This window comes from Ranitomeya imitator, chromosome 2 (assembly GCF_032444005.1).
Source record: "Ranitomeya imitator isolate aRanImi1 chromosome 2, aRanImi1.pri, whole genome shotgun sequence".
NCBI classification, from domain to species: Eukaryota; Metazoa; Chordata; class Amphibia; order Anura; family Dendrobatidae; genus Ranitomeya; species Ranitomeya imitator.
In genome coordinates this window covers 623014075-623252065 of record NC_091283.1, presented here as the reverse complement: position 1 = coordinate 623252065, position 237991 = coordinate 623014075, and the positions used below count along the sequence as shown (strand labels likewise).

General features: G+C 44.8%; 4 protein-coding genes and 2 long non-coding RNA genes across 8 annotated transcripts; 3 read left to right on the top strand and 3 right to left on the bottom strand.

Moving 5' to 3' along the window:
• The first annotated feature begins 19955 nt into the window (after positions 1-19955).
• Positions 19956-21118, top strand: LOC138667635 (uncharacterized). The gene is made up of 2 exons (XR_011318870.1): positions 19956-20020; positions 20643-21118. It is a non-coding gene; the product is annotated as an uncharacterized lncRNA (long non-coding RNA).
• Positions 21119-25309: 4191 nt separating this feature from the next.
• LOC138665223 (uncharacterized) lies at positions 25310-30121 on the top strand. The gene is made up of 2 exons (XM_069752510.1): positions 25310-25795; positions 28710-30121. Exon 2 carries the CDS (start codon positions 28716-28718, stop codon positions 29973-29975), a length of 1260 nt encoding a protein of 419 aa, XP_069608611.1. The 5' UTR covers positions 25310-25795; positions 28710-28715; the 3' UTR covers positions 29976-30121.
• LOC138665222 (uncharacterized) lies at positions 26486-27302 on the bottom strand. Its single transcript, XR_011318436.1, has 3 exons — positions 27224-27302; positions 27073-27147; positions 26486-26703 (listed from the first exon to the last, which is right to left on the bottom strand). It is a non-coding gene; the product is annotated as an uncharacterized lncRNA (long non-coding RNA).
• Positions 30122-31140: 1019 nt separating the features above from the next.
• LOC138665221 (uncharacterized) lies at positions 31141-33317 on the bottom strand. The gene is made up of 2 exons (XM_069752509.1): positions 32219-33317; positions 31141-31860 (listed from the first exon to the last, which is right to left on the bottom strand). The coding sequence occupies exons 1-2, from the start codon at positions 32627-32629 to the stop codon at positions 31330-31332; spliced, it is 942 nt and encodes a 313-aa protein (XP_069608610.1). The 5' UTR covers positions 32630-33317; the 3' UTR covers positions 31141-31329.
• Positions 33318-36091: 2774 nt separating this feature from the next.
• On the bottom strand, positions 36092-167997 carry STXBP4 (syntaxin binding protein 4). Of its 3 annotated transcripts, none has more exons than XM_069752506.1 (17): positions 167867-167997; positions 132073-132116; positions 130074-130206; positions 125160-125266; positions 124293-124437; positions 123307-123382; positions 121840-121919; positions 121256-121352; positions 104356-104474; positions 66475-66564; positions 66260-66325; positions 49318-49494; positions 46224-46340; positions 45067-45116; positions 43945-44072; positions 43167-43224; positions 36092-36958 (listed from the first exon to the last, which is right to left on the bottom strand). In XM_069752506.1, exons 2-17 carry the CDS (start codon positions 132093-132095, stop codon positions 36841-36843), a joined length of 1584 nt encoding a protein of 527 aa, XP_069608607.1. In that variant the 5' UTR covers positions 132096-132116; positions 167867-167997; the 3' UTR covers positions 36092-36840. The 3 variants fall into 3 exon arrangements, with proteins under 3 accessions (XP_069608607.1, XP_069608606.1, XP_069608608.1); XM_069752505.1 differs by lacking the exon at positions 167867-167997 and adding an exon at positions 163088-163171; XM_069752507.1 differs by lacking the exon at positions 125160-125266.
• On the top strand, positions 167998-182335 carry COX11 (cytochrome c oxidase copper chaperone COX11). The gene is made up of 4 exons (XM_069752508.1): positions 167998-168222; positions 174848-175003; positions 181143-181268; positions 182041-182335. Exons 1-4 carry the CDS (start codon positions 167998-168000, stop codon positions 182221-182223), a joined length of 690 nt encoding a protein of 229 aa, XP_069608609.1. The 3' UTR covers positions 182224-182335.
• Positions 182336-237991: the final 55656 nt, after the last annotated feature.

Sequence of the window (237991 nt, the reverse complement as noted above, 5' to 3'; positions counted from 1 at the left end):
GAAGAGGATTCTTTACTGTTAGGGCAGTGAGAATCTGGAATTGCTTGCCTGAGGAGGTGGTGATGGCGAACTCAGTCGAGGGGTTCAAGAGAGGCCTGGATGTCTTCCTGGAGCAGAACAATATTGTATCATACAATTAGGTTCTGTAGAAGGACGTAGATCTGGGGATTTATTATGATGGAATATAGGCTGAACTGGATGGACAAATGTCTTTTTTCGGCCTTACTAACTATGTTACTATGTTACTATAATCAAAATAAAAAGTAAAAATTATCTACATAGATACAAGAAATAATAATAACAACATTGGTATCCACGGAATGTAAAAGTGGGAATTATAGTCTGTAACGGGGGTATTAATTATCAAAAACCACATAGATAATGGTAATGCCACAGGGTATATTTTTCCAAAGATTTAGGTAATACCAGAGTATATGGACAGAAATATAAGTAAAAGACCATAGGTAAAAAACCATATATAAGTCATAAGCTATGTGCACACATTATTATAGCAGCAAAATGCAAATTATTTAACTAGCAGCATAGCATAGATATTGCACATTAAAGGCCCCTTCACATTTAGCGATGCTGCAGCGATACCGACAACGATCCGAATCGCTGCAGCGTCGCTGTTTGGTCGCTGGAGAGCTGTCACACAGACCGCTCTCCAGCGACCAACGATGCCGGTAACCAGGGTAAACATCGGGTAACTAAGCGCAGGGCCGCGCTTAGTAACCCGATGTTTACCCTGGTTACCATGCTAAAAGTAAAAAAAAACAAACACTAGATACTTACCTACAGCCGTCCGTCCTCCAGCGCTGTGCTCTGCTTCTCTGCTCTCCTCCTGTACTGTCTGGGAGCCGGAAAGCAGAGCGGTGACGTCACCGCTCTGCTTTCCGGCTCACAGCCAGTACAGGAGGAGTGCAGAGCACAGCGCTGGAGGACAGATGGCTGTAGGTAAGTATGTAGTGTTTGTTTTTTTTTACTTTTAGCATGGTAACCAGGGTAAACATCGGGTTACTAAGCGCGGCCCTGCGCTTAGTTACCCGATGTTTACCCTGGTTACCAGTGAAGACATCGCTGGATCGGTGTCACACACGCCGATCCAGCGATGTCTCCAGGGAGTCCAGCGACGAAATAAAGTTCTGGACTTTATTCAGCGACCAACGATCTCCCAGCAGGGGCCTGATCGTTGGTCGCTGTCACACAGAACGATTTCATTAACGATATCGTTGCTACGTCACAAATAGCAACGATATCGTTAACAATATCGTTATGTGTGAAGGTACCTTAAGTCCATCTGGCAGTGAATAGGAAGCCCCCTGCACAGCAATATAATCTAAATAGTGGTACAATGTAAACACTATTACAATAGCACAAGTGTGCTCTAAATAAGTCTAAAGCCCGTACATCAGACAAAGACCTAATTGTATAAGCAGTGGAATACTCAACTGTCTAAGTGGTCCTGTGGTGACCCGCACCCGCACGACACGCGCGTTTCGCCTGAGCTTTGACGAGGGAATGAATAGAAGACCAGAGAACTGCTATTTAACTAACAATAGACCAATCGGTGGAAGCGTGAGTAATGAGTGAGCCGAAAGCAGCTGATAGGAGGCGTGTATATTGTACCATGCATGGTATCGCCGGAGCTTAACTTCTCCCACAAGACGCGTCTCCTAGGAGCGCACCACGTGGGGGAGAAAGACAGCGGCGTGCGCTCCACGCTGGAGCGCATCCAGCGCCAGTTAATGAGAAAATGCGGCCAGCAATTATGACGTGGAAATAGTGTTGTGAGTACCCAATGTCATTATTAAGTAAGGTGCATCTAGCTAGGTGAGAACCAAAACACATAAGCGCCGCTAGAGTGCTCAAATCATATAAAATCAGTGCAGGGCAATGAGGGTGTGATGTTGCCGGGACCTATTGCCTAGCATATATGTAAATAAATAAATCAAACATATTTAGAATATATAAATACATCTAACAACCAGATAACACAATCATGATTACAATAACATATACAAGTGTAAATGACATTAATAAAGTGCAGAAACCACCGATAGCAGTTAGACAAATGCAGTACTATATAACAATACATAAAATATAAAAAATACATAAAATATATGGCGAAAGATCTAGAAAGAAAAATAAAGATAAAAAAACAAGAATTAGTAACAGACAACGTGATCAAATAGACGAATAAGGAACAAAACAAAATACATATGAAAGCACACACATATACAGGCGCGGGCTGGGCCGGGTGGAAAAGGGGCATGTGCCCCCCGGGCCGGTCACCAAGCAGCTGATTCGGGCTGCTGGGCGCTGTGTTCTCTATGTCCTGGCAGCTGCCTCACAGTGGAGCTGCAGACACGCCCCCTGCTCCCTGTGTGCGCCGGCTGCAGAGGTAGAGGAACACTGCTGCATGTAACTGCTGGAGATCTGCATGTGGATGGCCCAGACATCAGTGAGTACCTTCAGCTCTGAGTGCGGTGAGGAGGTGAACGCTGCTGCTCACCTCCCGATAAGTCCAGGGCCGGTCTCTATAGTATCAGTGGTCGCTCTGCTGATGCTCACAGATTTATTGCAGGGGTCTGAACTTTCACCCTGTCATTGCCAGATCATCGGCTCCAGGGTCACCAGACTGCAGGAAAGTTCAGCCTCCTGCAATAAATCTCCCTATACCGAGAGTGAGCACAGACTGTCTACAGAATCCAGCACTGGAGTGATCAAGCCTGAACCTGGTGACCAGACATCACATGCTATATACATGGCCCTGTATATATACAGTGCATGTATGTCCTGGGCCAGGTGCAGGAATGATCCATCCAGTGTATATAACATTGTATATCTGTGCCTATGGTATACCACTATCAGGGGCGTAACTACAGAGGTTGCAGCAGGGCCCGGAGTGTTAAGGGACCCCTAAGCACGCAGAGCTACAAAATGGGCCACCGGCCCTCTAAATCCTCTGCACAGGCCCTGGTGCGTGCTCTTTTGCTGAACGCGCTGACCAAGGCCGTGGCGGCCCACATGAGCACGGCCCTCATTCGTGCTTGCGTACACGGCTGCAGCTTTTGTCAGTGAAGGCAAACAGGAGAGCGCACGCACCAGGGCCTGTGCAAAGGTTTGAAAAGGCCACCACCGCATGCAGAGACACCTGAGCCTCACCGTGTCTGACCCTGGCCAGAACCAGCATCAGAGAACAGCGCTCTCCTCACCAATCCCCGTCCGGCATCCGCCCCACGTCCTTAGCACCTCCGATGCTGGCTGGACAGTGGACCCTCCTCATCCTCCACTATCTCAGGTGAGAACCAAGATGAAACCTTTTGTAAGTATATGCAGCATTTGCAGTTTGACCTGTCTAATGTATATTGTATACTGTTGTATATACATTATATAGGTGAAACTGCGGTACGTACATTATATAGGTGATACCACTGTGTGTAATATACTGCGACCGCTGTGTATAGGCCATATAGGTCAGCCGCAGTGTTTATGTGCGTGTGTGTGTGTATATATATATATATACATACACAGACATACACACACACATTTGTACACACACAGCGTCTGGCCTTTATGGGCTATACATAGCGGTCGCAGTATATTACACACAGTGGTATCAGCTATATAATGTACATACCGCAGTCGCGGTTTCACCTATATAATGTATGTGTGAGTGAGTGTGTGTGTCTATGTATGTGTGTGTGCGCGCGTGCATGTATGTATGGGTATGTATGTATATATATACCGTATGTGTGTGTGTGTGCGTGCATGTATGTATGTGTGTGTATGTATGTGTGTGTATATATAGATATGTGTGTGAGTGTCTGTATGTGTGTGTGTGTGTGTCTACGTGTGTGCGTGCATGTATGTGTGTGTATGTATATATATATATATATATATACATACATATATATATATATATATATATATATACATATATATATATATATATATATATATATATACATACATATATATATATATATATATATATATATATATATATATATATATATATATATATATATATATAGCGAGTAGAAAAAGGGAACAGCACAGAAATACTTATCTTCAGGTGCAGGGCCCCAAGACAATCAGTCCAGCGATCATCCACAATTGCAAGTATCCAAAAACGAGGCAGCACTCCATAGTTCAATATAAAAACGTGCAGGGTTTAATTTACCCACATATTCTGGCAACGTTTCAGCTCACAACGAGCTTTTCTCAAGGCTTGAGAAAAGCTCATTGTGAGCTGAAACGTTGCCAGAATATGTGGGTAAATTAAACCCTGCACGTTTTTATATTGAACTATGGAGTGCTGCCTCGTTTTTGGATACATATATATATACACGTAATTGTTGGATTATAAGATGCTCCGGATTATAAGACACACCCCAAATTTTGAGGAGAAAAATAAGAAAAAAATATTTTTTAATAAAATGGTGGTGCTTCTTATAATCCATGCGTCTTATTGCTTACTGGGTGCAGTGAAGGGGGGCCTCAGGGTCATTGCTGGAGGAGGCAGGAGTGGGGTGATGCTGCAGGCCAGGATGAGGGGGGCACTGATGTGCGGCGTGATGGTGTGGGGGGTCTTGTGCTGGTGCATGTCTGGTGCTGCTGCTGGGTGTCTCTGGAAGCCTGGCGGTTGCTGGCCGGTGCTGCGGGTGTCTCCGGTGCCCAGCAGTGCTGCGTGGGTGTCCGGCGCTGCCATTTTTTGACAGGCCAGAGCCCCAGTAATTCCACGGTTCCCTGTGTGTGTGCAGTGGACTCCGAGAATATGGCCGAGAATATGGGCTAATAAAGAGTCCACTGCTTAAAGGGATTGTCTCCCACTAGGACAACCTCGTCTTAAACTAAATGTTTGGCCGCGATAAATTAATAAAACCTATACTCACCTGCCGTGCCAGCGCCGTTCCCACAGAGGCTGTGATGTGGTGTTATGACACGTGATGCCCGGAACCAATCAGTGCTGGTGTCACTGTCTTCGCCTTCAGACAAACTGAACATGAAGAGGACGTGCAGGGTGAGCTGCTTGATCCCGGACGTCCTCTTCATGTTCAGTTTGTGCGAAGATTGAGACAGTGACACCAGCACTGATTGGTGCCGGGCATCACGTGTCACAACACCACATCACAGCCTCTGTGGGAACGGCGCTGGCACAGGAGGTGAGTATAGGCTTTATTAATTTATCGGGGCCGAACATTTAGGGGTTGTCCTAGTAGTGGACAAGCCCTTAAATATTTGGTGCTGCTCAGTTTTATATACTGTATATAGCCTGCGTGGTGTAAATCTAAGTATCTGTGTATGTACACCGCACAGTGCCACTCCTCCTGTCCTGTATATATACACCACACAGTGCCACTCCTCCTGTCCTGTATATATACACTGCACAGTACCACTCCTGCTGTATATATACACTGCACAGTACCACTTCTGTATATATACACTGCACAGTACCACTGCCCTGTATATATACACTGCACAGTACCTCTCCTCCTGTATATATACACTGCACAGTACCACTGCCCTGTATATATACACTGCACAGTACCACTCCTCCTGTATATATACACTGCACAGTACCACTCCTGCTGTATATATACACTGCACAGTACCACTCCTCCTGTCCTGTATATATACACTGCACAGTACCACTCCTCCTGTATATATACACTGCACAGTACCACTTCTGTATATGTACACTGCACAGTACCGCTCCTCCTGTCCTGTATATATACACTGCACAGTACCACTCCTCCTGTATATACACACTGCACAGTACCACTTCTCCTGTCCTGTATATATACAATGCACAGTACCACTCCTCCTGTATATACACACTGCACAGTACCACTTCTCCTGTCCTGTATATATACACTGCACAGTACCACTCCTCCTGTATATACACACTGCACAGTACCGCTCCTCCTGTCCTGTATATATACACTGCACAGTACCACTCCTCCTGTATATACACACTGCACAGTACCACTTCTCCTGTCCTGTATATATACACTGCACAGTACCACTCCTCCTGTCCTGTATATATACAATGCACAGCACCACTCCTCCTGTCCTGTATATATACACTGCACAGTACCACTCCTCCTGTATATATACACTGCACAGTACCACTCCTCCTGTCCTGTATATATACACTGCACAGTACCACTTCTGTATATATACACTGCACAGTACCGCTCCTCCTGTCCTGTATATATACACTGCACATTACCACTCCTCCTGTCCTGTATATATACACTGCACAGTACCACTCCTCCTGTATATATACACTGCACAGTACCACTCCTCCTGTCCTGTATATATACAATGCACAGTACCACTCCTCCTGTCCTGTATATATACAATGCACAGTACCACTCCTCCTGTCCTGTATATATACACTGCACAGTACCACTCCTCCTGTATATATACACTGCACAGTACCACTTCTCCTGTCCTGTATATATACAATGCACAGTACCACTCCTCCTGTCCTGTATATATACAATGCACAGTACCACTCCTCCTGTCCTGTATATATACACTGCACAGTACCACTCCTCCTGTATATATACACTGCACAGTACCACTCCTCCTGTCCTGTATATATACACTGCACAGTACCACTTCTGTATATATACACTGCACAGTACCGCTCCTCCTGTCCTGTATATATACACTGCACAGTACCACTCCTCCTGTCCTGTATATATACACTGCACAGTACCACTCCTCCTGTATATATACACTGCACAGTACCACTTCTCCTGTCCTGTATATATACAATGCACAGTACCACTCCTCCTGTCCTGTATATATACAATGCACAGTACCACTCCTCCTGTCCTGTATATATACACTGCACAGTACCACTCCTCCTGTATATATACACTGCACAGTACCACTCCTCCTGTCCTGTATATATACACTGCACAGTACCACTTCTGTATATATACACTGCACAGTACCGCTCCTCCTGTCCTGTATATATACACTGCACAGTACCGCTCCTCCTGTCCTGTATATATACACTGCACAGTACCACTCCTCCTGTATATATACACTGCACAGTACCACTCCTCCTGTCCTGTATATACACTGCACAGTACCGCTCCTCCTGTCCTGTATATATACACTGCACAGTACCGCTCCTCCTGTCCTGTATATATACACTGCACAGTACCACTCCTCCTGTATATATACACTGCACAGTACCACTCCTCCTGTCCTGTATATACAATGCACAGTACCACTCCTCCTGTCCTATATATATACAATGCGCAGTACCACTTCTCCTGTCCTGTTCTCGGATAGGCGACATTGGTCTTTGGGAGGGTTAATATTGGTTTATTATTTTCAGGAATACTATGGGAAAATAAAAAATATATATATATTGGAAAACACATTTAAATGGATTATACCAAGTAATTCCCTTTCCCGAGAACTTTGTAGTTGCTGGGGTCCGAACGCTGGGACCCCCATGATCTCGAGAACCGGCGCTCTAAAGAAGCGATCAATCGTGCGCACTGCGATGGCATTCAAACATAGCTCTTCCAATAACGCCTTTAACACTAGAACTACTGATGCAGTCATTTTGACTCCTTTCGTTTTTTATTTCTCTTCTGTGACTACATTTTTCAGAATTCCGGCTTGAAACTCGGTGACTTTTCCTCAAATATGATGTGAAAAAAGATTTTGTGAGAATAAATAATTTTGGTAAAAAATTTGCGCGTTTTTTTCAAAATTTACCAAGAACTACTGAAGGGAGTCATTTTGACTCCCTACTATATTTTGAGGTCCTTTTGTCACTAAATGTTGCTATAAAGTTTTGTGCATAATTTTTTCACTATCTTATTTACCCTGATGTTCATATAGATGTAGTTCAATTTACATGTCAACTTTTCACATTTTCCTTGTGTTTTACCTGCTTGTATTACTGTGTAATGCTGAACAAAATAGCTTGTTTACTCTAGGCTCTTATCTTATGCTAATGAAGGGTGGTGTTTTTCTAAGGTCCTAGCAGGAGACAGTATTCTGGATAGTAACTTTACTTTCAGTTCAGCTGAAGAGACAAAGAGAACAGACGCAGACATACGAGCTCTGAAGACTCATACAGGTATGAATTGTTATGAAATAGTTTAGCTGTCTGTCAACTGATTCAGCCCACCTACTTTTGAAGGTGGCAGAACAGTTATTATTTCTTTTAGTTTTCATTTCATTTCTATTTTTCAGCAGGGAACTATATAGAATTATGAAATTTGTGAGGAATATGGAGAGAAGACGTTTGATAAAGCCTCAGGATATTCTGGCTACTTTGCAATCCATACCGGAGGATGAATCGGAATCCGAATTGCAGGAACATGTATTTGATTCTGACAGTGATGAAGATTTCATTCCTCAGAACATATCAAGTGAATCTGAAGACTCAGAAGGAACAAATCCAGAAGGTAAGTAGTTATGTGTATTTATTTGTTCTTCCACACACTGAGTTAGGGCCTGTGCACACTTGCAGAATTCTGGCTGAATAGCCATCTGGATATTCTTGCCACAATACAGGCCGTACCTGCCCGCTCATGCCTGAAGCTCCGCTCCGAACCCCGGGCTGGAGCCGCTGTCAGGGACAGAGCAGCGCTTGCTTACGCGCGAGCACGGCTCCGTCCCAGACAGCGGCTCCAGCCCGGGGTTCGGAGCGGAGCTTCAGGTATGAAACTCCGCTCTGTACCTGAGCGGGCAGGTACGGGCCGGATTGTGGTGAGAATATCCGGTTGGATATTCCGCCGCTAATCCAGCCAATGTGCACGGACCCTTACAAAACAAAAATTCTAAATATTCATCAACTTTTTTCCAGATATTCCAAGCACATCAACTGGGGATCGGGCTCATGCAGTTATGTTGCCTCGTGACCATCCTCCTGGTCGTGGACAGAAAAAATCAGCAAAACGTCCCAGAAATGAAAGAACAACAGATAACGATGGCGGCGATGGTAATGCAACAACAAACACCAGAGAAGGCGAATCTGAAGGAATACTAGTTTCAGCGGATGGTATTCAATGGAAACCTGTTGAAATTGGACAACAATTGCCTGGTAGGCGTGACAGCCAAAATATTCTTCGAGAAGCACCTGGCCCTACAGGATACGCCAGAAGAAATATCATTATCGATAGTCCTTTGAGCGCATGGCGTTTATTTTTTGATTCATATATATTGACACATATAAAGAACTGTACGCTTGCAGAAGCATGCAGGAACAATAATTTACAGTTTACTCTATCTGATGAGGAGCTACATGGATTCATTGCGATATTCTATGCTCGTGGAATATCTGGCACGAACCGTCACTCGATTAGCAGTATTTGGTGTAATGACTGGGGAATACCGTTTTGCAAAGCGACAATGTCTAGGGACCGCTTTGTTGAAATTATGAGGTTTCTCAGATTTGATGAGAAATCTACTCGATCGGAGAGACTGCAAACGGACAAGTTTGCTCTATTTTCTACTGTGTGGGACAGGTTTATTGAAAATTGTATTGCGTGTTACAAACCTGGCCCATACATAACGGTGGATGAGCAACTTTTCCCAAGCAAAACTAGGTGTCCATTCACGCAGTACATGCCTTCCAAACCAGATAAATATGGCCACAAATATTGGCTAGCTGTTGATAAGGAGAGCAAATATCTGGCAAATGGCTTCCCTTATCTAGGCAAAGATGACACACGCCGTGCTGAGGACCGTTTAGCTGACCATGTGGTAATGAAGTTATTGGACCCGTTTTTGAAAAAAGGTCGCAATGTTACAACCGATAATTATTTTACTTCATTAAAATTAGCTAAACAGCTAAAAAGCAAAGGAACAACCATCGTGGGAACACTGAATAAGATAAGGCGAGAAGTGCCTAAAGAAATAAAATCCATGAAAGAGGAATTGTACAACACTAAAGTGTTTAGAAATGAAGACAATTTTACACTTACAGTATATCAAGGAAAGCCCAACAAAAATGTTGTCATTTTGAGTTCCGTTCATCCAGATGTTGTTGTTGCGTCTGATTCCGCTAAAAAAACTCCAGAAACGGTAAAGTTTTACAATGAAACAAAATATGGAGTAGATGTAGTGGATCAGATGGCACGAAAATATACCACACGAACATCCACAAGGAGATGGCCTGTTCATGCATTTGAAAATGCCTTAGACTTTGCGGGTATAAATGCATGTATAATATTCAAGGAGATTACCCACCAAAAAATGTCACGCAAGGCATTTTTGCAAACGCTTGTGAGAGAGTTGAGTGGTCCTTATGTCACAGATAGGGAAAAGGGTTCCACGTCCCAAGTTTCTACATGTTCAGAAGTGATGGTTCAAACAAAATTTTGCCAGATCAAAGAAAAGTGCAAGAAAAATAGATCTGTCGGCAATTGTAAGACTTGTGGTAAGTCTTTGTGTGGGCAATGTACTGCCATAAATCAAAGGCAATGCCTAAAATGCGAAACACCAAATGTTTAGAAGGTGAATTCTGCGCCATATTTTCATTTTTATGCTCCTCCACCTACATTTTCTCTGCTTTTTGTTCTTCAGTTGTTGTTTATATGTGTGCACTTGAATAAAAAAAATGTTTGAAAAACGTCTATTATAATTATTGTTATTTTCTGTAGAAAAATAAGAAAAGCAGAAAAAAAAACAATCAAAAGCATTACTGTTGGATCTCACGATAATAATACATTACAAAAAATATAATTATTATTAAATAACCACAAATGAAACTCTAAAAATAAACGAAAACAAGCAAGGAGTCAAAATGACTCCTTTCAGTAGTTCTAGGCGGGGTCATGAGTCCAGTAGTCCTAGTGTTAAGAGGAGCGTTGAAGAACACAACACAGTATAGGAAAATCCACTGATCGGGTGTCGGGGAGTGTTATAGTCTGTGGGCTGGTGGGGTTTGTGTGGCATTGCTCCTTTTTTGTTCCAGTACGGCCCTGGACAGCTCTGCAGGGAGGCTGCCATACTTTGTACTGGTTTTATTCCCTGCACATAGTAGGGCAGCTGAAGGGTTCAGGTAGCAGTGTCATCGCCCTGTGTTGTTCTGTAGCCCACATTCCCACCCTGACTATATACAGTGGCAACTAAGGGGTAGACAGCAGTTCCTTATGAATAGTAGGGTCAGTGGGTAAATGTGTCTACCTGTTTTACAATGGTATGGCCCAAATGTGAGCTGAGGTAAAACATTGCCAGAAGCTAAGAGGCACTAACATGTCCATACACGGGCACTAATGCCCTCACACTTCTGCCAGTATGTACTGCTGTGTGTGTGGCAGTAGTTTTTCTAATAGTCTTATCACATCTGTCTGCCATACTTCCTTGAGGCGGGATGGGAACTAAAGTTGACGTGTTCTAATATTGAGCTCCGATTTCCCAGCTCTGGAAATTCACCACTTACGGTTGGAGGATTGGCAGTCATTACATGGTTTAGAGGAGCACACTTCCATTTATAAGGGGTTGACCCCGTCAGGCTGGGTTTACAGGAGGGATACCCTCCGCGAGGCTGGAGGTTGTGGTGTGTATACAGAATGTAAACTTCACTCTTGTGAACCCAGCCTACAACTAATTATGTAATGGTGCATGTATTACTAATGCAGATGACGTTTGCGTGTGTCGCCATTTCTAATTCATCTATATATTTTGGCATGGGGGGACCCCATTTGACAGTTCGCAGCGGGGCCCATAACTTTTGTAGTTACGCCACTGCTCTGTAGTAAGCTCCGTTCTGTTCCCATATGTCTGTAGTAAGCTCTGTTCTGCTCCCATATCTCTGTAGTAAGCTCCGTTCTGCTCCCATATCTCTGTAGTAAGCTCTGTTCTGCTCCCATATCTCTGGAGTAAGATCAGTTCTGCTCCCATATCTCATAGTAAGCTCTGTTCTGCTCCCATATCTCTGTAGTAAGCTCTGTTCTGCTCCCATATGTCTGTAGTGAGATCAGTTCTGCTTCCATATCTCATAGTAAGCTCTGTTCTGCTCCCATATCTCTGTAGTAAGCTCTGTTCTGCTCCCATATCTCATAGTAAGCTCTGTTCTGCTCCCATATCTCTGTAGTAACCTCTGTTCTGCTCCCATATGTCTGTAGTAAGCTCCGTTCTGCTCCAATATCTCTGTAGTAAGCTCTGTTCTGCTCCCTTATCTCTGGAGTAAACTCGGTTCTGCTCCCATATCTCTGTAGTAAGCTCTGTTCTGCTCCCATATGTCTGTAGTAAGCTCCGTTCTGCTCCCATATGTCTGTAGTAAGCTCTGTTCTGCTCCCATATCTCTGTAGTAAGCTCTATTCTGCTCCCATATGTCTGTAGTAAGCTCTGTTCTGCTCCCATATGTCTGTAGTAAGCTCTGTTCTGCTCCCATATGTCTAGTAAGCTCCGTTCTGCTCCCATATGTCTAGTAAGCTCCGTTCTGCTCCCATATGTCTGTAGTAAGCTCCGTTCTGCTCCCATATCTCTGTAGTAAGCTCCGTTCTGCTCCCATATGTCTGTAGTAAACTCCGTTCTGCTCCCATATCTCTGTAGTAAGCTCTGTTCTGCTCCCTTATCTCTGGATTAAGATCAGTTCTGCTCCCATATCTCATAGTAAGCTCTGTTCTGCTCCCATATCTCTGTAGTAAGCTCTGTTCTGCTCCCATATCTCTGTAGTAAGCTCCATTCTGCTCCCATATCTCTGTAGTAAGCTCTATTCTGCTCACTTATCTCTGGAGTAAGATCAGTTCTGCTCCCATATCTCATAGTAAGCTCCGTTCTGCTCCCATATGTCTGTAGTAAGCTCCGTTCTGCTCCCATATCTCTGTAGTAAGCTCTGTTCTGCTCCCTTATCTCTGGAGTAAGATCAGTTCTGCTCCCATATCTCATAGTGAGCTCTGTTCTGCTCCCATATGTCTGTAGTAAGCTCTGTTCTGCTCCCATATCTCATAGTAAGCTCTGTTCTGCTCCCATATCTCTGTAGTAACCTCTGTTCTGCTCCCATATCTCTGTAGTAAGCTCCATTCTGCTCCCATATCTCTGAAGTAAGCTCTGTTCTGCTCACTTATCTCTGGAGTAAGATCAGTTCTGCTCCCATATCTCATAGTAAGCTCCGTTCTGCTCCCATATCTCTGTAGTAAGCTCCGTTCTGCTCCCATATCTCTGTAGTAAGCTCTGTTCTGCTCCCATATGTCTGTAGTAAGCTCGGTTCTGCTCCCATATCTCTGTAGTAAGCTCTGTTCTGCTCCCATATCTCATAGTAAGCTCTGTTCTGCTCCCATATCTCATAGTAAGCTCTGTTCTGCTCCCATATCTCTGTAGTAAGATCAGTTCTGCTCCCATATCTCTGTAGTAAGCTCTGTTCTGCTCCCTTATCTCTGGAGTAAGATCAGTTCTGCTCCCATATCTCATAGTAAGCTCCGTTCTGCTCCCATATCTCTGTAGTAAGCTCCGTTCTGCTCCCATATCTCTGTTGTAAGCTCTGTTCTGCTCCCAAATGTCTGTAGTAAGCTCTGTTGTGCTCCCATATGTCTGTAGTAAGCTCCGTTCTGCTCCCATATCTCTGTAGTAAGCTCCGTTCTGCTCCCATATCTCTGTAGTAAGCTCTGTTCTGCTCCCTTATCTCTGGAGAAAGCTCAGTTCTGCTCCCATATCTATGCAGCAAGCTCAGTTCTGTTTCCATATCTCTGTACCAGCATGTTTTTAAAGCATGTTATGTCTGCTGCTTTAATGCAATGGCCAGAGGTAAGCAGGAAAAAGGAGGGCCACCGCAACTGAAGGGCCACTGCCTTGTGATTGCCCCCCAGGCTGAAAAGTGCCAGCCAGCCCCTGCACATATATATATATACATATGTGCAGAAGATTCTACACACATATATAAACACATAACCGTATGTCTGCATGCATCACTGAATGGGTAGAACAAAGGGTTGGGGAGTAGACAAAATATAAATATATAAATAAACATAAAACCATATATAACGATCAATCGTCCACCATACGTAGCAACTATGTATGAGTGCATAGATAGACATCCGTAAAAATACCCATATATACATTAGTCACTATACACTGACAAGAACACTATATTATACATATACCAGTCAGAACATCAACATTCATAAATGCACATATCTGTAAACTCCACACACATACATACATATACATATAACAAATAGTCTGGTTCAATACAGAGTTAAAAATTAAATACATCATAGATGTGTATATATACATAAAACAAATATGTATTGGACCATATATATACAAAATAATAAATATATATAACACAATACAAAGCATCCATACATATAAATACATACATATACATACAGAGAACACCCATATATATGCACTTACTGTTTCTCATGTATAACTGTCAACAACTCTCAAAAGATACACATATATAGACACAGACAAGAAAAAACCAACCATTCATCCAAAACCAGTGATGTAACATACACACCAAACAACAATCATACACATATGTATATACATCAAAAATAAGGTTGGAAAAACCAACCATATTAGAAGAAAAACAATCACACTCAAATCATGCAGGCCAAAGTTACTAAGATAAAATATATTATATAGCATATAAATCATATATACTAAAAGAGAGGGGGGAGGGGGTTGGGGGGGAAAATGGGGGGAAAGAAAACAACCTCAGAGAAATGGGACAAAACTCATGGTCTCATTAAGACCATTAGGTGCCATAGTGTCTAGAACCGTGATCCATCTCAATTCCTTTTGGGCTAGGATCTTCTTCCAGTCACCCCCACGGTTATCAATAATCACCCTATCTATACCACTTACCTTAAAACTAGAAGGATCCGAGTTATGGTATAGTTTGTAGTGCCTGGGAATAGTTTTTAATTCCTCAATGTTGGTAGACTCTGCTGCTGCTTTGATGTCGAGGACATGTTCACGGACTGTCCTACGTAGTTCATGTGATGTCAGTCCGATATACAGCTTATTACAAGGGCACCTAGCACTATATATGACACCAAAGGTCTTACACGAGATACTATGGGTGATTTTGTAATTTTTAGAATTAGAGGAGTTCGAGAAGGTTTTTGTAGTCTCAATATTAGGGCATGCAACCCAAGAACCACATGATTTACATCCCCAAGGTGGTCCTCTTGATGCAAAAATATTCTTTGTTTTAGGCTCAAAGTTACTCTTAACAAGAATATCCTTGATATTCTGAGACCTCCGATAGGTAATTGTAGGGTGTGACGCAATGTATCCAGATAAGGAAACATCCAGTTTCAGTAGATTCCAATATTTGTCCATGGCTGCCCACATTTCGCCATTCCTGGCGTTAAATGTGGAAATGAATCTCACAGTGTCATTCTCTTTTGGCATTTTGTGTTGGTACAGTAAGTCTGATCTCCTTGTAAATTTAGCTCGTCTATAACCTCTTTGTATTATCTTATCCGTGTATCCTCTGTTCAAAAATCGTTTTCTTAGATCACTAGCTTGTATTTCATATTTAGTATCATCAGAGCAAATCCTCCGCATTCTGAGAAACTGCCCAGTCGGAATGCTATTTATCAGATTTTTCGGATGTGACGAATCTGCGTGAAGTAGCGTATTCACAGAAGTCGGTTTTCGATGTACATCTGTTAGTATCCTACCTTGATCATCGACATTGAACAGGACGTCTAAAAACTCCATATTCTGTCTCCCAACTTGATACGTCAGTTTGATGTTTAATTCATTATTGTTCAGTATTCCAATAAAGGTTTTAAGGTCTTTTTCAGTACCCTGCCATAGAAAAAATATATCGTCTATGAATCTACTCCAAGACAATACCCTATCAATAAATGATGTCGAATCTGATAGAAAGAGGTCCCTCTCCCACAGCCCCAGGAACAAATTAGCGTACGAGGGCGCACAAGACGCCCCCATAGCTGTTCCCTGGAGCTGTAGGAAGAAGGACCCCTTAAATAAGAAAAAATTATGTGTGAGTACAAATTGGAGTAGTTCAAGGACGAATGAGACCATGTCCGCCTCCATGTTAGATGTTTCCAGAAAGAATTTTACTGCCCTCCTGCCATCCTCGTGCCTGATGGAGGTGTACAAAGACTCAACATCGCACACCACAAGAAGTGTGTCCGAGTGAATCTGCACACCATCCATCCTGCGGAGGATGTCAGAGGTATCTTGAAGATAAGATGGTAGTTCTTCCACAAATGGTCTTAAAATGTGATCAAGGAATCTACATACTGGTTCGCACATATTGTTAATACCTGAAATAATCGGTCTCCCAGGTGCCCAGGTGACCACCTTGGGGATGTAAATCATGTGGTTCTTGCGTTGCATGCCCTAATATTGAGACTACAAAAACCTTCTCGAACTCCTCTAATTCTAAAAATTACAAAATCACCCATAGTATCTCGTGTAAGACCTTTGGTGTCATATATAGTGCTAGGTGCCCTTGTAATAAGCTGTATATCGGACTGACATCACGTGAACTACGTAGGAGAGTCCGTGAACATGTCCTCGACATCAAAGCAGCAGCAGAGTCTACCAACATTGAGGAATTAAAAACTATTCCCAGGCACTACAAACTATACCATAACTCGGATCCTTCTAGTTTTAAGGTAAGTGGTATAGATAGGGTGATTATTGATAACCGTGGGGGTGACTGGAAGAAGATCCTAGCCCAAAAGGAATTGAGATGGATCACGGTTCTAGACACTATGGCACCTAATGGTCTTAATGAGACCATGAGTTTTGTCCCATTTCTCTGAGGTTGTTTTCTTCCCCCCCCATTTCCCCCCCCAACCCCCTCCCCCCTCTCTTTTAGTATATATGATTTATATGCTATATAATATATTTTATCTTAGTAACTTTGGCCTGCATGATTTGAGTGTGATTGTTTTTCTTCTAATATGGTTGGTTTTTCCAACCTTATTTTTGATGTATATACATATGTGTATGATTGTTGTTTGGTGTGTATGTTACATCACTGGTTTTGGATGAATGGTTGGTTTTTTCTTGTCTGTGTCTATATATGTGTATCTTTTGAGAGTTGTTGACAGTTATACATGAGACACAGTAAGTGCATATATATGGGTGTTCTCTGTATGTATATGTATGTATTTATATGTATGGATGCTTTGTATTGTGTTATATATATTTATTATTTTGTATATATATGGTCCAATACATATTTGTTTTATGTATATATACACATCTATGATGTATTTAATTTTTAACTCTGTATTGAACCACACTATTTGTTATATGTATATGTATGTATGTGTGTGGAGTTTACAAATATGTGCATTTATGAATGTTGATGTTCTGACTGGTATATGTATAATATAGTGTTCTTGTCAGTGTATAGTGACTAATGTATATATGGGTATTTTTACGGATGTCTATCTATGCACTCATACATAGTTGCTACGTATGGTGGACGATTGATCGTTATATATGGTTTTATGTTTATTTATATATTTATATTTTGTCTACTCCCCAACCCTTTGTTCTACCCATTCAGTGATGCATGCAGACATACGGTTATGTGTTTATATATGTGTGTAGAATCTTCTGCACATATGTATATATATATACAGTTAGGGCCAGAAATATTTGGACAGTGACACAATTTTCGCGAGTTGGGCTCTGCATGCCACCACATTGGATTTGAAATGAAACCTCTACAACAGAATTCAAGTGCAGATTGTAACGTTTAATTTGAAGGGTTGAACAAAAATATCTGATAGAAAATGTAGGAATTGTACACATTTCTTTACAAACACTCCACATTTTAGGAGGTCAAAAGTAATTGGACAAATAAACATAACCCAAACAAAATGTTTTTATTTTCAATATCTTGTTGCAAATCCTTTGGAGGCAATCACTGCCTTAAGTCTGGAACCCATGGACATCACCAAACGCTGGGTTTCCTCCTTAATGCTTTGCCAGGCCTTTACAGCCGCAGCCTTCAGGTCTTGCTTGTTTGTGGGTCTTTCCGTCTTAAGTCTGGATTTGAGCAAGTGAAATGCATGCTCAATTGAGTTTAGATCTGGAGATTGACTTGGCCATTGCAGAATGTTCCACTTTTTGGCACTCATGAACTCCTGGGTAGCTTTGGCTGTATGCTTGGGGTCATTGTCCATCTGTACTATGAAGCGCCGTCCAATCAACTTTGCAGCATTTGGCTGAATCTGGGCTGAAAGTATATCCCGCTACACTTCAGAATTCATCCGGCTACTCTTGTCTGCTCTTATGTCATCAATAAACACAAGTGACCCAGTGCCATTGAAAGCCATGCATGCCCATGCCATCACGTTGCCTCCACCATGTTTTACAGAGGATGTGGTGTGCCTTGGATCATGTGCCGTTCCCTTTCTTCTCCAAACTTTTTTCTTCCCATCATTCTGGTACAGGTTGATCTTTGTCTCATCTGTCCATAGAATACTTTTCCAGAACTGAGCTGGCTTCTTGAGGTGTTTTTCTGCAAATTTAACTCTGGCCTGTCTATTTTTGGTATTGATGAATGGTTTGCATCTAGATGTGAACCCTTTGTATTTACTGTCATGGAGTCTTCTCTTTACTGTTGACTTAGAGACAGATACACCTACTTCACTGAGAGTGTTCTGGACTTCAGTTGATGTTGTGAACGGGTTCTTCTTCACCAAATTAAGTATGCGGCGATCATCCACCACTGTTGTCATCCGTGGACGCCCAGGCCTTTTTGAGTTCCCAAGCTCACCAGTCAATTCCTTTTTTCTCAGAATGTACCCAACTGTTGATTTTGCTACTCAAAGCATGTCTGCTATCTCTCTGATGGATTTTTTCTTTTTTTTCAGCCTCAGGATGTTCTGCTTCACCTCAATTGAGAGTTCCTTTGACCGCATGTTGTCTGCTCACAGCAACAGCTTCCAAATGCAAAACCACACACCTGGAATCCACCCCTGACCTTTTAACTACTTCATTGATTACAGGTTAACGAGGGAGACGCCTTCAGAGTTAATTGCAGCCCTTAGAGTCCATTGTCCAATTACTTTTGGTCCCTTGAAAAAGAGGACGCTATGCATTACAGAGCTATGATTCCTAAACCCTTTCTCCGATTTGGATGTGGAAACTATCATATTGCAGCTGGGAGTGTGCACTTTCAGCCCACATTATATATATAATTGTATTTCTGAACATGTTTTTGTAAACAGCTAAAATAACAAAACTTGTGTCACTGTCCAAATATTTCTTGCCCTAACTGTATATGTGTGTGCTTTCATATGTATTTTGTTTTGTTCCTTATTCGTCTATTTGATCACGTTGTCTGTTACTAATTCTTGTTTTTTTATCTTTATTTTTCTTTCTAGATCTTTCGCCATATATTTTATGTATTTTTTATATTTTATGTATTGTTATATAGTACTGCATTTGTCTAACTGCTATCGGTGGTTTCTGCACTTTATTAATGTCATTTACACTTGTATATGTTATTGTAATCATGATTGTGTTATCTGGTTGTTAGATGTATTTATATATTCTAAATATGTTTGATTTATTTATTTACATATATGCTAGGCAATAGGTCCCGGCAACATCACACCCTCATTGCCCTGCACTGATTTTATATGATTTGAGCACTCTAGCGGCGCTTATGTGTTTTGGTTCTCACCTAGCTAGATGCACCTTACTTAATAATGACATTGGGTACTCACAACACTATTTCCACGTCATAATTGCTGGCCGCATTTTCTCATTAACTGGCGCTGGATGCGCTCCAGCGTGGAGCGCACGCCGCTGTCTTTCTCCCCCACGTGGTGCGCTCCTAGGAGACGCGTCTTGTGGGAGAAGTTAAGCTCCGGCGATACCATGCATGGTACAATATACACGCCTCCTATCAGCTGTTTTCGGCTCACTCATTACTCACGCTTCCACCGATTGGTCTATTGTTAGTTAAATAGCAGTTCTCTGGTCTTCTATTCATTCCCTCGTCAAAGCTCAAGCGAAACGCGCGCGTCGTGCGGGTGCGGGTCACCACAGGACCACTTAGACAGTTGAGTATTCCACTGCTTATACAATTAGGTCTTTGTCTGATGTACGGGCTTTAGACTTATTTAGAGCACACTTGTGCTATTGTAATAGTGTTTACATTGTACCACTATTTAGATTATATTGCTGTGCAGGGGGCTTCCTATTCACTGCCAGATGGACTTAATGTGCAATATCTATGCTATGCTGCTAGTTAAATAATTTGCATTTTGCTGCTATAATAATGTGTGCACATAGCTTATGACTTATATATGGTTTTTTACCTATGGTCTTTTACTTATATTTTTGTCCATATACTCTGGTATTACCTAAATCTTTGGAAAAATATACCCTGTGGCATTACCATTATCTATGTGGTTTTTGATAATTAATACCCCCGTTACAGACTATAATTCCCACTTTTACATTCCGTGGATACCAATGTTGTTATTATTATTTCTTGTATCTATGTAGATAATTTTTACTAATTATTTTGATTATATAATATACGTTATTGTGGTCCCTGTGCTATCCCGTACTTCTTTCCACTTTTTTTGCTTTTCCCTTTTACTTATGTCTTGTGATTACTTGTATGATTAATAAAGTTATGTTTACTATATTTCTATGAGTTGTGCATTATGTTATAGGTTTGCTAACTTCTTCAAGCAGTGGTACAGGAAGAAGTCGGTATCGTTCAAGAAAAACATGATTTTCATGCAGGACAATGCTCCATCACATGCCTCCAACTACTCCACAGCGTGGCTGGCCGGTAAAGTCTCAAAGAAAAAATAATGACATAGCGCGTTGTTCACTTTATCTGAACCCCATAGAGAACCTGTGGTCCCTCATAAAATGTGAGATCTACAGGGAGGGAAAACAGTACACCTCTCGGAACAGTGTCTGGGAGGCTGTGGTGGCTGCTGCACGCAATGTTGATCGTAAACAGATCAAGCAACTGACAGAATCTATGGATGGAAGGCAGTTGAATGTCATCATAAGGAAAGGTGGCTATATTGGTCACTAATGTTTTTGGGTTTTGTTTTTGCATGTCAGAATTGTTTATTTCTAAATTTTCTAAAGTTGTATTGGTTTACCTGGTGAAAATAAACAAGTGAGATGGGAATATATTTGGTTTTTATTAAGTTGCCTAATAATTCTGCACAGTAATAGTTACCTGCACAAACAGATATCCTCCTAAGATAGCCAAATCTAAAAAAAAACACTCCAACTTCTAAAAATATTAAGCTTTGATATTTATGAGTCTTTTGGGTTGATTGAGAACATAGTTGTTGATCAATAATAAAAATAATCCTCTAAAATATAACTTGCCTAATAATTCTGCACACAGTGTAGTAGCTACAATTTTAGTAAAAATTTTATAATCAACATTAACTAATGAAATAGGGCAATATGACCCACAATCCAGGGGGTCTTTTCCTTCTTTTTTTAACACTATGATATTATCTTCATAGTAGGAGTCTGGTAGAGAACCCCTCTTCCAAATACCCTGGAATACCATCAAAAGACTCGGCGCTAAAATGTCTCGATATTTTCTGTACATTTCTATGGGGAACCCATCTGGGCCTGGTGCCTTTCAAGGCCATATCTGCTATAGCCAGGTTAATCTCTTCCAAAGTAAAGTCTGCAACCAGAAAAGCTTGTTGAGTAGGGCTTAGTGTAGGAAATTCAATATCTAAGAAGTAATCTAGGCAGCTTGAATTATCAAAATCCCCTTTGGATCTATATAATTCTTTATAATAATCATGGAAGCATTGGAGGATATCATCTGTGGATGTCACAATTGTACCATCTAATTTACAGATTTTAAGTATAGTATTAGATGTTTTGTGTCATCGTACCATAAATACTAAGAGTTTACTAGATTGATTCCCTAATTCAAAATGATCCAAATGTATATCTTACATCAAGTATATCTAACCCCAATACGGTTATTTAAAACTAGATGGCAGCCCGATTCTAAAGAATCGGGAGTCTAGAATCCATATATACTTTATTTATTCAAATGTAAGAATAATACAATTAATAAATAATAGTAAGAAAGAACAAAAATAATAGGCAGTATATGGAGAAAACACCAAACAAAAGTTCAAAATTGGTGTGAAAATGTCACTGAACCACTTCACAACTAAATATATATAGTTTTGGTAAATGGTATTATCATTTTTTTGACGAAATTCGGCAGGAGCTTGCAGAGCAACGTCACTGGGCCCGCCTCCACGCAGTAGAAACTTGCTGTGAGGTAAAAATTCAAAAATCACACCAAAATGGCGGGCGGAGTGTGTCACAGTACGGCACGTTTCTGATTGGTCGCTCGCAGCAGGCGGGAACCAATCAGACACTGGACACTGTTGACGTCACTTATCTCCGGACATTAGCTCCGGACATTAGCTCCGGACATTAGCTCCGGACATTAGCTCCGGACATTATCTCCGCACATTAGCTCCGGACATTAGCTCCGGACATTAGCTCCGGACAAAGCCACGGAAGTTGGCACAAATTGCAGGAAGTAGTATTCTAGGCAATTAATCTCCGGACATTAGCTCCGGACATTAGCTCCGGACAAAGCCACGGAAGTTGGCACAAATTGCAGGAAGTAGTATTCTAGGCAATTATATATTAGATGGGATGGTCTAACTCCTCAGAATGTCTAAGATGCCATGCAATGGAGCGTTTCGCAAATAAATTCCTTCCCGACGAAATTTATTTCCGAAACGCGTGTCGGGTGTGTGCACGTATCCAGGACAATGAGGTGCCCTAAGGTAATGATTATTAATAGTGTCCCTGGATTTTACACTATATGCAATTAGCACTTTGCTTTGGTGTAGCACTATTTAGTATTTAAGGGAGGTCCCTATATGCATGAGTGGACCCTTTCCCTAGTTTACTTCTTTTGCACTAAAGCACTTTATACTTCTTTGCATCATTGCACATTGTTTTGTGGTTGATTTTTCTATTTTGCATTTTGTTTCTTTTATATAAAAAATGTTTTTCAGGGAACTATTTACCCCGATTCTGGGGACTAATTACCTTGCACAGATATATGAGTGATCATTATACTAATTGTGCTTAAGGGTTTATTTTTTCCTTTTAATTATTGAATATAGACTGTCCTGTTTCGCACACTATTTGCTTATCTATTGATTTTATTTATCTTGTATCGCTGCTATTAATTGATAAAGATATTATTTTCCAGAGGTCCAGAGCACTTTGAAAGAGGTTTTCATCCAGGATATCTGTGTACTTGGCTGCATTCATGTTTCCTTCAATTGCAACCAGTCATCCTGTCCCTGCAGCTGAAAAACACCCCCATAGCATTATGTTGCCACCACGTTTCTCTGTTGGTATTGTATTGAGCAGGTGATTAGCAGGGTCTAGTTTTGTCCACACATACCGCTTAGAATTATCACCAAAAAGGTCTATCATCGTCTCCTCAGTCCAGAGAATCTTATTTCTCATAGTCTGGGAGTTCTTTATATGTTTATTAGTAAACTCTATGGGGGCTTTCATATGTCTTGCACTGAGGAGAGGCTTCCGTCGGACCACTCTGCCATAAAGGCCAGACTGGTAGAGGGCTGCAGTGATAGTTGACCTTGTGGAACTTTGTCCCATCTCCCTACTGCATCTATGGAGCTCAGCCACAGTGATCTTGGTGTTTGGTGTATGCATGAATCTCAGTTACCAATGTGTATCTCTCTAGAAAGGCCATGTTGTGCGATGCTCTCAGTGCGTCAGGATTTTGTGAAAATTCCCAACTTATGCAATATCTTTTCTCTTGACAATCGGAGAAGTTCAATATCTCTGCCATATTTTTTATAGGGATTTTACATTTCCAAAGATAGTAAACATGACATGGTTGGCATCGGTTATCTGGCCACTATTGATTTGGGTCTTATAGGCAGATGTTAAAGTTAAAGAGAAAACATGCATATTCTTCCTCGATTAGCCCTGAAGTCGGAAATGCATGTATCGAATCTATACACATTCCAATATTTCTATCTGGACCCTGGAGCAGGGTTGGCTATTGTAGATACATTTCCCCTGTGGGAGACAAAAGCCTCTTCGCCTTTTCTATCTATGTGTAAACATTTGTACCCTTTTGTTATACAACCCTCTAAAAAGACCTTTCCTGTCTTAATTACCTGTCCAATCCAAAAAACTCTGTCTAAACACAAACATCCTCATTGGCACTCCAGGGGTCCTTTACTTCAAAAAGGAGGTGCCTGCCTGTTATTTAAGGTTGGCACATCCCATGTATACCTAATTTCCTACTTCTTTATGCCTATTGTACCAGTCAATTTCAAGGTAGCTTATATTACAAGCTCTTGTCCTACTTCAAAAGAGAGAGGAGGATGGAGGGGGATGAATGCCCCCTCACTAGTAGTTTCAGAGATCTTAATATTTGCTATGTCAGGCAGTGACAGGAAAGTGCCTGTGTGTATGCAGTCATATAGACAGGGTGATGGGCAGTGATAGGACACAGGTAGTCAACATAGACATGGACTGCTTTAGTGACAAGAGGAAACTCCAAGCCTCTGCATGTTACACGCAGAGTGAAAACTCAGGGATTTGGTAAACATACTCCTTATACCCAATTTCTAGTACAGAGAAGCTTATTTTTCTAATGAAGTATATTACAAATATGTTTAACATCCCTGTCCTTACATTATATATAAAAAAAAATCAGAGGCTGAGGGGGGTGACTGCTGCAGCCAGTGATTGGCTGAGTGCACTTTTCTGTGGTATTTCCAAGTGTTGCAACAGGAGCAGCAGGGGTTAGGCAATGGTGGCTAATGCTTCATTTATGTCTTTAAAATGGTGTGATCTTTTTTAGCCTTTAAAAACCCTTTAAATCACATTAAATTTAAAATGGTTCCAGATTGATTTCTATGGGGATTTGTCACTAATTTATAATGCCTCTAGTTGTAACAACATGAAACTGATAACAGATTACCATTAAAGCGAGCCACCTACTAAATAGAAAGGCACTAAAGAGGTTTTCCAACTACTGCAGCATACATGTCAGGGAAAAGTGGGCTTATGTGCTAAAATAATAAGAGAAGCAGTGGTCCCCTGATAAATCCTGCACATACCCGAGGCCACCGATCAGCCACAGCAGTCAACTGTATAGATTGGCCTCATGGCAACAGGGAGCACGTCACAGCAAGGGATTTAGCTGCTCCTTACTGCTTTTATTAGTTTAACACATCTTCTACCTTTCAAAGTTGTGAGGCTGTGTCTGAGGAAGAGTTCATTCAGAAGACACCAATATACACACAAAGCCTTAAGGTACCTTCACACTGAGCGACGCTGCAGCGATATAGACAACGATACGACCAAAAGGCGATCGCTGGAGCGTCGCTGTTTAGATCGCTGTAGAGACGTCAAACACACCAACGTTCGAACGATGCCGGAGCGATACAGTGACGTAACAGCGACTCACGGATCGTTGTCGCTGGTTGCTTGCTTCACGTCAAACAGCAGTGGTTAACGATCCGATGAATTGGCAGCGTAGTCAGATAGGTGTCACCCAGGTGGGTGACACCCAGATAGGTGTCACCCAGGATGTGACGTCCCGGCGTCTCAGAATATAAACCGCGACTCTACAGCGATTGATTCACATTGTTCGAGAGCTGCGTATGCCTGTTTTTCCCTGCATTTCTAGCGTCCTGTCCGGAACGATCCTTCTCCAGCTACGATCCTCTTCTACCGTGAACGTTCTGTTCGGAACGCCGTACTCCACTGCCGGCGTCTTCATCGGTTCTTTTATTGCTCATAAACGGTATGTTCAATTTTTTTTTTTTTGTATAGTAATGGCTGTGTAGTAATGCTAGACGCAATGCTTATCTAAAGTATATGGTATAGTAATGTATAAAACATATCTGGCAGCTATCTTGTGCATCTGGTAAGCGGACACACAAGATGGAGGCACTTTCGGATGCAGTTTGCAAACTATTTGGCGCTGTGTAGCATTTTTTGCGCAAACTATATGGTAAGGCCAACCAACTCTTTTGTGTCTACCTTGGCTTAGCTGTCCCTGGCCTGCTCCGCAAGTAAATAAAAACAGCTCACAACTGGTAAACTAAATTTTTTTTTTTCACAAACTGACCTTATTTTTTTTTGATCAAGAGACAATCACTGTCACGCTATCTATATTCATCAAGTACGGTGTCAGAAAAATGAATTCATGATAAACATATACAGGCTCCTGAATTCACTATTTCTGACACCTGGCAGGTGAGCATAGATATGTACCGTGTGTGACAACCATTGTCCCCTCAATTTGTGTGATTATGGAGATGCATGTAATATTTTTGGCCCACCTCATATCTGTATACTACAGACACACCAAGCTGCAGTCTTTTCATTTTTAACTACTGGAGATATTATGTGGGCCAAAAAGTGTGTGTGGCGACGTTTCTTGGCGCACGGTGTGTTGCCGGTGGCTATAGACACAATAAACCAAACATAATTGTGTCAAATCAAACTTTTTTTATGTTGTTAACTGAAAAATAACAAGGAACAGAACAATATCCCAAACAATGAAAGAAAAAAAAAAAAATCAGAACCTCCCACGCCTCAAGAGGTGTCGCAGCGTGCGGCCATGTTGCTGTACTTGTTGCAGCATGAGCGCTGCTGTCCGCTCCAGGCGGTCTTGCTTGGCCAGCAGCTCTCTCACGGTGTCCGGTTCTGTGATAGAAGAGGTTGGAGAATGGACAGTGATAAAGCTGCAACGGTGGCATGTGTTTACATAACCAGCAATTTTACCGTACCGTCAAAAATAACGATTTTTGTAACGATATCTTTGATTTCTGTGAAGTTGCAACGATATTGTTAACGCAATCGTTCTGTGTGACAGCGACCCAGCTACCACACAGTGACTTATAGCTGGTAATGATCGTTAGTAATTCGTTTATTGTAAAATGGTACTTGTAACTACACACTCAATTTTCTACTGCCCCAGAGGGCTTTTTTTAGGTTCAATGTTTTAGGGTCCGTTTAGTCGTTGTCAAATGTGACATCCCACCGATAACCCCCTCCCACTTTCTCAATACTTACGGAAAAGGGACGCCTGTTGCTCATCCGCAGAGCTGCTGACCACCCATCCCCTGGCTCGGGCCACAGCTCCTGCTGCTGAAAGGAAGCAAATACATATCTGGTTAACAATTGAACTGACTGTGGTGAAGCGCTCGCTGGTTTTGTCACTTACGAATGCTTGTCGCTGGAGAGAATGACGCAGACCCGGGGGAGGAAGATGGGTGGCGAAAGGGCGGGGTTGTGGCCTGCGGTGGGGTTACTGCACCTGTAATGTACACAATATTTAACCTCCCTACTAATGGCCCGTATGGCGTCATTAAATTCTAAAAAAGGGTGGTTAACTTACGTGACGACACTGGGTGTGGGCTTCCGCTGCTAGCCGCTGTACTGCTGGCTGCAGTGGGTGCTGTCCTCTGCCGGCGGCGTCTCTCTACACCCCAAAAAAAGACACGCAAGGTTTAGACACCAGAAGTACAGAGCTGTCGACTTAAATAAAAAATTAAGTAGGCGCCATCGCAATTGCCAGACATGAGGGGTAACTTACGTGACGGCCCTGGCTGTGGGCGTACGCTGCTGGCCGCTGTAGTCCTCTGCTGGCGTTGTCTCTCTATACACAAAAAATAAAGAAACACAATGTTTACACACCAAAGTACAGAGCTTCCGACACCCCCACAAATAACAAACCTAGGCCAGTGGCATAAAGGAATAAAATTTAAATTTAACTCCCCAAATCGAGGTACATATATAGAAGGTGGGAAGCGCCACACGGCAGTGCGAGTGTCCCTATTCCCCCCTCCCGATACTGTGTGTCTCCCAATTACACTATACTGTTACTTGCCTTGCCTGGTCTCTGCCCGCAACGTTGCCAGATAAAGTGGCTGTTTGTACCGGAGGTCGGCCCACTTTTTGCGTAGCTGCAGCGCACTGCGCCGGATGCCGAACCTCCGCTCCATCTTCTGGGCAATGTGGCGCAACACCTCATTCTTATGTAGATTTGGGTGTGCTGGGCGACTCTCCCGGCCCTCATAGTCCATGGCATCCATTTTTTTTACAAAAAAACGGACCTCTGTCTGCCCCAAAGGAGGACATCGCTGTCTCGCCGCCATTTTAGCAAGAGAGACGCTGTATGGCACCACCCAGCCACGCCCAGAGGAGGTCCTTGATTCTACCGTTCTGGCGCGCAATTCGCAACGCTATAGCGTCTCCATTTATGCACACCGTCGCGGGTGTGACGTCGGCTCCAGAAGTCACTATTTGGCGTTCCCGTTATAAATCAGCAGCGCTCATCGTCCTGTTTGTTTCAGTGGATGGTACATTTAATGGAGGGTATCTATGGGGTATGGCTGTTGTGTTATATGCTGTTGTGTTAACGTTGCTTACAATTAGCCATGTATATCTCTGTGTATGTATATATGTATGTGTGTGTATGTATGTGTATATATATATATATATATATATATATATATATATATATATATATATATATTTATATATATATATATTTATATATATATAGTACCTTACATCCTATGTTAACATTTTTGTCAAATGGTGCAGCATCGGTGACGCAACGGAGAATGCATTACAGTATTGGATGTCTTGTGTAAGTTTTGAAAATTATATGTAGTAATTTTTTTTTTTCTTTTTTCCTTTCTCAGGTTGCCATGTCTCATTCGGATGTACCTGTGATTGTTGCGGCCGCGTTATTGGTAGAAGCTCACAACCAGCTGGAGGTTCAAGCGCGAAACAATCGTGTAAAGCGTCAGCGCCGCATGTGGACCAAACAGTGGCTGCAGAAGAGGAATCAATTGTCCCATATGGGCCTTATAAGGGAACTGCAGGATAACAACCCGCATGATTTTCGTAACTACCTGAGAATGTCGGAGGACTCATTTAATGTCCTACTTGCAGCTGTAGAACCTTATATCAGGCGGCAAAATACACAGATGAGAGCAGCTGTCCCTGTGGATGAGAGGCTGGCTGTCACGCTGCGTTTCCTGGCGACTGGCAGGTCTATGCAAGACTTGCATTACAGCGCAGCTATATCCCGATCCCTACTCAGCGTCATCATCCCAGAGACATGCAAAGCTATTGTCTCAGTTTTACACCGCAGTTACATGCCTTTCCCACAGACCCCGGATGACTGGAAAGAGATTTCTAGGGGATTTGAGGAGCAATGGCAGTTCCCGAATTGCGGTGGGGCCTTGGATGGCAAGCATGTACGCATCACCCAACCACCACACTCTGGCTCCTTTTATTATAACTATAAGGGATATTTCAGCATAATTCTCATGGCCCTCGTAAATGCTAACTATGATTTCATAAGTGTGTCTGTTGGGATTAACGGGAGAGTATCCGATGGAGGAGTTTTGGAGCACACAGATTTTGGGGAACGCTTGAAAAATAATAAACTTGCCTTGCCGCCCAACAGTGACACAACAGAAAACATGAACTTTGTCTTTGTCGGAGATGAGGCTTTCCCACTGCATCCGAACCTTTTGAAGCCCTTCTCCCAGAAGACTCTGACACCGGAACGACGAATCTTTAATTACAGACTTTCAAGAGCTAGACGCGTTGTTGAAAATGCATTCGGAATTATGGCAAACCGATTTCGGGTTTTCCACACAGCACTAAACATGAAACTAACGTCTATTGACTCTGTGGTGCTTGCTTGTTGTGTCCTCCACAACTTTCTACGTCGCCGTGATGCCACTGCATACAGCCCTACACAGTATGTAGACTCTGTGGACCAGGGTAACGGAGATGTAACCCAGGGCGAATGGCGTCTAGACGCGCACAGGGTTTGTGGTTTGGAAAGTCTGGGTTCTGGAAGGTACTGCGATGATGCAACTAATAGCAGGGACAAATACTCTGACTTTTTCAATGGGCCAGGGGCTGTCCCATGGCAGTATCAACAGCTGTAACGTAACTGTTGGCATAACTTATACCATGTATTATGGATGATATTGTTGGGGGGTTCAAGTGCTCTTGTGTAAAAGTGCTCATTTTTAACAATTTTTGGATGACCCATGATACTCCTTTTTCTGTAATAAATGTGAACATAACGATATATCTATTTGTTATTTCTTATTATTTTACATACATACCAATACATACCAATAAACATATATATCTATGAACATACTCTACTTCTGTATCAATCATATGAAACCTGTGAGTCTTCAGCATCCTATGCACTAGTGATTTCCTGATGTGTGTGTGTATATATATATTAGTAGATGTTCACCATATTCTAAAGGTACCTTCACACTCATCGACTCTGCAGCGATACCGACAATGATGTGGATCGCTGTTTGGTCGCTGGAGAGCTGTCACACAGACAGCTCTCCAGCGAGCACCGATCCAGAAGTCCACGGGTAACCAGGGTAAACATCGGGTTACTAAGTGCAGGGCCGCGATTATTAACCCGATGTTTACCCTGGTTACCGTTGTAAATGTTAAAAAAAAATTACAATACATACTTACATTCACGCTGTATAGTCATGTCCCTCGCCTTCAGCTTCCAGCACTGACTCAGCGCCGGGCGTAAAGTACAACGGTGATGTCAACGCTGTGCTTTACTACCGGACGGCGCTCACCAGTCAGTGCGGGAAGCCGAAGGCGAGGGACTTGACCATACAGCGGGAATGTATGTACTGTTTGTTTTTTAAACATTGACAACGGTAACCATGGTAAACATCACGTTACTAAGAGTGGCCCTGCACTTATTAACCCAATGTTTCCCTTGTTTCTTGTGACGACATCGCTGAATCGGCGTTACACATGCTGTGTGTAACGCCGTTTCAGCGATGTCAGCGGGAGATTCAGCAACCACAAAAAGTGCTGTACTTTCCCCAGCGACCAATGATCTCCCAGCATACATTACCGTCACACAACAATTTAGTTAACGATATCGTTGCTACGTCACAAAAAGCAACGATATCGTTAACAATATAGTTATGTGTGACGGTAATGTATTGGGTATTCTAGCATTCGCATGTCCCCGTCGCATATTGCCCAGCAACGTAGTATATTGACCAGCGGCGTCATTTATTGCCAAGCCAAAGAGACACGTAGTACATACACAAATTTAAGAAACCAAAAATTTTATTATTTGTATTAAAAATTTTATTATTTGTTATTTCAATACTTTTTTAATGTTGATGAGGCATAGGGGATTAATGACCGGGTGCCAGGAGGATGCCTGCAGGGGAGAAGGCATAGGGGATTACTTGTGGAGCATCTAAAACACAAGTCTCATTTATTTAAACTACAACACTACAAATTTTGGTAGTAAGTGTCCATCTCACTGTAGTGGTGCGTGGCTATAGGAGGTCCTTGTGATAAGTCACCAAAAGAAGGGGGTGCAGGTGGTGTCCGGAACTGAGAATTATGTGGCCCAGGTCTGCGGACAGGAGTGCTGTGCATGGGCTCCTGTTGGTGTCCCCAATAAAAATGGGCACTGGGCTGACGGACGTCAATGCTCAATGTTGATGTGTCGCATAGTTTTCCTGCGGCTGCCGCGTTCATAACGTCAAACATTATTCTCTCCGCGTGAGATCTTTGGGTATCATCCAGTCTGTTTAAACGTTCCTCAACCAAGGATGCGAATGGGGAGAGTTTGGTTGTGACGTGCTTCGACAAGATGCTGTTGGCCACTGCCAGGAGATCCACAGGTGTGGCTGCTGTTGATTTTCTTTTTCTAGATGGGCGCAGTGGACATGTCTGCTCCTCGACAGACGGGCTACTGGAGGACTGAGGGGACTGGACATTGTTCGCTTCCGTTGTTTCCCGCTGTTGCAGAGGCACCTGCAATTACATGAAAAACAAAAATTTAAAATAAATAACATACAAACGACTCTGCCACACATCCCTAGAGAGCCCACACCTCCCCAAACACCTCTATGCCCATTGGAACCTATGAGGAACAGTTACCTGGGTTAAAAAACAAAGGGGTTAAAGAGCTGTGCAGAACTACATTGGCCGGCAATACTGTACGAATGTGCGGAAGACACAATGTTAATTACGGACACAGGAAGTGGCAGCTGTTATCATCAGGGGGATTAAACATGAACAACGTGACTCACTATTACTAGGAAGCCATGCAGTCTCATAAACATACAAGACACACGGCATGCTACAAGAAGGGAAGCTTGGGGCTACTTACATGGTCGTCAGGAGACTCAGGCAGGATATCTTCGGGCGATGGCTCACAAAGGCTAGTCACAGTCTGGCACGGGCGAGGGATTTCTTGGTCTCTAGTGAATGCCATCAGGTCGTAATACCACAGCCTGGGCACATAGACTTCCTCAGTTCCGGCCCCAGACTTCTTAGAATTTTCCACTTTGTTGACCTCTTTTTTGAAAACTGTGCGGAGAGCCTGGATCTTTTTCCTCACAATGTTTTCATCCACGGTCTCTGTGGGATGATACTCCCTGTAGACGGCCACCAGCTTCTCATACGCTTCTCTCTTCATGTAACGGTTGCTATAATCCTTAGATTTTATCTTCCACAAACAGGGCAGGGAGCGGTACATCTCTATGAGTGCCCGAACAAAGTCCTGCTCATTTGTAGACATCTTTAAAAAATAAAAAAATAAAAGTTAAGAAACAGCAAAAAATAAAAGTTTGATGAGCCGTATGCCGTTCCTATTGTTATCAGTCATTTTTTGTATGGGATGGTCCGTGGGACTATTTCCACCATTTAGGGGATGGGATGGGGGCCGTTTGTGTGTTTCCTCATAGCCACCATTTGGGGATGGGATGAGGGCTATTTTTATCCATTTTGAGAGTTGAAAAATTTGTACATTCTATTGGTTGCTATTTTGTCAATGGCCAATTTCATGTTGGTGAAACACACCATACTACAAAATCGTTTGCATTACCACTTAAAAGGGAAATACTACGACGCTAAAGCGTCTTTGGTTATAAACGTGAAAGCTCTAAAAAAATCACTGCTGAGATGTAGTATACATCTATTTCTATACACATAAATTAGTATTGCTGCATGGCAAATGAATACAGCACAAGGATATACTCACCGTAGATGTACTAATTGAGAACGCTGCAGAGTTGAAGATCTACAAACAGGTCGCTCAAAAGTTACAGCCAAGACGCCCACGAGTTGATGGAGAAGGAACACGATGGATTTCGAACCAAGACGCACACGAGATGCTCGTGGATGGCAGAGTACGCACAAGTGATTGAAAAGTTGTAAAGTCGCGGTTTATATTTCGGAACGCAGGTACACATGACCCCGATGTGACCTATCAGCATTCTCAGTGAGACGTAACAACAAAGCCATTTGAAATATATAACGTTATGGCGTCACCTTTTGTAATGTAATAATGTGATTTAAAGGGGTCTTCTTTTGTAATAGTGATGCATTGTAAATACGCCCTTACGTAAAGTTCACACCTACCTCCTAGGCTGTCGTGACAGTTGGCGTCACCTTTTGTAATGTAATGTAAAGGGGTGCCTTTTTCAATGTAATAATGTGATGTAGGCATCACCTTTTGTCTTTGGAATGCATTTGGGAGTATGGTGATAATTACATTACTATAATAATGTTCACACCATCTCCCAGGCCATTATGACAGATGGCGTCTCCTTTTGTAATTAGTAATATATTGGGATCTTCGAAATAATTGCGTATCTATCTACGAGCGACATTGCTAAATTTAAAGGCGTCTACTTTTGTAATGCATAACGCCTACCTGGCCACAACAAGACGCTGCGACGGCCCCTTTCATCGTTGCTGACGTCGTTGCTTTTCATGTCAAACACAACGATTCAGGCTGATCTAACGACCAAATAAAGTTCTGAACTTTCGGCAACGACTAGCGATGTCACAGCGGGATCCGGATCGCTGCTGCGTGTCAAACACAACGATATCGTTATCCAGGACGCTGCAACGTCATAGATCGTTGTCGTTCTCGTTGCAATATTGCTCAGTGTGAAGGCACCTTTAATGGCAGTGCTTAGAGACCATGGTAAAGATTTATCAAAACTAATGTGCAGGTAAACTGATTTAGATGGCCATAACAACCGACCAGATTCCACCTTTCATTTTCCAAAAGAGCTCTAAAAATGAAAACTAGGATCTGGTTGGTTGCTATGGGAAACTAAGCCTGTTTCCTTTACATAATTTTGACAAATGTCCCCCATACGCCTACCTAGTGCAGAGCTTCTATCTTCAGCTGTAAAATAAGGTTGGGAAATTAATAATAACTGAAATCGAAATGCAGCCTGATATTGATATATCAACATGATCTTGTCCATGTCAATTTTTTCAGTTACCTTGGTTTCAGCTAGCAGTGGGGTACACAAATTCCTCTACTCTTTAGATCTTTGTGCTCCCCAACTGCATCCACCTCCCACCGTTATCAACTACAATAACTACAACATAGTAACTATGTTACTAATAAACAACAAAACCATTTATGGTAGCTATAGTGTGGGCCCCTTGAGCCAATTCCACTGGTGGGCCCTAGACACCACACTCTGACCCTGGTGAACCATGAATGTGGTTTATTATGTCAACACGTTTCAAGGTTTTAAACCTCTTCATCAGGACCAAACCACATTGTGGTTTTTGTCCTGATGAAGAGGATTGAAAACCTTGGACGCGTTGACATTATAACCCGCATTCATGCTTCACCTTTGTGTGTGATCGTACCTTTTAAACTTCAAACAGTGCAGAATATTAACCATCATATTCCCCATTTTTTTGCATTGTATCTCATTGGTGGTCCTGCTGCAGCCTTTACATGCTTCTATAGGAGATGTGACTGTCAGTACCCCATCAGGTGGGCGTACCTATAACATTTCATACCGCTTCATTATCAAATAACACACCATTTGTGCTTTTTTGTCTCTCTAGTTTAACGATTTGATTTAAGTTCCAGAACAAGGAGCGGCAAGCATTTTACAAAACGATATAAACCCTTGTGGGTACAATTTCAGTTAATAGAAATGTCTAACACAAGATAAAAAAGCACGTATGATTGACCTCGTGGAGACCAAAACATCCAACACCGCGGAGACACCATCACGTGTTTCTCAACGCAGTGATCCAGAACACCACCCCCAAATATGCAAATGCATGTAGAGGAGCTGCAGAGACACCATCACGTGTTTCTCAACGCAGGCAGTGAATAGCCAGGCCTTTCCCCGGGAAGGAACAACCAAGCTGCCCTTCCCTTGCATACTTGGTGGCAGTGTTCTGGATCACTGCGTTGAGAAACACGTGATGGTGTCTCCGCGGTGTTGGATGTTTTGGTCTCCACGAGGTCAATCATCCGTGCCTTTATAGATTTTCTACTAGGCACTGCTCCTGATAGCCAGTTTCCTACTCCACACTGATGAGGGGCAAAAACCCCAAAACAGCTGTCTGTGGATGGATACCATGCTTGGCATAGGTGGTTTTCCTTTATTGGATGCTGCCCTTCCCTTGGTTGTTCCTTCCCGGGGAAAGGCCTGGCTATTCACTGCCTGCGTTGAGAAACACGTGATGGTGTCTCCGCAGCTCCTCTACATACAAGATAAAAAAGAATTGCCAAGATGGTCAGCATGCCTTCTTCAGCCTATACATAATCGGGGGAAATTTGTTTTTTTTATTTCACCACTGGGGTGGTATCACTATGCATGTTCCCAGCCCCTAGTAAAATACTTACCAGTCGTTGTCATCTGCTCTTCCCAGTGCTACTCAGCCATCTTGAGACCGCAGCTCCTGATAGACTGGAGGTCAGAGGTAATGGTCACAAGCTCTCAGGCTAAGTATATGGGAACCTGGTACTTTTCTCGTTCTGACTCTCATAGACTTACATTGAGAAGGAACCTCCGGCACGTCCAGAAAGCACTGGAGGTATCCGGCAAGTCCATACCTGCAGAAGATGGCCAAAGCGACACCAACTACAGTAGAAGACGCTGGCTGGTAAGTAGATTACTATGGGCAGGAAACTTACATTAGTGATACCACTCATTTTTTAAATTTCACCGCCGGAGTGGTACTTTACAATGCCCCATTTATAAAACTAACATATATTAACAGTTTTATTTTTAATAACATTCTGTTTATTAAAAAACAAATGATACAAAATATACTGAAAAATCAGGCAGAAGTCATCAACAGGAGGGGTAAAAATAAAGCTATGCAACCACTGTATAGTCCTCCAATACTATACCATGCCTACTTTGTCACATTAAGTTAGAATTTACTCCTAAAATAGTTGCAAACCTTCAAGGGCTATTTCTCAAGTTTGTAAGTGATCCCTTATACTTTGGATAGGGGAAAATTTCCCGATTGCTGGGGGTACGACCGCTGATGGGATCCTAACCGATTCTGAGAACTGTAGCTCTGAAGAGCCCCTTATGAATGGAGCAGTGGCTGATCATGAGCACTGCCTCTCCAATCAATCATAATGGGAGTGTTGCAGACCAGGAAAGCTCTGCACTTGGCCATTTCTGGTGGCCCCATTAAGAATGAATGGAGCACCAGTGTGCATGATGGACGTCCGCTCCATTCAGAGCACCATTTTCAGGATCAGTGGGGGTCACATCAGTTGTACTCTCAGCGATGAGGAATTTATCCCCTATCAATTGGATAACTTCCAAACTTGAGGATACCCCTTTAAGTGGTCAATATGCAATTCTTACTAATTCCAGCAACAATAGCTGATGTCGCCCTAAAGTATTAGTATCTATAGACAAAATGTCGATCTGGCTTGGTCCTTGGTTTCAGGAATGAAAGTAGCTGGTTAACCAAGTAGTAAAGATCAGAAGAGACAATTTAACAATTTGTCAACTCCAATAAATCTCGAGGGCTATCCTCAGTATCATCCTCTGGACTGTTCCGGCTCAGTGCACTAATTATGGGGTGAGTCCAAGATGTGGCTTCAGTAACATGACTGCAAGAGAAGCAGACATTATTTATTATTGATTTCATTGTGGAAAATAAAATAAAATCAAACAGCTGATCCTCCTAATGAGTCACAATTAGTGATGAGCGAGTATACTCGTTGCTCAGGTTTTCCAGAGCACTCTCGGGTGTTCTATAAGTATTTGTTAGTTTTAGATTTAGTTTTTGTAGACTCAGCTGCATGATTTACGGCTGCTAGCCAGGCTGAGTACATGTGAGGAATGCCTGGTTGCTAGGGAATCCCCACATATATTCAAGCTGTTTAGCAGCCGTAAATTATGCAGCTGAGTCTACAAAAACTATATTTTCGAGCACTAACAAATACTCGGAGACCACCCGAGCATGCTCGGAAAACCCGTGCAACGAGTATACTCGCTCATCACTAGTCACAATAAAAAACAAAGAAAAGAACACTAATCTCAATTATGCATCCAAACCGTTTGCTATACTCCAATATCACTTTTACTGCTAATCCAAAATAAACTGTGTGTACAATTATTAGGCTAGTGAGTATTTTGACCATATCATAATTTTTGATCAGTGCAGCACAGGAGAATAAGCAAATCGACACTCCTGCTCCGATGCCAAGATCCTACATATACAGTGCCAGCTGTACCTCCCTTATCCACCCTCCTACATTCGTCTAGCTGCACATCCTGATTCAGCTTTTGCTGTGCATTATTTCTCTAGTTATTTCAAAACGTCATTTGGAATCCATAAGGCTGGTTTCAGACTTGCGTATGGGAGGGCTGCGGATGGCAGCGTACTTCCTCCCTTCTTCCTCCCTGAAACCCCGCCTATGCTCCGCCTACTTCTCCTTGCATCCTGCGTTGCCCTGCATACAAATCTTTAACATTGGGTACGCAGGGAAGTGCGTGGTATGCAGATGCCTCCGCATGCGCCGTTTTGACGCTGCTCCGACCGCAACAAAATGCAACAAGTTGCGTTCGGTGCGTCAAAACGGCGCATGCAGAGGCATCTGCATACCACGCACTTCCCTGCGTACCCAATGTTAAAGGTAGGTACGCAGGGCAACACAGGATGCAAGGAGAAGTAGGCAGAGCATAGGCGGGGTTTCAGGGAGGAAGTACGCTGCCATCCTCAGCCCTCCCGTACCCAAGTGTGAAACCAGCCTAAGACATAGAGCCAAACCTTCATGTGACATCACCTAGAGATACAGCAGTTACATTAACCCCTACACTTCCTTTTTAGCCCCTTAATGACCGCTGATGTGTCTTTTAACTGACTCGAGATATAAGAGAATAGCATCCCCATATAAGACACAATCCAGCAGCTGTCGGCTGTACACTATAGCTGACAATTTCCTGCATCAGCCACGATCAGTGTTGTCACCATATCTCCATATCTGTTTTTCCCCTTAGAAGCTGCTGTCAATAATGATCATATCATATAAATGTTTAAAATACTGTGGGGGCTTCTTATTTAACCCCATCGGCACCCTGAGATAATGATTGTGTGGTCCTGATGTTTGTTATGGCAATTCACGAGCAAATAGCGGCCTTAGAGTCTGCCAGCTATAGTGACCTGTTCAGAAGTTAGCGACATTTAGGTGGTAAAAATCAACTTTTTCATTCTTATCATGCCACTTTGTATTAATTTCTGAAAAGCACCTGAAGGGTTAATATACTATCGGACAGCAGTTTTCAGTATGTCTGAAGGTGTTTTTAAAATGGTATCAGGTTTGGGGTTTTTCCAATATATAAGACCCCTAATGTCCCTGCAAACATGGATAGGTCCCTAAAAAGTTTTTTGTAAATTTCCTTGAAAAAATTAGAAATTACTCCTACATTTGTCAACCTCCTAAAATGCTAACAAAATAAAATAACATTTTACAAATGGTGCTGATGTAAAGCAGACATGTGGGAAATATTATTTATTAATGTTTTGCTGTGGTATGACTATCTGAATTAAAGGGATAATCATTCAACATTTGAAAATTGCTAATTTCTTTACATTTTTGTCAAGTTTCTGATATTTTTTTATAAATAAACACAAAACATATCAACATAACTTTACCATTATCATAAAGTATAATGTGTCACGAAGAACAGTCTCAAAATCACGGGAATTTGTTGAAGCGTTCCAGAATTATTACCACACAAAGTGACACTGGTCAGACTTTTAAAATTTGGCTGTCACTAAGGGGTTAAACCTTACAATTTGAAATGCAAAACTGTAAAGTTAGTGTAACCTCACCCCATTCCCATGCATTAGATCATCTTGAAAGTTTAACTGCTATAAAATATTTTTTTTACATGTTCTTTTGTCTACACCTGGGTGAGTCCAATAGTCCAAAGCATCTTATAGTTCGAAAAATATGATAAGAAAAAATGTTAACACTGGGACAAAAAATATCTGAAAATATATTTTTATAAGGTTTAAGAGTACTGTCTCCCCTTTTCCCCATAGTTTGTAAGCTTGCGAGCAGGGCCCTCACTCCTCCTGGTATCTGTTTTGAACTGTATTTCTGTTATGCTGTAATGTCTATTGTCTGTACAAGTCCCCTCTATAATTTGTAAAGCGCTGCGGAATATGTTGGCGCTATATAAATAAAATTATTATTATTATTATTATTATACGTGCCCACGATCAGAAACTGCTGCAGGTTTGACGGTGCACATTTCCTTAGTTCCATTCCTCCCATTTTGTAGACGTAGTTTTCATTTTCTTACCCAGATATAGTATAGAATCTTGCATTTCTCCATGTTAAATAACATCCTATTAATCGCTGCCTATTGTTCAAGCTTATCCAGATACTTCTGAATCCTTTCTCTGTCTTCTCTAGTATTATCTATCCCTCCTAGCTTTGCATCATCTGCAAATTTGGTTAGTTTACCTTCAGTTCCATTATAGATCATTTATAAAAATGAGGAACAACACTGGGGCCAGCACAGAGCCTTGTGGTACTCCACTTGAAATACCATATTTTTCGGACTATAAGACGCACCGGACCATAAGACGTACCCCAAATTTGGGGTGAAAATTGCAGAAAAAAAGATTTTTTTATAAGATGGGGGTCCGTCTTATTGTCTGAATTTAAGGTATCTTACCTGAGGGCTGGCGGTGGCAGAGCAGGGTCACAGGAGGCATGGTGGCGGCAGAGGTGAGGTGATGCTGAGGTGTGGTGGTCAGTATGGCATGCACCTGAGCAGGGTCCCTTCCTGCTTTGGTGGGCGATGCCGCGGCCTGGCGTCCATGCGAGGGGTTGCGGCAGTGGTGTGGAGGCGGCAGAGGTGCGGTCACCTCTTCAGGCGAGGTGACGCCTCGGCCCGGTATCCAAGGCGAGCAGCAGAGCTGGATTAATCACTGGTTTCTTGATTAATCACTGGTTTCTTCCTGAGGATGATGAGGCGCAGTGAGCGGTATGGCGTGATTAGAGTCCCTTCCACAGGTGAGGTGACGCCGCGTGCGCAGATTGTGTGCTCTGCTTCCTGGGGCTTCAGGAAAATGGCCGTGGGAAGCAGCGCGTGCGCAGATGGAGATCGCGGTGGCCATTTTCCTGAAGCCGAGATCTCAATCTGCGAACTAGCCTTCAGCAAAATGGCCACCGCGATCTCAGTCTGCGCACGCGCGGCCTCCCACGGCCATTTTCCTGAAGCCCTGGGAAGCAGAGAACTCAATCTGCGCACGCGCGGCCTCAGGAAATGGTCGGCGCCAATCAAAAAGTCGTGATTCACCTGGCTCTGCTACTCGCATTGAATACCGGGCCGTGGCGTCACCTCACCTGTGGAAGGGACTCTGCTCACGCCATACTGCTCACCGCTCCTCATCATCCCCGCACCTCTGCCACCGCCACACTACTGCCACAACCAACCGGTAAGCCTGCATTCCAAGTATAAGATGCACCCCCCATTTTCCTCACAATTTTGGGGGGGATAAAGTGTGTCTTATAGTTCGAAAAATACGGTACTCTTCCAATTGGATATGCAACCACTGATTACCACTCTTTGAGAATGATCACTGAGCCAGTTAAAAATCCACCTAACCCTGGCCTTATCAATCCCATACTTTTTCTATAAGGATAGTACGAGATAATTTATCAAATGCTTTGCTGAAGTTCAGATTTGCTATACCTAACGTATTTCCCTGATCTACCCAGTCAGTAAGTCCATCATGGACAGAAATTAGATTAGTCTGGCATGACTTGTTTGATACAAATCCATGCAGGCTCTAGTTAATTACTATATTCTTATCCAAGTATGTACATAAATGCTGTTTAATAATTTGTTCAAAGATCTTTCCTGGTATAAAAATAAGCATCACTGGTCTGTAATTTCCTGGCTCCGTCTTCTTTCCTTTTTAGAAGATAGGGACAACATTTGCCTTTCACCAATCTTCTGGGACTTCTCTTGTTCTCCAGGATTTTTCAAAGATTCTGGCTAGTGGTTCTGCAATTTTCTCTGCTAACTCTTTCAATACCCTAAGATGTAATTCATCCGGACCAGGAGATTTAAATTAATTTAAATTAGCTATGTGTTCCCTCACCATCTTTCTGTTTACAGATAGTGTTTATTCTTTTATTCCTTCGATGGCACCGTGAAGATCAGTTGATGTTACAATTGCTTTTTTTAGAGAAGACAGATGCAAAATAGGTAAAAGTTCAGCCTTCTCAATATCATTTTTAACCACATAACCCTTTTCATCCTGTAAAAATCCTATGGCATCTTTGACTTTTATTTTCCTTTTGACATACCTCCAAATCCTTTTTTACTGATTTTGGTCTCCCTTGCAAGCCTCACTTCATTATTGGCTTTAGCTCTTCTAGCACTTGCCCTGCATTCCCTGCAGACAGCATTATATTCTTCTTTAGATATGCCTGCCTCTTTTCATTTAATATATAATTTTTTTTTCCTTTTTAAACAAGTGTTTAAGCTCCGTGTTCCTCCATCCTGGTCTCTTTAAATGCTTCCAATTTTTCCTTCTCTTCAAGATTGTTACTGATGAGTGTAGTGAGAATTTCATTTAGCAAGATCTCCCATTCTGTTTGGACATTTCTGATTTCTGTCCTTTAGAACATTCAGCCATTGGACCTTTCCTATCCTCTTTCTGAGTCCATTAAAATCTGCCTGTCTGAAGCCAACTTTAAAGTCTGAGTTGTCGCTGGTCTTCCTCCTCTTGTAATACAAAATTCGAGGATAGCATAATTGCTGCCTCCTAAATTCCCAGCCACCTTTACTTCCTAAGCCATTTCCTCCCTGTTGGTAAGAATTAGGTAGAAGATTGCAGATCCTCTTGTTCTCTCTTCTACCTTTTGAGAGATAGAGTTGTTAGCAAAAAAAGATAAGAATTTTCTGGACCCAATACTATTGCCTGACAGAGATTCTCAACAAATATCTAGATAGTTAAAATCTCCCACGATCACTGTGTCATTCTTTTTTGAGAACAGAGAAATCTGATGTAAAAAGAGTTCATCCGTATCTTTAGTCTGTACAGGTGGCCTATGGCAAACACCTTCAATAGTGTCCTTTCTGTTCTTCTCTCCTTGTATTCTTACCCAAACAGTTTCTACAGAGCTACCAGTCTCTGAAGCTTGAATCTCTGTGGAGACATACATTTTCCTAACATACAATGCAACACCTCCTCCCCTCTTTTTAATCCTGTTTCTAATAAATAAGTTGTAGCCTTCAAGCTTTGTATTCCAATCATGTGCATAATCCCAAGTTTCAGTGATGCCTGACATCATATCGCTCTTCCTGTGTTAGCAGCTCCAATTCTCCTTGTTTGCTTCCCATGCTCTGTGCATTTGTATAGACACATTTTAGTTTGTACACGGTTTCTCTGGCTCCTTCATTTTCAGAGTTCGTTGTTTTTGCTCTTTATTTCCACTTCTAATAGCAGGGTTCTCAAAAAAATTAATTAGCTGCACATTTTTTCCTGGCTGTATATTTCACATCCCATAGTATTGCTCAGACACGTCATCCATTAACAGATCTGTTTTTTAAGCACTACACATGTCCAGAAGCCGAGCGGTGATCAGATGTACTGCTATTAAAAATAGATTAATTAAAAATGGAAGAAAAACAGATTCAAAAGTGAAAGTGGAGTGCATTTATTTTTGCTCTGATATTTTTAATACAGCATCTGTTAAAAATGGATTACAACTGGACATGTGAACAGAGCCTATTCCCAGCCACATGTGACTCAGACTGCTTACAAGGTTTTCCACAACTACTTACTTGATAAAGTACTTGATACCATCTGCTGTGTAAGCTTCTTCCCATCCATAAGGGAGACCTGAGAAGAGAAAAAGACATATATACATTGATCAGGAATGCTCCCAAGCTGCCGATGGGAGCCGATGAGCGAATACATTGAAGTCAGAGATTGACAGCGGTATTTAAAGGGGACCTGTCCAAAGGATCAATACTCCCAAGTCATGCATATGGCATGTAGGTCATAGGAAGCCGAATACAATGATACCTTGATATCTGCGATCCAATGTTTTATTCCAGAAGTCCACTATGAGAGGACAGCTGCAGCTATGATGTATGTAATGAGACAAACCTCAGCTCTGCTGTACTCTGTTAGTAATAATCACACACAGCTCTGCAGTTTGATCAGGAGATCAACCATTGAATATCACACTGGTAAAGTACCCTTTCATATAAAATAATCTCTGGAGGCAGATTCTTGTGTAGATCTCTGACCTACCCCTAGTCTGGAACAGCCCATTTACATATTAAGAAAAGCATAGATTTCTCTGGAATAAGACATCAGGTCGCAGCTACATCAGACTCAGGATGGTTGATTCTACTGAGAGATTCCTTTGAAATAGTTAACAGCATCGATCACAGCATAGCTCCATGGGCTGTTGACAGACACGGATGCTGACTTTGTAATCTCAAGCTGAAGGTAAACGAATGAAGCAATTGAAGAGCCCTGGGACTCTGAGAAGGTGACACAAGTGTAATATATAGGAGGATGTGACAGGATAAGGGTTAATATCAGACTCACAGTCAGCTTCTATTAGTGAACGCACAAACACTGACAGGTCTTTCGCTTCTGTTGCTAAAGCCGCTATGACACCCTGTCTGTTTTTGCCCAGGATTTTCATTTGAGAAGACAGCATTGTGGCATGATCACTGCAAAAAAAGTTAGAGAAAAGAAGGTAATGTATAACATTTCTGTTGTAACATTATTCTCATAAATGGATCACAAAGTATTAGGGCAGAGACAGACTGCCGTATTTCTTGTGCGATGATCGCATTGCACTGCACGGACGGGCCGGCACCTCTCCTGACCGGAGCATGACAGCATGATGGATTACTATGCAGTTGTGAAGCTCAGGTCAGGAGAGCCGACAACCAGTACGAGGTTTACGATGCGATTCTCGCAGGAGAAATAGGGCAGTCTATCTCTGGAATAAAAATAAGTTCCACAATTTGATGTGTTAAATAAAATGTCCCTGTGCTGAGATAATCTTATACATGTGCCCTGCTGTGTACTGTGTAATGGCCGTGTCTGACCGTGCAGGGACATGGTCTGATCATAACACAGCTCCTGGGCAGGGAAGAAGCAAAAGAGAGAATACAGACATTACATCATGTGATAGCAGCTGATTCTTTGAGGTAAAACAGATCGTGAAATGTTTTGCCTCATAAAAAGAATCAGCTGTGATCCTGTCTGTATTCTCTTTTGCTTCCTCCCCTGCCCAGGAGATGTGGTATGATCAGCCCATGTTCCTGCCGGGCAGACACGGCCATTACACAGTACACAGCAGGGGCACATGTATAAGATTATCTCAGCACAGGAACATTTTATTTAACACATCAAATTGTGGAACTTATTTTTATTCCAAGAATTATTAATTAAAATGTACCGTACTTTATTAGTGGGAAAAAACCCTTTAAATGGCTTATATCTACTGAAACGTTAACCAGTTGGATAACCGTTTTAAGTGAGGCTGCATGATGTCTCAATGCTTGATACTATTGCTTGGCTGCACTAAAGGTCATAGGGCCATTTTTTTGAAGGTTTGGAAATGAATGGCGCTATAGGAGTAAACACAATAATGAATAATAAATAAATCATTCTGTATCTCCAAAATGTCCTTTCTGTTGTGCCATAAATCCTTACCACAGACTTAGTGTAGAGCCTGAATTGTCTGCCAGAGCCTCATGAGCATTCTGCAAGGAAAAGGACGGTTTATGGATTACAAAAAGTAGAATAATCACCTGATAAAATAACATGGGTTGTATGGGTAATAACATAAGCATGGACTGAACATGAAGGGAAGTGACACCAGTATCTGTCTAACTAATCAAAACATCATTATTTGGCTGTAAATTTACCAGTATATAGCCAATTTTATGTTTAACCCATTCGTGATGGAGACAATATTGGCCTACGTGACTACTTCCCATTGTTCAAATCTGACATGGCTTCCTTTACTCTGGAATGCTTCCACATATCCCAGTGATGCTGAGAATGTTTTTTTTTTTCATGACACATTGTACTTTATATTAGTTGTAAATTTACTGAAATGTCTAATTTCTGAAATTTGACAAAAAAAATAAAAATAAATAAAATTTTGAATCTCTAAGGTCCGGATTCAACAAAACAATTTTGCCCAGAATTCAGGTGTAAATTGCTTTGAAAAGTCGGAAAATTTCGGTGCAAATTTTTGGGTGAAATTGTGCTTTCAAGAAATGTTAACCCTTCAGGTGATTAGTGCAAAGTGGAATCAAACTAAAATATTGCTTTGACCCCAAATTTTTCATTTTCACAAGTGGCAAGAGAAGAAATTGGACCCCACAATTTAAACTAAATGCGGCAATACCCCATTTGTGGTTGTAAACTGCTGTTTAGGCACTGAGCGAGGCTCGGAAGGAATAATATATTAAAGGGGTTGTCCTGTTAAAACAATCTGTAGGATAAGTGGTAGCTTATTGATCGATGGGGGTCTGATCGCTGGGACATGCACCAATGGGCAGAAAGGAGAACTTTTCTTTCCATAAGAGTGGAGTGGCATTGTGCATGATCAACTTGCACTCCATTCATTCCCTATGGGGGTTCCGTTTTTTTCTGGCAGCCTTATAGGGAATGAATGCAGTGTTGGTTGGACGTCCGACCTGCCGCACCATCTTGTAACAGGGATAAAAGTCCCCGATTCTGTTGATCGCTGCAGGTCCCTGCGGTTGGACCACCACTGGTCAGCTAGTTATGCGGAAACTTGTTTTAAACCCCTTTAGAATAAATGTCCTAAATACCTAAGCTTTATGGCAGTCTCTTACCTCAACGAACTGCAGCAGTTTAAGGGTAGACATCTCATATGCCTTTCGTGCAGTCTCAGACTTGCGGAGTTGACAATCAAGGACTGTGATCCTTCGCTTCAAGTCCTGTATGCAGTCCTATGCAAGGGAAGAAACTGGAGCTTGACATCTGACGTAATGCATCATAATTTTGTTTTATCTTGTTATTTTGGAAAGGCCAGAAAATAAGGATCCACTGTTTTTTTTCATTTTACCTTACTTGTAACTAAATATTTTAGCGTTTTTTTTTCCTTCAAATTTTTATTTCTTAGTGGAACAGATTATGATGTTTTAACTCTAACCATTTTGTATATATTATATAGATATCGGTCATTATGTAAAAATGTCATGTGTCAGGATGTACCGTGGATATAACCTTTCAGGCATTAGCAAAGAAATCTTCTATCTTTACATAAAAGGATACAACAGCAAGGAAAGCGCACATAAATCAGTCATATACAGACGGTAGAGAGTGCCGTAAGTGCAGAACTATTACCTAAAGGAGCGAAATCTGCACCAGGTAAGTATGACAAAAATTATAATTATCATATAGGAAATACAGACATGTAGAATCATCACCAGAGGGAAGACATTAAGATTATCATCATATCACGATTTCTGGGTATTTTTGCTACCATTATACTATAGCCTATGCAGTACAAGATTAATTCTGTGACACTTTTCATAGTTTCACCAACTACATTATTACCTGCTTAGTTCATATTTCCTGTCCTTGGTCATATACCTCTCTTTATATGGTTTCCAGTTAACTTTGTGACCGTGTTTGGTACTAAGTTTTTTCTTGTAACCAACTTGTTCTATATTTCTTAATGTTCAATATTGACTTTTAGGATTGCTACCTACATCCAATAGGTGGCACTAGAGTTCCCTTCCTCCTCCTATCTGAAGAGACAATTTGCATATTTAATTTCAGAACTGCATGGCCTATAAGTCTCCTTAGGCTAGGTGCAGATGGCCGTCGATTCTCTCATCCGAGATTATCAGGTCGAGTTTGCAAATCACACTCTTGTCAAACTGATCAGAGCGTGATCACATTGTGATCAAATTGTCTCGGATGAGGAGAAAATGGAGGAAAAAAAATGTCAATCTTGTCCATTCTGTCAGTCTGCGGAAATCGAACTGCACTCGCTGACATACAGTGGGGCAAAAAAGTATTTAGTCAGTCAGCAATAGTGCAAGTTCCACCACTTAAAAAGATGAGAGGTGTCTGTAATTTACATCATAGGTAGACCTCAACTATGGGAGACAAACTGAGAAAAAAAAATCCAGAAAATCACATTGTCTGTTTTTTTATCATTTTTTTTGCATATTATGGTGGAAAATAAGTATTTGGTCAGAAACAAACAATCAAGATTTCTGGCTCTCACAGACCTGTTACTTCTTCTTTAAGAGTCTCCTCTTTCCTCCACTCATTACCTGTAGTAATGGCACCTGTTTAAACTTGTTATCAGTATAAAAAGACACCTGTGCACACCCTCAAACAGTCTGACTCCAAACTCCACTACGGTGAAGACCAAAGAGCTGTCAAAGTACGCCAGAAACAAAATTGTAGCCCTGCACCAGGCTGGGAAGACTGAATCTGCAATAGCCAACCAGCTTGGAGTGAAGAAATCAACAGTGGGAGCAATAATTAGAAAATGGAAGACATACAAGACCACTGATAATCTCCCTTGATCTGGGGCTCCACGCAAAATCCCACCCCGTGGGGTCAGAATGATCACAAGAACGGTGAGCAAAAATCCCAGAACTACGCGGGGGGACCTAGTGAATGAACTGCAGAGAGCTGGGACCAATGTAACAAGGCCTACCATAAGTAACACACTACGCCACCATGGACTCAGATCCTGCAGTGCCAGACGTGTCCCACTGCTTAAGCCAGTACATTTCCGGGCCCGTCTGAAGTTTGCTAGAGAGCATTTGGATGATCCAGAGGAGTTTTGGGAGAATGTCCTATGGTCTGATGAAACCAAACTGGAACTGTTTGGTAGAAACACAACTTGTCGTGTTTGGAGGAAAAAGAATACTGAGTTGCATCCATCAAACACCATACCTACTGTAAAGCATGGTGGTGGAAACATCATGCTTTGGGGCTGTTTCTCTGCAAAGGGGCCAGGACGACTGATCCGGGTACATGAAAGAATGAATGGGGCCATGTATCGTGAGATTTTGAGTGCAAACCTCCTTCCATCAGCAAGGGCATTGAAGATGAATCGTGGCTGGGTCTTTCAACATGACAATGATCCAAAGCACACTGCCAGGGCAACGAAGGACTGGCTTCGTAAGAAGCATTTCAAGGTCCTGGAGTGGCCTAGCCAGTCTCCAGATCTCAACCCTATAGAAAACCTTTGGAGGGAGTTGAAAGTCCGTGTTGCCAAGCGAAAAGCCAAAAACATCACTGCTCTAGAGGAGATCTGCATGGAGGAATGGGCCAACATACCAACAGTGTGTGGCAACCTTGTGAAGACTTACAGAAAACGTTTGACCTCTGTCATTGCCAACAAAGGATATATTACAAAGTATTGAGATGAAATTTTGTTTCTGACCAAATACTTATTTTCCACCATAATATGCAAATAAAATGTTAAAAAAACAGACAATGTGATTTTCTGGATTTTTTTTTCTCAGTTTGTCTCCCATAGTTGAGGTCTACCTATGATGTAAATTACAGACGCCTCTCATCTTTTTAAGTGGTGGAACTTGCACTATTGCTGACTGACTAAATACTTTTTTGCCCCACTGTATCTTGATGTCTTCCCTCTTCCTGTTTTCTACCAGGTCTATGTATTTTACATTTGACTAATAAAGATATTGATTTTTATTGTAATTATCTGGTGTAGATTTCCCTTCTTTAGGTAATACCTCTTTATATAACCGGTGACCCCAGAGATCACAATGCTAGGATTTAAAGGGAAACAAGCAAAGTAACCCCCCGATTGCAGCAGTAAAAGGGATGAAAACCTACACTCTCGATGCTACCACTGTGCGGCCGTCACCTCTATGGATACAACCTCTGTGATCGTGTAGAGGGTTCATGAAAACAGGCTGGTGAGCTTACACTGGTGTGACCAGACTGATCAGACAGCCGGCTTTTGAGCTCCATGATTTCAGCTTCTAGAAGACGGATAACTTCTTCATAGTCCACCTCCATGCCACGCGCTTGTTTCTGTGCCACTTCTGCTAGGTGAATCCTATTACGAAGCGCCCTCGTCTCGTCAATGGCAGCCTTGGCTTCCTAAACAGAAGTTATCATGTAGTAGATCAGAGTAAAGTAGGGAACAGTTCCTATTACCAAGTCCTCTCTAGTGGAGTTACTGAATTTCTCTTTTAAATTCTGTCAGTTCAGAGTATGCTACGTTTAACCGACCAATTTTAGACATTTTACTCCTACATTCCAAGGGTCATACCTTTTTAATCCCCCCATTGATATAATCATATGATGACTTGTAGTTGTAGGTTTTTTGGGAACTCAAAAGCTATTTAGGGATAGAGATGACAATAAAAGGCTGATTGGTAAGAGGGTGATTACATGAAGAAAAGCTCCTTTAGACCCTCCCCCTTGGATGTGGTACAGTAGCGATATGACAGTAAAAGGCTGATTGGCAAGAGGGGTGATGAAATGAAGAAAAGCTCCTTTAGACCCTCCCCCTTGGATGTGGTACAGTAGCGATATGACAGTAAAAGGCTGATTGGCAAGACGGGTAATGACATGAAGAGAAGTTTCTGAACCCACCCCCTTTGATGCATTAGAGTAGAGTTGGCACAAGGGGTGCTATCAAAAGCAAGTTCTTATAACACCTCTCACTATGATGCGATGTAGTAGAGAGATGACAGTAAAAAGTTGATTGGTAAGAGGGGTGATAACATGAAGAAAAGATCCTGTAACTCCTCCTCCTTGAATGCTGTATACTTAAGAGATACACAGAACCAGGAAGTAAGGGATTGCTTTTACATTGCAAGACTTCCAGCCCAAAAAAGTCCACCAACCAACTGTGCATTTGACAATTGTTTAGTAGCCTGTTTAAAATTGCCAATCGGCATTCCGATGCACATAAAGCGTTCTTTAATAAATTGTTCTACTTAGGCACTTTATAATTGTGGGGGGGGGGGAGAGCACCTACACATATTTGGCATTGCTGCATCTGTAGTGACCTGAACTGTAAAAAACTAGCTTGTCACTTAACTCTCCCAGTGAATACCATAAAAAAAAAAAAGAAATATGAGCCACAAATGCAAATTTGGGGTAATTTTGCTTCTTATAAAAAGACAATCTTTAAATAAGATTCTTATTTTTCAAGGAAATTGAAAGATTACAAGCCCCCAAAATTCTACAAACTAAAAATTACAGTTGAGCACACACATAAAAAGAAGCAGTTATAGACCCGCCACGTCTCTGAAAAAATAAAAAAGTTATAGCTCTTTGAATATGGCGACAACTGTTTTTCAATATGATTTTATTTTGAGAAAGTCATAAAGTATAAATGAAACCTATTTTGTTTCACTGTGTCCATAGGGGCTCAAACTCTATAATTAGGGTACTATGTAACACACCGAGTAAAAAACAGAAAAAGAAAAGCAGCTAGAATTGCCTATAAACAAAATCATGAACCGAAAAATGGTAGCCAAAAATACTACAGTTTGTCACGCAAAAAAAGTCCTTACACGGCTGTCAACCAAAAATTTAAGAGGAGACGATTCTTACAAAACATTATTTAAAAAATTAATTGATTTCTATTGTAAAAAAAAGTAATAAGATATGAATTAACTATACTACATCTATTTGGTTTCAAACTATAAAATGAGAATGCTATTTATCCTGCTCAGTGAACATCATTAAAACATAGAACAAATGTTAGAAGCGCAGTTTTAATCCTGTGTGCCCAAACAATAATATATACTCACATATGTTCACACATTTCCATACTTGGAAGAAATGTGTCAAAAATGTGTAAAAATTACTCCTTTTGAAAATCAAAAATCTGGGGCTAAAACTTAATTTCACTGGCAAACATTTAATTTTTCATTTATTCATTCCACTTTGAATGAACAAACAAACTTGCTAAACACTATTTTGCATACAGAGAGGGGTGCACTTTTAATTTGCAACAAAACCTATAAGCATTCCAATGTCCCCAAATAATAAAAGTACGTATAAATAATAAGACCACCATAAACATATGGGAAAAGTCAATTATTAACTATATTGCCTAGGATGACTGTTTTAAGAGCGGGTACATTAAAATGTGAAAGGTGCTAATGTTTTCAGGGTTTTTTTGTTTAAGGGCTCATACTTACTTGCGTGAAATACGGCCGAGTCTCGCATGGTAAATCCCGACTCTGCCGCCGGCACTTGGGAGCGGAGCGTGCAGCTCCATGTATTGATATGCAGTTGCACGCTCCGCTCTGGAGTGCCGGCGGCAGAGCCGGGTTTTAACACGCGAGACTCGCACGTATTTCACGCAAGTATGAGCCCTAATAATTTCAAAACGTAGTGACCTAAATTTATTATTATAGATGTTTTCCGACACAGAAATACATTTTTCTTAAGAATTGATGGTTTTAAAATAATAAACAAAGGCAAATTCAAATTCCTGCACCCCCAAATATTCAGCCCAGGCAAGTCGAAGTGGTTAGGTGATTAGAAGAGTGCGTCATCAGATGTTTCTCCTAGACTCTCGATCTCTGCAGCCAATTACAGGCCTGTGACTTCCAAATGGAGTAGACATTGCTTCTGGGCCTGGCACAGACCTCACGAGTGGCCTGTGCTGGATTCTTGGAGGGATAAGGGGGGGCACCTGAAGGTGAGAATGTCTCCATTTATTACTATAAAATCTTCCATCCTTTTAAAAAAGAAAAGTGTATTTTGTGGTCAGATAATTATTTTAATGTAAAGTACAATGTGTCATAAAATAACCATAAAGAGGATACATAAAGGTATTCCAAACTTATTATTATGTAAAGTGACACATGCCAGATTTGTAGGTTTTCTTTGCGTAAAATTGGATTTTTGTTTTTTTCAGTTCTGATGATTTTATATAGATGTAAAAACTTAGAAGTAGGACAAAGTGGCAAGTATCGACTTTTATTTTAAGGAGGTGCGGTGTATCTGATCTGTTTCGGCTACTGCTTCAGTCACGAATATCAATGGTTATGTATTTTTCTCCAAAATTTCACATACATAAAGTAACCTGTGTTTATAAATGCTGAACGGAACTTGGACAAAGTGCTAAGTGTCTACTTAAAAAAATAATTATATATATATAGCAATTTAATATTCAGTGATTTATGTTTTAATATTTATGTGTCAAAAGTGAGAATATTGTGCTGATTACCACAGGCGCAAACTGTTGATAAATCCCTGGCAGCGTAAAGGTTAATCTATTTCCACTAAGATAATATTGCTGTGGTTAGTGCATAAGAGTATTTCATAAACCAGTAGTGCTGGTTATGAAAAAAACAAAACAAAATTGTGAGACTGGAAACACTGGTGGCGTGGAAAACTTCAGAGAAGGCCGCCTTATACAGACCACTAAATGCATTGGTAATGTATGCAGTGGGGGCATTCATCAGATAAAATGTAGGATATTGGTCGCACCGGTCACATTCCACTTGACTTCTTTTAAAGATGATGAGTCCACTTCAGGTGCCAAGAATGAAGATCGGGTTGTACTAGTATATAAAGAGCCTGAAGGTGATGGATAGGAGAGGGTACAGGCATCATATGGTTTAAAGGGGTTCTTCATCTTGTGCAATCAGTACATGTTAGAAGGGTTTCTGATGCCAATATTTCCCCCTGCTTCGACCCCAAGTGATCAGCAGCCATTAGATGTTTTTCTTGCATATGTCTCCTGGTACTGTAAGTGAGGACCATACTCTGCATCACTGTGTATGGTGCTTGTATCTGCTGGACTCTGCTATTTAGAACAATTTGGGAGAATATCGTGTATTAATAGTTCTGAGCACCAAAATTAGACCACAGGATTGCGGAAGACAGTTGTTAGGTGAGGGAAGGGCAGGGTATAACTGAACGCACCTAGTCATTACTGTTGCTTCCTCTAGACAGTTCACTGGCTGGCCACCCGAAGTATACATTATAGATCAAAGAAGAAATCCATATAAACCAAACTAGAGCGACAACAAAAAAGCTGTCCAACCCTTAACCTCTTCATCCCACAGCCTGTTTTCACCTTCATGACCAGGCCAAATTTTACAATTCTGACCATCGTCAATTTATGTGGTAACAACTCTGGAAAGCTTCCACATATCCCAATGATTTTGGGAATGTGTTTTTCGTGACACAATACACATTATGGTAGTGGTAAATTTAGGTCGATATTTTTGACGTTTACTTGGGATAATATTGTAATTTTGCAAAAAGTTTTAAAATTGCAATTTTCAAACTTTGAATTTTTATGCCCTTAAAGCAAATCTGTCATCAGGATTTTGTTAATTAAACTAGAGACAATGTTAGGTTGGCAGTGTTAAACTGATTAAAATTATACCTGGGGTGAATAAATCAATCTTGTGGTTCTTGTGTAAACAGTGTTAGAAGTTTTCAGTCAATCATATGCCCGTGCTCCGGGGTGGGACTGTAGACAGAGTCTTATCTTCCTACTCTAAGCCAGAGAAACCAAGGAAAGACCTGCCCACAGGCCGCCCCGAAGCACAAACATGTTCCTCATCATAGAGACAGACTGTTTGTGCTCTGGGGCAGGAATGTAGGCAGAATCTTATCTTCCTGCTCTGAGCTAGAAAAACCAAAGAAAGACCTGCCCACAGACAGTCTGTCTCTATGACGAGAAACATGTATGTGCTTCGGGGTGGCCTGTGGGCAGGTCTTTCCTTGGTTTTTCTGGCTTAGAGCAGGAAGATAAGACTACAGTCCTGCCCCAGACCATGAGCATATCATTGACTGAAAATTTCTAACCCTGATTACACAAGAACCACAAGATGGATTTCTTCAGCCCAGGTATCATTTTAACCCCTTCCTAACATGTGCCGTACTAGTACTGCACTGCGGTTCCCGCAAACCGCAGTACTAGTACGCGGCCTCACGCTGAGCGCCGCGGCAATCGCGTGCAGGTGTCAGCTGTATATGACAGCTGACACCCGGCAGCAATGCCCACGATCGGCGCTAGCAGTAGTGACAGCGACATAGAGGGGGCATCGCGCAGGGACGGGGGCTCACTGCACTCTCCCACCGGAACAACGCGAAGCGATCGCGTTGTTCTGGTGTTCCGGAAGGAGTCCCCAGATCCAAGATGGCCGCGGGACTCCTTCCGGGTCATGAAGTGAGGTGACTAGCCGGCGCTGCTCAGAGCAGGTGCCGGAAAGCCTCATGCACTGCCTGTCAGATCGCTGATCTAACGCAGTGCTATGAAAGTGTCAGATCAGCGATCTGATCTAATATAGTGATGTCCCACCCTGGGACAATGTTAGAAAAAAAAAATAAAATCCCCAAATAAGGAAAAAAAAAATTCCTAATAAATCTATAACTGCAGCAACATGACAACCTCTGTAATTTAGTTAGCAAAATCCTGCCAGGTTTGCCTTAAGCCAGAAAGTTATATCACACAAATAGTTAATAAATAACATTTCCCACATGTCTACTTTACATCAGCGCAATTTTTGAAACATAATCTGTTTTAGAAAGTTAGAAGGTTTAAAAGTTGACCAGCAATTTCTCATTTTTACAACGCCATTTTTTTTAGGGATGTGGTCTAAATACCCAAGTGTGACACCATTCTAAAAACTGCACCCCTCAATGTGCTCAAAACCACATTCAAGATGTTTATTAACCCTTTAGGTATTCGATAGGAATTTTTGGAATGTTTAAAAAAAAAAAATGAACGTTTAACTTTTTTTCACAAAAAATTTACTTCAGCTCCAATTTGGGCGCATGGCAGAGCTCGGAAGGGAAGGAGCGCCGTTTGGAATGCAGGCTTAGATGGATTGGTCTGCATGCATCACGTTGCATTTGTAGAGCCCCTGATGTACCTAAACAGTAGAACCCCCCCACAAGTGACCCCACATTGGAAACTAGACCCCCCAATGAACTTATCTAGATGTGTTGTGAGAACTGTGAACCCCCAAGTGTTTCACTACAATTTATAACGCAGAGCCGTGAAAATAAAGAATCATTTTTTCCCACAAAAATGATTTTTTAGCCCCCCAAATTTTTATTTTCCCAAGGGTAATCAGAGAAATTGGACCCCAAAAGTTGTTGTCCAATTTGTCCTGAGTACACTGATACCCCATATGTTGGGGTAAACCCCTGTTTTGGCGCACGGGAGAGCTCGGAAGGGAAGGAGCACTGTTTTACTTTTTCAACGCAGAATTGGCTGGAATTGAGATCGGACGCCATGTCGAGTTTGGAGAGCCCCTGATGTGCCTAAACAGTGGAAACCCCCCAATTCTAACAGAAACCCTTAGCCTCAACCCTAACCCTAGCCCCAACCATAACCCTAACTTTAGCCCCAACTCTAACTGTAGCCCCAACCCTAACTGTAGCCCTAACCCTAACTTAGAATTTTCATCCCGGCAGCTGAATGATTTACAGCTATTAGTCAGCTTGATTACATGTTGGGGTTTCCTAGCAATCAGGCAACCCCCACATGTACTCAGCCTCGCTAGTAGCAACACAGGTGCAAAATACCAGATCAACAGCCACTCTCCACATACCCACTCCTGGAGGGGGTGACTGCCCAGTATACAATTGCACAATAAAGGCCCACATAGGGCGCTGTTCACACAATGGTACTGCATAGTGTCTGGTTCACCACAGGGGATCTGTTATGTTTGCTAATGACAGGTGTTATGAAGGCAATCCAGAAACACAGTGTGCTTAGCGATCAGAGCACACACAGTGATCTGACAAATACCCAAAAATACAAGAACGAGCTCTGAGACGTGGAAACTCTGTAGACTGCACACCTGATCCTATCCTAAACACAACTAAAAGCGGCTGTGGATTGCGCCTAACAACTACCTAGGCAACTCGGCACAGCCTAAGAAACTAGCTAGCCTGAAGATAGAAAAATAGGCCTGACTTGCCCCAGAGAAATTCCCCAAAGGAAAAGGCAGCCCCCCACATATAATGACTGTGAGTAAGATGAAAAGACAAAACGTAGGGATGAAATAGATTCAGCAAAGTGGGGCCCGATATTCTAGGACAGAGCGAGGACAGTAAAGCGAACTTTGCAGTCTACAAAAAACCCTAAAGCAAAACCACGCAAAGGGGGCAAAAAAAACCCACCGTGCCGAACTAACGGCACGGCGGTACACCCTTTGCGTCTCAGAGCTTCCAGCAAAACAAAAGACAAGCTGGACAGAAAAAAAGCAACAAAAAAGCAAAAAGCACTTAGCTATACAGAGCAGCAGGTCACAGGAACAATCAGGAGAAGCTCAGATCCAACACTGAAACATTGACAAGGAGCAAGGATAGCAGCATCAGGCGGAGTTAAGTAATGAAGCAGTTAACGAGCTCACCAGAACACCTGAGGGAGGAAGCTCAGAAGCTGCAGTACCACTTGTGACCACAGGAGTGAATTCAGCCACAGAATTCACAACAGGGATCACTGCTGACTCTTTCTGTGAGGTAGAACATTTCACTGCCAGTTTTTAATCAGTTTTACCTCAAATAAAGGATCAGATGTGATCCCATGCTGTAATGTCTGTATATCTTTTTGCTCCCCCCCTTCCCATTAGCTATGGTATGATCAGACCATGTCCTGCACGGTCAGACACAGCCAATACACAGCAGGGGTACATTAATATTACCTTGGGACAGGAACTTTTTTTAAAACACGTCCAGTTGTGGAACTTATTATTATTATTATTGTTCAAAGACCTATTGATTAAAATTAACTTTGTTCGTAGGAAAACCCCTTTAACCCCTTTTCCCCCAAGGGTGGTTTGCACGTCAGTGACCAGGCCAATTTTTACAATTCTGACCACTGTCCCTTTATTAGGTTATAACTCTGGAACGCTTCAACGGATCTCGGTGATTCTGACACTGTTTTCTCGTGACATATTGTACTTCATGATAGTGGTAAAATTTCTTTGATGTTACCTGCGTTTATTTATGAAAAAAATGGAAATTTGGCGAAAATTTTAAAAATTTCGAAATTTTCCAACTTTGAATTTTTATGCAATTACATCACAGAGATATGTCACACAAAATACTTAATAAGTAACATTTCCCACATGTCTACTTTACATCAGCATAATTTAGGAACAAATTTTTTTTTTTGTTAGGGAGTTATAAGGGTTAAAAGTTGACCAGCAATTTCTCATTTTTACAACACCATTTTTTTTTAGGGACCACATCTCATTTGAAGTCATTTAGAGGGGTCTATATGATAGAAAATACCCAAGTGTGACACCATTCTAAAAACTGCACCCCTCAAGGTGCTCAAAACCACATTCAAGAAGTTTATTAACCCTTCAGGTGTTTCACAGGAATTTTTGGAATGTTTAAATAAAAATGAACATTTAACTTTTTTTCACAAAAAAATTACTTCAGCTCCAAATTGTTTTATTTTACCAAGGGTAACAGGAGAAAATGGACCCCAAAAGTTGTTGTACAATTTGTCCTGAGTACGCGGATACCCCATAAGTGGGGGTAAACCACTGTTTGGGCGCATGGGAGAGCTCGGAAGGGAAGGAGCGCCGTTTGACTTTTCAATGCAAAATTGACAGGAATTGAGATGTGACGCCTTGTTGCGTTTGGAGAGCCACTGATGTGCCTAAACATTGAAACCCCCCAAAAGTGACACCAATTTGGAAAGTAGACTCTCTAAGGAACTTATCTGGATGTGTGGTGAGCACTTTGACCCACCAAGGGCTTCACAGAAGTTTATAATGCAGAGCCGTAAAAATAAAACAAACATTTTTTCGCACAAAAATTATTTTTTAGCCCCCAGTTTTGTATTTTCCCGAGGGTAACAGGAGAAATTTGACTCCAAAAGTTGTTGTCCAATTTGTCTTGAGTACGCTGATACCCCACATGTGGGCGGGAATCACCGTTTGGGCGCATGGGAGGGCTCAGAAGGGAAGGAGTGCCATTTGGAATGCAGACTTAGATGGAATGGTCTGCAGGCGTCACATTGCGTTTGCAGAGCTCCTAATGATGTACCTAAACAGTAGAAACCCCCCACAAGTGACACCATTTTGGAAAGTAGACCCCCTAAGGAACTCATCTAGATGTGTTGTGAGAGCTTTGAACCCCCAAGTGTTTCACTACAGTTTATAACGCAGAGCCGTTCAAAGAAAAAAAAATTTTTTCCCACAAAAATTTTTTTTTTTGCCCCCAGTTTTGTATTTTTCCAAGGGTAACAGGAGAAATTGGACCCTAAATTTTGTGGTCCAATTTGTCCTGAGTACGCTGATACCAGATATGTGGGGGGGGGGGGACCACCGTTTGAGCGCATGGCAGAGCTCGGAAGAGAAGGAGCATCATTTGGAATGCAGACTTGGATTGGTCTGCAGGCGTCACATTGCGTTTGCAGAGCCCCTAATGTACCTAAACTGTAGAAACCCCCCACAAGTGACCCCATATTGGAAACTAGACCCCCCCAAGGAACTTATCTAGATGTGTTGTGAGAACTTTGTACCCCCAAGTGTTTCACTACAGTTTATAACGCAGGGTAACAGGAGAAATTGGACCCCAAAAGTTGTTGTCCAATTTGTCCTGAGTACGCCGATACCCCATATGTTGGGTTAAACCCCTGTTTGGGCACACGGGAGAGCTCGGAAGGGAAGGAGCACTGTTTTAGTTTTTCAACGCAGAATTGGCTGGAATTGAGATCGGACGCCATGTCGCATTTGGAGAGCCCTGATGTGCCTAAACAGTGGAAACCCCCCAATTATAATTCTTTTTTGCAAAGCATGTTCTAATCTTCTTCTTGGACCAGCACTCCTCCCATTTGGCTCAGGTGATTTTAATTAGCAGGAGACTGCAAAGTAAGGGGTCTAGCTCATTTTGGCTCTCACTGAAGAGCTGGAGGAAGGTGAGTTTAAGTGCTCCTTTCATTTTGGTGTTGGTGCTGTGTGGCGGCCATTGTTGCTGTGGCTTTGTGTTGGTGGGGCGGCGCGGTCTGGAGTCTTGGGGACTCAGTCTTGCAGCATGGGTGCTGTGGGGCAACAGGCCGTCCGCCCTGCTGGTGCATGGCCGCTGTGGCGGTGGGTGCCGCACGGCTCCGCTCCGTTAGGGCGATAGGACCCACTACGAGGTTTGCCGTGAAGGGGCAGTGGGCTTCATACAGTCTGATCAGAATGTTAAACTGAAAACCTCATATTCAGTTATATTAATTTTTGCCTAGCGGCTTTAGATCAACGTATGATTTTGGGATATGCGGTTCATGCGCTTGTTTTTTTTTTTCTTTTATAACTGAAACACTAATGCAAACACACCCCTAACCCTAATCCCAATGGTAACCCTAACCACACCTCTAACCCAGACACACCCCTAACCCTAATCCCAACCCTATTCCCAACCGTAAATGTAATCCAAACCCTAACCCTAACTTAAGCCCCAACCCTAACTGTAGCCTTAACCCTAGCCCTAACCCTAGCCCTAACCCTAATGGGAAAATGGAAATAAATACATTTTTTTAATTTTTTTATTTTTCCCTAACTAAGGGGGTGATTTACTTTTATAGCGGGTTAATTAGCAGATTTTTATGATTGGCAGCAGTCACACTGAAAGATGCTTTTTATTGCAAGAAATATTTTTTGCGTTACCACATTTTGAGAGCTATAATTTTTCCATATTTGAGTCCACAGAGTCATGGGAGGTCTTGTTTTTTGCGGGACGAGTTAATGTTTTTATTGGTAACATTTTCGGGCATGTGACATTTTTTGATCGCTTTTTATTCCGATTTTTGTGAGGCAGAATGACCAAAAACCAGCTATTCATGAACTTCTTTTGGGGGATGTGTTTATACCGTTCCGCGTTTGGTAAAATTGATAAAGCAGTTTTATTCTTCGGGTCAGTACGATTACTGACGTGCAGTACGATTTATACCATTTTTTTATGTTTTGGCGCTTTTATACGATAAAAACTATTTTATAGAAAAAATAATTATTTTTGCATCGCTTTATTCTGAGGACTATAACTTTTTTATTTTTTTGCTGATGATGCTGTGTGGCGGCTCGTTTTTTGTGGGACAAGATGACGTTTTCAGCGGTACCATGGTTATTTATATCCGTCTTTTTGATCGCGTGTTATTTCACTTTTTGTTTGGCGGTATGAGAATAAAGCTTTCTTTTTTGCCTTTTTTTTACGGTGTTCACTGAAGGGGATAACTAGTGATATAGTTTTATAGGTGGGGTCATTACGGACGCGGCGATACTAAATATGTGTACTTTTATTGTTTTTTTTAAATTTAGATAAAGAAATGTATTTATAGGAACAATATTTTTTTGGGGGGGAATTTTTTTCGAATTTTTTTAATTTTTTTTTACACATTGGAATATTTTTTTTTTACACTATAACATTGCCCCGGGGGGGGAGGGGGGCCTAATGTTATAGTGTAAGATCGCTGATCTGACACTTTACTGTGCAGTGTGTCAGATCAGCGATCTGACATGCACAGCTCCAGGCTTCACAGTGCCTGCTCTGAGCAGGCGCTGTGAAGCCACCTCCCTCCCTGCAGGACCCGGATGCTGCGGCCATCTTGGATCCGGGCCTGCAATGAGGAAGAGGAGGTAAGAGACCCCGCAGCAACGTGAGTCTCATTGAAGCCCGCAGGGAGCCCCCTCCCTGCGCGATGCTTCCCTATACCGCCGGCACACCGTGATCATGTTTGATCGCGGTGTGCCGGGGGTTAATGTGCCGGGGGCGGTCCGTGACCGCTCCTGGCACATAGTGCCGGATGTCAGCTGCGATAGGCAGCTGACAAGTGGCCGATCACTATGATGTACTATCCCGTCAAGAGTCAGATAGTCCCAGGTCACCTCGATGGGATAGTACGTCCAAGGTCAGAAAGGCGTTAAGCAAATTGGAATTAAAATCTTTAAATTTTATACTTTTTACCACAAAAATGTCGCTTCAGCCCCACATTTTGTATTTTCTCATGGGTAACAGGAGAAAATAGAAAGTACAATTTGTTGTGCAATTTCTCCTGCGTACGCCAATACCCCATATGCTGGAGAACTACTGTCAGGGTACACGGCAGGGCTTGGAATGGGGAAGAGCACTGCCTGACTTTTGGAGTTCAAAATTCTGTGATGTAATGTCTTGATTAGATTGCGGATGCCATGTCGCATTTGCCAAGCCTCTGATAATAATAATAATCTCTATTTTTGATAATAATAATAATAATAATTTTTATTTATATAGCGCCAACATATTCCGCAGCGCTTTACAAATTATAGAGGGGACTTGTACATACAATAGACATTACAGCATAACAGAAATACAGTTCAAAACAGATATCAAGAGGAGTGAGGGCCCTGCTCGTAAGCTTACAAACTATGAGGAAAAGGGGAGACACGAGAGGTGGATGGTAACAATTGCTATAGTTATTCGGACCAGCCATAGTGTAAGGCTTGGGTGTTCATGTAAAGCTGCATGAACCAGTTAATTAATTTTTTTTTTTTTTTTTTTTTAATATAGGCCACACAGGGATCGTTAGGTTAATGCATTGAGGCGGTAGGCCAGTCTGAACAAATGAGTTTTTAGGGCACGCTTAAAACTGTGGGGATTGGGGATTAATCGTATTATCCTAGGTAGTGCATTCCAAAGAATCGGCGCAGCACGTGTAAAGTCTTGGAGACGGGAGTGGGAGGTTCTGATTATTGAGGATGCTAACCTGAGGTCATCAGCGGAGCGGAGGGCACGGGTAGGGTGGTAGACTGAGACCAGAGAGGAGATGTAGGGTGGTGCTGAGCCATGGAGTGCTTTGTGGATGAGGGTAGTAGTTTTGTACTGGATTCTTGAGTGGATGGGTAACCAGTGTAATGACTGGCACAAGGTAGAGGCATCGGTGTAACGGTTGGTGAGGAATATGATCCTGGCAGCAGCATTCAGGACAGATTGGAGCGGGGAGAGTTTGGTAAGAGGGAGGCCGATTAGTAGAGAGTTACAATAGTCCAGACGAGAATGAATAAGTGAAACAGTAAGAGTTTTTGCAGAGTCGAAAGTAAGAAAAGGGCGAATTCTAGAAATGTTTTTGAGATGCAGGTAAGAAGAGCGAGCCAGTGATCGGATGTGGGGGGTGAATGAAAGGTCAGAATCAAGGATGACCCCAAGGCAGCGGGCATGTTGCTTTGGAGTAATGGTGGAACCGCAAACGGAGATGGCAATGTCAGGCAAAGGTAGGTTAGTAGAGGGAGAAAACACGAGGAGTTCAGTTTTTGACAGGTTTAGTTTCAGATAGAGGGAGGACATGATGCTAGAGACAGCGGTAAGACAATCACTGGTGTTTTCTAATAAGGCAGGCGTGAGATCAGGAGAAGAAGTGTATAGTTGGGTGTCGTCAGCATAGAGATGGTACTGGAAGCCAAATCTACTGATTGTTTGTCCAATAGGGGCAGTATACAAAGAGAAGAGGAGGGGGCCTAGGACTGATCCTTGAGGAACCCCAACAGTAAGGGGAAGGTGAGAGGAGGAGGAACCAGCGAAACATACAGTGAAGGATCGGTCAGAGAGATAGGAGGAGAACCAGGAGAGAACGGTGTCCTTGAGGCCGATGGAGCGGAGCATAGTGAGGAGGAGCTGATGATCCACAGTATCAAATGCTGCAGAGAGATCCAAGAGAATTAGCATGGAGTAGTGACCATTAGATTTAGCTGTTAGTAGGTCATTAGAGACTTTAGTGAGGGCAGTTTCAGTAGAGTGTAAAGAGCGGAAACCAGATTGAAGAGGGTCGAGAAGAGAGTTATCTGAGAGATAGCGGGTAAGACGGGAGTGGACCAGGCGTTCGAGGAGTTTAGAGATGAAGGGAAGATTAGAGACAGGTCTATAATTAGCGGCACAGTTTTGGTCGAGGGATGGTTTTTTAAGTAATGGATGTATGATGGCATGCTTAAATGAGGAGGGAAAAATACCGGAAGTGAGGGAAAGGTTGAATATTTTAGTTAGGTGAGAGGTGACAGCCGGGGAAAGGGACTGGAGGAAATGTGACGGAATGGGGTCACTGGTGCAAGTGGTCGGGCGAGAAGATGCAAGGAGCCTGCTTACTTCTTCTTCTGTAACTGGTTCAAAGTCAGAGAGTGAACTAGATGCAGTGGGGGAGGGAGGACAGTGCATGGTATGAAGAGATTGGGAGATGATTTCCTGTCGAATATGGTCAATTTTTTCTTTGAAGTAATTGGCCAGATTGTCAGCACGGAGATCCGTGGTTGGGGCCTGCGCTCTTGGGTTGAGTAGGGACTGGAACGTGTCAAAGAGACGTTTAGGGTTATTGGACAGGGAGGTGATGAGGGTGTTGAAGTAGGTTTGTTTGGAGAGGTGAAGGGCAGAATTGTATGTCTTTAGCATGAACTTATAATGGATGAAATCTTCGGGTAGATTAGATTTTCTCCACAGACGTTCTGCGCACCTGGAGCACCGCTGCAGGAAACGTGTTTGCAGCGTGTGCCACGGTTGTTGCCGTCTGTGCCGAGTTGTTTTATGTATAGGAGGAGCAGCTTCATCCAGGGCACTTTGCAGGGTTTCATTGTAATGCTTCAGAGCAGAATCAGGACATGAGATGGAGGAGATTGGGGCCAATGAGGACTGCAAGTTCTTCATAAGTTCCTGGGTGTTAATGGCCTGTATGTTTCTATAAGTGTGGAAAGTGGGGGTGACCTGAGCGGGATGGCAGTTCTTGATAGAGAATGAAAGAAGGTGGTGGTCAGAGAGTGGGAGAGGGGAGTTTGTGAAATCATCCACTGAGCAAAGCCGGGAGAAGACCAAGTCAAGGGAGTTTCCATCTTCATGTGTTGGCGAGTTAGTATGCTGCGAGAGGCCGAAAGAGGAGGTTAGAGCCAAAAGGTGAGAAGCAGATGGGGAGAGGGGAGAGGCAATAGGGATGTTGAAATCACCCATGATAAGGGTGGGGGTGTCACAGGAAAGAAAGTGTGGAAGCCAGGTGGCAAAATGATCCAGGAACTGATGAGAGGGGCCGGGAGGACGATACACCACCACCACTCGCATGGAGAAGGGGACGTAGAGTCTGACCACATGGACCTCAAAGGAAGGGAAGACAAGTGAGGGTACTTGGGGGATAACTTGGAAAGTACATTTTGGTGAAAGGAGCAGACCAACGCCTCCACCTGCTCTGTTGTCCGATCTTGGGGTATGAGAAAAGTGTAGTGCACCATATGAAAGAGCAGCAGCAGCGGTGGTGTCTGACTGCTGGATCCAGGTTTCAGTAAGAGCCAGGAGGTTAAGAGAATTAGAAAGGAAGAAGTCATGGATGAAGGAGAGTTTATTACACACAGAGCGAGAATTCCAAAGGGCACAATTCAAAGAGACAGAAGGCATGCAGGGAATATTAATAAGGTTAGAGGGGTTTCTGGGTGTAGCAATTGGGAGGTTTGACTGGCTATAACATGGGGGGCCGGGGTTTGGAGAGATGTCTCCAGCAACTAGGAGGAGGAGGATCGAAAGAGTGAGCAGATGGTTAAGTGATTTGTGAGAGCGTCTCTTGTGTTGGATGGTGGGACTGAATGGATCTGCGCTGCTAAGCAATGTGAACAGAGCATGAGTGCTATACATAGGAGAGGCAAGGATGATGTACCTAAACAGTGGCAACTCTCCCACAAATTACCCCATTTTGAAAACTACACATCTTGAGGAATTCATCTTCATCTAAGGGTGTAAGTTAGCATTTTTAAACCTCAGGCGATTCAAAGCACTGTATAACATTAGGATGAGTACATGGAAAATTACCATTTTTCCGCTAAAATGTTGCTTTCACCCAACGTTTAACATTTTCTGAAGGGATAATGGGAGAAAACGAACATTAAAATTTATTGTGCAATTTCTTCTGAGTAAACCCCATATGTGGTCAAAAACTACTTTTGAGGCACAGTGCAAAGCTCAGAAGGGAAGAGGTAACATATTGGAGTTCAGATTTAGCTGGACTGGTTTTTGAGGGTGCCTTGTCACATTGGCAGAGCCCCTGAGGTGCCAGATCAGCAGTTCCCCATAAGTGACTACACCCTTCAATGAATTCATTTAGGGGTGCAGTGATCATATTGACACCATGGGTGTGTCACAGAATTTTATATTTTTGAGCGGAAAAAAATAATTATATTTTTACCACAAAAATGTTGTTTTCGCTCAAGATTTTACATTTTCACACAGGAAAATGGGTAAAAATGGCACCAAAATTTGTCACACAATTTCTGCTTATATCGATTGCAGCATTTAGGGGGGTTAAATGGCCCGGGGCGGTGCTATTACTTGCTGGGCTCCCGGGAACAATAGTGCGGGCACTGCTCCTGTGACCGTGCGATCGCCATGACATACACTTAAGTCATAAGTCATGAAGGGGTTAAGAAAAGTCTGTGCATCTGATTTGGAAGGCGTGCACTATCATGTAGTCATATCCCGTAAGGCACATCCTATCCACTCTGCAGTAATGGCCCTAATCACCTATCAGGGTTTTGGGAAGTTAGACAACAAGTGAACACTGCAATGTTGATCATATTGGTTTCCAGACATATTACCAAGACTCATTTACAGTAAGGAAAATGCTGAAAATTATTATTATTAAGGGGAAAAGATTAAGTCTTCCTTGTAAGACTGTGCATGCAGAGATAGCGGTCAATCACTAGTAAGACTGCCCACAGGGATGTTAATGAATATAATACAAATTATACTGAATCTTTTCCCACAAACCTCTATATCATTCTGTTCAGCTTCTCCTGGTCTATAACATGGTGACAACAGATCGAACTGCAGGGACAACATCACAGGTTCCCTTTTATGGACTTCCATTCACTAGTGATTTGGTAAAATTTAGGGACAAAACACCCTAGCACACCAATGTATAATCCATACATACCTTTTGGACATTACATAACTCTGCAGAGAGTCGGGTGTTTCTCTTTTCGGATTCCATAAGTTGCTCCTGTAAAGTGAGGACATTGTATGTGTAGATTAGAGCTCCCTTATACTCTGTAAAGAGAAAACGGCAATGTGGCAGCACTATGGGAATGCACTTGTGCTTTAGACTACTGTATGGCACCTGCCATTTTTCCCATTTACCACCTACAGTACCTTCAGAGATTTTATCTGGGTGTAGACGTCGTCCTTGTCACTCTCCAGCTTATTTATGTCACTCTTGTCGGAGAGGTCACACGCCTGTATCTAAAATATAATCATGTTAAAAAATTTAGGGTCATATTTTTCAATTCTTGTCTTCTTTCCGACAAATTTATATTACATATTCAGAAACGGCTGGTATATGTATACATTCACAGCCAAAAGTGTTGGCACCCTTGAAATTGTCCCAGAAAATGAAGTATTTCTCCCAGAAAATTATTGCAATTACCCATGTTTTGTGATACATGTTTATTTCCTTTGTGTGTATTAGAACAACATAAAAAAAGAGAAAAAAAGGCAAATTGGACATAATGTCACAAAAAATCCCCAAAATGGGCCAAACAAAATTGGCACCCTCAACTTAATATTTGGTTGCAGACCCTTTGGAATAAATAACTGCAATTTATCACTTCCTATAATCATCAAGAAGCTTCTTACACCTCTCAGCTGGAATTTTGAACTACTTTTCTTTTGCAAACCACTCCAGATTGCTCATATTTGAAAGGTGCCTTCTCCCAAGAGCAATTTTAAAATCTCTTTATGGGTGTTCAATGGGACTTAGATCTGGACTCATTGCTGGACACTTCAGAACTCTCCAGTGCTTTGTTTCCATCCATTTCTGGGTGCCTCAAATATGCTTGGTATCATTGTTGTCACGACTCTGTTGTCATGTGTCCCTGGACCATGGGCTTCTTCCTTGTCCCTAACGCTATGGGCGCCCTAGCTCTCCCTATTTTCCTGGTTACTTCTGATGGTGAAGATGCTGTGGCCACGTACCTTGCCTTAGCTCCTGAATCCTCCCTCAGTATGTACCCTTCCCCACCCAGGGAAGAGGGGAGTAGTAGTATACCATGGTATACCAACCAGACTAACAAGATAGTACAAATAGGGGTAACACAAAATACCAAACATACAAATATAATCACATATCTAACAGAGGAATGCACAGGAGAGTGCAGGATGAGGATAAACCAAAGTAGGGGAAGAAAGAGAATTAATCATGCACTCAAAACCTAGCAATAGTCACAGATAAACCAACCAAACGCCTTCTCCTACAATAACCAACAACCTCCAGCCATGCAGCATAAGCTAGCTTAGACAATGAGTGCAGCCAGGCCCTAGATTATATAGGAGATGGAAGTGGCTAACAGTGCACAGCTGAAAGCTTTAGTTCCAGGAGCAAACAGCAAATTAACCCCTGCACTTCCAAGATAAATTTACACTGTTTAACCCCTTCATGACCCAGCCTATTTTGACCTTAAAGACCTTGCCGTTTTTTGCAATTCTGACCAGTGTCCCTTTATGAGGTAATGACTCAGGAACGCTTCAACGGATCCTAGCGGTTCTGAGATTGTTTTTTCGTGACATATTGGGCTTCATGTTAGTGGTAAATTTAGGTCAATAAATTCTGCGTTTATTTGTGATAAAAACGGAAATTTGGCGAAAATTTTGAAAATTTCGCAATTTTCACATTTTGAATTTTTATTCTGTTAAACCAGAGAGATATGTGACACAAAATAGTTAATAAATAACATTTCCCACATGTTTACTTTACATCAGCACAATTTTGGAAACAAAATTTTTTTTTGTTAGGAAGTTATAAGGGTTAAAATTTGACCAGCGATTTGTCATTTTTACAACGAAATTTACAAAACCATTTTTTTTAGGGACCACCTCACATTTGAAGTCAGTTTGAGGGGTCTATATGGCTGAAAATACCCAAAAGTGACACCATTCTAAAAACTGCACCCCTCAAGGTACTCAAAACCACATTCAAGAAGTTTATTAACCCTTCAGGTGCTTCACAGCAGCAGAAGCAACATGGAAGGAAAAAATGAACATTTAACTTTTTAGTCACAAAAATTATCTTTTAGCAACAATTTTTTTATTTTCCCAATGGTAAAAGGAGAAACTGAACCACGATAGTTGTTGTCCAATTTGTCCTGAGTACGCTGATACCTCATATGTGGGGGTAAACCACTGTTTGGGCGCACGGCAGGGCTTGGAAGGGAAGGAGCGCCATTTGACTTTTTGAATAAAAAATTGGCTCCACTCTTTAGCGGACACCATGTCACGTTTGGAGAGCCCCCGTGTGCCTAAAAATTGGAGCTCCCCCACAAGTGACCCCATTTTGGAAACTAGACGCCCCAAGGAACTTATCTAGATGCATAGTGAGCACTTTGAGCCCCCAGGTGCTCCACAAATTGATCCGTAAAAATGAAAAAGTACTTTGTTTTCACAAAAAAATTCTTTTAGCCTCAATTTTTTCATTTTCACATGGGCAACAGGATAAAATGGATCCTAAAATGTGTTGGGCAATTTCTCCTGAGTACACCAATACCTCACATGTGGGGGTAAACCACTGTTTGGGCACATGGTAAGGCTCGGAAGGGAAGGAGCGCCATTTGACTGAAAAATTATTTCCATCGTTAGCGGACACCATGTCGCGTTTGGATAGCTACTGTGTGCCTAAACATTGGCGCTCCCCCACAAGTGACCCCCTATGGAACTTATTTAGATGCCTAGTGAGCACTTTAAACCCTCAGGTGCTTCACAAATTGATCTGTAAAAATGAAAAAGTACTTTTTTTTCACAAAAAAATTCTTTTCGCCTCAATTTTTTCATTTTGACATGGGCAGTAGGATAAAATGGATCATAAAATTTGTTAGGCAATTTCTCCCAAGTACGCCGATATCTCATATGTGGGGGTCAACCACTGTTTGGGCACTCGGCAGGGCTCGGAAGGGAAGGCGCGCCATTTGACTTTTTGAATGGAAAATTAGCTCCAATTGTTAGCGGACACCATGTCGCGTTTGGAGAGCCCCTGTGTGCCTAAACATTGGAGCTCCCCCACAAGTGACCACATTTTGGAAACTAGACCCCCCAAGGAAGTTATCTAGATGCATATTGAGCACTTTAAACCCCCAGGTGCTTCACAGAAGTTTATAACGCAGAGCCATGAAAATAAAAAATAATTTTTCTTTCCTCAAAAATGATTTTTTAGCCTGGAATTTCCTATTTTGCCAAGGATAATAGGAGAAATTGGACCCCAAATATTGTTGTCCAGTTTGTCCTGAGTACGCTGATACCCCATATGTGGGGGTAAACCACTTTTTGGGCGCACGGCAGGGCTCGGAAGGGATGGCACGCCATTTGGCTTTTTAAATGGAAAATTAGCTCCAATCATTAGCGGACACCATGTCACGTTTGGAGAGCCCCTGTGTGCCTAAACATTGGAGATCCCCCAGAAATGACCACATTTTGGAAACTAGACCCCCAAAGGAACTAATCTAGATGTGTGGTGAGGACTTTGAACCCCCAAGTGCTTCACAGAAGTTTATAACGCAGAGCCGTGAAAATAATAAATACATTTTCTTTCCTCAAAAATAATTATTTAGCCCAGAATTTTTTAATTTTCCCAAGGGTAACAGGAGAAATTTGACCCCAAAAGTTGTTGTCCAGTTTCTCCTGAGTACGCTGATACCCCATATGTGGGGGTAAATCACTGTTTGGGCACATGCCGGGGCTCGGAAGTGAAGTAGTGACGTTTTGAAATGCAGACTTTGATGGAATGCTCTGCGGGCGTCACGTTGCGTTTGCAGAGCCCCTGATGTGGCTTAACAGTAGAAACCCCCCACAAGTGACCCCATTTTGGAAACTAGACCCCCAAAGGAACTTATCTAGATGTGTGGTGAGCACTTTGAACCCCCAAGTGCTTCATAGAAGTTTATAATGCAGAGCCATGAAAATAATAAATACGTTTTCTTTCCTCAAAAATAATTATTTAGCCCAGAATTTTTTATTTTCCCAAGGGTTACAGGAGAAATTGGACCCCAAAAGTTGTTGTCCAGTTTCTCCTGAGTACGCTGATACCCCATATGTGGGGGTAAACAACTGTTTGGGCACATGCCGAGGCTCGGAAGTGAAGTAGTGACGTTTTGAAATGCAGACTTTGATGGAATGCTCTGTGGGCGTCACGTTGCGTTTGCAGAGCCCCTGATGTGCCTAAACAGTAGAAACCCCCCACAAGTGACACCATTTTGGAAACTAGACCCCAAAAGGAACTTATCTAGATGTGTGGTGAGCACTTTGAACCCCCAAGTGCTTCACAGAAGTTTATAATGCAGAGCCGTGAAAACAATAAATACGTTTTCTTTCCTCAAAAATAATTATTTAGCCCAGAATTTTTTATTTTCCCAAGGGTTACAGGAGAAATTGGACCCTAAAAGTTGTTGTCCAGTTTCTCCTGAGTACGCTGATACCCCATGTGTGGGGGTAAACTACTGTTTGGGCACACGTCGGGGCTCAGAAGGGAAGTAGTGACTTTTGAAATGCAGACTTTGATGGAATGGTCTGCGGGCGTCACATTGCGTTTGCAGAGCCCCTGGTGTGCCTAAACAGTAGAAACCCCCCACAAGTAACCCCATTTTAGAAACTAGACCCCACAAGGAACTTATCTAGATATGTGGTGAGCACTTTGAACCCCCAAGTGCTTCACAGACGTTTACAACGCAGAGTCGTGAAAATAAAAAATCATTTTTCTTTCCTCAAAAATGATGTTTTAGCAAGCATTTTTTTAGATTCACAAGGGTAACAGGAGAAATTGGACCCCAGAAATTGTTGCGCAGTTTGTCCTGAGTATGCTGATACCCCATATGTGGGGGTAAACCACTGTTTGGGCACACGTCGGGGCTCGGAAGTGAGGGAGCACCATTTGACTTTTTGAATACGAGATTGGCTGGAATCAATGGTGGTGCCATGTTGCGTTTGGAGACCCCTGATGTGCCTAAACAGTGGTAACCCCTCAATTCCACCTCCAACACTAAACCCCCCACACCCCTAACCCTAATCCCAACTGTAGCCATAACCCTAATCACAACACAACCCTAGCCCTAATCACAACCCTAACCACAACCATTCCAACCCTAGCCCTAAGGCTATGTGCCCACGTTGCGGATTCGTGTGAGATATTTCCGCACCATTTTTGAAAAATCCGCGGGTAAAAGGCACTGTGTTTTACCTGCGGATTTTCCGCGGATTTCCAGTGTTTTTTGTGCGGATTTCACCTGCGGATTCCGATTGAGGAACAGGTGTAAAACGCTGCGGAATCCGCACAAAGAATTGACATGCTGCGGAAAATACAACGCAGCGTTTCCGCGCGGTATTTTCCGCACCATGGGCACAGCGGATTTGGTTTTTCATATGTTTACATGGTACTGTAAACTTGATGGAACACTGCTGCGAATCCGCAGCGGCCAATCCGCAGCCAAATCCGCACCGTGTGCACATAGCCTAATTCTAAAGGTATGTGCACACGCTGCGGATCCGCAGCAGTTTCCCATGAGTTTACAGTTCAATGTAAACCTACGGGAAACAAAAATCGCTGTACACATGCTGCGGAAAAACTGCACGGAAACGCAGCGGTTTACATTCCGCAGCATGTCACTTCTTTCTGCGGATTCCACAGCGGTTTTACAACTGCTCCAATAGAAAATCGCAATTGTAAAACCGCAGTGAAATGCGCAGAAAAAAACGCGGTAAATCCGCCATAAATCCGCAGCGGTTTAGCACTGCGGATTTATCAAATCCGCAGCGGAAAAATCCGCAGAGGACCAGAATACGTGTGCACATACCGAAACCCTAACCCTAGCCCTAACCCTACTCCTAACCCTACCCCTAACCCTACCCCTACCCCTACCCCTAACCCTATTCTAACATTATTGGAAAAAAAAAATTTCTTTATTTTTTTATTGTCCCTACCTATGGGGGTGACAAAGGGGGGGGGGTCATTTATTATTTTTTTTATTTTGATCACTGAGATATAATCTATCTCAGTGATCAAAATGCACTTTGGAACGAATCTGCCGGCCGGCAGATTCGGCGGGCGCACTGCGCATGCGCCCGCCATTTTGGAAGATGGCGGCGCCCAGGGAGAAGACGGACAGGACCCCGGCAGGATCGGTAAGTATGATAGGGTGGGGGGGGGACCACGGGGGGGGGGGGGGGATCGGAGCACGGGGGGGGGGGAATCGGAGCGCGGGAGGGGTGGAACGGAGCACGGGGGGCGTGTAACGGAGCACGGGGGCTGTAACGGGGCACGGGGGGCTGTAACGGAGCACGGGGGGGTGTGGATCGGAGTGCAGGGGGGGTGATTGGAGCACGGGGGGGTGATTGGAGCACGGGGGGAGCGGACAAGAGCACGGGGGGGAGCGGAGCACTGGACGGAGGGGAGCCGGAGCAGTGTACCGGCCAGATCGGGGGGCTGGGGGGGCGATCGGGGGGGTGGGGTGGGGGCACATTAGTATTTCCAGCCATGGCCGATGATATTTCAGCATCGGCCATGGCTGGATTGTAATATTTCACCCGTTATAATAGGTGAAATATTACAAATCGCTCTGATTGGCAGTTTCACTTTCAACAGCCAATCAGAGCGATCGTAGCCACGAGGGGGTGAAGCCACCCCCCCCTGGGCTAAACTACCACTCCCCCTGTCCCTGCAGATCGGGTGAAATGGGAGTTAACCCTTTCACCCGATCTGCAGGGACGCGATCTTTCCATGACGCCACATAGGCGTCATGGGTCGGATTGGCACCGATTTTCATGACGCCTACGTGGCGTCATGGGTCGGGAAGGGGTTAATAAGAAGGTGAAGTGCTTTTAATCAGTGCAGGAATTGAAGAAATCCATGCTGTTGTCTTCTGGCTCCTCTCTGTTGCAGTAAACAATTGTCCTGTAGGAAGACCCATGACTTAGGACGCAAACCCAGTTTTCTAACACTGAGCACAACATTGCCACCCAAAATCCGTTGGTAATCTTCAGACTTCGTGATGCCTTGCACACAGTCATGGAACCAAGTGCCAGTGGCAGCAAAATAACCCTAAAAAATCTCTAAACCTCCATCATATTTGATTGTAGGTACGGTGCTCTTTTTTTTGTAAGCCTCATTCCGTTCTTGGTAAACAGTGGAATGATGTGCTTTACCGAAAAACTTTATCTGGGTCTCATTTGTCCATAGGACACTTTCCCAGAAGGATTTTGGCTTATTTAAATAGATTTTAGCAAACTACAGTCTAGCTTTTTTAATGTCTCTCTGTCAGCAGTGGGGTTCTCCTGGGTCTCCTGCCATAGAGTTTCATTTAAATCAAATGTCGACGGATAGTTTGCACTGACACTGATGCACCCTGAGAGCCTGAAAAACCTCAAGATCTCTGGAGATGGACTTATAACCTTGAGACTGTTGACATGTTTCAACAATTTTGGTTCACAAGTCCTCAGACAGTTCTCTCCTCCTCTTTGTGTTCTCCATGCTTAGTGTGACACACAACAACACACAATGCAAATATTGAGTCTACTTCTCCCTTTTATCTGATTTCAGGCTGGATTTTCATATTGCCCACACCTGTTATTTGCCACAGGTGAGTGTAAACAAGCATCACATGCTTGAAACAAAGTTGTTTACCAACATTTTTGGAAAGGTGATAACAATTTTGTGTGAAATGATGTCCACTTTGCCTATTTTTCTCTTTTCTGTGTTGTTCCAACACACACAAAGGAAACAAATATGTGTATAACAAAAAGTGTAATTTCAATAATTTTCTGGGAGAAATACTTCTATTTCTGGAACAATTTCAATGGTGCCAACACTTTTGGCCATGACTGTCTTTTCATGGAATTATTCATTCTCACACACAATATAATAATACTAGACACAACAGACAAGCAGTCATAAGGTCCCATAACAATATATAAAACTTTATTAAATACAAAATATATAATAATACTAGAACTGAAAGTGCCTTAGGCACTAGCCTTGATGTTCTTGCAGTCTATGTGATATTTATCACATCAGCTATGTGTTACTATGCTGATGCAGGGGTGGTTGGTCCTATAAGCCTGTTTTTGTTGTGTGGCCATTGAGTGTGCGCAATGTTCCCCGCATTTACCATTGTACCTTTCAGTTCTAGTATTATTATATACTAGCTGTACTACCCGGCTTCGCCCAGGTTAATAACTGCAGTTAGCAAAATAGAATGTGTTAACAAAAATTTATTCTGCACACAAAAACCACAAAACAAATAGATAGAAATGTAATTATTAAAAGGCAAAAATTAAGCTAATAGAAGCATTTCACAACATATATTTCAACACCAGAGATATTCCACACAGATTTAACTAAATTGGCCAAGTCATGTGAAGTAATCTTCTACTATTTATTTGATAAAACGACATTCTTAGTTTTTCCTTCAGGTGCAAAGACGAACAGATTTTTGGCTGTTCCAACTCTTGAACAGGCCACAAAAAGTTGACCATGAGAAAAGCATGGAGATTGTAAATCGATTCCAACTACTTTCAAGGACTGTCCCTGAGCCTTGTTGATGGACATAGCAAATGCCAGTCGAACAGGAAACTGGAGGCGTTTAAAATCAAAAGGCAAATCAGATGGAATCAGAGGAATTGTTGTAATGAAAACATCTTCTCCTGTGGCACATCATGTCAAAATGGTTGCCTCAAGTACATGTGGAAACAGGTTCTTAATCAAGAGTCTTGTTCCATTACACAGCTTTGGTGGATCCAAATTTCTCAATAGCAGAATAGGTGCTCCAGGTTTTAGAAAGGGGTTGTGAGGAGGAAGTCCTTGTGGCTCCAAGGAATTGAGGAACTCAGTTGGATAAAATAATGCTTGAGCAGGGTCTATTACTGCATCCACTGACTTGTAGGTTGTACACACACCTGGAAGGAGATTTAGAATTTGAAGATTGATCTTGTTGACGCTGTCATTTTTGGGAGCTAGAATAGCCCTTTCACACAGCCAGCCAGAATTTTTGAAGTGGAGTTGAATGTTTGGAAAAACCTTTGCTTTCAACTCCTCGATGGAAGTCACAATGCAACAAAAGTTGCTTGGGAAGGTGATCTGTCCAGTGGTTGAGTTTACTGGTGCCTTGCCATCTCCAATAGTCAACAGCTGGCTTGAAAACAGTCCAACAGAAACATCGCCTGTCATGTAGACCCTCATATTTTTGTTTAGTGACATTTTCTTTACTTTTCTCCAAAGGTACGATGCTTTGAGACAGGCATTGAGTTCGTCTGCAGGGGTTGATCTTGGAATAACAGATAGTGTTTGGCGGAAGTCACCTGCCAAAACAACAACTACTCCGCCCATGATATATTTGTTGCTACGCAGGTCTTGCAGCAGTCTGTCCACTGCTTCCAGAGCCCTATTGTGTGACATGGTGCATTCATCACAATTGATAGCACTGCATTTTTGAAGTAATTTGGCCAGTCCTGATCCCTTGGCAATATTACACAAGGGGCTGTCACTATGAGACAGGTTAAGTGGTTGTTTGAATGTCGAATGTGCTGTCCAGCCACCTTTTAAAAGCGTAGCTGCAATTCCAGAAGATGCCACTGCAAGTGCAATCTTTTTTTGTTGTTGAAATTTTGCCAGGAGCAAGTTTATTACAAATGTCTTTCCTGTTCCACCTGAAGCATCAAGGAAGACAATCCCACCTTTGTTGGTTTCACTGAAACTTAAAATGTAGTTTTAGGCGTCCCTTTTATCTGGTACCAATATTGGCTCATTCTGAGACACAAATGCTGTCAGTTCATCAATATTGTAGTTTGTTTCTATGAAAATCTCCCTACACATTTGGATGCCTTCAGTATTTCTTATTGGAGCAGGCAAACCAAGCAACTGTAAGGCTTTTCCTGACATTGCTATGCACTGTTCTTCAAGGAGCATTAAAGTTTCATTGAACATTTCCTCAGTGAAGTTGATGAGTTGCTGAGGATTTTCCCTTCTAATCTGCATGTGGATGTCCTCACTGAGATCAGTTTTGTAATTTATCCAAATCTCAAGAGGATTTGAAATGCTATAGGTTGTTAGAATAATAGCAAAGAGGTGTCTTAGTCGCTTTGGGGTTTGTGTGGTGGCTGCTTCACTGAGGGTCATGTCCCAGTGTCCATCATTTTCCAGAAGTCCTTTTCTTTGGCAAGCTTCCCTGAATGTTCCACACACATGACCTTCAATGGTCTTCAGGTCAGAAAATGATGTAGGGCCTTTGACAACATGAAGTAACATGCGCAGGTAGAAGCACTCTGCATTTGACAGATGAAGAGTGTAGAGTATCAGTTGCTTTCACCCCTGGATAGGATTCAATATCAAGCCCCCGTTTCCTAAGTTCCAGTGTTTTTCTGGAGGCATTCCAGGTGTAGTACTTTGGTAAATCACAGTAGAGAATTGTTTTTGCAAAAGGGTCTTGTTGACACAGCTCCAAAAAATGCCAAGAGGGTGGTCTTAGGTGGTGTTAGGAGCTGCTGCTGCAATTTTGCTGGGTTAAAGTAAATTCTCTGTCCATTTTCCAAGTGCACACTCATATGCACAACTGGTGGGTAGCGCTCATGAATGGAGAATCCTAGTATTCTCCAAACAGCTTCATTGCTGCTTATGTACCTGCCCATCTGGAATGCCTCCACTTCATGAATAATAGGTCCATTTTTCTGGAGTTCAAAAACTGCTTGATCAGTTCCTTTGTAGACATATTTGCAGATATACTTGATTGATTTCACAGAGTGGAAAGATTTGCCATTTATGTGGGCCTGGAAGATTTTTGAGAGCAAAGGGTTGTAAGGCACTACCCACCTGTTGTCAATTTCTATCTCTTGGAGTGATGATCCAACATGCATTTTGAGCTTTGTGGTGAAACCACCATCCCCTGGCTTCCTTCTTCCGTAGACTGGATATCCATCTTGTCCTGTTTGGGATTGTTGGACCAGGGATCGTGGGTAATGCTTTGAACACCTGCCATCAATCATACAGGGAGAATTTTTGTTGAGACTCCCACACGGACCATGGATCATGTTTTTTGTGATGGTGTCAAACAGCAATGGGTTAATCTGAAGGTCTGGCAATTCGGCACTGATGATATTGTAAATTTCGGTAGGCTGTATTTTTTGCTTCAGCCAGATCAAGATGTGGGTGTAAGGAAGGCCTCTTTTTTGCCATTCAACTGAATACATCCAGCATTGCGTCTCACCATAAAAATGTGATTTTGTGATGAGATTAGTCATTTTTGAAAGTTTCTGTTTGAAAACCCGAGCAATAAGGTCATGGCGATTCCCTGTTTTTAGGCCAGGCACGTGTCCTCGAATAAGATTGCAAGTAAAGGTGATGAAAAGATCTGGACGGCCATACTTTCTCACATAAGTCATTGCATCCTGTGTGTATTCATGCATGTGTCGTGGGCTTCCAGTGACAGTTGATGGAAGAATAACCATTTTCCCTAACTCTTTTGGATCAGCATAATTTGCAACAGCATCTCTAAGGTGAATGTATTCCTCTGCTCTGAGCTTCTTAATAATTTAGTGGGATATATAAAAGACGTTCACCCTCAATCTTTGCATACATGTCAACAATAAATTGGTGGAAGAGGTGTTTGCATTTCAAGTTGTGATTTTCCTCTGCAAATCTTGTCATGATCCTATATGCATAGAAGTCCATGGCAGACACTTTTTTTCCTGAAGGGTTGCCTGTTGTAGGATCTGTCTGAGGTATTCCAAAGAGATAGCCATCCTGTCCCTGCCAAAAGATGATTGGATATTGCAGTGCATCATAGGACCTGTGAGTTTCTGCTACTCGTTGCAAACTATTGTTCCTTTTCTGAAGCACAATGTCACGGCTTTGAAAATCATTACCTACAATCTAGATGGCTACCTCATCAAATGTGGGAGCATAGAAACGTCGCTGATGTTCACCTTGTGGTGTTCTGTCAGCTCGAATGACAACCTTGTAATCATCATTTGGCATGCATTCAAGTGCAGTCTTGAAAAGTTGAACATATGGATTGTTGGAGTGAAGGAACTGCTGCAAAATAGTGACAATATCAAGGCGACTGTTAGGAATTAAAAACCATCTCCGCTGAGCCTCTGCTTCTGCATTTCCCATGAAGAAGAGTTGAAGAAATTGAGGTTCTTCTCCTCGTAATGGAAGCAGTGAGCCAATTGAGTGCTAAACCTGACCTTGAACTTTAAATGTTGCCATAAATCCTGTTGTAAACATTTCTTTTGTTGCACCAAATGATGTCATTTGGAAGCAGGAGTTGTACTTCCTGATGTTGTCCAAGAAATGCTTTGATATTGTACTGAGACCTGTCATCAGAGACTTTAGGGGATCTGGTGGTGACAGGAGAGGTGGAAGTTTTATCTTGCCATTTGCACAGCATAAACCTGGCGGTTCATCTTTCCCTTTCAGGGCACTGCAGTACATGCAGCCCACATCCATTTTTCCTATCTGAACTTTAGGATTATCCTGATAGTTTATGTCTGACAGGTAACAAAAGGCAGCATGTTTCAAATCTCCAACCATTTCCTGTGCCCTGGTGGAAGAAATAGCAATTCTCTTAGTGGCAAGTCGGCCTTCTCTCTGCTGAGATGACTCATTGGCCCTTGAGGAAGCAGCTCTTCTATTATCTGCAAGCTTCCCTCTCCTCAGAAAGTTCATTGGCCCTTGAGGAAGCAGCTCTTGTTTTCATGTCTGCAAGCCTCGCTTCCCTCTCCTCAGAAAGTTCATTGGCTCTTGAGGAAGCAGCTCTTGTTTTCATGTTTGCAAACCTCACTTCCTTCTCCTCAGAAAGTTGATTGGCCTTTGAGGAAGCAGCTTTGTTTTCATGTCTGCAAGCCTCGCTTCCCTCTGCTCATAAAGTTCATTGGCTCTTGATAAAGCAGTTCTTGCTTTCATGTCTGCAAGCCTCGCTTCCCTCTGCTCAGAAAGTTCATTGGCTCTTGAGGAAGCAGCTGCTGTTCTCATGTGTGTCACCCTTGTTTCTCGGTCTTCACATTTTTCATTGGCCCGTAATGAAGCTTTTCTTTTCGCATCAGCTGACATTCGTGCCAAGGAATTCCTTTTCTTATGAGGCATTATTGTGGTAAAAATAGTCTGTAACTGGCAGTTTCTATATCCTCTCACAAAGAGGTAATGTGACTGTCATGATATGGTATGAAATATCATAAGTAGTTCTCTTGCTAGCCTGCGTGGGCTAAGCTCCCCTTCTTGGAGTGATACCGCAACAGTTTGTAGCTGCAAATTCCTGGCTTTCCTTCTCAGAGAGTGTGGGGGTTAGGGGAGCCAAAAGTATTTACGACGGGCATTTCCTGTGTAAGCTCTTGTTCAGCTATAAGTGAAGTAGAAACTTCGAGGATCCATGAAAGATTCTTTGTTTAGTTTTTGTTAGATATTAGGCAAACGATTTAAGCTAGAAATACGAAAATATATATTCTTATTCTCACTCGGTGTATCTACCCATCCCGCGAAACACGGGCTTCTAACTCCATCTGGTAAAGAAGTAGGGATTTCTCTGTAAATATGTATCCCAGATAGGACATATTTGATCTCATTAGAATGCTCACTGTTGTGAATTCTGTGGCTGAGTTCACTTCTGTGGTCACAAGTGGTATTGCAGTCTCTGGGCTTCCTCCCTCAGGTGTTTTGGTGAGCTCGTTGGCTGCCTTGCTATTTAGCTCCACCTGAGTCTGTCTTCCTTGCTCCTTGTCAATGTTCCAGTGTTGGATCTGAGCTACTGCATCTTTCCTGTGGCCTGCTGCTCTGCTAGATAAGTGCTTCTAGTTTGTTTTCTGTTTTTTCTGTCCAGCTTGCTATTGTCTTTTGCTGGAAGCTCTGAGAAGCAGAGGGGTGCACCGCCGTGCTGTTAGTTCGGCACGGTGGGTCTTTTTGCCCCTTTGCGTGGTTTTCGTTTTAGGGTTTTTTGTAGACTGCATAGTTCTCTTTGCTATCCTCGCTCTGTCTAGAATATCGGGCCTCACTTTGCTGAATCTATTTCATTCCTACGTTTGTCTTTTCATCTTGCTAACAGTCATTATATGTGGGGGGCTGCCTATTCCTTTGGGGTATTTCTCTGAGGTAAGTCAGGCTTGTATTTCTATCTTCAGGCTAGTCAGCTCCTCAGGCAGTGCCGAGTTGCATAGGTAGTTGTTAGGCGCAATCCACTGCTGCTTATAGTTGTGTGAGGATAGATCAGGTACTGCAGTCTACAGAGATTCCACGTCTCAGAGCTCGTCCTATTGTTTTTGGTTATTGCCAGATCTCTGTATGTGCGCTGATTACTGCACGCTGTGTTGCCTGATTGCCAGCCATAACAGTACAAGGAGCCAAACCAATGATTCTCAATAGAGGGAAAAAAGAAATCCTGACATCATTTTTTTTTCTTAGCTCTGTCTTCAGTCTTTTTTTTCCCCTAGACATTAGAGTGCTTCAGGACACAGCTGTGGACATGGATATTCAGGCTCTGTGCTCCTCAATGGATAATCTCGTTGTAAATGTACAAAAGATTCAAGATACTATTGATCAGAAATCGATGCTAGAACCAAGAATTCCGATTCCTGATTTGTTTTTTGGTGACAGAACTAAGTTCCTGAGCTTCAGAAATAATTGTAAGCTATTTTTGGCCTTGAAACCTCATTCTTCTGGTAATCCTATTCAACAGGTTTTGATTATTATTTCTTTTTTGCGCGGCGACCCACAGGACTGGGCGTTTTCTCTTGCACCAGGAGATTCTGCATTGAGTAATGTTGATGCATTTTTCCTGGCGCTCGGATTGCTTTACGATGAGCCTAATTCAGTGGATCAGGCTGAGAAAAATCTGCTGGCTTTATGCCAGGGTCAGGATGATGTAGAAGTATATTGTCAGAAATTTAGGAAATGGTCAGTACTTACTCTGTGGAATGAATCTGCACTAGCGGCTTTGTTCAGAAAGGGTCTCTCTGAAGCTCTTAAGGATGTAATGGTGGGATTTCCTATGCCTGCTGGTTTGAATGAGTCTATGTCCTTGGCCATTCAGATCGGTCGTCGCTTGCGCGAGCGTAAATCTGTGCACCATCTGGCGGTACTGCCTGAGAGTAAACCTGAGCCTATGCAGTGCGACAGGACTATGACTAAAGTAGAACGGCAAGAACACAGACGTCTGAACAGACTGTGTTTCTATTGTGGTGATTCTACTCATGCTATTTCTAATTGTCCTAAACGCACTAGGTGGTTCGATAGCTCTGCCGTTATTGGTACTGTACAGTCCAAATTCCTTTTGTCCATTACCTTAATGTGCTCTTTGTCATCATATTCTGTCATGGCGTTTGTGGATTCAGGCGCTGCCCTGAATCTGATGGATTTGGATTATGCTAAACGTTGTGGATTTTTCTTGGAGCCTTTGCGGTGTCCTATTCCGTTGAGAGGAATTGATGCTACACCTTTGGCCAAGAATAAGCCTCAGTACTGGGCCCAGCTGACCATGTGCATGGCTCCTGCACATCAGGAAGTTATTCGTTTTCTGGTACTGCATAATTTGCATGATGTGGTCGTGTTGGGGTTGCCATGGCTACAAACCCATAATCCAGTATTGGATTGGAACTCTATGTCGGTAACCAGCTGGGGTTGTCAGGGAGTACATGGTGATGTTCCATTTTTGTCTATTTCGTCATCCATTCCTTCTGACATCCCAGAGTTCTTGTCGGACTTTCAGGATGTATTTGAAGAGTCCAAGTCTGATGCCCTACCTCCGCATAGGAATTGTGATTGTGCTATCGATTTGATTCCTGGTAGTAAATTCCCTAAGGGTCGTTTATTTAATTTGTCCGTACCTGAACACACCGCTATGCGCAGTTATGTGAAGGAGTCCCTGGAGAAGGGACATATTCGCCCATCGTCGTCACCATTGGGAGCAGGGTTCTTTTTTGTAGCCAAGAAGGATGGTTCGCTAAGACCGTGTATTGATTACCGCCTTCTTAATAAGATCACTGTTAAGTTTCAGTATCCCTTGCCATTGATTTCTGACTTGTTTGCTCGGATTAAGGGGGCTAGTTGGTTTACTAAGATTGATCTTCGTGGTGCGTATAATCTGGTGAGAATCAGGCAGGGAGATGAATGGAAAACGGCATTTAATACGCCCGAGGGTCATTTTGAGTATCTGGTGATGCCGTTCGGACTTGCCAATGCTCCATCTGTTTTTCAGTCTTTTATGCATGACATTTTCCGTGAGTATCTGGATAAATTCTTGATTGTTTACTTGGATGACATTTTGATCTTCTCAGATGATTGGGAGTCTCATGTGAAGCAAGTCAGAATGGTTTTCCAGGTACTGCGTGCTAATTCCTTGTTCGTGAAGGGATCAAAGTGTCTCTTCGGTGTGCAGAAAGTTTCATTTTTGGGGTTCATCTTTTCCCCTTCTACTATCGAGATGGATCCGGTTAAGGTTCAGGCCATCCAGGATTGGACTCAGCCGACATCTCTAAAAAGTCTGCAGAAATTCCTGGGCTTTGCTAATTTTTATCGTCGCTTCATCTGTAATTTTTCTAGCATTGCCAGACCATTGACCGATTTGACCAAGAAGGGTGCTGATTTGGTTAATTGGTCTTCTGCTGCCGTGGAAGCTTTTCAGGAGTTGAAGCGTCGTTTTTGCTGTGCCCCTGTGTTGTGTCAACCTGATGTTTCTCTTCCGTTCCAGGTCGAGGTTGATGCTTCTGAGATTGGTGCAGGGGCGGTTTTGTCACAGAGAGGTTCTGGTTGCTCAGTGTTCAAACCATGTGCTTTCTTTTCCAGGAAATTTTCTGCTGCTGAGCGTAATTATGATGTGGGCAACCGAGAGTTGCTGGCCATGAAGTGGGCATTCGAGGAGTGGCGTCATTGGCTTGAGGGTGCTAAGCATCGCGTGGTGGTATTGACTGATCATAAGAACTTGACTTATCTCGAGTCTGCCAAGCGCTTGAATCCTAGACAGGCCCGTTGGTCGTTATTTTTTGCTCGTTTTGATTTTGTGATTTCATACCTTCCGGGCTCTAAAAATGTGAAGGCGGATGCTCTGTCTAGGAGTTTTGTGCCCGACTCTCCGGGGTTATCTGAGCCGGCGAGTATCCTCAAGGAAGGAGTCATTGTGTCTGCCATCTCCCCTGATTTGCGGAGAGTGTTGCAGAAATTTCAGGCTAATAAACCTGATCGTTGTCCGGCCGAGAAACTGTTCGTCCCTGATAGGTGGACTAGTAAAGTTATCTCTGAACTTCATTGTTCGGTGCTGGCCGGTCATCCAGGAATCTTTGGTACCAGGGAGTTGGTTGCTAGATCCTTCTGGTGGCCATCTCTGTCACGGGATGTGCGTGCTTTTGTGCAGTCCTGTGGAATTTGTGCTAGGGCTAAGCCCTGCTGTTCACGTGCCAGTGGGTTGCTTTTGCCCTTGCCGGTCCCGAAGAGGCCTTGGACACATATTTCGATGGATTTCATTTCTGACCTTCCCGTTTCTCAAAAAATGTCGGTCATTTGGGTGGTCTGTGATCGCTTTTCTAAAATGGTCCATCTGGTGCCCTTGGTTAAATTGCCTTCCTCCTCTGATTTGGTGCCTTTGTTCTTCCAGCATGTGGTTCGTTTACATGGCATTCCTGAGAATATTGTTTCTGACAGAGGTTCCCAGTTTGTCTCGAGGTTCTGGCGAGCCTTTTGTGGTAGGATGGGCATTGACCTATCTTTCTCCTCGGCCTTCCATCCTCAGACTAATGGCCAGACCGAACGAACCAATCAGACCTTGGAAACATATCTGAGATGTTTTGTTTCCGCTGACCAGGATGATTGGGTGTCATTTTTGCCGTTGGCTGAGTTCGCCCTTAATAATCGGGCCAGCTCGGCTACCTTGGTCTCTCCATTTTTCTGCAATTCTGGGTTCCATCCTCGTTTCTCTTCAGGACAGGTTGAGTCTTCGGACTGTCCTGGTGTGGATTCTGTGGTGGACAGGTTGCAGCAGATCTGGACTCAGGTAGTGGACAATTTGACCTTGTCCCAGGAGAAGGCTCAGCTTTTCGCTAATCGCAGACGCCGTGTGGGACCCCGACTTCGTGTTGGGGATTTGGTTTGGTTATCTTCTCGTCATATTCCTATGAAGGTTTCCTCTCCTAAATTTAAACCTCGTTTTATTGGTCCGTATAGGATTTCTGAGATTCTCAATCCGGTGTCTTTTCGTCTGACCCTCCCAGACTCCTTTTCCATACATAATGTATTCCATAGGTCGTTGTTGAGGAGATACGTGGCACCTATGGTTCCATCTGTGGAGCCTCCTGCCCCTGTTTTGGTGGAGGGGGAATTGGAGTATATTGTGGAGAAGATTTTGGATTCTCGTGTCTCTAGACGGAAACTCCAGTATCTGGTCAAATGGAAGGGTTATGCTCAGGAAGATAATTCCTGGGTTTTTGCCTCTGATGTCCATGCCCCAGATCTTGTTCGTGCCTTTCATGTGGCTCATCCTGGTCGGCCTGGGGGTTCTGGTGAGGGTTCGGTGACCCCTCCTCAAGGGGGGGGTACTGTTGTGAATTCTGTGGCTGAGTTCACTTCTGTGGTCACAAGTGGTATTGCAGTCTCTGGGCTTCCTCCCTCAGGTGTTTTGGTGAGCTCGTTGGCTGCCTTGCTATTTAGCTCCACCTGAGTCTGTCTTCCTTGCTCCTTGTCAATGTTCCAGTGTTGGATCTGAGCTACTGCATCTTTCCTGTGGCCTGCTGCTCTGCTAGATAAGTGCTTCTAGTTTGTTTTCTGTTTTTTCTGTCCAGCTTGCTATTGTCTTTTGCTGGAAGCTCTGAGAAGCAGAGGGGTGCACCGCCGTGCTGTTAGTTCGGCACGGTGGGTCTTTTTGCCCCTTTGCGTGGTTTTCGTTTTAGGGTTTTTTGTAGACTGCATAGTTCTCTTTGCTATCCTCGCTCTGTCTAGAATATCGGGCCTCACTTTGCTGAATCTATTTCATTCCTACGTTTGTCTTTTCATCTTGCTAACAGTCATTATATGTGGGGGGCTGCCTATTCCTTTGGGGTATTTCTCTGAGGTAAGTCAGGCTTGTATTTCTATCTTCAGGCTAGTCAGCTCCTCAGGCAGTGCCGAGTTGCATAGGTAGTTGTTAGGCGCAATCCACTGCTGCTTATAGTTGTGTGAGGATAGATCAGGTACTGCAGTCTACAGAGATTCCACGTCTCAGAGCTCGTCCTATTGTTTTTGGTTATTGCCAGATCTCTGTATGTGCGCTGATTACTGCACGCTGTGTTGCCTGATTGCCAGCCATAACAGCTCACGTTAATCCGAGATGAATGATGGATTTGTTAGGACTATAACATGTTTTGTAGCGGAGTTATCGAAAGTAGATATAGATTAGGATAAAATGAGTTATCTGAAGAGGTAGGAGGGACGAGGTGATCCAACCCCTTTCTGGGATGTTACAGGCTTAGCTATAACTGTCTGCCCAGATCCCCAGCTCTTTCTTCTTGTCCTATTTTCCTGGAAGAGCGGAGTACATCCCATGAGCTGGGACGTATGGAAAACTGCCCTAGCCTGGGGGCCTGCCATGCGTTGAACATGTGAGTGTTATCTTTTCTCCTTTATTCCCTTTATGTTATAATTACCCGTGTACATATTTGCAATTGTCTCATTTGTAATATCTTTATAAAATATTTTTGATAAAGCACTGCCTAATTTTTTATGGGATATAATATTTAATTTTAGTTCGTTCTCCTGTTCTAAACCGTACCCTAAGTCTTCTGAAGGGAAATACGCTACTGTTACTGTTACTGTTGTGTTGGGTTAGCTTCGGACCTGTTTAATCGAAGCTGGTGGTGGCGATACCGTGTGCAGACTGTTGAGTGATGCTGTAGCGACTGCGGCGTTGATAATTATTGTTCCTGCCTGAGTGGGAGTAGTTATCGCGTCGCTGCAGCGTGCCCAATAGCCAGTACATAGCAGGCAGCCTTTCTGGCGACTAATTACCCAGGGTGCAGTACATAATCTGACCTGAGAGTAAGGGGGGCGCCAGAGAGCTGCAAGTGTTAAGTGGAACTGTAAGTGGGATATACATAAATCCCTGCAGTTTGTGGTATATTGAAAGCAGTGGGATACCTAGAATAAGCCCCTGCTGTAAACTAAGAGGTCAATAGCCTTGTGTGTGTTTTCTCATCACATTGCTAGCAGTGGAGGGATAACTAAGATAAGCCCCCCTTCACATGTGATAGTTGTCTGTTGGCCTAAAGTCACCCCGAATCGTGACAATTGGGGCCAGCGGTCAGGGGAATCCTGACATTTGGTGGCAAGGCGGTGGGATATCTTAGAGCATTAGTGATTTGGTTTGAGTAATCATTCCTCTCATTAAAAACTTGCAGAAAGTTCTTGCGAGGACTCTGCGCAAATAAGTTTGGAGAACGAACTCAGTGTTTTATTAGTCTTGAGACAATTGTGTACGGGTAATTATCCCCTCCCTTTCTCTTCGTTTTTCTATCCTATCTTTTATTTGGCAACCATGGCTGCGAAAGGGGAAGCCTGGTACAACCAGCAGAAGAAGGACATTCTTGCTGGGATATGCATGTACCATGGCCTGAACCCCCAGGACAAGTCCAAGGCTCAAATGGTCGCTGACCTGGTGCAATTCGAAGCAGACCAAGCCAGGTCACAGAGCCCAGAGGCCGCAGAAGCCAGCACCAGCGAACATGGTGCTGCAGCAGAGGTCCAACCACTGAATGCCGGCCCTGTTAGCAATCCGGGCGAATTGGACCCCCACCTGCAGGCGGCCTTGAAAGAATTCCCCACTGACGACCATGAGGGACGCCGGCAGCTGATTCAGCAATACCGGCAGGAGGCCCAGGCCCAGCAAGCCGAGAGAGAGGCCCGAGCTGAGAGAGAGGCCCGAGCTGAGCGAGAGGCCCAGGCCCAGCGAGCCGAGCGGCAAGCGGAGCAGGAGTACCAGCTGCAGATGGCCCGACTGCAAATGCAGGGGTCGTCCCAGTCCAGCCGTGAGCCCAGCAGCGCTCAGATGCCTAAGCCCCGGCCCGATCACTTCCCTGTTATGGAGAAGGACGGAGACTTGGACACGTTTCTGCGGGCCTTTGAGAAAGCCTGCAGACAGTACCGGCTGCCTACAGATGAATGGGCACGATACCTGACACCAGGGCTGAGAGGTAAAGCTCTGGAGGCGTTTGATGCCCTCCCTCAAGAACAAGATGGTGACTATGAGGCCATCAAGCAGGCTCTGATAGCCAAGTACCAGCTTACTCCCGAGGTGTACCGTAGAAAGTTCCGGACCCTCCAACGTGGCCCACACGACAGTTACAGTGATGTGGTGCATGGACTGGGGACCCACTTTGACCAGTGGGACCACCTTTGCACAGCTGCAAGACCTGATGATCAAAGACCAGTTCTTTCATCTTTGCCCAGCTGAGGTGCGACAGTTCGTGATGGACAGAGAACCCAAAGACGTGACGAAAGCAGCGCAGATTGCCGATGCCTATGAGGCCAACCGTAGATCGGAAGTGCGGAAGCCAGTCACCACCAGCTGGAGAGGGGGTAAGCCTGCAACCAACGCCAGTATCCCTGCCAGCCAGCACTCCAGAGGTCCTGTCCCCGTAGCCAACAGCACCAGACCTACCACCGAACCTCGCAAGTGTTTCACCTGCCATCAGACTGGTCATATCAGTCCCTCCTGCCCAACCAAGCAGAAGAACCCCCCAGCCAAGGCCCCAGGGCCTAATGCAGCAGTTCTTTTGGTGGGTGGTGTGGTTGGGAGGGTGTGTGACAACGTACAGCACGTCACTGTGGGAGGCCATGTTGCTACAGGCCTCAAGGACACCGGGGCTGAACGAACCCTCATCCGACCCGAACTGGCGGCCCCTGAAGAAATCATTCCGGGGAAAACCCGAACTGTCACTGGGATTGGGGGCATCAGCTGTCCCTTACCGATGGCCCGGGTTTTTATTGATTGGGGTGCCGGGAGCGGGGTGAAGGAAGTGGGGCTGTCTGATAATTTGCCCACTGATGTTTTGTTGGGGACTGATTTGGGGAGGTTGGTTGCATACTACGTCTCTGACACCCCTCCCCAATCTACTAATAAGGGTAAAGTTAACCCTGATGATGATGATGATGGGAAATCGCATGTGCTACCTGACCATGCTTTATCTTGTAATGATGCATCTGTTAACCATTTTTGTCCTAGGATTGATGGTGAACATGTTGTACCTGTGCCAGCTGAACCTGATGATGATTTTTCTGTGAAGGTTAATGTGTCCATAGGTACAGGTGTGCTCAGCCACGTCGCTCTGCGGAGTGAGACAGCTGAGGAACCCCTAACAGGGGCAAGTGTCGGTGCTACAGGAAATGGGGAGATGCATGGGAACCGTGAGGAAGGTGATGCCATGAAAGTGACCAGTGCCACCGAGGAAGGTAACTGGCCCATAAGTAGCACTGCCCCTGGAGTGTTGGGGGTGGATGGGGAGGTAGAGCCCATAGCAGCGCCGGCTGATGGGTCTTTAGAAATCCCCGGGGAGACAGCCTACGTAGCTGCTGTCACCCGCAGTCAGAGTGCCCGGAACGCAGATAACTGTCAGCTTTCCGGACCCTCCTTAGTCACCACTGTGACTGAACCAGAGGTGGACCCACAGCAGGTCCAAGAGGGTTCCCGAGGGGAAGGGACCCTGACATCGCTGCTGGCTTCCCCTAGCCAGGAGTTTCAGGCCGCTCTGCACACAGATGCGAGCCTAGAGAGTTTGAGACAACTCGCCGGGACGCGCTTCTCCGAGACTGATAAGGAGAAGGTGTTCTGGGAACAAGGAAGGTTGTACCGGGAGACAGTACCCGGAGAATCACAAAAGGAGTGGTTGAGGGAAAGACAGCTGGTCATCCCGCAGCAATTCCGGGGTGAGTTGTTGCGGATTGCCCATGAGATCCCGCTAGCCGGACACTTGGGGATCAGCAAAACTAAGGCCCGGCTGTCTCAACACTTCTATTGGCCTAAGATGGGGACAGATGTGTCAAACTACTGCCGCTCCTGTATCACTTGTCAAAGAGTGGGGAAGGCGGGGCCTGCTATTAAGGCTCCCCTGATCCCTTTGCCAGTGATAGAGGAGCCTTTCCAGAGGATCGCGGTGGACATTGTGGGCCCGCTGGCCGTCCCCAGCAGCTCTGGAAAGCAATACATCCTTACTGTGGTAGACTACGCTACCCGGTACCCAGAGGCAGTAGCTCTGTCGTCAACTAGGGCAGATAAGGTGGCGGATGCCCTGTTGGCCATCTTTTCACGTGTAGGATTTCCCAGGGAAATGCTTACTGATCAAGGGACCCAATTTATGTCTCGCCTAATGGAGGCTCTCTGTAAGAGAATGCAGGTGAAGCACCTGGTATCGAGTGCGTATCACCCACAGACCAATGGCTTGTGTGAACGCTTCAATGGTACCCTCAAACAGATGCTACGCATGCTGGTTGAGACACAAGGGCGCGACTGGGAGCAGTACCTCCCACACCTGCTATTCGCTTACCGAGAGGTTCCGCAGGCCTCGACGGGGTTCTCCCCCTTCGAGCTCCTGTATGGCAGGCGAGTCCGGGGACCCCTCGGTTTGGTAAGAGAATCCTGGGAAGAGGAGCCGAACCCTTCTGAAGTGTCCATAGTGGAGTATGTCATGCGCTTCCGTGACAAGATGCAGACCTTGACGCAGTTGGTGAATGACAACATGACGCAGGCTCAGGCTGATCAGAAGCACTGGTACGACCAGAACGCCCGGGAGCGTACCTACCACGTGGGTCAAAAGGTGTGGGTGCTGGTCCCCGTACCAACGGATAAGCTTCAGGCAGTCTGGGAGGGCCCGTACGTCGTCCACCAACAGCTCAACCCGGTCACTTACGTGGTCACGCCTGACCACGCTCGGGGTAGGCGAAAGGCCTTTCACGTCAACATGATGAAGGCTCATCACGAACGTGAACCTTTCGTCCTACTGGTCTGCAGCTTGCCCGAAGACGGTGAGGAAGACACCCTCCTGGACATGCTGGCCCAAGCCAAGGCCAATGGGTCCATCGAGGACGTGGAGGTAAGCGCCTCGTTAACTGAATCCCAGCGGTTGCAGTTGCAAACCACACTGGAACCCTTCCGGGTCGTGTTCTCCAACCGACCTGGGAGGACTGAGTTAGCCGTCCACGAGGTGGACACCGGGAATCACGCCCCACTACGGCGAACACCCTATCGAATCTCTGACCAGGTGCAGCAGATTATGCGCCAAGAGATCGATGAGATGTTACAGCTGGGGGTGATTCGACGGTCAAAGAGCGCGTGGGCATCACCTGTGGTTCATGTGCCAAAGAAGGACCGGACCACCCGGTTCTGCGTGGACTACAGGGGGCTCAACGCCATTACAGCCTCTGACGCGCACCCCATGCCGCGCATCGAGGAGCTGCTAGAGAAGTTAGTTGGCGCAAATTACCTAACAATAATGGATCTGAGTCGAGGATACTGGCAGATTCCCCTGAGCCCTGAGGCACAGGAGAAGTCCGCCTTTATCACACCCTTTGGACTGTACGAGTCCACGGTCATGCCCTTCGGCATGAAGAATGCCCCTGCCACTTTCCAGCGGATGGTCAACCTCCTGCTTCAGGGACTGGAGAAGTACGCAGTGGCGTACTTGGATGACATTGCCATCTTTAGTTTCTCCTGGGAGGAACACCTGCAGCATCTCGAGGAGGTGCTCAGGTGAATTCACCAAGCAGGACTGAATATCAAGCCCGGAAAGTGCCAGATGGGCATGAGGGAGGTTTACTACCTGGGGCACCGGGTAGGCGGGAACACCCTGAAGCCAGAGCCTGACAAAGTGGGAGTGATCGTGAACTGGCCCACTCCCGTGACCAAGAAACAGGTGATGTCCTTCCTGGGCACTGCAGGGTACTATAGGCGCTTCGTACAGCACTATAGTAGCCTGGCAAAACCTTTGACGGACCTCACCAGGAAGAAGCTACCCCACATAGTCAACTGGACAGATGGCTGTGAGGGGGCCTTCCAGGCGTTGAAAACCGCACTGTGCAACACCCCTGTGTTGAAAGCAGTCGACAGCAGTCGACCGTACTTGGTGCAGACTGACGCCAGCGAGTTTGGCCTTGGTGCTGTGCTCAGCCAGGTTGACTCGGAGGACCAAGAGCACCCCGTGTTATACCTGAGCCGGAAGCTTTTGCCGAGGGAAGTGGCCTACTCCACCATCGAGAAGGAGTGCCTGGCCATAGTCTGGGCCCTGCAGCGTTTGCAGCCCTACTTGTACGGTCACCCCTTCACTGTGGTGACTGACCACGACCCTCTGCACTGGCTAAACGCCATGTGTGGAACCAACGGCAGGTTGCTACGCTGGAGCCTTGCCCTTCAGCAGTTTGACTTCACCATTGAACACAAAACGGGCAAAGAGCATGGGAATGCAGATGGACTCTCCCACCAGGGTGAACCTACTGAGGTGCCCATGGAGGCATACCGTGGGGTACTGCCTCGCTAGCGCACACCAAAAGGGGGAGGTGTCACGATATGGTATGAAATATCATAAGTAGTTCTCTTGCTAGCCTGCGTGGGCTAAGCCCCCCTTCTTGGAGTGATACCGCAACAGTTTGTAGCTGCAAATTCCTGGCTTTCCTTCTCAGAGAGTGTGGGGGTTAGGAGAGCCAAAAGTATTTATGACCGGCATTTCCTGTGTAAGCTCTTGTTCAGCTATAAGTGAAGTAGAAACTTCGAGGATCCATGAAAGATTCTTTGCTTAGTTTTTGTTAGATATTAGGCAAACAATTTAAGCTAGAAATACGAAAATATATATTCTTATTCTCACTCGGTGTATCTACCCATCCCGCGAAACACGGGCTTCTAACTCCATCTGGTAAAGAAGTAGGGATTTCTCTGTAAATATGTATCCCAGATAGGACATATTTGATCTCATTAGAATGCTCACGTTAATCCGAGATGAATGATGGATTTGTTAGGACTATAACATGTTTTGTAGCGGAGTTATCGAAAGTAGATATAGATTAGGATAAAATGAGTTATCTGAAGAGGTAGGAGGGACGAGGTGATCCAACCCCTTTCTGGGATGTTACAGGCTTAGCTATAACTGTCTGCCCAGATCCCCAGCTCTTTCTTCTTGTCCTATTTTCCTGGAAGAGCGGAGTACATCCCATGAGCTGGGACGTATGGAAAACTGCCCTAGCCTGGGGGCCTGCCATGCGTTGAACATGTGAGTGTTATCTTTTCTCCTTTATTCCCTTTATGTTATAATTACCCGTGTACATATTTGCAATTGTCTCATTTGTAATATCTTTATAAAATATTTTTGATAAAGCACTGCCTAATTTTTTATGGGATATGATATTTAATATTAGTTCGTTCTCCTGTTCTAAACCGTACCCTAAGTCTTCTGAAGGGAAATACGCTACTGTTACTGTTGTGTTGGGTTAGCTTCGGACCTGTTTAATCGAAGCTGGTGGCGGCGATACCGTGTGCAGACTGTTGAGTGATGCTGTAGCGACTGCGGCGTTGATAATTATTGTTCCTGCCTGAGTGGGAGTAGTTATCGCGTCGCTGCAGCGTGCCCAATAGCCAGTACATAGCAGGCAGCCTTTCTGGCGACTAATTACCCAGGGTGCAGTACCTAATCTGACCTGAGAGTAAGGGGGGCGCCAGAGAGCTGCAAGTGTTAAGTGGAACTGTAAGTGGGATATACATAAATCCCTGCAGTTTGTGGTATATTGAAAGCAGTGGGATACCTAGAATAAGCCCCTGCTGTAAACTAAGAGGTCAATAGCCTTGTGTGTGTTTTCTCATCACATTGCTAGCAGTGGAGGGATAACTAAGATAAGCCCCCCATCCCATGTGATAGTTGTCTGTTGGCCTAAAGTCACCCCGAATCGTGACAATTGGGGCCAGCGGTCAGGGGAATCCTGACAGTGACTGACATAAGCCTTTCCACCAACACACCCTAACTGGCATGCTATTACCTCACACAAGCTTTGTTATACTGAGAATGTCCTTTGTTGAATATATTAACCAATCAGAGCTCAGATTAATTAACTGTAGCAAAATAGAAGCTGAGCTGTGATTGGTTACTATTGGCAGCCTGATAAATCCCCAGCCAACAGGAAGCCCTCCCCCCTGGCAGTATATATTAGCTCACACATACACAAAATAGACAGGTCATGTGACCGACAGATGCCGTATTTCCTATATGGTACATTTGTTGCTAATGTAGTTTGTCTGCTGATTAATCAGATTTTTATTTTTGAAGGATAATACCAGACGTGTGTGTTTTAGGGCGAGTTTCATGTGTCAAGTTGTGTGTGTTGAGTTGCGTGTGGTAACATGCGTGTAGCAACTTTTTGTGTGTCGAGTTGCATGTGACAGGTTAGTGTAGCAAGTTGTGTGCAGCAAGTTTTCCGCATGGCGAGTTTTGCACGTGGCAAGTTTTATGTGTGGTGCGTTTTGAGTATGTGCAAGTTTTGTGTGAGGCAACTTTTGCTTGTGTTGCAACTTTTGTGCATGTGGCAATTTTTACGCGTATGCAAGTTTTACATGAGGCGAATTTGGCACGTGTGGCGAGTTTTGCGTGAACCTAGTTTTGCATGTGGCGAATTTTGCATGTGGCGAATTTTGCGCATGGCAAGTTTTGAGCGGTGACTTTTGTGTTTCGACTTTTATGTGGCGAGGTTTGTGTATGTGTGGTGAAATGTGTGCTGAGGGTGGTATATGTGTTCAAGCACGTGGTAGTGTGTGGCGCATTTTGTGTGGGTGTTCATATCCCCGTGTGGGTGAGTATCCCATGTCGGGGCCCCACCTTAGCAACTGTACGGTATATACTCTTTGGTGCCATCGCTCTCATTCTTTACGTCCCCCTTGTTCACATCTGGCAGCTGTCAATTTGCTTCCAACACTTTTCCTTTCACTTTTTCCCCATTATGTAGATAGGGGCAAAATTGTTTGGTGAATTGGAACGCCCGGGGTTAAAATTTTGCCGCACAACATAGCCTATGACGCTCTCGGGGTCCAGACGTGTGACTGTGCAAAATTTTATGGCTGTAGCTGCGACGGTGCAGATGCCAATCCCGGACATACACACATACATACATACACACACATTCAGCTTTATATATTAAATTTTGTATTTAATAAAGGTTATATATTTTTATGGGACCTTATGACTGCTTGTCTGTTATGTCTAGTATGCGTATTTGCAGTTGGCCCTGACATGGTCCAATATATATGCATGTATATGAGCAGCATGTGACATTTGTTCTTTGATAATCCTAGTTTTCCCCCTTTTACATGTAATATTCTTGTTACATTCATGCTACAATATAATAATAGAGTGATGCTTTATCTTCTAAACTACTACATTTTACAACTTTCATCAATTCTGTCTACACATCCATGAGCAGATCACATAAGTCGATCCTGGTGTTGTAGTTCTCCTTAGCAAGAATGAGAACAAACTACTTCACTTTTTTAATCAGCTTTACAACATCTATCTGACCAAGTGTTTTACTTCTGGAGTCAGAGCTACAAAAATCTTACTGAGCAACACAGCCTTCCACAAAATTACACGGCTTCATTTTTATGTCCGGTACCCATGTATGTCCGGTACCTATACATTGTATGTTCTGTTCTTATATATGTCCTATTCCTATGTATGTCCTGCTCATATGTATGTCCACATTGAACTTTCCTACCACCTCACATCCAATACACTGGGCATTTCTGCTGTGTGTTGTTATTCGTACCAAACTTTTGATTTCTCCACTCCTAACATTTCTGCCATCTCTATGATGGATTTATTCTTTTTTTCAGCATAATGATGGTCTGTTTCTCTTCTATTGAGAGCCCCTTTGGTTGCATGTTGTGGGTTCACAGCAAGAGCTTCCAAATGCAAATGCCACACTTGGAATCGGCTCCAGACTTTTTACCTATGTAACTGATGATTAATTAATGAGGGAATAAGATATGCAGCTCACTAAACGGCTTTTGAGATAATTGTCCATTTACTTTTAGTCCCTTTAAAAAGAGGCAGCTACATATTAAAGAGCTGTAAGTCCTAAACCCTTGATCCAAATAGGATGTGAATATCCTCAAATTAAAGGGAACCTCTCACCCCCCCAGGCGTTTGTAACTAATGCTGCATTCTGACAAGGTGGCACTTTTAGTTCTTGGTGCTGTAACTGCAGAAATAATTGTTTTTTCAATTTGTCCAAAATACCTTGAAACAGTCCTGGGGCAGGTCTTCTTCCCCCCCGAATGCAGACACAGCACCACCTGTTGTGAATTCTGTTGTCAAGCTCCCTCCTGTGGTCATGAATGGTACTTCGGCTGGTTTTGTCCATGGGCTTTCTCTGGTGGTTGTGAGTGGGGCTGCGGCTTCTGAGGTTCCTTCCACAGGTGACGAGATTAATTCGTAAGCTGGCTGCTCTAATTAACTCCACCTAGATCTTTGCTCCATGCCACCTGTCAATGTTCCAGTATTGGTCTAGTTCACTCCTGGATCGTTCTTGTGACCTGTCTCCCCAGCAGAAGCTAAGTGCCTGCTTGTTTTTCTCTGGTTTGCTATTTTTCTGTTCAGTAAGTCGGGCCTCACTTTGCTAAATCTATTTCATCTCTGTGTTTGTATTTTCATCTTTACTCACAGTCATTATATGTGGGGGGCTGCCTTTTCCTTTGGGGAGTTTCTCTGAGGCAAGGTAGGCTTTATTTTTCTATCTTCAGGGCTAGCTAGTTCCTTAGGCTGTGCCGAGTTGCATAGGGAGCGTTAGGAGCAATCCACGGCTATTTCTAGTGTGTGTGATAGGATTAGGGATTGCGGTCAGCAGAGTTCCCACGTCCCAGAGCTCGTCCTATATTATCAGTAACTATCAGGTCATTCCGTGTGCTCTTTACCACCAGGTCCATTATTGTCCTGACCACCAGGTCATAACAGTACAGGTGGCCCAAAGTACTGATGCATCTCAATAGAGGGATAAGAGAAGTTCTGAGACCATTTTTTTTTCTTTGCAGTGTGTTTTGTCTCTCTTTTCCCCTTTACCTCTGGGTGGTTCAGGATACAGGTGTAGATATGGACATTCAAGGTCTGTCCTCTTGTATGGATAATCTCACTGCAAGGGTACAAAACATTCAAGATTGTGTGGTTCAGAATCCAATGTTAAAGCCTAGGATTCCAATTCCTGATTTGTTTTTTGGGGATAGATCTAAGTTTCTGAATTTCAGAAATAATTGTAAATTGTTTCTTGCTTTGAAACCTCGCTCCTCAGGTGACCCTGTTCAACAAGTGAAAATCATTATTTCTTTGTTACGTGGCGACCCTCAGGACTGGGCATTTTCCCTTGCGCCAGGAGATCCGGCATTGCGTGATGTTGATGCGTTTTTTCTGGCGCTCGGATTGCTTTATGATGAACCTAGTTCAGTGGATCAGGCGGAGAAGATCTTGCTGGCTCTGTGTCAGGGTCAGGATGAGATAGAGATATATTGTCAGAAGTTTAGGAAGTGGTCTGTACTCACTCTTAAGGATGTCATGGTGGGATTTCCCATGCCTGCTGGTCTGAATGAGTCTATGTCTTTGGCCATTCAGATCGATCGACGCTTGCGTGAGCGTAAAGCTGTGCACCATTTGGCGGTATTATCTGAGCATAGACCAGAGCCTATGCATTGTGATAGGACTTTGACCAGAGCTGAACGGCAAGAACACAGACATCGGAATGGGCTGTGTTTTTACTGTGGTGATTCCACTCATGCTATCTCCGATTGTCCTAAGCGCACTAAGCATTTTGCTAGGTCTGCCACCATTGGTACGGTACAGTCGAAATTTCTTTTGTCCGTTACTCTGATCTGCTCTTTGTCATCCTATTCTGTTATGGCATTTGTGCATTCAGGCGCTGCCCTGAATTTGATGGACTTGGAGTTTGCTAGGCGCTGTGGTTTTTTCTTGGAGCCCTTGTAGTATCCTATTCCATTGAGAGGAATTGATGCTACGCCTTTGGCCAAGAATAAGCCTCAGTACTGGACCCAATTGACCATGTGCATGGCTCCTGCACATCAGGAGGATATTCGCTTTTTGGTGTTGCATAATCTGCATGATGTGGTCGTTTTGGGGTTGCCATGGCTACAGGTCCATAATCCAGTATTGGATTGAAAATCTATGTCTGTGTCCAGCTGGGGTTGTCAGGGAGTACATGGTGATGTTCCATTTTTGTCTATTTCGTCATCCACCCCTTCTGAAGTCCCGGAGTTTTTGTCGGATTACCGGGATGTATTTGATGAGCCCAAATCCAGTGCCCTACCTCCTCATAGGGATTGCAATTGTGCTATGAATTTGATTCCTGGTAGTAAGTTTCCTAAGGGCCGACTGTTCAATTTATCTGTGCCAGAGCACGCCGCTATGCGGAGTTATGTAAAGGAATCCTTGGAGAAGGGTCATATTCGCCCGTCGTCGTCACCATTGGGATAAGGGTTCTTTTTTGTGGCCAAGAAGGATGGTTCTTTGAGACCTTGTATTGATTACCGCCTTCTTAATAAGATCACAGTTAAATTTCAGTACCCTTTGCCGCTGCTGTCTGATTTATTTGCTCGGATTAAGGGGGCTAGTTGGTTCACCAAGATAGATCTTCGTGGTGCGTATAATCTTGTGCGTATTAAACAGGGCGATGAATGGAAAACGGCATTTAATACGCCCGAGGGCCATTTTGAGTACCTGGTTATGCCATTCGGGCTTTCCAATGCTCCATCAGTGTTTCAGTCCTTTATGCATGACATCTTCCGAGAGTACCTGGATAAATTCCTGATTGTATATTTGGATGATATTTTGGTCTTCTCGGATGATTGGGAGTCTCACGTGAAGCAGGTCAGAATGGTGTTCCAGGTCCTTCGTGCTAATTCTTTGTTTGTGAAGGGGTCAAAGTGTCTCTTTGGAGTTCAGAAGGTTTCATTTTTGGGTTTCATTTTTTCCCCTTCTACTATCGAGATGGACCCTGTTAAAGTCCAGGCCATTTATGATTGGACTCAGCCGACATCTGTGAAGAGTGTGCAAAAGTTCCTGGGCTTTGCTAATTTTTATCGTCGCTTCATTAGTAATTTTTCTAGTGTTGCTAAACCGTTGACTGATTTAACCAAGAAGGGTGCTGATGTGGTCAATTGGTCTTCTGCGGCTGTGGAAGCTTTTCAGGAGTTGAAGCGTCGTTTTTCTTCTGCCCCTGTGTTGTGCCAGCCAGATGTTTCACTTCCGTTTCAGGTCGAGGTTGATGCTTCTGAGATTGGAGCAGGGGCTGTTTTGTTGCAAAGAAGTTCTGATGGCTCGGTGATGAAACCATGTGCCTTCTTTTCTAGAAAGTTTTCGCCTGCTGAGCGCAATTATGATGTTGGCAATCGAGAGTTGTTGGCCATGAAGTGGGCATTCGAGGAGTGGCGTCATTGGCTTGAAGGAGCCAAGCATCGCGTGGTGGTCTTGACGGATCACAAGAATTTGACTTATCTCGAGTCTGCCAAACGGTTGAATCCTAGACAGGCTCGTTGGTCGCTATTTTTCTCCCGTTTTGATTTTGTGGTTTCGTACCTTCCAGGCTTTAAGAATGTGAAGGCTGATGCCCTGTCAAGGAGTTTTGTGCCCGACTCTCCGGGTGTTCCTGAGCCAGCGGGTATTCTCAAAGAGGGGGTAATTTTGTCTGCCATCTCCCCTGATTTGCGGCGGGTGCTGCAAAAATTTCAGGCTGATAGACCTGACCGTTGCCCAGCAGAGAAACTGTTTGTCCCTGATAAATGGACTAGTAGAGTTATCTCTGAGATTCATTGTTCGGTGTTGGCTGGTCATCCGGGAATCTTTGGTACCAGAGATTTGGTGGCTAGATCCTTTTGGTGGCCGTCTTTGTCGCGGCATGTGCGTTCTTTTGTGCAGTCCTGTGGGACTTGCGCTCGGGCTAAGCCCTGCTGTTCTCTTGCCAGTGGGTTGCTTTTGCCCTTGCCGGTCCCGAAGAGGCCCTGAACGCATATCTCTATGGATTTTATTTCGGATCTCCCTGTCTCTCAAAAGATGTCGGTCATTTGGGTGGTTTGTGATCGCTTCTCTAAGATGGTCCATTTGGTACCCTTGTCTAAATTGCCTTCCTCCTCTGATTTGGTGCCATTGTTTTTCCAGCATGTGGTTCGTTTACATGGCATTCCGGAGAACATCGTTTCGGACAGAAGTTCCCAGTTTGTTTCGAGGTTTTGGCGAGCCTTTTGTGCTAGGATGGGCATTGATTTGTCTTTTTCCTCGGCTTTCCATCCTCAGACAAATGGCCAAACCGAACGAACTAATCAGACTTTGGAAACATATCTGAGATGCTTTGTTTCTGCTGATCAGGATGATTGGGTGTCCTTTTTGCCTTTGGCTGAGTTCGCCCTTAATAATCGGGCCAGCTCGGCTACCTTGGTTTCGCCGTTTTTTCTGCAATTCTGGTTTCCATCCTCGTTTCTCTTCAGGGCAGGTTGAGTCTTCGGACTGTCCTGGTGTGGATACTGTGGTGGATAGGTTGCAGCAGATTTGGACTCATGTGGTGGACAATTTGACATTGTCCCAGGAGAAGGCTCAACGTTTCGCTAACCGCCGGCGCTGTGTGGGTCCCCGACTTCGTGTTGGGGATTTGGTTTGGTTGTCATCTCGTTATGTTCCTATGAAGGTTTCCTCTCCTAAGTTTAAGCCTCGTTTCATTGGTCCGTATAAGATTTCTGAGGTTCTCAATCCTGTGTCGTTTCGTTTGACCCTTCCAGCTTCTTTTGCCATCCATAATGTATTTCATAGGTCATTATTGCGGAGATACAGTTAGGTCCATATATATTTGGACAGAGACAACATTTTTCTAACTTTGATTATAGAAATTACCACAATGAATTTTAAAAAAACCCAATTCAGATGCAGTTGAAGTTCAGACTTTCTGCTTTCATTTGAGGGTATCCACATTTTAATTGGATGAAGGGTTTAGGAGTTTCAGCTCCTTAACATTTGCCACCCAATTTTTAAAGGGACCAAAAGTAATTGGACAGATTCAATAATTTTTTTTAAAATGTTCATTTCTAGTTCTTGGTTGAAAACCCTTTGTTGGCAATGACTGCCTGAAGTCTTGAACTCATGGACCTCACCAGACGCTGTGTTTCCTCCTTTTTGATGCTCTGCCAGGTCTTCACCGCGGTGGTTTTCAGTTGCTGTTTGTTTGTGGGCCTTTCTGTCTGAAGTTTAGTCTTTAATAAGTGAAATGCATGCTCAATTGGGTTGAGATCAGGTGACTGACTTGGCCTTTCAAGAATATTCCACTTCTTTGCTTTAATAAACGGCTGGGTTGCTTTGGCTTTATGTTTTGGGTCATTGTCCATCTGTAGTATGAAATGGTGAATAAGTTTGGCTGCATTTGGCTGGATCTGAGCACACAGTACGTCTCTGAATACCTCAGAATTAATTTGGCTACTTCTGTCCTGTGTCACATCATCCATAAACACTAGTGACCCAGTGCCACTGACAGCCATGCATGCCTACGCCATCACACTGCCTCCGCCGTGTTTTACAGATGATGTGGTATGCTTTGGATCATGAGCTGTACCACGCCTTCGCCATACTTTTCTCTTTCCATCATTCTGGTAGAGGTTGATCTTGGTTTCATCTGTCCAAAGAATGCTCTTCCAGAACTGTGCTGGCTTTTTTAGATGTTTTTAAGGAAAGTCCAGTCTAGCCTTTTTTTCTTGATGATTATGAGTGGCTTGCACCGTGCAATGAACCCTCTGTATTTACTTTTATGCAGTCTTCTCTTTATGGTAGATTTGGATATTGATACGCCGACCTCCTGGAGAGTGTTGTTCGCTTGGTTGGCTGTTGTGAAGGGGTTTCTCTTCACCAAGGAGATTATTCTGCGATCATCCACCACTGTTGTCTTCTGTGAGCGCCCAGGTCTTTTCGCATTTATGAGTTCACCAGTGCTTTCTTTCTTTCTCAGCATGTACCAAACTGTAGATTTTGCCACTACTAATATTGTAGCAATTTCTTGGATGGGTTTTTTATGTTTTCGCAGCTTAAGGATGGCTTATTTCAGCTGCATGGACAGCTCCTTTGGCCGCATGTGTACTTCACAGCAAAACCTTTCAAATGCAAGCACCACACCTCAAATCAACTCCAGGCCTTTTATCTGCTTAATTGAGAATGACATAACAAAGGGATTGCCCACACCTGTCCATGAAATAGCCTTGGAGTCAATTGTCCAATTACTTTTGGTCCCTTTAAAAACAGGGTGGCACATGTTAAGGAGCTGAAACACCTAAACCATTCATTCAATTTTAATGTGCATACCCTCAAATGAAAGCTGAAAGTCTGAACTTCAAATGCATCTGAATTGTTTTGCTTAAAATTCATTGTGGTAATGTCTATAACCAAAATTAGAAAAATGTTGTCTCTGTCCAAATATATATGGACCTAACTGTACGTGGCGCCTGTGGTTCCATCCGTTGATCCTCCTGCCCCGGTGTTGGTTGAGGGGGAGTTGGAGTATGTGGTGGAGAAGATTTTGGATTCTCGTATTTCGAGACGGAAACTCCAGTACCTGGTCAAATGGAAGGGTTATGGTCAGGAAGATAATTCCTGGGTCTTTGCCTCCGATGTTCATGCTGCCGATCTGGTTCGTGCCTTTCATTTGGCTCGTCCTGGTCAGCCTGGGGGCTCTGGTGAGGGTTCGGTGACCCCTCCTCAAGGGGGGGGTACTGTTGTGAATTCTATTGTCAAGCTCCCTCCTGTGGTCATGAATGGTACTTCGGCTGGTTCTGTCCATGGGCTTTCTCTGGTGGTTGTGAGTGGGGCTGCGGCTTCTGAGGTTCCTTCCACAGGTGACGAGGTTAATTCGTTAGCTGGCTGCTCTATTTAACTCCACCTAGATCTTTGCTCCATACCACCTGTCAATGTTCCAGTATTGGTCTAGTTCACTCCTGGATCGTTCTTGTGACCTGTCTTCCCAGCAGAAGCTAAGAAGCTAAGTTTCTCTGGTTTGCTATTTTTCTGTCCAGCTTGCTATTTTGATTGTTGTCTTGCTTGCTGGAAGCTCTGGGACGCAGAGGGAGCGTCTCCGCACCGTGAGTCGGTGCAGAGGGTCTTTTTGCGCCCTCTGCGTGGTCTTTTTGTAGGTTTTTGTGCTGACCGCAAAGCTACCTTTCCTATCCTCAGTCTGTTCAGTAAGTCGGGCCTCACTTTGCTAAATCTATTTCATCTCTGTGTTTGTATTTTCATCTTTACTCACAGTCATTATATGTGGGGGGCTGCCTTTTCCTTTGGGGAGTTTCTCTGAGGCAAGGTAGGCTTTATTTTTCTATCTTCAGGGCTAGCTAGTTCCTTAGGCTGTGCCGAGTTGCATAGGGAGCGTTAGGAGCAATCCACGGCTATTTCTAGTGTGTGTGATAGGATTAGGGATTGCGGTCAGCAGAGTTCCCACGTCCCAGAGCTCGTCCTATATTATCAGTAACTATCAGGTCATTCCGTGTGCTCTTAACCACCAGGTCCATTATTGTCCTGACCACCAGGTCATAACAACCACCGTCCCTCATACCCTCTTGGCGCCACCTCCTCAGCGTTTTTTGAACTATCCTGGCACCTGAGCTGTTATGTTATCCCTTGGCCATGCGCAGTTAGCGCTGCCCGTCTTCTGACATCATTTGATGTCTAAGATGACTGCACCTGTGCAGCCGCGCTACCCGAGATCCCGCCCCGCAGTGTCTTCTGATTTTATTCACACTGCGGGGCTGGGATTCCTGGGCATGCGCAGTGCATATCTTCGCCTTTCACTCATCTCCCTCCGCCTTCTTCAGACTGTGCGGCGTCTGCTGATCCCTAATCGCCGTGGCATCGCATGGAACCTTCCCAAATGCGATGCCACAGCAATTAGGGATCAGCTGACGCCGCACAGTCTGAAGGCGGCGGAGGGAGATGAGTGATAGGCGAAGATATGCACTGCGCATACCCAGGAATCCCAGCCCCGCAGTGTGAATAAATCAGAAGACACTGCGGGGCAGGATCTCGTGCAGCGTAGCCGCACAGGCGCAGTCAGCTAGACATCATCAAATGATGTCAGAAGACGGGCAGCACTAACTGCGCATACTCAAGGGATAACATAACAGCGCAGGTGCCGGGACAGTTCAAAACAACGCTGAGGAGGCGGCGCCAAGAGGGTATGAGAGTGCTGCGTCTGCATTAGGGGGGGAAAGACTTGCCCCCAGGACTGTTTCAAGGTATTTTGGACAAATTGTAAAAGCGATTAATTCTGCAGTTACAGCACTAAGAACTAAAAGAGCCACCTTGTCAGAATGCAGCATTAGTGCTGCACAAGTTGGCTCTTTTAGTTACAAACGCCTGGGAGAGGGGGGGGGGGCAGGTTCCCTTTAAAGTTGTGAGTCGGCACTTTAAGCCCTTATTGATTATATAACTGCATCTTGAATATGTTTTGGTAAAAAGCTAAAATTATAAAACTTGTGTCACTGTCCAAATATGTCTGAACCTAACTATGTCCTGTCCATATATATGTCCTATACCTATAACCTATTGCATTTTTTTTTTACTTTCCGCACAACACATATAGCATAATATATTCATTGTATATAATAGAATGAATAATATACTATATGTAATAGGAATCATATATTCTTTCAACAAGCAGATGGATTACGTGCAAATTACCAATGTAAAATCCCATTAATCGATAATTTATGAAACTACCCAATTTTGAGAAAAGTGATGGAAGGTTCCCAAGTTTGCAAACTCCAACCAGAGTGAAGAGCTGCTACAAAAGTCATCTACTGCTCTTAAAGATCTGGCATGAAAGCGCATTACACAGTCAATGCATTCATTTTACTAAAAACTGTGTAATACCTAATTTCCTCTGTCGAGGTGCTGCAGGGAAATTGAGCATTTGCTGCCAGATTCCAGGAGCAGGCAGTGTGTCCTGTTCATGAGTCATTGCTCAGATACAATTTACATTACTTTATAGGAAATAAAAGTATGAGGACATCTTACCTGATGTGTGACGCTGTCCACAGAATGTGCGTCTTCAGATTCTTCTGTTAGTACATATTGTCCAAAATCTCTCTCTTCTAACTGCAGCTTTAACATTTCTTCAGCCACCTGAATAAAGTCTAGCACATGGGGAAATGGTCTAAGCATCTAAAGATGGGCAGGCGCACAGAAGAAAAAGTAGTAATTGGTGTTTTTGTATCATGATACAATACCCAATAATGGCACAATATACCAATACTTGGATCTACCGTGGTCCAGTTCAAGAAAACAAAAAAATAGAGCAAAAATGTCCCAAACAACATCATAGAAGTATAAAAAGATTAATTTATTGAGAAAGTCACACATAAAAAATTCTATTAGATATACCCAATAAATGTCAAGGAAATTTAACCGGAGGAGATCTGCAGATATGCAAGACTGAGGGAGAACAATACAATAGACCCCAGGGAAGCAAGTATGTAACGCACAAACTATAAAAAGAAAGGTCTGCTGGCTTTAAACAGTCAAAGCAGCCCGTAATACCTCAGTAAATTATAAGCCAGTTCAGACCAAAGATAAATCCAAAAGTGTGCTTACCCACTATTAGTCAGGGAATGTCCCCACCTCGCCCCGCAGCCCCTGACGCGCGTTTCGCGTTTCAGCTATTTCAAAAGGGGGTTAACAACAAATCCATCTCTTTAGTTTATATAATCAGCAAACCGGAAGTGCAGCCGGCAAGCGGCGCACGCGCGCTGACACCCTGGATGCGCCATCACCGCAGCTGTCATAGAGGAGCGCACATGTGGGCGGAAGTCACCACATGACGTCAAGTGACATACGCACTCCTCATCCATTGATAGCTGTGCCGAGGACGGACCTCAAGGGAAATGACATAATAATAATAATCTTTATTTTTTATATAGCGCTAACATATTCTGCAGCGCTTTACAGGTTGCACACATTATCATCACTGTCCCCGTTAGGGCTCACAATCTAAATTCCCCATCAGTATGTCTTTGGACATGCGCACTCCTCATCCATTGATAGCTGCGGCGAGGACGGACCTCAAGGGAAAACAGCGCACGAGTACACAGACGTCAACCATTTTAAAGGAGACCATGTATGCGGCCATATCCAGCACAACACATTAAAGGACAAGGACCTCTTCCACAACACCTAAACCCCATATATACATATGTGAACAGTGCTGTATATATCAACATAACAGGAATAGCAAACATGATATAAAACACTACTCCATAACCATGTATAAATAAGTGACAAAATTACAATTATTGTGTATAACATCACAAATTACATAATCCATATACATAAGAAAAAAGAAGTGACTTTAAGGGATTTTCCACATTTCCCAAAATCTCCACGTAAAACTAGAATATGGACATAGTTAAAGTGACAATAGTGCAAATAGTATATATATTAAAGTGACAATAGTGCACATATTGTATATATTACTACAAATTACATAACAAATATAGATAAAGCGACAAAGAGACATAAGAAGTTTTCTTCACTTCCTAAAATTTCCATATCAGGGAAGATGTATCCATCCTGCGTCATCTAACGCTGTGGCAACTTGATATAATAAAAATAAAACTACAAAAGACAAATAAAAAAAATTAATGGCATAAAATATTAAAAATGATGGAGACCAGACTCGTTATAGAGAGAGGAGAGACTAATATATTTAATGTTATATGTCTTATTTCTAAATTCCATTTACAAAAGACGAAAAGTGGTAGATAAATTAGCGCCAAGTCACAGGAAGAGAACAAAACTCAACTTCTCGTTGAGTCCCTTCGGGGCCATAGTGTCAAGGGTGACAATCCATTTACATTCACGTTGCGCCAAAATTTTGGCCAAGTTGCCACCCCTGATACCTCCATGTATTTTTCTGTACCCCGTACCCTCAAGCCACTAGGATCGGATCCGTGATGCACCCAAAAATGCTTCGGCAGTGTCTTCAAACTTGATGTATCCATCTCCTCTTTCGCAGCCTCAATATCGCGTACGTGTTCGCGTGTCCTAACCTTCAGTTCTCTAGACGTGAGACCCACGTAAATGAGGGAGCAGGGACAAGTAGCATAATAAACTCCAAATGTAGTATTATACAAAATATATTTGCGAATTCTAAATTCCCTGCTCCCATCACATGTTCTAAAGGTCCCACATCTCAGAATGTTAGGGCACGCAACACAAGAACTGCAGGGGAAGAAACCCTTTCTAGGGCTGCCCACATTAAAAGGATTTTTTTTTACCACATAGTGACTCCTCACTAGATTGTCTTTTAAATTTCTTCCCCTGCGTTGTGTCATTAATGGGAATTTTGTTAAATGAGGCGCCAAAGCAGTGTCAGTATGTAAAATGGACCAGTGTTTATTTAGTACCTCACGGATCTGATCCCAGTGACAATTGGAGGTAGAGATAAATCTGACCTCAGATCCAGCATCAGAGCTGGGTTTCTTAGATTGTATCAACACATCTTCCCTTTTTGATGACTTGGCCCATCTATATCCTGCCCTGATGCACCGACGACTATATCCCCTGGCCTTAAAACGCTCAGCCAGAATAGCGGACTGTCTCTCGAAACGGGCGTCTGTGGAGTATACCCGCCTATTTCTCAAGAACTGTCCAACTGGGATGGCCTTAATCACTGAGTAATTGTGTGCCGAGGAGGCATGCAACAAAGAGTTCACTGATGTCTCCTTACGAAATAAGTATGTCTCGATAGAGCCATCCTCGGCAACATACACAGTCACATCCAAAAAATCTATTTTATTCAAATGCCATGTATATGTGAACTTCAAATTAAAAGTGTTATCATTGTGCTCATGCATAAATTTGGTTAGGCTGGTCTCGTCACCGTTCCAAATCATCAGAACATCATCGATGTAGCGAAACCAGCCCACCACCGGGTCCAAGGCATGTGCCCTGTCCACCTGGAAAATCTGCCTCTCCCAGTAACCCAAAAATAGATTTGCATACGACGGGGCACATGCCGCGCCCATCGCAGTACCCCATGTCTGCAAATAAAACTTGTCCTTAAAAACAAAATAATTGTGGGTCAAAACAAACTCAAGTAACTCCAAAACAAATTCAGAAAGATGACCATCCCAGTTGGTTGTCTCGAGGAAGAAGTGGGTCGCCCTGAGCCCATCATCATGCCTGATAGATGTATATAATGACTCAATATCAATGGCTACCAGAATCATACCCGCCTCAAGAGACAGATCATCAACTCTCCTTAATACATCAGTCATGTCTCTGACATAGGAGGGGAGAGTCTCCACTAGGGGTTTGAGATAGAAGTTAACGAATTTACACTCATTATCACACAACCCCCCTATGCCAGAGACAATTGGCCGACCAGGTGGATTTATAGCGTTCTTGTGCACCTTGGGCAGGAGACAGAGAGTAGCAACCTTGGGAAATTTGGGCAAAAGCCCGTCTCAATTGGCTAAATCACCACGTTCCCTCCCTTGTCTGCTGGCTTAATGACAACCGAGTATGAGAAAGAGGCACTACGACAACTTAGAAATAAAGACACATATCGGGTGTTGGCTCAAAACCCCACACAGTCCTTTTCTAGTAAACTGGAGTCAATCTTGTCACTGGCCAGTGAGTCGGGTAGTATTGTTCCAAGGAAGGTCCTGGATGGGCTTTTGCCCAAATTTCCCAAGGTCGCTACACTCTATCTCCTGCCCAAGGTGCACAAGGACGCTATAAATCCACCTGGTCGGCCAATTGTCTCTGGCATAGGGGGGTTGTGTGATAATGTGTGTAAATTCATTGACTTCTATCTCAAACCCCTAGTGGAGACATTCCCCTCCTATGTCAGAGACACGACTGATGTATTAAGGAGAGTCGACGGCCTGTCTCGAGGCGGGCATGATTCTGGTAGCCATTGCTATTGAGTCATTATATACATCTATCAGGCATGATGATGGGCTCAGGGAGACCCGCTTCTTCCTCGAGACAACCAACTGGGATGGTCATCTTTCTGAATTTGTTTTGGAGTTACTTGAGTTTGTTTTGACGCACAATTATTTTGTTTTTAAGGACAAGTTTTATTTGCATATAAACATAAGAATGAATGACCTCGGGGAGATGAAAACATCCAACACCGTGGAGACACCATCACGTGTTTCTCAATGCAGTGATCCAGAACACTGCTCCCATCCCTTATGGGAAATATGCAAATGCATGTAGAAAAGCCGCGGAGACACCATCACGTGTTTCTCAACGCAAGCAATAAATAGCCAGGTCTTTCACCAGGAAGGAACAACCATGGGAAGGGCAGCATCCAAAAAGGAAAACCACCTATGCCAAAACATGGTATCCATCCACAGTCAGCTGTTTCGGGGTATTTGCCCCTCATCAGTGTGGAGTAGGAAACTGGCTATTAGGAGCAGTGCCTAGTAAAAGGACTATAAACATAAGGATGAATGACCTCGGGGAGATCAAAACATCCAACACCGCGGAGACACCATCACATGTTTCTCAACGCAGTGATCCAGAACACTGCTGTTGTGAATTCTGCTCTTGGGCTCCCTCCGGTGGTTATGAGTGGTAGTGCTGCTGTCTTTGGATCGCAGCATTTATCAGGTGTGTCCACTTATTGCAATTTGGACTGGGCTATTTAACCTTGCTTGATCCTTTAGTCAGTGCCAGTTGTCCATTGTTTTTGGAGGATTCTCATCCCTGTCTGGTCTCTCCTGTTTTGCTGTTCTTTTCAACAAAGATAAGTTCTGGCTTTGTTTTTGCTGTCCACATGCTGTGGGCCTTATAGTTCTGTGCATTTTCATGTTTTGTCTTGTCCAGCTTTGTCTGTGTAAGGATTTTTTGCAGCCAAGCTGTATCTCTGGAGATGCAGATATACCCTCTATGTTTTTAGTCAGATGTGGAGATTTGTATTTTCTGTGGTGGATATTTTCTAGTGTTTTAATACTGACCGCATAGTACTCTGTCCTATTCTTTCTTTTTAGCTAGAAAGGCCTCCTTTGCTAAATCCTGATTTCAGTCTGCGTATGTCATTTCCCTCTCCTCTCACAGTTAATATTTGTGGGGGGCTGTCTATCCTTTGGGGATTTTCTCTGAGGCAAAATAGTTTTCTCGTTTCTATCTTTTGGGGAAGTTAGTCCTTAGGCTGTGTCGAGGTGTCTAGGGAGTGTTAGGTACATCCCACGGCTACTTCTAGTTGCGGTGCTAAGTTCAGGGTCTGCGGTCAGTACAGGTACCACCTTTTCCAGAGTACGTCACATGCTGCTCCTAGGCCACCAGATGATAACACACTGCTCCCATCCCTTATTTGCAGACACGCGGTACTGCGATGGGCGCGGCATGTGCCCCGTCATATGCAAATCTATTTTTGGGTTACTGGGAGAGGCAGATTTTCTAGGCGATGGGGCACATGCCTCGGACCCGGTGGTGGGCTGGTTTCGCTACATCGATGATGTTCTGATGATTTGGAACGGTGACAAGACCAGCCTAACCAAATTTATGCAGGAGCTCAATGATAACACTCTTAATTTGAAGTTCACATATACATGGTATTTCAATAAAATTGATTTTTTGGATATGACTGTGTATGTTGCCGAGGATGGCTCTATCGAGACCGACTTATTTCATAAGGAGACATCAGTGAACTCTTTGTTGCATGCCTCCTCAGCACACAATTACTCAGTGATTAAGGCCATCCCAGTTGGACAGTTCTTGAGGAATAGGCGGGTATGCTCCACAGACGCCCGTTTCGAGAGTCAGTCCGCTATTCTGACTGAGCGTTCTAAAGCCAGGGGATATAGTCGTCGGTGCATCAGGGCAGGATATAGACGGGCCAAGTCATCAAAAAGGGAAGATTTGTTGATACAATCTAAGAAATCCAGCTCTGATGCTGGATCTGAGGTCAGATTTATCTCTACCTCCAATTGTCACTGGGATCGCATCCGTGAGGTACTAAATAAACACTGGTCCATTTTACATACTGACACTGCTTTGGCGCCTCATTTAACTGAATTCCCATTAATGACACAACGCAGGGGAGGACATTTAAAAGACAATCTAGTGAGGAGTCACTATGTGGCAAAAAACCAAAATCGTTTAATGTGGGCAGCCCTAGAAAGGGTTGCTTCCCCTGCGGTTCTTGTGTTGCGTGCCCTAACATTCTGAGTTCTGAGATGTGGGAACTTTAGAACATCTGATGGGAGCAGGGAATTTAGAATTCGCAAATTTATTTTGTGTAATACTACATTTGTAGTTTATTATGCTACTTGTCCGTGCTTTTTCATTTACGTGGGTCTCACGTCTAGAGAACTGAAGGTTAGGACATGCGAACATGTACGGGATATTGAGGCTGCGAAAGAGGTGATGGATACATCAAGTTTGAAGACACTGCCAAAGCATTTTCAGGTGTATCACGGATCCGATCCTAGTGGCTTGAGGGTACGGGGTATTGACAAAATATATAGAGGTATGAGGGGTGGCAACTTGGCCAAAATTTTGGCGCAACGTGAATGTAAATGGATTGTCACCCTTGACACAATGGCCCCGAAGGGACCCAACGAGAAGTTGAGTTTTGTTCCCTTCCTGTGACTTGGCGCTAATTTATCTACCACTTTTTCGTCCTTTGCAAATGGAATTTAGAAATAAGACATATAACATTAAATATATTAGTCTCTCCTCTCTCTATAACGAGTCTGGTCTCCATCATTTTTAATATTTTATGTCATTAATTTTTTTTATTTGTCTTTTGTAGTTTTATTTTTATTATATCAAGTTGCCACAACGTTAGATGCCATATGACGCAGGATGGATCCATCTTCCCTGATATGGAAATTTTGGAAGTGAAGAAAACTTCTTATGTCTCTTTGTCAATTTATCTATATTTGTTATGTAATTTGTAGTAATATATACAATATGTGCACTATTGTCACTTTAATATACAGTGGGGCAAAAAAGTATTTAGTCAGTCAGCAATAGTGCAAGTTCCACCACTTAAAAAGATGAGAGGCGTCTGTAATTTACATCAATAGGTAGACCTCAACTATGGGAGACAAACTGAGAAAAAAAAATCCAGAAAATCACATTGTCTGTTTTTTTAACATTTTATTTGCATATTATGGTGGAAAATAAGTATTTGGTCAGAAACAAACAATCAAGATTTCTGGCTCTCACAGACCTGTAACTTCTTCTTTAAGAGTCTCCTCTTTCCTCCACTCATTACCTGTAGTAATGGCACCTGTTTAAACTTGTTATCAGTATAAAAAGACACCTGTGCACACCCTCAAACAGTCTGACTCCAAACTCCACTATGGTGAAGACCAAAGAGCTGTCAAAGGACACCAGAAACAAAATTGTAGCCCTGCACCAGGCTGGGAAGACTGAATCTGCAATAGCCAACCAGCTTGGAGTGAAGAAATCAACAGTGGGAGCAATAATTAGAAAATGGAAGACATACAAGACCACTGATAATCTCCCTCGATCTGGGGCTCCACGCAAAATCCCACCCCGTGGGGTCAGAATGATCACAAGAACGGTGAGCAAAAATCCCAGAACCACGCGGGGGGACCTAGTGAATGAACTGCAGAGAGCTGGGACCAATGTAACAAGGCCTACCATAAGTAACACACTACGCCACCATGGACTCAGATCCTGCAGTGCCAGACGTATCCCACTGCTTAAGCCAGTACATGTCCGGGCCCGTCTGAAGTTTGCTAGAGAGCATTTGGATGATCCAGAGGAGTTTTGGGAGAATGTCCTATGGTCTGATGAAACCAAACTGGAACTGTTTGGTAGAAACACAACTTGTCGTGTTTGGAGGAAAATGAATACTGAGTTGCATCCATCAAACACCATACCTACTGTAAAGCATGGTGGTGGAAACATCATGCTTTGGGGCTGTTTCTCTGGAAAGGGGCCAGGACGACTGATCCGGGTACATGAAAGAATGAATGAGGCCATGTATCGTGAGATTTTGGGTGCAAACCTCCTTCCATCAGCAAGGGCATTGAAGATGAAACGTGGCTGGGTCTTTCAACATGACAATGATCCAAAGCACACCGCCAGGGCAACGAAGGAGTGGCTTCGTAAGAAGCATTTCAAGGTCCTGGAGTGGCCTAGCCAGTCTCCAGATCTCAACCCTATAGAAAACCTTTGGAGGGAGTTGAAAGTCCGTGTTGCCAAGCGAAAAGCCAAAAACATCACTGCTCTAGAGGAGATCTGCATGGAGGAATGGGCCAACATACCAACAACAGTGTGTGGCAACCTTGTGAAGACTTACAGAAAACGTTTGACCTCTGTCATTGCCAATAAAGGATATATTACAAAGTATTGAGATGAAATTTTGTTTCTGACCAAATACTTATTTTCCACCATAATATGCAAATAAAATGTTAAAAAAACAGACAATGTGATTTTCTGGATTTTTTTTTCTCAGTTTGTCTCATATAGTTGAGGTCTACCTATGATGTAAATTACAGACGCCTCTCATCTTTTTAAGTGGTGGAACTTGCACTATTGCTGACTGACTAAATACTTTTTTGCCCCACTGTATATACTATTTGCACTATTGTCACTTTAACTACCGTATATACTCGAGTATAAGCCGACCCGAGTATAAGCCGACCCCCCTAATTTTGCCACAAAAAACTGGGAAAACTTATTGACTCGAGTATAAGCCTAGAGTGGAAATGCAGCATTTACCGGTGAATTTCAAAAATAAAAATAGATCATTATTTCCCCATAGCTGTGCCATATAGTGCTCTGCACCGTTCATTATTTCCCCATAGCTGCCATATAGTGCTCTGCACCGTTCATATTTCCCCATAGCTGTGCCATATAGTGCTCTGCACCGTTCATATTTCCCCATAGCTGTGCCATATAGTGCTCTGCACCGTTCATATTGCCCCATAGCTGTGCCATATAGTGCTCTGCACCGTTCATATTTCCCCATAGCTGTGCCATATAGTGCTCTGCACCGTTCATACTGCCCCATAGCTGTGCCATATAGTGCTCTGCACCGTTCATACTGCCCCATAGCTGTGCCATATAGTGCTCTGCACCGTTCATACTGCCCCATAGCTGTGCCATATAGTGCTCTGCACCGTTCATACTGCCCCATAGCTGCCATATAGTGCTCTGCACCGTTCATACTGCCCCATAGCTGTGCCATATAGTGCTCTGCACCGTTCATACTGCCCCATAGCTGTGCCATATAGTGCTCTGCACCGTTCATACTGTCCCATAGCTGTGCCATATAGTGCTCTGCACCGTTCATATTTCCCCATAGATGCTCCACATAAATCTGTGCCGCTGCTGCTGCTGCAATAAAAAAAAAAAAAGAAAGCCATACTCACCTTTCTTGCTTGCAGCTCCCAGCGTCCGGTCCCGGCGTCTCTCTGCACTGACTGATCAGGCAGAGGGCGCCGCGCACACTATATGCGTCATCGCGCCCTCTGACCTGAACAGTCAGAGCGCAGAGACGCCGGGAAGATGGAGCGGCGCCGGGAAGATGGAGCGGCGCCCGGCGGCTGGAACGGGGACAGGTAACTATGACATACTTACCTGCTCCCGGCGTCCGGCTCCTTCCCCCGTACAGCTGTCTTCGGTGACGCAGCTTCTTCCTCTATCAGTGGTCACCGGCACCGCTGATTAGAGAAATGAATAGGCGGCTCCACCCCTATGGGAGGTGGAGCCGCCTATTCATTTCTCTAATGAGCGGTCCCACGTGACCGCTGAAGAGGGGAAGAACTGCAGCACAGAAGACCGTGGGACTGCAGGGGGAGCGCCAGGATCGCTGGAAGCAGGTAAGTATGCCTCAGCGCCCTCACCCCCTCACCCGCCGACCCTGCCACCCACCTTGACTCGAGTATAAGCCGAGAGGGGCACTTTCAGCCCAAAAATTTGGGCTGAAAATCTCGGCTTATACTCGAGTATATACGGTATGTCCATATTCTAGTTTTATGTGGAGATTGTGGGAAATGTGGAAAATCCCTTAGGCTACTTTCACACTAGCGTTTTCTGCAATCCGTCACAATGCGTCGTTTTGCAGAAAAAACGCATCCTGCAAAAGTGCTTGCAGGATGCGTTTTTTCCCCTCAGACTTGTATTGACGACGCATTTGTGACGGATTGCCACACGTCGCATCCGTTGTGCGACGGATGCGTCGTGCTTCTGCAGACCGTCGGGAGCAAAAAACGCTACGTGTAACGTTTTTTGCTCCTGACGAACCGCTTTTTCCGACCGCGCATGCGCGGCCAGAACTCCGCCCCCACCTCCCCGCACCTTACAATGGGGCAGCGGATGCGCCGGAGAAATGCATCCGCTGCCTCCATTGTGCAATGCGTTAAACGGTAGCGTCGGAATCTCTGCCCGACGCATTGCGACGGGGAGATTCCGAAGCTAGTGTGAAAGTAGCCTTAAAGTCACTTCTTTTTCTTATGCATATGAATTATGTAATTTGTGATGTTATACACAATAATTGTAATTTTGTCACTTATTTATACATGGTTATGGAGTAGTGTTTTATATCATGTTTGCTATTCCTGTTATGTTGAAATATACAACACTGTTCACATATGTATATATGGGGTTTAGGTGTTGTGGAAGAGGTCCTTGTCCTTTAATGTGTTGTGCTGGATGTGGCCGCATACGTGGTCACCTTTAAAATGGTTGCCGTCTGTGGAAGATAGGGTATCAGTGCTTGAGACTCAATTGAAAAATTCGCCATTCCCGGACATATACAGGAATCTCACCCACGCCCGAATTGAACTTGACCTCTGTCTATCTGAAAACGCTGACCGAGCCTTACGCTGGTCCCAACAATGGTTTTATGCCCTCAATAATAAAAACAATTCTAACCTAGCGCGACGGCTAAAATGTTTACCTCAACCCCGCCCCCCAGTAAGACTACGTACCCCCTCAGGAATCACGTCCAACCCATTGAAGATTACTCAATTGTTCCAACAGAAATTAATACAACTATATAGTGCCACTTCAACCGTCGATTCCAGAGAGCTGGATGCCTTTTTGGACTCTGTCCCACTCCCAGCGCTGGGACCAGGTCTGATTGACTTGTTATTCAACAATTGAAAGTCAATAAAAAACCCGGCCCGGACCGTTTTACAGCCTTATACTATAAAAAATATGCCCCACTCTTGATACCCCACCTTACTAATTATTTTAATTCCTTGAGAGACGGAAATAAACCCGGAGAAGCATCGTTGATAGCAGCTGTGTCTATGATACCTAAGCCTAATTCTGATCAGTTAGCATGGTCCAACTACAGACCAATATCTCTAATTAACATAGACCTTAAAATATTAGCCAAGATTCTATCTCAACGCCTAAACTCCGGTTTGGGAGCCATAATACATAGAGACCAGGTGGGTTTCGTTCCCAAAAGACAAGCATCAGATAACATAAGACGAGTCTCTCACCTGCTGCATCATTGCAGACAGCGCAATTTACCAAGCATGTTATTATCGCTTGATATTAAAAAAGCCTTTGACTCAGTTTCTTGGCCTTATCTGTTTGCGGTCTTGCGGAAATGGGGTTTCCCGCCTTACTTTCTTACAATGATTCAGGCCCTTTATAGCTCGCCTTCTGCATATGTTAGATACAACGGCTTCTCCTCCCCACGCTTCCCTATTCAAAGAGGCACTCGCCAAGGCTGTCCCTTATCACCCATATTATTTCTTTTAGCCTTTGAACCCCTGGCGATACACATTCGGCTCAATTCATCCATCCAGGGAGCCACTATAGCATCAGTTCCCCATAAACTTTTCTTGTTTGCTGACGACATGCTGCTCCTCTTAACATCTCCTCGGTCATCCCTCCCAGCTCTACTGCAAACTCTTAATAACTTTGAGCGCATTTCAGGTCTACAAATTAATCCCTCTAAGTCCTACGCTATGAATATCAATCTCCCCTCCTCTGTTATCACATTGTTAAAACAAGAATTCCCGTTTCAGTGGACCTCTAACCATTTGGACTACTTAGGAGTGAAACTTACTTTGGAATACGGTTCACTATACGCGGCTAACTACCCTCATATGCTCCGTAAAATCCGCCTAATACTCCAGTCCTGGGGTAAACTTCATCTTTCCTGGCTCGGCAGAATACGCGCACTAAAGATGACTATTCTCCCTAAACTACTTTATCTATTCCGGGTCCTCCCGGTCTCGGTCCCCACACAATATCTTAAAATAGCCCAACGAGCAATTAATTCTTTTGTTTGGAAGGGGGGTCTCCCTAGGGTTAATAGAGCCACCCGTTACCGCCATCGTCTAAAAGGGGGATTGGGGGTCCTAAACCTTTCGAAATACTATCAAGCAGCTCAACTAGGTCAACTGACGTTGTACCACGCCTACTCCAAATTCCCCCTGTGGCTAGCTCTAGAGGCCTCGGAACTTCACTCAAGTACCCTCGATACGATACTCTGGACTCTCCCAGTACACCGGAGACAAATTACTAACCCCATCATGGTTCATTCTCTCAGAATCTGGGATTCATTAAAATACTCCTCACACTTAATTTCACCATTTTTGCCCTTGGCCCCCCTGTGGGGTAATGCCCAGTTCCCTCCGGGAGTGGATTCCCTTAGGGACTTCCGATTATGGGTAGCTGCGGGAATAACGAGAGTTCATCACCTCTTCAACGTGGATGGAATTATCCCATTTTCTGCATTGAGTGAAAAATACCATCTCCCATCGAGAGAAATATTTTGATACCTGCAACTTAAAAATGTTGTTCAATCCTTACTAAGAAACTCTGCCCCCCTTATTCCTTCACCCCCTTTGAACAGAGATGCCGCTAAAACCCATATGCCCCAGGTATCATATCCCTTCTTTATTCACACATTAATTCCCCAACCCAGAGGAGGTCCCTGGGTTATACCGTTCGCTGGGAGTCTGACATAGGTTCAACGCTGACGGACTCAGAGTGGACCCAAATTTGGTCTTCCTCCACCGGGGGTCTGCTCAATACCCTCATGTTGGAGACTAACTACAAAGTGTTAACCAGATGGTACCTGACCCCTGCCAGAGTAGCAAAGGCTGTGGCTAACTATTCCCCAAACTGCTTTCGGAGATGTAACTCCATAGGAGATATGCTTCATATCTGGTGGCTATGTCCAATAGTTCGAAGGTTCTGGACCAGAGTTTATTTCTTGATTCTTTCAATTACGAATATTAACCTTAAGAAAAACCCCTGGGAAGCTCTATTAAATAAGCGTATTCCTAATATTCCTAGATATTCCCGGGCCCTTATCACATTTATATTTTTAGCAGCTAAACAAACTATAGCTTCGGCTTGGAAAAAAACAGGCTTGGACTTATCGGGAGTTAAAACTCGCCTATCCTGGTATATGGTAAATGAAAAATTAACTGCTATACTAACTGACAGAGTCGACAGATTTGAACTTATTTGGCTCCCCTGGGCAGAATATGCAAGCCACACCCCTTTTGCGGCTCCGGTATCCCGACTGTCTAACCTTAGTCCTCAGGCGTCTGACTAAACTACCCAAACGGATACAGATTTACTATAATCCCTTCTCGGGTCCCCCTCTCCCTTCCCCCCCCTGAACCCTTGTCCCACATTTTATGTTTGTTTTTGTCTTTGTTGTTACACTCGTCCTTCGCTATGACTTGTGTTATGTTTATTGCTGGTAACTGGGACATAAGCGAAGGACTGTTATACTTTTTATGATGCAATGTACTATTGGATAACGTTAAAGTTCCTTCCTTTCCTGTACCATTTATTTTTGCAAACTTCAATAAAAATGTATTGTTCAAAAAAAAAAAAAAAAAATGGTTGCCGTCTGTGCGCGCGTGCGCTCATTTCCCTTGAGGTCCGTCCTCGGCACAGCTATCAATGGATGAGGAGTGCGTATGTCACTTGACGTCATGTGGTGGACTTCCGCCCACATGGGTGCTCCTCTATGATGGCTGCAGTGATGGCGCATTCTGGGTGCCAGCGCGCGTGCGCCGCTTGCCGGCTGCACTTCCGGTTTGCTGGTTATATAAACTAAAGAGATGGATTTGTTGTTAACCCCCTTTTGAAAAAGCTGAAACGCGAAACGTGCGTCAGGGGCTGCGGGGCGAGGTGGGGACATTCCCTGACTAATAATGGGTAAGCACACTTTTGGATTTATTTTTGGTCTGAACTGGCTTGTAATTTACTGAGGTATTATGGGCTGCTTTGACTGTTTAAAGCCAGCAGATCTTTCTTTTTATAGTTTGTGCGTTACATACTTGCTTCCCTGGAGTATATTGTATTGTATTGTTCTCCCTCAGTCTTGCATATCTTCAGATCTCCTCCGGTTAAATTTCCTTGACATTTATTGGGTATATCTAATAGAATTTTTTATGTGTGACTTTCTCAATAAATGAATCTTTTTATACTTCTATGATGTTGCTTGGGACATTTTTGCTCTATTTTTTGGTTTTGTTGGTATCTATTTGGAGTGGTCCAGTTGAATCTATATTCTTTCATCATTTTGGGAGAGCCGGTACACAGTCCTCTCGGCCTCAATAGATAGTGGTGCTTTTTTTGATTATATTAACGTGGTCCAGTTCAGTAGAACAGATCCAAGTATAGGATCCATAATAAGTCCATGGCTGCCAAAACCAGTCCATGGCTTCTTTTATATGACCACGATACTAGTGCAACGCCGTAGACCTCCTACAGCCTAAGCTGATCTAATCACTTTCCATCAGGTAACTTCTCCACTTCTCCTTTGCACCAGATTTAATACATCTCCCCCAATATCTACGGATACGCTTGACATACGTACTACGAGATTTTCCCATTCCATACCACAAATATAGTCTCCACACATGATGTAACACAGCCTAAAACTAATCAAAGTGAAGATGCAACAATGAATCAACAATGCCCAGTGCAAATGCATAAGAATAATACCAAGTATGTAATAAAATGGAAATTAAATCTAAACTACGTGAATGCCTGTGCACACATAATATCTGCGGGAGCTCCTTACTGAGCAACACTGGTTGCCAGAGAGTTTTGTGTCTGGAGAGAGTTGATGGAGCTTTGCTTTTGCATCACGTGGATGTTTGGGTATTCTGAGCTTTACATGGTTGCCCAATATTAGAAAAAAGGGTCTGAATATATTGTACATCCCGCATAATGGAGGTGTCACCAATTATAAATGCAGAAAAAAAAAGATATATAACAGACATTTATATTCAGTCATTAACCCAAGAACAGCTATGTTCCACCTCGACAGCACCATCCTCCGCTTACTTATAGGAACACAGTGTAAGAAACCAATTCCCAATTATCAGTGATGTGTAAGTGTGCTGGGGCAGGTGGTTCCACCTTCAGCTGCTTTTCCTTGTCCATCTAAGGGCTCAAGCAGACGAATGCTATCTGTCATTATTAAATCAGCAACAATCCTGAGGTAAAGTGTATATGTAAGACATGCACATTTTAAGGAGAATTTGTCCTTTGTGTATATGTTCCGCCAGATGGAATGCATCCTACAAAAGTAGTTTGCAAGGGAGTGGTACTGCTCAATTAAACATCACAGGGCTCCCGTTGTGGGTGTCCTATCCCCACATGACCCTCCAGTGGCTGTCTTCCAAGTTCCCGCTATTAGTCTTCCACGTGTGTGACTGAGTGAAGGGCTGTCAACCCCCCATCTTTTGCTCACACATGCTGCATCTGGTGGCACATAGTGGATCACTGTGCTGGGAGTAGGAGCTCCTGAGATGGTGGCACATCTGGGTCCCATAGGAGGGGTACTGAGAAGACCCGGTCACCATGACCACGATTGCTGCTCACTGAGGGACGTTCCTCTGATGTGGTGGAGGAGGCACCCGCACAGCGTGGTGTGATACTTCATCACAGTTAGCAGATATATACAGTACGGTCTTGGAGTGCACCATGATGGATTGTTTGGAGGTCTCCTTCCTGTCAAGTCTAGCTATGTCCCAGGACTACCTTATTTCCCAAGTCCCTTTGGTACATGGAAGCTTTCTTTTGATTGCAAAGTTTTACTTTCTGAGATACAACTGACTTTATGACAGGAAGCACAGGGTGGGCCCAGACGTTTAGAGCATGGTGGGCTCGGTCCACACTACATCTGTGTACACAGTCAGTATGGATGCCAAGGGACCCAATGTGAAGAAATGTATGTCATATGCTACACATTTCTTTGCAGTAGTTCTCTATAGGAAAATGCAATCTGCTGCTCTTTCCTATATCGTTAAAGGGAATCTGTCAGTAGGATCTACCTTCCTAAGCCATCTATATGGGTATGTAGGTCATAGGAAACTGAATAAAATGATCATGTACCTTGATACCTGCAATCCGATATCTTTTCCACAGAAATCCACATTTTATGGGCTGGACACCGATCTCCCTGAGAATCTGCCTATAGAGCTTATTTTAAATGAAAAGGGTTATTACTGGTGTGAGACATGTAGATCAGCAGAGTAGACTGTCAGTCATTACATGTCTCACACTGGTAACTCCTCCTTTCAGGTACAATAATCCCTGGAGGCAAATTCTCATGCAGATCAGTGTCTGGCCCATAGCCTGGAAAAGGTCATGTACATATAAAAAGCATGTGGGTTGCTCTTGAATAAGACAAGAAATCGCAGATATCCAGGTATCATTTTATTCAGCTTCCTATGACCTACATGCCCATATAGACAACTTAGGAGGGTGGATCCTTCTGACAGATTCCCTTTAAACAAATGGTGTGCAGCAGAGGGCAAAATAACATGGCCACCAATGGAAAAGTTACCGTATTTCCAGGAAAAGCTCCTGATGTATAATGTTGCATAAGTGCACAGACGCCTGTTAGGGCGACTAATTACCCTGACATTATCTACAGTTCACTGTAGGTTCTCTTTCTACACATAGTATTAAGACCTACCTCCAAAACACACTGTGTCATGGTCATCCAAGTCCATGTGGCTTCTCATCACCTGCTTCTGTTCCTGTGTCAGGTTAATGCCTAGATACCTGAGAGCCTATGGAGAAAAAGAAATGAAATGCATATTTAGAAAAAGAGGCTAAAAAAATAAGAGAACGTATGAAATTATCCTTGTGTACAAGTCTGAGATTGGAGACAATGATGTGAATGGTGGCCATCTCTTTAGAGTGCTGAGGAAGAACACTATTATTAAAGGGGTTGTCCAGTGAAAACAAGTTATCACCTATCCTTAGGATGGGTGATAATTTACTGAATGGTGGGGGTCCGACCACTGGGACCCGCAATAATCCTCAGAACAAGGAAATTGTATGCACGGTGGAAAATTAGGTCCTTGTCACAAAATGAAGCAGCAGGTCATTTGGGGCTATGGGGCTGGTGGAAAAAGCTGAGCGCATCCCCATAGGGAGTGGAGGTCAGACATGAGCACGGTTGCCCCGTTCTAACAGGAATACCTCCTAGAAGTACCACATTCTGCTGATTGGTGCGGGTTCTTGTGGTCGGACACCCTCCAATGATTCTCTTACCATTTCTAGTTTTTCTACTTTGAGTCGGACATCAGAGTTCAGAGAAATCAACTTTTGTCGGCTGTGTCCCTGATGAAGAACTGGAAATAAAACACTGGGTGTGAGTTACTTACTGAAGTCACATGGTGAACTCAAGAAACACAGAAACCAGGTTACAAGTCGTTGTACAAATTATTTAACCCCTCCAAGATCAGACAACATTGAGATTTGGGAGTTTGGTTTTTTCCTCCCCCTCTTCCAAGAGCCGTAATTGTTTTATTTTTCTGTTGACATGAGAGTTTTTTGGTACTTTTTAGCAGACGAGTTGATCTTTTCAATGACACTATCCATTTTTAACATTCAATGCATTGGAATATTTAAAAACAAAATCCAAGTGAAATTGTTAAAAAAAAATGCTAATTTTTGGGGTAGTTTGTTTTTATGGTGTTCATTCTGTGGTGAAAATTACTCAGGTCAGTACAATTATGGTGATACCAAACTTGCATAGATTTTTATTTTTTTCATTTAAGTAGGGAGAAAAAAAAATCAGAAGTTGGAAAAACAACTTTTTGGTTTGTTTCAAGATTTTTTGAGACTCGTAACATTTTTATTTTTTCCGTCGGGTGAGCTGTGTGAGGGCTGGTTTGTCTTTATTTAATTTTTTAGCGATAGCAAAATAGTCCGATTTGTCCAGTGTTGGGAAATAAAAACATATGTTTATTATAACTGCACTAAAAAAGTCTCACAATGTATCCCATGAAATAAATAGAAGCCTGCTGACAGGTTTCAAGAACTGTACACGCTCTTATTCATTTATATTTTATTTTAATTTCTTATTTTTTTTATAGAGAGATAAGGAAGCATATAGTGAAAATCTTGGTCTCCAACGGAGCTTAGCCTGTGGATGGCAGCGACAGGGATCTTCAGCGGGATCTTCAGCAGGATCCTGGCTGCCATGGTAACCCATCAGGGACTAATGAGAGCTGGTGCACACTCCATTCAAAAGATATGAGAAACTGACAGCAGCACTTAAATGGTTGACAGCAGCGATAGGAGGCCAGCTCCAGTTACAGCTTATGAGCTTTCTCCAAACATGGAAACCCCCTGCGATCAAGAACATGTACATGATTTTTTGTCTGAAAGGGTTAAAAGAATTGTTTTGCAGGTCTAGAGGTGCAGATCAGTCCCGTTTAGGGATGAGCTACATCAGACCATGGAGAGATGTGGTGATGATTCTGGGGAAAAAAAAAAGTTTTTGAGCTAAAATCTATGGCTTGCTGTAGTTACTTGGAGAATGCTCAACCAGTTCATATTGTTTTTATCAGACCCCTCAGCCACGAAACTGCTTGAGGAACTTATTTTAGGACTATCTTTTCTGAAGCAATCCACAAATATTTGGTATGGCTCATAAAGACAATATTTCGTTTTGTATTTTGTAGAGGGTAAAAGTACAATTAAAGTGTCACATCATAATAGTGAGAAGATTACCTGACGGAGACTTGTCCGACTCGCTCCTGTGTAGGGAGGCTACTGTGCGCTGCTCTTTAATATAGCCACTTTGACTCTGCTCAGAGAGAAAGGAGAAATTAATAACAAAAAAGGAAAATAAAAGGAATTTAAAAAAAAACAAAGTCATATAAAACATTTTAATTATTATTATTAAGTTTATTAGAGCAATTTCTGACCTGCAATGTTGGTGAGACTGGAGTCCGCACTGCTCGTCCTAGACACAGACATAATCTAACATCTGAATGGGGGTTATTCCAGTCTGGGAGGTTATAAATGTTAGATTGAACAGGCTCACTTTTTTAATGATCTACTATCCCAGGGATAAGCCATCACATTCTGATCTGTACAGCAGTAGAGGAAGGAAGTTCTCAGATGATAAGGCGTGGGTGGGAAATTGCAGTACCCAGTCGCAGACTACCCGGAGCTCTTGAGATCCAGCAGCATCCGACAAAGACTGGATGCCATGGGTAAAAGATGATCGGAGGCAGTGCCAAGATAGGTGATAAATGTCTTGATCATTGGAAGCCATACAGTTAAGGACGCCCATGATCACAAAAATTTGGGGTCACAATCCCCAATTCTTTCACATTTCTATCAGAAATGGTTGGAATTCTGTTCAATTTGTTGAAGTTACAATGATTAGGGCCCTCATGATCACTAGAATGGTAGGGGGGTCACAATTCCCAATTCTCTCTCATTTCTGTTGGAAATGGAAATGGTTGGATCATGCTTAATTCTGTTCAATTTGTTTTCTGCAGGAAAGAGATTTTTAGAAATAAGCAGATTTTAGGGGGAGTTTTTATGGGTGGCCAAGTCACACACCTCAGGGTATGTTACTGGAACACCCAAATACTCTGCATGGAACCTGGAAACACGAATGCATTTCTTACTTCTGTGTCTCCAGTCATGGCCTCCTGTTCACATTCACATCCGAATGAGAAAGCAGATGGGGAAACGGTACTTACGGGGAAGTTGGATTTAGAGGAGTTTGGTGTAGTAGACATCTTTGGCAGTAGGTTAGCTTCCCGCTCCCCAGTTGATGTAGATAATACAGAGTTGCCGTCATCTCCGTCAGATCTGATAAAACAGATATCCCAAATGGAACATTTCCTACAGGGTAAAAAAAACACATTCAACCACTTGTACACCTGAAAATGGAAACATTTCCTTACAGTTACCTATATTACAGTGGGCTTCTGAAGGATGGTGCAAACGCTGCTCCTGTGCCCGCATCATGCACCAGAAGCAACTGTACGCCCTAAAGAACTAAAAATGGATGCGCCATTACATCCCTTTTTGGCCTAGAGATATAGGGAACCTGTCCCATTGAACAAGGAATTTCATAAATGGTGTTGTTGGAAAAGATTCAGTGTAACCTGCTTTTAATACCTTTCATTTTCCATTTGGGGCTTAGGAGTCCAGTAGGCGGTCTATCAAGTGATTGACAGTTATCGCTGTATTAGTCAAACACAGAAGGCTGTCAATCATTGAGTGAGACGCCCACTGGACTTCTCAGCTCAGGAAAAAAAATGACATTTCAGTCAATAAGTCACAAGTTATACTGAATTGCTCTACACAGAGCTACAGATCAATCTGTTCAGCTGCTCCTAGTCAGAGGTAAACTGGTCAGTGTTTTCACAGTGACAGCTGTCAGGAATCTGTGAAAAATATCTTGCCTCCTTTATGAGGAGGAGATTTCTTAAAGACAGATATAATTAAAAATGCCACAACACAACATCTACTGCTGAACTGTGGATTAGTGGAGCAATTGCGATTTACTTGCTGTTACTAAAGCCCTTTCTAGAAAGCAACCAGACTCACAAGTATCCTACCTTAATTTTACTCGATTTAATATGTTTTTTGCTTCCTCGCACGACACGCCAACCAATGCTTCCTTATTCACAGACACAAGCTGGTCTCCTGCTCTTAACCGTCCATCCTAATTCAAAAAAGGTGAAAACCATTCTCTTGAAAGTGGAAAGGCTTTAAAAACAAAGTATTCAGCAAACCAATCAACTGTACAGCAAAGAACAGGAGCTGTTCTGCAGTACCTGGCAGAGGCTGCTACACATTGTATGAAGCTCAGCACTGCAGCTCCATAAAGGTGTTTACACCTGGTGGCCACCGGAGCAAAGAACAGCTGATCAGTGGGGGTTCCGGATGTATCTCATATTGATGACATATTCTTTGTATAGATATGAAAAAGTAGACGTGTGCACAGCCGAAAAGAGGTGCCAGAGTAGGTTCCCACACCGTAGTATATAGAAAAAACTCGGCACTCAACGTAAGACAGGTGATTTAATGGTGTCCACAAAATAACAGAAATGTTTCGGACCTACATCCGGACCTTCATCAGTCACAGTTGGTAAATGTGAGGGAGCGAGTGGACCCACAGAATTGCTGATTGCGGAATAAAATCACCGCATGGACTAACATTGGATTCCGCGTCCCACACAGGCACGGCACTTATGTCCTGATATTTAAGGTATATCGCTTCATTTGGGGCTATACTGCCCACATACAGGCAGCGCTCACACACAAGTGTAATTTCATTTCACAATCAGCAATTCTGTGGGTCCACTCGCTCCCTCACATTTATCAACTGTGACTGATGAAGGTCTGGATGTAGGACCGAAACGTTTCTGTTATTTTGTGGACACCATTAAATCACCTATCTTACGTTGAGTGCCGAGCTTTTGCTATGTACTATATACAGTTTTGGGCACCGGTGCTCAGGAAGGATATAATGGAACTAGAGAGAGTACAAAGGAGGGCAACAAAATTAATAAAGGGGATGGGAGAACTACAATACCCAGATAGATTAGCGAAATTAGGATTATTTAGTCTAGAAAAAAGACGACTGAGGGGCGATCTAATAACCATGTATAAGTATATAAGGGGACAATACAAATATCTCGCTGAGGATCTGTTTATACCAAGGAAGGTGACGGGCACAAGGGGGCATTCTTTGCGTCTGGAGGAGAGAAGGTTTTTCCACCAACATAGAAGAGGATTCTTTACTGTTAGGGCAGTGAGAATCTGGAATTGCTTGCCTGAGGAGGTGGTGATGGCGAACTCAGTCGAGGGGTTCAAGAGAGGCCTGGATGTCTTCCTGGAGCAGAACAATATTGTATCATACAATTATTAGGTTCTGTAGAAGGACGTAGATCTGGGGATTTATTATGATGGAATATAGGCTGAACTGGATGGACAAATGTCTTTTTTCGGCCTTACTAACTATGTTACTATGTTACTATGTTACTATTCTTTGTATAGGTCATCAAAATGGCGTGAATAGATAACCCCTTTAAAGGGAACTTTTCAGCTGATACATGCTGCCCAAAACTGTGGGCAGCATGTATCAGCTCCTACCTGTCCCATCAGAGGCGTAGCTAGGGTTTTGGTTCAGGGGGGGCGAAACTTCTGAGTGGGCCCCTAACCAGGTAACCTTGATTACAGCTCGGTGACGCGCCCTAATAGTGGAGAACCTCAGCAGATGACCATGCTGTTACTGAAGATAATTTCTATATAAAGACCAACATGGATATTACCGCCATATGGTCAGTGGTAGATACCAGTCCTACAGAACATATAACAAATCACAGCACAGTTACAGATAATCTCTTACCGCTGACGTTCTTTCTGATGGAATCGTTCATTTTTCCCGGCTTTTCCATCTGGCCCAGACCGACATGACAACTTCTTCCAGCCAGGACTCGGCTGCAGAGATTACAGCAAAGACACATTTCACTTCTCATATTCCAGCCCCATCACCATCTTTCTCCAACCTGCACAAACTCCTCATCCTGCTGATACCCCAATACTGAGCCCCTGCTGCCGTGTGTCCCTATTACTGCACCTGATACCCCAATACTGAGCCGCTGCTGCCATATGTGTCCCTATTACTGCACCTGATACCCCAATACTGAGCCGCTGCTGCCGTATGTGTCCCTATTACTGCACCTGATAAGCCCAATACTGAGCTGCTGCTGCCGTATGTGTCCCTATTGCTGCACCTGACACCCCAATACTGAGCCGCTGCTGCCGTATGTGTCCCTATTACTGCCCCAGATACCCCAATACTGAGCAGCTGCCGCCGTATGTGTCCTTATTACTGCACCTGATACCCCAATACTGAGCCGCTGCTGCCATATGTGACCCTATTACTCCACCTGATACCCCAATACTGAGCCGCTGCTACCGTATGTGTCCCTATTAGTCCACCTGATACCCCAATACTGGGCCACTGGTGCCGTATGTGACCCTATTACTGCACCTGATACGGCAGCAGCGGCTCAGTATTGGGGTATGTGTCCCTATTACTGCACCTGATACCCCAATACTGAGCTGTTGCTGCCGTATGTGACCCCATTACTCCACCTGATACCCTAATACTGAGCCGCTGCTGCCGTATGTGTCCCTATTATTCCACCTGATACCCCAATACTGAGCCGCTGGTGCCGTATGTGTCACTATCACTGCCCCAGATACCCCAATACTGAGCCGCTGCTGGCGTATGTGTCCCTATTTCTGCACCTGATACCCCAATACTGAGCCGCTGCTGCCGTATGTGTCCCTATTACTGCCCCAGACAACCCAATACTGAGTCACTGCTGCCGTATGTGTCCCTATTACTGTCCCTGATACCCCAATACTGAGCCACTGCTGCCGTATGTGTCCCTATTACTGCACCTGATACCCCAATACTGATCCGCTGCTGCCGTATGTGTTGCTATTACTGCCCCAGATACCCAAATACTGATCCACTGCTGCCGTATGTGTCCCTATTACTGCACCTGATACTCCAATACTGAGCCGCTGCTGCTGTATGTGTCCCTATTACTGCACCTGATACCCCAATACTGAGCCGCTGCTGCTGTATGTGTCCCTATTACTGCACCTGATACCCCAATACTGAGCCGCTGCTGCCATATGTGTCCCTATTACTGCATCTGCTGTGTGGTTTTCTGTGCCCTCTAAATTCTAGAGCAACTCTCTACAATATAGTAATGCCAGGTGCAAGTGCCCTAGAAAACAGTGCCCATATTTTGCCCCCTAGAAAGTAATATTGCCCTGTGTGTGCCCCTTTGATAGCCACAATAACTTGAGTTCCCCTATAGTAATAAGTGCCCACTTTACATTTAATAATGTCCCAAGTCTCCTCCCTGTACTGCTCCACTATGCACAGCATGATGCTCTCTTATACACAGTATAATGCCTCCTCACTGTACAGTACCACCCACACAGTATACTGGCCCCTTAGTAGCCCCCGAACTGTTTGATGGCTCCATCACTGTAAGATGACTCCCTCACTGTAATCTCCATACTGTATGATGGCCCCCTAGATAGCTTCCATATACAGTAGCATAATGCAATAAATAGTCCACAATATAGCATAATGCACTCCCCATAGGCAGACTCTATAGCATACGGCAGTACCCCATAGGCAGACTCTGTAGTATAAAGCAACACCCCCATAGGCAGACCCTGTAATAAGGCGGCAGATCCCCATAGGCAGACCCTGTAATAAGGCAGCACCCCCATAGTCAGACCCTGTAATAAGGCAGCCCCCATAGTCGGAAAATGTAAAAAGGCAGCCCCCATAGGCAGACCCTGTAATAAGGTGGCAGATCCCCATAGGCAGACCCTGTAATAAGGCGGAAGATCCCCATAGTCAGACCCTGTAAAAAGACAGCACCCTTAGTCAGACCTTGTAATAAGGCGGCAGCCCCCTTAGTCAGACCCTGTAATAAGGCAGCACCCCCATAGTCAGACCCTGTAAAAAGGCAGCCCCCTGTAATAAGGCGGCAGATCCCCATAGGCAGACCCTGTAATAAGGCAGCCCCCCCATAGGCAGACCCTGTAATAAGGCAGCCCCCCCATAGGCAGACCCTGTAATAAGGCGGCAGATCTCCATAGGCAGACCCTGTAATAAGGCAGCCCACCCATAGGCAGACCCTGTAATAAGGCGGCAGATCCCCATAGGCAGACCCTGTAATAAGGCAGCACCCCCATAGGCAGACCCTGTAATAAGGCAGCAGCTCCCATAAAAAAAAAATACTCACCTCTCTTCATCCTGGTTCCTGTGCTGCTCCCGCTGATCTCCTGACAGCGGGCGCCAGTCAGTGACGTCATCGCGCCCGCGGTCAGTGTCGGCGACGTCAGACGCCGACACTGACAGGGGGATGATGGGAGAAGGAGAGCAGGGAGATCGATTCTCCCTGCTCTGCACTAGAATGTAACTGTGTAGCTCCGTGTAGGCCCCCTTAGAGCGCCGGGCCCGGGGTGCCCGCACCCTCCGCCCCCCCGGTAGCTATGCTACTGTGTTCCATCATATATGTGCTTTACATTGAAACTTTATCACATTTCAGAGAAAACCACACATTCAATCACTGCCAGGGGCCCAGCCGTGCTATTGACTAGTCGTATAGGAGGGTCTCAGGCAGATTCTCTCCGCCAGCTGACAGTGACGGGCAAGCCACTGCCTATGTGTGAATATCAGAGATAAGGCACACAGAGATATCTGGCAGTCGTTTATTCAGTTCTTATCGAGAGTACATGCATGCGCACATTAGCAGAGCACCCGTGTGTACAGGGCAGGTCAGAGGGAATTGGCTGAAATAGTATTTGGTCTACAGCTATCCAAAATGTTCTTTTACAGTATGAGAAAGACACCAGGCGGTCACGCTACAAATGTCACATACTTCATGGACAACATAGCTGGGCTGCATTCATTAGACACTGACCTTGTGACAGTCTCCTCCAGGGATGACATTCTTAATCTGGATTAAGGGTCCTTCTGCTGTGCTAATGCCACCCACAAGGCTCAGGCCAAGGCTGGTTTCTCTTTTAATGGCGATAGTATGGAGCAAGTCCAGGCTTCAGAGAAAACAACAAGGAACACAACTGTTTCATCAGTATATTATCTATAGGCAAATGTTAATAATAAGTGCCCTGCAGAAAAGCTCCTGAGCTACATCCACCCTGCTCCCCAACCTCTAAATAAGGCAAAAGTAAAGAACTTGTCATGTCACTGTTACGTTTGGATGCAATCATAGAATGGTAGAGTTGGAAGGGACCTCCAGGGTCATCGTGTCCAACCCCCTGCTCAATGCAGGATTCACTAACCATCTCAGACAGATGTCTGTCCAGCCTCTGTTTGAAGACCTCCATTGAAGGAGAACACACCACCTCATTGATCACCCTCATGGCCATTTTTTTTAAATATGTAATCTGTATCTTCTCCCTTTGAGTTGCATCCCATTGCTTCTCGTGTTTCCATGTGTAAATGAGAATAAAGCTGATCCCTCTACACTGACATCCCTTGAGATATTTGTAGACAGCTATTAAGTCTCCTCGGTCTTTTCTTTTGAAAGCTAAACATTCCTAAATCCTTTACCTGTGTGTTATGCTACTGAGATTGGGGATCAAGTGATACACAATAGGAGTACTATTCCCTACACTCTAATATTATTTTTTTACTGTATTGCTAGGTGTCATAAAGTAAATGGGCAAAGTGCAATATCTCTTTAATAGTACATAAGAGGGATTTACCAATATACAGTTGGGAAAAGTGGTAGAAGTGGGTAGAAGTGTACCTACAATAAAAATTACAGACCTCTCCATTCTTTGTAGGTGGGAAATCTTTCAAAATCATCAGTGTATCAAATACTTATTTTCCCCACTGTAAGTGAATTGACCTCACTGAAAGAGGACTCTTTGTTTGATGGATCTGGATCTCTGGATATTTTGATTTATAGAAATAGTGCAATAATAACATAGAGCAATATATTTGATACAGGGACTTAGGCATTTAACACTGGGATAACTACTGTATATATACTCGTGAGTTCAGCACATTTTCTTTTGCTGAAAACGCCCTCCTCGGCTTATAAACGAGTCATTGTCCCAGAAAGCCGGTGGGGGAGGGGAAGCGGCAGAGCAGCGGGTCACATAGGGGGTCACATAGGCAGGAGCCGGCGGCTCTAACTGTGCCAGCTGCTAAAGAGAAATGAATATTCACTGCACTGGCAGTGAATATTCATTTCTCTTATATCGCGCACAGTTACAGACGGAGGCGCCGGCTTCCAGCAGCAGCCAGGCTATAATGGGTGCCCACTCATTAAGGTAATGAATATTCACCTTTCTCCACTCCCATAGGTGTGGAGTGAATATTCATTAACCTAATAAGCGGGGATACGTGATTGCCCGGCCGGAAGAGCTGCTGGCCGGAAAGAGATGCAGCAAGGGCGCGCAGGAAAGGTTTTATTGGAACCATACATACGAGGACAGGGATGGGGAGCAATGCATACAGGGATAGGGGATAAGGAGCCATGCATACAAGGATGGGGATGGGGAACCATGCATACAAGAATGGGGACGGGGAGCCATGCATACAAAGACAGGGAGCCATGCATACAAGGACAGTGATGAGGAGCCATGCATACAAGGACGGGGATGGGGAACCATGCATACAAGGACAGGGATGGGGAGCCATGAATAAATGGGCAGGGATGAGGAGCAATGCATACCATGATAGGTAAGAGGGGACAATGAATACCCAGCTTATATTCGAGTCAATCAGTTTTCCCAATTTTTCGTGGCAAAATAAGGTGCCTAGGCTTATAATCGGGTCGACTTATACACAAGTATATAAAGTATATGCCCAAACATCACATAAAGGAATATAGATTGCAGTTCATACATATGGTGGAGTCAATCAGTGATAAACAGGTAATCTCTTACCTTATGTCTATGGCCTTTGACATGACGAAACTTGTGTGCTGGACCTGATTTGACATAAAAAAACCATTTCATCAATACCATCCTGTAATAGACATTACGTAGCACTGACATTACAACACCAAGAAGGAAAACTTGTGGAATTATGAAAATCACAGAATGGATAAACATGGTAATGGTATGGAAATGATGAAAAAAAAGAAATGGAGGCAAAATTTTCAAAACATCTCGATTTATTCATTACCTAGTATGAGTATCATGTGCAGAAATCCCTGCACTTATCCTCACTAATAGCAGCCAAGGTGGGTATTAAAGGGAACCTGTCACTTGAATTTGGCAGGACCGGTTTTGGGTCATATGGGCGGAGTTTTCGGGTGTTTGATTCACCCTTTCCTTACCCGCTGGCTGCATGCTGGCCGAAATATTGGATTGAAGTTCATTCTCTGTCCTCCGTAGTACACGCCTGCGCTGTGCAAGATTGCCTTGTGCAGGCATGTACTACGGAGGACAGAGAATGAACTTCAATCCAATATTTCGGCCAGCATGCAGCCAGCGGGTAAGGAAAGGGTGAATCAAACACCCGAAAACTCCGCCCATATGACCCAAAACCGATCCCGCCAAATTCAGGTGACAGGTTCCCTTTAATGGTTGTCTGAGGAATGTTCTTCCACACTGAATGCACTTATGCTAATCATCAAGATCCACTGCTGGCAACTTCCTTTGTAATAGCTGTGTAATAACGTCCCAGATGTGCTGGATGGGAGACAAGTCTGGAGTATGATCGGTGTGAGGTTCTCTTATGAAAACCTTATCACTTGACTTCACATCACAGCTATCAAAGACTATTATGGTGCAACGCAAGATGGCAATAGATGCTGGAATGGAGGTATGTGCCCTTAAGGAAATAGTCACACTTTTCTCTTAGGTGCAATGCCACGTAGGCAAAGTCATGAAGAGGCTTTCACGATGGAAGGTCATAACCATCCTAGTCTTCATTCCAGGTACACAAACAGCTTGGCTTTACATAGATATGAATGTGGAACCAAGGGTACGACCAATTCTCTAAAGTGTGCCAGGAGCCGTTTTTCAACAATACAACTCCAGGCCGCACGTCGCTTGTGCTACTGTGAGCAGTCTAAACGTGTTACCATGGCCTGCCTGTAGTGTCTCCAGACTTATCAACCATCAAGCGAATCTGGGACAGCATTGGTTTACAATTACAAAGGGAGCTGCCAGCAGCGGATCTTGATGATTTGTGTGCCCAAGTGTATTCAGTGTGGCAGAACATTTCTCAGACAATCAATAATGGGGGTGTTCGAAGGTAAATACGAGTTTTCAGTGCCCATATGAATGGCATATTGCTGGCACTTGAAGGTGATTGTGCTGCAGACAAACCTTAATTGTTTTGACCACATAAAAAATCTGATCAGCGGATGAACAAATGCTGGTGGGGTGGGAACTATGGTCCAGATGTGAATGTTATTTCTATGCTAACCTTGCAATCTGACACAATTTTTTTCGTGTGTTAAATTTTTTAAAGAGGTACATAGTTTGTTATAAATCTGGTGAATCTTTGGCTGTCTGTGCCCCACAACTTCCTTTGTGCCATCTCTGGTGTAAGTGGACCAATGTTATCTCCCTACTATTCAACACCGGACGCCGTTTCTCGCTATTTTTCAAAAGAATTGTTTAAAAAAGTCAGAAATTTAGCTCACATTTTGCATTGACCTTTGTGACTCTTTTACATCAGAAAACTGGAGTACATGGTTTAAATAGGGGATTGCAAGCACAAGCAATTTTGGAGGTGATGAAATTATCTATGAAAAATGCTTCCATGGTACCACAGTATATAGAATAAGTGCGGCATAGGAGTTTATAAAATCCAGATGCTGCATGTCTGGCATCTTCTAGAAAAGGGCTACACAACATTTTCTGGTCCAAGCGCCACATTGTCAGATTGAGCCAGTTCCAAGGGCCACAAAAATACGTAACTTGGTCTGGAGATCTGAGCCATATACACTGCTCAAAAAAATAAAGGGAACACTAAAATACAACATCCTAGATATCTCTGAATGAAATATTCCAGATGCAAATTTTTATTCATTGCATAGTGGAATGTGTTGAGAACAATAAAACATAACAACTATCAATGTAAATCAAAATGAATATCCCATGGAGGTCAGGATTTGGAATGATACTCAAAATCAAAGTGGAAAATAAAATTACAGGCTGATCCAACGTCAGTGGAAATGCCTCATGACAAGGAAAATATGCTCAGTATTGTGTGTGGCCTCCAAGTGCTTGTATGACTTCCCTACTGTACAACGCCTGGGCATGCTCCTGATGAGGAGGCGGATGGTCTTCTGAGGGATCTCCTCCCAAACCTGGACTAAAGCATCCGCCAACTCCTGGATAGTCTGTGGTGCAATGTGATGTTGGTGGATGGAGCGAGACATGATGTCCCAGATGTGTTCAATCGGATTCAGGTCTGTGGAACGGGCGGGCCAGTCCATAGCTTCAATGCCTTCATCTTGCAGGAACTGCTGACAGACTCCAGCCACATGAGGTCTGGCATTGTCCTGCATTAGGAGGAACCCAGGGCCAGCCGCACCAGCATATGGTCTCACAAGGGGTCTGAGGATCTCATCTTGGTACCTAATGGCAGTCAGGCTACCTCTGGCAAGCACATGGAGGGCTGTGCGGCCCTCCAAAGAAATGCCAGCCCACACCATTACTGACCCACTGCCAAACCGATCATGCTGAAGGATGTTGCAGGCAGCAGATTGCTCTCCACGGCGTCTCCAGACTCTGTCACGTCTGTCACATGTGCTCAGTGTGAACCTGCTTTAATCTGTGAAGAGCACAGGGCGCCAGTGGCCAATTTGCCAATGCTGGTATTCTGTGACAAATGCCAAGTGTCCTGCACGGTGTAGGGCTGTGAGCACAACCCCCATCTGTGAACGTCGGGCACTCAGACCATCCTCATGGAGTCCGTTTCTAACCATTTGCGCAGACACATGCACATTTGTGGCCTGCTGGAGGTCATTTCGCAGGGCTCTGGCAGTACTCCTCCTGTTCCTTCTTGCACAAAGGCAGAGGTAGCGGTCCTGCTGCTGGGTTATTGCCCTTCTATGGCCCCCTTCACGTCTCCTGGTGTACTGGCCTGTCTCCTGGAAGTGCATCTGGACACTACGCTGACAGACACAGCAAACCTTCTTGACACAGCTCGCATTCATGTGCCATCCTGGATGAGCTGCATTACCTGAGCCACTTGTGTGGGTTGTAGAGTCCATCTCATGCTACCACGAGTGTGAAAGCACAACCAACATTTAAAGTGACCAAAACGTCAGTCAGAAAGCATTGGTACTGAGATATAGTCTGTGGTCCCCACCTGCAGAACCACTCCTTTAATAATAATAATAATAATAATCTTTATTTTTATATAGCGCTAACATATTCCGCAGCGCTTTACAGTTTGCACACATTATCATCACTGTCCCCGATGGGGCTCACAATCTGGAATCCCTATCAGTATGTCTTTGGAATGTGGGAGGAAACCGGAGTGCCCGGAGGAAACCCACGCAAACACGGAGAGAACATACAAACTCTTTGCAGATGTTGTCCTGAGTGGGATTAGAACCCAGGACCCCAGCGCTGCAAGGCTGCTGTGCTAACCACTGCGCCACCGTGCTGCCCCTTTAGGCTGGTTTCACATTTGTGGTTGTGTCCGCAGCATTTCTGAGGCATACATCCACATGTGTCTTGATTTCCTATCTTTAACATTGTAGACGCAGGTGCATGTGTTTGCATGTGTTCACCTGCGTTTGCTTATGCATGCGTATTTTGGCGGTGTGCGGCTGGGTGCAGCTGATGCACCATGTTAGAATTTTTTTGCCGTCAGATTTCTGCCGCCATATGCATACGGACATTTGCAAAAGAAGTGCGTCAAATCAACGCATTACAGTCTATGGGAACGCATAAGAACACAAGGACATGCGTTCACTTGCGCTTGCACAAGGGTCTATATACAGAAATCCCATGCTTGTGTTAATGAAATGCTCCTTGAAAAAAATTTTCAGAACAAATGCATGTGCAAAACGCGAACACATGCAAAAACGCATGCAAACGTTGAGTTTTTTTATCTGTCATGCGTAAGTTGATGCGGATAAAAAACGCAGGGCTGTCATGCGTTTGCATGCGTTTTGCCATGCGTTTGCAGTTGCGTACGAAACGCTGCGGACTCAACCACAAATATGAACCTAGCCTTATTGAGTGTGTCTTGATAATTGCCAATAATTTCCATCTGTTGTCTATTCCATTTGCACAACAGCATGCAAAATTGATTGTCAAACAGTGTTGCTTCCTAAGTGGACAGTTTGATTTCACAGAAGTTTGATTTACTTGGAGTTATATTCTGTTGTTTAACCTCTTCACCCCGCAGCCTGTTTTCAACTTCCTGACCAGGCCATTTTTTTCAATTCTGACCACTGTCACTTTTTGAGGTCATAACTCTGAAACGCTTAAATGGATCCTGGTGACTCTGAGAATGTTTTCTCGTGACATATTGTACTTTATGACAGTGGTAAAATTTCTTCGATTTGACTTGCATTTATTTGGGAAAAAAATGGAAATTTGGCGAAAATGTTGAAAATTTTGCAATTTTTAAACTTTTAGTTTTTATGCCCTTAACCCCTTTCTGCCATTAGACTTACTATTCCGTCCAAGTGGGGTGGGCTTTACTTCCCACGGACGGAATAGTACGTCATAGGCGATCGGCCGCGCTCACGGGGGGAGCGCGGACGATCGCGGCCGGGTGTCAGCTGCTTATCGCAGCTGACATCCGGCACTATGTGCCAGGAGCGGTCACGGACCGCCCCCGGCACATTAACCCCCGGCACACCGCGATCAAACATGATCGCGATGTGCCGGCGGTGCAGGGAAGCATCGCGCAGGGAGGGGGCTCCCTGCGTGCTTCCCGGAGACCCCCGCAGCAACGCGATGTGATCGCGTTGCTCCGGGGTTCTCCTATCTTCCTCCCTGCAGAAAGTCCAGGATCCAAGATGGCCGCGGATCCGGGTCCTGCAGGGAGGGAGGTGGCTTACCAAGTGCCTGCTCAGATCGGTGATCTGTCAGAGTGCTGTGCAAACTGGCAGATCACCGATCTGTATTGTCCCCCGCTGGGACAAAGTAAAAAAGTTAAAAAAAATTTTTTACAAGTGTGTAAAAAAAAAAAAAAAAAATCTTAAATAATGAAAAAATAAATAAATATTATTCCCATAAATACATTTCTTTATCTAAATTAAAAAAAACAAACAATAAAAGTACACATATTTAGTATCGTACCGTAACGACCCGACCTATAAAACTGGCCCACTAGTTAACCCCTTCAGTAAACACCGTAAGAAAGAAAAAAAAAAACGAGACAAAAAACAATGCTTTATTATCATACCGCCGAACAAAAAGTGGAATAACACGCGATCAAAAAGACAGATATAAATAACCATGGTACCGCTGAAAGCGTCATCTTGTCCCGCAAAAAACGAGCCGCCATACAGCAACATCAGCAAACAAATAAAAAAGTTATACTCCTCAGAATAAAGCGATGCAAAAATAATTATTTTTTCTATAAAATAGTTTTTATCATATAAAAGCGCCAAAACATAAAAAATGATATAAATGAGGTGTCGCTGTAATCGTACTGACCCGAAGAATAAAACTACTTTATCAATTTTACCAAACGCGGAACGGTATAAACGCCTCCCCCAAAAGAAATTCATGAATAGCTGGTTTTTGGTAATTCTGCCTCACAAAAATCGGAATAAAAAGCGATCAAAAAATGTCACGTGCCCGAAAATGTTACCAATAAAAACGTCAACTCGTCCCGCAAAAAACAAGACCTCACATGATTCTGTGGACTCAAATATGGAAAAATTATAGCTCTCAAAATGTGGTAACGCAAAAAATATTTTTTGCAATAAAAAGCGTCTTTCAGTGTGTGACGGCTACCAATCATAAAAATCCGCTAAAAAACCCGCTATAAAAGTAAATCAAACCCCCCTTCATCACCCCTTTAGTTAGGGAAAAATAAAAAAAAATTAAAAAAATGTATTTATTTCCATTTTCCCATTAGGGTTAGGGCTAGGGTTAGGGCTAGGGCTAGGGTTAGGGCTAGGGCTAGGGTTAGGGCTAGGGTTAGGGCTAGGGCTAGGGCTAGGGTTAGGGCTAGGGTTAGGGCTAGGGCTAGGGCTAGGGTTAAGGCTAAGGTTAGGGCTAGGGTTAAAGCTACAGTTAGGGTTAAGGCTACAGTTAGGGTTGGGGCTAAAGTTAGGGTTAGGGTTTGGATTACATTTGTGGTTGGGAATAGGGTTGGGATTAGGGTTAGGGGTGTGTCTGGGTTAGAGGTGTGGTTAGGGTTACCGTTGGAATTAGGGTTAGGGGTGTGTTTGGATTAGGGTTTCAGTTATAATTTGGGGGTTTCCACTGTTTAGACACATCAGGGGCTCTCCAAACGCGACATGGCGTCCGATCTCAATTCCAGCCAATTCTGCGTTGAAAAAGTAAAACAGTGCTCCTTCCCTTCCGAGCTCTCCCGTGTGTCCAAACAGGAGTTTACCCCAACATATGGGGCATCAGCGTACTCAGGACAAATTGGACAACAACTTTTGGGGTCCAATTTCTCCTGTTACCCTTGGGAAAATACAAAACTGGGGGCTAAAAAATAATTTTTGTGGGAAAAAAAAAGATTTTTTATTTTCACGGCTCTGCGTTATAAACTGTAGTGAAACACTTGGGGGCTCAAAGTTCTCACAACACATCTAGATAAGTTCATGGGGGGGGGGTCTAGTTTCCAATATGGGGTCACTTGTGGGGGGTTTCTACTGTTTAGGTACATTAGGGGCTCTGCAAACGCAATGTGACGCCTGCAGACCATTCCATTTAAGTCTGCATTCCAAATGGCGCTCCTTCCCTTCCGAGCCCTCCCATGCGCCCAAACGGTGGATACCCCCCACATATGGGGCATCAGCGCACTCAGGACAAATTGGACAACAACTTTTGGGGTCCAATTTCTCCTGATACCCTCGAGAAAATACAAAACTGGGGGCTAAAAAATAATTTTGGGGGGAATTTTTTTTTTTTTTCACGGCACTGCGTTAGAAACTGTAGTGAAACACTTGGGGGCTCAAAGTTCTCACAACACATCTAGATAAGTTCCTTGGGGGGTCTAGTTTCCAATATGGGGTCACTTGTGAGGGGTTTCTACTGTTTAGGTACATTAGGGGCTCTGCAAACGCAATGTGACGCCTGCAGACCATTCCATCTAAGTCTGTATTCCAAATGGCGCTCCTTCCCTTCCGAGCCCTCCCATGCGCCCAAACGGTGGTTCCCCCCCACATATGGGGTATCAGCGCAGTCAGGACAAATTGCACAACAACTTTTGGGGTCCAATTTCTCCTGTTACCCTTGGGAAAATACAAAACTGGAGACTAAAAAATAATTTTTGTGGGAAAAAATTTTTGTTTTATTTTTACGGCTCTGCATTATAAACTTCTGTGAAGCACTTGGTGGGTCAAAGTGCTCACCACACCTCTAGATAAGTTCCTTAGGGGGTCTACTTTCCAAAATGGTGTCACTTGTGGGGGGTTTCAATGTTTAGGCACATCAGTGGCTCTTCAAACGCAACATGGCGTCCCATCTCAATTCCTGTCAATTTTGCATTAAAAGGTCAAACGGCGCTCCTTCCCTTCCGAGCTCTCCCATGCGCCCAAACAGTGGTTTACCCCCCCATATGGGGTATCACAGTACTCAGGACAAATTGTGCAACAACTTTTTGGTTCCAATTTCTTCTCTTACCATTGGGAAAATAAAAAATTTGGGGCGAAAAGATAATTTTTGTGAAAAAAAAAATTATTTTTTATTTTTACGGTTCTGCATTATAAACTTCTGTGAAGCACTTGGTGGGTCAAAGTGCTCACCACACCTCTAGATAAGTTCCTTAGGGGGTCTACTTTCCAAAATGGTGTCACTTGTGGGGGGTTTCAATGTTTAGGCACATCAGGGGCTCTCCAAACGCAACATGGCGTCCCATCTCAATTCTAGTCAATTTTGCATTAAAAAGTCAAATGGCGCTCCTTCGCTTCCAAGATCTGTCATGCGCCCAAACAGTGGTTTACCTCCACTTATGGGGTATTGGCGTACTCAGGACAAATTGTACAACAAGGTTTGGGGTCCATTTTCTCCTGTAACCCTTGGTAAAATAAAACAAATTGGAGCTGAAGTAAATTTTTTGTGAAAAAAAGTTAAATGTTAATTTTTATTTAAACATTCCAAAAATTCCTGTGAAACACCTGAAGGGTTAATAAACTTCCTGAATGTGGTTTTGAGAACCTTGAGGGGTGCAGTTTTTAGAATGGTGTCACACTTGGGTATTTTCTATCATATAGACCCCTCAAAATGACTTCAAATGAGATGTGGTCCCTAAAATAAAATGGTGTTGTAAAAATTAGAAATTGCTGGTCAACTTTTAACCCTTATAACTCCCTAACAACAAAAGAATTTTGGTTCCAAAATTGTGCTGATGTAAAGTAGACATGTGGGAAATGTTACTTATTAAGTATTTTGTGTGACATATCTCTGTGATTTAATTGCATAAAAATTCAAAGTTGGAAAATTGCGAAATTTTCAAAATTTGCGCCATATTTCCGTTTTTTTCACAAATAAACGCAGGTAATATCAAAGAAATTTTACCACTATCATGAAGTACAATATGTCACGAGAAAACAATGTCAGAATCACCGGGATCCGTTGAAGCGTTCCAGAGTTATAACCTCAAAAAGGGACAGTGGTCAGAATTGTAAAAATTGGCCCGGTCCATAACATGCAAACCACCCTTGGGGGTAAAGGGGTTAAATTAGAGAGTCATATCATACCAAATCTACTATATAATTGTCTAAGGGTCACTTCCGTCTTTCTGTCTGTCCTTCTGTCACGGTTATTCATTCGCTGATTGGTCTTGCCAGCTGCCTGTCATGGCTGCCGGGACCAATCAGCGACAGGCACAGTCCGGAAGAAAATGGCCGCTCCTTACTCCCCGCAGTCACTGCCCAGTGCCTGTCACCCACATAGTCCCCTCCGGTCACCGCTAACACAGGGTTAATGCCGGCAGTAACGGACCGCGTTATGCCGCGGGTAACACACTCCGTTACCGCCGCTATTAACCCTGTGTGTCCCCAACTTTTTACTATTGACGCGGCCTATGCGGCATCAATAGTAAAAAATGTAATGTTAAAAATAATAAAAAATAAATAAACCTGCTATACTCACCCTCCGTAGTCCGCTGTGCCGCTCCCACCGGCCGCCATCTTCCGCTGCACTTTCCGGTGGCAAAGATGGTATGGCAGAAGGACGTGCCATGACGTCACGGTCATGTGACCGCGACGTCATCACAGGCCCTGCGCGCCTGCGCGAGAAAGACCTGCCATGACGTCACGGTCATGTGACCGCGACGTCATCACAGGTCCTGCGCCCATACCAACGCTGGGACCGGAAGCTGCCGTGGACTACAACGGGCCCTCGGAAAGGTGAGTATATGTTTATTTTTTATTTTTTCACCTGTCACAAACCTGGCTGGGTAATATACTACGTAGCTGGGCAATATACTACGTGACTGGCCAATATACTACGTGGCTCTGTGCTGTATACTACTTTGCTGTGCAATATACTACGTGGCTCTGTGCTGTATACTACGTCACTGGGCAATATACTACGTTACTGGCCAATATACTACGTGGCTGTGCTGTATACTACGTTGCTGTGCGATATACTACGTCACTGGGCAATATACTACGTAACTGGGCAATATACTACGTGGCTGCGCAATATACTACGTGACTGGGCAATATACTACGTGGCTGCGCAATATACTATGTCACTAGGCAATATACTACGTGACTGGGCAATATACTACGTAACTGGCCAATATACTACGTGGCTGGGCAATATACTACGTGGCTGGGCAATATATTACGTGGCTGGGCAATATACTACGTGGCTGGGCAATATACTACATGGACATGCATATTCTAGAATACCCGATGCGTTAAAATTGGGCCACCATCTAGTAGTTAATAAATAACATTACCCACATGTCTGCTTTACATTACCACAATTTTGTTAGGAAGTTATAAGGGTTAAAAATTGACCAGCAATTTCTCATTTTTACAACAAAATTTGCAAAACCATTTTTTTAGGGACCACCTCACACTTGAAGTAACTTTGAGGGGTCTATATGATAATAAATGCCCCAAAGTGACACCATTCTAAAAACTGCACCCCTCAAGGTTCTCAAAACCACATTCAAAAAGTTTATTAACCCTTCAGGTGCTTCACAGGAATTTTTGGAATGTTTAAAAAAAATTGAACATTTAACATTTTTTCACAAAATTTTTACTTCAGATTCAATTTGTTTTATTTTACCAAGGGGACCAGGAGAAATTGGACCACAAAAGTCGTACAATTTGTACTGAGTACGCCGATACCCCATATGTTGGGGTAAACCATTGTTTGGGCACATGGCAGAGCTCAGAAGGGAAGGAGCGCCATCTGACTTTTCAATGCAAAATTTGCTGGAATTGAGATCGGCTACCATGTCGTGTTTGGAGAGCCTCTGATGTGCCTAAACAGCGGAAACCCCCACAAGTGACACCATTTTGGAAAGTAGACCCCCTAAGGAACTAATCTAGATGTGTGGTGAGCACTTTTAACCCCCAATTGTTTCACTAAAGTTTAGAATGTAGAGCCATGAAAATTAAAAAATAATTTTTTCTTTCCACAAAATGATCTTTTAGCCCACAATTTTTATTTTCCCAAAGGTAACCGGACAAATTGGACCCCAAAATTTGTTGTCCAATTTATCCTGAGTACGCTGATACCCCATATGTGGGGGGAAACCACTGTTTGGGCGCACGGCAGAGCTCGGAAGGGAAGGAGCGCCGTTTGGAATGCAGACTTAGATGGATTGGTCTGCAGGCGTCACGTTGCATTTGCAGAGCCCCTGATGTACTTAAACAGTAGAAACCCCCCACAAGTGATCCCATATTGGAAACTAGACCCCCCAAGGAACTTATCTAGATGTGTTGTGAGAACTTTGAACACCCAAGTGTTTCACTACAGTTTATAACGCAGAGCAGTGAAAATAAAAAATCTTTTTTTTTCCACAAAAATTATATTTTAGCCCCCGGTTTTGTATTTTCCCAAGGGTAACAGGAGAAATTGGACCCCAAAAGTTGCTCCTGAGTATGCTGATACCCCATAGGTGGGGGTAAACCCCTGTTTGGGCGCACGGGAGAGCTCGGAAGGGAAGGAACACTGTTTTAGTTTTTTCAACGCAGAATTGGCTGGAATTTAGATATCGGATGCCATGTCACGTTTGGAGAGCCCCTGATGTGCCTAAACAGTGAACCCCCCCCCCAATTCTAACTGAAACCCTACCCAAACACACCCCTAACCCTAATCCCAACCATAACCCTAACCACACCTCAACCCTAATCCCAACTGTAAATGTAATCCAATCCCTAACTTTAGCCCCAACCCTAACCCTAACTTTAGCCCCAACCGTAACCCTAACCCTAACTTTAGCCCCAAAATAAGGAAATAAGTTCACACAAAACCTAAAATTGGACAGCCAAAATTGTTGGCACCTTTCCTAAATTGTGGGTAAACAACTTTGTTTAACCCCTTAGTGACAGAGCCAATTTGGTACTTAATGACCAGGCCAATTTTTGCAATTCTGACCACTGTCACTTTATGAGGTTATAACTCTGGAACGCTTCAACGGATCCCGCTGATTCTGAGATTGTTTTTTCGTGACATATTGTACTTCATGATAGTGGTAACATTTCTTCGATATTACTTGCGATTATTTATGAAAAAAACGGAAATATGGCGAAAATTTTTAAAATTTTGCAATTTTCAAACTTTGTATTTTTATGCCCTTAAATCAGAGAGATATGTCACGAAAAATAGTTAATAAATAACATTTCCCACATGTCTACTCTACATCAGCACAATTTTGGAAAAAAAATTTTTTTTTGTTAGGGAGTTATAAGGGTTAAAAGTTGACCAGCAATTTCTCATTTTTACAACACCATTTTTTTTTAGGGACCACATCACATTTGAAGTCATTTTGAGGGGTCTATATGATAGAAAATAATGAAGTGTGACACCATTCTAAAAACTACACCCCTCAAGGTTCTCAAAACCACATTCAAGAAGTTTATTAACCCTTTACGTGCTTCACAGGAACTGAAACAATGTGGAAGGAAAAAATGAACATTTAACTTTTTTTTGCAAACATCTTAATTCAGAACCATTTTTTTTATTTTCACAAGTGTAAAAACAGAAATGTAACCATAAATTTTGTTATGCAATTTCTCCTGAATACGCCAATACCCCATATATGGGGTAAACCACTGTTAGGGCGCACCGCAGAACTTAGAAGTGAAGGAGCGCCGTTTGACTTTTTCAATGCAGAATTGGCTGGAATTGAGATCGGACGCCATGTCACGTTTAGAGAGCCCCTGATGTGCCTAAACAGTGGAAACTCCCCACAAGTGACACCATTTTGGAAACTAGACCCCTTAAGGAACTTATCTAGATGTGTGGTGAGCACTTTGAACCCCCAAGTGCTTCACAGAAGTTTATAACGTAGAGCCGTGAAAATAAAAAATCGCTTTTGTTTACACAAAAATGATCTTTTCGCCCACAAATTCTTATTTTCACAAGGGTAACAGGAGAAATTAGACCACAAAAGTTGTTGTGCGATTTCTCCTGAATACGTCGATACCCCATATGTGAGGGAAAACCACTGTTTGGGCGCACCGCAGAGCTTGGAAGTGAAGGAGCGCCATTTTACTTTTTCAATGTAGAATTGGCTGGAATTGAGATTGGACGCCATGTCGCGTTTGGAGAGCCCCTGATGTGCCTAAACAGTGGAAACCCCCCACAAGTGACCCCATTTTGGAAACTAGACCCCTTAAGGAACATATCTAGATGTGTGGTGAGCACTTTGAACCTCCATGTGCTTCACAGAAGTTTATAATGTAGAGCCGTGAAAAAAAAAAAAAAATCGCATTTTTTCTACAAAAATGATCTTTTTGCCCACAAATTTTTATTTTCACAAGGGTAACAGGAGAAATTAGACCACAAAAGTTGTTGTGCGATTTCTCCTGAGTACACTGATACCCAATATGTGGGGGTAAACCACTGTTAGGGCGCACCGCAGAGCTTGGAAGAGAAGGAGTGCCGTTTTACTTTTTCAATGTAGAATTGGCTGGAATTGAGATCGGACGCCATGTCGCGTTTGGAGAGCCCCTGATGTGCCTAAACAGTGGAAACCCCCCACAAGTGACCCCATTTTGGAAACTAGACCCCTTAAGGAACTTATCTAGATGTGTGGCGAGCACTTTGAACCCCCATGTGCTTCACAGAAGTTTATAACGTAGAGCCGTGAAAAAAAAAAAATTGCATTTTTTCTACAAAAATGATCTTTTTGCCCACAAATTTTTATTTTCACAAGGGTAACAGGAGAAATTAGACCACTAAAGTTGTTGTGCAATTTCTCCTGAGTACGTCGATACCCAATATGTGGGGGTAAACCACTGTTTGGGCGCACCGCAGAGCTTGGAAGAGAAAGAGTGCCGTTTTACTTTTTCAATGTAGAATTGGCTGGAATTGAGATCGGACACCATGTCGCGTTTGGAGAGCCCCTGATGTGCCTAAACAGTAGAAATCCCCCACAAGTGACCCCATTTTGGAAACTAGACCCCCCATGGAACTTATCTAGATGTGTGGTGAGAACCTTGAATGCCCAAGTGCTTCACAGAAGTTTATAATGCAGAGCCGTGAAAATAAAAATATTTTTTTTTCCACAAAAAAGATGTTTTAGCCCCCTTTTCACAAGGGAAACAATAGAAATGGGACCACAAAAGTTGTTGTCCAATTTGTCCTGAGTATGCTGGTACCCCATATGTGGGGGTAAACCACTGTTTGGGCGCACGGCAGAGCTCGGAAGGAAGGAGCGCCGTTTTGGAATGCAGACTTTGATAGAATGGTCTGCGGGTATTATGTTGCGTTTGCAGAGCCCCTGATGTACCTAACCAGTAGAAACCCTCCACAAGTGACCCCATTTTGGAAACTAGACCCCCCAAGGAACTTATCTAGATGTGTGGTGAGAACTTTGAATGCCCAAGTGCTTCACAGAAGTTTAGAATGCAGAGTTGTGAAAATAAAAAATATTTTTTTTTCCACAAAAAAGATATTGTAGCCCCCAAGTTTTTATTTTCACAAGGGTAACAGGAGAAATTGGACTGCAATAGTTGTTGTCCAATTTATCCCGAGTACGCTGATGCGCCATATGTGGGGGTAAACCACTGTTTGGGCGCACGGCAGAGCTCGGAAGGGAAGGAGCGCCTTTTTGGAATGCAGACTTTGATAGAATGGTCTGTGGGCATTATGTTGCGATTGCAGAGCCCCTGATGTACCTAAACTGTAGTAACCCCCCACAAGTGACCCCATTTTGGAAACTAGACCCCCCAAGGAACTTATCTAGATGTGTGGTGAGAACTTTGAATGCCCAAGTGCTTCACAGAAGTTTAGAATGCACAGTCGTGAAAATAAAAAATATTTTTATTTTCCACAAAAAAGATATTGTAGCCCCCAAGTTTTTATTTTCACAAGGGTAACAGGAGAAATTGGACCCCAGAAGTTGTTGTCCAATTTATCCCGAGTACGCTGATGCCCCATATGTGGGGGTAACCCACTGTTTGGGCGCACGGCAGAGCTCAGAAGGGAGGGAGCACCATTTGACTTTTTGAGCACAAAATTGGCTGTCGTGTTTGGAAACCCCCTGATGTACCTAAACAGTGGAAACCCCCCAATTCTAGCTCCAACCCTAACCCCAACACACCCCTAACCCTAATCCCAACCTGATCCATAATCCTAATCACTAACCCTAACCATAATCACAACCCTTACCCCAAAACAACCCTAATGTCAACCCTAACCATAACCCTAATCAAAACCCTAAATCCAACACACCCCTAATCCTAATCTCAACCCTAACCTCAAACCTAACCCTAATCCCAATACACCCCTAATCACAACCCTAACCTTAACCCTAATCCCAAACCTAACCCTAATCCCAAGCGTAACCCTAATGCCAACCCTAACCCTAATACCAACCCTAATCCAAACCCTAACCCTAATCCCAGCTCTAACCCTAACTTTAGCCCCAACCCTAGCCCTAACTTTAGCCCCAACCCTAACCCTAGCCCTAAGGCTACTTTCACACTTGCGTCGTTTCGCATTCCGTCGCAATCCGTCATTTTGGACAAGAAACGGATCCTGCAAATGTGCCCGCAGGATGTGTTTTTTGCCCATAGACTTGTATTGCCGACGGATCGTGACGGATGGCCACACGTCGCGTCCGTCGTGCACTGGATCAGTTGTGTTTTGGCGGAGCGTCGGCACAAAAAAAGTTCAATGAAACGTTTTTTTGTACGTCGCATCCGCCATTTCTGACCGCGCATGCGTGGCCGTAACTCCGCCCCCTCCTCCCCAGGACATAGATTGGGCAGCGGATGCGTTGAAAAACTACAGCTGCTGCCCACGTTGTGCACAATTTTCACCCCTACCCCTACCACTAACCCTACCCCTAACCCTACCCCTAACCCTACCCCTAACCCTACCCCTACCCCTAACCCTACCCCTAATTTTAGCCCCAACTGCTGTTCTTCTGCCGGCCGGCAGATGGAGACAGATGGCGGGCGCACTGGGCATGCGCCCGCCATTTTCTTCTACCGGCGGCCAGGAGGAGCAGCAAGAGGATCCAGGGACCTAGGTGAGTATGCTAGGGTCCCCGAATCCCCCTATTTCTCTGTCCTCTGATGTGCGATCACATCAGAGGACAGAGAATTACACTTTACTTTTTTTTTTTTTTTGCGGTCGCCGGTAAACAGTTAATTACCGGCGATCGCAAAACAGGGTAGGGTCTCGGCTACCCCCGGCAGCCGAGACCCCAAAGATTCTCCCGGTGCCGGCCGGCGGGCGCACTGCGCATGCGCCCGCCATTTTGAAGATGGTGGCGTCCACCGGGAGACACGAGGAGCATCGGGGGAGCTAGGTGAGTATTGGGGGGCCACCTGGGACCCCTTTTCTCTGTCCTCCGATGTGCGATCACATCGGAGGACAGAGAAATTAAAAAGAGATCGCGTTTTTTGTTTTTTTTTGCGATCGCCGGTAAACGGTTAATTACCGGCGATCGCAAATGCGGGGTGGGTTAAAAACCCCCCGAATCATGTTCTCTGGGGTCTCGGCTACCCCCGGCAGCCGAGAACCCGGAGAAAATCGGCCTCTGGGGGGCGCTATTGACTTTTTCCACAGCGCCGTTAATTAATGGCGCTGTGGTTTAAGTACCCTTAGCGGCCGCCGTTAAAAGGCGTATCGGCGGTCGCTAAGGGGTTAAAGCATGTGATGCTCATTCAAACTTACCTGTGGCAAGTAACAGGTGTGGGCAATATGAAAATCACACCTGAAACCAAATAAAAAGGAGAGAAGTTGACTAAATCTTGGCATTGTGTGTTTGTGTGTGCCACACTAAGGCCGGGATCACACATGCGAGAAACACGTCCGTGTCTCGCATGTGAAATCCAAGCTCTGGCGCCGGCACTCCAGAGCGGAGCGTGCGGCCACATAGCAACACATGGAGCCGCGTGTTTTCTCGCATGTGTGATCCCGGCCTAAGCATGGAGAACAGAAAGAGGAGAAGGGAACTGTCTGAGGATGTGAGAATCAAAATGGTGGAACAATATCAACAATTTACAGAGATCTTGATTTTTCTTTGTCCATGGTGCAGAACATGATCCAGAAGTTTAACCCATGACACTGTAGTTAATCTCCCTGGATGTGAACAGCAGAGAAAACTTGATGAAAGGTTGCAACACAGGATAGTCTGGGATCAGCTGATCTCAGACTTCATTTTCGATTTGTCCGAAGGCGGGGAAAATTACGCCAGTGCTGATTGGACATCGGGATCACGTACCACAACACCGCACAAGAACCACAGGAAGGGCGAGTGCCGACACCGTTGGAACGGAAGACGAGTATAGGCTTTATTATTTTATCGTGGTCAAAACATTTTGATCAAGAAGGGGTTGTGTTAGTAGTGGACAACCCCTTTAAGTTGAGGGTGCTAAAAATTGTGTCCGGCCCATTTTTGGTGTTTTTTTGTGAAATTATGGTCTTTTTTTCTTCTTTTTTGCGTTGACCCAATACACACAAAGGGAATAAACGTGAATAACAAAATATGTGTAATTGCAATAATTTTCAGGGGGAAATATTCCCCTTTCTGGAACAATTTCATGGGTGACAACACTTTTGGCCATGATTGTGTATATATATATATATATATATATATATATATATATATATGTAAATATATATACAGGGTGGAGCGCGGTAATTTGCTTTTTTGCACTGCATGCTGTGGCGGCACTGTCGGTCGAAGAGAGGGGAGAGTGGGTGTGGCTTACAGTGGCTGATGGGAGATTTGTATTCCTCTGCCTTTCAGTTGCCATCATGCAGTGGACACGTGAGGAATGGTCATTTTGTGGTGAAGCGTATTTTTCAAATGCCCACTCGATCATTGCAGTGCAGCGTGCTTTTCGTTTACAATTCGCTGTTCCTCCACGCGGACGTGTTCCTGGACGGCAATCAATTGTAAATTGGGTGAATGCATTCAGAACAGCAGGGAATGTGTCATGTGTACGAAGGGGACCCGAGAGAAGGATTACAACACCACAAAACATCGAGAGAGTTAGAGCAGCAGTACTGCAATCTCCGAAACGCTCTGCTCGGAAGCAATCATTTGCTCTTGGCATTTCAAGACGTTCTCTCCACCGGATTCTTCATGATGAACTGAATTTTCACCCGTATAAAATGTGCGTGGTCCAACATTTGTCAGCATGGGACTATTTGACACGGCGGACCTCTTGTGAAGACATGTTAGCAACGATACCCCGATATCCCAACAGGATGGTGCCACTGCACACACAGCGAGGGTTACCATGAATTGTTTGAGGCAAATGTTTCCTGGACGGCTTATCTCTTTGAGGGGAGATGTGAACTGGCCAGCACGCTCACCAGATTTAGCCCCATGGGATTTTTTCCTTTGGGGTTACCTGAAGTCTAAGGTGTATATCAACCGTCCCAACACCTTGGAAGACCTAAGGAACAATATTGAAGCTGAAATTGGCAGAATACCAGTGGACATGCTTGTTAGAGTTCATGAAAACTTCAGAAAACGTATGCAGCAGTGTGTGGATAGCGAAGGTCGACATTTGCCAGATACACTATTTAAAACCATGTAATTTAAAAATTCCATTACTGTTCAGTATAATTAAAATATAAAATACATTTTTCTAATGATCATAATTTTTTTATTTCATTCCCAAATCAGCAAATTACCGCGCTCCACCCTGTATATATATATTTTTTTTTAATCTAATTATTTTATTCACTTATATAGCGCCATTAATTCACAGCACTTTACAGACATCATCATCACTGTCCTCATTGGGACTAACAATCTAGATTCTGTATCAGTATGTCTTGGGAGTGTGGGAGGAAACTGGAGAACCCGGAGGAAACCCACGCAAACACGGGGAGAACATACAAACTCCTTGCAGATGTTGTCCTTCGTGAGATTTCAACCCAGGACCCCAGCGCTGCAAAGCAACAGTGTTAACCACTGAGCCACCAAGTATATATATACAAACTGGAAAACAAGTACAGCACTAGCAGCAGAAAACAGAAGATATTGGGTGCAGAGCCCCCCCAGGTGAAACCAAACCTTGATGGTCTCCAACAGGACAGAGGCAGCACTACGAGGTCAGAAAGATATAAATGGGTTATTGACCCACTGTGATGGCAACATTCCAAATGTGGAACTCTGTCAAGCAGTGCAACAGTATACAGCTGTAACATATACAGCTCTGGCAAAAATTAAGAGACCACCACATCAAACCCCTGTCATAGGCAGCCCAATCTCCAGACCTGAACCCCATTGAAAACCTCTGGAATGTGATCGAGAGGATGATGGATAGCCACAAGCCATCAAACAAACAAGTGCTTACATTTTTGCACCAGAAGCAGAGTGAAAGACTGGTAGAAAGCATGCCAAGATGCATGAAAGCTGTGATTAAATCATGGTTATTCCACAAAATATTGATTTCTGAACTCTTCCTGAGAAAAAACATTAGTATTGTTGTTTCTAAATGATTATGAACTTGTTTTTTTTTTTTGCATTATTTGAGGTCTGAAAGCACTGGGGTTTTGTTTTTTGAACATTTTGCAGCGGTCTCTGAATTGTTGCCAGAGCTGTATAAATCTGCATTAAATGTAATGTCAGTTAGTGAATATATGGTATAACATTTCCAGACAGAATTCCTATCTACTGAGTATCGGTGGCAGATATGGAGGGAGCGGCCATCAGGTAGGGTGATATTAGAAATGGCGCCATGTTACTATGGAGGTGAAGGGTCGCATGAATGAATGATATACCCCGCACAGCATGTGACGGTTTAGCAGCCCCCCATGCACTGCTGTATAATTGGACAAAATATACTTTCTTTGCGCCCCTGACTTATAACCGGTGTATTGATGGCCTATAGAGGGCGCTGTTATTCCTTTAGCACATTGTCAGTACCCCGCGGGTGCCCTGCCGATAGCCCCGTCTGTGCCCGATGCAGCCACTGGCCCCCATGCAGGGGTGAAGAGAACCCACCACCAACTACACATCCATATAGGGCCATGGGGGTACGTCACAGAAAATCAGCTCTGTGTGCCTTAGGATGCACAGCTGCGTAAAGGGGGAGGCCAGGCACATCTAAGGTGGGGAAGGCGTGGGCTGGCAGAGCAACCTGTCTGAGGTGTAGGATGGCACACTAGAGCAACCAAAGGGAGGTGTGGCCTGACACACTAGAGCAACCAAATGGAGGTGTGGCCTGACACAGTAGAGCAACCAAAGGGAGGTGTGGCCTGACACACTAGAGCAACCAAAGGGAGGCGTGGCCTGACACAGTAGAGCAACCAAAGGGAGGTGTGGCCTGACACACTAGAGCAACCAAAGGGAGGTGTGGCCTGACACACTAGAGCAACCAAAGGGAGGTGTGGCCTGACACAGTAGAGCAACCAAAGGGAGGTGTGGCCTGACACACTAGAGTGTGGAGACCAGACTGAACCAAAGGATCCATTTTGTCTCCCAGATGAAATCTGCTTCTGCACAGCAAACTTGACATTTCCTTTTATAGAAGTAATCACGCGCGCATTTCTCCTTGATATTGTAGCCTTTCACCCACATACCAGATATTGTAACTTTTCACTAGTATAGATTTGCTTTGTAAGTGATTATGAAATATGAGCGCTTGTGCGCATGTCTGTAAATGCCTAACTTCTTACTATATAAAGAAGGGGCAGCGCCCAGTGAGGCAGGCGTGCTCCGGGGCTACCCCTGTTTATGAACACACAACCTTTGTGCTGCGTGTCATTTACTTGGATTCCTCAATCCAGGAAGCCAGGGACGGAAGAGGACTCAACATTTCTTGGCGCCCGAAACAGGGACCCGAGGCGAGAGTGTCTACTCGAGATTCACCTACGGATACGGACAACGGAGATCTGGGATAATGGACGGCAAATGAATTGAAAAACCTGGCCAGGTAAGAGACATTATTAGTTCTCTTTTATCTGCCCTGTATTATCCGAAAGATCTCTACGAGCCGTGTCACGCTGGGTTAGTCTAGTAGTGAGTAGATACCTATAAAACTCGGGTTACCATATTGTATAGATTTATGAGTCCTGTCCCTGGCAGTGTGTGAACAAGTGTGAAGGTTGTGGTATGTTATGAAAGAAGGATAAAAGTACGTAGAACAATAAGCCGAAATTGTTAGGACAAGTCTTATTAGTGAAGTCAGCCTAACTGGGTCATGTGGTTGCGTCCTTTCGGGGAGACCTCCGCCCATGCTTGACTCTCTTTGAGAAACTTGTTCCTTCATTTTTGGATAAGAGTTTGATAGAATGAGCCCAGGACACGAGTCCATGAGCCTGGGACAAGTATGATAACAGAGACGGAGAGTTTGGTGATCTGTTTGGTGTTGCTGATCCTGTTTGCGTGCATTGTAGGAATCAAGTTTATTCTGCACATTAGAAAGAACGGAGCAGATCAGCCCTTCAATATCTTAGCTCCCTAGGAAAGAAGACAACGAGACATCACTCTAGTGAGGTGATTGTCCAAACGTCACCTAGGATAAGTGTAGCTATTATTGAAAAGAAAAATGGGAAATAAACAGACAAAATCCGTCTTAGGACAAGTAGAAGCAAAAGATATCATACAGGAAAGATGTGGAAAGACAGTCAGAAGGCAGATCAGAAGGGTAAGAGAAAAATTGGGAATTTCAGAAGCACTTATGTTTAGCACTGAATGGGAAAGACTGAGTAAAGAACGAGGTGGAATTATCAAAGACAATGGGTGGGAAGAAATCATACACTGTATGATAAAGGTCTCAAAAACAGCTAAAGAGGAGAATTGGAAGTATGATCCAGACACTTCCAAATGGAGTATGGGTACGGGAAAATGTTGTGCCACGACTCATTCAGTTCCTCCTCCTTACCTAGATCCGAATGTTCAACCATTTGTACCTTCTGAAGGAGGACAAACCAAACCAAATTTATATCCTGGGTTAAATGGGGTGGAAGGATGGGTGTGCAAAAATTGTGGCCAGCAGAATCCAGACTGGAGAACTGAATGTTCTGCCTGTGGGGCCCCCAGAGGTCATCAATTGTTAGCTCCTGTTAGGATAGTACCGAAACCCTTCAGAGAAACTGGTGTAGATGGAGCAATGGCAACTAGATATCACCAAACCCGACAATACTTCCCTTGGTCCCCCGCTGAAGGAATGTCTCTTCTACATAATGCACCAGATCCTACCCAGTACCCAGTTAGATTCGCACAGTATATACAGCAAATTATGCAGACTCATGCAGGAGTCTGGGCAGATGGAGAGGAATTATGTAGAATGAAAATGACTCCTGGTCTCTTCCAGGAACTGCTAACACATCTACAGGGACACAGGCCACAGGTGGGACAGGAGCTACAAGAGGGACAAGCGGGACAAGGTGCCTTACAAACGATAGAATCAGGAACACAATTTGTAGACCATTTAATAGTTTTCATGAGGCAGAAACAGAGGCAGAGAGGAACAACGGGAGTGGTGGCTCAGAGACCTGGACAATCGGTAGATGAATATTATCTAGGGGTAGAGAATAATTTTAGAGATGAAGGAATAGATCTAACCGCTCCAGGAATGATGAGGTTAATTACAAAAACCTTTATAGATGGATTGTCTCCAAAAGTAAAGGAAAAACTTAAGGCTGCAACTCCTGATTGGAGAACCTTGGAAGACCCACACTTGGCCAGGCAAAAAGCCGTAGGGATAGAGTTGGATTTAAGAGAAAATCATAAGCCTGTCAGAATAGCACAAGCAAACACAACAGGTGGAAGGGCAAGACATAATTTTCCCTGTCATTACTGCAAGAAACCAGGACATTTCCAGAAAGAATGTAGAAAGAAGCAGGCAGACATAAAATCAGGAAAATTTGTACCAAAGAATAAGCCCTCAGACATCCAACAGACATCCATAGTGGATGGTCCCATACCAGACTCAGATTGACTCAATGTGTTACAAACTTCCCTACCAGCTAGAAGACCTATAATACAGGTGAATGTGGGGGGAAGAGAGATTCCATTTTTAATAGATACAGGTGCAACTTCCTCAATTTTGAATCAAGATTTTCTTCCAAACCCGGAAGATATTTCACAACAAACAACTTTTGCTGAGGGTTATGATGGGGTAATTCGAACACTACCATATACTGTGCCCCTAGAGGTCTCATCAGGACCTAAATGTTTTGCATCCAGATTTTTGTATGCCAGAGGTGCCCCAACATGTTTGTTGGGAACTGATGTCTTGAAGAAATTAGAAGCTAACATCAATTTTAGGGAAGATGGCACAGTCATGCTGACTATCCCTGATGATGCGGAAACATTAGAACAATATGTCAGAATTCAGGCTTTTGAGGATTATACTGAAGAAAAAGAGTACACCACAGATCTAGACCTCTCAACAGTCCCAGAAACACTGTGGGCACAGGGTGACACTGATGTGGGATTATTGCATATCTCTCCTGTAAAACTATCTGTGCAACCAGGAACTGTTCTCCCACAGCTCAGACAATACCCTGTGAGTGCCCAGCAGGAACTAGCGATTACAAAACAGATAGAGGGATATAGAGAGAAAGGGGTTTTGGTAGAGATACAATCACCTGCTAACACTCCTCTGTATCCAGTCAAGAAGAGAACTCTTGATAAGGGTTCTATGCCCAAATATCGTATGGTACATGATCTAAGAGAAATAAACAAAGTTCTAGATCCAATCACCCCAGTTGTACCCAATCCTCATACGTTACTATCACAGATACCAGCCAGTTCTCAAGTGTTTACTGTAATAGATCTTTCAAATGCATTTTTCTCGGTTCCTTTACACCAAGACAGTTGGCATTTGTTTGCATTTACATTTAAGGGCAAACAGTTGGCGTGGACACGCCTTCCACAGGGAATGATACACTCCCCTACTCTTTATTCAAATGCCCTACAAACAGTCCTTCAGAGGTTTGAACCCGAACCACAGGTAGTAATTTTGCAGTATGTGGATGACCTACTACTTTGCTGCCCAGATCTAGAAACTGCAGAAAGGTCCACTGTGAGTTTACTATGTTTCCTAGAAAAAGAAGGGTGTAAAGTGAATAGACAAAAGCTACAAGTTTGTCAGACCAAAGTGGTCTTTCTAGGTCATTGCATTTCTCAAGGTAAAAAGCATCTTACACCTCAAAGAACTGAAGCAATAAGACAGATGAATGAGCCTAGAAATCATAAACAGCTACGAGCATTTTTAGGAATAGTGTCTCATTGTAGACAATGGATTATACATGCCAGTCAACTAATGCAACCACTGTATGACTGTGTAAAAAGTGAACCTTATTTGTTGACAAAAGAAGGTCAGATTTCGTTCCAACAATTAAAAGATGCCCTTGTTTCAGCTCCAGCGTTAGGGCTACCAGACTACACCAAACCATTTCAGCTTATGGCTGCAGAAGTTGATTCCCATGCTACAGGAGTTCTTACCCAGAAGCATGCAGGGAAACAAAGACCAATTGCATATCTTTCAGCAAGGTTAGATCCCGTAGCTAGAGCAGCGCCAACCTGTGTACGTGTAGTTGTTGCTGTCTCACTATTGTTGGACAAAGCATCAGAAATTGTCCTAGAGCATCCACTCACAGTTCAAACTACACATGATGTTTATGGGATATTAAACCAGGTCCAACCAAAACACATTTCCATGGCCAGACATTTGCGGCTACAGTGTTCTTTGTTGCTCCCCTCTACTATCACATTTGCTAGGCTTCAGACTCTCAATTTAGCTACACTGCTACCTCTCGAGTCTAAAGGGGGGAATAAGGACACTGATCCACACGCAAATTTTTTCCCTACAGATACACATGATTGTACAGAGCTCATTTTACAAGAAACGGTAGGCTTACCCAATGTATCCGAAACACCACTTCAAAATCCAGATTTAGAGCTGTTTATAGATGGTAGTAGGTTTGCAGATGACACAGGTAACTTCCATACAGGGTATGCAGTTGTGTCAGAATCTGAAACTCTCAAAGCAGAACCGCTTCCACCGAAACAATCTGCACAAGAAGCAGAACTAACAGCATTGATTGAAGCTCTAAAAATAGCTGAGAATCACACAGCTAATATATACACTGATTCTAGGTATGCACATGGTATTGTGTTTGATTTTGGAGTAATCTGGAGAGCTAGAGGTTACATGACAGCGTCAGGACAACCTGTAAAACATGCTTCTCTGATCAAACAGATCTTAGAGGCTGCACAAGAAACAAAAGAAGTAGCAGTAATCAAGGTAGCTGCACATGTGAGACTCGACACTAGGGAATCTAGGGGAAATGATAGGGCTGATAAAGCAGCCAAAGCAGCAGCAGTCAAACCCTTACAACAGGTCCATACTGTAAACCCCACAGAAAATACTGAAGATAGACTGAGACAAGCACAGGAAGATGCAGGAGAAGAGGAGAGGGACAGGTGGAAAAAGGAAGGGGCAGAAGAACAAGAGGGAATTTGGAAGAAAAATGGACTAATATGTCTACCTAGAGCCTGGTACCCGATAGTAGTTGGTGGATTACATCACCCTACGCATGTGTCTGCAAATGCAATGACACTACTGGCAAAGCAAGTCTGGTTGGCTCCAGGTTTTGGCAACTACGCAAGAGACTATTGTGCTGCATGCGCTATATGCCTGACACATAATCCCGGACAGACAGCAAAGACCCCTATGAAGCACCACGTCCGACCTCTCTACCCGTTTCAACGGTTGCAGATAGACTTTATCCAGCTGCCAAAGAGTAATGGGTATGAGTATGTGTTGGTGTGTGTGTAGACATGTTCTCGGGGTGGCCAGAGGCCTATCCAGTTCGGAAGGCTTCAGCTAAAAACACTGCTGTAAAGCTAGTTACCGAACTGGTGCCCCGTTATGGTCTCCCTGAAGTGATCGAGTCAGATAGGGGTACTCATTTCACTGGAGAAATATTTCAAAATGTACTAAAAATGTTGGGTGTTGAAAGTCAGTTACACACTCCGTATCATCCTCAAAGTTCTGGTAAGGTAGAACGCATGAATGGAACTTTAAAATTAAAAATACAGAAAGCCATGGCTGAAACAGGAAAGCCTTGGACAGAATGCCTTTCACTGGCCCTTTACTCAATACGCAATACCCCAAGGGGTAAGACTAAACTGTCTCCATATGAAATTTTGTTTGGCAGGACTGCCAATTTAGGATGTTACTTTCCACAGCAACTTGTGTTAAATATTGAATCACTGACTTCCTATGTGCAAAATCTTCAGAAACAATTAACTAAGGTGCATGCACAAGTTTTTGCTTCCCTTCCAGATCCTGATAACACTGAAGGAAGTCACAAGTTGGAACCAGGTGATCAAGTCTATATAAAAAGACACACCAGAAAGGCTCTTGAACCAAGATTTGACAGACCCTTCCAAGTCCTGTTGACAACACCTACATCAGTCAAGCTTGAAGGAAAGGCATCATGGATACATGCAAGCCATTGCAAAAAAGCAGTATAAAACTCATGATATTGATGTTAATAATGTTAACCACAACAAAGGCATGGGAAAGACTAAATTCTTTAGCCCCTTTGAACAATAGATTCGTACAACATCATAGAAAATTAGTGCACGACTTGTTAAACAATACACAAACCCTGACAGATTGTTGAATCTGTACCCATTCGCCGGTATCAGCCACAAGTATACCTTTTCTAGCAGTTCCCGTATCAGCAGAAGAAATATTCGCTTGGCCTAATTGTTCAGACAACCTGGCCAACAACCAAACTGGTAATGCTAGGCTATGGAATACTACAATCGCCATACCAATTGTGGGATGGGTAGAATTTCCTTGGTGGCAGGGTAATCTCTCAGGGAGTAGTACACATCTACAATATTTGGCCTATAATGGTGGGGCCTGGGTCCCTAGGAATAAGACTGGATTAACTAATTTAGGACAGGTCCCCACAGAAAATCTACAGCTCAGTTTCAGTACAACCGCCCCTCCCTCTGATGCTTTCAAACCTGTAGTATTGGAAAGATACATACATAATAGAAAATGGGAACATTCTGAGTTGTTCCCCCAAGGTGATGATAACAGTTGTACAAGTAAGCCGGGGAACCTGGTTTGTAATGAATCCAATGAGTATGTCAACGGAATGCATGTATGTGGGAATCCCGCAGCCGGGTACTGTAGCCCCTTGGGACAAAAACCCTCTTGGTGTATGCTTCAGAATGTATCTAGTTTTGTGGATTTGGCTCACAGATTGGTATTGCAGCACTCAGCTCTATGGGATCTGCCTGAGGGTACATTTTGGATATGCGGAGGAGCATATAAATGGCTTCCCGTAGGTATAAAGGGTACTTGTACATTAGGACGCCTAACCCCAGCTACTTTCATAATTTCAAATAAACAAGTGAATATGCAAGCCGTGCCCAAGCACACACTGTATAAAAGAGCTGCAGATAACTCACCACGTCCCTCGGGGAGGCCACATATAGTACAAATGGGAATTCCCAACAAAATTGCTAGTACCATTTTTATTTATCCTATGTTAACACAAATGTGGGATAAATTAGTTAGAGCCACGGATTATCTAGATGATCAGATCTGGGATATATTGGATATACTAAACACTAGTGTAGCTGTACAGAATCAGCTTATAATAGTCGTCAACCAACATACCCTGGTATTGGATTACCTAACTGCCTCACAAGGGGGTATGTGTCAAATCATCGGACCCACCTGCTGTCATTATATAGACCCGAATAGTACTATGAGTATGAGATTTAAATTAAAAGACGTACAACGACTCAGGGATCAGTATGACAAAGACAATGACCAAAATAAGGATAGCTGGTGGTCAGATACCTTTTCTTTTCTTAACCCAGCCAACTGGTTCAGAGGGATCGGTGGGTGGGTTGCCGGGATTATGCAGAGCATAATACATATAGTTATGATTATTGTAATCATATATGTGTTATTCAAGATTGTACTCAAGGGTATCTCAGTATGCACAAATAAATTTTGTGTAATAGATGCAAGAGTATAAAGTTTATTATTGCCGTACTAATTTTCTTTTATATTTTAGTATACTGCCGCATAAAGAAGAAAATGCACAAGCTTCATGCAAAAATTTATGACAAATAATAAAAGAATATGTCAAAGGGGGGAATTGTGGAGACCAGACTGAACCAAAGGATCCATTTTGTCTCCCAGATGAAATCTGCTTCTGCACAGCAAACTTGACATTTCCTTTTATAGAAGTAATCACGTGCGCATTTCTCCTTGATATTGTAGCCTTTCACCCACATACCAGATATTGTAACTTTTCACTAGTATAGATTTGCTTTGTAAGTGATTATGAAATATGAGCGCTTGTGCGCATGTCTGTAAATGCCTAACTTCTTACTATATAAAGAAGGGGCAGCGCCCAGTGAGGCAGGCGTGCTCCGGGGCTACCCCTGTTTATGAACACACAACCTTTGTGCTGCGTGTCATTTACTTGGATTCCTCAATCCAGGAAGCCAGGGACGGAAGAGGACTCAACAAGAGCAACCAAAGGGAGGTGTGGCCTGACACAGTAGAGCAACCAAAGGGAGGTGTGGCCTGACACAGTAGAGCAACCAAAGGGAGGTGTGGCCTGACACAGTAGAGCAACCAAAGGGAGGTGTGGCCTGACACACTAGAGCAACCAAAGGGAGGTGTGGCCTGACACAGTAGAGCAACCAAAGGGAGGTGTGGCCTGACACAGTAGAGCAACCAAAGGGAGGTGTGGCCTGACACAGTAGAGCAACCAAAGGGAGGTGTGGCCTGACACACTAGAGTGTTGTGAATTCTGTGGCTGAATTCACTCCTGTGGTCACAAGTGGTATTGCAGCCTCTGGGCTTCCTCCCTCAGGTGTTTTGGTGAGCTCGTTGGCTGCCTTGCTATTTAACTCCACCTGAGTCTGTCTTCCTTGCTCCTTGTCAATGTTACAGCGTTGGATCTGAGCTACTGCATCTTTCCTGTGGCCTGCTGCTCTGCTAGATAAGTGTTACTTTGTTTTTGTTTCCGTTTTTTCTGTCCAGCTTGCTATTCTCTTTTGCTGGAAGCTCTGAAACGCAAAGGGTGCACCGCCGTGCCGTTAGTTCGGCACGGTGGGTCTTTTTGCCCCCCTTTGCGTGGTTCTGCTTTAGGGTTTTTTGTAGACTGCATAGTTCTCTTTGCTATCCTCGCTCTGTCTAGAATATCGGGCCTCACTTTGCTGAATCTATTTCATTCCTACGTTTTGTCTTTTCATCTTGCTAACAGTCATTATATGTGGGGGGCTGCCTATTCCTTTGGGGTATTTCTCTGAGGCAAGTCAGGCTTGTATTTCTATCTTCAGGCTAGTCAGCTCCTCAGGCAGTGCCGAGTTGCATAGGTAGTTGTTAGGCGCAATCCACTGCTGCTTTTAGTTGTGTGAGGATAGGTTCAGGTATTGCAGTCTGCAGAGATTCCACGTCTCAGAGCTTGTTCTATTGTTTTTGGGTTATTGCCATATCACTGTATGTGCGCTGATTACTGCACGCTGTGTTGCCTGATAGCACAGCATAACACTAGAGCAACCAAAGGGAGGTGTGGCCTGACACACTAGAGCAACCAAAGGGAGGTGTGGCCTGACACAGTAGAGCAACCAAAGGGAGGTGTGGCCTGACACAGTAGAGCAACCAAAGGGAGGTGTGGCCTGACACACTAGAGCAACCATAGGGAGGTGTGGCCTGACACACTAGAGCACCCAAAGGGAGGTGTGGCCTGACACAGTAGAGCAACCAAAGGGAGGTGTGGCCTGACACACTAGAGCAACCAAAGGGAGGTGTGGCCTGACACAGTAGAGCAACCAAAGGGAGGTGTGGCCTGACACACTAGAGCAACCAAAGGGAGGTGTGGCCTAACACACTAGAGCAACCAAAGGGAGGTGTGGCCTGACACACTAGAGCAACCAAAGGGAGGTGTGGCCTGACACACTAGAGCAACCAAAGGGAGGTGTGGCCTGACACAGTAGAGCAACCAAAGGGAGGTGTGGCCTGACACACTAGATCAACCATAGGGAGGTGTGGCCTGACACACTAGAGCAACCAAAGGGAGGTGTGGCCTGACACACTAGAGCAACCAAAGGGAGGTGTGGCCTGACACACTAGAGCAACCAAAGGGAGGTGTGGCCTGACACAGTAGAGCAACCAAAGGGAGGTGTGGCCTGACACACTAGAGCAACCAAAGGGAGGTGTGGCCTGACACAGTAGAGCAACCAAAGGGAGGTGTGGCCTGACACAGTAGAGCAACCAAAGGGAGGTGTGGCCTGACACACTAGAGCAACCAAAGGGAGGTGTGGCCTGACACAGTAGAGCAACCAAAGGGAGGTGTGGCCTGACACACTAGAGCAACCAAAGGGAGGTGTGGCCTAACACACTAGAGCAACCAAAGGGAGGTGTGGCCTGACACACTAGAGCAACCAAAGGGAGGTGTGGCCTGACACACTAGAGCAGTGTTCCCCAACTCCGGTCCTCAAGAGACACCAACAGGTCATGTTTTCAGGATTTCCTTAGTATTGCACAGGTGATGGAATTATTGCCTGTGCAGGTGATGCAATTATCACCTGTGCAATACTAAGGAAATCCTGAAAACATGACCTGTTGGTGGCTCTTGAGGACCGGAGTTGGGGAACACTGCACTAGAGCAACCTCTGGGAGGCGTGGCCTGACACACTAGAGCAACCGTAACACCCCAGATAGTTGGTTGTTACAGTGGCATTGCTTTCCTCACGGGGAGAATGATGTCATGCTTGGAAGCGAAGAAGGATCTCTTTAACAGGTATTCAGCACATACAACACCGTTCTGACTCCAGGCCAGAAGGAGGAGCTCTACACCCGAATTCAGGGGCGTTGCTCTCTCTGTTTGGCAGGAGTCAGTTGCTAGGTAGTTAGGGAGAGTTAGACAGTTGGTGAGAGGAGAGTGAGGAAGGAACGCTGGGGCTAATTCTGCAGCTCCTGGGAAGGAAAGAGAAAGCAGAGCAACTTGTAAAGAGACTGCCTTTGCTCCTTCCTCGTTTCAAAGTGAAGAGCTGGAGAGAGAAGTTGTGACTGAACTTCCTCCACGCTGAGAACATATACCGGTAGCCGGAAGACCGAGGTTGTGGGGATAATTTCATGGCCCACAGCAGAAACCGGCAGACAGCTAGATTTCAAGTTACCTGTCCACTATTAACATCCGAGGACCCAGTAACAGATAGAGCCCGGGTCGTGATAGACATCCTGTAAAAAGGCTCGAGTTACCGGTCGTGCGGGTTGGTGTCCTACCTAAAGGGGGACAGAGAGAGAACGTAAAGGGGGACAGAGAGAGAACGTGAGGACCTTGTGCGAGGCCTAAGGCAGCAAGGGACTACAGCACCACAGCGCTAGAAGGAAGGCTTCCAACTCCACCTAGTTAGGGGGATTCCTGAGATGCTTCCAAGCCAGCCGGACCACCACAATCTCTTGTGATCCAGTACCCTGGACTGTCGCTGCCTTAAACCAAGTAAAAAGGTAAAGAGACTTCAACCTTGTGTCCTCTGTTTCTTACTACACCACCTATCACCATCTTCATCTATTACACCGGGAGCTCTGGGGACCTACTTCACCTGTGGGAAGCCATGCCATCCCTGCTGCCATAACATCACCCCAGTGGACCCCTTTAAGCAGCGTTGGTAACCCCTGACCGAATACCACAGGTGGCGTCACAAACTTTTATTATTTCACAAACCCCTTTAAAGGCCGTCCTTTTAACATGGGGGCCCAGGGCTACGGCCCGGGTCGCCGCGACACATCCCTTTAAGTACCGAACCCGGCAGGTATGGACTGGGGCTGAAATTCAGCCCTGGCATTTGAAATCACACAGGCCCATGTTTTCTCCGTCCCCAAGCACCAGAACAATATTTCTAATGATACCGGGCCTGCTGGGGAAAGTGATGGAGTCAGCGACTTTGTGCTCCGTCACAACACTTAACAGTATGGGCGTCTTGAGAACACCGATTCTGCTAACAATGTAGCAGACAAGGCAGCCCATGACAAAACAGGCCCTTCTGGCATTTGCCAGATGGCCAGTCCGGGATCCAGTACCGAGTACCCCAGGGCCCTGGCGGGCGACTCACAACCTCTGGGATGAGTGGCCTGATACACTAGAGCAACCTGTGGGAGGCATGGCCTGATACAGACTAGAGCAACCTGTGGGAGGCGTGACCTGACACACTGGAGCAACCTACGGGAGGCGTGACCTGATACACTGGAGCAACCTACGGGAGGCGTGACCTGATACACTAGAGCAACCTGTGGGAGGCGTGACCTGACACACTGGAGCAACCTACGGGAGGCGTGGCCTGATACACTAGAGCAACCTGTGGGAGGCGTGACCTGACACACTGGAGCAACCTACGGGAGGCGTGACCTGATACACTGGAGCAACCTACGGGAGGCATGGCCTGATACACTAGAGCAACCTACGGGAGGCATGGCCTGATACAGACTAGAGCAACCTGTGGGAGGCATGGCCTGATACAGACTAGAGCAACCTACGGGAGGCGTGGCCTGATACAGACTAGAGCAACCTGTGGGAGGCGTGACCTGACACACTGGAGCAACCTACGGGAGGCGTGACCTGATACACTAGAGCAACCTGTGGGAGGCGTGACCTGACACACTGGAGCAACCTACGGGAGGCGTGGCCTGACACACTGGAGCAACCTACGGGAGGCGTGGCCTGATACAGACTAGAGCAACCTGTGGGAGGCGTGACCTGACACACTGGAGCAACCTACGGGAGGCGTGACCTGATACACTAGAGCAACCTGTGGGAGGCGTGACCTGACACACTGGAGCAACCTACGGGAGGCGTGGCCTGACACACTGGAGCAACCTACGGGAGGCGTGACCTGATACAGACTAGAGCAACCTGTGGGAGGCATGGCCTGATACAGACTAGAGCAACCTGTGGGAGGCGTGGCCTGATACAGACTAGAGCAACCTGTGGGAGGCGTGACCTGACACACTGGAGCAACCTACGGGAGGCGTGACCTGATACACTAGAGCAACCTGTGGGAGGCGTGACCTGACACACTGGAGCAACCTACGGGAGGCGTGGCCTGACACACTGGAGCAACCTACGGGAGGCGTGACCTGATACAGACTAGAGCAACCTGTGGGAGGCATGGCCTGATACAGACTAGAGCAACCTGTGGGAGGCATGGCCTGATACAGACTAGAGCAACCTGTGGGAGGCGTGACCTGACACACTGGAGCAACCTACGGGAGGCGTGACCTGATACACTGGAGCAACCTACGGGAGGCGTGACCTGATACACTGGAGCAACCTACGGGAGGCGTGGCCTGACACACTGGAGCAACCTACGGGAGGCGTGGCCTGACACACTGGAGCAACCTACGGGAGGCGTGGCCTGACACACTGGAGCAACCTACGGGAGGCGTGGCCTGACACACTGGAGCAATCTATGGGAGGCGTGACCTGACACACTTGAGCAACCTACGGGAGGCGTGGCCTGACACACTGGAGCAACCTACGGGAGGCGTGGCCTGACACACTGGAGCAACCTACGGGAGGCGTGGCCTGACACACTGGAGCAACCTACGGGAGGCGTGGCCTGACACACTGGAGCAACCTACGGGAGGCGTGGCCTGACACACTGGAGCAACCTACGGGAGGCGTGACCTGATACAGACTAGAGCAACCTGTGGGAGGCATGGCCTGATACAGACTAGAGCAACCTGTGGGAGGCGTGGCCTGATACAGACTAGAGCAACCTGTGGGAGGCGTGACCTGACACACTGGAGCAACCTACGGGAGGCGTGACCTGATACACTAGAGCAACCTGTGGGAGGCGTGACCTGACACACTGGAGCAACCTACGGGAGGCGTGACCTGATACACTAGAGCAACCTGTGGGAGGCGTGGCCTGACACACTGGAGCAACCTACGGGAGGCGTGACCTGATACAGACTAGAGCAACCTGTGGGAGGCATGGCCTGATACAGACTAGAGCAACCTGTGGGAGGCATGGCCTGATACAGACTAGAGCAACCTGTGGGAGGCGTGACCTGACACACTGGAGCAACCTACGGGAGGCGTGACCTGATACACTGGAGCAACCTACGGGAGGCGTGACCTGATACACTGGAGCAACCTACGGGAGGCGTGGCCTGACACACTGGAGCAACCTACGGGAGGCGTGGCCTGACACACTGGAGCAACCTACGGGAGGCGTGGCCTGACACACTGGAGCAACCTACGGGAGGCGTGGCCTGACACACTGGAGCAATCTATGGGAGGCGTGACCTGACACACTTGAGCAACCTACGGGAGGCGTGGCCTGACACACTGGAGCAACCTACGGGAGGCGTGGCCTGACACACTGGAGCAACCTACGGGAGGCGTGGCCTGACACACTGGAGCAACCTACGGGAGGCGTGGCCTGACACACTGGAGCAACCTACGGGAGGCGTGGCCTGACACACTGGAGCAACCTACGGGAGGCGTGGCCTGACACACTGGAGCAACCTACGGGAGGCGTGGCCTGACACACGAGCAATCTACGGGAGGCGTGGCCTGACACACGAGCAATCTATGGGAGGCGTGACCTGACACACGAGCAATCTATGGGAGGCGTGGCCTGACACACGAGCAATCTACGGGAGGCGTGGCCTGACACACGAGCAACCTACGGGAGGCGTGACCTGATACACTAGAGCAACCTGTGGGAGGCGTGGCCTGACACACTGGAGCAACCTACGGGAGGCGTGGCCTGATACAGACTAGAGCAACCTGTGGGAGGCATGGCCTGATACAGACTAGAGCAACCTGTGGGAGGCGTGACCTGACACACTGGAGCAACCTACGGGAGGCATGGCCTGATACAGACTAGAGCAACCTGTGGGAGGCATGGCCTGATACAGACTAGAGCAACCTGTGGGAGGCGTGACCTGACACACTGGAGCAACCTACGGGAGGCATGGCCTGATACACTGGAGCAACCTACGGGAGGCGTGACCTGATACAGACTAGAGCAACCTGTGGGAGGCATGGCCTGATACAGACTAGAGCAACCTGTGGGAGGCGTGACCTGACACACTGGAGCAACCTACGGGAGGCATGGCCTGATACAGACTAGAGCAACCTGTGGGAGGCATGGCCTGATACAGACTAGAGCAACCTGTGGGAGGCGTGACCTGACACACTGGAGCAACCTACGGGAGGCGTGACCTGATACACTGGAGCAACCTACGGGAGGCGTGACCTGATACACTGGAGCAACCTACGGGAGGCGTGGCCTGACACACTGGAGCAACCTACGGGAGGCGTGGCCTGACACACTGGAGCAACCTACGGGAGGCGTGGCCTGACACACTGGAGCAACCTACGGGAGGCGTGGCCTGACACACTGGAGCAATCTATGGGAGGCGTGACCTGACACACTTGAGCAACCTACGGGAGGCGTGGCCTGACACACTGGAGCAACCTACGGGAGGCGTGGCCTGACACACTGGAGCAACCTACGGGAGGCGTGGCCTGACACACTGGAGCAACCTACGGGAGGCGTGGCCTGACACACTGGAGCAACCTACGGGAGGCGTGGCCTGACACACTGGAGCAACCTACGGGAGGCGTGGCCTGACACACTGGAGCAACCTACGGGAGGCGTGGCCTGACACACTGGAGCAACCTACGGGAGGCGTGGCCTGACACACGAGCAATCTATGGGAGGCGTGACCTGACACACGAGCAATCTACGGGAGGCGTGGCCTGACACACGAGCAATCTATGGGAGGCGTGACCTGACACACGAGCAATCTACGGGCGGGCTGACACAGTAGAGCACCCAGTGGGGATGAGCACTGTAGTGTACTGTGCAGATATGTGACGCTCATATATACACCCCGCCCTGTCCCTGCTATAGCGCCATCACCGGCGTCCCGTCCACACTCACCTATCAGCCGCCGCGCTCAGCTGAGCTCCCGAGTCCCGCCCCCTGGAGTCTGCACAGTGCGGGCCGGACGGAGACTGGGAGTAAGTATCGCGGGATGTGGGATCACGTGACCGGCTCTCGGTGGCGCCGTGATGTCACTCTGGAGGTTGGGGTGCCGGGGTCTCGGTGTGTGGGCTCTGCGGGCACCGACGAGATGTTGTCCCTGGGGGGCCCGGGGATTCAGGGGTCAAAACCAACGGCAGCAGCAGGACTGGAGGACGCGGAACAAGACTGTGGTGACCTACGTGACCGCTGCGGTGGTGGGGATGGTGGGCATGTCCTATGCCGCAGTGCCCCTGTACCGCCTGTACTGCCAGGTACGGTCTGTGTGCCCTCTATATGTGTGATGTGCCCGCTACTGCCCCCTATGGGTGTATAGTATGCTGAGTGCCCTCTACATGTGTGCTGTACCCGCTACTGCCCCCTATGGGTGTATATTATACTGTATGCCACCTACATGTGTGCTGTGCCCGCTACTGCCCCCTGTGTGTATATAGTATACTGTATGCCATCTCCATGTGTGCTGTGCCCACTACTGCCCCCTATGGGTATATAGTATACTGTATGCCATCTCCATGTGTGCTGTGCCCGCTACTGCCCCCTATGTGTATAGCGTATGCTGTGTGCCACCTCCATGTGTGCTGTGCCCGCTACTGCCCCCTGTGTGTATATAGTATACTGTATGCCCTCTAAATGTGTGCTGTGCCCACTACTGCCCCCTATGGGTATATAGTATACTGTATGCCATCTCCATGTGTGCTGTGCCCGCTACTGCCCCCTATGTGTATATCGTATGCTGTGTGCCACCTCCATGTGTGCTGTGCCCGCTACTGCCCCCTGTGTGTATATAGTATACTGTATGCCCTCTAAATGTGTGCTGTGCCCACTACTGCCCCCTATGGGTATATAGTATACTGTATGCCATCTCCATGTGTGCTGTGCCCACTACTGCCCCCTGTGTGTATATAGTATACTGTATGCCCTCTAAATGTGTGCTGTGCCCACTACTGCCCCCTATGGGTATATAGTATACTGTATGCCATCTCCATGTGTGCTGTGCCCGCTACTGCCCCCTGTGTGTATATAGTATACTGTATGCCCTCTAAATGTGTGCTGTGCCCACTACTGCCCCCTATGGGTATATAGTATACTGTATGCCACCTCCATGTGTGCTGTGCCCGCTACTGCCCCCTGTGTGTATATAAGTATACTGTATGCCACCTCCATGTGTGCTGTGCCCGCTACTGCCCCCTATGGGTATATAGTATACTGTATGCCATCTCCATGTGTGCTGTGCCCGCTACTGCCCCCTATGTGTATATCGTATGCTGTGTGCCACCTCCATGTGTGCTGTGCCCGCTACTGCCCCCTGTGTGTATATAGTATACTGTATGCCCTCTAAATGTGTGCTGTGCCCACTACTGCCCCCTATGGGTATATAGTATACTGTATGCCATCTCCATGTGTGCTGTGCCCACTACTGCCCCCTGTGTGTATATAGTATACTGTATGCCCTCTAAATGTGTGCTGTGCCCACTACTGCCCCCTATGGGTATATAGTATACTGTATGCCATCTCCATGTGTGCTGTGCCCGCTACTGCCCCCTGTGTGTATATAGTATACTGTATGCCCTCTAAATGTGTGCTGTGCCCACTACTGCCCCCTATGGGTATATAGTATACTGTATGCCATCTCCATGTGTGCTGTGCCCACTACTGCCCCCTGTGTGTATATAAGTATACTGTATGCCACCTCCATGTGTGCTGTGCCCGCTACTGCCCCCTGTGTGTATATAAGTATACTGTATGCCACCTCCATGTGTGCTGTGCCCACTACTGCCCCCTATGGGTATATAGTATACTGTATGCCATCTCCATGTGTGCTGTGCCCGCTACTGCCCCCTATGTGTATATCGTATGCTGTGTGCCACCTCCATGTGTGCTGTGCCCGCTACTGCCCCCTGTGTGTATATAGTATACTGTATGCCCTCTAAATGTGTGCTGTGCCCACTACTGCCCCCTATGGGTATATAGTATACTGTATGCCATCTCCATGTGTGCTGTGCCCACTACTGCCCCCTGTGTGTATATAGTATACTGTATGCCCTCTAAATGTGTGCTGTGCCCACTACTGCCCCCTATGGGTATATAGTATACTGTATGCCATCTCCATGTGTGCTGTGCCCGCTACTGCCCCCTGTGTGTATATAGTATACTGTATGCCCTCTAAATGTGTGCTGTGCCCACTACTGCCCCCTATGGGTATATAGTATACTGTATGCCATCTCCATGTGTGCTGTGCCCACTACTGCCCCCTGTGTGTATATAAGTATACTGTATGCCACCTCCATGTGTGCTGTGCCCGCTACTGCCCCCTGTGTGTATATAAGTATACTGTATGCCACCTCCATGTGTGCTGTGCCCACTACTGCCCCCTATGGGTATATAGTATACTGTATGCCATCTCCATGTGTGCTGTGCCCACTACTGCCCCCTATGGGTATATAGTATACTGTATGCCATCTCCATGTGTGCTGTGCCCGCTACTGCCCCCTATGTGTATATCGTATGCTGTGTGCCACCTCCATGTGTGCTGTGCCCGCTCCTGCCCCCTGTGTGTATATAGTATACTGTATGCCCTCTAAATGTGTGCTGTGCCCACTACTGCCCCCTATGGGTATATAGTATACTGTATGCCATCTCCATGTGTGCTGTGCCCACTACTGCCCCCTGTGTGTATATAGTATACTGTATGCCCTCTAAATGTGTGCTGTGCCCACTACTGCCCCCTATGGGTATATAGTATACTGTATGCCATCTCCATGTGTGCTGTGCCCGCTACTGCCCCCTGTGTGTATATAGTATACTGTATGCCCTCTAAATGTGTGCTGTGCCCACTACTGCCCCCTATGGGTATATAGTATACTGTATGCCATCTCCATGTGTGCTGTGCCCACTACTGCCCCCTGTGTGTATATAAGTATACTGTATGCCACCTCCATGTGTGCTGTGCCCGCTACTGCCCCCTGTGTGTATATAAGTATACTGTATGCCACCTCCATGTGTGCTGTGCCCGCTACTGCCCCCTATGGGTATATAGTATACTGTATGCCATCTCCATGTGTGCTGTGCCCGCTACTGCCCCCTATGTGTATATCGTATGCTGTGTGCCACCTCCATGTGTGCTGTGCCCGCTACTGCCCCCTGTGTGTATATAGTATACTGTATGCCCTCTAAATGTGTGCTGTGCCCACTACTGCCCCCTATGGGTATATAGTATACTGTATGCCATCTCCATGTGTGCTGTGCCCACTACTGCCCCCTGTGTGTATATAGTATACTGTATGCCCTCTAAATGTGTGCTGTGCCCACTACTGCCCCCTATGGGTATATAGTATACTGTATGCCATCTCCATGTGTGCTGTGCCCGCTACTGCCCCCTGTGTGTATATAGTATACTGTATGCCCTCTAAATGTGTGCTGTGCCCACTACTGCCCCCTATGGGTATATAGTATACTGTATGCCATCTCCATGTGTGCTGTGCCCACTACTGCCCCCTGTGTGTATATAAGTATACTGTATGCCACCTCCATGTGTGCTGTGCCCGCTACTGCCCCCTGTGTGTATATAAGTATACTGTATGCCACCTCCATGTGTGCTGTGCCCGCTACTGCCCCCTATGGGTATATAGTATACTGTATGCCATCTCCATGTGTGCTGTGCCCGCTACTGCCCCCTATGTGTATATCGTATGCTGTGTGCCACCTCCATGTGTGCTGTGCCCGCTACTGCCCCCTGTGTGTATATAGTATACTGTATGCCCTCTAAATGTGTGCTGTGCCCACTACTGCCCCCTATGGGTATATAGTATACTGTATGCCATCTCCATGTGTGCTGTGCCCACTACTGCCCCCTGTGTGTATATAGTATACTGTATGCCCTCTAAATGTGTGCCCACTACTGCCCCCTATGGGTATATAGTATACTGTATGCCATCTCCATGTGTGCTGTGCCCGCTACTGCCCCCTGTGTGTATATAGTATACTGTATGCCCTCTAAATGTGTGCTGTGCCCACTACTGCCCCCTATGGGTATATAGTATACTGTATGCCATCTCCATGTGTGCTGTGCCCACTACTGCCCCCTGTGTGTATATAAGTATACTGTATGCCACCTCCATGTGTGCTGTGCCCGCTACTGCCCCCTGTGTGTATATAAGTATACTGTATGCCACCTCCATGTGTGCTGTGCCCACTACTGCCCCCTATGGGTATATAGTATACTGTATGCCATCTCCATGTGTGCTGTGCCCACTACTGCCCCCTGTGTGTATATAGTATACTGTATGCCACCTCCATGTGTGCTGTGCCCGCTACTGCCCCCTATGGGTATATAGTATACTGTATGCCACCTCCATGTGTGCTGTGCCCGCTACTGCCCCCTATGTGTACATAGTATACTATACTGTCTGCCACCTTCATGTGTGATGTGCCCAGTACTGCCCTGTATGTACACAATGTATCCATGCCTGTTTTTTCCCCCATACTATCACTTGTCTATAGAATGGACTGTCTGACATGTACTGTATATTGTATGTACATTGTACCAATTATATACAGTTCTGTGCAAAAGCTTTAGGCACAAGTGGAAAAATGCTGCAAAATAAAGTCATTTTATACATATTTTTTACTAGTTTAATCAATTAGCAAAATGCAAACGTGAAATGTAATTTAGAGCAATATCTGGCCTGGCTGCCCATTGCCTTCATCAATTCTTGTAGGCTCAGTTACACACACATTTTGTAGGAATTCTGCAGGGAGATGCAACCGCAGATCTGTGGATGTAGGCTTGGTCAATTCCTTCTGCCTCTTTGATGGTGTTGAGATCAGGTCTGTGTGGCTGCCATATCATCACCTTCAGGATTCCCTCTTTTTTACACTGAAGGTAGTTCTTAATGACATAGGCTGTATGTTTGGACTCCTTGTCCTGCTGCAGGATATATTTGGAGCAATTCAATTGCGTCTCTGATGGTATTTGCATGATTGATAAGTATCTGCTATCATCTCTCGGCTTTGAGGAAACCAATAAATGGACAACGTTAAGGCCAGCATCTCCATCAGCTCTGAACTGGCAGGAGCCATTGGAATCCATCTACTATTCAGAGGTCTGGCCAAAAGTTTTCATTGAAGAATTTTTGCCAAAAGCCATACCTTCAACATTGAAATAAAACCAAGTGACTGAACTATGCATGAAAGCATAGGAACTGGACATGGAAAAATGACATCTGGTGCTCTGGACTGATTAGTCAAAATGTGATCTATTTGGCTGTTACAGAAGGTGGTTTGTATGCTTCTGCCTGAGAGTGGCACAATAATTAGTGTGCCTGCAGGCAACAGTCAAGCATGGTGGAGGTTCCTTTCAAGTTTGGGGCTACATTTCAGAAAATGGATTTGGAATTTCATCAATTTATGGTGTTTTTATTGCTGGAAAATACAGGCAGATCCGTATCCATCTTTATTCCTCATGCAAATACCATCAGGGTGGCATCTCATTGGCTCCAAATTTATTCTGCAGCAGTATAAAGACCCTAAACATACAACCAATGTCATTAAGAACTGTCCTCAGCGTGTAGTAGAACAACAAAGGATGATATGGACTCCAGTGTGCCCTGATCTCAACATCATTGAGATGTTTAGAGCAACCTTCTTGTCGAGTTTCGTAATAAACTGTGTGTAAGTGTACCTACAGCGGCAGCGGGGACCCTCTGTCCTAGTATCTGTCATGTATATTTAGTGGTGCCAGTGTAACCTATGCATACAGATAACACAATTTAAACATAAAATGCAGTTTATAATGAAGTTCTTAAATATTAAGTGAAAAAGAAATCCAAATCTACAGGGTCCTGTGTGAAAAAGTGATTGCCCCTCTCCCTTAAAACATAAACTAAATGTAGTTTGTCATCTTTGGGAAGCTGAGTTAAATCTACTCCTACGTGATGTGTATGCAGCAGTATCGGTGTCTCCTGTGTGATATACTTACAGCAGTATCAGTGTCTCTTATGTGATGTATATACAACAGTGTCGGGATGTCACTTGTGTGATGTATATAAATCCTTGTCGGGGTGTCTCCTATGTGATATAGAGCAGTCACGATGTCTCCTATGTGATGTGTATAGAGCAGTCACGGTGTCTCCTTTGTGATGTGTATAGAGCAGTCACGGTGTCTCCTTTGTGATGTGTATAGAGCAGTCACGGTGTCTCCTTTGTGATGTGTATAGAGCAGTCACGGTGTCTCCTTTGTGATGTGTATAGAGCAGTCACGGTGTCTCTTATGTGATGTGTATAGAGCAGTCACTGTGTCTCCTATGTGATGTGTATAGAGCAGTCACGGGGTCTCCTATGCGATGTGTATAGAGCAGTCACGGGGTCTCCTATGCGATGTGTATAGAGCAGTCACGGTGTCTCCTATCCGATGTGTATAGATCAGTCACGGTGTCTCCTATCTGATGTGTATAGAGCAGTCACGGTGTCTCCTATCCGATGTGTATAGAGCAGTCACGGTGTCTCCTATCTGATGTGTATAGAGCAGTCACGGTGTCTCCTATCTGATGTGTATAAATAGAATTTTTTTTTTGTTTTTAAGAAAGTGGCTCTATCACCAGATTTAACAATATACACTGCATACATTAGAAATTCAAATTCTTAGACCTGATGAGGCTGGTGTGTTTAAAAAAATATAATGTCCATATAAGAATGTCCTTACTTTTTCTTTTTGAAAGTTTCTTTGTCTGATATTAAACAGCTTATTTTAATATTTGTTTTCTAGAGCCATTCTGACATGGATTGCCAAAGTAAACACAACAGCCTCATCTGGTCAAATAGCTACTTTATAATGTCTGGTGTGCCTATGGTAAAATCTGATAACAGATCTGTTGTGTTTAGGCCACAGGCCTCGGAGGGACGGCCGTTGCCGGACATAGCTCAGAGCAGATTGAGTCTATGCAGCCGGTGAAGGACCGGGTGATTAAAATTACATTCAATGCAGATGTGCACGCCAGTCTACACTGGAACTTCAGACCGCAGCAAACCGAGATCTATGTAAGTATGTGATGACCTAAGCAGAGAAAACGCATCGTTTTACAACACCCGCGAAGTGAATGAGATTTCTGAAACCTCACTCACACGCTGCTTATTTTTTCCTTGCAGATTGGAGCCATCATATATATATATTTTTTTTTAATTTATTTATTTGGAACAGGTTATTTCTTTCAGCGTTTTTGCAGAATTTTTCACCTATTCAAATGAATGGGGGGGGGGGGGGGGGGGGGTGGAGGGAATGCACCAAATAACTTGCATATTTCAGTGTTTTCCACCCAAGCATCTGATTTTTGCAGCAGAAAAATCCCATATGATTGTGCCGTTTTGTTGGATTTAAAGTGTAAGATGGTCAAATTATTATTTTTTTTCCCCCCACAAAATAATTAATTGGTGCTGTTTAGTGATGAGCGAGTGTACTCGTTGCTCGGGTGGTCTCCGAGTATTTGTTAGTGATCGGAGATTAAGTTTTCATCCTGGCAGCTGAATGATTTACAGCTATTAGCCAGCTTGATTACATGTGGGGGTTTCCTAGCAATCAGGCAACCCCCACATGTACTTAGCCTGGCTAATAGCTGTAAATCATTCAGCTGCAGCGATGAAAACTTAATCTCTGAACACTATCAAATACTCGGAGGACCCCCGAGCAACGAGTACACTCGCTCATCACTAGTGCTGTTAAAAACGTTATCTCTGCGCTGTTCAGGACTACGGAGCGGACACTGATCTGCCTCCAAAGAATATTTTATATAAAAGGGGGATTTCCGAGTATGAAATGTATGACACATTTATAATAGCCGCTCTCCTGGTCTCCTTGCAGAGCTGTGTCTGATTACAGTGGCATGTAAAAGTTTGGGCACCCCTGGTCAAAATGACTGTTGTGATAAATAAAATAAAAACACAAGCGCTTTCTGTACAAAAAAAGGTTCTAATCAGTAAAACCAAGCCGCATCGGATAAAGGCAGTCTGCCCCTGTGCTTGTGATACTGTACTGTAAGAATGCAAACACTTGTGTAGCCTTGCGCTATGGGGCCAATATGACAATTACGGAACTGACCTGGAGGTGTATGGATAAAACGATCCTGCTCCACTTAGAGGATGAGATGCATTTCTAAGCAGCTCCGACTCCTTCATAAATGGCCAATTCGTAACAATAAATTTACTGTTGTCAAATATTAACATCGTGCTTATTCAGTTTCTCACCATCATATAAATACCGTATTTTTCGGACTATAAGACGCACCGGACCATAAGACGCACCCCAAATTTGTGGTGAAAATTGCAGAAAAAAAGATTTTTTTATAACATGGGGGTCCGTCTTATTGTCCGAATTTATAGTATCTTATGGCGGTGGCAGAGCAGGGTCACAGGAGGCAAGGTGTCGGCAGAGGTGGGGTGATGCTGGGATCAGGAGGTGCTGGGATCAGGAGGTGCTGGGATCAGGAGGTGCTGGGATCAGGAGGTGCTGGGATCAGGAGGTGCAGTGAGAGGTATGGCGTGAGAGGGGTCCATGGCGTACCATGCAGGCTTACCTAGGTGGCAGAGGTCCGGTGGCAGAGGTGCGGTGGCGGGGGTGTGGCGGCAGAGGAGGCGCAGTAAGCGGGGTCCCTTTCCCCGGTATGGTGATGCAGCAGGCCCGGTATGCAGCAGAGCCGGGTGAATCCTCTTGTTATCGGTGGGCGCGGCCATCTTCCTGAGGCCGCGCGTGTGCAGATGAAGCGCTCTGCTCCCGGGGCTTCAGGAAAATGGCCGCGGGAGGCCGCGCGTGCGCAGATGGAGATCGCGGTGGCCATTTTCCTGAAGCCCCGGGAAGCAGAGCACTCCATCTGCGCACGCGCGGCCTCCGGAAAATGGCCGCCACCACCGATAACAAGAGGATTCACCCGGCTCTGCTGCATACCGGGCCGGCTGCATCACCATACCGGGGAAAGGGACCCCGCTTACTGCGCCTCCTCTGCCGCCACACCCCCGCAACCGCACCTCTGCCACCGGACCTCTGCCACCGCACCTCTGCCACCTAGGTAAGCCTGCATTGCGACTATTAGACGCACCCCCCATTTTCCCCCCTTTTTTTGGGGGGAAAAAGTGCGTCTTTTAGTCCGAAAAATACGGTAATCAGATCACTTAGAGCAAAAACTATATTTATTAGAATACAATTAGAATATAGCAAATAACTTTTATAAACTCTTGTAAGTAAATATGTAATAAACACTGTTATGCAGTTAATAAGAAGAAATCTATAAATTTGTCCTCAGAAAAAGTATTGCCTCTGTCAGATCCTCCTTCATGGATGCCCTCAAATCTGATCTAATTATTTTGAGAGCAGAGAACAACCTCTCTACACTAACTTGGGTTGGTGGCAAAGCAGTAACCACTCGGGCAACATCTCTGACAATGTCAGGATACAGAGGAATCGCTTGTTGCACTGTCATTTTTGATGAACGGTCACATTTCTCAATTTCTTTAAGTGCACATGAAAAATTCTGCTGAAATGTACTGTCTGTGTTCTTTGATGGGGATGACTCTTCTATGCGGGAACGCTTTGCACGGTCCTTGTGATCCAAATATTTTTCAAAATTAAATTCTGTTGTTCCTCATGTACTCACAGTTAACTGATGCAAAGTTTGTTGAAAGGATAATACTTCTTACAGTCTTCCTCTTCTGAGTAGCAGCTGTGAGATGCTTGGAAGACGCACACCAAACATCTAGTCTAGAGGAGGAGCTTTACTAAGAATTTGCAACACATTTTCACTTTCAGTTTCATACATTGTAAGTAGGGGGGTTGGGGCAGCATGAGGTTAACCAAGTATATGATTAGATAAGGGCAGTGGAGAACAGTGACACACAAGAGGTAAGAAATGTCTCTATCTCCAGCAGAACTGCTTATCACTGTTGTTCATAGTTTGCTAGAACATATATATTTGAGTAACATTTATAAAATTCATATGAAAGTTCAATTATGAAATATTAATAAAAAATTTTTAAAGCTGGAGTCGGTACATTTCTACCGACTCCAACCAAAACTACCTCCGACTCCACGACTCCGACTCCACAGCCCTGCTTGGAGCCATGGGGTCTTTGCAGTGCAGCATGGGTGCTGTGGGGCAGTGGGTCGCTCCCCCTGCTAGCTCGCTATCACTCTGGAGGTGGTTTGCGCATGACACCACACTTTTTAGGTCAAGGAGTCAGTAAAAGGTTCACCGTGATGTTGCAGTGAGCTTCATGCTGTCTGAGCAGAATGTTAAACTAAGAACATCATGTTCATTTTTGCTTAGCTGCGATAGATCAATGTATGTTTTTTGCTGTGCAGTCCATGTTTTTCTTCTACAGTATACTACTGTCCATCATTACTTTAAAAGTGGAAATTCAGTCAAGTCTGCAAAATTGCTAGAACGTTGCCATCCTCACGAGCAGTCATGAAAACCATCAGTTGATATGATGAAACTAGCTCTCATAAGGAATGGCACATAAAATTAAGATGAAGAATTCACTCTGCTGCAGAGGAAATGTTCATCATAGTTAACAGTCTCAGAAACCGCAAATTGATAGCAGCTCTAATAGCAACCCTCATAAATGATACTCCGAGCAGACACATCTCAACATCATCTGTCCAGAGGAGATTGTGAGAAAAAGGTTGAAATGCTGTAAAGAAGTCTCTACTGATGACCACAAACAAGAGAGATGTTTTGGGCCAAGAAGACAAGGAGCGGACATCAGTGGAAATATGTATTGTGGTCTGATGAGTCAAAATTTTAGCATTTTGGTAACAACTGCCATGTTTTGTGAGATGCAGAAAAGGTGAACGGATAGTTTTTACTTGTGTGGTGCCCATTTGGAAGCATGGAGGGGTAGGTGTGATGGTGTTAGGGACACACCTGCCTAGTTTGGCTACCCCAGCATTCTGCAACCAAATGCCATCCCATCTAGTTTTCACTTGGTGGGACCATCATTTAAGTTGCATCCATACAATGATGCACAACACTCCATCAGAACATGTAAGGGTTTGGTGACCAAGGAGAAGGATGAAGCACTGCGTCAGATGAAATAGACTCAACAATCACCTGAACTCTACACAATTGAGATGGTTTTGGAAGAGTTGTACAACAAAATGAAGGTAAACCAACCAACAAGTTGTCAACACCTCTGGGAAATCACTCAAAATGTTTGGAAACCATTCCAGGTGATGACCTGATAAGGCTACTTGAGAGAATGCCAAGGGCGGTGTAAAACTGTTATCAGTGTAACAGGGTGGTATTATGAGGAGTCTAAGGTTTAGCACATATTCTGGTTTGTTTTACATTTGTTTCTTTACTCATTATTTCCATAAGTGTTCCTTCATGGTTTTGCTGCCTTTAAAGAAGTTTTCCACTTCTTGGACAACCCCTTCTCATACCCCCACGCTTGGCCACGATAAAATAAAAAACTTGTATTCGCCTCCCGTGTCGGAAACCATTCCAGAGATGTCCGCACTTGTGTGGTTATGATACGTGAACCTGGCTCCCAATCAGCACTCGTGTTACTGGCCCTGCCTTTGGACAAATCAAACATCAAGAGGAATTTGGAGCTATGGCTGCTTTCTCACTTCCTCTTGATGTTCAATTTGTCCCAAGGTGGAGACAGTGATGTCAAAGTAGATTGGACGCCCTGGTCACTTGTCATAACAACCACACTGGAGCTCCGGGAACGCAAGTTCCGACACTGCTGGACGGACGTTGTGAATTAAATGCAAGACGTGGGCAGCGGATGCAGTTTTTCGACGCATCCGCTGCCCATTCTGCAGTCTTGGGAGGAGGGGGCGGAGTTGCAGCCGCGCATGCACGGTCGAAAATGGCAGACGCGACGCACAAAAAAAGTTACATTGAACGTTTTTTTGTGACGGTCCGCCAAAACACGACAGGTCCGTCGCATGACGGATGCGACGTGTGGCGATCCGTCGCTAATACAAGTTTATGGGCAAAAACCGCATCCTGCGAGCACATTTGCAGGATCCGTTTTTGCCCTAAACGACGGATTGCGGCGGATTGCAAATGACGGAAGTGTGAAAGAGGCCTTAGAACTATCAAGCAAAAGTTCTGCAGTAACACTTTCACCTATCGGTGATTTGTTCTGGAGTATACACAGCTATCGCTATATTTACAAATAGAGATAATCAGGTATTTGAGCACACAGGTCCTGAATTTAGAGACTTGGTTAGGAGACCTCTTCTGAAAGTGGTGAATTTACAAAATTTATAACAGCAACTCTTCAGACGCTGAAAAGGAGCGAGGTGAGCAGCTAACTGCTGTATAAAAATCACTGGGCTGGGATGTTAAGAGTAAAACTATGTGCACACGTTCAGGTTTTTTCGCTTTTTTTCGCGCTAAAAACGCTATAAAAACTCGTTAAAAACGCATACATTACATTATGCATTCTATCATTTAGAATGCATTCTGCATGTTTTGTGCACATGGATGCGTTTTTTTTCCGCAAAAAAAACGCATCGCAGTAAAAAAATGAGCATGTTCATTATTTTTGCGGATTTTCTGCGTTTTTCCCGCAATTCTAGGCATTTGGGAAAAAACGCACAAAAAACGCGGTAAAAACGCATGCGGATTTCTGGCAGAAATGTCTGGGTTTTTGTCAGGAAAATTTCTGCAAGAAATCCTGACGTATGCACATACCCTTAATGTCTCTCCTGGAATGTAACTACTGCATACTCTCAGGTATTTGGTGGTTAAGCCCTATGGAAATGAGCTGTCAACAATGAAAGAAAAAGTCTTGCCTTAGAAGAGAATGATGTCAGGATAAGCAAGTCAATTGCAAACTTGCTTACTTTCATGCAGTCTAACTGATTAGAGCAATTTAATAACTTGAGAATACCCCCTTTATGGGCAGCTGTTTTATGTGAGTTGCAGAACCTTAAGGCCATGTTCACACGTTCCATATTTGGCGAGTTTTTTACCTCGGTATTTGTAAGCCAAAACCAGGAGTGGGTAATAAATACAGAAGTGGTGCATATGTTTCTATTATACTTTTCCTCTGATTGTTCCTCTCCTGGTTTTGACTTATAAATATTGAGGTAAAATACTGACCAAATACTGAACGTGGCCTTAATATGAATGTTAATAACAATCTGTTCAGACACCTGTTTTTGTCTCTGCAGTTAGTTCCAGGCGAAACCGCATTAGCATTCTACAAGGCAAAAAATTCAACTGACAAGCCAGTGATAGGAATTTCCACTTACAACGTGATACCCTATGAAGCTGGACAATATTTTAACAAAATTCAGGTGAGACAATAGATAAAGAGCATTTCCTGTACATGAAATTTATAGATATAAAATCTGTCCTTCTGGAACAGCTAAGACACATCCTGAGTACTGTCATTGCAGCTGTCCTAGGCTCCCGAGTGGTACATGACTCCATGTTAGGCGGACTTGACCATTCAGGAGTCTAGATAGTTGTGGCTGTTCTCATGGAACAGCGCAGACGCTTGGGTCGAAAGGAATAGTGCCCTTGTTTATACTTTTTAACCAAAGTTATTTGCTGCTTTAGTGCATTGGTAGGGCATATGTCCATACAGTTCATCAGAGGAAAGGGGGCTGTGAGGGTATTCAAAGAAGCATCAAAAGTGAAAAACGCTCCTTTATGAGACTGGACCAATGTTCAGTTAAGTATTTTTATACATGAGGGTTTGTGGTTCTTCTAATTAGTATAATGACTCTTATCACTCAAACACTACTTTTTCGTCTCATTCTTGTCTGTTGGTGTTCCTCTCTGGGACCCATAGTTTTCTTCATTTCTACTCTCAGCCAGTAAAGGATCCTAGATTCCCACAGCTTACAGTACCATTCTTACACTGAGTACACATAAAAGGGTTGTCCACTACTTTGACAACGCCTTCTCAATCCCTATCCCTATGTTTCCCCTTTTAAAATAACGCGTATACTCTCCTCCCATGCCGACGATCTTCCAGGGGTGTCTGGATATCAACCACAGTATGTCTCCACTCTTTCCTTAGGTGAGAAACTTTGACTCTGTCCTGTGTTTTTTATTTTGCAGTGCTTCTGTTTTGAAGAACAGAGATTGAACCCACATGAAGAGGTGGATATGCCGGTGTTTTTCTTCATTGACCCAGAATTTGCAGAAGACCCGAGAATGGCCTCAGTAGAGAACATTATGTTATCTTATACCTTTTTTGAAGCCAAGGAAGGCCACAAGTTACCAGTCCCCGGCTACAATTGATCTTACTGTATTTACTGACTGCTGCTCTATATGGACTGCCTATAAAGTTAACAAATCACCAGAACTAAATACCTCTAAATTTTTATAATTAAATTAAGGAAAATGTACAAAATGTGCTGACTTCATCTTTTGCTGCGACACAGGCTGAATGCAGAAGGATCTTGGCTTTTAGTATTCTTTGTGGTTATCTATATTATTTATTTATTATTTTTTTTATTATTCTATATTAATAACATTGGAAACATTGCAAAGCCGCAACTCGGCCAACAGCATACCCAGCCAAAGTGAAAATTACAAACTGCAAATACATCGATTAAATCTGTAATACCTAAAGCACAAAATTGGTGCACCTGACACAGTAGTTAAAGGGCATGGACATTGAGTTTTCGTTAATTAACCAGATTCCCTGATGGGTTAAATAGGGTGTAGTGGGATAGCAGAGAATAAGGGTATGTGCACACGATGCAGATTTAGTGCAGAAAAATCTGCTGCAGTTCTGCACTAAATCTGCATCTCCTGGCAGAATCTGCAGGTGCGTTTTTGATGCGTTTTTGGAGCATAAATCTGCACAAAAAACGCATCAAAAACGCATGAAAAACGCATCAAAAACGCACCTGCAGATTTCTATTATGGAGGGGTGCAGAAACGCTGCAGAACTGCACAAAAGAAGTGACAGGCACTTCTTTGAAAACTGCAGCGTTTCTGCGCAGATTTTTCTGCACAGCTTTTTTTTTTTCCCATTGATTTACATTGTACTGTGATCACAGTGCAGTTCTGCAGCGTTTCTGCTGCAGAAAAATCTGCAGCAGTTCTGCACTAAATCTGCATCGTGTGCACATACCCTAAGACTGGGGGAAAAAAAAGAAAAACCAGGTGATTGTCCATGACATGTTGAGAGCGAAACTACTTTTGTCTGAGCAACGCTGTAGTTAACCAGGTATGAGAGCTTCTCGTGATTCGACCAGCATTCTATGATGTCTTGGACAACCAACCAATGATACCAGGTCTTGGTAAAGGAGGAGATTGAGTTCTGTGGCAATATCAGGTACTTCATCCTCATAATCATATTCTCACTGATCCCTCAACCTAACAAGAGATTTGGGTACCTCCACGTGACAGGAATGCATGAGCGGTGCTGCATTCATCAGGTGCTGAAGGAGAGAGCTTGTGTCTTTGGGTAGGAATTTCACAGTGGTGCACTATAAGTAGTTCGGGAGCAAGAGCGAGTTGGAAGTCATGGTGCACCGCAAAAACAAAATTCCGTTGTTTTTGCGGCCCCATTGATTTTCAATGGGGGCAGTGTCCGTAAGCCGAGAAAAGGATCAAGCAGGCACGATCTTTTTTCACGGCCTTAAATACTGCCCTCACAGCGCACCATGAAATTATTGCGGCTCGTTTTTGCGGCCCCATAGAAATCTATTGGGGCCGCAAAACAGCGGTATGTGCAAAAGAAACCTAAAGGTGAGCAAAGTAGTTGTAAAAACGTTCCCCAATCTCAAATTTGGTACGAACGTGGCGCATTCAGATTCATATTCGGTTTCTTGAGCATTTTTCCTCAAAGTTGGCAAAATTCGGTCACAGATCGGTAAATTATTGTGTTTCCAACAATGCTTGTGTTTTGACTTTATCTAGGATAGTGGTGCTATATGATGAGAGGGGGGAAGGGCTTTATGAGGGGAGGAGGTGTGTATGGTTCAGAGGAGCGTCTGAGCATAATTTTTTATTTTTTTTTTAATTTAATGTGGGTACATTCCGGCAACCAATCTGCATAGAAACCACAACATAATGATACAAGGGCTTCTATGATTGGCTGCCTAAGTCACATGTCCCTTTCCATATAAAAAGCGGACATTTTTGTTTGCTGGTTTGTGCTAATAGTGTTGTGAAGTCGGTAGTCCACGTTTCATACTAGGACCCTAGAAGGTAGAGAGCATGCGATTTTATAATTTTGGATAAATAGAAGAGGAATACCTGTGAAGACTCTGACTTCAAGGATAGATTTCAGAGAGGCAGATTTTAAGGGACTCTGAAAGAGAATCGTAGGGATCCAATGGCTGAATATCTAAGGACAAAAATGTCTAGGAAGGATGGGAAACTTAAAAAAAAAAAAATGAGATTCTCAAAGCACAATTGTTAACAATTCCAAAAAGGGGGAAGAGTATGAAGCATTTAAGGAAACCCAGGATGGATGAACACAGAACTTAAACACCTGCTAAAAAGAAATAAATGTTTATCAAATGGAAAGAGGGATGCATATCTAAAGAAGAATATACTACTACTCTGTAGAACCTGCAGAGCACGAATCAGATTAGTAAAGCTGACAATGAATTAAGGCTTGCAAGAGACGTCAAAAGCAATAAAAATGGATTTTGGGGATATGTCAAAAGTAAAAGAAAAGTCAAAGATGCTATAGGATTTTTGCAGGATGAAAATGATGAAATGGTAAGAAAGGATGTTGAGAAGGCCGAACTTATAAATTCCTATTTTGCATCTATTTTTGCTAAGAAAGGAAATGTAACATTAACTGATCTTCACTGTCTTATTAAAGGAGTAGAAGAATCCAGGCTATCTATAAACAGATAGTGAGGGAATACTTAGCTAACAATGAATTCAAGTCTCCAGTTGCAGATTAATTACACCCCAGAGTACTGAAGGAAAGGCAGAAGAAAATTTTGAACCACTCTCCATAATCTTTGAAAATTCTTGGAGAACAAGAGAAGTCCCAGAAGACGAGAAGAGCAAATGTTGCTTCTATCTTCATTTAAGGGGAAGAAGGTAGACCCAGGGAACTATAGGCCAGTGAGTCTAACTTCTATACCAGGAAAGATGTATGAACAAATTATTAAACATGTATATAAGTACCTGGATAAGAATGAAGTGGTTAACCAGAGTCAGCATGGGTTTGTAACTAATAAGTCACGTTAATTTCACGTTAATAAGTTAATTTCCTTCTATGACAGAATCACTGGCTGGATCGGGGAAATGCTGTAGATATAGTATATCTTGACTTCAGCAAAGCATTTGACAAAGTATCTCACCATCCTTATTGAAAAAAATGACTATAGAATGGACAAGGCAACTGTTAGGTGGATTCATTACTGGCTTAGTGATCAAACCCAAAGAATGGTTGTAAATGGCTTAACATCCAGTTGGAAGAATGTCTCAAGTGGGGTACCACAGGGTTTTGTCCTGGGCCCTGTATTGTTCAGCATCTTTATCAATGATTTAGAAGAAGGAATTGAGGGTACACTGATTAAATTTGCTGATGACACAAAGCTAGGAGGGATGGCTAACACTAGAGCAGAGAGGATTCAAAAAGATATAAACTGGAGCAGTGGGCAGCAACTAACGATGGTTTTTACCGGAAAAATGCAAAGTACAACATCTGGGCAATAAAAATGAAAAGGCATATACAGAATGGGAGAAATAGGGCTAAGCAACAGCACATGTGAAAAAGACTTAGGTATGCTCTAACAAGCATCTCTATTCTTCCAACAGGTATGTTCATCCACCCAGCTTTCCTGTTCTCCTGCTGTCTGTCTATGAAGTGCACATAGTACATCACCCAGCTTTGCACATAGACTTCCCTCTGCTCCTAGCTTTCACATGATATGCCTTTCAGCTAACCCTGTGATATTTATGACCTTGTTTACTCAGGCTTGATTGTATGCATCTGGTCCACTCTTAATTCTCTGACCAAGATGAGCAGAGACCACTCCTCTCTGCTTCACACCTGAACACACTTAGTTTTCCATATATTGCATAGCAAAAGTCTGCAATGACTTTAGTCTGCAGTATGATTCCTAGAAGTGTGTCCTAAAAGTGGATTACAGTAGAATTAAAACCTGAATTGAACCTGAAGGTAACTGGCCAGTCACTATAAACAATGTTTACTCGGACTCCCATGACAGCACGACGAGAGAGGGGATCCGCCCATTAGGAACAGGAAACCTACAGATACAAAAAGGGCGGCACCTCTCCCTTGCCTCAGTTGGTTTCCTGTTCCTGAGGGGACGGGTGCCTACAGAAGGAGCCCAGGCCGGCCGATTACGGTAGCGGGGGGTCTCCTACCTCGGCCGGTGCGGAGATCCCTGGAGACGCCACGGTGGTCCTTGCTGGATTGCACGTCGGTGGCGTTCGCAGCAGGGAGCGGAGTCCGGAGGATTTCCTGCCTCCATCAGCGTCGGCGCAGGTAAGTATTTCCCATTGGTGGTGCGGCGTAGCTGCGGGTGCCGGGCTCAGATGTGTGGGTGAGCTCCGGAGCGCTGCCGATCCATCCCCGGCGTCCTGCACCGCTCTCAGCGTGCGCTGGAGCGTTTCCGGGTGCAGTGACGGGGGGGCGGAGTTTGGTAGCCGCTTCCGGGTCGCCGGACGTCTGCGCATGCGCGGTCGGTCCAAGATGGCGGCGCCCATCGCATCTGGACGCCGGTTCGTCCGCCAGCCCTCCTGCCCTCCCTGCTGTGTCCGGAGCCAATAGGGATAGCGCTGGCCCATCTGCTCACCGGATCCAAGGGGGATTTAAGCGGGTTACAATGTCAGAACCCTGCTTTTGGTCGCAATTCGTCAGAGTGGTGGTGAGCAGCAGCAGCAGCTGTCAGACGAGGTGTGTCAGAAGCCCAAGAAAGATAGAGGCGACCAGCCCAGTTGTAAAAGCTCATCCGAGCAGGGATCCAGAGCTTCGACTAGGAAAGAACCCCCTCGGATTCCGGTACTTGACTTTGGCGCACGGGTAAGTGATCTACGTGAAAGTTCACTCTGTGACGCGTGCCCCTTATACTTTATCTTTCCAGGGGAAGAAGAGTACGGACAAGTCAAAACATAAGGAGTGTGCCCTCTGTGGAGTCCCCTTACCTGACTCTTGTTCGAAAAAGTTATGTGCCCCCTGTATACAACAGACGGTGAGGTCTACAGGAGTGGTTGGGTGGAAGTGACTTTAGGTCAGATAGTGGTTATCACCTAAATTGTCCTCCCCTAGGTAGCAGAAGAGTCCGTGAGTACGGCAAACCTAAAGGAAATGATCCGGCTAGAAGTAAGGGAGTCATTACGATCCCTATCCCAAGCGGAAGGCTCGAAACATAGGACCCCTCTGGACTCTAATTCTTCAGAAGAGGAAAGAGAAGAAAGTACCTATCTCTCTAGTCCTTTCTCCTCTTCATCAGATGAGGAGTCTGGATGATTTTGTCTACCCTTGGATAAGATTGACAGGGTGGTCAAATCAGTTAGAGGCACGATGGGTATTGAGGAACCCAAATCACAGCCCTCAAAACAGGAGTTGATGTTTAGTGGATTAGATCGTAAAAACATAGATCTTTTCCGGTAAACGAGAAGATCCAAGAATTGATCCTCCGAGAATGGAAAAAAAGGGGGCCTTACCGCCAGCTTTAAAACGCAGGTATCCCTTTGATGATCCGGTTGTGGATACGTGGGATAAAGCCCCTAAGTTGGACGCGGCAGTAGCAAAAGCGTCAAAGAAAGCCTCATTACCCTTTGAGGATATGGGGTCCCTCAAAGATCCTCTAGACAGGAAGGCGGATATCTTCCTTAAAGGTACCTGGGAGATGGCGGCAGGATCCCTCAGACCAGCCGTGGCCGCAACATGCACAGCCAGGTCATTAATGGTCTGGCTAAATCAATTAGAGTCTCAGCTTAAGGACGGTGCATCCAGAGATTCTATTCTGAAAGCGCTACCGACAATTCAGAATGCTGCGGCGTTCCTATCGGACGCATCTGTGGACTCTGTCAGAATGGCGGCTAGAGTGGCAGGACTATCTAACGCGGCTTGCAGAGCCTTATGGTTAAAGTGCTGGTCAGGTGACATTCAGTCCAGAACTAAACTCTGCGCCATTCCGTGCGAGGGACAATATCTCTTTGGTCCAACGCTGGATGAATTGCTGGAAAAGGCAGGCGATGAGAAAAAGAAGTTTCCCAGTCTGTACTCGGCATCCTACCGCCGACCCTTTAATCGAAGAAGGTTTGGTCGTGGGAAGAAACGCGGGTCCTCTCCCACTAGAGAAAGTTTCAGATGGGAAGACAGACGCGGTAGAGGTACGGGCTACATGTTTCGCCGTTCCTCAAAGGATCAGAAAAAACCGGACCAATGGCTAGCGATCCCTGTGGGGGGTAGACTGTCAGCATTCTCCTCAGCGTGGCTTGACATTACGAACAGTAAATGGGTCAGAGGCATTATTACTAAAGGTCTAAGGCTGGACTTCAATCACTGGCCTCGAGAAAAATTTAAATTAACCCCTTTACGTTCCTCCCCCCTTGAGCAAGCAGCTCTAGAAGCAGAGGTCATAAACTTATGCTCTAAAAACTTATTGATGGAAATTCCAGAATCAGAAAGAGGAAGGGGATTTTATTCTCCTCTTTTTCTGATCAAAAAGCCAGATAGATCTTTTAGAACGATCATAAATCTAAAATGTCTTAATGAGTTCCTGGTTAATGAATCCTTCAAAATGGAGACAATTAATTCAGCAATAAAATTGTTGTTTAATCACTGTTTCATGGTAGTTGTAGATCTTAAAGACGCATACTATCATGTTCCGATACATGAAGATTTCCAGAGGTTCCTGAGAGTAGCTGTGTCAGTGGGGGGTCGCATTCGCCATTTCCAGTTCAGAGCTCTCCCCTTTGGCTTATCAGCGGCTCCTAGGGTGTTTACAAAACTAGTGGCCGAGGTCATGGCGCACTTACGAGAGTCCGACATCCTGATCATTCCCTACTTGGATGACTTCATTATAGTAGGGAGCTCAGCAGACCATTGCCTGTCCCAGCTAGAAACAGCCACATCCAAACTTGAGCGTCTGGGGTGGATCATAAATTATGAGAAATCTCGTTTACAGCCTCAAAAGATACAAAGGTTCTTAGGACTGTTATTAAACTCAGAATCCCAACAGTGTTGTCTTTCACCCGACAAATTATTACATATCCAGCAACAGGTGTCTAAGGCAATTGATAAACCATCCATGACCCTTAGACAGGCTATGTCACTATTGGGTTCTTTAACCTCTTGCATTCCCGCTGTCCGTTGGGCCCAATTCCACACCAGACCGTTACAATCCGAGGTGCTGGTTAATGATAGAATCTTACAGGGGTCCCTGCAGAGTCAGATTACCTTAGGTCCGAAAGCACTCACATCTCTTAGGTGGTGGCTAGACAGTGAAAACTTATCGGCGGGAGTTCCCTGGGTGTCACAGGTAACACGTGTTGTAACAACAGATGCTAGCCCTTCCGGTTGGGGAGCACACATGGATGACATGATGGTTCAGGGTCTATGGCCCCCTCCCCTAACATCAGCCTCCTCCAACCAGAAAGAGTTAATGGCAGTAGAGCTTTCAGTGAAAAAATTCCTCATATATCTGCAGGGTCATCATGTCAAGATCCTATCGGACAACCAGGTGGCGGTCGCATACATAAATCATCAGGGTGGAACTCATTCTGAGTCACTGATGAGAGTGGCGGATCGTCTGTTCCAGACAGCGGAAAATCACTTCTTATCCCTAACCGCTCTACACATAAGAGGAAAAGAAAATGTCAAAGCGGACTTTCTAAGCCGCAACACCTTGAGACAAGGGGAGTGGTCCCTAAACAATTGCGTGTTCGATCAGATTGTCCACAAATGGGGACATCCAGAAGTAGATTTATTTGCTACCAGGGACAACCGGAAGACAATAAAATTCTGTTCCCTAAATCCCAGGGAGAATCCTCTGGCGGTAGACGCCTTTCTGATCAATTGGGATTTTCAGCTGGCTTATGCATTTCCTCCACTAGGCCTGTTACCCTTAGTAGTCAGGAAGATAAGAGAAGATCGAGCCAGAGTTATATTGATTGCCCCATTCTGGCACAGAAGGGCCTGGTTCACTTGGCTCAGGATCATGTCAGTGGAGGATCCCTGGGTGCTTCCGGAGATTCCAGATTTGCTCTACCAGGGTCCGATCAGTCATCCGCAAGTAAAGAACCTTCATTTAACGGCATGGATTTTGAAAGGGCGTTACTAGAAAACAAAGGGCTCTCCCCGAGTTTAATTGAAACCCTTATGAAAAGTAGGAAGCAAATAACCACAACAATCTACGCTAGGACCTGGCGAAAGTTTTGGCCTCTTCTGATTTCAATTTAGAAGAAGGAATACCTATAAAACAAATCTTAGAATTCCTGCAAAAAGGCTTAGAGTTAGGTCTATCCACTAGTACTCTAAAGGTACAGGTCTCGGCCCTAGGGGCTCTATTTTCCGGTAACATCGCCAATAATTACTGGATCTCAAGGTTCATTAAAGCATCTAGTAGGTCTAGACCCATACATAAAGATAGATCTATGCCTTGGGATCTCAACCTAGTCCTATCAGCATTGACTAAAGAGCCGTTTGAACCTTAACAATCAGCTTCAATTAAGGCCTTATCCCTTAAGACAGCATTTCTGGTAGCAATTACATCTGCCCGTAGAGTAGGAGACATACAAGCTCTCTCCAGGGTTTCCCCTTATACAGAGTTTCTACCAGACAGAGTCCTCAGACCGGACCCGGCCTATTTACCAAAAGTATCATCACGGTTTCACAGGTCACAAGAGATAATTTTACCATCCTTCCTCCCCAATCCTGCTAACCCTAAGGAAGAACTACTCCATACATTAGACGTTAGGAGGTGCCTGCTTGAATACATCTCTGTTACTGACACATGGAAGAAAGATGATGCGTTATTTTTATCTTTCCAAAATCCTAGAAAGGGACTCAGGGTATCAAAGTACACGCTAGCAAAGTGGATTAGGGAGGCTATCTCTTTGGCTTATACTGCAGGTGGGGGTCCGGCTCCGCAGAATCTGAGGGCGCATTCCACCAGGGCCATGGCTACATCCTGGGCGGAAAAATCTGGAGTATCAATCGACCAGATATGTAAGGCGGCCACATGGTCATCCCCGTCCACCTTCTTTAAACACTATAGGTTGGATTTGGGGGCTTCCTCTGATCTCACATTCGGGTTAAGGGTGCTACAAGCCATAGTCCCTCCCTAAGGTACCTTACATCTCTGTAATTCTCTCGTCGTGCTGTCATGGGAGTCCGAGTAAAGCATTAAGCTACTTACTGGTAGCGGCATTTCTCGGAGGCCCATGACAGCACCCTTAGTTCCCTCCCTATTCACTGGGGGTTGCACTTCCTATAGATGTATATATCTCACATATGATACCCAGTTCCAAATATAAGGCTGAAATTTTGTATATAATCTGTATATAGTGTATATTTTTTGTGCCACTAACCGCGGTAGTCCTCTCAAGACTCTGAAATACAACTGAGGCAAGGGAGAGGTGCCGCCCTTTTTGTATCTGTAGGTTTCCTGTTCCTAATGGGCGGATCCCCTCTCTCGTCGTGCTGTCATGGGCCTCCGAGAAATGCCGCTACCAGTAAGTAGCTTAATGCTTTCTGTTTGTTTTCACTTTCACCCCTATAATCCTTCACTTTCTGCTACCTTGCCCAATCCCCACACCAAGTAAGGAACTGTTCATCTCTTCAATCCTCCCCATCCATCTCACCTCAGAACTGTTCCTTAACATACAATCCTCTGTCTCAAAGCACAGGCAGCCCCCTCATGCCCTCTCCTGCTCCCACCTGTTAACACTTTCTCTGCTCCTCACTGCTGGTGATATCTCTCCAAATCCTGGTCCTCCTCACCATATTCCCACAGTCATTTCTACCTCCCATCCACACTCTATCACAAACTTCCGTAACCTCTCTAACCTTATACCCATTCGCCTAGCCCCCGCTTCCCCATTCCCACTAACAGGAGCTCTGTGGAATGCTCGCTCTGTCTACAACAAGCTTTCCTACATCCATGATCTTTTTGTTACTACCAAACTTTCCTTCCTCGCCATCACCAAAACCTGGCTCACCCCTTCTGACACAGCCTCCCCTGCTGCACTCTCTTATGGTGGCTTCCACCTTTCTCACACACCGCCCCAGCAGCAAGTCATGCGGAGGAGTTGGTTTTCTCCTGTCAGATAACTGCTCCTTCACCCCAATCCCACTGCCAGCCTCTGTTACCCTCCCTTCCTTTGAGGTGCACTCTGCGCATCTACTCCCCCTCCAACTGGCTGTCATTTACCACCCTCCACCACCTTATTTGACCACTTCACCACCTGGCTACCTCATTTCCTTTCTGCGGACATCCCCGCTATCATCATGGGCGACTTCAACATCCCCATTGACACTTCCCTCTCAGCTGCCACTAAACTTCTATCTCTCACTTCCTCCTTCGGCCTCACTCAATGGTCTTCTGCAGCCACTCACAAAGACGGTCACACACTGGACCTCATCTTCACCCGCCTCTGCTCCATATCTAACCTCTCTAACTCACCTCTTCCACTCTCTGACCACAACAGTCTCACATTCTCATCTCTCTCCACTCTATGTCTACAATCCCCACCCCACAAACTTTCACACCCTCGCAGAAGTCTTAAACACCTTGCCCTACATTCATTCTCTGAATCCCTCCTCCCTCTCACAGATATAAGTTCCTTACACAATGCGGATGACGCTGCCACTCTATATAACACCACAATAGCTGTAGCTTTGGAATCTGCTGCCCCACTTACACATACCAAAGCTCACAAAATCAACAGACAGCCCTGGCACACCAGCCTGACCAAAGAACTGAGGCGAGCTTCCAGGGCTGCTGAGCGCAGATGGAAAAGATCCCACTCCAACGAGCACTTCATCCCATTCAAACAGTCCCTCACTACTTTCAAGACCACACTCGCCACAGCTAAACAAACCTTCTCATCTCTCATATCCTCTCTGTCTCACAACCCTAAACAGTTATTCATCACCTTCAATTCTCTCCTCCCTCCCCACTTATCTCCGCTGAAGACTTTGCCTCATTTTTCAAGCAGAAGATTGATAGCATCAGAGACAGTTTTGGTCATCAACCCCCAGAGCCCTTCCGACTTCCCAGCCCTCCACCTCCAAAACCAACTTCTCCACCATTACAGAAGATTATAGTAACATAGTAACATAGTTAGTAAGGCCGAAAAAAGACATTTGTCCATCCTGTTCAGCCTATATTCCATCGTAATAAATCCCCAGATATACGTCCTTCTACAGAACCAGCTCCAGGAAGACATCCAGGCCTCTCTTGAACCCCTCGACTGAGTTCGCCATCAGTACCTCCTCAGGCAAGCAATTCCAGATTCTCACTGCCCTAACAGTAAAGAATCCTCTTCTATGTTGGTGGAAAAACCTTCTCTCCTCCAGAGGCAAAGAATGCCCCCTTGTGCCCGTCACCTTCCTTGGTATAAACAGATCCTCAGCGAGATATTTGTATTGTCCCCTTATATACTTATACATGGTTATTAGATTGCCCCTCAGTCGTCTTTTTTCTAGACTAAATAATCCTAATTTCGCTAATCTATCTGGGTATTGTAGTTCTCCCATCCCCTTTATTAATTTTGTTGCCCTCCTTTGTACTCTCTCTAGTTCCATTATATCCTTCCTGAGCACCGGTGCCCAAAACTGGACACAGTACTCCATGTGCGGTCTAACTAGGGATTTGTACAGAGGCAGTATAATGCTCTCATCATGTGTATCCAGACCTCTTTTAATGCACCCCGTGATCCTGTTTGCCTTGGCAGCTGCTGCCTGGCACTGGCTGCTCCAGGTAAGTTTATCATTAACTAGGATCCCCAAGTCCTTCTCCCTGTCAGATTTACCCAGTGGTTTCCCGTTCAGTGTGTAATGGTGATATTGATTCCTTCTTCCCATGTGTATAACCTTACATTTATCATTGTTAAACCTCATCTGCCACCTTTCAGCCCAAGTTTCCAACTTATCCAGATCCATCTGTAGCAGAATACTATCCTCTCTTGTATTAACTGCTTTACATAGTTTTGTATCATCTGCAAATATCGATATTTTACTGTGTAAACCTTCTACCAGATCATTAATGAATATGTTGAAGAGAACAGGTCCCAATACCGACCCCTGCGGTACCCCACTGGTCACAGCGACCCAGTTAGAGACTATACCATTTATAACCACCCTCTGCTTTCTATCACTAAGCCAGTTACTAACCCATTTACACACATTTTCCCCCAGACCAAGCATTCTCATTTTGTGTACCAACCTCTTGTGCGGCACGGTATCAAACGCTTTGGAAAAATCGAGATATACCACGTCCAATGACTCACCGTGGTCCAGCCTATAGCTTACCTCTTCATAAAAACTGATTAGATTGGTTTGACAGGAGCGATTTCTCATAAACCCATGCTGATTTCTCATAAACAGTTATTCTCATTGAGATAATCCAGAATAACATCCCTCAGAAACCCTTCAAATATTTTACCAACAATAGAGGTTAGACTTACCTGCCTATAATTTCCAGGTTCACTTTTAGAGCCCTTTTTGAATATTGGCACCACATTTGCTATGCGCCAGTCCTGTGGAACAGACCCCGTCGCTATAGAGTCCCTAAAAATAAGAAATAATGGTTTATCTATTACATTACTTAGTTCTCTTAGTACTCGTGGGTGTATGCCATCCGGACCCGGAGATTTATCTATTTTAATCTTATTTAGCCGGTTTCGCACCTCTTCTTGGGTTAGATTGGTGACCCTTAATATAGGGTTTTCATTGTTTCTTGGGATTTCACCTAGCATTTCATTTTCCACCGTGAATACCGTGGAGAAGAAGGTGTTTAATATGTTAGCTTTTTCCTCGTCATCTACAACCATTCTTTCCTCACTATTTTTTAAGGGGCCTACATTTTCAGTTTTTATTCTTTTACTATTGATATAGTTGAAGAACAGTTTGGGATTAGTTTTACTCTCCTTGGCAATGTGCTTCTCTGTTTCCTTTTTGGCAGCTTTAATTAGTTTTTTAGATAAAGTATTTTTCTCCCTATAGTTTTTTAGAGCTTCAATGGTGCCATCCTGCTTTAGTAGTGCAAATGCTTTCTTTTTACTGTTAATTGCCTGTCTTACTTTTTTGTTTAGCCACATTGGGTTTTTCCTATTTCTAGTCCTTTTATTCCCACAAGGTATAAACCGCTTACAGTGCCTATTTAGGATGTTCTTAAACATTTTCCATTTATTATCTGTATTCTTATTTCTGAGGATATTGTCCCAGTCTACCAGATTAAGGGCATCTCTAAGATGGTCAAACTTTGCCTTCCTAAAGTTCAGTGTTTCTGTGACTCCCTGACAAGTCCCCCTAGTGAAAGACAGGTGAAACTGTACAATATTGTGGTCGCTATTTCCTAGATGCCCGACCACCTGCAGATTTGTTATTCTGTCAGGTCTATTAGATAGTATTAGGTCTAAAAGTGCTGCTCCTCTGGTTGGATTCTGCACCAATTGTGAAAGATAATTTTTCTTGGTTATTAGCAGAAACCTGTTGCCTTTATGGGTTTCACAGGTTTCTGTTTCCCAGTTAATATCCGGGTAGTTAAAGTCCCCCATAACCAGGACCTCATTATGGGTTGCAGCTTCATCTATCTGCTTTAGAAGTAGACTTTCCATGGTTTCTGTTATATTTGGGGGTTTGTAACAGACCCCAATGAGAATTTTGTTACCATTTTTCCCTCCATGAATTTCGACCCATATGGACTCGACATCCTTATTCCCTTCGCTAATATCCTCCCTTAAAGTGGACTTTAGACAAGACTTTACATAGAGACAAACCCCTCCTCCTCTCCGATTTTTACGATCCTTTCTAAACAGACTGTAACCCTGTAAGTTAACTGCCCAGTCATAGCTTTCATCTAACCATGTCTCGGTTATTCCCACTATGTCAAAGTTACCTGTAGATATTTCTGCTTCTAGTTCTTCCATCTTGTTTGTCAGGCTTCTGGCGTTTGCGAGCATGCAGTTTAGAGGATTTTGTTTTGTTCCAATCTCCTCGCTGTGGATTGTTTTAGAAATGTTCTTACCTCCCTTCTGAGTATGTTTTCCTGGGTCTTCTTTGCTCGAGTCTAATGTTTTTCTTCCCGTCCCCTCTTCTTCTAGTTTAACGCCCTCCTGATGAGTGTAGCGAGTCTTCTGGCGAATGTGTGTTTCCCAGGTTTGTTGAGGTGTAGTCCGTCTCTGGTGAGGAGTCCATCGTACAAGTAATTCATACCGTGGTCCAGGAATCCGAATCCTTGTCTGCACCATTGGCTTAGCCAGTTGTTCGCATCAAGGATCCTGCCCCATCTCCTGGTGCCATGCCCGTCTACTGGAAGGATAGAAGAAAAAACTACTTGTGCATCCAGTTCCTTTACTTTCTTCCCCAACTCTTCAAAGTCCTTGCAGATTGTCGGTAGGTCCTTCCTTGCCGTGTCATTGGTGCCAACATGTATCAGAAGAAATGGGTGGACGTCCTTGGAGCTGAAGAGCTTTGGTATCCTATCGGTCACATCCTTGATCATCGCACCTGGAAGGCAGCATACTTCTCTTGCGGTTATGTCCGGTCTGCAGATGGCTGCTTCTGTGCCTCTCAGTAGTGAGTCTCCCACCACCACCACTCTTCATTGCTTCTTGGCTGTACTTTTTGCTTTCACTTGTTGCTGTGTGCCCTTTTCTTTTTTGCTTGCTGGTATTGCTTCATCCTTAGCTGTGCCATCTTCATCCTCTACAAAGATTTGATATCGGTTCTTCAGTTTTGTGGTTGGTGATTTCTCCATGGTCTTCTTGCTTCTTTTGGTCACATGCTTCCACTCATCTGCTTTTGGAGGTTCTCTGACACTTTTTTCACCTTCTGTGACCAGTAGAGATGCTTCTGTTCTGTCTAGGAAATCTTCATTCTCTTTGATGAGTTTCAAAGTTGCTATTCTTTCTTCCAGACCCCGCACCTTTTCTTCTAAAAGGGCCACTAGTCTACACTTCTGACACTCTACTCTCAAGATCGCATCTCACCACCTGTGCACTTGACCCGCTCCCATCCCACCTCATCCCAAACCTCACCACAGTCTTCATCCCAACCCTAACCCATCTCTTCAACCTATCACTAACAACTGGTGTTTTCCCCTCAAGCTTTAAACATGCCTCATTCACACCTATCCTCAAAAAGCCCTCTCTTGACCCATCCTCTGTATCTAGCTATCGCGCTATATCACTTCTCCCTTATGCCTCCAAACTACTGGAACAACACGTTTACCTTGAACTGTCCTCCCATCTCTCTTCTTTCTCCCTCTTTGACCGCTTACAATCTAGCTTCCGGTCACACCATTCCACTGAAACTGCCCTAACTAAGGTAACCAATGACCTCTTAACCGCCAAGAGCAAGCGACACTACTCTGTCCTCCTCCTCCTGGACCAGTCGGCTGCCTTTGACACAGTGGACCATTCCCTATTATTACCGACCATCTTGTCCCTTGGCCTCACAGACTTGGCCCTATCCTGGAAATCATCATACCTAACAGACCGGACATTCAGCGTCTCCCACTCACACACCACCTCCTCACCTCGCTCCCTATCTGTCGGAGTCCCACAAGGTTCAATCCTTGGGCCCCTGCTCTTCTCCATTTACACCTTTGGCCTGGGACAGCTCATAGAATCTTATGGCTTTCAGTATCACCTCTATGCTGATGACACACAGATCTACATCTCTGGACCAGATATCACCTCCCTACTAACCAGAATCCCTCAATGTCTGTCCACTATTTCACCCTTCTCCGCTAGATTTCTCAAACTTAACATGGACAAAACAGAATTCATCATCTTTCCCCCATCTCACGCGACCCCCCCAACAAACCTATACATTACAGTAAATGGCTGCCCACTCTCCCCAGTCCCACAAGCTCGCTGCCTCGGGGTAATCCTTGACGCTGATCTCTCCTTCAAACCACATATCCAAGCCCTTTTCACTTCCTGCCGACTTCAACTCAAAAATATTTCACGAATCCGTTCATTCCTCAACCAAGAATCTGCAAAAACCCTAGTCCATGCCCTCATCATCTCTCACCTTGACTACTGCAACCTCCTGCTCTGTGGCCTCCCCTCTAACACTCTCGCACCCCTCCAATCTATTCTAAACTCTGCTGCCCGACTAATCCACCCGTCCCCCCGCTATTCCCCGGCCTCTCCCCTCTGTTCATCCCTTCACTGGCTCCCCATTACCCAGAGACTCCAGTACAAAACCCTAACCATGACGTACAAAGCCATCCACAACCTGTCTCCTCCATACATCTGTGACCTCGTCTCCTGGTACTTTCCTACATGCAACCTCCGATCCTCACAAGATCTCCTTCTCTACTCCCCTCTTATCTCCTCTTCCCACAATCATATACAAGATTTCTCTCGCATATCACCCCTACTCTGGAACCCTCTACCACAACACATCAGACTCTTGCCTACCATCGAAACTTTCAAAAAGAACCTGAACACCCACCTCTTGCAACAAGCCTACAACCTTCAGTAACCACCGATCGACCAAACTGCTGCATGACCAGCTCTATCCTCACCTACTGTATTCTCACCCATCCCTTGTAGATTGTGAGCCTTCGCGGGCAGGGTCCTCACTCCTCCTGTACCAGTTATGACTTGTATTGTTTAAGAATATTGTACTTACTTTTATTATGTATACCCCTCCTCACATGTAAAGCGCCATGGAATAAATGGCGCTATAACAATAAATAATAATAATATTCCTTTCTCTGTGTCCATTTCTTAAAAATCTTAAACAACTTAAAATGTATCAATAATTTCTGCACAGATCATTACTGCTGCAGGCCACTGAAAAATGGCTTCTGGTATTACCGGTGTGGCAGCATTAGAATTATGGGTTATTTATAAGATAAGTAATAATTTTTCATTATTCGCTAGTCTTTGTAAATTTTTTTCACAAATCCCGGACAATTACTTAAAAAATGTACTTATAACTTATGTACAGAACATTGGTCAGGCATATCACATTTAATAACACAATACTATTATATGAGTAAAAAACATGGTTAACATATCAGCTTTAGATATTCATGATGAAAACATGTAGACCTACATCGGACTTAAAAACTTAAAAATGTTTACTGGATATACCTTGAATATTACATTTCACTACATTTCTTATTTTATTTTCACCCATTAAACTGCTTTATAAAAAGGCATGTATTAACTTTAGTTCTCAGCTACATTTCCTAAATTGTGAGCAAATAGATTAGGTATACTTAGAAAAAAAAATCTAAAAAATAACAGCCTCCTCTATAACCGATCTAGCTGTCCTTTCCATCACCAAGAGAGATGTGTGTTTTTGCCATCTTAGACAAAAATGGTTAAACAATTTGCTTATAATTTGGGAAAGATCATATTAATGTAAACTTCGCTAAATTGACTCATCCAGCCTTGCACTGAATACTGGTAAGAGTATATATTAAATCTATTGTTTTTAAAGATGCAGTTAACACTTTTTAAAAACTGAACTTGAAGCAGGGAATTTGTCAAACTCACAAAATATCTAGTATTTACCTGAAAACTCCTTGCCGCTAGCATACTGCCGATCTAATATTCCTGCTCATAGTTGAAAACAGTTTTGCAGGACTTTTGAGCTGATCATACACAGGTTACAGCTACTGTCAATTCCTGGCTGCACCGCTGATGATACTACGGTTATATGACTGCATTGGCCATTGACTATTTATATCTGTCCCAAGGATATTTTTGGGACCTAATATCTGCAGGCCACTCTAACAAGGACCAGAAGGACAACTGAGCTGGAAGCACTGGAATTTTCATTGGGATTTACAGGATAAGTAATCATTTTGAGTATTCCTTCTCTGTGTCCATTTCTTAAAAATCTTGAACAACTTAAAATGTATCAATAATTTCTGCACAGATCATTACTGCTGCAGGCCACTGAAAAAATGGCTTCTGGTATTACCGGTGTGGCAGCATTAGAATCATGGGTTATTTATAAGATAAGTAATAATTTTTCATTATTCACTAGTCTTTGTAAATTTTTTTCACAAATCCCTGACAATTACCGTATATACTTGAGTATAAGCCGAGATTTTCAGCCCAAAATTTTGGGCTGAAAGTGCCCCTCTCGGCTTATACTCGAGTCACGGTAGCGGTGGGGTCGGCGGGTGAGGGGGAGAGGGTGCTGAGGTATACTTACCTAGTCCCAGCGATCCTGACGCTCCCTCTGCCGGTCCCACGGTCTTCTGTGCTGCAGCTTTTTCCCCTCTTCAGCGGTCACGTGGGACCGCTCATTAGAAAAATGAATAGGCGGCTCCACCTCCCATAGGGGTGGAGCCGCCTATTCATTTCTCTAATCAGCGGTGCCGGTGACCGCTGATAGAGAAAGAGGCTGCGGCACCGAAGACCAGCTGTGACAGGCAGAGGGAGCGTCAGGATCGCTGGGACTAGGTAAGTATGTAATATTCACCTGTCCACGTTCCAGCCGCCGGGCGCCGCTCTGTCTTCCCGGCGTCGCTCCGCTCTGACTGTTCAGGTCAGAGGGCGCGATGACGCATATAGTGTGCGCGGCGCCCTCTGCCTGATCAGTCAGTGCGCTGGGAGCTGCAAGCAAGAAAGGTGAGTATGGCATTTTTTTTCTATATTGCAGCAACAGCAATGGCAGAGCTTTCTATGGCACAGCTATGGGGCAGTACTGAACGGCACACAGCAGTATATGGCAGCTATGGGGCAGTACTGAACGGCACACAGCACTATATGGCAGCTATGGGGCAGTACTGAACGGCACACAGCACTATATGGCAGCTATGGGGCAGTACTGAACGGCACACAGCACTATATGGCAGCTATGGGGCAGTACTGAACGGCACACAGCACTATATGGCAGCTATGGGGCAGTACTGAACGGCACACAGCACTATATGGCAGCTATAGGGCTGTACTGAACGGCACACAGCACTATATGGCAGCTATGGGGCAGTACTGAACGGCACACAGCACTATATGGCAGCTATGGGGCAGTACTGAACGGCACACAGCACTATATGGCAGCTATGGGGCAATAATGAACGGTGCAGAGCACTATATGGCAGAGCTTTTTATGGCACATCTATGGGGCAATAATGAACAGTATGGAGCATTATATATGGCACAGCTTTATATGGAGCATCTTATGGGGCAATAATGAACGGTATAGAGCATCTATTTTTATTTTTGAAATTTACCAGTAGCTGATGCATTTCCTACCCTAGGCTTATACTCGAGTCAATAAGTTTTCCCAGTTTTTTGTGGCAAAATTAGGGGGGTCAGCTTATACTCAGGTCAGCTTATACTCGAGTTTATACGGTACTTAAAAAATGTACCTATAACTTATGTACAGAACATTGGTCAGGCATATCACATTCAATAACACAATACTATTATATGAGTAAAAAACATGGTTAACATATCAGCTTTAGATATTCATGATTAAAACATGTACACCTACATCGGACTTAAAAACTTAAAAAAGTTTACTGAATATACCTTGAATATTACATTTCACTACATTTCTTATTTTATTTTCACCCATTACACTGTTTTAAAAAAAAGGCATGTATTAACTTTAGTTTTCAGCTACATTTCCTAAATTGTGAGCAAATAGATTAGGTACACTTAGAAAAAAAAAATCTAAAAAATAACAGCTTGAACTTGAAGCAGGGAATTTGTCAAACTCACAAAATATCTAGTAGTTACCTGAAAACTCCTTGCCGCTACCATACTGCTGATCTAATATTCCTGCTCATAGTTGGAAACAGTTTTGCAGGACTTTTGAGCTGACCATACACAGGTTACAGCAACCGTCAATTCCTGGCTGCACCGCTGATGATACTACGGTTACATGACTGCATTGGCCATTGACTATATCTGTCCCAAGGATATTGTTGGGACCTAATATCTGCAGGCCACTCTAACAAGGACCAGCAGGACAACTGAGCTGGAAGCACTGGAATTTTCATTGGGATTTACAGGATAAGTAATCATTTTGAGTATTCTCTTCTCTGTGTCCATTTCTTAAAAATCTTAAACAACTTAAAATGTATCAATAATTTCTACACAGATCATTACTGCTGCAGGCCACTGAACAATGGCTTCTGGTATTACCGGTGTGGCAGCATTAGAATCATGGGTTATTTATAAGATAAGTAATAATTTTTCATTATTCACTAGTCTTTGTTCATTTTTTTCACAAACCCGGACAATTACTTAAAAAATGTACCTATAACTTATGTACAGAACATTGGTCAGGCATATCACATTCAATAACACAATACTATTATACAGTTATATGAAAAAGTTTGGGCACCCCTATTAACTTTAAGCTTAATGTTTTATAAAAAAATTGTTTTTTTTGCAACAGCTATTTCAGTTTCATATATCTAATAACTGTTGGACACAGTAATGTTTCTGCCTTGAAATGAGGTTTATTGTACTAACAGAAAATGTGCAAACTGCATTCAAACAAAATTTGACAGGTGCATAAGTATGGGCACCCCACCAGAAAAGTGACATTAATATTTAGTAGATCCTCCTTTTGCAAAAATAACAGCCTCTAGTCGCTTCCTGTAGCTTTTAATGAGTTCCTGGATCCTGGATGAAGGTATTTTTGACCATTCCTCTTTACAAAACAATTCCAGTTTATTTAAGTTTGATGGTCGCCGAACATTGACAGCCCTCTTCAAATGATCCCACAGATGTTCAATGATATTCAGGTCTGGGGACTGGGATGGCCATTCCAGAACAGTGTAAATGTTCCTCTGCACGAATTCCTGAGTAGATTTGGAGCGGTGTTTTGGATCATTGTCTTGCTGAAAGATCCATCCCCTGCGTAACTTCAACTTTGTCTCTGATTCATGAACATTATTGTCAAGAATCTGCTGATACTGAGAGGAATCCATGCGTCCCTCAACTTTAACAAGATTCCCGTTGCCGGCATTGGCCACACAGCCCCAAAGCATGATGGAACCTTCACCAAATTTTACTGTGCATAGCAAGTGATTTTCTTGGAATGCTGTGTTTTTTGTCCACCATGCATAACGCCTTTTTGTATGACCAAACAACTCAATCTTGGTTTCATTAGTCCACAGGACCGTCTTCCAAAAAGAAATTGGCTTCTCCAAATGTACCTCAGCCGACTCTGTTTGTGGCGTGCTTGCAGAAACGGCTTCTTTCGCATCACTCTACCATACAGCTTCTCCTTGTGCAAAGTGCATTGTATAGTTGACCGATGCACAGTGACACCATCTGCAGCAAGTTGATGCTGCAGCTCTCTGGAGGTGGTCTGAGGATTGTCCTTGACTGATCTCACCATTCTTCTTCTCTGCCTTTCTGATGTTTTTCTTGGCCTGCCACTTCTGGCCTTAACAAGAACTGTACCTGTGTTCTTCCATTTCCCTACTATGCTCCTCACAGTGGAAATTGACAGGTTAAATCTCTGAGACAGCTTTTTGTATCCTTCCCCTGAACAACTATGTTGAATAATCTTTGTTTCTCTGATCGCCCATGACGGCACCACGGAGAGAGGGGATCCGCCCACCAAGGACAGGAAACCTACGGATAAAAAGGCGGTACCACTCTCCTGCATCAGTTGGTTTCCTGTCCTTGATGGGAGACCTACGGACTTACCAGTCGTCGTTGGAATTCCGGGGCCAACCAGTCCGATTCAGGCAGCTGGGGTCCCTCTGCCTCGGCTAGGGTGGTGACCCGAAGCGCCACCGCTGGGAGCCAGTGGGCCGACAGGGTGTGCGGGGGAGGTGACAAGGAGTTCGCGGTCACCTCCCCAGGTAAGATGCAGCAGCGGCAACATCCAGGGGGGTCCCTCTGTGGTTGCGGGAGGTGCAGCGCGACCCTCCCTAAAACAAGCATAAGTCTGCATGCTGCACCGCCATCGGGCGTGCAGAGTAACGTGCTATAGGGACTGCATAGGACCGGGGGCGCCGGTCAGCAGCGCCATATCTGCTTCCCGGGCGCCATCTTGAAAGTTCGGCGCATGCCCGGGATCTAAGCTGGTCTCGCGAGAGGCGCCGATGCGCTCGTGCGCCGGTATGCGCAGGTGCCGGCGGGGCTTCCGGCCGGGCGCTTGGTGCGCTTTGCGCAGGCGCCGGCGGGTCTTCCGGCCGGGCGCCTGGTGCACTCTGCGCAGGCGCCGGCGGGGCTCCGGCTGGGCGCTTGGCGCGGTCTGCGCAGGTGCCGGCGGGATGGCCGCTAGAGCGCTTTTGGCACAGTGTATGACACAGAGTTACTGCGCAGGCGCCGGCGTTCGGCGCTCCTCTATGGGAGCGGTCGCTACTGCGCAGGTGCGGGGAGCGGCGGGAGGGTTCAAATAGTAGAATCCATATCCTCCCAGTGGCTCTGCAGTAATAAGCAGGAGCCTTAAGAGAAAGGAGCGCCAGCTCAGGCAAGTCTCAAGGCAGCATCCGCAGACCAGCAGCAGTATGAGCGACCCGGCATCACCTTTGCCCGAATCACCTCCACTTGTAGCATCGCCACAGCAGCAGCAGCAGCAACAAAAAAGGCGACAGCAGAAAGGGCACCAGGACACCAGCAAAGAACGCCAAAGGTCTCAACACAGTAAGGAGTCCAGTACGGCATCGGGGAGAAAGCCAGAGGCAGAGAACCCCCAACCGGTATTTATGGGTCCTGGAGGTGGTAAGTGGATCTTCGTGAATGTCAGAGACAGTAAGAGTGTTATTTGTCTCTTTTAGGGGAGGAAAAGCGTAGCTAAAACTAAGCACAAAAGTTGCGCCATCTGTAGAGAGGATCTTCCACCTACATGGGATAAGAGACTATGCAATACTTGCATTCAGCAGACTGTATCTGAAAACCTTCCAGGGTTTGCAACAGATCTTAAAAGCCTAATTAAAGAGCAAGTGGAGGACACCTTTAGGTCACTAAAAAGTGGGAAAAAAAGGAGAAAGACTAAACACAGGTCCCCATCTCCAGTCTCAAAATCCGAAAGTGATAGTGAGAGTTCAACGTCCTCCGTCTCCTCCGACTCATCTGCATCATCTACTTCTTCCTCAGGGGGACATAACTGTTTCCCTCTAGAGGATACTGATGGCCTCATAAAGGCGGTGAGAAGTACCATGGGGTTGGTAGACTCCCATCCTAAAAAAACAGTACAAGACATCATGTTTGGGGGCCTAGAACAGAAAAAGAGAAGAGCTTTTCCGCTTAACGAAGCAATCACAGCCTTAATTAAGAAGGAATGGAAGAAGCCCATGAGGAAGACTCTCTTAACGCCAAAAAGGAAATACCCCTTTGAGGAAGAATCGTGCTCCTTTTGGGAAAAGGCCCCCAAATTAGATGTAGCAATTGCCAAAGCCTCAAAGAAATTCGCCCTCCCGTTTGAGGACATGGGGGTTCTAAAAGACCCCATGGACAAGAAGGCAGATGCCTTTCTCAAGGGTTCCTGGGAGGCAGCAGGAGGAGGCCTGAAGCCGGCAGTTGCAGCAGCATGTACTTCTCGCTTGCTGATGATCTGGCTGAACCAACTAGAGGGTCAATTAAAGGGGAAAACTTCCCGGGACTCAATTCTGAACACATTACCCGTAATGAGAGGGGCCGCGGCTTTCCTAGCTGACGCCTCGGCCGACTCCATCAGGCTATCCGCCAGAGCAGCAGTGTTTGCTAATGCGGCCAGGCGCGCCCTCTGGCTTAAGAATTGGCCAGGCGACCTGCAGACGAAAACGAAACTGTGTACCATCCCTTGTGAAGGAGAGTTTCTGTTCGGGTCGACTCTAGATGACATCCTGGAAAAAGCAGGGGACAAGAAAAAGTCCTTCCCCTCTCTGGGTCTCCCCGCTTATAGGAAGCCCTTTCGGAACAAGAGGTTTTTCCGTAAGAACCCAGGGAGAGGCCAGGGGAAGTGGGAAGATAAGAAGAACAAGAATAAAGGATTCATCTTCAACAAAAACCTCAATGACAGCAAGAAACCTCCACAATGAAGGTTCGCCCCAGGTGGGAGGGAGATTATCTCTCTTTCTCCCAGCCTGGGAAAAGATTACCTCCAGTCAATGGATCTTAAACATCATAAAATCAGGACTGAGGTTAACATTCAAGAGGTACCCTCGTCCCTCTTTCAAGATAACATCTACAAGATCCTCGGCAGAAGAGCAGTTAACACTAGAGAACGAGATTGTGGGGTTAGTAAAAAAAGGAGTACTCCTGGAAGTTCCCCCTCAAGAAAGAGGGCAAGGGTACTATTCCCCTCTATTCCTGAGAAAGAAACCAGATGGTTCCTTCAGGACTATTATCAATTTGAGGAACCTAAACAATTACCTAGAGGTTCAAGCATTCAAGATGGAAACGATAAAGTCATCAATCAAAATGCTGTTTCCTCAATGCTTCATGGTGGTCCTGGACCTGAAGGACGCATATTATCACGTCCCAATACACAAGGATCACCAAAGATTCCTCAGAATGGCAATCCACATCAAGGGAGTCCTAAGCCACTTCCAGTTCACAGCCCTACCATTTGGCCTAGCAATAGCCCCGAGGGTTTTTACAAAGCTGGTCGCGGAGGTAATGGCTCACCTCAGGGAAGAAAACACCCTGATCGTACCATATCTGGACGATTTTCTGGTGATAGGCTCCTCTCCGCAACATTGCAAGAATCAACTAGATTTAGTGATTCATTCTCTAAAAGACCTGGGCTGGCTAATAAACCTAGAGAAATCCAGATTGGTGCCTTCTCAGGTTCAGGAGTACCTAGGTCTCACTCTAGACTCCAGGGAAATGGAATGCCGGCTCCCAGAGAGCAAAATACAAAAGATAATGAGCTTAGCGTCAACAGTACAATCTCTCCCCTCTATAACTCTTCGTCAGGGCATGTCCCTGTTAGGCTCTATGACCTCTTGCATCCCTGCGGTCCAGTGGGCCCAACTACATTCAAGAGATCTCCAATGGCAGCTACTATCAGAGCAAATCCTCCTAGGAGAGCATTTAGACGGGCGGTTAACATTATCTCCTCGCACCAATCACTCTCTGACTTGGTGGACGTTGCAAGAAAATCTTTCCCAGGGAGTCCCATGGGTAATCCCGATATCAAAGGTCCTAACCACGGACGCAAGCCCCTCAGGGTGGGGGGCTCATCTGGATGACCTGGTAGCTCAGGGCATGTGGTCTCCTTCCCTTGCAAACAATTCCTCCAATATGAAGGAACTCCTGGCAGTAAAATTTGCCCTTCAAGAATTCTCGGGAGTCCTTCAATCTCACCATGTAAGGGTGATGTCGGACAATCGGGTGGTAGTGTCTTACATAAACCATCAGGGGGGTACCCGTTCCAAAAGCCTAATGGAAGTGGCCAACTCGATCCTTCAATTAGCCGAGAACAACCTTCTATCCCTGACAAGCCTACACATAAAGGGGGTAGACAATTACAAGGCAGACTTTCTCAGTCGATCCAGCCTAAAACAGGGGGAATGGGAACTAAATCCAGAGATATTTACCCAGATCACGCAAAAATGGGGTGTTCCCAAAATAGATCTCTTCGCGAGCCATTTAAACAAAAAGGTAGCCTCCTTTTGCTCCCTATCTCCCCTGGGGAACCCAGTAGCTGTGGACGCGTTCCTGATTCCTTGGGGTCACCATCTGGTCTATGCCTTTCCTCCCCTCATTCTGATTCCAGCAGTGCTGAGGAAGATTCGGGAGGACGGGGCGCTGGTCATTTTAATTGCCCCGTTCTGGCCGAAGAGACCTTGGTTCTCATGGATGAGGAAGATGTCAATATCCGACCCTTGGGTATTACCAGACCTCCAGGATCTGTTGTCACAGGGCCCAATCTGTCATCCACGAGTCAAGAACTTGCACTTGACAGCCTGGCTCTTGAGAGGAAAATATTAGAAAGCAGAGGGTTCTCTTCGGGGTTAATCTCAACTCTGTTAAAAAGTAGGAAGCCGGTTACAACAAAACAGTACGGCAAAATATGGAAAAAGTTTCTGTCCTTTTCAGGTGCAAAAATAGGGAAAGAGATCCCCCTTAATTCCATATTAGAGTTCCTTCAAAACGGGTTGGATATGGGTTTAGCCGCCAGTACCCTAAAAGTTCACGTGGCAGCATTAGGAGCCCTATTTAATTTTGACTTAGCTTCAAATAGGTGGGTCTCTAGATTCATTAAGGCAGCAGGAAGATCGAGGCCTCTGCCAGTAAAAGTGGTTCCTCAATGGGACTTAAACTTGGTCCTTAAAGCCCTGACTAGTCCTCCATTCGAACCATTACATGAATCTACAATAAAAACGCTATCTCTCAAAACAGCTCTATTAGTCACCCTCACTTCTGCCCGCAGGGTCAGCGACTTACAGGCTCTTTCAGCCAACCCTCCTCACACACAATTTCTAGAGGACAAGGTTGTTCTAAAAACAGACCCAGCATATCTCCCGAAAGTGGCTTCAAAATTTCACAGGTCCCAAGAGATATCTCTTCCCTCCTTCTGCCCCAACCCTAAGAACAAGGAGGAACAAACACTACATACACTAGATGTAAGAAGATGTCTCTTACACTACCTAGAAGTCACTAGAGAGAGTAGGGAGGATTCCTCTCTGTTTGTGTGTTTCCAGGGTCCCCGGAAAGGGAAAAAAGCATCTAAAGCCACCATAGCAAGATGGATCACAGACACCATCAGTCTATCATATTCAGCAAGTGGGATGTCCGTTCCCGGGGAGGTTAAAGCGCACTCAACGAGGGCAGTAGCAACTTCCTGGGCGGAGAAGGCCGGAGCGTCCATAGACCAGATATGTAGAGCTGCTACCTGGTCCTCACCATCCACATTCTATAGGCACTATAGATTGGACCTAATCTCCTCTTCAGACCTTACTTTTGGTAAAAGGGTTCTGGAGGCGGTGGTTCCCCCCTGAATGTACTATCTATGCAATTCTCTCCGTGGTGCCGTCATGGGCGATCAGAGAAAAATATAGGTCTTACCGATAACGGTATTTCTCTGAGCCCATGACGGCACCCGTACATTCCCTCCCTTCACTTATGGGTGCACACATTGAAATAGTGCCATAGTCCATTTATAGTTTAAAGTCACGCGGTATCTTGTTATGCTAAACAGTTAAAATTTTACAAATTTCTTAAGTAGTCTCCCATCGTTTTCTATGTAAACAACTGATGCAGGAGAGTGGTACCGCCTTTTTATCCGTAGGTTTCCTGTCCTTGGTGGGCGGATCCCCTCTCTCCGTGGTGCCGTCATGGGCTCAGAGAAATACCGTTATCGGTAAGAACTATATTTTTTCAGATCATTAGACAGTTGTTTTGAGGAGCCCATGATGCCACTCTTCAGAGGAGATTCAAACAGGAGAACAACTTGCAAGTGGCCACTTTAACCCCTTTCTGCCAATGGACGTACTATTCCGTCCATGTGGGGTGGGCCCTACTTCACAAGGACGGAATAGTACGTCCAGCGCGATCGGCCACGCTCACGGGGGAGCGTGGCCGATCGCGGCCGGGTGTCAGCTGCCTATCGCAGCTGACATCCGGCACTATGTGCCAGGAGTGGTCACGGACCGCCCTGGCACATTAAGCCCCGGCACACCGCGATCAAACATGATGTGCCGGCGGTGCAGGGAAGCATCGCGCAGGGAAGGGGCTCCCTGCGGGCTTCCCTGAGACCCCCGCAGCAATGCGATGTGATAGCGTTGCTGCGAGGGTCTCCTTACCTCCCTTCCTGCTCCAGGCCCGGATCCAAGATAGCCGCGGCATCCGGGTCCTGCAGGGAATGAGGTGGCTTCACAGAGCCTGCAGTGCTCTCAGACAGATCGGTGATCTGACAGAGTGCTGTGCAAACTGTCAGATCGCCGATCTGTGATGTCACCCCCTGGGACAAAGTAAAAAAGTTTTTAAAAAATTTCCACACGTGTAAAAAAAAACTAAAAAAAAAATCATAAATAATGAAAAAAAAAATATTATTCCCATAAATTCATTTCTTTATCTAAATAAAAAAACAAACAATAAAAGTACACATATTTAGTATCGCTGCGTCCGTAACGACCCAACCTATAAAACTGGCCCACTAGTTAACCCCTTCAGTAAACACCGTAAGAAAAAAAAAAAACGAGGCAAAAAACGCTTTATTATTATACTGCCGAACAAAAAGTGGAATAACACGCGATCAAAAAGACAGATATAAATAACAATGGTACCGCTGAAAACATCATCTTGTTCCGCAAAAAACGAGCCGCCATACAGCATCATCAGCAAAAACATAAAAAAAAGTTATAGTCCTCAGAATAAAGGAATGCAAAAATAATTATTTTTTCTATAAAATAGTTTTTATCGTATAAAAGCGCCAAAACATAAAAAAATGATATAAATGAGGTATCGCTGTAATCGTACTGACCCGAAGAATAAAACTGTTTATCAATTTTACCAAACGCGGAACGGTATAAACGCCTCCCCCAAAAGAAATTCATGAATAGCTGGTTTTTGGTCATTCTGCCTCACAAAAATCGGAATAAAAAGCGATCAAAAATTGTCACGTGCCCGAAAATGTTACCAATAAAAACGTCAACTCGTCCTGCAAAAAACAAGACCTCACATGACTCTGTGGACCCAAATATGGAAAAATTATAGCGCTCAAAATGTGGTAACGCAAAAAATATTTTTTGCAATAAAAAGCATCTTTCAGTGTGTGACGGCTGCCAATCATAAAAATCCGCTAACAAACCCGCTATAAAAGTAAATTAAACCCCCCTTCATCACCCCCTTAGTTAGGGAAAAATTAAAAAATTTAAAAAATGTATTCATTTCCATTTTCCCATTAGGGTTAGGGCTAGGGTTAGAGTTGGGGCTAGGGCTGGGGCTAGGGTTAGGGCTAGGGTTAGGGCTAGGGTTGGGGCTAGAGTTAAGGCTACAGTCAGGGTTGGGGCTAAAGTTAGGGTTAGGGTTTGGATTATATTTACAGTTGGGAATAGGGTTGGGATTAGGGTTAGGGGTGTGTCTGGGTTAGAAGTGTGGTTAGGGTTACCGTTGGGATTAGGGTTAGGGGTGTGTTTGGATTAGGGTTTCAGTTATAATTGGGGGGTTTCCACTGTTTAGGCACATCAGGGGCTCTCCAAACGCGACATGGCGTCCGATATCAATTCCAGCCAATTCTGCGTAGAAAAAGCAAAACAGTGCTCCTTCCCTTCCGAGCTCTCCCGTGTGCCCAAACAGGGGTTTACCCCAACATATCGGGTATCAGCGTACTCAGGACAAATTGGACAACAACTTTTGGGGTCCAATTTATCCTGTTACCCTTGGGAAAATACAAAACTGGGGGCTAACAAATAATTTTTGTGGGAAAAAAAAGGATTTTTTATTTTCACGGCTCTGCGTTATAAACTGTAGTGAAACACTTGGGGGTTCAAAGTTCTCACAACATATCTAGATAAGTTCCTTGGGGTGTCTAGTTTCCAATATAGGGTCACTTGGGGGGTTCTACTGTTTAGGTACATTAGGGGCTCTGCAAACGCAATGTGACACCTGCAGACCATTCCATCTAAGTCTGCATTCCAAATGGCGCTCCTTCCCTTCCGAGCCCTCCCATGCGCCCAAACGGTGGTTCCCCCCCACATATGTGGTATCAGCATACTCAGGACAAATTGGACAACAACTTTTGGGGTCCAATTTCTCCTGTTACCCTCGGGAAAATACAAAACTAGGGGCTAAAAAATAATTTTGGGGGGAAATTTTTTTTTTTATCTTCATGGCTCTGCGTTATAAACTGTAGTGAAACACTTGGGGGTTCAAAGTTCTCACAACACATCTACATAAGTTCCTTGGGGGGTCTAGTTTCCAATATGGGGTCACTTGTGGGGGGTTCTACTGTTTAGGTACATATGGGGCTCTGCAAACTCAATGAGACGCCTGCAGACCAATCCATCTAAGTCTGCATTCCAAATGATGCTCCTTCCCATCCGAGCTGTGCCATGCGCTCAAACGGTGGTTTCCCCAACATATCGGTTATCAGCGTACTCAGGACAAATTGGACAACAATATTTACGGTCCAATTTCTCCTGTTAACCTTGGAAAAATACAAAACTGGGGGCTAAAAAATAATTTTTGTGGGAAAACATTTTTGTTTTATTTTTACGGCTCTGCATTATAAACTTCTGTGAAGCCGTTGGTGGGTCAAAGTGCTCACCACACATCTAGATAAGTTCCTTAGTGGGTCTACTTTCCAAAATGGTGTCACTTGTGGGGGGTTTCAATGTTTAGGCACATCAGTGGCTCTCCAAACGCAACATGGTGTCCCATCTCAATTCCTGTCAATTTTGCATTGAAAAGTCAAACGGCGCTCCTTCCCTTCCGAGCTCTCCCATGTACCCAAACAGTGGTTTACCCCCACATATGGGATATCAGCGTACTCAGGACAAATTGTACAACAACTTTTGGGATCCAATTTCTTCTCTTACCCTTGGGAAAATAAAAAATTGGGGGCGAAAAGATAATTTTTGTGAAAAAAACGATTATTTTTACGGTTCTGCATTCTAAACTTCTGTGAAGCACTTGGTGGGTCAAAGTGCTCACCACACCTCTAGATAAGTTCCTTAGGGGGTCTACTTTCCAAAATGGTGTCACTTGTGGGGGGTTTCAATGTTTAGGCACATCAGTGGCTCTCCAAACGCAACATGGCGTCCCATCTCAATTCCAGTCAATTTTGCATTGAAAAGTCAAATGGCGCTCCTTTGCTTCCGAGCTCTGTTATGCGCCCAAACAGTGGTTTACCCCCACATGTGGGGTATCGGCGTACTCAGGACAATTTGTACAACAATGTTTTGGGTCCGTTTTCTCCTGTTACCCTTGGTAAAATAAAACAAATTGGAGCTGAAGTAAATTTTTTGCGGAAAAAAGTTAATTGTTCATTTTTATTTAAACATTCCAAAAGTTCCTGTGAAACAACTGAAGGGTTAATAAACTTCTTGAATGTGATTTTGAGCACCATGAGGGGTGCAGTTTTTAGAATGGTGTCACACTTGGGTATTTTCTATCATATAGACCCCTCAAAATGACTTCAAATGAGATGTGGTCCCTAAAAAAAAAATGGTGTTGTAAAAATGAGAAATTGCTGGTCAACTTTTAACCCTTATAACTCCCTAACAAAAAAAAATTGGGGTTCCAAAATTGTGCTGATGTAAAGTAGACATGTGGTAAATGTTACTTATTAAGTATTTTGTGTGACATATCTCTGATTTAATTGCATAAAAATTCAAAGTTGGAAAATTGCGAAATTTTCAAAATTTTCGCCAAATTTCTGTTTTTTTTCACAAATAAACGCAGGTAATATCAAAGAAATTTTACAACTATCATGAAGTACAATATGTCACGAGAAAACAATGTCATAATCACCGGGATCTGTTGAAGCGTCCCAGAGTTATAACCTCATAAAGGGACAGTGGTCAGAATTGTAAAAATTGGCCCGGTCCATAACGTGCAAACCACCCTTGGGGGTAAAGGAGTTAAGTAGCTTTTCTCATGATTGCATACACCTGGCTATAAAGTTCAAAGCTCAATGAGGTTCTAAAACCAAAAAAAGTGCTTTAGTAAGCCAGTAAAAAGTAGGTAGGAGTATTTAAAACAAGAAAATGATAAGGGTGCCCATACTTGTGCACCTGTCAAATTTTGTTTGAATGCAGATTGCACATTTTCTGTTAGTACAATAAACCTCATTTCAAGGCAGAAACATTACTGTGTCCAACAATTATTAGATATATGAAACTGAAATAGCTGTTAGAAAAAAAACAATTTTTATAAAACATTAAGCTTAAGATTAATAGGGGTGCCCAAACTTTTTCATATAACTGTATGAGTAAAAAACATGGTTAACATATCAGCTTTAGATATTCATGATTAAAACATGTACACCTACATCGGACTTAAAAGCTTAACAAAGTTTACTGAATATACCTTGAATATTACATTTCATTACATTTCTTATTTTATTTTCACCCATTAAACTGCTTTATTAAAAGGCATGTATTAACTTTAGTTCTCAGCTACATTTCCTAAATTGTGAGCAAATAGATTAGGTACACTTAGAAACAAAATCTAAAAAATAACAGCCTCCTCCATAACTCCTCTAGCTGTCCTTTCCATCACAAAGAGAGATGTGTGTTTTTGCCATCTTAGACAAAATGGTTAATCCATTTGCTTATAATTTGGGAAAGATCATATTAATGTAAAGTTCGCTAAATTGACTCATCCAGCCTTGCACTGAATACTGGTAAGAGTATATATTAAATCTATTGTTTTTAAAGATGCAGTTAACACTTTTTAAAAACTGAACTTGAAGCAGGGAATTTGTCAAACTCACAAAATATCTAGTAGTTACCTGAAAACTCCTTGCCGCTAGCATACTGCTGATCTAATATTCCTGCTCATAGTTGGAAACAGTTTTGCAGGACTTTTGAGCTGACCATACACAGGTTACAGCAACCGTCAATTCCTGGCTGCACCGCTGATGATACTACAGTTACATGACTGCATTGGCCATTGACTATATCTGTCCCGAGGATATTGTTGGGACCTAATATCTGCAGGCCACTCTAACAAGGACCAGCAGGACAACTGAGCTGGAAGCACTGGAATTTTCATTGGGATTTACAAGATAAGTAATCATTTTGAGTATTCCTTCTCTGTGTCCATTTCTTAAAAATCTTAAACAACTTAAAATGTATCTATAATTTCTGCACAGATCATTACTGCTGCAGGCCACTGATCAAAGGCTGATGGTATTACCGGTGTGGCAGCATTAGAATCATGGGTTATTTATAAGTAATAATTTTTCATTATTCACTAGTCTTTGTACATTTTTTTCACAAATCCCGGACAATTACTTAAAAAATGTACCTATAACTTATGTACAGAACATTGGTCAGGCATATCACATTCAATAACACAATACTATTATATGAGTAAAAAACATGGTTAACATATCAGCTTTAGATATTCATGATTAAAACATGTACACCTACATCGGACTTAAAAGGTTAAAAAAGTTTACTGAATATACCGTATATACTCGAGTATAAGCCGACCCGAGTATAAGCCGACCCCCCTAAGTTTGCCACAAAAAACTGGGAAAACTTATTGACTCGAGAATAAGCCTAGGGTGGAAATGCAGCATTTACCGGTGAATTTCAAAAATAAAAATAGATCATTATTTCCCCATAGCTGTGCCATATAGTGCTCTGCACCGTTCATTATTTCCCCATAGCTGTGCCATATAGTGCTCTGCACCATTCATTATTTCCCCATAGCTGTGCCATATAGTGCTCTGCACCGTTCATTATTGTCCCATAGATGTGCCATATAGTGCTCTGCACCGTTCATATTTCCCCATAGCTGCCATATAGTGCTCTGCACCGTTCATATTTCCCCATAGCTGTGCCATATAGTGCTCTGCACCGTTCATATTTCCCCATAGCTGCCATATAGTGCTCTGCACCGTTCATTATTGCCCCATAGCTGTGCCCCATATAGTGCTCTGCACTGTTCATATTTCCCCATAGCTCTGCCATATAGTGCTCTGCACCGTTCATTATTGCCCCATAGCTGTGCCATATAGTGCTCTGCACCATTCATTATTGCCCCATAGCTGTGCTATATAGTGCTCTGCACCGTTCATTATTTCCCCATAGCTGTGCCATATAGTGCTCTGCACCGTTCATATTTCCCCATAGCTGTGCCATATAGTGCTCTGCACCGTTCATATTTCCCCATAGCTGTGCCATATAGTGCTCTGCACCGTTCATATTTCCCCATAGCTGTGCCATATAGTGCTCTGCACCGTTCATATTTCCCCATAGCTCTGCCATATAGTGCTCTGCACCGTTCATATTTCCCCATAGCTCTGCCATATAGTGCTTGCACCGTTCATATTTCCCCATAGCTGCCATATAGTGCTCTGCACCGTTCATATTTCCCCATAGCTCTGCCATATAGTGCTCTGCACAGTTCATATTTCCCCATAGCTGTGCCCCATATAGTGCTCTGCACCGTTCATATTTCCCCATAGATGCTCCACATAAATCTGTGCCATTGCTGCTGCTGCAATAAAAAAAAAAAAGCCATACTCACCTCTCTTGCTTGCAGCTCCCAGCATCCGGTCCCGGTGTCTCACCGCACTGACTGATCAGGCAGAGGGCGCCGCGCACACTATATGCGTCATCGCACCCTCTGACCTGCACAGTCAGAACGGAGATAGACGCCGGGAAGATGGAGCGGCGCCCGGCGTGTGGAACAGGGATAGGTAAATATGACATACTTGCCTGGTCCCGGCGTCCGGCTCCTTCTTCCGAACAGCTGGTCTTCGGTGCTGCAGCCTCTTCCTCTATCAGCGGTCACCGTTACCGCTGATTAGAGAAATGAATAGGCGGCTCCACCCCTATGGGAGGTGGAGCCGCCTATTCATTTCTCTAATGAGCGGTCCAACGTGACCGCTGAACAGGGGAAGAACTTTAGCACCGAAGACTGTGGGACAGGCGGGGAGCACCAGGAGCGCCCGGACTAGGTAAGTATGCCTCAGCGCCCTCTCCCCTTCACCCGCCGACCCTGCCACCCACCTTGACTCGAGTATAAGCCGAGAGGGGCACTTTCAGCCCAAAAATTTGGGCTGAAAATCTCGGCTTATACTCGAGTATATACGGCTCGAGTATATACGGTACCTTGAATATTACATTTCTCTACATTTCTTATTTTATTTTCACCCATTACACTGCTTTATAAAAAGGCATGTATTAACTTTAGTTTTCAGCTACATTTCCTAAATTGTGAGCAAATAGATTAGGTACACTTAGAAAAAAATCTAAAAAAAATAACAGCCTCCTCCATAACCCCTGTAGCTGTCCTTTCCATCACCAAGAGAGATGTGTGTTTTTGCCATCTTAGACGAAAATGGTTAATCCATCTGCTCATAATTTGGGAAAGATCATATTAATGTAAATTTCACTAAATTGACTCATCCAGCCTTGCACTGAATACTGGTAAGAGTATATATTAAATCTATTGTTTTTAAATATATAGTTAACACTTTTTAAAAACTGAACTTGAAGCAGGGAATTTGTCAAACTCACAAAATATCTAGTATTTACCTGAAAACTCCTTGCCGCTAGCATACTGCTGATCTAATATTCCTGCTCATAGTTGGAAACAGTTTTGCAGGACTTTTGAGCTGACCATACACAGGTTACAGCAACCGTCAATTCCTGGCTGCACCGCTGATGATACTACAGTTACATGACTGCATTGGCCATTGACTATATCTGTCCCGAGGATATTGTTGGGACCTAATATCTGCAGGCCACTCTAAGAAGGACCAGCAGGACAACTGAGCTGGAAGCACTGGAATTTTCATTGGGATTTACAGGATAATCAATCATTTTGAGTATTCTCTTCTCTGTGTCCATTACTTAAAAATCTTAAACAACTAAAAATGTATCTATAATTTCTGCACAGAACATTATTGCTGCAGGCCACTGAACAAAGGCTGATGGTATTACCGGTGTGGCAGCATTAGAATCATGGGTTATTTATAATATAAGTAATAATTTATCATTATTCACTAGTCTTTGTACATTTTTTTCACAAATCCCGGACAATTACTTAAAAAATGTACCTATAACTTATGTACAGAACATTGGTCAGGCATATCACATTCAATAACACAATACTATTATATGAGTAAAAAACATGGTTAACATATCAGCTTTAGATATTCATGATTAGAACATGTAGACCTACATCGGACTTAAAAACTTAAAAAAGTTTACTGAATATACCTTGAATATTACATTTCACTACCTTTCTTATTTTATTTTCACCCATTACACTGCTTTCTAAAAAGGCATGTATTACCTTTAGTTCTCAGCTACATTTCCTAAATTGTGAGCAAATAGATTGGGTTCACTTAGAAAAAACATGTAAAAATTAACAGCCTCCTCCATAACCCCTCTAGCTGTCCTTTCCATCACCAAGAGAAGTGTGTGTTTTTGCCATATTAGTCAAAAATGGTTAATCCTTTTGCTCATAATTTGGGAAAGATCATATCAATATAAATTGCGCTAAATGGACTCATCCAGCCTTGCACTTGATACTGGTAAGAGTATATGTTAAACCTCTTGTTTTTAAAGATGCAGTTAACAATTTTTAAAAACTGAACTTGAAGCAGAGAATTTGTCAAACTCACAAAAATATCTAGTATTTACCTGAAAACTCCCTGCTGCTAGCATACTGCCGATCTAATATTCCTACTCATAGTTGGAAAGTTTAGCAGGACGTTTGAGCTGACCATACACAGGTTACAGCTACCGTCAATTCCTGGCTGCACCACTGATGATACTACGGTACATGACTGCATTGGCCATTGACTATTTATATCTGTCCCGAGGATATTGTATGGACCAAATTGCTGCAGGCCACTCTAACAAAGACCAGGAGTGGGGCAATGCTGTGGATACTGGGCTCTCATAAGACATCAGTGCTGATGAGTGGAGTCCCCTTTCCGTTATATTTACCTGCAGTGGGCTTTGAGAAAATGGCCACCAGAGGCAGTGTATGCATAGATTGAGTTTTTGAGAGACGAGATCCTCTGTCACCCTGCAGCACAGCAGCAGCCCCCCACCCAGTAAGCTCATTTTGGAATATAAAATGCACCCCCATTCACCTCCCAAATTTGGAGAGAAAAAGTGAGTCTTACAATCCAAAAAATACAGTACTTAAAAGTTTAGTTTGCCTTTAAGAAAGCTCACTCTGATGTTGTATTTGCCTTTTTGGTCTCTGTGTTATTTGAACTTGGTAGCCTTAGGCTTTGTTCCCAAGATGAGTTTTTGGTGAGTTGTTGATACTGCATATTTTCGATGAGTGAAAAATGTTTTAGAAAAGTGGATGAGATTATATTTATTGAGTTGTTTCACTAAGCGTAAACTGACCTGCGGTGCGTGTTTCAAATCCGCAACATGTCAATTTCTCTTGCTGTTAAGCTTTCAAGTGAAGATTTTCCCCATAGACATGCGTTAGATGTGGAAAATCCACAGGTGAAAAAAACACACAGGCATTTTGAGGTTTTCGTGACCAAAATCTCATGAAATCTGCAAATCAATGCCAAATACCAGGAAGTATCAAAAGCAGGGCAGCTTGATTTAAGGCATAGCAGACCAACAAGACACAAAAAATGCAGTCAAAAATGCAAAAAAACTACATGGAAAAAAGCTCTAAAAATGCAATGTAAAAAGCAAGTGTCCTAATTTACTCAAAAGGTGCAGAAATGGTGCCAAAAAGCTGCAACATAAAAACCTCACCAAAAGCCCTTGGTGGGAACGCAGCATTGTAAATATCTTTCAGACATCAACTTTTAAAGGGAAGGTGCCAACAGTTTTCTTGTATTTTGTTTTTTTGTGAAATTAAGCTTAAAATAGTAATTAAAATGTATTAATGCAATGTTTGCACTGTTTGCAAACATTTCTATATGAAAAATATTATATATTTTTCTACAAATATACATATTTACCACTAGGGGGAGCATTTTCCGTTTTAGACCTCAAGCAGCTATAGTAAGATTTAGCAGCTTTCCTGCTAGCAGCAAAATTGGGGCAGTAACTGCTGACATCACCATTTCCCTCCCCTTTTGGGTGGTCTAATATCCCTGGGGCAGAATGAAGAGCAGCATCACAGGGCAGCACCATTTTGTGTGTGACTGCCCTGTGACCTGCTATCACCAGCAGTTACTGCATCAGAGGCACAGCTTGTTTACAGAGGAGCAGAACACAGTGGACTCAGCAGCATTTTTTGTGAATAACATTCTTGCCATCCCCCTTCCCCCACCTTAATCCCTGTCCTGTCAGCTGCCCTGCTCTTTCTCTCCAGGTGTCACCTCCCACTCTGCAGGCTGTGAGTGCAGCTTACTGGAGATCACAGGGACTGTGTGTGAGGGGCAGGGGGAGACACAGCAGGAGAAGCACACAGGGCAGCCTGTGAGAGCAGAGGATGTCTGCCCACTGTGCCCAGGACGAGCCTGCCTGGAGTACAGAGGAGCAGTGAGCACTTCTTCTGTCCTGTGATAGAGAGTAAGTGGAGCTCGGCAGATAGCACAGGGCTATAATAAAATGGCAGCTAGTCACACCTACGGCAGTGAGTTGTGCAGCCCACAGAGGCGTGCCCAGCTCACTGCTAACGCTGCTGCAATGTTACAGATAGGGTCAGCGCCGGTCTATTATCTCCTATGTCCATGGGGTGCCGTAATCTGACACAGATAGTGACGTGCTACTGCTGCAAAACCAAGATGTCAGCCCCCAGTGCATTCTTTAAACTCATAAAACACATGAAATCTGTTTCACATGCATTTCAAACTTGCTTATAGCAGCATGTTATGCTACATTACAGTGATTTATAAATGACCTACAAACGCGGTACCTTCCCTTTAAATAGGTTTTCCACATAACTGGTGTCTATTGTAGCTGAAATCTAGACCAGCTCATAACTGGGGGAATGTGTACATTTTGGTGCATAGACGGTCTACAGATAGGTCAAATTAATTTTTCACACCTCACGGCAGCTTAATTTTATACTTTAGTTTAAGACAAGGGTAAAACATGTCGATCTTCATAAACCTCCCTCTATGTTTTTCTCTGTGCCACTGACCTGTGTTACTATGGTTGATGTTCTGTCCTGGAAGGTAGAATTCCTAATCATTGTTCTCCACTTTTTAACAAATGTCTTCAGTCCGGTTAGAAGAAATGTGCCAAACAACATGGAGGCCGATAAGGTCATGACCAGCGGCTGCTTGTGCTGATCAGGACGCCTGTGACATCTCATGATGGCTTCTCCTCCTGGTCTGAGTCATGTTCCTCTCTGTGTAGAGCTGCGGCAGGAATGTGATGTCATGGATAGAATTCCATCCCATTGTGATGTCATTGATTGACATCCAATCAAGGCTCACTTTTCTATATGTAGCTGCAACACATATACTATAAGATAAAATATAAATTTTATATAATAAAAGTGATTATTATCTATACAGTAATAATCTGCAGCAGATGAGCGGTGTAACATAATATTGTGGATCTTCATATATCCAATAGAAAAATCTATTTCTTTCGCCTTCTGGATTTCTCTTTCACTCCGAGTTTACAGGTAAAATCTTTATTCAGTGAATACAGATTTCCATGTTAATAACCAATGAGATAACCGTTGCTGCTCATGAGACTCTATGGAGCGGGGAGGAGGGAGGAGCTAGAGGCAGCACAGACCTGTCTATGGAGCGGGGGAGGAGGGAGGAGCTAGAGGCAGCACAGACCTGTCTATGGAGCGGGGAGGAGGGAGGAGCTAGAGGCAGCACAGACCTGTCTATGGAGCGGGGAGGAGGGAGGAGCTAGAGGCAGCACAGACCTGTCTATGGAGCGGGGAGGAGGGAGGAGCTAGAGGCAGCACAGACCTGTCTATGGAGCGGGGAGGAGGGAGGAGCTAGAGGCAGCACAGACCTGTCTATGGAGCGGGGGAGGAGGGAGGAGCTAGAGGCAGCACAGACATGTCTATGGAGCGGGGAGGAGGGAGGAGCTAGAGGCAGCACAGACATGTCTATGGAGCGGGGGAGGAGGGAGGAGCTAGAGGCAGCACAGACCTGTCTATGGAGCGGGGAGGAGGGAGGAGCTAGAGGCAGCACAGACCTGTCTATGGAGCGGGGGAGGAGGGAGGAGCTAGAGGCAGCACAGACCTGTCTATGGAGCGGGGAGGAGGGAGGAGCTAGAGGCAGCACAGACCTGTCTATGGAGCGGGGAGGAGGGAGGAGCTAGAGGCAGCACAGACCTGTCTATGGAGCGGGGAGGAGGGAGGAGCTAGAGGCAGCACAGACCTGTCTATGGAGCGGGAAGGAGGCAGGAGCTAGAGGCAGCACAGACCTGTCTATGGAGCGGGAAGGAGGCAGGAGCTAGAGGCAGCACAGACCTGTCTATGGAGCAGGGAGGAGGGAGGAGCTAGAGGCAGCACAGACCTGTCTATGGAGCGGGGGAGGAGGGAGGAGCTAGAGGCAGCACAGACCTGTCTATGGAGCGGGGAGGAGGGAGGAGCTAGAGGCAGCACAGACCTGTCTATGGAGCGGGGGAGGAGGGAGGAGCTAGAGGCAGCACAGACCTGTCTATGGAGCGGGGGAGGAGGGAGGAGCTAGAGGCAGCACAGACCTGTCTATGGAGCGGGGAGGAGGGAGGAGCTAGAGGCAGCACAGACCTGTCTATGGAGCGGGGAGGAGGGAGGAGCTAGAGGCAGCACAGACCTGTCTATGGAGCGGGGAGGAGGGAGGAGCTAGAGGCAGCACAGACCTGTCTATGGAGCGGGGAGGAGGGAGGAGCTAGAGGCAGCACAGACATGTCTATGGAGCGGGGAGGAGGGAGGAGCTAGAGGCAGCACAGACCTGTCTATGGAGCGGGGGAGGAGGGAGGAGCTAGAGGCAGCACAGACCTGTCTATGGAGCGGGGAGGAGGGAGGAGCTAGAGGCAGCACAGACCTGTCTATGGAGCGGTGAGGAGGGAGGAGCTAGAGGCAGCACAGACCTGTCTATGGAGCGGGAAGGAGGGAGGAGCTAGAGGCAGCACAGACCTGTCTATGGAGCAGGGAGGAGGGAGGAGCTAGAGGCAGCACAGACCTGTCTATGGAGCGGGGGAGGAGGGAGGAGCTAGAGGCAGCACAGACCTGTCTATGGAGCGGGGAGGAGGGAGGAGCTAGAGGCAGCACAGACCTCTCTATGGAGCGGGGAGGAGGGAGGAGCTAGAGGCAGCACAGACCTGTCTATGGAGCGGGGAGGAGGGAGGAGCTAGAGGCAGCACAGACCTGTCTATGGAGCGGGGAGGAGGGAGGAGCTAGAGGCAGCACAGACCTGTCTATGGAGTGGGGAGGAGGGAGGAGCTAGAGGCAGCACAGACCTGTCTATGGAGCGGGGAGGAGGGAGGAGCTAGAGGCAGCACAGACCTGTCTATGGAGCGGGGGAGGAGGGAGGAGCTAGAGGCAGCACAGACCTGTCTATGGAGCGGGGAGGAGGGAGGAGCTAGAGGCAGCACAGACCTGTCTATGGAGCGGGGAGGAGGGAGGAGCTAGAGGCAGCACAGACCTGTCTATGGAGCGGGGAGGAGGGAGGAGCTAGAGGCAGCACAGACCTGTCTATGGAGCGGGGAGGAGGGAGGAGCTAGAGGCAGCACAGACCTGTCTATGGAGCGGGGAGGAGGGAGGAGCTAGAGGCAGCACAGACATGTCTATGGAGCGGGGAGGAGGGAGGAGCTAGAGGCAGCACAGACCTGTCTATGGAGCGGGGAGGAGGGAGGAGCTAGAGGCAGCACAGACCTGTCTATGGAGCGGGGGAGGAGCTAGAGGCAGCACAGACCTGTCTATGGAGCGGGGGAGGAGGGAGGAGCTAGAGGCAGCACAGACCTGTCTATGGAGCGGGGGAGGAGGGAGGAGCTAGAGGCAGCACAGACCTGTCTATGGAGCGGGGAGGAGGGAGGAGCTAGAGGCAGCACAGACATGTCTATGGAGCGGGGGAGGAGGGAGGAGCTAGAGGCAGCACAGACCTGTCTATGGAGCGGGGGAGGAGGGAGGAGCTAGAGGCAGCACAGACCTGTCTATGGAGCGGGGAGGAGGGAGGAGCTAGAGGCAGCACAGACCTGTCTATGGAGCGGGGAGGAGGGAGGAGCTAGAGGCAGCACAGACCTGTCTATGGAGCGGGGAGGAGGGAGGAGCTAGAGGCAGCACAGACCTGTCTATGGAGCGGGGAGGAGGGAGGAGCTAGAGGCAGCACAGACATGTCTATGGAGCGGGGGAGGAGGGAGGAGCTAGAGGCAGCACAGACCTGTCTATGGAGCAGGGAGGAGGGAGGAGCTAGAGGCAGCACAGACCTGTCTATGGAGCGGGGGAGGAGGGAGGAGCTAGAGGCAGCACAGACCTGTCTATGGAGCAGGGAGGAGGGAGGAGCTAGAGGCAGCACAGACCTGTCTATGGAGCGGGGAGGAGGGAGGAGCTAGAGGCAGCACAGACCTGTCTATGGAGCGGGGAGGAGGGAGGAGCTAGAGGCAGCACAGACCTGTCTATGGAGCGGGGAGGAGGGAGGAGCTAGAGGCAGCACAGACCTGTCTATGGAGCGGGGAGGAGGGAGGAGCTAGAGGCAGCACAGACCTGTCTATGGAGCGGGGAGGAGGGAGGAGCTAGAGGCAGCACAGACCTGTCTATGGAGCGGGGGAGGAGGGAGGAGCTAGAGGCAGCACAGACCTGTCTATGGAGCGGGGAGGAGGGAGGAGCTAGAGGCAGCACAGACCTGTCTATGGAGCGGGGAGGAGGGAGGAGCTAGAGGCAGCACAGACCTGTCTATGGAGCGGGGAGGAGGGAGGAGCTAGAGGCAGCACAGACCTGTCTATGGAGCGGGGAGGAGGGAGGAGCTAGAGGCAGCACAGACCTGTCTATGGAGCGTGAAGGAGGGAGGAGCTAGAGGCAGCACAGACCTGTCTATGGAGCGGGGAGGAGGGAGGAGCTAGAGGCAGCACAGACCTGTCTATGGAGCGGGGAGGAGGGAGGAGCTAGAGGCAGCACAGACCTGTCTATGGAGCGGGGGAGGAGGGAGGAGCTAGAGGCAGCACAGACCTGTCTATGGAGCGGGGAGGAGGGAGGAGCTAGAGGCAGCACAGACCTGTCTATGGAGCAGGGAGGAGGGAGGAGCTAGAGGCAGCACAGACCTGTCTATGGAGCGGGGGAGGAGGGAGGAGCTAGAGGCAGCACAGACCTGTCTATGGAGCGGGGAGGAGGGAGGAGCTAGAGGCAGCACAGACCTGTCTATGGAGCGGGGAGGAGGGAGGAGCTAGAGGCAGCACAGACCTGTCTATGGAGCGGGGAGGAGGGAGGAGCTAGAGGCAGCACAGACCTGTCTATGGAGCGGGGAGGAGGGAGGAGCTAGAGGCAGCACAGACCTGTCTATGGAGCGGGGAGGAGGGAGGAGCTAGAGGCAGCACAGACCTGTCTATGGAGCGGGGAGGAGGGAGGAGCTAGAGGCAGCACAGACCTGTCTATGGAGCGGGGAGGAGGGAGGAGCTAGAGGCAGCACAGACCTGTCTATGGAGCGGGGGAGGAGGGAGGAGCTAGAGGCAGCACAGACCTGTCTATGGAGCGGGGAGGAGGGAGGAGCTAGAGGCAGCACAGACCTGTCTATGGAGCGGGGAGGAGGGAGGAGCTAGAGGCAGCACAGACCTGTCTATGGAGCGGGGAGGAGGGAGGAGCTAGAGGCAGCACAGACCTGTCTATGGAGCGGGGAGGAGGGAGGAGCTAGAGGCAGCACAGACCTGTCTATGGAGCGGGGAGGAGGGAGGAGCTAGAGGCAGCACAGACATGTCTATGGAGCGGGGAGGAGGGAGGAGCTAGAGGCAGCACAGACCTGTCTATGGAGCGGGGAGGAGGGAGGAGCTAGAGGCAGCACAGACCTGTCTATGGAGCGGGGGAGGAGCTAGAGGCAGCACAGACCTGTCTATGGAGCGGGGGAGGAGGGAGGAGCTAGAGGCAGCACAGACCTGTCTATGGAGCGGGGGAGGAGGGAGGAGCTAGAGGCAGCACAGACCTGTCTATGGAGCGGGGAGGAGGGAGGAGCTAGAGGCAGCACAGACATGTCTATGGAGCGGGGGAGGAGGGAGGAGCTAGAGGCAGCACAGACCTGTCTATGGAGCGGGGGAGGAGGGAGGAGCTAGAGGCAGCACAGACCTGTCTATGGAGCGGGGAGGAGGGAGGAGCTAGAGGCAGCACAGACCTGTCTATGGAGCGGGGAGGAGGGAGGAGCTAGAGGCAGCACAGACCTGTCTATGGAGCGGGGAGGAGGGAGGAGCTAGAGGCAGCACAGACCTGTCTATGGAGCGGGGAGGAGGGAGGAGCTAGAGGCAGCACAGACCTGTCTATGGAGCGGGGAGGAGGGAGGAGCTAGAGGCAGCACAGACATGTCTATGGAGCGGGGGAGAAGGGAGGAGCTAGAGGCAGCACAGACCTGTCTATGGAGCAGGGAGGAGGGAGGAGCTAGAGGCAGCACAGACCTGTCTATGGAGCGGGGGAGGAGGGAGGAGCTAGAGGCAGCACAGACCTGTCTATGGAGCGGGGAGGAGGGAGGAGCTAGAGGCAGCACAGACCTGTCTATGGAGCGGGGAGGAGGGAGGAGCTAGAGGCAGCACAGACCTGTCTATGGAGCGGGGAGGAGGGAGAAGCTAGAGGCAGCACAGACCTGTCTATGGAGCGGGGAGGAGGGAGGAGCTAGAGGCAGCACAGACCTGTCTATGGAGCGGGGAGGAGGGAGGAGCTAGAGGCAGCACAGACCTGTCTATGGAGCGGGGAGGAGGGAGGAGCTAGAGGCAGCACAGACCTGTCTATGGAGCGGGGGAGGAGGGAGGAGCTAGAGGCAGCACAGACCTGTCTATGGAGCGGGGAGGAGGGAGGAGCTAGAGGCAGCACAGACCTGTCTATGGAGCGGGGAGGAGGGAGGAGCTAGAGGCAGCACAGACCTGTCTATGGAGCGGGGAGGAGGGAGGAGCTAGAGGCAGCACAGACCTGTCTATGGAGCGGGGAGGAGGGAGGAGCTAGAGGCAGCACAGACCTGTCTATGGAGCGTGAAGGAGGGAGGAGCTAGAGGCAGCACAGACCTGTCTATGGAGCGGGGAGGAGGGAGGAGCTAGAGGCAGCACAGACCTGTCTATGGAGCGGGGAGGAGGGAGGAGCTAGAGGCAGCACAGACCTGTCTATGGAGCGGGGGAGGAGGGAGGAGCTAGAGGCAGCACAGACCTGTCTATGGAGCGGGGAGGAGGGAGGAGCTAGAGGCAGCACAGACCTGTCTATGGAGCGGGGAGGAGGGAGGAGCTAGAGGCAGCACAGACCTGTCTATGGAGCGGGGAGGAGGGAGGAGCTAGAGGCAGCACAGACCTGTCTATGGAGCGGGGAGGAGGGAGGAGCTAGAGGCAGCACAGACCTGTCTATGGAGCGGGGGAGGAGGGAGGAGCTAGAGGCAGCACAGACCTGTCTATGGAGCGGGGAGGAGGGAGGAGCTAGAGGCAGCACAGACATGTCTATGGAGCGGGGGAGGAGGGAGGAGCTAGAGGCAGCACAGACCTGTCTATGGAGCGGGGAGGAGGGAGGAGCTAGAGGCAGCACAGACCTGTCTATGGAGCATGAAGGAGGGAGGAGCTAGAGGCAGCACAGACCTGTCTATGGAGCGGGGAGGAGGGAGGAGCTAGAGGCAGCACAGACCTGTCTATGGAGCGGGGGAGGAGGGAGGAGCTAGAGGCAGCACAGACCTGTCTATGGAGCGGGGAGGAGGGAGGAGCTAGAGGCAGCACAGACCTGTCTATGGAGCGGGGAGGAGGGAGGAGCTAGAGGCAGCACAGACCTGTCTATGGAGCGGGGAGGAGGGAGGAGCTAGAGGCAGCACAGACCTGTCTATGGAGCGGGGAGGAGGGAGGAGCTAGAGGCAGCACAGACCTGTCTATGGAGCGGGGGAGGAGGGAGGAGCTAGAGGCAGCACAGACCTGTCTATGGAGCGGGGAGGAGGGAGGAGCTAGAGGCAGCACAGACATGTCTATGGAGCGGGGGAGGAGGGAGGAGCTAGAGGCAGCACAGACCTGTCTATGGAGCGGGGGAGGAGGGAGGAGCTAGAGGCAGCACAGACCTGTCTATGGAGCGGGGGAGGAGCTAGAGGCAGCACAGACCTGTCTATGGAGCGGGGAGGAGGGAGGAGCTAGAGGCAGCACAGACCTGTCTATGGAGCGGGGAGGAGGGAGGAGCTAGAGGCAGCACAGACCTGTCTATGGAGCGGGGAGGAGGGAGGATCTAGAGGCAGCACAGACCTGTCTATGGAGCGGGGGAGGAGGGAGGAGCTAGAGGCAGCACAGACCTGTCTATGGAGCGGGGAGGAGGGAGGAGCTAGAGGCAGCACAGACCTGTCTATGGAGCGGGGAGGAGGGAGGAGCTAGAGGCAGCACAGACCTGTCTATGGAGCGGGGAGGAGGGAGGAGCTAGAGGCAGCACAGACCTGTCTATGGAGCGGGGAGGAGGGAGGAGCTAGAGGCAGCACAGACCTGTCTATGGAGCGGGGAGGAGGGAGGAGCTAGAGGCAGCACAGACCTGTCTATGGAGCGGGGAGGAGGGAGGAGCTAGAGGCAGCACAGACCTGTCTATGGAGCGGGGAGGAGGGAGGAGCTAGAGGCAGCACAGACCTGTCTATGGAGCGGGGAGGAGGGAGGAGCTAGAGGCAGCACAGACATGTCTATGGAGCGGGGGAGGAGGGAGGAGCTAGAGGCAGCACAGACCTGTCTATGGAGCGGGGAGGAGGGAGGAGCTAGAGGCAGCACAGACCTGTCTATGGAGCGGTGAGGAGGGAGGAGCTAGAGGCAGCACAGACCTGTCTATGGAGCGGGAAGGAGGGAGGAGCTAGAGGCAGCACAGACCTGTCTATGGAGCGGGGAGGAGGGAGGAGCTAGAGGCAGCACAGACCTGTCTATGGAGCGGGGAGGAGGGAGGAGCTAGAGGCAGCACAGACCTGTCTATGGAGCGGGGAGGAGGGAGGAGCTAGAGGCAGCACAGACCTGTCTATGGAGCGGGGAGGAGGGAGGAGCTAGAGGCAGCACAGACCTGTCTATGGAGCGGGGAGGAAGGAGGAGCTAGAGGCAGCACAGACCTGTCTATGGAGCGGGGAGGAGGGAGGAGCTAGAGGCAGCACAGACCTGTCTATGGAGCGGGGAGGAGGGAGGAGCTAGAGGCAGCACAGACCTGTCTATGGAGCGGGGAGGAGGGAGGAGCTAGAGGCAGCACAGACCTGTCTATGGAGCGGGGAGGAGGGAGGAGCTAGAGGCAGCACAGACCTGTCTATGGAGCGGGGAGGAGGGAGGAGCTAGAGGCAGCACAGACCTGTCTATGGAGCGGGGGAGGAGGGAGGAGCTAGAGGCAGCACAGACCTGTCTATGGAGCGGGGGAGGAGGGAGGAGCTAGAGGCAGCACAGACCTGTCTATGGAGCGGGGGAGGAGGGAGGAGCTAGAGGCAGCACAGACCTGTCTATGGAGCGGGGAGGAGGGAGGAGCTAGAGGCAGCACAGACATCCTGCTGCCTGCTCACCTCAAATGCCACTTACATGTTAAAGGGAACCTGTCATGTTGTACGTGCAGTGTGATCTATCGAAATGATAATATAGAGAAGCTGAGCAGACTCATATGTCCAGGGGGCGGACCTACAAGTGATTGACAGCGGTTTCTGCATGCACCATCATACAGGGAAGACTGTCAGTCACTACTAGCACCACACACTGGGATATTTGTATGTAAACATCAGGGATTTCAATGAATAAAATGCTAATTTTACTGAAATGTTTCCCACAAAAATGTCTAGAAATCTGATCAGCTCCTCTTGCTCTATAACACCCAGGTTGCTGGTCAGATCTATTAACATGTCTGTGTGCTGCCAAAAGCTGGAAAGAGAGAAGGAAATCTTTTCTGTGTATTTAGTGTATTGGAGACATTATATTGGTGAGTCTCCTCCTAGAAGCTTACAGTCAATTGCAAATTACAGAAAGAGCTTTCAGAGGGGAAAACTAGAGAACCAGTGCGGACACAAGTTATATACTGATCGGAAATAGTGTTGTATCTCATACACACAAAGCATAATTCTAACAAGTTACATAAAAGAACAGTTCCCCTTTAACCCCTTAATGACCGCCAATACGTCTTTTAACTGACCTGAGATATAAGAGAATAGCCTCCCCATACAGATGACAATCCAGCATCTGTCGGTTGTACACTATAGCTGACAACTTGCTGCATCAGCCACGATCAGTATTTGCACCTTCTAAATCTGTTTAACCCCTTAGATGCTGCTGTCAATAGTGACTACATCATTATAAATGGATAACAGAGTATGGGGGCTTCTTCTTTGTCACAATTGGTGCCCGCAGATCATGATTTTGTTGTCCTGATGTTTGCCATGGTAATTCATGACCAAATAGCGGCCTTAGAGTCTGCCGGCTATAGTAATCTGTTTAGGAGTTAGAGACATTTAGGTGGCAAAAATACACATTTTCATTTCTGTCATACCACTTTGCATTAATTCCTGTAAAGCACCTGAAGGGTTAATAAACTACCTGACAGCAGTTTTCAATATGTTTAGGGGTGCTGTTTTTAAAATGGTATCACGTTTGTGGGTTTCCCAATATATGGGACCCCTAAAGTCACTTCAAACATGGATAAGTCCCTAAAAAAAATAAATTTTGTAAATTTCTTTGAAAAAATGAAAAATTGCTGCTACATTTTTAAACCTCCTAAAATGCTAACAAAATAAAATAACATTTTACAAATGGTGCTGATGTAAAGCAGACATGTGGGAAATGTTATTTATTAATGGTTTGCTGTTGTATGACTATCTGGATTAAAGGGATAATCATTCAAATTTAGAAAATTGCTAATTTTTTAACATTTTTCTCAAATTTTTGATATTTTTTATAAATAAACACAGAAAAAGTTGAACAAAATTTACCATTATCATAAAGTATAATGTGTCACGAAAAAACAATCTCAAAATCACTGGGATTTGTTGAAGCGTTGCAGAGTTATTACCACATAAAGTGACACTGGTCAGATTTCAAAAATTTGGCTCGGTCACTAAGGGGTTAAGAAAGCGCAAATTGACGTTGTCTTTGCCTTTGGGACCCCTGTGTTCTTTGAACTGGGAAGTATTATAAGTATTTTCCAGAATACCTGCTTATAAATAGTTTCTCCACATAACTGGTGTCCATTGTAGCTGAAATCTAGGCCAGCTCATAATTGGGGGAATTTGTACATTTTGGTGCATAGACAGTCTACAGATGGGCCAAATTAATTTTGTACACCTCACAGCAGGAGAGTTTTGGATTAAGACGAGTGTATGACATGTTGACCTTATAAATCCCCCTCTCTGTTTTTCTATTTTGAGCCACTGACCTGTGTTACTATGGTTGATATCCTGCCCAGGAAAGTACGATTCCTAATCATTGTTCTCCACTTTTCAACAAATGTCCTCAGTCCGGTTAGAAGAAAAGTGTCACACAACATGGAGGCTGATAAGGTCATGACCAGCGCCTACTTATGACATCTCATGATGGCTTCTCCTCCTGGTCCGAGTCGTGTTCCTCTCTGTGGATATCTACGGCAGGAATGAGAGGCCTGACCTCAGCGCTGAGGCTCCTAAACAAGAGGATCCCATTGTGATGTCATGCATAGAATTCCGTCCTATTATGATGTCATTGATCAACATCTAATCAAGGCCCAGTTTTCTATATGTAGCTGCAACACTTATTATATACTATAAGAGAACATATATATTTTCTATAATAAAAGTGATTATTATCTATACAGTAATAATCTGCAGCAGATGAGGGGTGCAGACACAAGTTATATACTGACCGGAAATAGTGTTGTATCTCATACACACAAAGCAGATCATTCTAACAAGTTACATAAAAGAACAGTTCCCCTTTAACCCCTTTCTGCCATTAGACGTACTATTGCGTCCATGTGGGGTGGGCTTTACTTCCCAAGGACGCAATAGTACGTCATATGCGATCGGCAGCGCTCACGGGGGGAGCGCCGCCGATCGCGGCCGGGTGTCAGCTGTTTATCGCAGCTGACATCCGGCACTATGTGCCAGGAGCGGTCACGGACCGCCCCCGGCACATTAACCCCCGGCACACCGCGATCAAAGATGATCGCGATGTGCCGGCGGTACAGGGAAGCACCGCGCAGGGAGGGGGCTCCCTGCGGGCTTCCCTGAGCCCCCCGCAGCAACGCGATGTGATCGCGTTGCTGCGAGGGTCTCACCTCCCTCCCTGCTCCCTCCAGCCCCGGATCCAAGATGGCCGCGGATCCGGGTCCTGCACGGAGGGAGGTGGCTTCACAGAGCCTGCTCAGAGCAGGCACTGTGAAGCAGCCTGCACTCCTATCAGATCAGTGATCTGACAGAGTGCTGTGCAAACTGTCAGATCACTGATCTGTGATGTCCCCCCCTGGGACAAAGTAAAAAAGTTAAAAAAAAAAATTTCAAATGTGTAAAAAAAAATAAAAAAAAATATTCCAAAATAATGAAAAAAAAAAAAAATATTATTCCCATAAATACATTTCTTTATCTAAAAAAAAAAAAAAAAACAATAAAAGTACACATATTTAGTATCGCCGCGTCCGTAACGGCCCGACCTATAAAACTGGCCCACTAGTTAACCCCTTCAGTAAACACCGTAAGAAAAAAAAAAAAAAAACGAGGCAAAAAACAACGCTTTATTATCATACCGCCGAACAAAAAGTGGAATAACACGCGATCAAAAAGACAGATATAACTAACCATGGTACCGCTGAAAACGTCATCTTGTCCCGCAAAAAACGAGCCACCATACAGCATCATCAGCAAAAAAATAAAAAAGTTATAGTCCTGAGAATAAAGCGATGCAAAAATAATTATTTTTTCTATAAAATAGTTTTTATCGTATAAAAGCGCCAAAACATAAAAAAATGATATAAATGAGGTGTCGCTGTAATCGTACTGACCCGAAGAATAAAACTGCTTCATCAATTTTACCAAACGCGGATCGGTATAAACGCCTCCCCCAAAAGAAATTCATGAATAGCTGGTTTTTGGTCATTCTGCCTCACAAAAATCGGAATAAAAAGCGATCAAAAAATGTCACGTGCCCGAAAATGTTACCAATAAAAACATCAACTCGTCCCGCAAAAACCAAGACCTCACATGACTCTGTGGACCAGAATATAGAAAAATTATAGCTCTCAAAATGTGGTAACGCAAAAAATATTTTTTGCAATAAAAAGCGTCTTTCAGTGTGTGACGGCTGCCAATCATTAAAATCCGCTAAAAAACCCGCTATAAAAGTAAATCAAACCCCCCTTCATCACCCCCTTAGTTAGGGAAAAATTAAAAAAATGTATTTATTTCCATTTTCCCATTAGGGCTAGGGTTAGAGTTAGGGCTAGGGTTAGGGCTAGGGTTAGGGCTAGGGTTAGGGCTAGGGTTAGGGCTAGGGTTAGGGTTAGGGCTAGGGCTAGGGTTAGGGCTAGGGTTAGGGTTAGGGCTAGGGCTACAGTTTGGGTTGGGGCTAAAGTTACAGTTAGGGTTTAGATTACATTTACGGTTGAGAATAGGGTTGGGATTAGGGTTAGGGGTGTGTCAGGGTTAGAGGTGTGGTTAGGGTTACTGTTGGGATTAGGGTTAGGGATGTGTTTGGATTAGGGTTTCAGTTATAATTGGGGGGTTTCCACTGTTTAGGCACATCAGGGGCTCTCCAAACGCGACATGGCGTCCGATCTCAATTCCAGCCAATTCTGCGTTGAAAAAGTAAAACAGTGCTTCTTCCCTTCCGAGCTCTCCCGTGTGCCCAAACAGGGGTTTACCCCAACATATGGGGTATCAGCGTACTCAGGACAAATAGGACAACAACTTTTGGGGTCCAATTTCTCCTGCTACCCTTGGGAAAATACAAAACTCGGGGCTAAAACATATTTTTTGTGGGAAAAAAAAAGATTTTTTATTTTCACGGCTCTGCGTTATAAACTGTAGTGAAACACTTGGGGGTTCAAAGTTCTCACAACACATCTAGATTAGTTCCCTGGGGGGTCTAGTTTCCAATATGGGGTCACTTGTGGGGGTTTCTACTGTTTAGGTACATTAGGGGTTCTGCAAACGCAATGTGACGTCTGCAGACCATTCCATCTAAGTCTGCATTCCAAATGATGCTCCTTCCCTTCCGAGCTCTGCCATGCGCTCAAACGTTGGTTTCCCCCAACATACGGGGTATCAGCGTACTCAGGACAAATTGGACAACAACTTTTGGGGTCGAATTTCTCCTCTTACCCTCGGGAAAATACAAAACTGTGGGCTAAAAAATAATTTTGGGGGGAAAGATTTTTTTTTTAAATTTTCACGGCTCTGCGTTACAAACTGTAGTGAAACACTTGGGGGTTCAAAGCTATCACAACACATCTAGATGAGTTCCTTAGGGGGTCTAGTTTCCAAAATGGTGTCACTTGTGGGAGGTTTCTACTGTTTAGGTACATTAGGGGCTCTGCAAATGCAATGTGACACCTGCAGACCATTCCATCTAAGTCCTCATTCCAAATGGAGCTCCTTCCCTTCCGAGCCCTCCCATGCGCCCAAACAGTGGTTCCCCCCCACATATGGGGTATCAGCGCACTCAGGACAAATTGGACAACAAATTGTGGGGTCGAATTTCTCCTTTTACCCTCGGGAAAATACAAAACTGGGGGCTAAAAAATAATTTTTGTGGGAAAAAATTTTTGTTTTATTTTTACGGCTCTCCATTATAAACTTCTGTGAAGCCCTTGGTGGGTCAAAGCGCTCAGCACACATCTAGATAAGTTCCTAAGGGGGTCTACTTTCCAAAATGGTGTCACTTGTGGGGGGTTTCTACTGTTTAGGTACATTAGGGGCTCTGCAAACGCAATGTGACACCTGCAGACCATTCCATCTAAGTCTGCATTCAAATGGCACTCCTTCCCTTCTGAGCCCTCCCATGTGCCCAAACAGTGGTTCCCCCCACATATGGTGTATCATCGCACTCAGGACAAAGTTCCTTAGGGGGTCTACTTTCCAAAATGGTGTCATTTGTGGGGGGTTTCAATGTTTAGGCACATCAGTGGCTCTTCAAACGCAACATGGCGTCCCATCTCAATTCCTGTCAATTTTGCTTTGAAAAGTCAAACGGCGCTCCTTCCCTTCCGAGCTCTCCCATCCACCCAAACAGTGGTTTACCCCCACATATGGGGTATCCGCGTACTCAGGACAAATTGTACAACAACTTTTGGGGTCCAATTTCTTCTCTTACCCTTGGGAAAATAAAAAATTGGGGGCAAAAAGATAATTTTTGTGAAAAAATATGATTTTTTATTTTTACGGTTCTACATTATAAACTTCTGTGAAGCACTTGGTGGGTCAAAGTGCTCACCACACCTCTAGATAAGTTCCTTAGGGGGTCTACTTTCCAAAATGGTGTCACTTGTGGGGGGTTTCAATGTTTAGGCACATCAGTGGCTCTTCAAACGCAACATGACGTCCCATCTCAATTCCTGTCAATTTTGCATTGAAAAGTCAAACGGCGCTCCTTCCCTTCCGAGCTCTCCCATCCGCCCAAACAGTGGTTTACCCCCACATATGGGCTATCAGCGTACTCAGGACAAATTGTACAACAACTTTTGGGGTCCAATTTCTTCTCTTACCCTTGGGAAAATAAAAAATTGGGGGCGAAAATATAATTTTTGTGAAAAAATATGATTTTTTATTTTTACGGTTCTACATTATAAACTTCTGTGAAGCACTTGTTGGGTCAAAGTGCTCACCACACCTCTAGATAAGTTCCTTAGGGGGTCTACTTTCCAAAATGGTGTCACTTGTGGGGGGTTTCAATGTTTAGCCACATCAGGGGCTCTCCAAACGAAACATGGCGTCCCATCTCAATTCCAGTCAATTTTGCATTGAAAAGTCAAATGGCACTCCTTCGCTTCCGAGCTCTGCCATGCGCCCAAACAGTGGTTTACCCCCACATGTGGGGTATTGGCATACTCAGGACAAATTGTACAACAATGTTTGGGGTCCATTTTCTCCTGTTACCCTTGGTAAAATAAAACAAATTGGAGCTGAATTACATTTTTTGTGAAAAAAAGTTAAATGTTCATTTTTATTTAAACATTCAAAAAATTCCTGTGAAGCACCAGAAGGGTTAATAAACTTCTTGAATATGGTTTTGAGCACCTTGAGGGGTGTAGTTTTTAGAATGGTGTCACACTTGGGTATTTTCTATCATATAGACCCCTCAAAATGACTTCAAATGAGATGTGGTCCCTAAAATAAAATGGTGTTGTAGAAATGAGAAATTGCTGGTCAACTTTTAACCCTTATAACTCCCTAACAAAAAAAAATTTTGGTTCCAAAATTGTGCTGATGTAAAGTAGACATGTGGGAAATGTTACTTATTAAGTATTTTGTGTGACATATCTTTGTGATTTAATTGCATAAAAATTCAAAGTTGGAAAATTGCGAAATTTTCATAATTTTCGCCAAATTTCCGTTTTTTTCACAAATAAACGCAGGTACTATCAAATAATTGTTACCATTGTCATGAAGTACAATATGTCACGAGAAAACAATGTCAGAATCACCAGGATCCATTGAAGCGTTCCAGAGTTATAACCTCATAAAGGGACAGTGGTCAGAATTGTAAAAATTGGCCCGGTCATTAACGTGCAAACCACCCTTGGGGGTAAAGGGGTTAAGAAAGCGCACAGTCATGTGGCCTTTGCCTTTTGGATCCCTGTGTTCTTTGAACTGGGAAATATTATAAGCATGTTCCAGAATACCTGCATATAAATAGTTTCTCCACATAACTGGTGTCCATTGTAGCTGAAATCTAGGCCAGCTCATAATTGGGGGAATTTGTACATTTTGGTGCATAGACGGCCTACAGATCGGCCAAATTAATTTTGTACACCTCACGGCAGGAGAGTTTTGGATTAAGACGAGCGTATGACATGATGACCTTCATAAATCTCCCTCTATGTTTTTCTATTCTGAGACACTGACCTTTTACTACAGTTGATGTCCTGTTCTGGAAGGTAGAATTCCTAATCATTGTTCTCCACTTTTCAACAAATGTCCTCAGTCCAGTTAGAAGAAAAGTGTCACACAACATGGAGGCTGATAAGGTCATGACCAGCGGATGCTTGTGACATCTCATGATGGCTTCTCCTCCTGGTCTGAGTCGTGTTCCTCTCTGTGTAGAGCTGCGGCAGGAATGAGAGGTCTGACCTCAGCGCTGAGGCTCCTAAACAAGACGATCCCATTGTGATGTCATGCATAGAATTCCGTCCTATTGTGATGTCATTGACCAACATCTAATCCAGGCCCAATTTGCTTTATGTGGCTGCAAAACTTAGAGGTCGGATTTATATATCAGGTGAAACTCAGTCATCATTGAAAAAATAAATCATATTCCAAGTATCTGAGGTTTCGTAATGTGAGATTTTGCCAAACTTGGGGCACCAGGCTTTACACAAACTGCAGCTGCTGCAAAACCTCTTTTAAAAGAGTAAACAGAACATTTATTGGCTGATGTATACAGCCCCAGTTTTACATCAGTTCTATAATGAAGTTCTGAGTGAAATCAGTGTACTATGATGAGCTGTATACTATAATATTCTGCAGTAGATGAGCTGTATATTATAATATTCTGCATGAGGTGAGCTGTATATTATAATATTCTGCATGAGGTGAGCTGTATATTATAATATTATGCAGTAGATGAGCTGTATATTATAATATTATGCATGAGGTGAGCTGTATTTTATAATATTCTGCAGTAGATGAGCTGTATATTATAATATTCTGCAGTAGATGAGCTGTATATTATAATATTCTGCAGTAGATTAGCTGTATATTATAATATTCTGCAGTAGATGAGCTGTATATTATAATATTCTGCAGTAGATGAGCTGTATATTATAATATTCTGCATGAGGTGAGCTGTATTTTATAATATTCTGCAGTAGATGAGCTGTATATTATAATATTCTGCAGTAGATGAGCTGTATATTATAATATTCTGTAGCAGGTGAGCTGTATATTATAATATTCTGCAGTAGATGAGCTGTATATTATAATATTCTGCAGTAGATGAGCTGTATATTATAATATTCTGCAGCAGGTGAGCTGTATATTATAATATTCTGCAGTAGATGAGCTGTATATTATAATATTCTGCATGAGGTGAGCTGTATATTATAATATTCTGCATGAGGTGAGCTGTATTTTATAATATTCTGCAGTAGATGAGCTGTATATTATAATATTCTGCAG

What these genes read in the sequence shown, in the direction of transcription:
- LOC138665221 (XM_069752509.1), bottom strand. Translation starts at nt 32,629, where the DNA reads ATGTCTACAAATGAGCAGGACTTTGTTCGGGCACTCATAGAGATGTAC. An exon ending in CTGAGTCTCCTGACGACCAT is followed by an intron (nt 31,861 to 32,218) that starts GTAAGTAGCCCC and finishes ATGTAATTGCAG; the next exon opens with GTGCCTCTGCAACAGCGGGA.
- STXBP4 (XM_069752505.1), bottom strand. Translation starts at nt 163,147, where the DNA reads ATGTCTATCACGACCCGGGCTCTATCTGTTACTGGGTCCTCGGATGTT. An exon ending in AAGTAGAAAAACTAGAAATG is followed by an intron (nt 121,353 to 121,839) that starts GTAAGAGAATCA and finishes TTTTCTCCATAG; the next exon opens with GCTCTCAGGTATCTAGGCAT. An exon ending in TTCACTAATAGAAGCTGACT is followed by an intron (nt 43,225 to 43,944) that starts GTGAGTCTGATA and finishes TTCTCTTCTCAG; the next exon opens with GTCTCCCTTATGGATGGGAA.
- COX11 (XM_069752508.1), top strand. Translation starts at nt 167,998, where the DNA reads ATGTCACTCTGGAGGTTGGGGTGCCGGGGTCTCGGTGTGTGGGCTCTG. An exon ending in TGTACCGCCTGTACTGCCAG is followed by an intron (nt 168,223 to 174,847) that starts GTACGGTCTGTG and finishes TGTTGTGTTTAG; the next exon opens with GCCACAGGCCTCGGAGGGAC. An exon ending in CGCAGCAAACCGAGATCTAT is followed by an intron (nt 175,004 to 181,142) that starts GTAAGTATGTGA and finishes TTGTCTCTGCAG; the next exon opens with TTAGTTCCAGGCGAAACCGC.
- LOC138665223 (XM_069752510.1), top strand. Translation starts at nt 28,716, where the DNA reads ATGTCTCATTCGGATGTACCTGTGATTGTTGCGGCCGCGTTATTGGTA.